Raw genomic sequence first — 242,153 nt, forward strand, 5'->3', positions numbered from 1 at the left:
CAAACTCCTTTTCTGTGGTGGATTTGAACCAAGTCTTACTTTGATTTGTTGGGTTGCCTCCCAGCCACAAAGTAAAATGGGTGTGTATCCAGCCATTAGCATTTAGGGGACAGGGATTGCTTCTGGATCGGAGCTGCAGGCAATTACTGCATGAAGAATATGTTTATGGTTATGTCTAAAATCTTGGGCAGGTGGTGTTCTGAAAGTTTCCTGGATTGTAACTATGGTGACTTCCAAAGTTCACATTCATTCCCAGGTTAGAGATAAAGAGTTTCCATTTTAGGGCAGACCAATTAAGAAAAACACAGGAAACTTCCATTGTTTGCAGTAAAAAGCTTTTCTTTCCCTGCTCTTTGTTAAACAGGCTATCTGGTGATGAACGGGAACAGTACAAAAGTGATGCCTTTCCTGAGAAATTCAATCTGTGAGCAGTGTCTGGGAATGCTGGGAGACAGGGTGTGCACATTGTTGTAGGGAAACCCAGAGGGAAGACCAGCCCACACCTTGGTGAGGCAGCGCCTGGCGAGCGCCTCTGCCGCCTCGCCATGCGCTGCTCCAGGGTAAGGCTCCCGAAAATTGCCAAAGCCCTGATCTGCCTCCTTGTTGTAGCACAGTTCTACCTCTTCATTGGCAATCCCAGCTCCTTGTTTGACTTGGCCAAGACAAAGATTTTCAGGTAAGGGACCTGTTCCTTCGTGGCATGCACTGTCCTTTGTGAGGGCTTGTGCTCGCTTTCTCTCTCTGTCGCTCTGTCTTTTTTTACCCTGAAATTTGCACTTCTGATCTGAGTTAGGTGACCACTTTAGCAGAGCATGGTGTTGGAAGATCCACAGTCAAAAACCTGTTTCTCTTAGCTCACTATTTTCCAGGGCTTCCTTTTGTAGCTGTCTAAAGCAGCTTTTGGTTCACTAATCTTACATTTTTATGCTTTGTCACTACACAGTATTTGCTTTTCCTGTTGGCTCCCAGAAGGACCTTATTCAGCCCTAATACAGATTGTATTGGTGGACAGTGAATTTGGTGGGATGGCTTTGAATTTATAGCAGGTTTAGCAGCTGATTCTTAACACAAAATACACTGCATACTGCAATGTCATGTAGATATGATACCTTGGTATCTATTTTATATAAATGGCCAAGTAAATCCTACAGGAATGGGTGTGGAGGGAATTGCAGTGAAATGTTCCCAGCATCACTGGCAGGAGACGTGGCATGAGCCCTTGCAGACACCTGAGCCTTTCCCAGTTCAGGTATGACTGGTGGATGTGTTGGTGCTGTGTAGAGGAAGCACCACTCCCCAGCCTCCCCACCACCCTCGCCTGGTCCCAGCTCTCCCAGTAAGCTCATACAGCTTGGCTGGGTTGGGTTGGTTCTCAGCTGAATGTCTGGGCTGATGCTGTGGGGACAGGCAGGAGAAGTGAGGCTGGGAACATCTGCAGCTCTTCTGGACGTGACTTGAGTTCAGCTCAGCTCTAGCAACTTGAGACCATGCTTTGAGGACAGCTGTCAATTTGGAGAGCTTGGAACCTGCACAAAGGAGGTGGGAGAGAAAGGAGAGAAGGAGGAGGTGTGGAGAGGTGGAGTTCTCCTTGATCCCAGAGCCCATCAATGGCAGAGCTGGAAGAAAAAGTGGCTCTTCATATTTAGCTGCTTGAAGCAATTTCCTTCTGTTGTAGTTTCAGAGAATGGAAATGCCTGTATTTATATAATTTAAGTAAAACACTACAAGGTATGAGCTCTGTGTGGTTGTCTGAGTGGCAGTTCTATTTCTGCACCTTGTATGTCAGGTAAAATACACAGAGCAGCATTTTCATGGCTTTATCCTCTATTTGTCCTTGGGCTTTGTGAAAGGGGAGGAAAATGACAGGAAATGTCATTGAGCTTTTGCAGTTGTTTGCCAGCTGGACTCTAGAGCCTGAGATTCACCGAGCTGCTATGACAATTTGTCTGGATTTAAAATGCTGGTCAGGAGAGCAGGGTCCTGTGTAAGCACGAGTGCCTGGCCATGTGGGCCTGGCTGCAGGGAGCAAGGTTTGGGATGTGAAGAGTCCTTGGTTTTACATTTTTGGTCTCTGGCACAGCATTTGAAGTGTAACAGACTGAGGTGGAATCTGCCCTGCAAGACAGCACACAGGGAAAGCCTGGAGTGGGGGATGGTTTCTCATATTGAAATTCCCATTTCGTTTGTTCTCTGCACTTTATTTCAAAGTTTCAAACATCATCTTAAAAATACAACAAAAATTCACTGAGGGATTTAAAATCTGCCTGAGCTACCTTACCAAATTTTTCTTTATTTAAAGTGTCCATAAAAATATTTCCTCCTATTGGGCAATAAACAATGACAGTAAGTTTATACATGAAACACTATGATAGAAAGCACATGCTGCACACTTGGTTGAAACTGGCTAATGATTACGAGAGAGGCAGAGCTGATAGGCCATTTGCTACAAGCTCTCTTTTTTAGCCTTGCAAAGGTTCATGTATTTATCTGATATGAAACGATTTTTAAAAGCCTCCTTAGCTGATCATTTCCTGAACACTTTCAGAGTGATATGATATCCATTGAATTTCAGCAGCAATGGAGCTGCTATCTGCAGCCTGTTATCTGAAGAAGTGCTTTTTGTCCCATTTTTCACTTCGAAAGCAACCACAGCATTCCGAAATAAATGTGTCATGCACGGGCAAGCATGAGTGTGGGACCAGCGTGCCACAGCCAGGGTTTATCCTGAAAAGCCTTGCTGTACATAAAAGCTCAGCTGCGGGTATTTTTCACCTTCCTTTTTCCTGTTCTACCCTCCAGCCATGCACAGAGGAGAGGAAATGTTTAGGACAAAACTCCACCACTTCTGCCTTGATTTGTTTTTCCTGGGTTTCAGCACAGTCCTGTTGCAGGTGGCTCTTCTGCTGTCAGCAGATGTGTCCTGTGATAACCTTGTACCTGCCTGTGCCTCTGAATCAGGCAACAGGGCAGCTGCAGTATGAGAGGCAAGTGCTAAAAATGTAGAGATTTTGCATTTTAATAGCTTCACAGTGCCTGCCTTCAGACACATGTGCCTGGTGAGTGCTGTGTGATGCCCTTGCACTACCTGATCAAGGTGGAGAAGGAGAGAAAAAAGTGCCATGTCACCCCAAAAGCTCAAGAGGTGATGTAGGGTAAAGAAGTGAGTTTCACTTCTTCTTAGACTTCCCTTCCTGAATTCTGGAAGCTCTTCCTGCTCTGTTGCTGCAGCACAGGGCTGTGCTGGCAGAGGAGAGAGGCAGATGGCTGCCTCCATGGTGGGAGCCGTGTCCTGAGCCCAGGATCTCCAAACCAACCCCGCCGTGCTCCGGGGACGTTGCCAGGGGACCTGCCCAGTGCGTGGCAGAGCTGGGCTGTACTGCCTGGCAGTTCCTGCCAGTGTGAATATTCCATGTGCCAAGTGCTGAGGAGAGGTGTGCCTCTGGGATTTGCCTAGTGGGGAGATCAGCAGCATTCGGGCTAGAATGGTGTAGGAAGTTGAATAACATTTTGGCAAAGTTTAAAATGAAATTGCTCTAAAGCACGGAGGGATGCTCAGAGTCAAGAGCACTAGAAATGAGCTGAAGGGTGTTCAGTGTTAAGTGTGTGTGATGAATCTGCTTTTCCTTTGATTGCATTCAGGAAATGGAACGTTTTCCAACATGCCCCAGAGACACAACAAGTGGACCCCCAAGAGCAACAGGGTTTAAACTATTCTGATAATGGGAACTCCAGGAGCATTTCAAAGGTGACTTTAGGAGGACACATGACAAGACTCGATGATGTGCTGGAGAAGACACCAAGATGGAAAGGAAAGGAGGAGCAGAAGGAAACTATGAAACCAGTTACGATTGTTAAGGAAGCCAAGGAGAATACGGCTGTGAAACCACCACCCCAGTTGGAGGGAATCAAGAAGACAACAGTGAAAACAACTCCTATGGTGCAGGAAAACAAGGGGGAAACAACAGTGAGGCCAGCTCCATGGGTGGAAGAAGCCAAGGAAAAGACAACAGTAAAACCACTTCCCAGGGAGAAGGGAGGCAAGGAGAAGGCAACAGTGAAACCACCCTCAGTGGTGAAGGGAGCACAAGAGAACAACACATCCAACCAAACAAAACCCAAAGTGGTGAAGGGAGCACTTGAGAGCAACACATCTGAAGACCAAGCAAAACCCAAAGCGCCTCCTGCATCAATGAAAACTGCAAGACCTGCCCCTCAGGCTGCTGCTGTGACACAGAAGAGGAAACTGAGCTCTGCTAACTTCACATCTGAGCCACAGTGGGATTTCGAGGACGAGTACCTGCTGGATAGCTCATCCCCACCCTCGGTAGGTGGGATGGTGCAGGTGGTCACCAAGAATGGTGCCTTCCCACTGACCTCCTTGTCTGCTGGCCCCTGGGCATGGGTGCCCTTTGCAGCTGGGGATGATTTCAGAGCTGGTAGGTCACTCAGTGTTGTATGCAGATGCTGGTGGGACCCAGACAGGAAGACCTCTATATACGACATCTGCATTCACATGAAGACTCAGGTTAATTAAATTTGAGCATATCTTTATTACTAATGTCCAGGAACGGGGCCTTTAAGAAAGTAGTAAACTCCAGCAAAGTTCTCAGCAAGCAGCAGGGACAGGTTGTGGTGTCTCATACTGTCTCTGTCCCCCATCCCATGCTGGTAAGTCTTTGTAAAGCTTACCCAGAGCAGTTTTCCCTGGCACCCCTGTTTCTGGAAGGCTTGGAACAGGTGGGTCACCTTCTAACATGTTGTGTCTCACTCCCAAACCTGATCTGTAATTCTGCAGAGAGAGGGAGTCATTAGGAACACTCTCCCTTCCTTAATTTCCTACATGATCAGAGTTTTCCCTTGTTCCTCTGGTACTGATCCAGTCCAGCTCTGAGGCACAAGAAGTACCAAGCCTTGGGCAGCACCTGCATGAGCAGGACAGGAATGTCCCATGTTTATGGACGTGAAATATGGTGTGAGTGAAATGATGCCACCATGAAACCCTTGGCAGTGTTGTCCTCAGTGTGCTCCTGTGGTGGCAGGCAGAATGAGGGATATCTCCTCAGGCTGTGACAGGGCTGTCATCCTCATCCACTGCAGAGACCCCAGATCAGCCACAGAGCACTCAGCAAGGCTTTGGCAATGCAGGGGATTTGAGCTGGGCACGAGGGTCCATTTGATCTCTATTTTGTCTTTCAGTAGGTGTTTGGGGAAGGTGTCTAAGAAAGTCTAGCCCAAATTGACTCAGCAGAAATTTCAGTGCAGTGGAGCTGTTTGTTTTCCATCTGCACACACAGCCTCACTCTTGCCAGCTGCAGTGAGACCTCCCTTGTAGGATAAGCTGGCTTGGATCCCCTTCTCAGCTGCACATTTCACTGATTTATTTATGACATTGAACAAGCTGTTGCACATTTTTTCTTACCCTTAAAGGGAGTGGCAATGCTGATCTGATTTCATTTGTTCATCAGTGTTTCCTTGGGTGGACTCTGAGGACCTTGTGAGCTGTGTTGCCAGCAGGGACTGCTCACTATAGCATGGATATATTATTGCAGCATATTCCTAGTGCTTACAGCCTTATTTGATGCATTTAGGTTAGACCTATTACAAATGTTAATTTGCATCAGATAATGAGGCCCAAAGCCAGTGAAACATTTAAGCATGACAGGCCTGTTGTTCTGAAGAGGAAAGTCTCAGAGACTTGGAGTCATCCTGGCTCCCTTGTGGGTGACATTTCACCAGCTGGTTGTGGATGTAATGATAAAATTGTGCTTCATGTTCCCAGTGATGGGGATCGTGAGGGAAATGGTACCACTGGAAGTTCTGTGTTTCCCTTCGGTCCTGCCACAGACAGGCACACCAGCACTGGCACTCAGGTCTATCAGCCCTGCTCATCAGTCATTGCTGTTTCCTTTTTGTTTTCCAAGACCTGCTCTGAATCAGTGAAGGCCAGGGCTGCCAAGTCTGACTGGCTGCGGGATCTTTTCCTGCCCAACATCACACTCTTCATCGACAAGAGATACTTCAATGACAGTGAATGGAACCGCCTGGAGCATTTTATACCCCCCTATGGCTTCATGGACCTGAATTATTCACGTGAGTCCCTCAGGGCTTGTCAGGATGGGACTTTCAGCCTCCTAACAGGAACATTATGCTGAGATTTGCAGCATCTCCCCATCAAAGGCATCAGTCTAGGAGGATCTCATGTGGAAACTCTGGTGGTTTCACTGTGTCCATCCCAAAGGCTCTTGATAACACCACTGTGTTTGCTTCACAGTGGTAAAGGAGGTCATATCCCTGCTGCCCCCAAAGCCCCACCAGCAGCTGCTCCTGGCCAACCATGACAGCAGCGTGCCCACGTGCATCAGCTGTGCTGTTGTGGGGAATGGAGGAATACTGAATAACTCTGGGATGGGCCAGGAGATTGACTCCCATGACTATGTCTTCAGGTAAGGCTGCCTTGGTTCTCCGAAGATGCACAGCTAGCTTACTGTGGCTGGATCACTTCATCTCTTCTAGTATTCCACTCATTCCCAAGTGCCAAAATGATGGATGGCAGGAAAAAAAACGTCCAAAAATGATTGGAAAGTTACTAAAAATCCAAAGCCTGTGGTCACAAATGAGCCATGAAGAGCCATCTCCACAGCAGGGGTTCTCCTGCAGATCAGGGTCCCAGTCAGAATGGGCCTAGTCTACCCTTCCTCTGGGATAACACTGTCCTTTCCTATTAGGAATGTGCATGGGAGAGGTTTCAGTGGTCACCTAACTCTGCTCCTCTGTTTTATTTCCTTGGCCAGGGTGAGCGGGGCTGTAATCAAGGGTTATGAAAAAGATGTGGGAACTAAAACTTCCTTTTATGGATTCACGGCCTTCTCCCTGGCTTCCTCTCTTCAGATCTTGGGACACAGAGGGTTCAGCAACATCCCACGGGACAAAGTGAGTGAGGTCCCTGCTGTGTGCATGCACAGCTTTAAGAGGATGCTGTTTGTCTGCGTGCTTCAGTTCTGCTCTGCCACGAGGAGCAAAGGGGCTGAGGCTTTAGCATCACCCTCAGCGAGGGGACCTGCACTGCCCTGGCTCACTGTGAGTGTTTGCTGTGACAAGCTGTGTCAGTGCCACCCCAGCTTGTGCCACCGCTGAGTCAGGGATGGCAGGGAAGGCAGCACATTAATCCTCTTCAGCAGGCTAATTCAGGTTTATTAGAAACCCATCCATTTTTATACACCATTCTGATACAGGTGGACTTGATTGGTCACTTAATTAGCACCCCTTCACACCACTGGCTAATCGAGAAGACACCCTTTGGTAAACATCTTAGGAGACAACAACTGTTCAAAACACCAGCTGCAAGATTGTTTTAATTCATTCTCTCAGCCTTCTCAAAACTCCCCAGAACAATTCCTGGGAAAGTTTATTTGGCTTCCTCTCTCTCTGACGAGGCTGTCACACCCACAGCCTTGTGTCAGGTAGAAGGAGCTGCACATCAGGTGTTATCTCCATTCTGCTGCTGCTGCGGGCTGGCTGAGAGCTGCAGATATGTGTCCAAGACACTCAGTGAGCCAAGATGCCTGCTTGCATTTTGTTTAAAGTGCTGTTCATTAATGCCCACTTGTTTTCTTAGCATGTCAGATACATTCACTTCCTGGAGGGAGCAAGGGACTATGAGTGGCTGAAGGCTCTTCTGTTCAACAAGGACATCAGGAAAGGATTCTTGAACCTTGGCGGGTAAAGCAAACCATAGCCCCCTCTACCCCTCCATGGCGAGCTCTCTGCTGTGCTCCTCTCCTCTCCCCTGCTCAGCCCTATGGAGGACCAGGCCAGGGTAAAAACTCCCTCCCCTGGCAGACTTGCTGGCAGAAATCTCTCATTTCCCCACAGCTCTGAGCACTGCTGTAGTCCATACACCTCCTTCACAGAGGCAGCTGAATGCAATGATGCGTGGCCAGAGCTCAGAAAAAGCTTTGTGGCTTTTGGGGATGAACACGTGCTGCTGGCTGGTCTGGTGTGGCCTGCTCATGGATGAAGGCCTGGTTTCACTAATTTTTTGCCTATACAAACACATGCTTTTGATATTCCTGTCTCCTTTTGTTGCCTCTCCTCCCTGATCTCTTCCTCTGCAATGCACACGGGCTATGGAGGATTTGTTGTTGTGGGAAACGTTACAGAATTATCTTCACAGTGTTTGTGGTTCTTCTCTTACCACCAAGTGCATCAGGGCTGATCCTTTCCAGCTGTGATGAAGAGTAGGATCTTGTCTTGAGTCTCCCCATTCCTGTCCTTAGGGAGAAGCCCCGGCAGAAATTCGATAAAGATTTCACAATGGACAAATACCTGGTGGTTCACCCCGATTTCCTCAGATACATGAAAAACAGGTGAGCTGCAGGTTGTGTGCTCTAACAGGCTTGTTTTTCCTGGCCAGCACCATCTCTGTCTCTGGCCTCTCCTCCCAGCTCCCTCCCCTGTAACCACAGCTCAGCCACACCAGCAGCCTGGGGATCAGCGTCAGCAGCGTGAGCTCAGCTGAAACTCTCTGGTGTTGCAGTGGTGGGTAAACATCCAAAACCCGTGAGCTGGAGAAGCACCAGCCATCAGCCAGTTTGGTTTTCTGCATCCCAAAGAGGCCCAGGGCCAATTGAACTTTAGGTGTAGGAAGAATTTTGCTGAAGTGCCAGAATAGCTGATCTCTAGCTCAGCACCAGCCTTTCATGCTCCCCATTGCTTGGCACCTTGGGGGAAGGCTGTGTAACAGACCTTCTCTCCAGGGATTCCTGCTAGACTCAGGAGGTTGGCTGTGCCCTCAAGCACAACAGGCTCTTCCTCAGCATCCCCTTTGCCTGGCTGCTGCTCTTCTGTGCCTCTCCAAGCCTTTCCACCCGCCGTGGTCACCATGAGATCTGCCCATCATGGGCCACACGTGACTGAGAGCTGGAGGAGCAGGAGCTCCTGTAGTGCCCTTTTTGGCTGCCTTTCCCCTTCAGTCTCCCTGAGAGCTGCTGCCTTCCCTGGAGCCAGATGGCCAGCACTGCCTGCTCTGCCATCCCCCCTGACCTGGGGCCTTTCCAACACCAGGAGGATTCCATGCTATTTTTTCCCGAGTGTTTACTCCTACTTTCCTAACAACTCCTGGCATAACACAGTGCAGCTCCTGGCAGGTTTTGTGACTCCTCTGCACCTTTCTTATGTCTCATTCCACTCCTAGGTGTGGATAGGGGAGCAGGACATACCAGGGAGCCTCAAAGCCACCTCAGCACTGCAGAGCAAAGGGCAGATTTAAGAGTGGTGGGCTTTAACCTATGAGATCCTTTAATCCATCCCCTCGTTACCCCCACTGCCTCAAGACATTCCACTTGCACAAAGCTGGGGCAGAGCTGGGCTTAGGTTGCAGTGCAGGTGGTGGAAAGTTCTGGGCTTTTCTGAAATGCCTCATATGTCCTCAAGCTGCTGCAAGGAGGGAAGATGCCACATGAGCCACAGGGGGACAAGGCATGCCTTGCTTGAAACACCACGGCCAGCAATTCCTCAGTGCTTTCCTCTCTCCTGCTACAGGTTTTTAAAGTCTAAAAATTTACAAAAGCACTACTGGAGGCTGTACAGACCCACAACGGGGGCCTTCATGCTCCTGACTGCCCTCCATCTCTGTGACCAGGTAAGGGTATGGTGATTCTTGCACCCAGAACTGTCTGGAAGTGGGAGCAGGAGACAGAGGAGAGCAGGGGGGGCTGCTCTCAGCCTCGAGAGCATATGGGATCATGTCAGCTGAGGAGGGGCAGACTGAAGATGAGAAACAGCCCCAAAATAGCTCCCACAGAGCTGGTGAAGCCTGCTGTGACCTAGAGATCTCCCGGGAGGCAGTGAGGGACAGCAGATCTCTGGGGGCAGTGCTCACAGTCTGGTCCTTCTGGACCCCCAGACAGGGTCACCAGAGAAGCCCCAGCTGGCATCTCTGTCCTGTGTTTCACCTGCTCCCTCCACCCCTGGTAGCCCTGCCCAGTGAGCCCTGCATCTTTCCCAGGTCAGTGCCTATGGCTACATCACCGAGGGGCACGAGAAGTACTCGGATCACTACTATGACAAGGACTGGAAAAAGCTGATTTTCTACATTAACCATGACTTCAACCTGGAGAAGCAGGTGTGGAAAAGGCTTCATGATGAGAATATAATGAAACTTTACGTGAGAACCTGACTGCAGCAAGGGCCATTGCCTGGGAAATCTCAACAACACCTCCCTGGGAACTGAAGAGGACCACCAGAGCCAAGGTTAGCTCTGCACTGCCAGGCACAGTTCATCCCCACAAAGACATTTCCCTCCTTCAGCACCTCTGTTATTTCACAGCACTCCAACAGATGCGTGAGTGCTGCAGACCCAAAGACCAACAAGAAAATGCAGCCTGCCAAAAAAGTCTGGCTGTGCTGCAGGACTCTTGCTTGTTGTAGGCATGGGTATTAAGAGAGCAGAATTCAGGATGGATGTGGTCCTTTGTGTAATTCCTCTCTTTGCAAGGAGATGCTCCTCAGGCTGGGGCCACTTCTCTTCTGGATGGATCCTCTCCATTAGCAATGCCCATTTTGGATTTGGGTATTGTCTAAACAAACTCCCCGAGGAGCTGGAATGGATGGAGGTGGAAACGCAGATTCTGGTTCAGGTTGACTTAGTTTCTTGTTGGGGGAGGGGGGAACGTGCTGCACTGGGATGGACTGGACACATCCAGTGACTAATTTGAGAGAGAATGAGTTTCACTTCTGCTACCTAGAATGGCCTTGCTATGACACTTCCAGAGGAGCACTGCCATCAGCTCAAGGGCAGGCAGCTGCTCTCCATGGTGGGGCAGACCTTCTGTACCTGGTGCCTCTTGCCCCAGGGCTTCCCTGCCTGACAAGATGTGAAATTTTGTGGCATGGACCTGATGTGCCAAGTCCTTGCATAGCTGGACTTCATCATGCCTGGCTCACAGCTGTGCCCAGGGTGTTTGTCCTCCTGAGAGGAAAGGTGGAAGCTCTCCAAGTCCAGGGATGGATGCTGTCCTGGCTTGTAAGATCAGCATGGATTCTATTTGCCATCTGTTGGAGGTGGGGCAGGTTTCTTATCTCTCCCAAGAACAATGTCTCCCTCTGGGGAGAGATCTTCTGTTAATGGCCATTAATGACTCACTGCATGGCTGGGAAAGTTCCATCAGCCCATGGTGAGATGGTCCACCCAGAGGGAGGAGCCAAGCAGCTCTACCTGCATAAAATCAGCATTTTTTGGGACACCAGGGCAGCCCTTCACTGGATTCCCAGAGGAGCAGCTTCTTCTCTGCTGGGTCCCCAGAGGAAGACCAGGCCCATCTACTCCATCCCCAGACCTTCAGAGAAAACTCCACCCTTCTCCAGATCCCCGCTCCAGCAGCATTTCATCTGCCACTGCAGGAAGAACAGCCACCATTTAACTGGACTATTACCAACACTCTGACTCCTCAGGGTGTAAGGTTTCTGACTCTATCATTAAAAAAATGACATTTTTTTTCTTTATTTTTCTCTAGGTTTTTTTTTTCTAGTAAAGAACTGTTATTCCCATTCCCATATCTTTGCCTGAGAGCCTTTCCATTTTAAAATGGTGGTAATTTGGAGGAAAGGGGGTTACCTTTTCCATTTCACAGGAGGCTCTTGCCTTCCTTCACAGACTCCTGTCTTTTCAAACTAAGACAGATGCCATGTGTCCTTGCTGCTGGCTGAAGTGCCTGTCCCCCCTGGTGCAGCCAGCAAACCTGGAGTGTGTTGGCCTCCTGGAAGGGGTTTTGTAAGCAAAATAAATGGCACTACTTCGGCCAAGCTGATCTCTTGTGTAGCCCTGTGGCTTGTGGTTATTTAGTGCACCCAAAATTGATGCTTTAAAGGCTGAGATACAGCAGATGGCAAAGCCAGGGAAGTACAGGATGGAGGGATAATGAGATTACCTCCACCTGGAGAAGCTCTGCAGCTTGTGTGGACGTCCCTGAGCATCCCCCACCTGTTCACCCTGCAGGACAGGGATCAGCACCAGCCAAACACCTCCCTGAGGAAATGGGTGAGCACCTGGCAAGTTTGCCCTTGTCCCAGCAACTTCTCTCCAAGTGTATCAGATGGTCAAGAAAAATGCATGAAGGGCTGGATGTTTCCCCTGTGACACTGTGCAGGCAAAAAGCCACCTCCAGTGTCCCAGCAGGTCCAGAACATGTCCCTGGGGTTAACCAGCTGCACACTCACTGGACCTGCTTTGGTTGTGAGTGTTTTCCATTTCTGCAGCATTTTTGTCGAGGGCAGCAGTGTCTCCAGGGTCTCTCTGGGCTCCAAGGAAGGCATTTCAGCTGGGATTGTCAGCGATGTTTGTCAGGCTTGATTTCCTTTCTCCCTTTTTCCTTTGTGCTGCAGAGAGACCAGGCAGTTTCTCATGTCTCACTGAGCTTGTTTGTGAAGGACACCCGCCCACATGGAGAATCTAAATGCAGAATTCAGCTTCTCTGAGAGGGTGTAGCCTGTGCCTGGCTGCTCTGCCCACAGGAGCCCACGGTGCCTGGGGGAGCAGGGAGGTGTCCGAAATGCACAGTGCATCATTGGAATGATGCAGCCCTGTGGGAATGCCATGCCCAGAGGGAGCCACGGGCTACGGAGCAGACCAGAAATCCTTCCTGAGCAGCAAAGCTGCTGGGTGAGGCTGGTCACCATCCAGAGCTGCCTGAGGAGAAACTCCTGCACGCAGGAGCTCTGGACCTGCTGGGTGCCACAGTGGTGGCTGTGCACTCTGTCCCCCGGTGGCCCTGGTGGTGTCCCCTGTCCCCAGGCCCTGCAGGCTCTCTCTGAGGGGCTGTGGGTGGGCAATGAGGCACTTTTGTTCCTTGCCTGTCCCTCAGGCCATACCACATTGCTGTGGGTTGCTTAGTGACCAGCTCCACCGGGCATTCTTCCTGCCTGAATAGAGCTTTTCTCTTCCCCAGAAGTTGGAAGAAGTTTCTCTTAGACCTTTCCCTTCCCCCTCCTCCTCTTTTGTTCCTCTGTCCTTTGGGAAGCAGGAAGGGGCTGAGTCAAGGATTCCCCAGTGGGTGAGGGGGCTTTGGGATGGGCTGGCAGCCCCCAGCCCACGCTTTTCCCTAGTGGAGTCTTCCCAAAGGCAAGGGAAGGAAAATTCCCAGGAGGCTTTCCCCAGAGCCTATTCCCTCCAGGCTTTTATCTCAGCACAGCTGACTTTGATGTTATCAGGGATAATTTTGGCTTCAGAAGTGCCTTTGCTGTGGCCTGAAGTTTCCCAGCAAGCTCAAAGCCACATCCTTCCTGATCCCAGGCAAGCAGCTCTGACCTGATGGTGCCCCTCAGCTCCTCCCTTTGCTCCTGTCCCTCTGCACCAAGGCCACCGCGGGCTGGCTGAGGTGTGGCACAGGCTGGGACACATCCCCTGGGGCACAAATCCAGCCTTGCCTCGCCAGAGCCGCCTGATCTTGTGGCATCGGGTCCAGAGCAGCCACAAGAAGTTGAGCAGGGCTGGAGGTGGCATTTCCCAGCCTGGCACAAACAAATGGAACGAAGTCTGTGGAGAGCTGGAGCAGCCTTGGCAGGAGCCCAGACTCAGGGCTGGGCAAGCTCCCAGCAGGGTGAGTGAAAGCAGCACTGCCAGGCTGTGCTGTAGCAGCCCCAGCCTGCTCAGTGCCGCTGGGCAGAGCCAGTGCCACCCCAAAATCCAGGTCTCCGTGGTTGGCACGCCATCAAGATTGTCCCTGTGCCACCAGGTGGCAGCTCCTGTGCAGGGATCTGCCTTTGTGCCAGGTGTGGCACCGTGTCCTGCAGGGCACAGCTCCTGCCACTGGCAGCCCGGGGCTCGCTGGGGTGTGAGGGGACACACGGGGCAGAGGTTTGGTGCCCTGCAGTCACACGGTGTGTGCCAAGGTGTGCCCTCTGCTCCTGCAGCATGGCACGGAGCTGAAGGCAGCACAAGCAGAGGGGCTGGTGGTGGGGTCAGGTCTGACATCCTGAGGGATGCTCAGCTGCAGCAGCTCCTCCTCCTGCACGGACACAATGCCCAGTGACCAGTGGATTGCCCACTGCCAGCCAGGAGCTCTGGGGGCTGCAGGGTTTAAAAAAATATATTTAATTTGGGGGATAAATAAACCATGTGCCTCAGCATGTCCAAAAGTTGCTGTTTTGTCAGCCTGCTTTTTTCAAAAGCTCTTGATGGCTACCATGAACTGTTAATTACAGCTGTGCCAGACTCCTCCTGGGGTTCCTCGAGAGAGTTAACAGCCTTTAAATGCTCTCCACCAGATTGTAGAAACCAAAACCACTTGTCACCCAGAAGTTCTCATGGTGTCACCTTCCTGGCAGGGCTTCAAATTTGCTGCTTCATTTGCACCTCTTCCCTCTTTCAGTGTGACTGCTCACCTGAACAGCAGAAGCAGAGACCACCCTGTCCTGCTGTGTGTTCACAGCTCCGTGAGTGGATGAAGCAGGAGGAAGCAGACATGGACTTGCTGGGGGCCAGGGATGCATTTTGGGGACAAGTGAGTGGTGCAGAGCCCATCTCATCCCTGCTCCTGCTCAGTGCAGCCCTGCTCTCTGGATCTTCTCTGGGTTTGGCCTTACCAGGAGCAGGGACAAGGTGGGCTCTGCACCATGTCCTGGGGTTTGAGGTGCCTTCTAAAGGTGGCAGCCAGCCCCAAACCCACCCAGGTGCTGGAGGGAGCCCCTGTGTGTGCCACACACGGCTCCAGGGCAGCCTCGTGCCGTGGTGGCACATCCACATTGTCACTGCTGCCTCTTTCCTTCTCAGGCAGGCAACAGAGGCACGGAGCAGCCAGAGCTGGGTGACAGCATATTGTAAATGCAGGAGAACCCAATGGGAAGAAACGACAATGTCTGACTCAATTCCGAAGGCTAAATTATTTATTATAACTATGCTAAAATACATTAATATACTATATAAAAGGAGGATACTAAAACTACATACTACTTTCTCTGACTCTAACACAACTCGTGCCCCTCTCTGAGAGCCCAGCCCCAGGTGGGTTGGATTGGCCACCAGGCTCAAACAATCCTCACCAGAATCCAACCAAGCACTCACCCCAGGTAAACAATTCTCCAAACACATTCCACATAGGAAAAACAAGGAGCAGAAATAGAAATTGTTTTCTCTTTCATTTCTCTCTGTGCACCTCTATGAAAAATCCTGAGAAGGAGAGAAATGTGCTTGCCACAACAGCACCCAGCTTCCCAGCATGGAGTTGCTCCCTCTGGATGTGTTAGTCTCCAGTGTCTGTGGCTGATGTGATGCTACGGGAGTGTGGCAGAGCTGTGTGCCTGCTCGAGGTCAGCACAAAAAGCTCTGTGCTGGGGACTTAGCAGGTGCTGTTCATGTTCCTCAGTTGCTGAGAGGTTTGGGGCAGGCCCTGGGGACAGAGGGTGGGAAGTTTCCGCTCCTCTCTCCTCTGTGTGGACCTTCTCCCTTTCTTGGGGATGTGGTAGCAGGTAAATCCAGTTGGACCAGAAAAACTATTGATAATAGGGGAGGGAGAACAAGATAAAGGATCAGCCCATGGTTTTGTTGTGCAAAAAGCACGGCTGACCTGCCAGAAGCCCTCACCTCCAGGTGCTGGAGCAGGGCCCTGCAGGTAAACAGCTCCAGGGGGTGCAGCAGGGCTCCTCTGCCAGGCTGAGCAGCAGGACCTTGGGTGCTGCAGGGCTTTCCCAGCTTGGCCTGGCCAGCCCTTGTCGTGGTAAATTCTGGAAAGACACTTTCTGAATTCTGGGGACATCCCAAGGCTCCCTCCATCCCTCCCATGGCAGCCATGCAGTGTCAGATGGGACCACACAGGCAGGTGCACAAGGGGCTGGGTCACCCACCCACTCTCAGACATGGTGTCCCCTCTCCCCAGCTTTGGGGACAGAGCCTGGCCTGGCCTGGCCTGGCCCCAGGGACGTGTCTTTGAGCAGACCCCAGGCACTGGCTGCTCTGCTAAGAGCAGGGAAGGATCAGCCAACATCTGCTCTGCTTTGCCAGAGAGGACATCTCGGTCCAAGATACCTTGGAAGAAGGGGAAAGGCAGTGGTTTGCACCATCACCCTCCTTTCTCAGAGGTGTTTCCCACTCTGCACCCCTCCAAGGCATAGCTCAGAGCCTCCCAGGCTGCCTCATGCCAGTGGAGAGGGGATGGCCTTTGAACTGTGTGTTTGGCTTATCTGGGCCCTGCTCAGCGGTCCAGGGCTGACCGAGGGCTCTGCCAGGCACAGGCACCTGAGATAAGAGCCAGGCTGGGCCAGCAGGGCCAGGGGGAGCGAGCCAGCATGAGCCAGCCTGAGCCACGTCCTGCTCGTGAGGTCCTGACCTGCCACCTCAGGCTGCGCTTACCCCAGAACCTCCCTGCTATGGGCAAGGGCAGGAGGGGACTGTAGGGTGCCACATCCTGCCACTCTGGCACAAAGATCACGGAGTCACGGAATCCCTTTGGTTGGAAAAGGCCTCTGACCTCATTGATTCCAACCTTTGACTGAACACCCCCTTGTCAACCAGACCACGGCATCCAGCCTTTCCTTAAACACCTTCAGGGACAGAGACTCCACTGCCTCCCTGGGCAGCCCATTCCAATGCCTGACAGCCCTTTCTGAGAAGAAATTCCTCCTAATGTCCAACCCAGACCTCCCCTGGCACAGGATTATGCCCTCTCATCCTGTCACTGTGTGCCAGGGAGAAGAGACCGATCCCCAGCTGGCCACACCCTCCTGTCAGGGACTTGTAGAGGAGTGAGAAAACCTCTTCTTCTCCAGGCTAAACAACTCCAGCTCCCTCCTCACTTGTGTTCCATACCCTTCACCAGCTTCATTGCCCTTCTCTGAGCGGTTTTGCTGCACCCCCAGTCCCCTTTCCCCCCTCTGAAGCCCTGGGGGTGTGGGCAGAAGGGCAGAGCACAGCCCTGAGCCTCTGTGGTCCCGCAGCCAGCACCCTGCTGTCACCCTGCTGTCACCCTGCTGTCACCCTGCTGTCACCCTGCTGTCACTCTGCTCCAGGCATCCTCCGTGTGGTCGCCTCTCCTGCCTTTGGTTGTAGTAACACCTACAAATCCACCACAAAGCCCAGCAGAGAGAGTCAGGGAGCTCCCCAGCGGGCGCCGTGCCTGACCCCGTTTGGCGAGGGGAGCTGTGGCCGAGCTGCTCCCGCTGCCCTCCCCTCCCCAGCGGGCAGGGGCCGGGTGGCAGCCCCCCGGCACATCTGATGATGAATTTTTCATGCTGCCATGGCCGTGCCTCCACAGGCAGCCATATGGCCCTGAATTTTCAGGGGGTGACACAGCCACCCGCTCCGGCGGCCAGGCTCCACGTTTCAGGGTTTTGGCACTTTCTTAAATGTGCCTCTGACCCGTGTTGAATGAATTTGGATGTATAAATCCTCCAGGAGATTTTTGATTTTTGGAGATCTTTCTTAAATGCGCCTCTGACCCGTGCTGAATGAATTTGGATGTATAAATCCTCCAGGAGATTTTTGATTTTTGGAGATCTTAAATGCGCCTCTGACCCGTGCTGAATGAATTTGGATGTGTAAATCCTCCAGGAGATTTTTGGAGATCTCATTCTCCCACCTGCACAGTTCATCATGGCAAAGACCACGACATTTTCCTCCACCAACCTGTGGCTGGCAGCCAGCTGGTGCAAAATATGTTTATTCTTCTCTTGTGTTCTCTAGCCACGGGGAGGGATTGGGTTCTGTTTCCAAGAAGTAATCACTGGAATAAAAAGACCAGGCTAAAAATGATACTTGCTGGTTCCCATTGTAATTTCTTTTATGTTCTTTTCCTAATCTTTATTTGGCAACTACCATCATAAAAGGTTTTTCACACTTATTTAACTTCTAAATTAAGCACCACTTAATTTTGGGGCATAGTCCAAAATGCATTGTAGCACAAAACAAGTAGAGCAGATGAAGAACTGTGCATCTCATTTTCACCCCGCTGAAAATAAAACCAACAGTAGAAAACCATATATCATGGAAACAGTGAGATGTGAAGAAATGAGCTCCTCCAGCCCTTGAAGCTGCCATTCCACCAGTATTTGCATGATTGGGCCATAAATGCTTCCAAATGGCAAATTCCTGACTTTCCCCAGGTCACTTCCCCCGGACCATTGGTCATCCATCTGGAGGCAAGCCTCGCTATGTCCCTTGTGACTTTCTCCAGCAGTTGGTAATAATTAGCTGCGGTTAACGAAGGGCCAGTGTCAAGAGCATGTGAGGCACGGTGCCGATCGCAGGGAGAGGCATCCAGTGGGTCAGAGCCAGCAAGGCAGACCCTGACTCACAGGGTGGGGACAGCTCCAGGCTGGGGGACCTCTGAGCAGGACCCCAGACTCAACCTATGCTCTGCTGGCTCTGAGTTTTCCAGAAAAATCCTGTACCCCTGAGGGCTGGGAGCAGCTTTTAGTGCTAGAGGCAAAAGGCATCAAATCCCTCCATGATGCATCCCCATTTCTCTGAGCTGCCTTTTGTTACTGGGGTACGTGTGACCCCCTCTTCCTGCCCATCCTTCCACAGCTTTAGCTCCAGCTGGGTTTTCAGCTTGATTTCATCCCTGTGTGTCCAAGTGGTCATGGTCTGTCCTGTCCTTCCTGCTGTTCTTTCCTTCCCTGAGACAATCCGTGCCCAGCCAACCTTCCTGCCACAACAGCAAGGAGAGTTCCGTGAAATCAGCCTGGCCCTATCCCTTTGTGGTGTCCCAGATCCACCGTCCTCTCTCCCAGGGGGACAAGGTGACACCACTGCCAGCCTCAGGCACAGAGCTGCTCCCATGTTCACACCACAGCCTGGCACTTCGTGGATGCCAACACGGTGCCATCCCCACACAGCCAAAATTCCCAGAGGACCAGGGCTGGCAATGGAGGGATCCGCAGTAAAGGAAGCAAGTGGAGATTGAAGCAAACTCCTGTTAAAAGGTGTTTTGCTTTTATCTTCCTTTGAACCTGTCTGGACAGGCTGCAAAGGAAGGGGAGTGGTTGGATCTGAGGGGATAAAGGAGTGTTGGGGAAAATGCAGGCACAGTGGGGCTCGGGGACAGGGATAGGGTTTGGACTCAGGTTTTGGGGTTGAATAATGACAGAGGGTATTTGTGGAGGGGCTGGAGGTGTGTGACAGCCTGGAACAACACGTGAGTGCTCAGGGAGCCACGGGCAAAGGGTTTGGGTGGAGCAGGGCTCACCAAGTGCTGCTCCCCGAGTCTGGTGACTTCCTAAAAATCCAACCCCCCAAAATCCCCACAGTTCAACTGAAAAGGCTTGTTTGCCTGCTGAGTCCCTTCCCCCACTGCAACAAACATCTTGGTATGCATATCCTTCAGTTCACAGGCTGGTTCTTTCAGAGTTGAACTAAAATAACACCAAGATATTCTTTCAAAAAAGAAACTGGAGCACATCCTCTCCGAAAATACCAAAATAATTCATGCAAATTTTCCCCCAAACCCGTTTCTCCTTTCCTGCAACCCAAACTCTTTGTCGAGCTCGCCACAAAGCCCCGAAAGGTTTTGTTGGCTGCAAATGCAGGCGATCCGTTCAGCCAGAACGTGCTCGGGGACCCGGGGGCAGCACCCCAACCGTGTCTCCCCTCCTCTTTAGTGGCAGCACCCCATCAGTGCCCCCCATTTTCCCCCACATTTGCACCCATCTGGTGGGTTCACCGGGTGGCTGCGACCGGGTGCTGCTGTCGGGCACCCCAAGGTGCCACCTTCAGAGCCTGCAGTTTCTGAGGAGCACAAAATCAGAGTAAGAATAAAGACATAAGAATAAGAATAAGAATAAGAATAGGAATAGGAATAGGAATAGGAATAGGAATAGGAATAGGAATAGGAATAAGAATAAAGAATAAGAATAAGAATAAGAATAAGAATAAGAATAAGAATAAAGAATAAGAATAAGAATAAGAATAAGAATAAGAATAAGAATAAGAATAAGAATAAGAATAAGAATAAGAATATCCGCGGCAGGAGCCCGCGGACATGCTCGGGGGTGGCACCGTGGGACCGCCGGGCGTCCGTGTGGCTGCAGCCCAAACACGCACGTGTTTGTGTCGGACAAGAAAGTTACAAAAAAGGGGAATCCTGCTTATGAACCGTGCGGTGGTGGAATGAAAAGGAGGTTGAAAAAAAAAAAAAAAAGAAAAAAAAAAGAAAAAAAAGAAAACATCAGTTCCCTTCTGGTCTGGGTAAATGTTTAATCCCCAGCTCGGAGGAAAAAAAGGCAGCTCAAAAGTGCTTTTTTTCGCAGCAAGTCTGAACCAGTCAGCCTGGTGCCTCCTCCCTCCGGCTTACACCCTCCCTCCCACCGCTCCGGAGGAATATCCCAGCCGGCTCCAAAGTGCAGCCGGGCACCCGGGGCAGGACGGAGCCAGCCCCCAGCCGGGGCAGAGCAGAAGTTTGTGTGCCCGGGGCTGGCTGCCACGCTGCCGCTCCCTGCACGGCTCCAGTGGCTGCATTGCCCAGGATGGGGTCCCCGCACTGGAAAAGGCTTTGCCTGCTGCTCCTGGCAGGTTTAACATCCTCCCTGCTCCTCTACAGTCACTACCACGCCACGGTGGAGGCGCCCACCAGCCAGAGGATCATAGCCAGGTAAGGGGGACGGGGATGGGAGAGGGGTGGGAGGCAGGGATCTGTAAATCCCGTGCGCTGGGATGGCGAGGGGAAATCGGGGTGCCGGTGTGCGCCCTTTAGGGCTGGTGATCTCTGCCCCCGGCCGGTTTGGGAAACAGGCTGGCAGCAGGCTCTGCCCCCGCTCTGAGTTGTCCTGGGCATCGGCTCCTGCCCGGGGCCACCAGCCCAGCCCAGCGCTGCCCAGAGCGGGACCCCAATGCCGTGGAGGGTCCCCCAGGGTTCCACCCGCACTGGGTGAAACCCCTCCGAGGGTTCAGCGCACAGAAACCATTGCTGAGGCTGGGCTGAGCCGCTCCGCTGCCCGCAGTGCTCCGGCCGGGCTGGGGCGGGCTGGGAGCCCGCTGCCCGTCCTGGGGAGGCTTGGCCCCCGCGGAGGGCAGGGCACGGCCGCCCCGCTCTCAGATCCCCGCACTGCCCGCACGCTCGCCAACTCGCCTGCAGCGTTTCCCGAACTCCAGCAATCCGCAGCTCCCCCTTTGTCTGCCTTCCCCGCATCCTCCAAAGCTCCCGGAGCCCCTTCCTGAGCCTCCCCGGTGCCCAGCGGGACGGGGTGCCGGGGTGCCGGGGTGCCGGGGTGCCGGGGTGCCGGGGTGCCCCGCCGAGTGCGGGGGAGCGGGCGGGGAAGGAGCCCGCACAGCGCTTGGGCTGCGGGACCAGCTGCATCAGGTGAGCATCAGGTGCTGGGCCAGGAGTGCGCTGGGGGTGTCCCCCACCTCCTCCTGGGTGCTTTTGGCTGCCATGGGGGTGACAGAGCCCAGCTGGAACCGGGGATGCTGCGGGGACCGGAGCCGGCCCTGCGCAGGGTGAGATTTGCAGCGGGATTTGCTGAGGGTGCAGCCGGCTGAGCTGCCCCGGCCTTCAGAACTTCTCTCTTCCCCAGCTGGGAGCTCTCCTTGCCCGATCCCACCGTGCCATAGGCAGGGGTCCCCTCTCCTGCCGGGCTGGTGGGTCAGGACTATCTGCAGCAGCCCGGGCTGGCTGTTGGCTCTTTCCACCCTCGCCGTGCCGGGTGTGCAGTGATACCAGCGGCAGCGTTACCAAAAACTGCTCGGGGCAGTCACAGCTGGGTGTGAGCAGCTCCCACAAAGAGCTTGATGTCCACGAAAGGGGAAACTGGGGCCCATGGGGGCAGCAGGACACACCCATAGCCCATGCTGGAGCTGGGAATGGAAAGCAGCCGTGCCCTGACAGGGTCTATGGCCCAGCAAGAGCAGGGTGTGGAGAAAACCCATGGGATGGAAGCAGGGAGCAGCTCCCCCCACCACGTATCGGGCTAACCCTGCCTGGACCTGCAGCAGCTCCAGGTCACCTTCCTTGGAAAGCCAGGCCAGGCTCCAGCCCTGACTGATGGGACAGCTTGTCCAGCCCCAGAGAGGGGTCCAGGGGGAGGTAACACAGAGCTGACCTGTGCTCCAGAGCCCTCCTGGACTCTCCTCTTGGCTTTGATTCAACCCCTAGAGCTAAACCCAAAGCAGAGTGCTCTCTGCTTTGATTCCCTGACTTTACCAACATGGCACTGCGTGAGTGCTGCTCATCCCAACAGAGCTGTGTCCCTGGAGGAACTGCTGCTGCCCTGCCAGCTGAGTGCAGAGCTGCATCTGGGCTGGCCACTTCACAGGGCTGAGGTGCAGAGCACTCATTTCCTGGACAGGAGGAGCAGAGTCCTCACCTGTGGGTGCAGGTGACTCCGTTTCAGCAGGAGGTTTGTGTGAGCAGTGGGGTACAGGGGGACGAAGTGGATCAGGAGGAAGCTGATCTCTGATGGATGGTGACTGCGGCCAGCACCAGGTCACCCCAGGACCTGATCCCCACAGCAGTGCCAAGTCCCCCTGCAGTTCCACACAAAGCTGGTGGCCCCATGGAAGTGTGAAAATGCTCTGTTCCCCACAGAGATGGGATGGAGGGAGTGAAATCCCCTGGGGTTCAGCTGAGCACAGCCCTGTCCCACTCCCTGCTCATCCATCTCTCCCAAAGCCCACTGGTGATCTGCTGGCTGCACTCGTGGCTTTATTCTTAGGGCAGATGGGATGAGCACAGAGCTCTGCCCAGCCTCGCTGTGCCACTCCTGCTCTGCACCAGGAAAAGATGCTGCTGGAGCTCAGCCCTTCACAGTGAGACACAGCAAGAGCGGGTCCTTGTTGCTGTTTTGGCTCCCTCAAATGTTTCTGTGGGGCCCTGGGAGTATTTGCTGAAGATAAGGCTGGAGTGTGTGCTCACAACACTCACACACAGCGTTATCTTCCGGAAACGAGGGATGGCCTTGGACCAGAAACGTCACATTTGTGAATGTCACGATGGTGAGGGAGTGCACCCAGGCTTGGCTGCCTCTGCTGCCACCGCCGGTGCCCGGGCAGCCACAGCCACTCCTTCCCGCAGCCCCATTGTGCATCTGTGGTCCTGGGCAGGATTGCCATCTTCTGAGTCAACCAAGCAGCACGAGTGGTGTGTGTGTGCTTCCCCACATCCTGGCAGGTGACGTCAAAGCGCTTGGCTCCCCATCGTGCCGCCGAGATGCTGGCTGCTGGGGGGCCAGCGGCCCCACGCCCTTCCCAGCAGGGTTTGGGCAGCAGCAACGCTGGAGAGCTGGCTCCAGCAGCCACAGCTGGCAAGCGAGTGCAGGGAGGTGCTGGCACTGATTTATCAGTTCAGCACAAAGCCTGGAAGAAACGATGAGCAGGTGCCACCCACTGTGTCCGGCCATGGGTGGGGTTGGGGCCCAGCTCCCCTGGGAGGTTGGCAGGAGCCAGGCTGAGCCTCCCTCCAACCTCCCTCCATCCTGGGCACGGCCAGGCTGAGCCCCCTGGGGCTCCCACAGATCCTGGCAGCTCAGAAAGTAGTGCAGCACCCTGCCACTGCCCCTGCCCAGGGCTCTGCCTTGTGCTGCAGGCACTGGGTGAGCTGGGGATGGGAAAGGGGAGAAACATGAGCGGGAGAGCTTGGAGAGCTGGGGAGGGACTGGGTGGGCAGAGATGTGCAGCTGGGGCTTGTTGTGAACCTGGTGGGGAGGGCTGGGGAGGTGGTGGGGCTGGGTGAGGCTGCTTGGATGCAGCTCAAGCCTGGAAATGGTGGGTGAGGGTGACAGCCTCAGGGTTTGGTGAGGGCTGTGCACCTCCGTGGCCAGAAAATGGGTGGGTGGCCAACCCAGGGGCTTCAGTGCATTGCAGGAGCCAGCTCGGGGGTTGGAGCAGGGAGGTTTCCCCAGTCCCTGGTCTATCCCTTGGGTGGTGGAGGTGTTGATAAGCTCTGCTGCTGAGGCAAGGGGATCTCCTGCACTGTGAGATAAAGGCAGCAAGAGGGGCTGGGCACTCCCTGCACCCCAGGGCAGCTCACTGGGGCTGAGCCCACTCGGATCCAGAGCTGTGGGACACTTGTGGGGGACAGCTTTGCTCTGGTTGATGTGCTGTCTGTACCAGGGTTGAAAGAGCAGCTTCCAGTGCAACCACCAGGTCTGGTACAGCCTCTGATGGCCTTGCCCTTGCTGTGAGCAGACCCTGCACTGCCCCCTGCAAGACAAGGGAATGGACGAGTTTGCTCAGGCTGGGATTAGTTGGATGATGCAGGATAACAGCAGAAAGGCCCTGCAGAAAGCTGCAGCTCTGTGACTCTCTGGGATTGCTCAGTCCCATCTTGGTGGACCCTCTGGAGCATTTTCCCTCCCTCCTCTCTCTGCCTGCTCAGGTGGTCTCAGGATGAGCGTCAGGGGTGAGCTGTGCTGTGCTGACCCCTGGGCTGTTTGAGTGGTGGGGGCTCTGCAGGGCTCTGCTCCTGCTGGGAGCCTGACTTCCCAGGAGACACAAGGCAGGACACACAGGCTTGATTTAAAAGCTGCCCTGCTCCAGTGCTAGGGCTCAGCCTGCTGCACCCTCAGCATCCCCTGCCCAGAGCTGGGATGGTGCTGGGAACAAAACCTGCTTGGCGCTGCCTTTCCACGCACAGCTGGGTTCCAGACCCCAGGCAGGGTGCTGGGCTGACCCCCTCCATGTCATGCCATGCCTCCAGAGTGGCACGGAGCAGGCTTTGGGTGGCAGATGGGTTTGGATCTGCTCCTGGGCAGGGCTGTGGGTGCTGCTGGAGCTGGCAGGGGCTGTGGCAGGGACAGAAACCCAACTCCCGCTGTGCTCCTGTGCCAGCACACCTCGTGCCAGCAGGGCCAAGGGGGGGTGAGGCTCCGTTCCCCACCTGCTTTTACCTGTCCCCAGGCTCCCAGGCAGAGATCCTGTAACAAGGAGCCCTTGTCTCCTCCACAATGCCCCGCTTCTGGCCGCAGCACCTGCCGCCCGGGCTGGCGGCGGGGCTGGGGGCTCTGAAGGGCCTTTCTGTGTGGGGATGAATGGTTCCCTGTTCCCCTCCGGTGGGCTCCCACCTCCTGCTCGCCTGCCCACCCCCAGCCCCGGTGCCCCCCCAGGGCTGGGTCAGCACAGCCTGGCCCCGTGGGGCTCAGGGCACCCCAAGTTCTTCAGGGTGGGCAGCCCTGGTTACTAAGGAAGGATCGGGGCATGCCTCAGCCGCCCCCATGGGAGAGGGTGTCCCATGCACCCCAAGAACCTCCAGACCCCAGCTGCTGATTGCTGCTCCAGTAGAACAACTAAATGTGTCCTGCTGGCCTGTCCAGTTTATTCCAGCCCAGTTCCCTTTGGACTCAGGAGGGGTGGGATGGTGGGAAGAGCCAGGGAGGTCTCACCAGGATTCCCCCAAAGCTGCAGGCTGGGCTGGGTGTTGTTTTTGGTATTTGGGAGTCCTGGAGCCACCAGGAGTTGGTGGCTGCACAAACCCTGAATTTTGCAAATCCTTGTCTCTCCACTTGCAGATGGTGTGGGTGGGCACAGGCAGCAGTGAAGAGGAGAGAAATGGAGGGGTCGTGGTGCTGTCCTGTAGCTCTCACAGGTGGGGGGATGTCAGGGTGCTCAGTGTCACCTCAGCTGAGCCCTCACTTGTCTTCTCCCAGCTTGCTGCAGCCGGGGCCACTGGTCCTGGCTCCCTCAGGGACACCACAGGGAGCCAGCAGCCGCAGCTGGGCTCTTGGAGGCAGCTTGGAGAGGTAAGGAGGGAAGATGCTCAGCCATCCTGGCAAGAACTGGGAGGCCCCTGCCCACTGTGGGCATCCCCAGTTCCCAAACAGTGGATTTTTAACTCTGCCATTTGTTTCCCCCATCCCAGTGGGAATTCCTTCAAGCCCTCTGCCGAGCTGGAGGAGCCGGAGCCCAGCAGAAAGCAGGTAAGCATTAGCACAGCACAGTCATGTCCATGGTGCCCCTCCATGCTGGTGTTTGTTGGTTGTAGGGCTGCGTGGGGAGGCTGAGGAGGAGCAGCATCCTCTGGAAGGGGTTTGCAGAGGAGCAACCTTGTCCATCCACACAAGTGATTCTCCCCAGGCCTCCCTGCTGCCATTCCCCTGTGTGGAGGCTGGAGCCAGCATCACCACCCCATCCAACCCCGTGACTCCTGGGCCAGCAGTGCATGAAGACTCATGGGGATGGACCCAGGCCGTGAGGGGAGCTGTTACTGCTCTGTTCTCATAGAGCAGAGCCCTTTAAAGGGCTGCCCACACCTGAAGGTGCTGGATTTTTCATGCCCTCAGGTGCCTGTGTAAGCCCTGGTTCTGCCAGCCCCGCTGAGCTGGGTGCCAAAGGCTCTTCTGCAGCACAAAACCAAGGCACGAGGCAGTGCCCTGCCTGGGTGACCCAGCAGAACGTGTGATGGACAAGGAGCATTTCTGTCCCTGGGTTTGTTCTCACCTTGGTGCCTGCTGAGGGGTGGGGGTGTCACAGGCAAGGCAGCCCCAGGCTGCAGACTATTCAGGGATCCTCCTTCCTCCCTCCCAGCCCAGCCCCTGCCTCCACTCTGTAATGGCCAGAGCAAAGGCGGACCCCAAATTTCGGGAGATCTTCCGCTTCAACACCCCCGTGCTGATGTGGGACCAGCACTTCACCCTGGAGACCTGGAACAGGCTGAAGACACGACATGTCCCCTATGGCTGGCAAGGCTTGTCCCTCACAGGTACAGACCCCGCTGGGATGTGGGGCAGCTTGAGGGGATGGGGAGCCCAGAAGAAGGGATTGGAGATGTGGGCCAGGCCAGGAGCCCTAAAGGAGCCAGGAATGTTGATCTCTTCCCACCCCACCTCCCAGGGCACAGGGTGCGGCTCTTGCTGCATCTTGTGACATTTTCCCTGAATAAAAGCTCCAGTGTGTCCCTGATTATTGAGTGGGGCCGGATGAGCTCAGACAAGCAGCTCCATTGTTGTGCATGGAGATTGTTTCCCTTCCCACCCCAAACCCACTCTCTGTTTTCCCTGGCAGTTGCCAGCTTCAGTCCCTGGGCTGGGAAGTGCTGGGAGTGGTGAGCTGGAGAGAGCCAGTGGCAGTTGCAGAGACATTATCAGGAGGGGATGTGGCCAGCACAGGCAGCAGCATCTGCAGGCTGGAGATATCTGGATGCATCCCTGTGCCTTGCACAGCCTTGGGTGGTCACCGTGGCAGGGTTAGGAGCGTGGGGAGATAAGAGATACGAGGATGTGACACCAAGCTGGGAGAGGAGGGCTTATCTGGTGCCGCCATATGCCACCTGCAGACCTCTCCCCTGCACCGGGGTGGGTGTGAGTTTTCTTGTGTGCTGCTCCTGGCTGTGCTCACGTGGGTTGGCACACACCTTTTCCCTGGCTGACCGGTGGCATCCTGCTCCGTTCCAGTGGTGGGCAGCACCCTCCAGCTCCTCAACGCCTCGGCCAACCGGCACCTCTTCGACAGGGCCGCCTTCTCCGGGGGCTGTGTCCGCTGCGCCGTGGTGGGCAACGGTGGCATCCTCAACGGCTCGCGGCAGGGCAAGGCCATCGACAGCCACCACCTGGTCTTCAGGTGAGGGTGAATCCCAGGCAGGATGGGGCCGTGGCAGCTGGGAGATGCCGGCCCTGGACATGAGCTCTCTGCTTTTCCTGCAGGCTCAATGGGGCCGTGATCAAGGGTTTTGAGGAGGATGTTGGCACCAAGGTCTCCTTCTACGGCTTCACGGTGAACACCATGAAGAACTCCCTCATCTCCTATGAGGAGTATGGCTTCACCCAGGTCCCCCAGGGCAAGGTGAGACCCGAGGGCTTGTTGGGGATTTGAATCAAATTCTCCTTTCAAGCTGGGCTTGCTTCTGAGACTTTCTCCCCATCTCGGGAGCCCTCAGTCCTTGCCTGCAAGCGTGGGCCGTGTCCCTAAACCCCCCTCCAAATGTCCTGTCTGTGTCCCTGCTGCAGGACCTGAGGTACATCTTCATCCCCTCGGATATCCGTGACTACCTCATGCTGAAATCGGCCATCCAGGGCAGCCCAGTGCCCGAGGGCTCGGACAAGGGGGACGAGTGAGTAGCTCCCCAAGATCCCCCCAGCACCCCTAGTGATGCAGGTGTCCTCACCCTACAGCTGTCCCTCCTGGGATAAACCCCCAAGGAGCTCCATGACAAAGTTCTGCCCTTCTCCTTGCCTTGCTACAGCCCACAGAAGTATTTCGGACTGGAGGCATCTGCAGAGAAGTTCAAGCTGCTGCATCCTGATTTCTTGCAGTACCTGACAGCGAGGTGAGGGTGATGAGCACTGTGGCTGCTGCCTGGCTCTGCTCTGGGCTGGGCTCAGACCACCTCCCTCCCCTCTCTGCTCGTTCCAGTACAGACCAGTAGCTGCCCAGCATCAAAGTGCAGTCCCAGTCTCCCCCAGACACTGGAACCAGCCCTGCCCTGCTGTTTGCACACAAGGCAGAGGCTTGTCTGCCCTGCCATTCCTATTCAATGCAGCACAGCTCACATCCCCTCCTACATCCCTGTGCTCACCTTGCTCCCATTCCCCAAAACAAATTATATTTTGCCCCAGTCTAACAGGAGCAAAGGTAGGTCCCAGCAGGATGGTCTTTTCCTGCCTTTCATGAAAGCAGGTGCCCAGGTTGGGGTGGCTCCAAAGAGCAGAGAGGTGCCTTTTACCAACCTCTGAGCAAATGAGAGCAGCCATCAGAGAACCCACCTGAGCCCTGTGTTTCACTGAGCGCTCCTGCCTTACTGGTGTCACTGGAGAGGGCTGGGGGGGTGTGGGGCTGGGGGCTTCAGGGCTGTGCCAGCCCCACAGCCAGCGTGTCCCGTCAGGTTCCTGCGGTCAGAGCTCCTCAACACCCAGTTCAGCTCCCTGTACATGCCCAGCACCGGCGCCCTCATGCTCCTGACCGCACTCCACACCTGCGACCAGGTAAGGGGGTGTGGGGAGAAGGGAATCCCCCCTTTGGCCGTTCCCCTGGGGAGAAGGGAATCCCCCCTTTGGCCGTTCCCCTGGGGAGAAGGGAATCCCCCCTTTGGCCGTTCCCCTGGGGAGAAGGGAATCCCCCCTTTGGCCGTTCCCCTGGGGAGAAGGGAATCCCCCCTTTGGCCGTTCCCCTGGGGAGAAGGGAATCCCCCCTTTGGCTGTTCCCCTGGGGAGAAGGGAATGCCCCCTTTGGCTGCTGTGGGGTTCTAGTGTATCCTGGTGGCTGTCCTACATGTCCCCTGTCCCTGAAGGGAGTGCTGGTGGTGATGGACCATCCAAGTGAAGCCTTGACCCTTCCTGGCTGCCCCACCTTCTTCCCCACAGGTCAGTGCCTACGGGTTCATCACGGCCAACTACGAGCAGTTCTCAGACCACTACTACGAGGTGGAGAAGAAACCTCTGGTGTTTTATGCCAACCACGACATGATGCTGGAGGCAGCGCTGTGGAGGAGCCTGCACCGCGCAGGGATCATCACCCTCTACCAGCGCTGAGGCCGGGACGCTGCCCACAGGGCCAAGTCCAAGGACTCTCGTGGCTCTTCTTTCTCCTGAGGGTCACCTTCTCCCTCCTGAGGGCTCTTCCCAGCTGGCCAGCCAGCCCACGGAGCAGGCTTGCTGCACCACAGCCAGCAGTGATGTGAGGATAACGGGGAGGCTGAAGCTGGTGGAGGAATGTTGCTTTCCTCGGGGATCAGCACGATTGAAGGTGGCCTTTGGGGCAGCCATGGCCCTGCCAGCCCCATGGATGTGGCTTTGGGGCAGCAGCAGAGAACAGAAGGGGCAGGGTGATGCTGGAAAATGCTCTTCACCTTAAATGCTCATCACCATGGTGGGACAACAGCAGGCAGGAGAAATCCTCGCACTGGAGCTCGGGTGACAAGAGGTGATATGTCTGGGGAACACCTCTCTCCAGAAAGACAGCAGAAAGTCCCAGCCCCAGCCAGCTGTGTGGATGTGTGCCACATTCCAGAAGGATCCGTTTGCCTCCCTGGTCCGTGGCACAGACAGAAGGACAGACACAGTCACTGTCCCCTTCTTGAGGTCTGGTGTTTTCTGGCAAGGAAGGGGCTCAAAAGCCATCAGCGACAAGGAGGGTCAAGGCAGGTCAGCCGGGACTCCAGGAACATGTCCAGGCTCTGAGCAGCCCAGAGGTGACCCTGGCCTCAGCCACGTGTGTGGCACTGGCTCTGTCAGCCTTTCCTTGCACAGGGACTCTGGTGCCTCTGAGAGGCAGCCCCACACCAGGTGGGTCAAGGTGTGGTCACTCTTTAATTTCCTTCCCTAAACCCCAAGGGAGGGAGGATCCTGAACCCTTCAGCGTCCCTCATACACCAGCACTGCTCAGGGACTGGGGGAGGCTTCCCCAGCTGGTGGGGCTGGAGACAGAGCAGTGTAACCCAAGACACTTTCCCACTTTGTGTAATTACATAAATGTTGAATGATTGTTTTCTTTAATATGTTTCTGTTGTTTTGATGAACTGGGTGGGGTGAGACCCTCCCCCCACAGCAGAGAAGCAGTAACAGGGAGTAAAGACTTCAACTGGGGAACAGCTCCAGAGGCAGACAGGGATGGAAACCAGTCTAAATCATGGAGACTGAAGACTCAGCTCTGCGCACAGCCCTTTTTCCACTTGGAATGCTATTTACTGTGTGAGGCTGGTGTACAGAGATGGCAAAAGATACCCTGGCCCTGAGCCAGGGAGCCTCCAAACCCCCTGAAGCTCTCAGCAGGCTGCTTCGAGCTGGTTCAGACACAGGTTAGGTTCCAAGCCTGTTCCAGATATAATCTCTAGCTTGGGGCCCATCTTGTGTTCCCAGGTCTCAAACTAACCTTTGTTCCCACCAGAGCCACCCTACACTGGTACCACTGCAGCCTGTCAGGCCTGTTTTGTGTTCCCAAACACTCAGCAAAACCTTTTGTGACACGAATGAACCTGATCCTCACATCTCCTGGCCAAGACACTCTGAAACCTCCTCAAACCAGCTGTGGCCAGGTGACATCAGCAGCACCCTGACACTCAGGGCACGATGAGCAGGATGGTGCTGCAATCCCCCTGCTGGAATAATCCAGTTCACAGGCACATCAGGAACGAAACATTGGGAACCACAACGTGCACCTTGCTTTCCTCTCTCAAAAAGGGATGTTCCCAGCCAAGGGTGGAGCCTGGAGCTGGAGTTAAGTCCATTTTAAGGACTTAGTCATGGCTGTACTCCCAAGCACACCACAAGAACCATATGGCACCAGACCTCAGCCATAAGTTAGTTCTGTCACACTGTTCCCATGAATTATTTCTGGGACAGAATCTGCAGACACTGAAGTCTTTGTGTTATCAGGTTTGCTATGAAGGGTAAGCTCACAACTGCCATTTCAGGAAGAGTTTTAATCCAAAATCCTTCATACCTGCACAAAACCATTTCTGTCCAAGAAGAATTAGAATCATTAGAGTTAGAAAACACCTTTAAGAGCATGGACTCCAACCTTTACAGAAATAACCAAATAAAACCCAACTTTGACTCGTAAGATTTTCCACAATTTATTTTATTCTGGAACAAAAGAAAGCAGGGAACCACTTTTTCTTCCAGGCAACTGTTGATCAGGTCCTGGTGAAAAAAAAAAAAACCAGTATCAGAGCAGCTGAAAAGTTCCTGATTTGCACTATTTAATCTGGAGTACAGGTCTCAGGAGACAAAACCTTGCTCCCACCCAGGCCAATGGCACTAGTACCCAAATTCTTTTTGATTTTAGTGGTCCCTTACCCATGGTGTGGCTGCAGCAAGCACTGAGCAGTGAGGAGGAGCCTGTGCCTACACAGAGGTGGCCATTTCACAGGACATATCAGCAGTCATTTGTGACATCCCATCCAGAGCAATCTTCTAGATCTGTGAGAAACAACAAAGCAAGGCTGTAACAGTTGTCCTAAAAAAGTCAATTCTGAAGCAATTCCTGTCCTTCTGATCTCAAAGCACCAAGTAGCTTTTTTTCCCATTTATCACCAGGCTGCCTCTCCACTTTGTTTTCTCTGTTGCACCTTAGAAGCCAAAAGCTTCAGGTGCTTGTCCCAGTGCCTGATCCTGCCTGGGAGACAGCTGTGCTGTCAGAGCAGCCAATGTGCCTGATTTGTGGTGCCATTCCCTCCCCTTTCACAATCCTGACGACACTCCCTGTCACCAGCTCTGCCGGCCTGTCAGAAACTGTTATTGACCTTCTGCAAACAAAACCAAATTCTGCTCAATAAAGCATAAAATCATTTAGCAGAAGGCAGCTGTCAGCTGCCCAAGACAAAGTGCTGTTCCAGCCTGTGTGTTCAGTGACTGTACATCAAGGAAAAGAAAGAACGCATTCCTTATCTGCCCTTCAACCTGTCACTGTTTGCACAAGGAACTTGAAAGCTCTTTGCAGCTCTAAATAAACTGTGCTATGACAACAGCAGCTCTGCAGCTGCGTCTGTGCCTGGACTGCACTGGCTGCTGTCACACAGCACAGGGTGGCAGGACAAGGGGACACATTCTGTCACGCTGGTGCCACTCACACCTGTGGACTCTTTGCACCCACTAAGGGAAGTACCTGAGCCTCAGTGGACATTTTCCTCCTCAAGCTGAGTGTCAGACAGGGATAACAGCACATCACAGGCTCAGTGTCTGTCCCACCCCTCACGTTCCCCAAAACCACACATGGCACACATACCCAGCTGTTCTCCTGGGATTTTTCCTGGTAAACCTTCAGAGATTAGGCTCACCAGGTGACTCAATGTGCCTACAGGCTTGGCATGTAATTAATGAATTAAAGACAAACAACACACAATACTAAAGAATTTAATTCTCTTACCAGCCTGAAGCCCAACAGCAGCTGCCCTCTGGCCAAAGCTGTCTTTGGGCAACAGCAGCCCCAGGATTCTGCAGGACCATTTCCTCCTGAATGCAAAGAACACTGTTAGCAAAAGCACTTTAAGTAAAGTTGGTCATCTTTTCCTCACCTCTCCTGAAAAAAAAAAAACCCAGCACTGGATAACAAAGCAAGAATTAGACAGAAATTCTGCATTTGAAGTCAGGCAACTTTTGTCTCACAAACTTAACAGAGCAGAAACCTGTCCCTCAAGACACAGAGGAGCATGTTTGCCAGGGGGCTGTCTCATTCAGACAAGAAACTTTGGGAGGTGGATGCTATTTGAATCCTTGCTTAGGGAAAAGCCCCACCAGCTCTGAGACACTTTTAAGCTGTTCCAACCTGACATTCTCCTCATCTTCCAGAAACCTCCCAGTCCAACTCCTTCCCTGCACATCCAACCATGGTATAACTTGTCTATGAGTTTATCTTAAGAAATGCATTTATCAGACGTAGGACAGCCCCTCAGGTGGAAGATTCCTCAGGGCGTGTCCTTCACAGGATGACCCTCTGGGGCAGGTGAGCTGCACCTCCCCAGCCCCAGCAACCTGATGCAAGTTTGAAACTGTCCCAGAGCACCTCCAGGCAGACAAACAGAGCAATTACTCTGTCACTAGGTCTATTTCTGTGACAGACACAGTTATGAGATGAGCTGTGTCAAGTGTCTCCATAATATAGTCTGTCATCCAATCCCTCCTACCTCTAATCCTTCTATTCTGGCTCATCACTGACAAGCAGGTGCTCTGCTGGGCACCAACACCAGTAAAATTCCCATTCGATCCATGCTGCTTTTCAGCTTGTGCTCAGTGGCAGCAAAGGGTAGCACACTCGGGTGGCAGCATGACAAAGCTACAGCCTTTATTGGCTTAATTACATTCATCAAGCCATTGGGCTTTTACATCCCCTCCCAGGAGCCCCAGGAATGCAGGAGGGTATAATTGGAGACAGCAGAGTGAGTTTTTTTTCCATAACCCCTCAAGAGGAGGAAAAAGAACCCCAGACTATGCCAAGGCAGATGCTGCTGTTTCTCACCATTGTGAAGGTGCACTGTGGGTCAATCAGCTCCCCAGCCAGGGGAGTGTTTTCACCCCTTCTTGACACGGTGTCATGCTCTGAAACCGAGAAAGGGAACAGTTAGTTCAGGTAACAAATCATTCCTTTACCTTTGCGTCTCTAACACTGAGCCTCAGAGTTCCGCTTCCACAGAGGAAAGATCAAATTCAGACAGGGATAACTTTTATCATCACTAGCTCAGCTTCCAGAACAGCTGAAGAGCAGAGGACCGCCCCGAATCGCAAATCTGTTCTTGCCCTGGTGGCTGTGGCGCTCCTCACCCGGGCAGCCCGGGCCTGCGGGCACACGTGGCTGCCCGGCCCGCTGGGATGGGGACCGGGGTGCTGGGAGACAGCCCCGACCCCGCCGCACCCGCTGCCCATTAAACGCTGAGCAGGGCTCGGGCCAGCCCGCGGCTCCTGCCGCAGCGCCTCAGGCAGGCCCGGAGCCCCCGGCCTTGCTCTCTGCATCCACCATGGCGGGCGGCGGGGTCACCATCACGCCTCCCCGTGCAGCCCTCACCGCAGCCCTGCGGGCGGTCCCGGCAGCGCACGGGAGTTCCCCGCACACCGCCCGGCCGTTCCTGCGCCCCTTGAGGCCGCCGTGCCCGCGGATGGCGGCGGATAGCGGCCAGGCCCACTCACCACACGCAGCTCGGCCGCCATGCTGTCGCAGAAAGCGCGAGGAGCGGGGCGGCCGCGGGGGCTCATGGGAACTGTAGTCCTGTTCCGTGAGGGCGCATGGGAACTGTAGTCCGGCCCCTGAGGAGCGCGGGGGATGACGGGAAGTGTAGTCCCGTCCCTCAGGAGTAAAGAGTGCTCCCTCTCCCCTCACCCCACTCTTTAATGGTATTTACTAATTATTTATTAATTCTTCATGTACCCTGTTCGTTAGGGAAACACGTATAATTGTTCTTAGTAGGCCGAATGCTTCAAGAGGCTGAACATGCATTAGCTCATGGAGGAAGGGGCTAATCAGCTAGAAATAAGGAATTAGTCAGAGATTAGTTAGTAAATGTATGTGCCACGCTTTGAATGTGCGATGCTTCCAGGATGTGCTGTGATTGTCCTTTGCTGTTAAAACCTGTCGTGAAATCCACAGGATCCTATTTAGCTTTTATATGAAACTATAAATAAAATTATAACTTATATATGAAGCAATGGAGAATTATATTTAGCTTGTATATAAAGTCTTTGTGAACATTAACAAAGTGGAAACAAGGAGAAGAAGCATAAGAACTGCTGATGTCTACTTTCTTGCCCCAAAGGCTTATCCATCCTCGTGGTAAAGAGCTCGAGTGAGTGGGAATGGAAAGCAAACAAACCAGGAATGGAAAGCAGCCAAGTCTGAGTGCCAATGCCAACCCAATGCCACCCCTGGAATGTCTGGGGACCGCAGGATTTTTGGTCTCCTGGGGTGTTTGGATCAGAGATGTGCTCATGAACAGTTGCCAAATTCCCACGTTGCCTTCGCTCTCCAGAACGGCCCGTGCTGTTTCTTAAAGTTTCTTTTAAAAAGGCTGCAGGAGGCTTAAAAATAATTTAAAAAAAAAGTGTAAGAAAGCTGTAGAGAGATACCAAGGTGCTGCTTCCAACAGCAGCAGCTGGCTGTGGTGCTCCCCAGCCCTCTGTGCCTGCCGGGATGCAGGAGCCCCAAAAGCTGTCCTGGCTGGGAAGAGCTGCCTGCAGAGAGCCCTGGGCTCTGACATGAGGCACAAGAGTCTCCCTGGCCCACAGGAGCCTGTGGAATCAGTGTTTGGCCTGGTAGGAAGGCAGGTGATGGCAGAGAACAGCACTAATTAACACAGCCTTCGTTGAAGCAGCCTTTTCTCCATGAAGATTTGGCTGGTGATCTGCCTGGCTGCTTTCAGCCTCTTAAATAAGCAAATATAACCCATCTAATTCAACTAGAATTTAGTCCTTCAAGGCCCCAAGGGAGGTTGTATTTAAAAATACAACTAAAATCCCATTTAAGCCATGTTCAGAAGGAGAGAAGATGTAACTTGGATGTGCTGAGGGATTTGACACTATCTTGATTTTTGGGTGGAAGCTGCTCAGCCCACAGAGCCTGTGTGTGCCTATAAAAGGGTAAGCTCTGCCAGGTACCAAATAATGAATGGACTCAACAATTAAAACTCAAGAGAACAGCATGAGCTAAGTGTACAGTCTATTTGATGTAATAATTCATGTTTGCAGAGCACGGATAACGTTTCCAAGGATGTCTTGGAGTCAGAACAAAGACTCAGGGTGGAGAGGGAGAGCCATCACCTCGCCCATGCCCACGCTTTCCTCGTTCTCTGTAACTTTGCCTGTATGGGAATTAATCGAATTTTTTCAGCTCTTCCCTTTAGAGGGCGACCATGTCCCACAGAGCTCCAGCACGGAACCTTCACCGGGAGCTGCAGGATAAGGCAGAGCATCCCCGAGGTCACCAGGATGTGGTGGCTTTTCTGAGGGTCTGTGAACCTTCCGAGATGTGAAGGAAGTTACAGCCCGCTCTGAGGGCTGTGTTTGAACACAATCTCCTTCCTCAGGCAGCTGCAGTGCTGCTGCCAAGGGCAGTTTGGGCATAATTTGGATAGATTTCCTGTGGCCAATTTCCATCAGTTATGGTATTTTCTTGCTCCAGTCTCTGAAAGGTTGAACAAGGTAGAAAAGCTATGAAAAGGGTACGGAGATCTTCTACACATGAACTTCTGGGGGCTGCTCTCAATTTCCCTGCAGAGGATTTGGAGGGGATTGCTTCCTCCCATAAATCATATGAGAGATCAGTATCTGACAGAGGAGGGAAGGATGGAAATGCAAATAGAAATCAATGACAGAACCACTCCATCTTCAGCTGGGCTTTGATCTCATGCTCAGATTGAAGGACAAGGTCATCTCTCAGTTTTCCACCCATTTCTCCTCTTAGCTGCCTGTAAATCCCTCGAGGGAGAAACTCTCCACGCTTATTGACAGTAATTTGATTTCCTCCTGATTTCCCCTCTGCCTGCCCTGGTCCCACCCTGCAGACAGGGCTCCACAAAGCCTGGAGAAACAAAACATCTAGGGGTTCAGAGATGCTTTGCTGTGGTTATCTTTGACTTGTGGCCAGGGAGAAGCAGTCAGGGTGTTTGAACCCATTAAAAGGCAGTTCCCCCCTGGCAGACCCCAGCCCCCTGCCAGGCTTCAGTGTACAGAGCAGGAGATGCTGAGGTGCAGGGATTGATGCTTGTTCCTGTCAGAAATGCTGGGTGCCCAACAAAAAACAATCCCTTTGGGTAAGGCTGGAGATTGCTTGCTGGTATTTCAGGTGCCAGACTTCAGAGACAACAGATCTCTACTATTAAAAAAAAAAATAAGCCTGCCACAAGGTCCTAAATCCTGGTGTCAGTTGCTCCAAATCAGCCCCCTGAAATGGCAGAAAGGCTCTTTGGAGCTCAGCAGCAGACAAGCAATGTCTTCCCACACAGGACAAGGCACATTGCAAACAAAACATCCTTCCCTGCTCCTGGCAGCAAAGCTCTTAAGCCTTCATTTAATATTAAATACACGTTTAAAGCTAAGCCCATTTCTCAGCATGTCTCGTGTGCTTATGTAGAACTTCAGCAGGCTCAGGAACACTCTGCTGTAACTGGAGGCCTGTGCACTGAATAACAAGAGCTTTATGCTTACAGAATATCTGTGCAAACAAGGCATGGCTTCTCTGGGATGGATTCTGCAGGTTGAGAAGAGAAAATGTTCCCCTTTCTCCTGATGGTGCAGAAGGAATTGCAGCTCCAGCCACTCAGCTGTTCCTCCTGCTTCTTCCCCTGTTTCTCAACTGAGTTTTGGGCACAATGCAATAAAACCAGTCTCAAGGTACTGGTTTTTGAGTGTAACACAGAATGGATCTTGAGGAGATTGTGTCAGTGGGATGGAGGCAAGCTGATCAACACTTTTGATCCTTCAGGCCTGTGTCCCAGCCAGGCAAAGTGACCATCTTGTCAGAGCCAGCCAGATTCTGTTCCCAGCTCCTTAGAGGAGCAACCAAAGCAGAGAGCACTCACAAAATATTCCAATGGCAGTGCATGCACAGATAAATCCTGGGGCCAGACTGATGCATTTGTTGAACAGTAGCAGCAGGAATCCAGTTTCTTCATGGATGAGCATGTTTAATTGAAATATACACCCTCTGAGCATACCCAGAGATAGGAGATGTGTACAGCTACACAAATGCTCCTAAAGGTAGCAGGAAAACTTTAACACTGTAAAACTACTGAGACCAGGAGAGAGATTTCCTTTTAGGCCAAGTTAGATGAGCAAGGGAAGGAGAGTTGTCCTTGCTTTGGGCAAAGAGATGGATCCTCTCTCTATTTTCTGTGTCAGCCTGAGCAATTACAGCACGGTAAGCAAAAAGGGAGTGAGTTGGTATAAAAATACCCAGGTGATATGAATGGGAAACTTCTCAGGCCCTCTTTTATCACAGTGTTTCTGTTTGCTTGGATTACTTGGCCAACCAGCCATTGGTTCAGCCATCCCCATCTGCACTGTGCTGGAAGCAATATTTCATCTATCAGGCTCAGATACCAGAAATATGCTGGGCACACACAGAGCAAACAAGCATTTTCTTGCAAGTAATTAGCATAAGCTGCACTGAGGTCAAGCAGTTGTGTCAGAGCATAATGCAAATCAACATTTCCTCCTGCTGCAGATGGAAAAAGGAGAATTGCAAATGCCATATCTCCAGCTCACCTCTTGCTTCCCACCATTTATTCCAGAGGAAGGAGATAATTGTTTTGAGGTTCTTTTGAGAATAGCATCTCTGCTGCTTTCATTGCTTAATGGGAAAAAACATGTTCAAATAATGAAAGGTCACATTATTTCAGGACCTTTTGGTTAATTTTTCTTGCCCTTGTGCAGGGAAAGCAGGCCAAATGCCTGACCAAGTCTGAAGGTAAGCTGAGGCTTTTCAAGATGACAGAGGGCAGCTGGTTAAAGGACAGTGGTTATTCCTCCTGCTGCCTGTAAAAAGGTTTCTTGAGCACAGTTTCCCAGTGACATCTGCTTGAAGGAGCCCTGCTGCAGGGCATCAGACCAAGGGCCACCCAGACTCATGTCATTTTTCCAAGAGATGTCCAAAATGAATGCTTAGGGAATGCAGGAGCAGTGATTATGGTACATCTCCCAGCACCCTTCCAAGCCACCAACCACTTGAGGGGTGCAGATTCTGAGAGCCAGAGGTCAGTTCACTGCCCCTGCTAACGCCTCTTCTCTTTTCTGGAGCAGAGATTTTGGGAACTTTGTTTCCCACGAACTTGCTCAGTGAATCTGTAACAATCATTGCCTCCTGTGGGGAGGCGAGGGACCAGCTTCCTTTTGTTTGCTCCATGTCTGTCTCCTGGTTGTTTTGTTTGGTGGCCCCAAGTTCCTCTACAGGAAAAGACCATAAATGGCCTTTGCTGTCAACCCTCCCTGTAAGGGCAGAACTCATGGATCGACTTATGCTAGCCTTGTCTTCAGGCTCACAAGTGTGACTTCTTCAGAGTAGATCAAAGAGAGTGGTGTTGTTTTAAACCATTGTTTTCCTCCAGAATGTGATCTACCCACTTGCAGATGGCTTTTATGGTCTCTAAAGCCTCCCATGGATTAGCCTGAGTTTGTCTGTATAAACATATTCTCTATCCCACATCCTGCTTCCACAGCATGCCTCATATTCCCTTCTCTGTCCTTTCACTCAGTCCAAACATCCTGCAGAAAGCCTCCAGCTCTCCTGGACAGCCTTCCTCGCTCCCTTTCCCCACGGGTTGCAAATAAAGCTCAGCCAGCCCACCACAACCCCCAGATTCCCGCAGACCTGCCTACGGGGGAGAGGCTCGCACGCCTTTCTCTCTGATCGAGCTACCGGCACGCTGCCGCGGTGCTGCTGCTGCAAGGTCGCTCTGTCTTCAGCCGTCTCCCCCCTGCTCTCCCCGAGTGCTCTCCTCTCTTTCCTCAGCTGTCACCTCCTCGCTGCTGAAGGAGGTGGGCGGCAGAACGCGCTCCGCGGGAGACGCTGATCTTCCGCAGCGACGGGAGCGCTCAGCCGCTCCGGCATCCTCCTCCTCCAGCTCTCCTGCCAAGGTCAGCGGCACAAAGCCCCGCCGCGGCTGCCTCGGAAGTGCTGCCGGGGGATTTGGGGGTGTGTGGGGAGCTGGACATGCACCCCTTTATCCCACAAACCAGCACACTGCAGAGGGGAGGGAGCTGCTGCAGCGGGTCTCGGGGTAACCCCTTCTTCTGGGGGGGTTACCCTGAGGTTTAGGGGGCTCCAGGTGAGGTAAGGGGAGGCAGGACAGCGTGGGTGGTACTGTCACAACCAGCAGCACCTGGTTTTCCAGAAGTTGCATGCGAAGTGCTGCTGGCTTGGAGCAGCTGGCAAAAAAAAAAAAAACTGGAAACAACCCCCTTCCACCCCAACCATTATTTAAACAGTATAAAGGTCTCTGTAAATGTTTAAAACAACGTGGTTGTGAGGGGAAGGAGGAAAGACAAACAAGTTTGCTGTTTCAGCTTTGCAGAAACAGATCTTAATTTTTGGCAGGGTTTTATTCATCCCGAAGATCCAGCTGCTAGCCCGCTTTGGGAGGCTCCAAATTCATAATCACTTCTCAAACATCTTCTTTCAAGAGGCTGCAATTGGGCATGGGCACCACCTTTGATGTCTGTGTTTGGTCAGGGCCTCATGCCATAGGATCCCAGTTCATGGCCAGAGCACCTCAGCCAGGAGTCAGTGGCTGTGAGTACTTGCTCCCAGTGATGTTTTGCTTTCCCAGACCTAAGATTTATGGTGACCAAAGCTCAGCAGCAGCCAGACAGCTCAAAATAGCAAGGTGCTATGGGCTGGCTGACTGCTGGGGTACCTTTTCCACATGTGAGCAGGGCAGGAATCAGGAGCCCCCTGTTCCCTGAGCACCTCTCCCAAGTCCAGCCCACTGCCCTTCCTTCCTCATCTGTTTTAGCAGCACTGCCAGCACCTGCTGCATTACCACAGCAGAAGCCCTGTGTAATTCCTGTTTAAATACACAGCTGGCACCATGACTTCAACTAATTCAGCTTTTTGCTGTTGAAGAGCTGGAGCTGCGTTCTGGTTTGGCTCCAGGCTGAGAGGGAGTTGATCTGAAGCACTGGGCATTGTGGCCTGCTGGAGATCCATGTCTGTTCTGCAGCCTCCCTGCAGGTCTGATGCCCTGGGTTCCAGATCCCAAACCATGGAGCATTGCTCCTGGAGCAGGACCATCATCTGTGTGGGTTCTCAGGGAAAGGAGGACATCCTGCTCAGCATGAGGGAGGCTTTGGACTGGGAAAAAGAGGGTTCATCCATGAGGAAGACATGTGAGAAACAGATCTCTGGGGAGCAGAGAAGGACTGTACTCCCCACAAACTTGCCTGAGGTCTCAGCTTGTTGCCAGCACCCAGTTAAGCCTTGCTTGTGCCCAGTCCTACCTGCTCTGCTCCTGTCCAGCCAGGGAAGGACTTTGTGCTCCTGGTCAGTCTTGTGTTGCCCTGGTGTCCTTCTGGCCCAACCTGCTCAGCCCCATGGCCAGCTGTAGGGTATAGATCCCCTCAGCACCCAGGGCTGGGTGGCTGCTCTCTGCTCTGTGTTGCTTTGTCCTGTGTGTGCAACCTGTAGTGCTACAGAAATGTGCTCTGATCTCCTGGATTTACTCTACTGCCTCTAGAATGACATTCCTGCCTCAGCTGTTCAGTCTGACAATGGTGCTGGGCTGTGATCTGAAGATGCTGTTTCCAGAGAAGCTCAAGTACCTGCTGGGTGGCTAAAGAAGCTTTGCTGCTGCTGAGGTGTGGGTGGCTGTTCCTCTGTAGATATGGGAGGAGGATGTAAAATGATGGTTCCTCATACAGCCAGTCCCAGCCTGGCTCTTGCTGCTTCTGTTTCTGAAGTGACCTGATCCAAAACAGACTGAGCTCAGCTGCGCTGGCTTAGCTCTTGAGCAGGGCTGCTCCTGTTGCCTGGGACTTCATGTAGTTTGGGGGGAAAACTCTGATGCTATTTTCAACCAAAGCCTGAAGAGTGATGTGATGCACCAGCTGCTTGTGTGCTGTCCTGCCTCCCTGGAGTCCTCTTCTACTCAAATCAGTAACTGCCCACAGACAGCACCAGGAAAAGCTGTTGCTGGGGTCTCCTTTGCTTTTCTAACTTCAGCCAGCTCCTGTGCAGAGCCTACACTGAGATAAAAGAGACTGACACAGTGTGAAACCTTCCTCCTCTTCAGCAGATGGTGTTTGTGACAGTGGACTTTGCTTGTGTTGTTGTAGCAGAACGGCCTGGGCTAGCCAAGAAACAGAAGGAGAAGCTGCAGTCTAGGCTTGTTGGAACTGGCTTGTTGTGTAAACCTGGCCTGAAAGCCTGGATCACAAAGGAATTCTTGATTTTTCAAGGACTGGGCTTCTCTGTCATCTCCAGCTTACAAGCTAGAGCCCTGTCTTGACTTGCCTGCAGTCAGCAGCTCCAGTCTCTGAAGCACTGCTGGCAATCTCCTGGGAACCTCAGTGAGCAGGGAGGTGATGCGTGTTGCAATGTGAACTTCATGTTACCTTCACAGGAAACCTTAATGCATCTCAAGTGGGCCTAACCTGGTCTTGCTGCCTTAGGCTTTAGCAGATCAGCGCTGCACCTGTCCTAGCTGTGAACTCTACATGCTCAGTGCCTAAAAATCCTCACGGTCAGAGAAACTGCCCTGACTTGAGTGAACCAGAGGTGCTGCTAACTGAGCCTGCTCCTGCATATTCTGCTAAAATGATCACTGAGAAGGTGAAGCTGAACCTCCATCAGACCCATTTCTGTCAGACTGAGACTGCTGAGCACCAACTGCAGTGGATGATTTCAAGATAAGCTTCAGTCTCAATCAGAGTGAACAAGAAAAACATATTGCCTTCATATTGTATGAAGGCTGCCTTCTGCACCATGACTGAGGGTGGAACTCTGTTATCAGCCAGGAGCAGGTGTCAGCTGGCATAAGCCCTCCAAGAAACTCACTTGCCAATATTTCTGTCCTTATTCCATCTATCACATTCAACATGTGAGCGAACACAGACCAAGTGTTGTTCCTTCAGCTGAAAAGGGCAAGAAGCCATGTGCTTTGAGGCTGCTTGTGTGTCTCAGCAGGTTCCAGGCCTCCAGAGACACTTCTCAATTTTCTTCTGGCTTTATCTCCCTGCTCCCAGTCTTGCCAAACCACAGCACTTTGTGAAGAAATTGGTGAGCGTGGCAGGGAGACTATTGCAGGCTCCATCCCACATCTGGTTAATACCTGGGAGAGATACTAACCTTCACGGGGAAAGGATTATGTTCATCTGGGAGCTCTGCTGTTTGAGCACACAGAAATCCCATGGACACAGACACCTCCACATGCAATCCACACTCAGCCCTTGTGTGCTTCCCTCCTCACCAGTCTGACTCTGATAGCCCCAGATTTCCTCACAGCACTTGGGGACAAACTTCTCTTAGCTCTGACAAGCCTCAAGAACTCTTTCACAGCAAGCTAAGTGTGAACTTAATGTGCTCCATATCAGCACCACCTACCTGCCTCTACCCTGCCTGGTTACAATAGTGACTTCAGGCCTGGGCAGGTAGGAGGACACCGGACAGAGCTGGACTTGAATGCTGTGGGGTTCAGCCAGAGTGCACTGCTCCCCATAGCACTGCTTTCAGCTAAAGAGCAGATCTCTCTTCACCTCCTCTTTCACTCAAAGCTCTCAAAGTGGTGCCGTATGGATGTGATCACAATGTTCATTAGTCTCTGTCTGAGCCCCCTCATGCTGAAAACATCCCTGGAGGGGATGGGCTGGAGTGGGATGAGGTTTGCTGTGGCTGAAATCTGGTGGTTTTTCCCCTGGCGTTTCAAGGAGCTTTGTTCCACCCATGAAAAGTGCCAGGCGTCAGGGGAAGATTTGTTTCTTGGCAGCTGTTCCCATTTTGCTCCAGAAAAGCGATGCTGTGCTAGGAATGCACCGTGACTAAGATGCCTCTGGGCTGCTCAGGTCAAACAGCAGCAATAGGGGAAACGGGGGACAGGAGAGCAGTTCTGCTCAGCAGAGGAGCAAACAGGAGGGCTGAGCCCTTTCATTCCCCTTTCATCCTTCCCTGAGCCAAATACCTCAGGAGCTGAGTAGCTTGCGAGAGAGGAGGAAGCTGGGGTTAGCAGGCTGCTTCCTCCCACCTCTGGCAGCCCCGGAGCACAGGCATGCACGCTTGGCTCTGCCTGTTGCTGCTCTGGGAAGCTTTGACACTGTCAGTCTCATTGCTTTTGAGGTGGTGGCTGATCCCTGTGGAGAACAGACCATGCTCTCTCCATTTGTTTTGCTGAGGGCTCAGGAAAGCTTTCAAAATCAGAGGTTTAAACACGGGGTGTGACAAGCAGCGACAGTTTGGGAAAAACACAAGCAGCAAAAGGTTTTGGTTCTGTCAGAGAACATGACAGGCAAGTTCACAGCCCCTGCAGGCCTTTGCCTTCCTGTTTTCTTTTGCCAAATGGAGAAAGCAATCCTGTGTGGTGACCTTGTGGCAGGCAGGAGATGCTGAGAGCAAAGCAACAAGCCTAGGCATGGAGTGAGATGGGGAGATGTTCTGCAAGGGCTAGAGAGGCTGCTGTGAGGCATCTGGAAACTCAGCTCCTCCAGTGTGCTCAGCTCTGTCCTCTGCACCCTCGATGCTGAAATTGCTCTCAGGGCATCTCTTCCTGCTGCTCAGAGGTTGCCAGGGTTGATAGGAACCTCTGGGGCTGGAGAGTGGGGGGTGAGAGGAGCCCAAAGCTTGTCTCCTTGCCCTCCAGCAGCTGTAGATGGTAATGGGTCCAGTGAGCCCTGGGTGCAGGCTGGGGGCACAGCCCTGATGCTTCAGCCCCTCAGCACCACTGCAAAATGGGTCGTCCCATCAAAACACATCTTGCCTTGTTCCCAGACTAAAAGAAGGGGTTTTGTGATAAAAAGCTGCAGCTGGTCTTTCTAATCTTCCACCAGCATCTGCATTAACTGTCAAGACAGTGATTTCCTTGATGCTGAGCAATTTTTTTCTGTGCACGCATCCAGCTAATCAATTAAGTTTCTCAGCAGCTTCCTCCAGCATTCAGGCTTGGAGGGTGGAAGGAATTTGTTATTCTAGGCACTGTTGGAGAGGCATGAACTGTACTAAAAGCAAATTGGTTGCACTTTCCAAGCACTGACACTCTTCACTCACAGCTTGTCTTGCTGATCCTCCTCCCTCTGCTCTCCTGGGCAGCTCTGGGTGCAGCTGGGTCCCACCAGCTCACTCAGGGCTGGCCTGAGGCACATCTACTCAGCTCAAGCTGTGCCCAGCTGGGATGGGAGTGGGTTTTTGAGACACTTAGCATCTCAGGCAGAGGCATGGGTGTCTTCCTTGGGGCAGGGTCTTCCTACAGCAGGTCAGTTTGGCTGTCCAAGGGTTAAATAGTGGTGGTTTGTCTCTCATCTGCTTTCCCAGCCGCAGCTGGTACAAGGTGGCAAGGCTGGGTACCACACCACTGTCATGGGGACATGCCAGGGTAAGTTGGTTTGGCCCTCAGCTAAAAATTGTCCTCTCTTAATTCTTTTATGCTTTTTCTCTCCTTGTTTTCCTCTGTCTTTTGTTGCTCCTTGCCCTGCCTAGGTGTGGTCCTCTGCCTATGGGATGCAGATGCCATGGGATGTATTCACATCCCTCCCAGGAACCTTGAGCTTCACCGGGCTGAGCACGGGGCTGAGAAAGGGAAGTGCAAGGATCCAGCAGAGTGGGTGGAGGCACCAAGAAATATGGGGAATTTGGGGTGATGTTGGGAAGATTTATGGTTGGTTGAGAAGAATCTCCTGCCAGATCAGATACACCCTGGCTCTCTTCTAGTGGGAATGGGGATGTTTTTTATGAGTGTTTAGCAATGCAATGGCTCAAACATGGGAGCGGCAGTGTTGCTGGGGTCAGGCGGGCTGCAGAGGTTTGTTAGGAGCAGAGCCAGTTGTGTAAAATCCTCACTCCCCACTCTCTGCTCTGTCAGGACATATGCACGCATCCTCCCGGGCCAAGGCAAACTTGGCCCCAGCAGAGCAGAGCTGGGTGGCTGGCGAGTAGGGGTGGCCACAGCCTGAGCCCAGCCTGGCCTGGAGATGAGCATTTTCCCATTAAGTGCAGCCTGGCAGCCTCAGGAATGCCTGCTCAAAGGCTTCCCTGTAGATTTGCTGCCCAACATGTCATCCTGCTTGGAAATCTCCAGCACAGAGGATAAGGAGGAGCTGGGTGAAGAAAATGAGCCATGCCTTCAGAAGGTTAGCCTTAGCAGCAGGAGGGTTTCAGGCACCTTCAGTGCTGCAGCTAATGGCATTCCTTCTGTAGGTGAAATCCCATAGGTGTCCTGCTTGGGAAGTGATTTGGTGAACAAGGAAAGAGAACTCAGGACCCCTGCTGCCAGTCTTCTTTCCAAGCTGTTACACAATACTATTCTGGGGTTAACAAACCAAAAACATCTGGGAATAATCAAAGCTATTTAGGCTCTGAGAAAGCATGGCTGGAGAAAGTTTGAAGGAAGCAACTTGAAAGCTCAGCACTGTTAAAAACAGTCTTGAAGCCCTGAAAATTAAAACTAGGGTAACATCTACAAAGAGTGAGGAAGTATCAAAAGAAGGATCTAATATCCTCTGAGGAGCAGAAAGGAGCTGGAATGAATTGTAATGCTTGAGCTTCTAAGCTACAGGGCATTAAAAAATTGCTTCAGAACAAACAGATCTGCCTTCCCTGTGGTTTCCACTGGCATGAGAGCAGAGGGAAAGACCAGAGGTCTGGCTCAAAAGCAGCTTGGGGATTGGAAGTGTGATTTAAAGACAGATAATTGCAATCTCCAAAAGCCTGGTAATGGTGGTGCAGAGCCCACCATGTATGGTACTTACCAGGGCTGGGTCAGGAGGGACTCAGGGCACACAGCAGAGATTTGGGGCCCAGGGGCATTCTTGGCAGGCAGGCACAAGCTGGCAAAAGGAGGAATGTAACCTGCAGGCTTTGTTTTGCAAGAGGCAGGATGTGTGCTTGGCTGACTGATGGCATCGCCACCACAGGTGGTGGTTCCTGGGGATGTTCCTCATGGAGGGTGGCAGGGCTGTGTTTGCTGTCTCTCACTGCAGGATGATCCTGGGATCATCCTGGTGGATAACCCAGGGCTGGCAGCTGGAAACACTGTCTGGGGGGTGTCCAGCTCTGTGTGCTTGCTGAGCTACCTGCAGCACTGACCCTGCTCCTCCTGCAGGAGCCTGGAGGCTGCTTCCCTGCAGTGACTCAGGGAGACAGCCCCCATTGATGGAAATCCCCCCTTTTAGCATCACAGGAATCAGTCTGTCCCTGGGCAATCTCACTGCTGATGATTTATGGAAGCTTTAATCTTGGAAGGCCTCTCTCAGTGCTTTCCACTCCCTCTCATTCCACTTTCCATCTCCTGCCCTTGGGTCGGTATGGGGTACAAGCCCCCAGTATCTCCAAGAGATGGAAAAGTAGCCTGGGTGTGGGGAGGGTGAAGACACTGCAGGAAGGACAATGGCACAGCCAGCCACCACAGGAGCTGTGGAAATTGCTAAAGATTTGGGGAATCCAGATTTACTGCATCTTCTGTGGCAATCTGGCCTCCCCAGCATCCTTGTAAATGAGAAACCACATAAGCCTCACACTCTATTATTGCTTTAGAGCATTAGAATCCCTCATTTAGGATAAACATTCTCATCTCCAGCAGAGCATGAATAACATTAAATGAGATAGTTAAAATGTTTCAGGCCAATTATAGCCCTGGTGTAACTTCGGCAGAGTTACACCAGGGATTAATTTGATCCGGAGAGCTCTGCCTCCTGTTCCAAACTGGGATTCCAGCACGGGTAATTACATCCTGCCTCTCTGCACTTCCTCTGGAGTTTTAATTGGGTTGAATGGACTCAACTTCTGCTCTTTTCCTCAGAAAGCCATGAAATTTCCAAACTGCTGCATGAGCTGAGGGAGCTGTGCTGCCTCTCTGCAGTGTGATGTGGGCCAGGTCTTCCCTGGGTGTGGGTGCACAGCAGCCTGCAGCCCACCCTACCTTCTGCTAGTAATCCCACCACTCCAGTCTTATGTTGGGGGTCCAGCCACCCATCCCAGCCTGGATCCCAGACCAGGACCCCTGTGCATTGAGACAGGCAGCTGGACTGTCTCCCCCTGCCACTTCCCAGCCCTCTTAGTAAATCAGCATTAATGAGGGACATTTGACCCTCTCTTTCCCTGAACAGCCTCATGAAGCATTTTTGTTCCATGAGATAGTTAAGAAACTTGAACCAATTTCCTCTACTTGCTTCTACTGTAGGTTTTTGGTTGACTTTTTTTTTTTTTTTTTTTTTTAGAAAAAGAAAAGTTGTAGGCCACACACAGCATTAGGATGCCTCAGGAGTGGGAGCAGAGGAGAGAGAGCAGGGTCTGATGTGGATGGGATGGAGCAGACAGGGTAGCTGAGATGAGGTGACTCCAGTCCTGGTCTGCTTGGTTTGTCAGAGAGACCACGTGTGCAACTGAGACAAGAGGGTCAGAGCTATGAAAGTGCACATGCTGGCTGTGATTGGGAATTTAATTGGGAAGGAATTGAATTCTGAGGCATTATCTCACTGAGTTGGAGCAATACAGAGCCATACATCCTCCATAGCCGACTGTATACAGAGGCAATAGCAGAGGGAAGAGTGATGGGAACAGTCTCCCTCACAGATTTCCAGGACTTTCTGCTGCTGTGTGGTCCACTTCCCTTCTCAGAGAGAAATGATGAAAACAGACAGTCTGATAAACCCCAGGGAGTGGGGCCCAGCAAGACCCCACAGCTTCACCCCCTCCTCCAGCCCATGTGGGACTGCTGCTCCCACACCACCTCCACCCCGCAGCTGGAGCAGTCCACTCAATGTTTCATTTCCCCTTTTAGTTTTTCCCAAACTGTTTTTTAGTGGGGACAGAGATGGAAAGAAGAAGAGCAGAGATGTCACAATCCTTCCTTCCTCCTCAAACAAGCAGCTTCTCCTCGGTGGGGTCACAACAGTGGGACCGCGATGAGGGGACCATGTCCATCAGCATGCCTTGGCAAAACACTGCTGACACCTTGTGAGGGCTGCCACCACCCCTTCTGTGTTTCTCATGAAGTGGAGGGTGGTTTTGGCCAGCAGAGAGGACACGATGAACGAACTCAGTGAATTCCCACTCCCACCCACCGAAGGCCTTCCGGGACCACCCCAAATCTCGGTGCAAACAACAAACAGCTCGCCATGGCCAGCAAACCTTGTGCAGCCGCTGGCTACAGGCACTCATCCGCTCTGAGCTCACTGCTGGCTGTGGCTGGCTGAGTAAATAAAGAACATTTCTCATGAAATCCACCCTCTTGGAGGTCCCCAGGAGGAGAGCTGGCCTTTCCATGGCTCAGGAAACCTTTATCCCCCAAATCTACAGCACTGCCCTGCAGCTGATTTAGCAAGCGCTGTCTGCACACCCAGGTTTGCAGGGCAGCGACCCTGTCCCAGCAGCCCTGTGACATTTGCAGGCACCATTCCCATCTTACCCCATTTTGTCCTTTCTGGGAGTTTTTGAGTGCTAGTCGAGATGGAGAGAGAGGTCAGAGTTATTGATGGAAAGGTCCAGACTGAAATCTGGATTTTCACTAAACCCAGAATGACTGTGGCTGGGCTGACCCTGCAGATCAGGGCTCCAGTGGGCTCCCCTCAGAGAGGCTCTGATCCAGCCCTTGGGGGTCTCATAGCCCCAGCATGTACCCATCGTTCTTGGGGCTCCTCTCCATCCTGTTTCTGACCTTGCAGATCCTCCTTGTTTCTCATTTCTGCCCACCCAGACTGAACAGCACCTCTGTAGCTAAGCCCTTGACCTTTATTTTCCCTTAAATCAATACATAAAAGCCATTCTACAGCAATACCAGCATGTCAGGGGAATCCAGGTGATTCATATCACCAGAAGAGCTGATTCTGCCTTTGAGATTCAATCCTGGTAAGCTTTTGTCTTTTCAGATTCCAATCTTTTCTGTGCTGCCTTCAGCACAGCATTGTATTCATCCCCTGACCCCCCTTCCTGGCATTATTGACTCTGTATCTTACTTTTAATCTGCTACAAAATGAAGGTAGCTTCAGGTAAAACCAATTTGATTCCTCCTTATCATAATACTTCTTTTGCCAAAAAGAAGAAACAAAAATTTTTAACATGAGTTGAGGTTGAAGAAGCTTAATTTATAACCTTACAGGGGGAAAAATCTATTAGGAAAACACTACAGACATTTGTGAAATTCTCAGTATGGAGAACCAAGCTGCTGGGAGCTCTTGTCGGTCAGTGTGTCTGGCCTTACCTCTGAGGCAGGGGGGGACCCTGCAGCTGCAGGATGGGGAGAGCGTGCTGGCATCAACCAGAACATCCTGGGCAGGAAACACATCCCAGACTTCTTCCCCACCATCAGCCTCTCTCCTTCCCCCATTGCTGTGGCTGTCAGAGGTGGCTGACTCTCAAAAGGAGCAACCAGCCTGGTTTGGGTGCACACTGGATGTATTTGCACTGAAAATTCATGCCAGCCATGGTGAGGCCAGCACAACTGTGCCCATGATTCAACTTGTCACTGCTTCACCCACCAAAAAACCAAAGACCTGTCTCCTTCTGTCTAATATCTATTTGCAAAAGCTTTGGGAGCTGCTTTTCCAGCTAGGTTGAAGCGGATGTTTGCGAGCCCACTGCTCCCAATCACTGATCAGCACACCCTGATAGACTTTTCCCATCAGAGCATTTATTTTTACAGCAGGACACCAAGTCCTCAAACAAACGAAGGCTTGCACAAGAAATCGTCTGCCTCAGTTTGGCAGCAAACAGGAATATTTGTCTTTATTCTAAACCCAAATTTTTGTGGCTAAATAGAGCCAAAAATATAACTCACCCTGCTACTTCTCCCAGACACAAGTCATCTCTGAATGCCGAAAGCAACTCTTCCCCTGCCACAAATGGACCAAATAAACCCAGCACGAGACCAGTGCTTAGGAGAAGCCAATGTGCCTCTGATGCTGTCATCTTCAGTGAGCTGTGTGCACACTGATCTCTTATTAATGGATTTATATCCATGGGAAAGCTGCAGAGCACACGAGAGCCCCATGGCCTCGAGCAGGATCCCCAATTGCTCTGTGCCTGCAGCTGGGGCTGCTGGCCACGACCCAGGGCTCAGCTTCAGACAGGCAAATTTCCTTCCTGGCCCAGCATTTAGCCCAGAGCCTGGCCCTTCCTGAGCTGTGGGAGGACAGCTGGGTGATGTGGGTTTGTTGCTGTCACAGGTTGTTTTCTGAGGGTTTCAGCAGGTGCCAAGGCTGGGATGTGCTCGGTGCTGGCTGCAGAGCGCAGGGGAGCTGCAGGATGAGAAGGAATTGTAGTTAATTAGTGAATTGTGGTTAATTGTTTGTTGAGAGCTCAGGTTAGAAGCCTTGGGGGGAGTTGCCTGCAGGGCATAGTGAGTCCGTGAGCTGCCCTGGGCATTCAGCAGTGCCCAGGGGGGATTAGGAAAGACAGCTCTGGCCCCAGTTTCTCCCCATAGCCCAATCCAGTGTCCCCTCACCCTTGATGCAAGGATTCCCTCCCACAGCCAAGGCAGCGGTGTGTGAGTGACCCAGCCTTTGCTGGCAGCTGCACATGGACACCCCAGGGCCAGCCCTTGAGCCCTGGGGTCTCAGTGACACAGGACACAAAGCCACATCAGTCCCAAATCCCACATAGAATCACAGTGTGGCTGAGTTTGGAAGGGACCTTAAAGATCATCTTGTTCCAACCCTCTCCTACTAGAGCAGATTCCTCAAAGCCCCATCCAACCCATCCACCAACACTTGCAGGGCTGTGACATCCACATCCTCTCTGGGCAACCTGCACCCACCCCTTGCAGCCCACCCCAGCTGGATCAGCCTGGCTCTCCTGCTTTTTCTGTCCCTATGAGATGCTCCTGGCATGCAGGCAGCCAGAGAGAAATGTCTGTGTGTGCCCTCACCAGGGAACTGAAATGCTATTAAAAGTAATGCAAAAATGGGGTTTTCCCTTCCAATCCAGCCATTCCAGGTTTAATTTCCTTTCTCCAGAGCAAGACACTTTTCTTGAGACTTCACAGCCTCACCAATAGTCAGAAAAAAAACCCAATAAATCCCAGTGAAACATAAAAAAAATCACCATTAAAATACTTGAAAGTGAAACCCAGGCTTTTTGCATGTCCTTCCCCCAGTTTCCTCAGAGTTGCATCATCCCAGAAAGCTGCTGCATCCCACCTGGCCTGTGCTCGGGAGCGCTGTTAGGAGCCGTGAGGGTCAGAGCCAGCCTCCCTCCTCATCTCCTCCTCTCCCTCGGAGTGCCTGGGGACAGAGGAGATGGGGTCAGCTGTGGCCAGTGGTGCTGATTGAAGCCCCTGTCTGAAGGGAAGTGATAACTTGCCCCAGTAAAGGGCATTTTTGCACTGAAGAGCAGAGCCCTCAGTAACAGCAAACCCTGATTTTCCCCACACCCCCCCAGCTCTGCATCATGCAACAGCAGGGATGAATCTCCCTTACAGGGGACCAAGCAGCTCAGCTCCAGCCCCACATGGAATTGCTGCAGCACAATTTAGCCTGGAATATGCTGATTTTATCCAACCATTCTTTTCTTCTTCCTTTTTATTTCCCAGGAAATAAATAAATCATGCAAGTCTTCCATCACCCACTCTCCACGCAGCTGTCCCCGTATCACGGCCCATGCTTCCCCTGGGCTTTGGAACTGGGTCAGTGAGCAACATCCAGCCCTGGTTCTTCCCACTGAAATTCATAGAAAGCAGATATGGCCCCTGGCTGCTTTGAAGCAACTTTGCCTTTTTAGCACAAATCTCATCCAGCCTGGGGTGGGCTGGAGGAGCAGGCCATGCCCCAGCACAACCCTCAGAGGGACCAGGGAATCTGCCAGCAGCACTTCCCTGCATCCCTCTGCCACGTTGGTGCTCATGGCTTTGCATGTTTGCTACGTGGTGGGGAATGGGTGTTTTTGAACTTCCATCCCCTGCCAAACTTGGCTGAAATAAGGCAGCAGGCTTGAAAGCCATCAGAGGAGCAGGCATGGACACACACACACACACACAAAGCACACAGCACTTACTGCTGGGGAAACCAGGAAAAAGAGGGAGAGCTTCATCCTGTGATTGTGCCCCTGCTCTTCTGACAGTTTATTATCTGCCCAGTTATACCCCATGGTAAAAGGGAATTCATTCTTAATGGGTTGGGGACCAGATCTTGGGACAGACCTTGTCTCATCATAGAGAACTTGGCTGAAACAAGTCCAGGACCTCCTTAAGCTCCCAAAGCAGCCCTGCAGAGACCAGAAAGGTGGGTAAAACCCATCCCTACCTCCAGATACTGTTGGTTTTTCCACTTGTGCTCCTTTGCAGTGCTAGAATTTGGGGTCACTTTCAGTAAGTCGCTCCAAAATCAGAAGGAAAAGCCAGAGACACTCTCTGAGTCACTGGCATGTTGTTACCAAGGACACTAAGGTTCCTGATTTTGAAGAAGAGATTAATTACATTCTACAAATAGACATTTTATCTGCACTGAAGAGCAGCAAGAGCAAGTTCTTTTAGCGTGGCTCATTATGTATCAGCAGGTAGTATTGTGACAGATGTAGGAATGCAGTCGTATTGTCACCGGGGTTTAATCATCAGAGAGCTGTCTTCCCCAGGTCAGCTCCCTGTGAGGATTTGTAATATTTACATAGCACTTGGGGCTGGCTTCTTTATTGCTGGAGTCTGTATTCACTCGTCAGTCTCTCATTATGCATGTGCCAGTATTAATTGCATTTAGAAATGAGATTCTAAAGCAGAAGTGAGAGCTATTTAGACCTCCATTCAGCTTGAAAGACAGCAGCCTTCTGTGTGACAGCTCTCGAGATGTTCTTGCGCTCAGCTCTCTCCCCAGCTGAAAAGCAGGTGTTGGAGAGAGTTGGTGTCAGAGCCACTGTATCAGCACTGCCTTTTGTGCATGCCCAGACATTTATATAACCGACAGGATAATGACTCCGCAGAAGTGGCACAGAATTGACCCTTCTGGTACTGGATTGAAAACAGCCAGGGAGAGAGTGGCTCTGCTCAGCTGCTGTGCAGATCTGGGGGAAAGCAATGCTGAGCCCTATCTGCTGTGGAAAGAAGAGGGGTGTTCCCTTGCTGGTGGGTTTGGGGGTTATTTACTGGCTCGCCTGTGCCTGCAGCACTTTGGGGCTGTGTTTATGGCCTTGCTAATGTATTTAAAGTGTACAGAAATTTGGCTGACACTTGTCTGTGCCTGCCTGCTGCGCTCTGATTGCGCCAGCCTGGAGAAGCAGAGCTGTGTGCCACCACTGCTGGCTGCCAGCCGTGCCTGGCCAGTGGAAATGAGGAGGTCATGTCCTGCTTCCCAGAGGGAAATAAGCTGGAAGGTTCATCTAGATGATGCCAGGCTACCAGCCCTGCTTTCCCCAGCCTGAAGCACACAGGGTCTGCTCTTGTCTTGCAGCACAGTGTGTGGGATACAACGAGGAGTGTTCTGGGGGCAGATCAGCACAGGGGCTAAACACTCCCTCTCTCCATGGCCCTGGCTCCCAGTGCCAGGAAAACAACCCCTCTGGGGCCCAGGTGATTCATGTCCAGCCTTTTGGGAGGGGTCTCAAAAAACAGCAGTAAGGCAAACCCATGTTTCACTTCCCAAAGCACCTCCTTTGTTTTGCCATAGTCCAGCACTGCCCCACCAAGCCTGAGACCTCTCCAAGAGCTCTCCATGGAGGATATGTCACAGACCTGGCTCTCTCCAGCTGGCTCCTTTGCATGACCTGTGCCCCTTTGGGTGATCCTGTGCTCCCTTGGGTGCTCAGTCCCCTGCATTGCCCCACACTGCACCAGCACCAAGACCAAACCCCATGTTCCAGCAGCATCTCCACCTCCCCAAACCCAGGAGCAGGCGGTGAGAAGCTCCTGCCAGGAAGAGACTGGAGGGAGAGAACATGAGAAAGGCAAACAGAGCAGACATCCATAGCCAGCCCTGGCCCCCCGCCAAGATCTTCTCCTTAAATATCACACAAAACAAAGAATAAATCACTGCTTGTGAGGAAATCCAAGCACAAGGAGTCCCTCTTGACCTTCTTGTCTCCTGAGAGCAGGTTAGTCCAGGATAGTGTTCCAGTTTGCTTTTCAAATCCAGCAAGGGGTGGGGATAGCAGACCCCAGAGCTGGGGTGCTGGGAGGAATTCCTTCAAGCCTCTGCATTTGAGGTGGTGGCAGCCAGCTCCAGTGGCCAACACTAACCCCATGGCTGAGCCCCCCAGCTCTGTGAGCGTGGGCCAAGGACAACCTGTGCCATTCCTGGCAGCCCCAAGGTATATAAATAGAAGACAGGGACGTGAAGGAGGTCAAGTGAGCAGGGGATTTCACATAATCTGATCTTGCCTGTGCTGTTCATTTGTGTCCTTTGCTCAGGGTGCACGCCCTGCTTCGCACACGGGGACGTCAGAGGCAGAGGGTTGATCCTTCACCGAGCCAGGTTTATCCCATGGAACATGTGGGCTCCTGACTTCTTCTTCACATGTGCTGTTTCTCAGAGATGTCTTTAATCCAGCAGTCATCCAGAACAGTGCACATATGGAAAATCCTGGTCTTTGTTGCTGTATGGGGTCCTGGTGCCTATGCAGCCTAAGCCAGGTCATCTAGTTGGCCAAAATCCAGTTGGATCAACACAGTACTGGGGCTCTGGTGCCTCAGGTCTGCTCCTGGTCTTGAGGATGCTGCCTGCCTTTCATGAGGTCCACTGTACCTTGGTCTCCTGCACCACTTCTCCCCAGGCCCTGCCCAGCAGCACATTTTTCCCTTGCTTCTGCTGCTTTTCTTTTCCAGGACATGAAAGTCTGGAAACAGAATCTCTCTTGGTGTAAAGCTGTCAGTGGAGCAGCTCTGATTTATGCCAACACCAAGCAAGGCGAGTAGATGAATGTCCAAAATAGATCAAGTAGAAAAGCTGCTAATAGCCACTGGTCTTTAATGGTGAGAGCAATTAATCACCAAAAGAACTAATCTAGGAGGGTACAGCTTTTCTATGAGCTGCATCCAGACCAGGTGCCTGTCTGAAGACTGCAGCAGGGCTTGGAGGAAGTTTTTCCTGGCCATCAGCTCTGAGTCTCCCTCATGCTCCCATGTCCATGCCGTGATGGGAGCCCTTGTGTCATTCCAGCAAAAGCTGGCACCAGGCACATTCTCTCCCTGTGCTGCTGCTGCTGCTGCTGCTGATGATGATGATGGCAGTGGTGGTGATGAAGCCAGTTGGGTGAAAGGACTGACCAGGTCACAGGCCCACAGTTTAAATGTGGTGGAAGGAGTGTTGATCCTGCCTTGACTGGAAGTAGCTAGGGCAGGGCCATGCCTGTCCCAGCCCCAGCTTTTTCAGCTCCAGGCTCCTTCCTATCTCCTCCTGCACAGATTTGTGCTTTATTCACTGCTTGCTCCTCAGGAGCTGACCCTGCACACTGCTCCCCAGGGCAGGGCTTGTGCTGCAGCTGGATCTGCTGCCCAGGGCTGGGGCACTGGGCTGTCTGCACACCGCCAGCTCTGCTGCCATCATCCCAGGTGACTTGTCCCCCAGCCATGTACCTGCCCATTCCTCCTGCAGCTTCCCAAGGGACGGACCTGCAACCTGCCAGCCTTGCCAGCCATCCCCGTACCCTCTGCCCAGCGACAGCTCCCACCTCTGCAGCTCATTTGCTCAGACACTTAATGAGTGTTTCATTCAGCCAGTGCTGCAGGTAGCACAGGGAAACCCGGGGGCACAGAGGCTGGGAGATGCCTTCCCTTCCCTATACAAGCTTTGAGGCTTGTTTCTCTCTCTCCTGACCTAATCGGCTCATTGACTTCCCCTCTTTCAGATGTCTCCAGTCTCCGGTGGTAAATAGATTTGTGTGTCTCCGAGCCGAGCCTGGCACTGGAGCAGGCACAGGGGGCGAGGGCAATGCTCGGGCTCGCCCTGCTGCCACCGAGCTGAAGCCGGGCCAGGCTGAACAGGGACAAGTCGCCCTCCAAAGACGTGGGGAGCTGCAGGTAGCGGAAGCCGCAGCCGCCGGCACCGTGCCCGTGGCGCAGCGGGGATGCACCGAGCAGGAGGTGACCCTGCCCTCCTGTCGCAGCTTTGTCATTGCCTCGGTGTGGGACTGCAGCAAGTCCCTTCCCATCTGCTCCCTGCCTTGGCCGTGGAGCCAGGATGAGTGTGAGCGTGTGTGAGCACAGCGCAACAGGGTGAGGGGTGCTGGCTGCTGCCTTTCCTCAGAGCCGACATTTAGCCGGTGCTCTCAAGCATTCCACACAGCCAGACACTCACCCAACCTCCCAGACCTGCGAGGATGGAGTGGGACCTCCTCAGGACACCTGTTGAGTGTCAGGCTGGTGATGTCCCCACAGCTGATGTCGCTGCTCAATCTCCTCCCAAGCCGAGGCATGAGGACAGTCAGGCAGCCAGGCTGCAGGGCTGCTCCATCTGGGAAACGCCTCGATCAGTGCACGTAAAAGCATCCCTGTGGTTTATCCCTGCCCCTTGGCACCAGACAAAAGGGAGGACCAGTCCTGCATTTCCTCCTTACCAGCGCTGGTGCATTGGAGAGGAGGTGACAGCACATCACAGAAGGCTCCTCTCTACCCAGCTTAAGCGAATGTCTCCTGGTGTCCTCCAGAGAACCAAAACCAGAAGGAACCCAAATATCTCCACAGGTTGAGGAGTGAGATCCTCCACCCCAGGCCCCCCCTCACCCTTCCATCCCCAGCCCCAGAGCCCTGAGGGGACGGGAGGGGACAGGAGAGGACGTACGGTTCGACTTTGTTGCAGAAGCGTCGCCGCAGCAGGAGGACCAGTGGACCCAGGATCAGGATGGTGGTGCACATGGCGCTTCCTCCATCACCACCAGCGCCCACAGCCCTTCACATCCCTCTGGAGGCACTGCTCAGCCCCGGGCTGTCACCCGTGCCTGGCTGGCCTGCCACCCCAGCTCATGGGCACCTCTCCCCAGCAGCCACCTGAAAGCTCTCAGGGAAGGTTTTAGAAGGAATTAAGGCAGGATCAGATGTATTTAAGAGGCAGCAAATGAGGACACGCTCCTCTGACCTCTGGATGGGAGAGAGTTCCGGGGCTGGTCTGTGACCCCTTGAGCATTTAATTGCTTTTGGTGTGTGGTGTTCCTGTCCTGGCTGGTCCCAGCCCTGCACCTTGGCCAGGTGGGTGCTGGGGGTGACGTGTCGTGGACCAGGCCAGTTCCCACCTCATCCATCCCCTGGCACCTCCAGTCTGTCTTCCTGCCCCCACCAGGGCTAGGTACTCCCCTCTTCTCCCCACTTTCCGTGTGCCTCCCTCCCCTCAGTGCCCACCTTGTCCTGCTCCTCTCTTTCCCTCCAGCTCCTCCATCCCTCCTCCTGCCAGACCTGCCTCACTCAACCCGCTCCCCCCCTTCCTGGCTCCAGTAATCTGACAGGCTCAGACCTGCCTGTAATTCCCTGTGGACTCGTCTCAGCCAGCTGATCCCAAGACCTTGTCTGCATCCTTCCCTCACCGGGCTGGGTTTGCCTCCTCCTCCCCGCTCCCCTATGGCTCAGCTGCACACACACCTTTCTCCACAGAGCTGCTCTGGGCCTGTGCTCTCCCCCAGATCTCCTTGCCCATCCCATTCTCCTGCCAGGGAAGCCTTTCCCTCCACTGGAGCTCCATGGGTAATGAATCACCTTCCCACATCTTGTCCCAGCACAGCCCTTTGCAAAGCAGAACATGCTCTGGAGTGACTTTGTGGGTTCAGGTTAAAGAGAACAACAGGCAGCTCTGCAGGAGGGGCAGGGGGAAGACAGCTGTGTGTGCCACGCAGATCTGTGGACACTCACATGGAGCTTGGTGGTGGCAATGACCTGGAGAAGAGCCCTGGAGCAGGTAGGGAGCTGCAGACACTGGCTGTGGGGTTCTGCCCCCAGGTGGGTTTTGCCATGAGGGCCCTGCAGTGAATGCTCTCTGTCCCCACTTCCAGCACTGCCTGTCCCACATGGACACCGTGGCATGGGCTCTGATTCATGGAGTCTAACACTGGTGCTCATCAAATTTGGGATGTTTTTCCTCCTTTGGGGCTGTGCACACAGCCCTGAGGGCTCTCCCCATGCCCAGTTCCATTTTGGCCCCAGGGCATGAGGCAGGGGCTGACATGGGACGGACATTGGCTTCAGCAGGGCAGCTGAGAAAAGCCCCAGTCTGGGCATTCTCATAACTCAGACAGAAAACAGCTTCCTCCTGCAATAGGATTTTGCAACCAGAACCAAATCCAAGCAACCTAGATGGGTCTGAGTTCATTGCGTGCTTGAGTCTGAAAGAAAGCAAAACTGAGCTTTCCAGGAAGCCTGGCTTCCCACCCCATCCAGCCAGGCCAGAGATGCCCCCTGAGTCCAGCCATGGCAGGGGCCTGGGACAGCTGTGATTAATTCTCCCCTGGTGGACACGTCCTCTCAGAGTACTCCAAGCCCTGAAAACAACAGTCTCATGCAGCACTCGAAATGTCAGTAAAACCAAATTCCTCTTAAGGCTATCCAGTAAACAATCCCCATTCCTGAACCTGGGGGTCGGCCGGGGGCAAAGGGGATGGATCTGGCCTCGTTACTGGCACCAGCAGGATGGGAAACCTTTATGAGAGTGGTGGAAGAAACATCCCAAGTGTGTCCTGCAGCCAGATGGAGACAAGAGTGACTAATTCCTTCCTGAGTGTAAGTCAGGCCGGAGGGTGCGGAGCTGCCTTACGCAAGGCACCGGCCGAGCCCCGTGGCCCGGCCACCGCCCCGGAGCACGCTGAGCCCCCAGGAGCATGTCCCGGTATGCTGGAAGTCACTGGAGCCAAACAAACAGCAGCTTCTGGCTGAGCTGAAGGCCGAGAGGCTGCAAGGATCCCTGGAACCGGCAGCCTGGCTTTTGCAATCCATGGGAGGACATTGCTGCTTGTAAACTCTTCTCCCCTCTCCGAGACCCAGCCAGGCTGACACCAGCAAAGTCCCCATTCCTGCAGCCCAGATGCTGCCGAGGCCCCAAGCTTTCTCCTTCATGGACTTGTTTGTAAGCACACAAACCTCCTTAATCACTGCTCGAGCATATGGGCCGAGCCCTGGGTGCAAAAGGCAGCCCGGTGCAGGGGGAATGCCTGAGTGCTGGCCCCTGCAATCACTCGGGTGACCTCTGCAATGCAAAACACATCTTCTGGAATCGATTGACTCTGGCACTGAGGTCATTGGGTGACTTCGGCAGCCAAAATTCGTCCCCTGTGTGGGAACACATCACCTCCAAACACTCTTGATTGATGCTGAGAGGTGCTTGGTTCAAAGGCAAGGTAATGTGAGCAGATTAGTTAATGCTTCTTGCCCTGGCCCTTGAGAGCAGGGCTGGAATGACGGGGCAGACAATGGGTTTTGAAGGCTTTTCTTTTTAAGATATGAATCAATGAAGCTGTACAAGGAGCATGGGTAATGTGATCAGAATAAGAATCACGGCTTGTCTTTGAACCAGAGCAAAGTCCCTGATGGTGTTTACTTCAGGTCCTGGCACCAAATGGGAGATGAAATGAATATATTAGCTTACTGGCTTTTCCTGAGCAACCCCTGCCATGCTCAGACCAGCTTCAGGAAGGAAAAGAGCAGCAAAGAGAATCAGTTTGGAAATGTCAACTTGTTTCCCAATATCCCTGTCACTCTCGCTCACCACTGGAGGGTCTGGCTGTGACAGGGGCTGTGCTCCAGGGGGGAAGAGCTGGGCACAGGGGGTGAAGGGGAGGGTGGTGACCCTGGAGCCTGTTCAGGATCTGGGGAAATGTACCAGCTGCTTACTGCCTTGTTCAGGAAGCCCTGTGGTGCTGGATCTGTCATTTGCTTCCCGAGTGTCTCTTGCTTCATCTCTCCCAGTTGCATCACAAGGATGCAGTTTCTTCAAATCCCAGTGCGGAGCTGGGAGTTTCTGCAACATTCCTACTCCAGGAACAGGTTAATCTGGGTTGGAAGTGCTCTCCAAGGTTGTCTTGGCAGTGTCTCAACCTGCCCTGCCCTACCCTGCCCTGCCCTGTCCTGACAGAGAGCCCTGGGCAGCACCAGCCCCTCTCCCAAGGGCTCCTTCCTTCCTGTGGCCCTGGATTTCCTAATCCTTGGGGGGTTTTAGATTGTGTGGGTTGGTAGGGATTTTTGGGGGAGGAAACCAGAAAAACTGTCACAAGGTTTAAGGTCATGGGGAGGTTGTGCCGTGTCCATCACACCCTGCCTGCTGCTGCCAAGGGTCTTCAGCCCATACTCCCTTCCCAGGCATCACCTCAGTGCTGCTGCTGTCCCAGTGCCAGTGCCCAGATGTGTGTGCATCCCACACCTCCCTGCTCAGTTCAGCCTGCTGAACTGAGGCCGGAGTGGCCACAGGGTTTGTGGTCCCCTCTGGGAGCTGGGGGCTTGCGGCAGGGTCCCACTGGAAGGTGGCTCCTCAGCCACATTTGCTGGACTGGGAGCCCAGAGCAGAGGAACCCTGTTCCATGTAAGAAGGAGCATCTGGGCTGGTTTGGTTTAAGAACATTCCCCATCAGTTAGGGATGTCTGCTCCGGGCTTTGCCCCTTGCCACAGCCCAGGTATCCCAGAGCTGGGAGGGGACAGCAGCTCCTGTCATTGTCACTTTTCTGGCACATCTCTTCCCAGCCAAGCTGAAGACATGGAACTGGGGAAATCCCCATTTCTCAGTACGTCAGGTCTTTCCGAGGAAATTGGTGACGAAGCCTTCCAGCAATGTGGACAATGACTGATTAAACTGGGATCACCCCCAAACTGGGATGGAGATTCAGGCAGCAATCCAAGCCCAGCTGGGTCTGGGGGGCTCCTGCTGCCTGCAGCCCCTTTTGGCCTCCAGCCTGACCCTGCAGAGAAGGCTCAGGCCACAGGTTCTGCTGGCACAGAGCTGGAGCATCAGGATTGCACACGGGTCTCCTGGGATCAGAGAAGCTGGGGGAAGGAAACCTGCAATAAGCACAGAGCATTTGTACAGGCTTTAGGCTAAATCCTTCCTTCCCTGGGTAGCAGCACTGCCAAGCTGTTTCCTGAAGCCTTGTTATTCCTTTTCAGGCTGGGACACTGCAGCTGCCAGCAGGGCTGGATTAGGAAAGGGGAGAGAGGCCTGGGCTGCTGAGGGCATTGCTGGGTGAGCTGGGCTGGCAACCAGAGGCTTTGCTGCAGCAAAGGTCAGGGTGACAATCCAATATCTCCGGGTCAGTAGTCCAGAATGGCTCTGGGAGGAGAATAAAGGAGGAACTGGTGCCCTCAGCCTTATTCCACTCAGAATCCCAGGGCTGTTCCTGTTCTGGACAGGTTGGTGCTTTGAGGGTCTGGAGGAGGGATCCTCACTGCACCCCTGGAGTCCCACCAGCACCAGAGCCTTGGGGCAGCTCCTGCAGCTCCTTCCCAAAGCACTCCCTGATGGATCTCATGAGGTGTCTGTCAGAAGGTCCCAGGGAGCTGCCATTGCAAGGGACACAGGTGGCCTGTTATTTTGCAGGAACCAAATGACAAGGCTGTCCCCATGCACCAGGAAGGGTGGACTCAGACCCAAAGGTCTGGATTTGGTGTCTGCCTTCACCCCAGAGACAGTGGAGAAGTCAAAGGTGGGGATCTGCTATCATCCACATCCCACACGCTGCGGAGATGAACTCTTGGGTTTTTTGCCTTTACCTCCCACTCAAGGATTAGGAGCCAAGTACATTTCTCATTGCACCCAGCACATGGGAGGAGGAGAGGCAACGTGGGAGGGCACGGGAGGAGTGGGAGAAGCCATCGGCAGGTGGGCACAGACCCCTCAGGAACATGGCATGCCACAAGCAGAGGCTTGGAGAGCCTGGAAGCCATCCTCACCCTCTGCAGGGATGGAGGATGGCTTGAACGAACAGTCGATCTCTTCCTGCCATGCAGAAGCTCTGGAGAAGCAGGCTCAGGCTCAGCAGGGACAAGGCACCACAGTGTCACCCCATCGTGAGGTCAGGTCCACAGGAAGGAGCTGGAAAGCAGGAGGGCTGTGATGAGAGGAGAGGGATCAGGGTGTGAATCAGGATCTGAGAGAGATGGATTGATTTCTTCAGTACGGATTATGCAGCCTGACCCCATCTCAGTGTCTGCGCTGGCCGTGGGGACCGAGGTCTCTGTCCCCCTCCCTGAGCCCCAGGGGCCTGGACTGCCCTGTCTGAGCAGCAGGCACCGTGCTGAGCTCCCCTCGGGGAGCACTGGTGTCAAGGCAGCATCTTTCTCCTTCTGGAACAAGTCTCCTCCTAACCCCAAGCCCTTGAGAGCACCAGTCATGGGAAACCATGGAAACGGGTGGCAGGCACGTGACAGCGTGTGCCTGCACTCCTGCCCTTGATTTATGTCCCACGTCTGGGACCAGGCGCAGAAATGCAGAGCTGTTGGCATCATTTGGGATTTTGAGGCGGTGGAGAATCAGCCCTGCTTTACTCCCCACCTCCTTTTGGGGAGCAGGATGGCACATGGGAACGGGCTGGCCTCCAGCCGGGGCCAGACATGAGAAGGAGGCAGAAACCCAGAAAAGGCTGGGGGATTTCTCACTTTTCTAGTGTTTCTAATGTTTTCTAATATTTTAATACTTCTAAATTCAGACTTTTGAGCCCAGACATTTTGACTCCGGGTGCCAGGGAGTGATGAAAAGCACCTGCTGCACCTGGGCATCACGTGCCAGGCTCTGAGCCTGGGGTGGACTAAGACACCAGGTACAAAAGCTCAAAGATTTCTTTTCTTTAAACAAACAGCAAGTGATAACCAACGCTCGACCCAGATTATCTCCCCACTGCTCACACTGGTCAATATTTGATTTTTCCCCTTTTTGAAAGCGCTTGCACTACATTGCAATTTTGCTCTGGGTTTAAGCTAAGTCTAAAGCACCTTTTACCCTGCCCCTCAGGGGAAGGTGATAAGCTCAGCTGTGCCATGCCCAGCCCAGAGGGGTTTCTCTGCTGCCCGGTGACCACCTGGGGACACTGTAGTTAATGTTTGAGCTGGGGCTCATGGCTGCTCCTCCCAGGGGCTAATGGGCAGAAGGCAAATGCAAACTTGGTGAAAATCTGATGATTCAGCAGCTGCTGGTGGTGTTCTTGAGCGATTCCTGACCTGTGGCAGGGTCGGGTTGGCCACACTGCTCTGCTGTCACCCTGGTGGCTCCAGCAGCTCGCAGCCAAGGGGCTCAGGGTTGTGTGGGGCTCCGGGTCTGTCCCAGGACGTGTTCCCCGAGGGACCCACAGGGAGGGATCTGTGGGCAGCATGTTCCCCACCAGCTCTCCTTAGCTCTGCAAGAGCAAATTTGCTGACACCACCAATGTGGGGAGGTGGCCAAGGCTGCTTTGGAGGAGAAATACAGCAAAAAAGCCTCGACAGCTCCTCAACAACAAATCTCCAGCCCCTCAAGGGGCTCAGGCACCTCTCAAGGCTGTCAGAGCAGCACCCGCAGCCCGTCTGTCCGTCTGTCCGTCCGCTCCTCTCTGATCCCCCCCGGACCACTCGCGGTTATTACAAGCCTCCGTAGGATTTTCCTGCTCTCTGTGCCGTGGGTTTAACGTGCCGGATTGCCGGGGAGCCGGGAATGGCATTTGGGTAAAAAGCAGCCCCGAAAGCACACCCACCAAGGCGCCGCCAGGAGCAGCCGACAATAACACCTTCATTTCAGAGTGCCTTAGCCCTGGGTGCCTTTCAGCTGGGTCCTGCCACGAGAAGGGAGAGCAAATTCTCAGCGTTAAAGAGGTCCCTGTGGGACAGATCTCTTTTAGGGGGCAGAAAGACTCTCGCAGTGGGGAAACCTCGTGCTCCCCTCTCCACCCAAGAATTGGAGGTGAGAGGTCTGTCCTCCCAAACATCACCTCCTGCAAAATCAGGGAGTGCGAAGAGCAGAGCCGGGGCAGAAGTCGGCGCAGCCAGAGGTTGGGCTAACTTTAACTCAGCACTCTGGATTCTGAATTTCCTCCGAGCTGTTTACAAAGGGCTGGAAAAAAAACTTCAAGCACTACCTCCCCCCCTCGCCAGCTCCGTCCTGATGTTGCCCAGAACATCTCTCTCATCCCTCCCTTTCAGGGAGAAAAAAAAAAAAAAAAAAGAAAAAAAGGAAAGGAGGGAGGAGTGGGAGAGAGGAGGAGAGAGGGAGAAAGTGAGCTCACGTTCACACATTGGTGAAGAGGCTGGTCTTGCAATGCCTTTGAATATTTTACTTTTAGGCAGTTCCTCACCAGTCAGCCACACACATCCGAGGCGAGCTGAAGCTAACTACAGCCATGGACAGCACTAGGAGATCTCACATCTAATCGCACGCATCATTCCTCCGGGATATTTTTTTTAAATTCCATATCTAAACACGCCGACAGGCAGCTGCACTCGCACACACTCGCACACACACACACACACACACACACACACACACACACATCCACACGTCGCAGAGCCGCCGAGCAAACACCTTGTCTCCTCTCGCAGGATATACCCGCTCACACACATCTCTCTTTATCTCCTCCTGGCTTCCCGGAGGATCCTGCCGGCTGTTTTTCATGGAGAAAGTCCAGGGAGAAATGGAGATTGAGAGATGGGAAAGAAGTGAAGAAATTTCGGACGCAGAAAAAAAGGTTATTCAAGAGATATGGAGCAGAGTATATGCAAACTGCGAGGACGTTGGGGTCTCCATACTCATCAGGTATTTAAAAACAAACCAAAAAAAAAAAAAAAAAAAAAAAAAAAAAAAAAAAGGAAGCAGCAAATCCAACTGAATCTCTATATAGCTCAGAAAGAGGCAGAACAATATATAGAACTGAGTGGAGATGAATGACAGCGAGTGGGGAGCTGGCTGGGTGTATTTGCTGCCTGGGAGCAGGGAGGGATTCGCAGAGCTCCCCGGATTCCCACACCTTTGAGCCGGGTGGCAGTGGCAGGGGGAGCCAGGGGAGCCTTGGGGACTTTGGGGACCGTGCAGGGGTCACCTTAACCTGCGGCCGGGGCCGGGGGGCGGCGGAGGCGGGCTGGGCTGGGCTGGGGGTCCGGGCTTGGTGGCCCCGCAGGGAGCGGTGGCACGGGGCCGTAGCAGGCTGGCTGGCGGGTGAAATAATGCAAGTTGGGAGCCAAGATAAAACCCAAGCAGGTGTGTCTCCCAGGGCACCATCTGTCCCTCCGGCGGCAGCGTCGGCGGGAAGGAGAGCGCTGAAGTTGGTGGTGGAAAGGGGCTGTGGGGGGCACGGGTGGGAGAGGGGGAAGGGGGGATAAGCAGCCCTGGAGGGGGGTGTGGAGCATCTCCCGATGGCAGCGGGGTACAGGCAGCAGCTCAAAGCTCTGCACCTGCAGCCGGAGCAGGGGAGATGCTCTGGAGGAGGGGAGTAGAGGCAGGTGGGGGTTCTTGTGTTGTATGGGGGTAAAACCATGTCCAGGTACACCGGGAAAGAGCCAAGTGGAAATCCCACAGGGTCCCAGTGGCACTGGGAGTTTGGGGTTTCAGTGGGGTAGGGCACCAACAGGCCGTTTCCCTTATTGAAGAGGGCAAAGAGAGGGGGAGATGCCTGCAATGGCAATGGGCAAAGAGCAAAGATCCTGTCCAGAGCCCCACCACTGCTGCCTGGGGTCAGGAATGCTGGGGTGTCCCTGGTCAGACCCCACCTGGACCAAACACCAGGCACCCCAGGTATGGGTTGTGTCCTCCCTGTTTTCCCCTGCACCAGGGGACTGTGGGTGTGCAGGGAACCCCTTGGAAGGATGTGCTGCTCACTAATAATCGTCTGAAAGTTTTCCAATTGACTGAGCTAAAGCCCTGAGCCCACGGGGTCTGCAGGGAGCAGAGCCTCCCTGGACATCACAATGAGCAGAGCCAGTTCCCCTCCAGGCTCTCTGCCAGCACTGCAATGGGATTTTCTTACCAAGACCCCTCTGCAGGTTCCAAAATGACATTGGAGCCCCCTCTCCACCTCCTTCACAAAACATTTCCTTCTCTCAGAGCCAGCTGATGGCTGAGCCCGTTCTCCCATGGCCCCCACTCTGTGCAGGCAGTCAGGGCAGTCAGGAGGTGTGACAGCTCCGTGGCTAGGGACACCAAACCTACCTAGGCTGGGTCTGAAGCAGGAATGGCAGAGATCTGGGGGTTGCAAGACTCCCCTCAGCCCCATCCCACGAGGTTCAGCTCATGGCTTGGCCACCAGCCATGCATGGCCAGTGCCTGGGTCATGCCATGGCCCCATCTGCCAGCATTTGCAGGTGCCCACTGCCCACAGACACAGGGAGGGTGGCTGTGTGCCCATGGCTGGCACTGAGAGACTTGTAGCAATGCCATGGGGGTTTCCCCCAGGGCAACTCATTGCTTTTTGAGTCCCCATGGTGTTTGGAGCAGGGTTGAGCATAACGAGAATCAAGGTGTGGCGTGGGGACCAGGTGGCCAAGCTCTGGTCCCAAGTCAAACTTTCCCAGCAGAAGTTTTTGCTCCAGTTTTGGTTTTTTTTTTTTTTTTAATCTGGGCAGAGTTGTGCACTGTGGTGAAGGTTTTCTCCTGCTGTGACAACAGGGCAGGACAGAGCTGCCTGTTAGGGTGAACCTTGGCTCTTTGGGAGCATTTACATCCTCAGTCATGGCACATGCCCTGGTTCATCCCAGCTAAACCCACCACTGCTCCCCCACCAGAGCTTCCCTGGGGTGCTTAAAGTGAGGTCTGGCTTTGTGCATGTCCCTGGGGACAGTGATGCCATTTGGGAGAGGACCCATCCCCCTGGAGCAGCAGATCTGCCCTCACCCGCCTGGCACGGCTGGTTTGTGTCCCCCGGTCACAAACGCTGTCCCCACAGAGGAATTTGAGCTGTGAGCTCTGAGCTGCACCTGAGCTCCCCGGGGAAGCACGTGGCGGCCGAAAGCAGGGCAGCCCTGGCCGGGCTGGCAGTGCCCCAGCTGTGCTCACAGCTGGCAGAGCACGGGAGAAGTGGGTCACGCGTGGAGCCCGCCGGGAGCCGCCTCCCAAGACGTGATTCAGCAGCTCCAGAGGCCGGGGCTGGGGAGGGGGCAGTGGTGGGGTGGGTGAGAGGTGACCCCCCTCCCCAGCACATTTTGGGTGGGCACACATACAGTGTGCAGCAGGCTGGGAGCTGCCCCGTTCAGCCTCTGTTTCACCAGTGCCAGCCTGGTGTTCCTGCTCACCTCGCTAGGGAAACTGAGGCAGGAGGGGTGTGCACAGGTGTGGCCAGGGAGAGGGAAGGGCGTGCGTGGCTGTGCATCCTCCTTTGGTGCCACCCCCACGGGCAGAGTGGTGCGAGCAGGTAAATCTCCTTTAAAAGTCAGCTTTTCTGTGGTTGGGTTGTGAGCAGGGACTTGCCTGTGCCTGGTGGCAGAGGGTCTCTCCCTGCTTACCTGCTCCACCCTCTCTCCATCCCTTCAGAGCTGCCGAGAGCAGGGAATTACCTTTTTCCAAGTGGGAAGGGCTGGGGGGGAGCACTTCTGAAATTAATCTGGGGCCTGATCCCGTGCTCCAAGGCTGCAGGCAGGGAGGCAGCAATGCCCACCAAAAGGCAGTGATGGGGGATCTGCAGTGCTGCCATCCTGCAGGAACCCAGCCCAGCTCCCTTTGTCCCTAACCAGCATCCCACCCCTCCACCCCCAGCCTGTCCATGCTTTGCAGGTGGGGAAACTGAGGCACAGAGCTGGGCAGCATGTTCCCATCCCTCGCGGCTGCTGCCGGTGCTTGAACCCACAGCAAAGCCCTGGGGTCCTGCCCTAGCACGATGAGTCCCTGATCTCGCAGAGCTCTGGGACCCCGGGGGACACGAACAGGAATAATGGGGACTACGGCTGAGCAGCCACCGGATCCTGGGAATCTGCGCTCTGTGGTTAAAACTATGTCGCTAATTGCCAATTTCCTCGGTGGGGAGCCTCGCCCCGGAGGAAGCAGAGTCTCCTCGGCACGCTCATCTTCCTCCTCGGGAGCGCTGGGGCCTCTGCGGGCTCCATCTCACTGCTGAATTAACCCTTGCTGGGGCTGGGGATGGAGCTGGGGCTGGGCTGGGGATGGGGATGGAGCTGGGCTGGGGCTGGGGATGGGGATGGGGATGGGGATGGGGATGGGGATGGGGATGGGGATGGGGATGGGGCTGGGGATGGGGATGGGGATGGGGATGGGGATGGAGCTGGGGATGGGGATGGGGATGGGGATGGGGATGGGGCTGGGGCTGGGGATGGGGCTGGGGATGGGGATGGGGATGGGGATGGGGCTGGGGATGGGGATGGGGATGGGGATGGGGATGGGGATGGGGATGGGGATGGGGCTGGGGATGGGGATGGGGATGGGGATGGGGCTGGGGATGGGGATGGGGATGGGGATGGGGATGGGGATGGGGATGGGGATGGGGCTGGGGATGGGATGGGGATGGGGATGGGGATGGGGATGGGGATGGGGATGGGGCTGGGGATGGGATGGGGATGGGGATGGGGATGGGGATGGGGATGGGGCTGGGGCTGGGCTGGGGCTGGGGCTGGAGCAGGAGCAGGAGCTGGAGCAGAGCTGGGGCTGGAGCAGGAGCAGGAGCAGGAGCTGGAGCTGGGGCTGGGGCTGGGGCTGGAGCTGCTCGTCCAGGGCTGTGCCTCCTGGCTGAGCTGTTCCCAAGTGAGCCAGGGCTGGGGCTGGGGCTGGAGCTCTTCTGCAGCCTCCCCATGCCCCCAGGCTGTTGCTGCGCCTCAGTTTCCCCATCTGTTATTCAGGAATGAGTCCTTTTTTGAACCCTCCCTCAGCACAGAGCAGGGCACCCTTCAGGACCTGTGCTAGCCCTCGCTGTGCAGTGCAGGACCCCTCCAGCCTGTGGCTGCCCCTCCCCAGGCCCCCCTTTTTTCCTTCCATACTGTGAGACAGGGCAGGGGGATGCAGACACCCGGGTGTGGCTCAGCCCTCCGCAGCACCCCGGGGTGAACATCAGAGGGGGTTTGGGACCCTTTGCAGAGCCCAGCCAAGCCCAGCACCCCAGGGCTAAAAGCTCAGCCTGTCCCGGCCGCACGCACGCCCGCTCCCACACCCACACACACGTACCACAGGCGCAGATGTGAGACCACAGAACTTTATGGATTCCATCAGGGGATAAAACCCAGGGGCAGTTTCTATTAGAGCCCAGGAGAATCTGGACCAAATGGTAACGCCGTGCCAAGTGCAGGCAACGCAACCCGGCTCAGGCACCACAGGCTGTGCCGCCTCCACAGGGCTTCTCCATCGCTCTGTTCCCTCCGTCTGCACTTCAGAGCCATCAGCTTTCCAAATTTCCGCCTTCTCCACCGCTCCTGGTGTGCTCTTTCCCCCTCAAGAGGTGTAGGAGGGGAAGCAAAAGGTTTGCCAATGGAAGATCAGGCCCCTGGATTTCGACGGCGCTTAGTCTGAGCAAACACACCTGGATTCAGGCACTTTGCAAAGAGCTTTAAAATATGAATGCACTCCTTGGATGCCAGACGTTATTGTGAGTTCTAGGTTAAAATAGCAAAAAATCTGAGTAATGAGTCTGGCAATGCAGAAAACCTTTTTTTTTTTTTTTTTCCATATGAATCAAAAAAGTATGGGTTGAATCTACCCAAAAATGGCATTTAAAGAAGTGATTTTACAGCTACCCCCAAAGCCAACATGTGTTTTGCGGGGGCGTCCATAGGGAAAGGCTCCATTCCTGGCTGATGAAGGACACATTTCAGGGCAAAGTGGCTCAGAGAGATGCAATATCTCTCTTTGGAAAGGGCCCAGGGAAGACCAGCAGCAGTGTCCCTGTGCCACGCTCATGAATGGTTGTGGTCAAGCTGGGGAGAGGTTTTTGTGGGGACAAGGAGAGCCAGAGAGCAGCAGGGCTCTGCTCTGCTGGCACAGGCACAGAAAAGGGACATTTCCCAACCTAACAACCACTCCATGAGCACTGAGGGGGCGAGTGAGGGTTTCATAAGCTCAAAAACAGCCCCTTCTCCTACGACTGCATTGTGTCTGCTCACAGCTGCCAGGACCAGCCCTTCTGGCTTCTCCATGGCCAAGGCAGCTCTGTGGGGATCCCTGTGGCTCATCCCCCACCAGCCACAACCTCGGCGCTGCCAGCAGCTCTTGGGATATCCAGAGCAGAGCCTTTCCCGTGTCCCCTGTGCCCGTGCTGCCCTTGCATCACCTGGGGGTAAAAAATCCCACTCAGCGCCCCGAGAGCCGCAAGGGCACCCGTGAGCAAGGCAAGCAAAGGCACGGGGGGCGAGCAGGTTCCCTGGAGAGGTTCCCTGGCTGTGGCTGAGCATGGGTGGGTGCCAGGTGTGAAAATTCCCCTCCGGAGCAGCAGGGAGGGCCGGGCATTGCCGTGCCAGCCGGCCCCGTACTGAGGCTGCAGAGCTTCAGGGCTCCTCAGCAGCAGGGAGATGTCAGGAGAGCCCCGGCCAGGCTGGCAGGAGCTGAGGGGGCCTGGGGAACGCTGCCTGGTGATCCTGCCCGAGCTGGGGCTGCTGGACATCACCGAGGGAGCGTTGGACGGGAGAGGTGGTGGTGGTACCAGCAGCACACAGGTTTGAGTGGGACATGGACCACTGCAGGGAGTGCTGGGCTCCAGAACAGTTTGGGTGGATGGAGATGAGAGATCTCTGCAGGCTGCTCTTGGGATATCAGGTTTATTAGGGATGGAGAAAGGTCTTGCTTGGAGCTGCCAGATGCAGCACGTGTCAGAGCCTGAGAGGATGGAGGAGGGGAGAGACAAGAGGATGCTCCAGGAGAGGGTGGAAGTTTTAAGAGGGGGGGAAGATCCAAGAGAGCGTCTGGCCCCTCAGAAACCCCTAATCAGGGGGCTTCAGGGTGGGCTGGAGCAAGGCTTGGGCCAATGGGGTCACAGACACTTGATGTTTCAGGGGAGGGTTACAGGTGTAGGATGAACCGTACATTTTGGGGGGTGAGATGGAACAGTCCACTTGACCCCTGAACCCATCCGTAGGCAAGGGCATTGTCCAGCTAGCAGGGAGGGCTGTTCTCATCCTGGCTGTATTATTTATGAATAATTCTATTTATCCATCCTTCCCAACAGACCACATCCTTGTGCACATGTGTTACCCACCTCTCCACCCAGCCAGGGGTCTTCCTACAACTCCAAGGGAGGAAGGTCTCCAGAGGCACGTGGAAAAACCATTTTGGTGCTGTTAATTCACTTCTCCCGTGAAAGGTGTCCTTAGCCCTGCCCTAAAGGTTCAGCTGTGCAGCCAAGAGGCTTTGGGCTGAATCCACACGTGTGGTAGGGAAGAACAACAGCAATGAGGACTTGGAGGTGTGAGTTGGGCACACAGAAGTGAGCAGGACCTGCCCCTGGGGGTTTCTAGCTCACATCCAAATGTGTTTGGTGGCATCTTTGCTGAGGAGCCTCGCTGGGGTGTCCTGGTCCCTCTGCCTTGGGCACTGGGGCATTAGAGCCTCCGTGCACAGCTCAGCATTGTGCTGGATTCTGCTCCCAAGATGCAGAGAGATGTGGGCTTCACCTGGAGAAAGGCCAGCTACATGTTTCTCTCAGCTGTAGAAGTTGAATTTAGCATTAGTGTGTGGATGGGGGGCTTGGCCCTTGTCCCTCCACCCCTCCCGTGACAGAGCTGGAGATGTTTCCCACCACCATCTCCACCTGGCCAGGAGCTTTCAGGGAGAGGACACGGGAGCAGGCAGGCACCATCCTCTTCTCAGTCATTAAATTTGCCTTTTTCTGTCTTGCTGAGCTGTGGCATCGACACAGCCAAGACCTTCCTCACCCTGGGCTGGGTGAACACCCAGGCAGCAGCCAGCAGCCTTTCCCCAGCCTCAGAAGGGGACGGTGGGCTACAGGTGGCTGGGAGGAGCAGGGGGAAGGTGCAGGCGAAGCGGTGATCCAGCCCTCGGCATAATAAATAGCAGCAGCACACACACCACCTGCCTACCCATTATCAGCTGCTTTGTGGGCACCCCAGAGAGGAGCTGGAAGGAGAGGTTTGAAAGGGACACGAGATGCTCTGGGCTGCCTTCGAGTTTCTCCCACGTAGAGGGACGAGGTGAGAGAAAACATGAAAGCATTGGTAGGTTGAGTCACCAACCCTGGAGGGATTGATGAGATGTGGCGCTTGGGGATGTGTTTCAGTGGTGGGCTTGGCAGTGCTGGGTTAAGAGTTGGACTTGGTGATCCTAAAGGCCTCTTCCAATCTAAATGATTCTGTGAAAATCTAGAAAAAAGCAGTGTCCAAGGGCTGGCTGGGGGTGTAGGGAGCACTGTGCTCCAGGATGGCTTTGATGAATGGAGAAGAGAGATCTTTGCAGGCTGCTCTTGGGATATAACGTTTATTAGGGATGGAGAAAGGTCTTGCTTGGAGCTGACAGACGCAGCACATGGCGAGGCTTGAGAGGATGGAGGAGGGGAGAGACAAGAGGATGCTCTAGGAGAGGGTGGAGGTCCTAAGAGGAGGGAAGATCCAAGAGAGGAGAAGTTCCATATGGGCGTCTGGCCCCTCAGAGACCCCTTATCAGGGGCTTCAAGGTGGGCTGGAACAAGACTTGGGCCAATGGGGTCACAGACACTTGATGTTTTAGGGGAGGGTTACAGGTGTGGGATGAACCGTACATTTTGGGGGTTGAGATGGAACAGTCATTTGACTTTTGGACTTATCTGTAGGTAAGGGCATTGTCCACCCAGTACGGAGGATTGTTTTCATCCTGGCTGTATTATTATGAATAATTATATTTACCCATCCTTCCCAGCATGGGGGTTCAGCTGAAGCCTCCCAGCAGATCTGAGGGCTCACAAGCATTTTCACCCCACAGTTTGCAAACAGGGGAAGTAAAGTATCAAGGGTTTAGGTGCTTGGGGGAAACAGGCAGCACCCAGGTGTCCTCCTTCCAGCTGGGGAGGCAAGGAGGTGGCTGGGCTTGGAGGTTTCCTCCATGCAGGATTTGCTCTGTATGCTCTGGGGAGAAGGAGGAAGGTCGGGGAGATGCAGGAGATGCCACTCCTCCTAACAGAAAACAGGTTTCCAGTAACTGCAGTGGGTTTGCACCTTAATTATTTCCTTTGGCTCTGCTACTGGGAATGGTTGTGTCCTTAAAGTTGTTACAAGGGCAAAAGAGAGAGGAAAAGCAATCCTGACATCCTGTCCACTGGGTCCAGATGTAGCTGGCAGAGTACAAATTAGTGGGTGGAGAATGGAATAGCTTAAAAAGAAATTTAATGAGATCGGTATGCAGGCATCTGGTTCCTATCAATCATCATTTTGTGTGATATGCAATGGTAAATATCATCTTTTAATGACTCTGATGGAGAAAAAAAGCCCAAACCACACACACGCACACATAATGATCCAAAAAACTCCCAGAGCCCAAGAGGTTTGAACTGTCAAAATTTTCTGCAGATGGAAAAACCCCAACAGACACCTCTTCTAAATCACCATTGTTGGATTATTTTATTTCTTTTCTTTTTCCTCCTTTCCTCTGGTTATATTTAACCTTTGTGTTAAATTAATCTTCTCTGTTTATTAACAACTACCACTGAGTGAGCCTCCTTCCCTCTTCTTTGTGGTTTGACAGCTCAAATATTTGCTCCAGGCTGAAGTTCTTGCTGCAGGCGCCTGCTGCTCTCCAAGGAGAGGTGGCTTTAGGTCTCTGGCCATCCATAGCTTTGCTCCTGAAGATGTTTTGGGCTCCTCTGTTTCAGTTCTCCACCAAAGAAATCCAGCAGACACAGGATTGAACGCACGAGCTGGGGGTTTGCTGGTTTTACATCCCCTGAGAAAGCTGCTGGGCTCAGCTCCCATAGGGGCATCAGCCTGAGGGTCTGCAAAGCAGGGAAAGGTTGGAAACCAAGTGTTTGGATCCCTCATTGGTCTGGTCTCACGCAGGCTGGGGTATGTTGAGGGTTTAACCAGTCTTTGCTCCTGGAATATCTGGCCAAAAGTGGGCAGAGGTGGAGGTGATGGTCCCAGGGTCTCTTTTTGGCCCTTCTCTTGTTGGGGACGCACTGTAAATCCTCATGCTGCAGAGGTCAGTCCCCCCTTGCTATTCCCTTTGTGGTTCAGACCAGGAATTTTCCTCAACTCATTTGCCATGCCTTCAGAACATCCTGTCCTTCAGCTGAGGTGAAATACAGCTTTTCAGGGAGCTTCCTGTGGTTTGGGGCTCTGAGGCCGAGGCGTGCAGGGACCAGCTGGCAGCCTCCATTCCCTGCCTGGTCAGCAGGTCCCACTTCCAGTGACATCCCCTGCTCCCGGTGCCTGGGGGGAGCCTGTGAAGGGGAAAGATCTGTGGCAAGCACATTTCTCTCTGTGCACCTCTATGAAAAATCCTGAGAGGGAGAGAAATGTGCTTGCCACAAAGATCCACTAGCAGGGATGGTAAAACCCTTAGCTCTGACCCTGGCAGGATGATCCCTGTTGGAGCTGGAGCTGCCACAGCTGGAATAGAGGTGGGGAGGGATGGGATGAGGGCAGAGGGATGCTGAGTCCAGCTGGAAAAAAATGCTTCCATTAAACCAGAGCGGAACATTTTCCCTTCTGAGGGGAGATGCCCAGGGCAGAAGTCTGAAATGCTGGGAATGATGTTATCCACGCAGCCTGGCCAGCTCCATCCCCCAGCAGCTCTCTGACAGCTCTGGGCTGAAGGACTGAGCATCTCGGTGGCAGCAGGAGCTGCAGACAGCCAGGCCTGGGAGTGATTCCTCTCGACAGGGACCAGATGTGTCAGGAGGAGCTGTGCTGGGGGGAGGAGGCTGCACAACAACAAGAGGAGTTTTGTCATGGGTCCCCTCTGGGTTTTAAAAGCAACACCTTGTCTCCCCCTTTCCACCTTCCTTCCTCCCCCACCCTTTCTGCCACACATTCTTCACACCTCCAAAACCTATTTTGGGCCATCTGATGAATCCCAGCTGCCTTGGGGGAGCAGCAGAAGCGCTGGTGCACTCCAGGCACAGCTTCACTTCCTTGGCAATGCCCCCAAGCTTTCACAAGCCAAGGGAGCGGGGGAAGGAAGGGAGGGGGGGGAAAGGAGGATAACAAACTGGTAAAGGAGCCTGGTACTCAATATTGTGATTATTCATGGAGTGGTGAGTGGGGAAGAGGATCCCACCTGGTTCTGGAGAGAATGGTGATGGTTGGAGGGAGAGGTGGGATGGGTTCAGGCTCCCGTGGTTTGGGGTGGTGCTTGGGAAGGGGGTTAGGGAGGGGAGCAGGAATGATGGGGGACAGCCTGGGAGCACTCTGCTGCCTCCTGAGCATCCTTCACCAGCCCAGGAGCCAGGGAGGGAGCTGGCTGAAAGTGGGGAGCCAGCACTGACCTGGTTCTCTCCTGCGTAAGTTAGGTGGAAGGGGGTGGTTGAAGTGACTCAAGTCAGCCCCAGCTGCAATCCTGGCATGGGTGGTGTTGCCATTGGTGGCTCCAGCCCTGCTCCTTGTTGTGCCCTTCAACTCCCTGTCCCCTCCAGCCCTCCACTTCCCTGGGGAGCTCAGCATATCAGCTGTGAGCACAGCTTCATTTCTTTTGGCTGCATTTTATTGGGATTGATTTAATCCTGCAGAAAAGAGGGTCCCCAGGCCGCCCCACGGAGGGGCTGGTGAGTTTTTGGAGTATCCTTGTACTGGGAAAAATGTCCCAAATGAGCAGTGACATCAGCTCAGGCCTTAGGTCCCACTGGAGACTCTGGTGGGGCTGATCCACGAAGGGTGGGGCAGCTTGGACAAGGGGAGACTGTTCTGGGTGGCAATGCAGGAATGAAGCCCATGGGAGCAAGGAAGGGGGCAAGGAGAGGCTGGATGGGATAAAGAGAGGTTTTCATGCTCATCTCCAGCTCTCTGAGGCAGGATGTGATGTTTTGATATATGTGGGCACGTATGCAGCATCTGGCACGCCTGGGTGGCGTCTCTGGGCATCAAGAGCTCACTCTTGCTTCTGCTTTGAGGATGAGTATCCAGCTGTGATGACCTTGTAGCAGATGGGGTTTGGGGAAAAGGCATCAACCTGCTGGTTTTCAGACAGCTGAATGCTGCAGCTCCTGGGGAATTGGGTAGGAAAATCAGCCCTGGCTGTGTGAGACGCAGGGGGTGGCTTCCAGCATCTCCATCCCCCGTGCTTTGCTTTAACCCCTCAGCCTGCTCTCCCCCTCCTGATGGCATTGCATTTCTGCTCTTTCTGGCAGGTTTTTTGTGAACTTCCCCTCAGCCAAGCAGTACTTCAGCCAGTTCAAGCACATGGAGGACCCGCTGGAGATGGAGAGGAGCTTGCAGCTGCGCAAGCACGCTCGGAGGGTCATGGGGGCCATCAACACTGTGGTGGAGAACCTCAACGACTCTGAAAAGGTCTCCTCTGTCCTGGCCCTGGTGGGCAAGGCCCATGCCCTCAAGCACAAAGTGGAGCCCATCTACTTTAAGGTAAAGGATAGGAGCAAAACAAGCTTTGGGCTGCTTCAGGGAGAGGGCAGGGGAGCAGGAGCTGTGGTGGGCTGGTGCTGCTTGGCCTTGGCTGGACCTGGGGGCTGCTCCCCACACTGCTGGAGGGTCCCGCTGTGCCACTGGCCTGTGGGGACCCCCATCCCCACACACAGCCAGTGCCAGGGCACCCAGTGCCTCCCCCTGCCCAGGGCAGCCCACCTGGCTGTGCCCATGTTTGTGGCCGTGTCCCCCTTCTTCTGGAAATCAAGCACAACAGCAAGGACTCAATTAGTTGGCTAATTAGTCCCCCTCCAGCTCTGCCTGCTTTCTTTCTGATGGGAATAAAAACACCAAAATCACAGGTTTGATCCCCACGTGGCCATTCACTCAAGAGTTGAACTAGATGGTTCTTACGGGTCCCTTCCAACCTGGAGTATTCTCTAATTCTGTAAATAATTTGAGGTGCCCAGACTGGGGAGATTGTTGTTATTGGACATGAACTGAGTACACAGAAGCTTGGTATGTTTAAAAGAGAAAAAGAGTTAATTTTATTGTTTACTTTGTAATATATAGAATTTTAAAAATTACAGTGGATTGGAGGATGAAATTGCTACCTCTCCAACCGCACTGGTTAAATTAACAGTTTGTTAATTTTCTCTTTTTGCAAAGAAGAATGTAAAGCAATCATTATTTACATGGGCAGTGTGTGAGAGATCTAGCAGAAATATGTAAGCATCAGAAGGTATACAAAACTTTAAAAAAAACTTTAAAACTTTTAAAAGAACTATAAAAGAAAACTTAACACTTTTAAAAATCAGGGCAACAGGGAGATGCCTCAACCTGCAAGGAGCTCCCTCCTCTGCTGCCTGTCCTGCCTGCTCCCAGGGGTGTCAACAGACCTCCAGGACATCTGTGTCCTACAGACAGCAACAGGACCCGAGTGGTTTTGTAGGGAAAAGCAAAAATTGCTGTGAGCATCTCCCTGGAGAGGTATTAACCCCTTGCTTGCTGTCTGCCTCCCCTCAGAAACTCACTGGTGTCATGCTGGAGGTCATTGCTGAGGAATATCCCAACGATTTCACCCCGGAGGCACACGGAGCCTGGACCAAGATGAAAACCCTCATCTACACCCATGTGACAGCAGCCTACAAGGAGGTGGGCTGGGCTCAGTACCCCAGTGCCACCCTGTGAGCGCCCAGGGGGCCACGAGAGGGGCAGGGAGGGCTTCGCTCACCCCAGGACTTCACTCTGGTCTCTTCTCAAGGTCTTTGCTCGGTTTGGGGAGCCCGGTAGGGCCAGTTCTGTCAGCTGCCAAGTCACAATTTGATCTCCATGGGGTTTAAAAACAAACTAAACAAGCCAAAAAAACCACAGAACCGTGAAGGGTGTGGGTGGGTCGAGGTGAAGCAGTTGCAGGGGACGCTGGAAGGGGATGCAGAGGGCGAGGGGAGAGCATTGGTTGTTGGCTCCATCTTCCTGTCCTGGCCTGTCCATCACCACCTCCCAAATCCTGCACCTCACCTGCACCATCTCAAAGTCCCTTGCACAAGTGCTGCCGCCCTGGTCACTGAGGAACAACACAACCCTCATTTTCCATGTGAAGCTCCTGGGTAAACCTGGCTTTTGGGGGGCACACCTGGAGACCTCTGACTGGCACCGAGAACGCTTTGCTTTGCACTTTGGGGTATCACCTGGCAGGGCTGGCAGCCAGAGCCACTCTGGGTGCTCCAGGTGGGCAGCAGCGCTCGCCTCTCCTGTCACCCGCAGTCCCTGGCCTTGGCTGGCTGCTGCAAACCCCCCTGGGCTGGGAGAGGAGCTCCCCCACAGCACCAGAGAGGGGGAAGGAGGGGGATGCCTTTGGGGGGATCCCTCATGGCTCGGAGCCTGGTGTGTAGGTGGGGTTCCTGTGTCATATGTGGGGAGCTGGTGAGTCCAGCCACTGCCATCCAGCTCCCTGAGGAGGGGCTTGGGTAGCACAGGATGTGCCCTGGCAGCTGGTGTGTGTGGGTCTGTCTGCCCAGCTTTGCCCTCTCTGTGAGAAGGGGGGTCAGGCTGTGACTAGGGGAAGGAAAGATGGCACAGACGTATCAGGAGGGATTTCTGGTTACGAGGAAAGGTCCCTTCTCTGTTAAAATTTAATAAACACCTTGTATAGAGCATATTCCTGCCCTCGTGGTGACACTGGGTTCCTCCAAATAAAGTGCCTGGCAGAAATCAGCCCACGCAGGAGCTGTGTCCCTCCTGGGGACAGCAGGGCTCCTGCCTGTGCCTGACAAAGGCTTCTCCCACACCCCCCAGAACGTGGCTGCAGGGCTTGGAGCACTCATCCCGCCTCCAACACCAACTCCTCCTGAACATCCAGGTCAGTCTGCCTGGTTTGTGCCTCAGTTTCCCCTGCAGATATGAACATGGGAGGAGGAGCAGCCCTGTTGCCTCCTTGCCCACATGTGGTTGTATTTATCACATTTCTGGGAACTGAATGGCAAAGGATTGAGGATGAAATGTCAGATGTGCTGGGAATCTTTGGAATCCTTGCCACCCAATATTTCCCTAAAGGCCTCTGCTATTTTTAGAGCTCAAGCATTAAGGGCAATGTTATCTGTTGAAGTGGGAGGAGGGTTCCCTTCTGAGATTCCCTCTGGCCTCGCTCCACCGCTGTCCTGGAGAGCTGGCAGCTTCCTGAGAGAGACCAGCTCCTCTCCTGGATGCCAGCTGGACAGGCAACAAGCCCACACTTCCAGCTGGGATCCCCACAGCCACCCTGGGGACATCCCTCCACTGTGGGGGCAGTGTCACTCCTCCAGAGCAGACAGACAGAAACTCCTGCTTTGCTCACCTGTGCTTTTAACCATCCCCAGGAACAGGTTTATTACGTCTCAAAATAGCCCCAGGACTCCAATAATGTCACTGCAGCCACTCTGGCCTTGCAGTTCTTTCCTTCCTGCATCCCACACTACCACTGATGGAGAGGAGCAGCAGGGCCTGGAGCAGTGGCATGTCCTGGGCACCCACGGAGAGCTGGGTGGCAATGACAGCTGGGGCACAGCTGTGCTTGGCATGGCAGCATGCAGGATCCAGGGGGACAGGCACAGGGTGACAAGTGGTGCTGCCTCGCTCATGGGGCGGGATGTCAGAGTCAGCATCCCCAAAATCCAGCCCAGCAGCCCGCACTGGTGAAGGTGCCAATGGCTGCTGCCTCCAGCTCGCTCTGGAGTGTCACAGCAGAGGGGCAGTGCTGCTGCCTGGGCTGGGGATGGATGTTGGAAAAGCCTGTTCAGCCATTGCCTCCCCTCCAGCACAGGACTGGAGAGGGATCACTTGGATCGAGACTGTTAGGTGCCATTTGTGTGTGTGCACATCACGGGACTCACGAGCATGGCCTTGCTGACTGCTGCCAAGGCCTTGGGGCCAGCAGCACATATTTGTGAGGAGTTCATTTCTCTGAGGAGTTCATGTACTCCCTGTGCTCTGTGGATGCTGGGCCAGGGATGTTTCCGTCCAGGGATGTTTCATCTTTAGACAAAATTTGCACGTTAACCTTTGAGGTTAATAATCTCCAGGTGGGAATTTTATTTTTGCAGCGCAAATCCTTCCCCTCCCTCCCTCCCTACAACCAAACCTGGGCTCCCAGTCTGCAGAGAAGCTGCTTTGGAGCGTCTGGAAATCCTCCATGCTCATGCCCAACCTACCCGTGTGCCTTGGCTTTTGGGGAGCAGCAGCAGGGAGGTGCCCCCACCTCCCCATTAAACAGTGCTTTGGTTTCTCCTTTCTTTTTTTACATCCCTAGAAAAAGCTGGCCCGTGGCCCCCTGCGCCCACGTGTGCGTGGGCTGGGCTTGGGGTTTTTTCCAGGCACTTTTTCCTAAAGCAGATCCAGATGTGTGCAGCTGCTGTCCCTCGAGGAGCATCCCCCCCCCATCAGCCAAATTGCAGGCCACTCCAAAAGCTGCAAACAAAACCACGTTTATTTTTATCAGCTTCGTAGGAAGTAACACGGAGCAGGAGGGCGGCCGGGGCAAGGCTCGGGAGGGGAGGGGAGGGGATGAAACGCCCACAGCAGAGGAGGCACTGCTGAAATCCAGCAACATTCTCATCTGGGGAGAGATGAAGATCAACAGAGTAAGGAAAAAGTACCATTCCAGAGTGACAGGGCTGATAAATGCCATGTGGAAGAGCAGAAAGGGGACGGGGGGGACATGTTCTGGCTCTGTGCATGGCTCTGCAGCACACACACACACACACACACACACACACACACACACACACATCCATGCACAGCCATTCCCTGTCCCTGCCAGCCCACTGATGCCACCACAGCTGACTGGGGGCCCCTTTATCCCCCTTTTGTTCAGGTCTTGCTCTCTGGGGCTTGGCCTTTCACTTCCTGGCACACTTAGGCTGAGCTTTGCTCTCCTTGGTGCTGGCAGGTAGGGACCAACTTGCAAAGTCTTTTCCCCAAAGCTCACGGGTGAGAAGCTGAGGCATCACTGCCAGCACATGTTGGGGGCCAGCTGGTCTCTCCCCTGCCCGTGGAGGATCCCTGTGCCCCCCAGACCCAGCCAACCCCTGGCTTGGAGCTGTGATCCAGGTGGGAAAGCCTTTGTGCCCCCTGCCAGAGGCAGAGAAATGCTGAGGGAGGGAGGATTTGGCATCCCTGGGGCAGGGTCCTCCTTGAGCACCTGGTCCTGGTCTCTTTGGTAGCACCCCCTCACATCAACCTGCTGGTGTGTCCTCCCCTGAAGCTCAGGGTTTGTGCAGAGGGAGTTGAGCAGAGTGGGGGGCGCTGGGGTGGGATGGAGCAGATCCCACCCACCACGTGTCCCCCTCCACAGCCAACATCCACGGCAGTTTAGCTCTGCAGGCACCCAGCTGGAGAGACCCCCCAACACCACCAGAACCATTATGGGCCTCGTGCCACCAACCTCTTCTTCTCTTGGGGGGGTGACAAATCCCCAGGGCAGCCAAGCTGTGAGCTCCCCAGGGAGGTCCTCTCGCATCTCTGCCACTTTGTCCCAGGAAAGGGTCACAGCGTCTCCCCACCATCTGAAGGGATGCTCAGCGACTTCAGGGGGACCAGATGTCACCTGGCTGGATTCTGGTGCCAGCCCTCAGCCTTCCCTGCCCCTGGCCATAGGGAAGCTGCCCTGGGATGTGGGAGCCAGCAGCAGCAGTGGCAGGCAGAGGGATAAAAGGGAAACCCACACGCTGACCTTGGACCAGCTTAGGGAAAGGGAAAAGGGAGGGACAAAACCACCTGCCTGGCTCTGAGCTCTGTGCCAGGCTGCAGCGCTCAATTCTTTTTCCACAGCTGAAGTTGTCTCTAATTGTTGGTATGTCTGCCCCAGCCCCAGCGTGACCCACGGACACGAGTGGGCTCTGATGTAACTCCGTGTCCTCCCCTGTCCCTGCTGCAGATCCTGTTCATGTTCGTGTTCCCCGTGCTGGTTTTATACCTGAGTTCTGTGTACATGGGTGTAACTTGTTTTTCTTTTTTGTAGGTTTTTAGTATGTTTGTAACCGGACAAAATGGTGTTATCAAACTGAAACTTGTATCTTCAGTGGATAAATCAATCAAACCCCCTCCAGCTCTGCTTGGTTTCTTTCTGATGGGGTGGCTGGAAGGTGAGGGGGTGTCGGGGGGCTGCCCTGTGCCCATGTGGGTCTGAGGGTTCCTGCTCACTCTGAGGGAGATTTTTGGCCATTTAGCAGCAGCAAAGGGGGTGGATGTGCCCACCAAGGGTGGTAGAGGTGGCTGGAGGCATTTTAGCACTGCGGTGGGGAGGGAAGGGTCTGCCCCTCCTCCAGGCTCTTCACTTGGCTTCCAGGTACATCCTGGAAAGCAGCAGGGTCTCTCCCTGCATCAGGAGCTATTCCTGTGCCTTTGGCAGCCCAGCCAGTCCAAAATGCTTGCTAATGGCCACAACGTGCAGCAACCACGACCACCAAGGACTGTGAGACTGTTCCCAGCCTGTAAAAATAACAAACAGCTCCCTGAGCAGCAGCAGCCCAGTTTTCCACATCTCAGTCCCTGGCGGCTCCTCCTGCCCCTCTCGCTGAGGCTGGATCACGTTGCAGGGAGATGGAGCCCAGAAGGGTTGGGTCACTTTGTGGTTTCTCCCCGTGGGTCTTTCCAGCTCCCTTTTTTTTTTGCAAAACAGGCCCTGTCAAGTTCAGTTGACACTGGCCAATATTTCCAAAGTTGTTGGCAGAGGATGGACAGACAGACAGACAGACAGACTCGTGCTATGGTCCCAATAGCCCCATTGCTGTGGAGGCTTGGAAAACAAATTCAAGCAATCCTGTTTATTGTGCTTCTCTTTACCCCAAATCCAGGACCATCTTCCAGGGATGGGAAAACCCATCCCATCAGGGTGGTAGAAAATAGCAGCACCTCACCACAAATAATTTTAAGGGGAGCAATCCCAGCTTTGGACTGAGGCTGGGGGGACACTGTTCTGAGAGGGAGGAGGGCAGAGATTGGTGCCTTGGAGGCTGCTCAGGGTCTTGGGGAGCCTGGTGCCAACTTCTCCTGTTGGGCTGAGGGCAACAATTCTGTTCTCCAGCCCCCCAAGTTGGAGAAAGCAGCAATTGAGTGGTGCAGTTTTGCATGGGCAGGCACCTGAGCTACTCTGGAGTCCCCAAGCCACAATTAGAAGGGTGGCCTTGCAAGAGGAACCTTTTTCTTTCCTACAGCTTCACAAAACTGAGCCAAACCAGCCATGGCCACAGAGAAGGGATCCAGAGGCCTGCTCATGTGGGGAGAGAAATAAGTGCCTGGTTCAATCTGTCTTCTCCTGCTGTGTCTTTTCTTGTGGGGTAAAAAGCTACTTGGTGCTGTTAATGTGATTAATAAGCCATCCTCGGAGTCTCTGCCACATCCTGTACATGCTTCCAGGCAGAAGTGAACAGTCAGCAAAGCCTGCACGCTGCTCTGCTCCAGATGGGAACCATCAGCTGGGAAACCACGAGCAGAAGGACTCAGCTCTGCAGTGGGGAGGCTGCAGTGGGCACCCAAAGCTCCCAAGCCTTTGCACGCTGAGCTGAGGGTAGCCAGGACCAGCAGTGGCCAGAGGGTGTTAAAATGGGGCTGTTTTTTTCAAACAGCTTGTTGAAAAGGAGCAGGGAATTTCAGCATTACCTTGCAGGGAGAAAATATGTACACAGCCCTTCACTTCGTACTAATATTTACCCCCAGATCCTGTCACGTCAGGGTGGCTGTGACGATCACACCCTGACCCAGGCCCTGTGGCCTCACCAGAGCTCTGCCAGTGCTGCTGGAAAAGGAGGCTGAGGCTCACACCACACCAGAAAATCGGCTGGGACAATGGGCTCACACCCTCACTGCCCTGTGCCCGTGGAGTGCTAAACCCACCTTGTTCCCAAATGTCCCAGCCTGGGGATGCTGCCCTGCAGGAGCCACCCTTCACCCAAGGGAGCTGGTGGAGGTCCAGCTCTGAGAAAGCAGCTTGGTGGCCCCAGTTTTGTGGCTGGGAGATGGAGGGAAGGAGGGATTTGATAGCTGAGGCGTGGCACAGGGTGTGCTGCAGCTCCAGGGAAGGATCTCCATCCCCAGCAGTGGCCACAGGGCCCCTGCTCCTGCCACAAGCCGGGGCAGTGGTGGCTCCACCATCCTCCTGCTGCTGTGGCACCAGAGGTGACACATCTGCACCGTGTGTCTGCATCCTGCTGGTCACTGTGAGGGACAGGCAGAAATGCAGCTGCAGGGGGGAGGTTAGGAAAGAGAATATGCAATAACTGCAGTGCAGTTTTTATTATGGCTATTGAAATTCCTAGGAAACCCCATCCCACGGAAGCTGGCAGTGAGGAGAAGTGCTGCCATGGGTGTGGGGTGGCACAGGGTGAGAAGCCTTGGGAGACAGAGCTTGCAGATCCCCACCAGCTTGAAGGACATGTCCCTTCTTCCTCTGTGTTATCTGCACCGGGATAAGAGCCAGGAGCTCCAGGAATCCTCCATGGCCACCCTCACCAGTGCGGGGGTTTTGGTGGCTCCTGGCTCTGAGCAAAGCCCCCAGGGAGAAGAAAAAAAGGCAGGAAAACACCCTGGCAGCCCAGTGGGGCTGACAGTGAGCAGGAGCCAGCCCTTCCTTCCGCGCCCGGCTCCCCTTCAGCTGCGCCGGCTGATTTGGTTTATCTGAGCAGCGCTGGATGTAAACGCTGTCAGCGCCGGCCGGGATTAATTCCCGGGAGTTTGGCAGCCGAGATGAAATAACAGCGCCGCGGGAGGGGGTGGAGGAAGGGGGGGAAGCGCACATCTCAGACTGAAAAATCCTCCCGGTTAATTTACAGCCGGGTTTCTCTTCTCCCAGGCACTCGGGAGAGAGAGCGAAGCCGGGGGCAGAGGGAGGATGGGGAGAGGACCAGCAGCAGGAGGAGGGATGCAAGGCTGGGATCCCAGGGAGGATTGGGAAACCACGCTCGCCCCCACGGTGCCAGGGGCACGGCGGGGTGATGCCATGGCCCGCAGCCCCCAGCCCAACCCGGGTGGCCCTGCAGGAAGGGCACAGGGATGCTCCTGGACACCCGAACCTCAAGAGGTGGCACGGTGCCCGGGCAGGAGCCCCCGCTGCTCCCTGCTGCCCTGGGGGGCACTGCCAGCCCCTCTCTGATGAGCACCCACCGCCCTCTCCTTGGGCAACCAACCACCAAAAAACACATCCTGCCTGAATATCCCCACCTCTCACCAAGAGATCACCCAAGGACTTTGCTGCTCGGGGGATTCCCAGCCCAAAATAGGTGGGGCTGTCACTGCTGTTTATTACAAATAATTTCCATTAATTGACAAATGTATTTTCTTTAAGGGAAAGCTTTGGAAAACTGCGCCACTCCGCTGTTGTTTCAAGGTTGATGTTCCAAACAGATCCTGAAATAAAATAATCATCGGGCTCTGCCACATTGCTATAGTTTATATTTATACAGCAGAGGGATTTGGTTTGAGGATACTTTTCTAAGGAATAGTGTGGCTTTCATTTACTTTTTTTTGGATATTTAAATAAATAACCACAAATGCTTTCACTTATTTTCATTGTTTTCTTGGTAGAGGATTGGTTGTACTAAAAGCCAGGCAGTGCACAGGCAGATAAATTGATTTATTTTGAACTTAGGAAAGCCCATGCCCCATCTGTCTGCCAAGAGCTGTGCACCACTTGGGGCTCTGCAGCCAGCAAATTATGATTATACTCAGGATTTAATAATTATTTTTTAATATTTTATATATATCTACATAAAATGTAGTCCCTGGCCTGCATCTGCCAGGGCACTGGCTGACATTTGCACCGGGTCAAGCAGCGAAGAGAGCGTGCAAAATGCAGGAAGCACGTCCTGGAAATGGTACTGTCACTTTGGGGAACCTGATTTAAAAATAATCCTCATGGTGGTGGCTGAGCAGGAGGTCAGCGAGCCAGTGGTTGTTCCCTGCTCCGTGCAAACCTCTCTGTGCCGTGGCTCCCTTTTGGATCAGGGGCTGGCAGAGGGTTTGGGGCGATGAGAGAAGGGGTTACCTGCAGGGCTGGCGTGTCTGCAGAGGGAAGTGCTTCCTGCAGATGTGCAGTGCTGCTAGGGATGCACGAGGTTTTCTAGTCTTTCCAACTTCTTTCTTAAATATCCAGGATTCTTTTCCCCAGTGTTGGCTTTTTATGAACTTGCATATGGATGTGAGACCCCTCTGCTTGTCTTGAGTTGCTCCCACGCAAAGGCAGACTAGAAACTAGACTAGAAACTAGACTAGAAACTAGAAAGAGACTAGAAAACCTCGCCAGCCCCCATCTCCCCAGGGATGTTAAACCCCCCAGCCAAGAGCAGCAGGGGCTGATGGAGCTCTGCCCCTGCCCCTGCCCTGGGGTGAGTGCAGGTGAGCACCACTGCAGGCTCTGCTCGGCCAGCCCCGCAGCCCGGCAGGCAGGTGTCGCCTTGATTCTTAAGATTTTCTAAAGCCTTCCGAGTTTACATGCTGTTAGAAAACTTTCCCACACATTTTCTATTAACAACGTATTGTTTTGCATTCCTTCGTGGGGGTGGAGGAAGTTGAGGTACCGGTGGTTTGTCCAATGTCTTTGGAGAGGTGGCCCATTCACTCTCCAATCCACTGTCACCTTTAGAAAAGTAGAAAGGTTGGAGTCAGAAAATAAACCTTCTTTTTTACCTTGCCATCGCAGTGGCTCGTGTTGTGCTTTCTCGTGTCCTACAGCGGCAGGCAGGAGCCCTGGGAATGCCGGATAAAGAGCAGCGGGCGAGGAAGATCGCTCGCAAAGGTCAGCAGCGCTTCCCCCGCCCACCTGGAGCCTTCCTCCTCTCCAGGGCATCCTCGGAGCATCCTCTGCCCCAGCCCCGGTCCCAGCAGCTCCCGCTGACCGAGCCCCGGGGGCACAAACAGGTCCCCACCAAGCCAAGCTGTTCCCAGCTTTGACATCGGACTGAGCAGTCCCTGGAAGAGAGATTCCCAAGGCTGGACTGTCCTAGGTTATTTCACAGAATCACAGAATTTGCTGAGTTGAGGGAGCGGGCAGCTCCCAGCCTCCTGACCTTTCCTGCTCCACTAAATCACTCCAGAGTCCTCCCAAGAGTTTATTCTTTGAGAAAGCAATAAGAGAGGAGGAAACCCCAGAAGACAAACTCCCACCAGCTTCCCTTTGATTCCATTTGATATTGTTTTACTTCTTAATGTTTTCCCACTGTAGGCTGGCCGAGGAGGAAGGGAGGGAGGGAGGGCCAGAGGGCAGGAGGAGACAGAAAGGGGCAAATATACAAATTTTCCCACTAATATCTGTGGCTTAGGGTGGCTCAGTCAGGGTCTGAGGGTAACAGTGACTCTGAGGATGGGTGTCGGGCTCCCCCAGCTGCCCAGCTGTGAACTGGGGTGAGCAGGAGCATCCCTGTCTCTGCTGGGGCACGGGGGAAGCTGCAGAGCCTGGCACGGGTGGGCAGTGGGTGCTGGTCCCCATGTCCCAGCCCCTCGATGGCTGAGGCAGGTGAGAGTGACAGCACAAGCTCCATCTGGCCCACAGGCGGGTGGCACGGCCGCCACCAGCCCCGTGATGCCGGTGGGAAGACTTTGGAGGAGCTTTCCGTGTGCTCTGCCCTCCCAGAGCCAGACATGATTCCCAGTTTGCCCGACAGGAAAAACTTCTCCTGTTTTTGTATGAAGCACCAAGAGCCACGTTGTCCCCAGGGTTCCTGTGAGCTGGGCAGGGGTGGCAGCTGTGACACCGGCGTGGCACCAGCGGACACTGGTGGCAGGGAGGGGAGAGGGAAGGCAGCGCTGAGCGATGGTGGAGGCTGAGCATCCCCTGCTGCTGCTGCTGGGGCATTCCATCCCTGCTGGGGCAGCTTCCATCCCTGCTGGGGCAGTTCCATCCCTGCTGGGGCAGTTCCATCCCTGCTGGGGCAGTTCCATCCCTGCTGGGGCAGTTCCATCCCTGCTGGGGCAGTTCCATCCCTGCTGGGGCAGTTCCATCCCTGCTGGGGCAGTTCCATCCCTGCTGGGGCAGCTTCCATCCCTGCTGGGGCAGTTCCATCCCTGCTGGGACAGCTTTCATCCATGCTGGGGCAGCTTCCATCCCTGCTGGGGCAGTTCCATCCCTGCTGGAACAGCTTTCATCCCTGCTGGAACAGCTTTCATCCATGCTGGGGTAGTTCCATCCCTGCTGGGGCAGTTCCATCCCTGCTGGGGCAGTTCCATCCCTGCTGGAACAGCTTTCATCCATGCTGGGGCAGTTCCATCCCTGCTGGGGCAGTTCCATCCCTGCTGGAACAGCTTTCATCCCTGCTGGGGCAGCTTCCATCCCTGCTGGGGCAGTTCCATCCCTGCTGGAGCAGTTTCCATCCCGTTCCATCCCTGCTGGGGCAGTTTCCGTCCCGTTCCATCCCTGCCGGAGCAGTTCCATCCCTGCTGGAGCAGTTTCCATCCCGTTCCATCCCTGCTGGGGCAGTTCCATCCCTGCTGGGGCAGTTTCCATCCCGTTCCATCCCTGCTGGGGCGGTTCCATCCCTGCCGGAGCAGTTCCATCCCGCTCGGAGCGCGGCCGCGGCCCGGCCTCTGCCGTTCGCTCCGGGAACAGCAGCGGCGCATCCAGCTGCGGCACCGGCGCTGGCGCTGCCCGCAGGGGCTCTGCCGCCTCCCAGAGGGATGGTGGCAGCAGGGACACGCATTTTGTAACCCCGAGGGAGGTGAGGGTCCGAACCGCTGGTGAGGGATGGGGCGAGCTGTGTCCCCGCCGCGGAGGTTGTGTCCCGAGAGATCAGGGGATGAAGGGATGGGGGATGTGGGTGTCTGGAGGGGCTGTGGGGACACAAACCAAACCCATCTGCCTTCGTGTGGGAGCAACTCAAGACAAGCAGAGGGGTCTCACATCCATATGGGAGTTCATTAAAAGCCAACACTGGGGAAAAGAATCCTGGATATTTAAGAAAGAAGTTGGAAAGACTAGAAAACCTTGGACTGCAGCCTTGGGATGGGAGTGTGGTGTTTTTAACAACACAAAAACTCTGGGGGTGTGGAAACAGGGATCTTTTGTCCCAAGCATCCTTGTGACACTTCCTCTGAAAATCACTGGAGTTGATGCCAAGCTCGTCTGCAGGTGGGAGCCCACCCAAAACACCATTCCCCCAGTTCCATCCAGTTCCAGCACATCCCATAATACTGGCCCTTTCCACCCATGTCCCACAGCCAGGGCTGGAGGTTTTTGGTGAGGGGGAATATCAAACCCACAGGATGCAGAGCTGCTTTTCCACAGGGAGCGGGAGCCTCTCAGCTCCACCAGCTCTCCCAAAACACAACAGGGTTGATGCCACCTGTCACAGCCTCACTGGCCCCTGGGATTGTTCAGCAGCAGCCTTGGGAAGAAAAACTAGCTGCCATGCCTTCTTACAATATACCTGAATGGCAATAGAATGCTAGGATGGTTTGGGTTGGAAGGGACCACGAATCTCATCTGCTGATACAGGGTACAAGGCCAAGGAAAGCGGGGCTCAGTTTGCCCCTGAAAAGCCTCTTTTAAATGCCTTGAAACCTTCCCTGCTGTGGTTTATAGAGGAGCCTGGTGCTGCTCAGATCTCCTGCAATGCTCCTCCACACCCAGGGACAGGATCTGCCCCAGCAGCAGCCCCCTCCCAGCCTTGGGTGGGCAGTGAGCAGCAGGGCCTTGCTGGCTCTGGGCTGCTGGGGACAGATCCCACCCTGGAGGACTTCATGGCATAAGAGGGAGGAATATCTCTTGCTCAGATATCCCAGCCTCGGGCCCAGCACATCATTCTGGAGGTTTCCAGCACCCTGCACAGGATGGTCTCCCAGCCCTGGGAAGCACACTGCTGTGTCCCCTCCCTGCTTTCCTTGGAACACAGAGCAGCCAGAACACTTCTGGCCAGGCTGTGGAGCCGTTTGCCCCACGAAGGGAAGTGCTCTGCAGAGCGTCTCCCCAGCAGTGACGCAACACCCTGTCCTTGCTGCCTTGGGGTTTTTCAGTCATTGCTTTTGCTTCCTTATTGCCCAATGCTCAGCAGGGTTGGCACAGGTGGCAGCGATCCTCCTCTCTTCCCCTCTGAGGGTTTTGCCATCCCACCTGGCTCCTCCATGGAAAGACACATCCCACAGCACACAAGCTTGGAGCAGGACGCAGGCAGGGCCACGGCAGTGATGGGTTTTGTCAGCCGTTGTTTATCCCACCCAAAGGTTGTTCTGTCTCTCCCAAACGCAGGGAGAAGACCTGGCACCTTGGCACAGGTCCCTGCTTGCCACCTGCACCTCACCCTTTGCTCACCCTTGAGTCACAGGCAGGGAACACCCCCACCCCCTGGCACTGCCCGCGTCGGGCTGTCTGTGCCCAGACACCCACCCTGGCACCTGCCGGGCTCTCCCTTCTCCACCCGCTTCCAACCACACCTTCAAAGGAGCCGGCAGGAACCAAAAGCTCCCTCCACCCTCCTTTCTAGCAGGAACCGGGAGCAGATTTGCTGAGCGTGAAGCCGTGGAAGGCGGAGGGCTGATGAGAGCACCACTGAATCCAGGCTGCACCACCCAAGGTCAGGCTTAGCACAGCGGGTGTGCAGGGAAGACAAATATAAGGGGAAGCTGTCATTTTGGATAGCAAGGCATAAAATTCCTGATTCTGCCTGGTCCCAGCTGTAAATTCAGCTGGTGTCTGGAAACTGTAGCCAGTTGTGAATCAAGAATTTATTTTGTGGCAAACCCTCAGCAACACAGCCGTGCCAAACCTGATCTGCAAAGGTTTCTCCTCAACCCCCACATCTCAGGGATGGAGGGAGCGGAATGTGAGGCTGTTTTGGCAGAAGAACAGCCCAGCGCTGATGGTGATGGAGCAGGTGCAGCTCCCGAGGGGTTGAGCTCTGCCATTCCCGGGATGAGTCAGGCTGTGAAAGCCGACAGGACCGGCCCTGCGGCCGTGCCCCAGCGTCACCTCATCCAGCCCGGCCAGCGGGACACGCCTGGGCCCGCAGAGCTGTGCCAGCCTGCCCCTGCCTGCCACCCCCGAGTGCCCACCGCTTGAATGTGGGGTCAGGACAACCCCTCGGACATGCCTGATAGTCCTAATGGTGGCCAGTTCTACTAGTGATTGGTCCTAATAATGACCGGTCCTAATACTGAGCAGTTCTTATAGTGACCAGTCCTGATGGTGACTGGTTGTGATAGTGATCAGCCCTAAGAAGGCTGATCCTAACAGTAACCAGTCCTAATGGTGACTGGTTCTTACAGTGGCTGGTCCAAATAATGCCCAGTCCTAATGCTGACCAGTCCTAATAGTGACCAGTTCTTCTACTGAGCAGCCTTAATAGCAACAGTCCCTGGTAATGACCATTCTAATGGTTACCAGTCCTAATAGTAGTGGGTCTGATCGGCCCGTTCTAATCGTGACCAGTCCTTAAGAGTGCTGGTCCTAATAGCGTCCAGTCCTAACCAGGCCAGTTCTTATAGCGGCTGGTCCCAATAGCGCCCAGTCCTGCCAGTGCCGGTAGCGGCGGTGCCGGCTCCCAGGGCTCGTTCCTCACGGGGCATTCCCGATGGATGGGGCCGGTGCCCGGCGGGACCGCGGCAGAGACCCCGCCCCGGGACACGCCCGGGACACGCCCCGGACCGGCACCGGGACACGCCCCGGGACACGCCCCGCCCAGGTGGAGGCGGCGGCGGCTGCCGCGGGACCGGCACCGGGAGCGGCACCGGGAGCGGCGCCGGGAGCGGGCCGAGGTGAGCGGGGCCGAGCAGGGGAGCCGAGCGGGGCGGGGCGGGGGTCCCGGTGCCTCCGCGACCGCCCGGTTTGTTGCTGCTGCTTTGTGAGCGCCGCGTCCCGCCAGCTTCCTCCTCCGCCCCGCGCCTCCCGCCCGGCCCGGCCCGGCACGGCACGGCCCGGCGGGGCTGCCCCGTCCCACCCCGGACACTTTGCGGGCCGGGGGTCGCTGCACGCATCCCCCTGCCCGGGGCCGTGCCCCGAGCCCTGCCCGGCGCCTCCAGCGCGGGCATGCGGACGGGTGGCGGGGCCGGGCTCTTCCTCCTCCTCCTCCTCCTCCTCCTCTCCATCACAGCGGGAAGTGGGTGCGTGTCCCGCCGGGGTGACCCGGCCGGAGAGAAAGCCCTGCCCGCTCCGAGGCAGGGAGGAAAGCTCTAAGCTACTTTCTGGCGGCCCGATAAGCAGGCGGGCGGGTGCTTTTTGTTTGTGTTCGCTGGTTTTCCTCCTGCCCAGGTGAGCGAGGCGCGCTTCAGGAGAGGCGGGCGGGCGGGACCCTGCCCCCGGGCATCCCCCTGCCCTCCCGCCCGCCGGGGCTTTGTTGTTGTGGCTGTGTGAGGTTTGCCGAAGGGCTCCGGGACGCTCGCACGTGCTGCCCGGAGTGGCGAGTGCTGCCACCAACCCTTCGCAGGCGAACAAGATCCTTACAGAGCAGGGGGGCGGCTCATCCTCCGCCCGTGTGTACATCCATCCCGCCGGGAGCGGAGGGATGCTGCGCCGCGGGTGTTTTAGTCGGATTTTTGCTGTTCATCCTCCAGGTTTGGGATAGAGGGGTGAGGCTGAGCTCTGCCCTGCCCTGCCTCGCAGGACTGGGCAGAGAGCATCCTTACAGGCTTCCTACAGCCAGCTTGTGGTGCCCACGGTGATCTGAGACCCTGCAGTTCTCGCTCAGCCCCCCAGGCCCACGTCCCGCAGGGGGAAGAGCACCTGAGAGGCTGCACTGTGACCGCTGGGTCCCTGTGGCAAGAGGAAGTGTCCGCCTTCTTCCCCAGCGTGGCGTCATCCTTCTCGGCACAAGCAGCCAGGCCATTCTCCTGCTTGCACGTTCCCAGTCCCTGGATGGTTTTTTCCTGGGGATTTCCAGGGTGAACTCATCGTGCTGCTGCTGTCCTGGGCACACAGGCTCCAGCCCAGCTGGGAAATTGGGGAGTGCATCCCACCACAGTGCCATGGCTGTCCTGAGCGAGGAGACGCTGCCCACTCAGCTCACTCCGTTGTGCCCTCTGAAGCAGCATCCTTTGGCTCCTGTCTTTTTCCCAAATGGGAAACAATCAGTTTTGGAATTGTCCCACCTCCAAAATGAGCTGGAGGGTTCAGCTGCAGCAAGTTTGGGTGAAACCAGAGCTGCCTCTGCTCCCCTGGTCCAATTCTGGCTTCACATGTGGCTCTCTGGGCTCCCAGCTGCTGCGCCTAGGCTCTGCCCTTCCCAGCTCCTGTGCAGTTAATGGGGTGATCAGCACCTTTTGCTGCTTGCTCATGTGGCAGAGGCACTGCTGCAGCTGTTCTGGGGCACCTGGAGGTGCTGCAAGCCCCGGAGTGAGAAAGGGCAAACCACAGAGTGGGGTTTGACGCCACAGTAGAGCCCTGATGCAAATTCTGCGAGACGGGGCCGAGCCCGGTGTTGTCTCCCCCGTGCACGTGTGAGTGAGTGCTCGGTGTGTGAGAGCTGCAGGAACAAAAGATGCCTGTGGATGCTGGGAGAGCAGCTCGGAGCTGGGGATGCGGGGCACGGGGCGTGAATCCGGTGGGGAGGGGACTGCTGGGTGGCCTCAGGGGATGCACTGGGTGGGGGACCTGGGGAATGTGGGCTGTGTTTGGGCTGGGATGAAAGGCAAGCTGTCCTCTGGTTCTGTGTTTTTGTCCTTGTGATGCTGCTCCTGTTTAGCTCTTACAGTGAAGCCGAGGGATCCCCAAAATACATCCTTATTCCTTCCCTTAGGTTGTTCCTGAGCTGAAAGCAGCCCTTGGGACAAGCCAGGAATCAGAACAGAGCTCATTACCAAAGAAAGTAGGAGACAGCTGGGGAGAACCAGCTGGTGGGGAGGTTGCAGAGGTGCCCAGACCAACATGGGGCTCGTGAGGCATTTCCACATTTTCTGTGGGCTGTAGGAGTCCTGCAGGGACCTGACCCAGAGGAGCAAGTGCAGGTTTGGTGCTGTCAGGGGCTCAGCACTGAAGAAGTCAATTAGTGCAAGCTGAAAATTAATTACTTAAATCTCTACGAGGCCACAAGTGATGGGATCATGAACTCTCCTCCTCTTGACAGCTTTTTACCTAATGACTTTCCATTTCTGCTGTCCTGCTGGCTGTGAGATGTCTGATAACATAGCAAGCTCCCAGCAGGGGTGGGCACAGTCCCTTTTAATTACAGGCATCCAGCAGTTGTGGTCATTTGGGGGTGTGCAGTGCTTTGAGTTATGGTCATTTCCTGGCCTGGAGAGCTCTGTGTGTGCTGCTGGGTATGCAGGAAACCCTTGGCACTGGTACCCCTTTTTCCCACTTAATCCCCATTACTAAAAAAAAAAAAAAAAAAACAAAAATCAAAACAAAAAAAAAAAAAAACACCAACAAAAAAGCTGTTGTTTGGTGGTTGCTCTCTTAATGAAGCATTTAGGGTGGGGAATGGACCCAGGAAGGAGCCCAGGCCTGCCCTCTGCTTGCCCACCACACAGGACCCCTGTGTCTCCCTCGCATTCCAGGGCACTCCAAGGACTGGGGAAACCCACAGATAATTGCTCTGAGAGGGCAGGGGAGCAAATATTTATGGGGTTTCCATTTAAGGGCTTCCTCCTGCACCCTCATCCTCCAGGAACTGAAAACTGGGAGAGCTGTGTGGGCTTTGATGGAGAGGAGCCAGCTCCCTGCATGTGGAGCAGCAGTGGGGCGAGGAGGCAGGGAGCCTTACTGTAGTGCAGTGCCTCAGTTTCCCCACTTGTGAAATGCCACAAAGGAGCCAGGCAGCACGGAGGTGTCCAGTGAAACCACAGCTTGTCACCTCGGGGACAGTTTGTGCAGCCACAAGAGCAGGGCTGATGCTGTGGCTGTGCCCTGGGGGCAGGGGGAGTGAGTGAAGGTATAAACCAGGGGCTGCAGTGGGACAGGAGGGAGCAGGACAGTGCCCGGGGATATTCTTGGCCTTTTCCCAAGCTGCTGACATTGGATGGGAGGAAGAAAGCCACCAGTGTGGAGGGCAGATGGGCAGCCCTGTGAGGAGCATTCAGATGGGTGGTCCCTCAGGGGATGCTCCAGCCATCCCATAGGATCATCCCTCCCATCTGCAAGCACCTTCCTCAGCTGCTGCAGCTCCCAGGGCAACAAAGCCTCCTTCAAGCAGCTTCTGTTGGTTTGTGTTTTGTTGATTTATTGCTTAAAAGTGATATTTCCTGGTGTAATTCCTCGGGTCTGACAGACCCACCTGGGCCAGCAGGCATGTGGCTGGTGTCCCCCAAGATGCCCAGTGTGCCAGTGTCCCCTCCCTGTGGCTTCACTCCCTGTGTGTGATGCTGGAGCTCGTGCCGGGGCCCTGATGGAGTTATTCCCGTCAGGAATTCCTGCAGGGATGCCAGCAGGGCTGGGAGTGACCTCCTGTCATGTGTGAGCCCAAAGGCTGCACTCTGTGCCCATGGGCAGCGAGGGGAAATCCCCAACCCCCAGCACTGGCGTGTCCTGCCTGGCCTCAGCTCCTCCATGGAATGAGCAGGGACATGTCACCAGGGCTGTGCTGCTGTCATTCAGCTTTGCCAAGAGTGATCCCATAGCCAGTCACCTCTTGCACGTGGTGGCTTAACCCATTCCAAGCTCTCCTGGGGAGGACGTGGAGGTGGCTCCTTAAAAAGCAGCATTTCCAGCCCCTGCTGAGCTGTGTGGCTTCCCTGTGGGTGCAGCATCCCAGGGCTGGGATAACAGGCAGGAGGAGCATGAAGATGGTTGAGGAGACCCCATCTCCAGCTCTTGGCAGCTGAGAGGCTGCAAAGTGCTTGGCTGGCACAGGTCCATGGAGATGCTGTGGTGGGAAGATCACACTCTGTAGGTACCAGTGAGTGTGGGATTCCCTGTGCCAGGCTTCCAGGCTTCCCTTCCCAGTGCTGGCTGGGGATGGGATGTTCCCAGGCAGCCTTTCCTGTGCTGGGTGCAGGTCTGGGTGCAGGTCTGGGTGCTTTGGGCCTCCTGCAATTGGGAGGGAAAGGAAGGAAGCTGAGGAGTGGCTCACCCACGCTTGGCTGCTGCTGGCTGGGATGAGGGAGGAGCAGCTTCCCCCACTTGTTCTGGGGCCAGGGAGCACTGAGACTTAATGGGGCCCCTGCCAGCGGAGGTGTCACCATCCACAGCCCAAAGGGACACCACAAGGTCCTTTTCCCCTCTCCTCAGGGAGATGCTGGCCCTGGAATGGGAAAGAAGGAGGCTGCTGTTGTCCACCCTTTGCACAGGGCCTGTCAGGGCGAGGAGCACTTTCTAAAAGCCTTGGAATGGCTGTGTTGAGATAAGGAGTCTGTTCCCAGAGATAGGGAGCTGCAGCAAAGAGGGCTCATCCTGCTGCTTGCCCAGGGCTCATCTTATCCCTGGGGTGAGCCAAATTCCTGCACAGGGCTGAGCACCACCTCCCACACAGCGTGGGGATGGTCAGAGCCCAGGCAAGGGAACCCTCTGTAAATATGGGGAGTTTCTGCCAGTCCTGTGCTGCTCTGGGTGGCTCAGTGTGCTCTGGAACAGGCAGCAGGAGACTGGGGAAATCTGCAAGCCCAGCCAGAGCCCTAGCACCAAAAGCTGCTGGAAGAATGAGTGTTCAGCAGAATAACCAGAGGGAGGAGTGTCCCCTCCAGCCCATTGACCTTTCATACAAAGAATTTTGCTTCCAGGAGGGAAGTGGGAGTGAACTCAGTAATGACCTGCAGCATAGGGATGGCAGGCACATGGCCTGCAGGCAGACTGTCCCCTTCCCTTGGGTAAAAACCAACCTGGGACCACTCAGCCCCTTCCAGAAGGTGCAGCCAGGGCTGAAACACTTGCACCATCGTGTCTGTGCACTCTGTGTTTAAGGCAAGCTAATAAGGAATTGGAGTAGATTTGAGTAATTAATCAGTTCTTCAAGTTAAATCAGTATTGGGGAAAAGGAAAAAGATCTTTCCTTGTGTGTCTGTGACCCTGCCTGTGGAGCAGCTGACCCTTCTGCACGTTCACCAGTGGAGCTGCTTCACTTCCCTCATTCCTGGTGGAGATTTTGGCCCTTTGCTCTCCCCAGAGCCACTGGGGTGACCCAAAATCTCCACATGCGTGTTCCTCACTTGGCTTCAGCTCCAGCCTGAGGAAGAGGCCAGCGGGCTGAGGGTCCCCTTGTGCAGCCACAGCCACTCCAGCAGCTCCCAGCAGCTTTGCAGGGAGCAGAGGATGGGTTTGTGCAGTGCTGCCCAGCTGGGGTTGTTGAGCTGGGAGGGTCTGTGGACCCCAGGGATGGGGGGACACGTGGGGTGGGTGGCACAGAGGGACCCCAGCCCACCCCAGCAGGCTGGGAGGCCTTTGGGTGCCAGCACTCGCTCAGCTGGGGTGGGTGGGGGTTGTTGTAGTGGTAAAAATCAACAGGAGTGGGAAATGGGCTGTGGGAAATCCTCCACGTGGCTCTTTCCACCCGCTCCCAGGCATCGCAGGCAAATCCTTCCCTCTCCATGCCGACAGGGATGGTGTCACCCGGGACTGTCGTGTGTGGTGGGACGAGAGGCCCCACTCCCCGTGTCCCTGTGTCCCCGTGTCCCTGTGTCCCGTGTCCCCGTGTCCCTGTGTCCCCGTGTCCCATGTCCCCATGTCTGTGTGTCCATGTGTCCCCGTGTCCATGTATCCCCATGTCCCTGTGTCTGTGTGTCCCCGTGTCCCATGTCCCCATGTCTGTGTGTCCCCATGTCCATGTGTCCCCATGTCCCTGTGTCCCATGTCCCCATGTCTGTGTGTCCCCATGTCCATGTGCCCCCATATCCCTGTGTCCGTGTGTCCCTGTGTCCCCATGTCCATGTGTCCCCATGTCCCCGTGTCCCATATCTGTGTGTCCCCATGTCCCTGTGTCCCATGTCCCCATGTCTGTGTGTCCCCGTGTCCCTGTGTCCCCGTGTCCATGTGTCCCCGTGTCCCCATGTCTGTGTGTCCCCATGTCCTGTGTCTGTGTCCCCATGTCCCGTGTCCGTGTGTCCCTGTGTCCCCATGTCCATGTGTCCCTGTGTCCCCGTGTCCCCATGTCCATGTGTCCCCATGTCCCCATGTCCCATGTCTGTGTGTCCGTGTGTCCCCATGTCCCCGTGTTCATGTGTCCCCATGTCCCCGTGTCCCTGTGTCCCGTGTCCCGTGTCTGTGTGTCCCCGTGTCCCCGTGTCCCCGCCATGCAGGCCTCGCCTTATCAGCAGGCCCGGCGTGGCTCCCCGCCCGCCATGCTGTGTCTCCTCAGCTGCTTTCCTTCCTCGCGGGGCGTGCCGTGCTCCCAAACCTGCTGCCATTGCCCAACGTCCTCCCCCGTGGGGAGGACGGGAGAGGATGTTCTAATGGTGGCTTGCTGAGGCGTGTGCTGGCGGGGCAGAGGGGAGCTCAGCACTCATCCGTGCCCCCCTTCCTGCCCCAGCCACCACCGAGATGTGGATTTAAGCCCCTGTGGGTGTCCATGCTGACCGTGTGGCTCAGTGATAAGGGACAGGGCAGAAAACCATCCCCCCTGAAGCACAGAGGGCCTCTCTCACGACTCAGAGCAAAACCCTGCGTCTCAGTTTTGCCATCCAGAGCTGTTGTGACAGGGTTGAGACACGTGGGTTTTCTTTTTTTTTTTCCTCCAATAATATGATTTCATTTCAAGAGCTGTTTGTGCTTTGGCTCCTTTTCTCCAGCCCTGAAACGTGAGACTGCAAAATGGTAAAAAGCTTTTTGAAAGGGAGCAGAAGCAGAGAAGGTGCTGGGTCTATGCTCGGGTGTGAGTCCACAGGAGCTCGATGCTCAGAGCAGTTGCAAAATTGAGTTTCCCATCTGGAGCTCTTAATAACTGGGAGCACCTTTTAACGCAGCTCCAGCCTTGAGAGAGGTCTTTAACGTGCTCATTAATCATTTATGGGCAGTAGCTCTGCCTGATGGGCTCTTGGGTGCCAGCACTGGCAGAGGCTGTGGGAGGGTTTTGGGGACCCTGTGGCATTTCTGGCCCCTTTCTCCCTGCCCATGGAGGTGGAGAGGAAGAGCTGGGGCTCATCATGCTCAGGGTGATGAGTATGATGGGTGCTTGTGGGGGTCCCACTCCCTGCCCCACACCCTTGGGTGGCTCAGAGCTGCTTTTTCCTCCAGCTGAACTGCAGCAGATGGGGACAGTGTTATTGCAGTAATGTCCCTTCCCCCAGTGCCAACAGGCTCGGGGAGAGAGATCCCAATCCTTCTCCAAGCATCCGTGAACCCACTGCACTCCAGCCAGGGCTGCTCTGCAGGGTTGTCTCTGCTGTCTTGTGCTTTGGCTGTCCCAGTTCTGCTCACCTGGCCTTGCTGATGGTCCCTTCGTGTTGCTTGGGCCGTCCCAGCGTGTCTGCAGTGACACTTTGTATGAACCACATCATTTTTTCCATCACTTTCTCCCTCTGGTCAGTGCTTGTTGCGATTCGCCCTGGGGCTGGGAGCCAGCACTGGTCACCTTCCTTGTGCCTTTTTTTGGTTGAAGGCTCAAACCTCATCCCACTTGCTCTCCAGTGATGCCAGCACATCTGTCCTCATGGGAAAGGGTGGGGTCTTCACCCCCCTGCTGCTGTTGGAGCACAGGCTGTGTCCCTCGTGCTGGATGTCAGGCTTTGGTGACCCTCAGTGGTCAAGAGCTTTGGGAGGGGAGATGGTGAAAGTGGGGGATCTCTTCTTACCAACAGACCAGGTGGTCCTCCCTCCATGCCCTTTCCCAGCCTAAAGTGACAGCGTGCTGCCCCCAGGACCCTCCTTCCAGCCCAAAGCACAGCTCCTACCAAGCTCAGGCCACGCTTGTGGCTGCCAGCTCCCATCCCAAGTCACCCCCTGCTCCTGTGAGCAGCAGGGCATGTGCTCAGCCATCCCCCCACGCCAGCTGGGCACGTCACCACCTCTCACTTCCTTTTTCTGTCCCCAGCACAAAGCCACCACGTCCACCCTGGGTGTCCGAGGAGTGGGCTGAGGCTCCCTGGGGACCTGCAGCCCAGCTGTGCCCTGCAACGGGGCAGCTGGTGCCAGGGCTGCAGGGCAGGGAGCCCTGCTGCTGGTGGCAGAGCCCTCCGTGCCGGGGCTGGGGGGTGACAGGGACCTCAGGGGATCTGGAGGGCTTGTGGCAGGCTGTGTCTGCGTGGAGGCACTGTCTGGCCCCTTGCCACGCTGAGCACGCCAGCTCCAGAGGGCTTGGGCACCAGCAGCAGGCACAGGGCGAGCTGGAAAACACCTTCCCAGCACGGTCCTCTGGGGATTTCTCTGCCTGGCACGGGATAAGGCTCCTGGTGGCTCAGGATTTGTGCTCAGGGGGTGGCAAAGGAGCCTTGAGCCCTCAGGGGCTGCTGCCCTCCTCCCCCTCGCACTCAGTGCTGAGTGTGCCAAGGCACAGAGCCGTGACCAGCGCTGCTCCGGCCGGTGCCCGGGCTGTGCCAGCTCCCCTGGCACTGAGTCACCTCGGGAGAGGCCAGCCCAGCCCTCCACCCCGGCCTGGGCAGCTGCTGGGAAGCCAGACCAGGATTCTAAACGTGCTGCAAAGCTGCTTTGCTGGGAAGCACAGAGATATGAGGCTATCCGGGGTTTGATGGGAGCAGCTGGGGATGGGATTTTGGGATGGGGGTGTGATTGGAGCAATTGGGGATGGGATTTTGGCATGGGGATGTGAAGGAAGCAACTGGGGATGGGATTTTGGGATGGGGGTGTGATGGGAGCAATTGGGGATGGGATTTTGGGATGGGGGTGTGATGGGAGCAATTGGGGATGGGATTTTGGGATGGGGGTGTAAGAGTGGGGCTGTGTAAGAATTTGGCTCCCATTTCTATGCTTCAGGCTCTGCTGGTTCTTACCACTCAGAGCCATTTCCCAGAGCTGGAGGAGGATGAGGGTGCCCCAGGGATTCTCTGGCCACAGCGTGTTCCATTCCCAGCTCTCCAGAGCAGCTGCCATCTCGGGCTCACTGCTGGCTGCCCTGGGAGGAAAACAAACAGAGCCTCCAGCTCACCAATGGGATGGAAAGTTTTACTTGCTGGGGCTGGCACTCCCCCAGTTTAGCAGCTAGGAAATACCCAAGTGAGGCACTCATATTCCATGCCTGCTCCTCTGGGTGTCTTGCTTCCCAAGAGCCAGGAAAGCAGCAGCAGGGGAAAACTCCCTGCCTGCCCCATGCTCTTCCCTGCCATGTCGCATTGCTGGAAATGGGAGCTTTTCCTCCTCCTGCTGGCCTGTGCCAGTGGCTGATCCCTGTCCCTGGTGTCCAGCCACCTGCAGCCCTGTCCCCAAGGTCTCGGGGGCACTGAGCTCAGCTCTCCCTCTGCCAGGATGCTCCTGCAGCCCTTGCCTGCTTTCCCATGCGTGGTTTCTCATCACAGCCTCTCCCTGCAGGAGGAGTTTGGCCGTGTCCCGGGGCTCCCGTGCGTGAAGGACGGAGGCAGAGGAAGGCTGCCGTGGGTGTTTGCCATCACTGAGCAGGATCACTCTTATGAGGTGAGGAGACCTTCGTGGGGACCAGCACTAGCTGAGCCCCCAGGGGAAATTGGGGAGTTGATTGCTCCCAGCTTTGGTGCTGGAGAGGGAGCCCAGCACCCGTTTTAATGCAGGAGCAGAAGATTATCACTTGGCCCAGGAGCTGATGGAGGGCAACAATTCCCTCATGTGCTGCTGCCTCCAGGCTTCCCCCTCCCTGGGGAGCTGGTTCTGGACTGCTGCACCCCCATGAAGCTGATCCCTTGGGCCAGATTTTGCTTGTGGTGGGGTCTAAGGGGAGGGTTCAGGACTCCAAGAGCCAAGGGAGCTGCAAAAGTGTCCCTGTCCCTGACTCTTGCTTTGGGAATGGGCTGCCAATGGGATCCTGTTGCAGAAGGGGCTGGTGAGATCTCAGTCACTCATCTGGTTGCTCAAGTGATGTTGCCTAAGGAGTGCAGAGCTGGAGGAGTCTGGTGATTGGGATCTTGGGCAGGGAGAGGAACCAGGCCTGTGGATCAAGCTGGCATTTTGCAGCCAGTGACACCATTCTCATGGCTGTGGCTGTCCTGCAGGACAAGAGATGCTTATAAGACTTGTGTGAATCCCCTGGGCACTGGCACATGGTCAAACAGAAGAGGTCAGAGAGGCCTGTGCCTCCCTTTTGATTGCCCTCCTAGTCCCTAATAGGATCTGGGACTTGTTCTCTTGCACTCTGATGGAATTATTTTTCCTGCAAAGCAAGCCCTGCCTGGTAGAGCTGGCTGCAGGGGCCCTTGGGAAGGGATTTCTTAAGAATTAACCACGTCTTGGCTGTTAAGCTTCCCTCTCCTTGCACGTGGTGCCAGGGGGGATTCGGTCTCCCAGCCTCGTGTGTGCATGCACGTGCCAGAGGGGAATGTCCTGCATCTCCCCTTCATGGGGCACCCCAACACATGACAGGTCCACGTGGGAGCTGTGGGCATGTGGGGAAGTGGATCAGGTGTTTCCAGACCTTGTGAACCCCCTCTCTTCCCATCCTGTCCAGGCAAGAGGACCTCCTTGCAGACATCCCCTGCTTTCTCCTCTTGGCTCCCTTGCCAGACTGGGAGGGCTGGTGTTCCTGTGTGCTGCAGCTGTGTGCCATGGGCCTGGCCAGGGCTTCCTGGGATCCCCCATATTTCCAAGGCACATGGTCAGGCTCATCCAGGCTGGGTGTGAAACCTGGGTGTCGCACAAGCACATGCTGGGATGATGGGGATGCTCTGACCTGGTCACTGTTGCCATCCCTGCCCTACTCCCAGCAGGTGAAGGGATGGTGTTGGTGATCCCCAGGGGACTGGGTGTGAATGGTTAAAGTAAGCCTTCCAAATGTGGTTAACGTAAGCCTTCCAGTCCACCCAAACTCAGGGATGGAATGTGGCTTTTGGGGACAACAGCAGCTGGGTTCATGATGGCAAGGTCTCACCAGCACAGCCAGGGACACAGGGGGCTCAGTCTGGTGACATCCCACTGATGAGGCCCCATCTCCTACTAGGACCCAGCCTTCCCTCCTCACACACGAGCTCCTGGGGGAATACTTCTCCCCCTGTGGCTGACTCCCTGCACTCTGCCAAGATGTCAGCCGGGGACAAGAACGGGGGCAGCCGCTCCAGCAGCAGCCGCCTGCAGAGCAAGAAGCCGCCCAACCTCTCCATTGTCATCCCGCCCCGGGAGGCCGAGGAGGATGGTGCCCGCAAGGAGGTGAGCGGTGGGGCTGCGTCCATCCCACGGCGGGCTCGGGGGGCTGCCAGGTGCCAGCCTGTCCCTGATGCCCTGCTCTGCCTTCCAGCCCTCCAAGGTGCCCATCTACCGCAAGAGCAAGAGCCTGCAGGAGCCCCGCCCGGAGCGCCAGCCCGGCTTCCGCCGGCAGACGTCCCTGTCCCAGAGCATCCGCAAGTGAGGGCAGGCTGGGCTCCAGGGTCACTCAGAGGGGCCTGTGTCGGGACACTGTGGGCACTGGCAGAGGACTTGGCGTGGGGTTGGAGAGTTGTGTCTCGGAAAGGAGTGCAAAGAATCACTTTCCTCCACTTCCCTTTGACCCGTAGCCAGGTCAAAACTGCCCTGCTGCAGCCTGGGCTGAGACACCCCAAGCCCAACCGCCTGCCAGAGGGGATGGCTGGGTGGCAGGGTGGTAGGTGGTGTGGGGGACCAGCAGTGTGACAAGTGTGATGGGTGGTACATGGTGTGGGGGACCAGCGGTGTGACAGCCGTGCTGGGTGGCACATGGTGTGGGGGACCAGCAGTGTGACAGCCGTGCTGGGTGGCACATGGTGTGGGGGACCAGCGGTGTGACAGCCGTGCTGGGTGGCACATGGTGTGGGGGACCAGCAGTGTGACAAGTGTGATGGGTGGTACATGGTGTGGGGGACCAGCGGTGTGACAGCCGTGCCCACCCCGTGTCCAGGGGCACGGCGCAGTGGTTCGGCGTCAGCAGCGACTGGGAGGGGAAGCGGCAGCAGTGGCAGCGCAAGAGCCTGCAGCACTGCAGCATGAGGTACGGCAAGCTGAAGCCTGCCTATCGCGACATGGAGCTGCCCAGCCAGGAGGTGCCCTCCTTCCAAGCCACCGAGTCGCCCAAGCCCACCAAGATGCCCAAGGTAAGCTCGGGGCGAGGGGTGCCGCTGCCAGCCTTGCTCTGCCAGCGCTGACCCCTCTTCCCTCCCCCAGATCGTGGACCCGCTGGCCAGGGGTCGTCCCTTCCGCCATCCCGACGAGACCGACCGTCCCCACACGCCCCACCACGTCCTGCCCCCGCTCACCCCCGGCGTCGTCTCCTTGGCGTCCTTCAACAGCATCCGCTCGGGCTACGGCCGCCTGCCGCGCAGGAAGAGGGAGTCTGTGGCCCACATGAGCTTCAAGGCAGCTGCAGCCCTCCTCCGTGTGAGTTTGGGCAGGGTGAGGGGGATCATCCTCCTAAGCTGGGTCTCAGTTCTGTCCTTCACCCATCGTCTTTGTTTCTTGGCTGTTTGCTTTGCATGGAGACATTTGAGGGTGATAGTGTCCAATTTTCAGCAAAACTTCTACTTTTAAGTAGAGCTCAGGTTAAAAAAAAAAAACAATCTGAGAAATAAACAACTTTTGGGTTCCATTGCTGAGGGGCAACAAAACCTCTCCAGCAATTTCCATGGTTCTGAGGAGCCCTGGGCAAACCTTGGGGATGGGTTTGTGGGTATGAGACCAGATGAATTGGCACTTGTCATGCTGACTAACGTGGCCATGATCCATTGTGGATTCTGAGGAGCTAAAGGCAGCATCTTCTGCCAGTTCCTCCCCACATGAGCGTCTATGGTGGCTGATTGGGATTTAATCCTTGCCACTTGGCTTTGGAGAGGGAAGATCTGAGAAACCCTCAGTGCTGCAAAAATTGAGGGCTTCTGGTTGCTTACCTTCATTTGCTTGTGCTGCCAAAGGGGCGCTCTGTCCTGGAGCCACTGGCTCCCAAGAGAAGGAGCAAGAGGAGCTTCCTGTACCCCAGCTTCATGGACGAGGACATGGTGGATGCTGCTGATACCCTGGACTCGTCCTTCTTCAGTAAGGCAAGCAACTTTCCATGCTGGCTGCTGGAGCTGGGGCTGTCCCAGTGCCCTGCACAGGGGGTGGGTGTGGAGCTGGGCACTCACAAGGACCCCTGTGTTGGCACTCCACCCAGTAGTGACAGAGGCATGGTGGCTGCTGTGCCCCAGCCTTGGTGATGGCCCTTGGGCGTTGCCATCTGGGCGCATTTCACACCCTGTGATGGGCCATTAGTGGGATGTCACTGGGGATCACCCACTCCCTCTGGCCAGGGGGATACTCATCAGGGGGCTTCTGACCCATCACACACATCCAAGGACACGCATCCATCCCCTTTCAGATGGACATGCACGATGAGACGTACTCCATGCCCGATGACGTCTTTGAGTCACCTCCTCTATCAGCCACGTACTTGCGCATGCACCAGGTGGCAGAGGATGCCAGGGTGTCCCCTGAGGTGGAGCAGCCCACCCCGTGAGTACCAACCCTCAGTGGGTCTTGCCCCAAGGGCTGCCCAGGGCGGTGCCCCCAGCCACGAGCACCAGGCACTTCCATGATGATGGAGAACGGAGAGAGGAGGTGCTCAGAGCCTCATCTCAGGGCATCCTCAGGGCTCTGCCATGGGCTGTTTGTCAGCTGCTCCTTTCTGGCAGGGGTGATGTGTAGGGAACGCTGCGCTCCAGGACGGCTTTGATGAATGGAGACGAGATCTCTGCAGGCTGGTCTTAGGATATAACATTTATTAGGGATGGAGAAAGGTCTTGCTTGGAGCTGCCAGATGCAGCACGGGGCAGGGCCTGAGGGGATGGGGGAGAGGAGAGACAAGAGGATGCTCTAGGAGAGGGTGGAAGTTCCTAGAAGGGGGGAAGATCCAAGAGAGGAGAAGTTCCATATGGGCGTCTGGCCCCTCAGAGACCCCTTATCAGGGGGCTTCAAGGTGGGCTGGAACAAGACTTGGGCCAATGGGGTTACAGACACTTGATGTTTTAGGGGAGGGTTACAGGTGTGGGATGAACCGTACATTTTGGGGGTTGAGATGGAACAGTCATTTGACTTTTGGACTTATCTGTAGGTAAGGGTATTGTCCAGCCAGTAGCGGGGATTGTTTTCATCCTGGCTGTACTATCATAAATCTTTTGCCAGGCAATTCTATTTATCCATCCTTTCCAACAGTGATGGGCTTCTCTCTCGACAGGCGGGAGGGTGTCCGGCTGGCCTCGGTGTCGGGCAGCGCGGGCCCGGCGCCGCGGCGGGGCAGGCGCATCGCCTCCAAAGTGAAGCACTTCGCCTTCGACCGCAAGAAGCGCTACTACGGGCTGGGCGTGGTGGGCAAGTGGCTGAACAGGACCTACCGGCGCAGCCTGAGCAGCATCGTGCAGTCCCAGCTGGAGATCACCGACAGCCACCGGTGAGGGGCTCCGACGGCACGGGACACCCCGACTCGCATGTGTGCCCCGCTCAGTGCTTGGGGGTCAGGGTTTGGGGGACTGCAGAGTGCCTTTGCCCAGATATCTTTGACCAGTTTTGGGTCCTGTCCCCTCCAGGCCGTATTTCACATACTGGATCACCTTTGTGCACATTCTCATCACCCTGCTGGTCATCGGCACCTACGGCATTGCCCCCATTGGCTTCGCCCAGCACGTGACAACAGAGTTAGTAAGTTTAAGAGCCATCCTTTGGGAGGGACTGTAACCACCGGTGTCCCATGGTGCCATGCTCCCTGCAAGCACTGGGACACTGGGAGCCAGCATTTGAGAAGCTCTGTGAAATGGCCAGGGCAAGGGAACGAGCAGCACCGTGTTGCAGTAGAATATGTGGTGGGAGCAGAGGTGTTCCCCTCTCCTGCCTTGCTGGTGGAACCCAGCAGCCCTTCCCCTCGGATGAGGGGACTGCTCAGCCCCTTTTGAGTGGAGGGAGACAGAGGTGCACCCCCTCAGCACTCGTCCCTTCAGTGGGAGCTGACCCTGGCCTCTCGTGGCAGGTGCTGAGGAACAAGGGTGTCTACGAGAGTGTCAAGTACATCCAGCAGGAAAACTTCTGGATTGGACCCAGCTCGGTAAGGACCCTGCCAGACCTTTGGTCTCACGCTTTGCCCTCTGCTTCCCCTGCCTTGAGCTGAGGTGGTTCTCTGCAATGCTCCTCACGGGGGCAGAGCTTGACCTCCTGACTTCAGCCTGCCATCCTGGGCCCCCATCCCACTGGGACATGGGGCTTCACAGTGGCATGGTTCTGCCTTCCCTCCACTGGGATGACAGAGACCTTTGTCTATTGCCTGTGGAGACCCCCTGCCCTTGCTAAACTCTCCCTGGGGATGGCTGGAGCGAAGGGAGGTGCACAGACAAAGGATCCCCTTTACTGCCATCCCCCTGCCAGATCGACCTGATCCACCTGGGAGCCAAGTTCTCCCCCTGCATCCGGAAGGACCAGCAGGTGGAGCGGCTCATCCAGCGCGAGCGGGACCGGGAGCGGGGCTCCGGCTGCTGCGTGCAGAACGACAACTCAGGCTGCATCCAGACCCTGCCACAGGACTGCTCCGTGCGTGCCCCTGCCGTGGGAAGGGCTGGGGAAAGCAGGGGAAACCATCTCAGCCCTGCGCTGCACCAGGGCTGGATGCAGGTAGGGTCAGAGCCGTGCATTCCCTGCTGCATCCTCAGTCTCTCTGTGCTCCCTGCAGGAGACTCTGGCAACGTTCATCAAGTGGCCGGGCAGCAACGCGCCAGCCGTGGGCTCGGGGGAGAGGCGGACCTCGGGGGCTGTGTGTCACCAGGACCCCAGGTAGACACAGCAGCGGGGTGGAGGTGGCCTGGCTGTGCGTGGCACATGGCAGAAGGGGCTGCCTTTCCAGCTTGGATGCCTTGAATCCTCTTACCCGAGGGGATGGGAGGTTTTTGCACACTGGAGGAGAGTGATAAAGAAGAGGGAATCAGTGGGGAAACTGAGGCGAGGCCTGTCCTTAACACAGCAGGTTGTGTTGTGCTTGCCCCTGTCCTGCTGGGATGGGAACATCCATGGGCATGGGTGGGGTTGTCCAACAGGTCGGAGTTCTGTGTAGCTCAGCTGCAGAGCTGCTGTGGGGTGTTGTGGGGCACCCACTGGTGGGCAGGATCGAGGCAGGTCCCAGAGCTGCCTGTGCCTGAGGGGGTTACTGGTCTGTAGGGAGGATGTGTTGGGGGGACCCACCCAACTCACCCCACCCCTCCTGCTAGGACATGTGAGGAGCCTGCATCCAACCCACCCCATGTGTGGCCGGACGACATCACCAAGTGGCCGGTAAGAGCCCTGCTGCCACCATCAGCTGGTGGCCCCACGGTGGCAGTGGCAGTGAGCCCGGCAGGGGTCTGCAGGGACAGCCTGGGGCCAGACTGACCAGAGCTCCTTCCCCTCCTGCTTCTAGATCTGCACCTACGAGACCAAAACCAACCACACGGGCTTCGCCCACCTGGACTGCGAGATCAAGGGCAGGCCCTGCTGCATCGGCACCAAGGGCAGGTGGGCAAAGGGGGCACGGGCTTGGCTGCCCCCTCTGCACTCCTGCCTCGTGTTGTCCCATCAGTGTCCAGAGCTGTGCCTGGGGGGAGAGGGAGCTTACAGAGCCTTGGGGGGTGGGAAGCACAGTGGCAGCAGGCTGGGAGCAGAGGGGGATGCTCAGGGGTGTCCTGAGTGTGCCCTGCCCCCAGTGAGCCCCCTCCTGCCCCCCGCCAGCTGCGAGATCACCACGCGGGAGTACTGCGACTTCATGCACGGCTACTTCCACGAGGAGGCAACGCTCTGCTCGCAGGTGAGCAGGGCCAGGGAGGCATGGCAGGGCACGTGGGATACCATGCTAGCAGCCGTGCTGTTGCCACAGGGCTTTACAGTGTCCTGGCTGGGATGGGTGTGAGCAGGAGCAATGCAAAGTGCCTTGCCCAGGCTCCTGCTGCTGTGCCCATCTTGCTGGTGTGGGGCAGGAAGCACCCTTACCAGCACCATGGCAATGTGGGTGCCTCACACCATCCAGAATCCCCTCACAGCTGCCACATGGCATCGTTGGCAACCCATCCTCTGCTCCCTGTGGCTCTGGGGACAAGCCTGCTGCCTTTGCAGGTGCACTGCCTGGATGAGGTCTGTGGGCTCCTGCCCTTCCTGAACCCGGAGGTCCCTGACCAGTTCTACCGCCTGTGGCTGTCCCTGTTCCTGCATGCCGGGTGAGCCACAGCCCCCATACCCCCAGGGGTGGGGGAGCTGGGCACTGGAGTGCCCACCGGGATGGGCTGGGAGAGAAGAGGGAAGGGCACTCCCAGACTGTGGTGACAAGTGCCTTCAGTGGGGGTGTTTTGTGAGCTGTTCCGTGCCCCGGGGCGCTGGGTGGGAGGGCTGGGCAGGGGTCTCTAACCCAGAGCCTCTCCCCCAGCATCATCCACTGCCTGGTGTCGGTGACGTTCCAGATGACGGTGCTGCGGGACCTGGAGAAGCTGGCAGGCTGGCATCGCATCTCCATCATCTTCATCCTCAGTGGCATCACGGGCAACCTGGCCAGCGCCATCTTCCTACCCTACCGAGCAGAGGTGAGGGTTTGGGGGTCTGTCCCAAGTCCTGTCAGCTCCCAGGGACCAAAGGATGCCTCTCTCCATCCCCATCCTGGGCAGAGGTTTGGGGAAGGGCTGAGCACAGATTCCCACCCCCTGGCAGGGTTTGCTGCAGGGAGAGGGGGAAGGGGTGTCCCTGCCCCACGTGCCGTGTGTGTCACATGTCACCCGTGTCCGTGAGCGTGCAGGGTCCCTGGGCAGGCAGATGGCTAATCTGCTGCCAGCCAAACCCTGCCAGGCTTTAAATGAGATCATGCCAAGGGCCCTAATCCCCACACAGGTGTGCCAGGATGGGGCCGTGGTTTGTGAGGGGCCGATGTTGCAGAGTCACAGAAAGTATCAGCTCTGCCAAAACAGCACCACCCTGCTCCCCTCCTCATCCTCCTGTGCCAGGGCTCCCACCCCTGAGCCCCACGCAGGATCCTGCACAGGGATGCAGGAGCCAAATGCATTTTGCCAGGGGAGGAGATGATCCCTGGGGGACATGGGCTGTGTCTGGGGTGACACAGAGTCCAGCCCTGACTTCCCCCACCCTGCAGGTGGGCCCTGCCGGCTCCCAGTTCGGCTTGCTGGCCTGCCTCTTCGTGGAGCTCTTCCAAAGCTGGCAAGTGCTGGAGAAACCCTGGAAAGCCTTCCTCAACCTCTTCGGCATCGTCCTCTTCCTCTTCATCTGTGGCCTATTGCCCTGGATCGACAACATCGCTCACCTCTTCGGCTTCCTCAGCGGGCTCCTGCTGTCCTTCGCCTTCCTGCCCTACATCACCTTCGGCACGGTGGACAAGTACCGCAAGCGGGCCATGATCATCGTGTCCCTGCTGGTCTTCGTGGGGCTCTTCGCCTCGCTGGTGGTGTGGCTCTACGTGTACCCCGTGAACTGGCGCTGGGTGGAGTACCTCACCTGCCTGCCCTTCACCAGCAAGTTCTGCGAGAAGTACGAGCTGGAGCAGGTCCTGCACTGACCCTGCCGGCAGGGACGGGGCCGGCACCGGCGATGTTTTCCACGGGGTGGATTCTCCCCAGCCTGTGGCAGATGGTGGTGGCTGCTCCAGGATGGGGCAGATCCTGGGCGTGGCTCCATGCTCAGGGATGGTGGGTTTGGGGTACCCCTTGCTCAACGCTGGGGGAGCAGGGCTGAGCCAACCCTGCCTTGAACCCCTTTGGGGCTCCCTCCTGATGCTGGGAAGTTGTAACTGGTTTGGGGACTGACTCTGGCTGCTGCCTGTGTGGGGAAGGGGCTGAAGGAAGTGGGATTTTGGTGTGTCCGTGGCCAGACTGGACTCCCAGTCCTGGGGTGAAATTGCTGAAGTCTCCAGCCTGTGTCTCTGCCTGCCTGGGGCCCTGTCCCACCTCGGTGCCCTGCAGCACTGCAGCTCATACTGTGAACACAACCCCCTTTTTGCAGGGGCACTTTTTTTATCCACAGCTCTTTAGGCCCAGGGTTTCCCCATTTTGGGCTCCCTCAAGTCTCTGTCATGGCTCCAAGATGTTCAGGGCTGAGCTTCAAAGATATTTTTCAGTCCTGTTCCCCGAGGTCCCCAAGGAGGCTTTTGCTTTCCCACCTGGCTCCTCACTGGGTGGAGAGGCGAGACTTGGGACAGAGGGCTTTTCCTTCCCTTATTTCAGTGAAATTCTGCTTTTGGAAGGGGAGGAGTGGCAAGGACTGTGTTTGTAGTGCCATGGTGGGAAGCAGACATAGAGAAAAACCCCCTGGGGGGCTCATGTGGCTGCTTCTGGAGCCCACAGACCTCTCAGGAAGGTCCCACCTTCTGCCTCGAGTCCCTCCTGTTTCCCCTTTCTCTTTTTCAAAGCGTGGAGACCCAGGCAGCCCTTCCTTCCTCCAGTGGTGCTGGTCAGGTGGAGAAGTGCAGGACGGGGCACTCACCTTCCCTCTTCCCTACCCAAGGCTGCACATTCCCACCTGCCCCAGCCTGGGCTGCTCTCCCCAGCAGCTCCTCGTCCTTCCCCCCAGCCATGGCACCAAGGCAGGTCCTTCCTGGGGTCCAGGTGACCCCTCTGGGCTGGTTTGGACCCAGGCTGGTGCCAGGCTGTCTCTCCCCTGAGATGTGTTGCTTTGGTGCTGGAGGCCTCAGTGCTTTTAAGTGGGGCTAGGTGGGAATGCCCCAGTTAGGGTGTCCTGGGATGGATTTTCAAGGGCTGAGAGCCTGGCTCACTCTCTACAGCCACTTGCTGAGTGAGCCCAGGATCATCTGCATCCCTCCCTGCATCCCTCCCTCCACCCTGGGCCGGTTTTCAGCCCCACTCTGTCCCTCCAGTTGCTGCTCCAGCCAAAGACAGACACCTCACCTCATTTGTCTCTTTTTGATACTTTTTTAAAAAGCTGTGGGATTCCCCCCCATCCTTAATAAATTTCTACCTGTATTTAATGAGATGCACAAGGTCTCTTCTCCATTCTTGGGCGTGGGGATGCAGCACTTTTGGGGGATTCTGGTTGTTCTGGTGATGGCTGGTGTGGCAGGGAGGGAGGACAAGTTTGGCTGGTGCCCTGATGGGCCACTCAAACTCTTCCCTAGGAGGAGACAGGGTTTGGAGGGTCTCTAGAAGGAGAAGCCAAACATTTGAATCCATGGAACCTCCTGATCCTGCCTGAGGGCAGAGTCACCCCTGCCTTTATCCCCCCCTTCACTGAATGACCTGAGGCTGGATTTGCCCCTTCTCCCCTGAGGCTGAGATGCCCCAAGGGGTCCTGGATTGCTGCCCTCAAACCAGCTGGTGCCCTCCCTCTGCCCATTGTGGTGAGGTCATGATGAAATCAGGGCAGGAACACACATGGGCTGTGTAGAAAATCACCACCACGTCTTTATTTGCTGCTTTCCAACAACCTGAGTTGTTTGCAGAAGGATTTTCCTGGTCTGGCTGTGGGTCTGGGACAGGGAGGACCATAATTTGGACTGGTTCCCTGGGGAGGCTCCTCAGTGTGCAGCTGAGGATGGCTGTGGGCTGGGAGTGTGCTCCAAGGGGGCTGGAAGGATGTCTGTGGGCAGGGGGTGTCTGCCATGGCCCCTGTCTGGTCTGGGGGCTGCTCAGGAGGACTGGGCCATGCTCTGCTCCTCTCGTGGTGGTGGTGATGGTGGAGGGGTGCCAGGCTGTGGCACATGTTTGCAGGGGCTCTGCTGGGTGTCTCAGCAAACCACGGTGGGTGGAAGTGTCCCCAAACCAGCAGAGCCCCCAGCTGTTCCCAGGGCAAAGCCTTTCCATCCCAGGGGGCTGGTGGCCCTGCAGCCCAGCCACACCTGCCAGCGCAGCCCAGGCTAAAGCTGAGCCCAAGATTTGAGCTCTGCTTTAGCACAGCCCAGGTAGCTTAGTTCTGCTTTAGCACAGCCCAGGCTAAAGCTGAGCCCGGGGAGCTGAGCTCTGCTTCAGCACAGCCCAGGCTAAAGCTGAGCCCAGGGAGTTGAGCTCTGCCTTAGCACAGCCCAGGTAGTTTAGCTCTGCTTCAGCACAGCCCGGGCTAAAGCTGAGCCGGGGGAGCTGATGCTTCCAGCAGGATCTGGCAGGAATTCCCGTGCCCAGCCCTGCAGGGATGGGATGGGGCCGGGCTGGTGTGGCTGGCGGGCAGATGTGGCAGAGGGAGCAGCTGCAGCCTCTCATCCCCCCGGGCAGCAGGGCAGGGGCTCAGCAGCCGCTGTTCCTGCGCATGAAGGCGTGTCCCCGCACCGGGTGCTGCATCTCCACGAAGGCCAGGTCGCCCACGGTCACGCCGCAGGGCCCCAGCGCCTGGAAGCCGCACTTCTGGTAGAAGGGCACGAGGAAAGGCTGGCACATGAGCAGGGCGCGGCGGGCGCAGGGCAGGCAGCGCAGGTGCTGCAGGTAGCGCCACATCAGGATGGAGCCCTTGCCCTGCTGGCGCACGGCGCGGTGCACGGCCAGCACGTGGATGTGCACGGCCGAGCCCTGCGGCTTGTGCAGGGTCAGTGCTGCCTGCAAGGGGGAAACGGCACTTGGCACCACCAGCGAGTCCCGTCCTGCTCCTTATTCCCACCCCAAAGGAGCAGGCTCCACATCCTCCCCATCCCTGTTCATCCCTCGCCCCCATCGTCCTCGGAGGGTTTTTAATTTTAAAATGAATGTTGAGGGGAATTGGTTGGCATATTTTTTAACTGCGTGGTTTGAATTAATTAATGAGAAAGTTCGTTTCTACCAGAGCAGCCCCGTAGCAGGTAGTTGTGGGAGATTTTGGGAGTAGCAGGGCCCCAGAGAGCTTTTTCTGGTCCCCAGGCTCTGGCAGGGCTGGTGCCCTGATGGGCCACTCAAACCCCTCCCTGGGAGGAGACAGGGTTTGGAGGGTCTCTAGCAGAAGGAGAACCAAAACACTTGGATTCATGGAAGCTCCTGATCCTGCCTGAGGGCAGAGTCACCCCTGCCTTTATCCCCCCTTCACTGAATGACCTGAGGCTGGATTTGCCCCTTCTCCCCTGAGGCTGAGGTGCCCCAAGGGGTCCTGGATTGCTGCCCTCAAACCAGCTGATGCCTCCCTGGTGGTGCACGAGGTGGGAAGGGCTGGGTCATACCTGGCTGAGCCTCTCCTGGTCCCAGAGGGAGCCGATGATGAATGCCACGAGCCTCCCTTCCTCAAACCAGCCGAGGGACAGCTCCGGGCACAGGTTCAGGAAGTGGCGGATCTCGTCCAGGTGCAGGGGACAGTCCCCAGAAACCGATATAAAGGCTGGAGAGGGGCAGTGGTGAACTCAGTGAGAGAGACAAAGCACACCTGACCCAGAAACACTCCCAGCACTGATGTAGGAGAGGCAAAGTGGGATGTGATGGGCAGAGATGGCATGTGTCCTGCTGCCTACTAGGGCTAAAGGAGTTCTGAGGGACACAGATGGTTCCAAGGAGCAGTTCTGCTTCTCCAGGAGCAGTTCCCCATGGCCCAGTGACCGGCTCCTAACTCTGCTGATTCCAGAGCTACAGCAGCAGGTGCTGAATGGAGCCCTCCCTCTCAGCATCTCCTGGCTGCCCCTGCCCTTGGAGAGGAGGGAGAAATAGGCTGGGTGAGGGAACCTATGGTGAAGGAAACAGGGAAAGGTTGCCAGGGTGGCACTTCAAAATGCCCCTGTGCAGCAGGAGGCAGAGCATGGTGTCCTTCCTCCCACTTCCCCTTTTCCTATCCTTCCACAGGGTTTTGGGAGAGCTGCTCCTCGCTCAGTTGGTCCTACTCAGCATCACCTCCCGGGGCGAGCTGGGGCCGTGGTTCTCCAGCTCATTAACCACAGTTCCTCCACCTCGTCGGGGTGGCCTGGCCACAAGCCGCGGCCACTGCATCCTTCCCACGAGGGCACCCGCAGGGGAATTCTCCTTTACAAGGAGCACAGGAGCCTGGAAGCAGGATGCCGAGGGGTGCAGCTGAGGGCACCGGGCAGGCTCCCCCGTCGCCCTTACCCTCGCGCTCGATCTCGAACACGCTGGCGGCGTCCCCGGGGCTGAGGCAGCGGAACTCGCTGGCGGGCAGCGTGTGCCGGCGCTGGCCCCCGGGCGAGCTGCGGGGCGAGCGCAGCTGGACCGGCTTCAGGAAGGGCAGGGCGCCGAGTGCCGACATCCTCCTCCTCCTCCTCCTCCTCCTCCTCCTCCTGCCTGGCTTCCCACCGCTCCCTCGGCTGGGCTCCCACAGCCTTTATTCCAGCCGAGCTCCTCCAGCGCTGTCAGCCAGTGGGAGTAGCTGTTGTTCGCAGACAGGATTAAGCGGCTTGCCCCCCTTTTCCTGTGGATGTTTGTGTTTGTATGGACAGCAAATATCCGCCCGCAGTGAGCCCAGCTGCCCGCGCTGTGAGCCGAGGGGCACAGGAGGCTGGCAGCGGCTGTGAGCTGAGCTAACCCCAGGGAGCAGGGGGACAAAGCACAGTGATCCGGTGGTGGGACAGAGCAGGGAGAGGGGCCAGAGCTGCCAGAGCTGGAGCAGGCGTGGGGCTGAGCATCCTGCCCAGCACTGACATGTCAGCAGCAGGCAGCGCGATGGGCAGGAGAACCCTGCAGCAAGTCCAGCTGCTGCCCTGGGGACAGGCAGGGTGGGATGTGCCCACAGGAAGGCAAGAGCTGTAAAAGAAGCATCTGTGTGGAAGTTCCCTGTGATGCTCTGGTGTTTCTGGAACAGCACAGCTGTCACAGAGGTCACAGAGGTGCCCTGACAGGGACACACACCAGGCAGCCAGAGCCACCTCCTCCAGAGCACAGGCTGACAGGATTTACCTCTTTCTCTGGCTCACTGAGCAGGTGAGTGTCACAGCTCAACCTCTGTTGGTTTCTCAGGTCATGTCCACCTCACAGAGTGGCTCCCTGGCAGGGCTGAGCAGGTGACTGAGGCTGAAAGCCTTGGCTGTCCTCCCTGGTGAGGTGGCCTCAGGCTTTGCCCCCCGCCCCAGCAGCTTGGGGTAGCATGATCCCACCAGACACCGGACACCATGACACTCCACCCTCAACACCTTCAACACAGGTTCCTCCAAGAGGGTCACCAGCACCCAAGGGCATCTGGCAGACCCATTCTGCACAGCCCAGACAAATCCCTTGACCTGGATCAGAGCCTGTAGCTTCAATCTGCCTCTGCTTTCACGTGTGAGTGAACTGAGTTAATAAACCCAGAGAGAACCACAAACTGAGTGAATAACTTCACCAAGCACACGCATTCTGCAGACAGAAATTGTGGGAATGGCTATCAGAGCCAACCATTCGACCATCCATCCAAACTCAGAGCAATATGCAAGCAATTTCCAGTGAAGACAGAGCAAAGCTGGGTCATTTTTGATTATTGTTTCAGAGGTGCTGGCTTTCCCTGCTAATTATAGGCTTGCCTCCAGCTAATAGGATTTATGGAAACAAAAGCATTACCAGCACAAACGTTGCACAGGGCACAACTGGCTCAAGCTGGGAATTTTCCATCCTGAAATGCCAAGGGCTGGATGCTTGAAATGCCAGTCTTATGCAGCCCGAGGTGAGACAGGGTGGTCAGGATTTATTTTCAATGAATCGCTGGTTTGGCTGTGGGTGTGTATCTAAGGGAGCAGATCCATCAGGGACAGAGGGTTTCCTTGGCAGAGGAATTATTTAGCATCCCCAGGGCTCATTCCAGCCACCAAGGACCGACAGAACTCATGCTGGGAATGGATGGTTCATGCTCCTGCAGGAGGAAAGTAAAGCAGGGTGAGCTGTCAGGGAGAGTGGGGTGCTGGGGGAGTGGGGGGTGGGTCTAATGTTTGTAGAGTTTATTATCAAATCTTCTGGAACTCCTCGTCCTACTAATTGGATTAGGGATTCATTTGCATGAATAAATCCCAGAGTAGGCAAGAGGGTAAGCTCAGGGGACCTTGAAAATGCAGTGGTGGTTTGATCCTGGGGGTGCTGAGTGCCTGGGGTGAGTTCTGGGGACGCTGCTGGATCAGGCTGGGATGGCTGTGCAGGTATGGCAGGGCAGAGAGGGCAGCTGAATATGGCAGGCAGGGCCAGAATTTCAGTTCCCATGGGAATTACAGAGCTGGACAGTGGAATCATAGAGTGGTTTGGGTTGGAAAGGACTGTTCAAGGTCATGCAGTTCAGGCCCCTGCAGGGAGAAGGGACACCTTCCACCTGCCCAGGTTCCTCAGGGCTGTTTGCTCTCCAGCAGGCACCGTTCAGTGCTCAGTGCCCAAGAGCAAGTCTTTATCCCAGAGCATGTGGAGGCTGGAAACAACTGAGTCACAGCAAGTCTCTACAGAGACATCCACAGAGCTGAAGGTTCAAAACCTTGTATTTAAGTGGCTGCTCCGATCCCGTTAGAGAAAACTGGGAAAGGGCAATCAGGTCCCTTCAGCTATTCTTAGAAATTGCCTGAGACCCCAACCAGCAACACCCTGGAGCAGTAGTCAGGGAAGGGGAAAGTTTGCTCCTTGCTTGTTTTCCTTGTATTTTTTCCCCTCCAGCACATTATTGCTGACAACCCAGGTTATGCAGCTGAAGGGTTGATATATTTGTTTGTTTTCTGGAAATGAACTTCTTGCTTTGCTTCTCAGCTCCCTGAAGAGTATAAGGTCTTCTGGGGAGGGGGGATACATAGAACCTGCAGAGCACAGAGGAACCAACAGCACTCCCTAACCCTGGAGAAACCAGGAGCCCTGCACAGCCACGGGGGTACCATGGGAATCATCAAACCTGCAAAAGTGAAACAAACTCTGCCCAGGTCCCAGAGTAAGTGAGAAACAACAATGAGGAAAATTCCCTCTCCGTGGCTTATCTGTCCTCTGATGCTCCAACAAAGCCTTCTGTATTTGTTCAAGTCACATATACCCCAGGCTGGGTTTTGTGCTGTGACTCCTTGCCAGACCTGCCTGAGATGAGCCCACTGTGTCTGTGTGTCATAGCACTGAACCAAGAGCTTGCTCTGTACATTTTTCCTGCCATTACTTGTGTTTGTGCACCAGAAATGAGAGCATCCCCACAGTACAGAGAGATGCTCACAGGCAAATAAACAGGCAGGTGCACAGAACCCCCCTGGCAATATCTTTTACTAAGTTATGAATTGTCTGCCTGGCTTTGGAGCTGGATTTTTAAAATTAGTTGACAGGACAGAGTTATTCACCCAGTCTTAAAATCAAATACTCTGTGTGAAAGAGCCCAGAGAACAGTGAGGGTTTCAGTGAGAAGAGTCCCTGCAGCTGGATTTTGGAAGCACGTGTTGGAAGTGTAGGGGTGAGACAGGAGCTGGGATGAGAGTCACACCCTGCCCTGTGCCAAAACCACTTCTCAGCAAGCCAAGCCTTGTATGCCAACCTCCCACCCTTCTGGGGAAATGGGACACAGGAGCAAGCCGCAGTGGCCAGGGGACCAGCAGCTGTCCCCAAGGCTGTCAGTGTCCCTGGGATGTGACAGGAATGTGGGTACTCACCAGCCAGGTCGCTGAGCCCTGCCCTCCTGCCTCCAGGGAGGATCCGGGTTTTTGCCTCCCCTCCTCTGTCTGCTGCATCCCTCACAGCCCCTGCTTATATAGATCTGTTATTTATGGAGCACGTGATGACATCCTAAGGAGTTTAGAACTCCGATGAAAGACAGGGAGAAGTGAGAGGCTTTAAGGTGTCAGGCCAGCAAAGGGATCACTATAGGGGTTTTTTGTTTCGTGTTTTTTTTGTTGGGTTTTTTTGGTTTTTTGTTTTGTTTTTTTTTTCCTGGTGTGACTGGCCACAGAGGGATAAAGCATTTAGCTGATTGCTCTGCTCTGTGGGCTGGGCAGGGACAGCAGGGGACTCAGCCAGGAAAGGGAGCACGGTCCTGTGCCTGCTCCTGACCTCTCCAGCAGCATCAGGAGCCCGTAGGAAGCCAAAGGCAGCCCTGCCCAGAGTGGATGAACTTTATTTGGGGATGGATGGGGAGGCTGCTGGTTGTGCCAGGCACGATCATGGCTTGGGCTTGAGCAGGGGGGAGTTTCTCAGCTGACTCCTTTTAGGACGGGGAGTCAGATCGCAGGTTTCTTGCCCAAGGAGTTTATTCCAAAATCCAAGCATCTCTCCCCCATGCAGCCCTCTGTCCCTGGGAGCTGTTACATAAGAAACTGGACAGGCAGAACCAGCAATGTTTGTCTCCATCAGAACACATGTAATAAAAGAGAGATTATCCCAGGCAGGAGCATGATATTGGCATCATAGTTATCATTGGGAACCAGATGCAATCCTGAAAGAAGCCTGGAGCAGGAGGCAGAGCTGGCTTTGCTCTGCTGGAGACATTTCCAGGGCAGCTCTGGACCTGCTTTAGCTTAGAGCTATGGGCAAAATTACCTAGAACTACACCCTTATCACTCTCTTTTAAATTTTTTCTTTGAATCGAAACAGAAATATGACCCAGCAGGTTTTTGCTCTTCAGAAATGGCATTTTGGAGCAAGTCCCAGCCATTAAAACAGCCCAGCCCAGCAGAGGTTGGCCCGTGGCTGGAATAGTCAATCAGGGATGCCGCATTCCAGCCTGTCTCTTCCTGCTCCCACACAGCTGCAGAGGGTCAACAACTCCATTAAATTAGAGCCACAGCAGTGTGCCTAGATTTGCATATTTAGAGCTCTCTCAGCATCTTCAAAGAGCCCCGAGCTGTCAGCGAGGCCCGGGGCTGGTCCCTCTGTTGGAGCACCCACTCAGGAAAAGAGCAATCCTCCCCGGGGAGGGTTTGCTGCGAGGGGCGACATGTGGGAGGCAGATGAATCACTGGTGGCCCCCCTGTCTGCCAGGGTTTGGGGATGAAGCCGTGCACACGCAGCTCAGGGGCTCCTCAGCTGCTCCGTGCCCCGTTATCCCGGATTAAGCTGCTTGTGGTGTCTGCAGCCCTGCCTTGGAGGCCGGGTCTGCCATCACGGCATTCAGAGGGCATCGGGATCCTTCCCTGCGTGACGCCCTTGGAGGGGTTTCTCTCTCAGACTCACGTAATTGTATAATTCCCAAGCTGGATGCTGTTTACATCCCTGTTTAGCAGCTTCCTCAGGACCCATGTTTCCAAGAAGATGCTTTTTTCCTGGCAGTGACCTAACAGCAGGGCTCTGCAGTTTGGCATTGCTGCAAGGTCAGCTATGGGCTCCGATTTCCCTTTCCCTCACCTCCTTTTTCACCACTCGTGCTGGTGCCTGTTGTTGCTGTAACTTCCCAGCAGGACGTGGCTCTTTGGACATGCTCTGTATTCTCAGCACTTGCCACATTTCCCACCTGCTGCTTCAATTCCCCAGTGCTCCATCTCAAGCTGCCAGGAGTGGTTTTAATTCACCAGCAGCTCCTGAGAAGCCAGCGTGCTTCCAGCCTTTCATCTGGAGCAGGACATTGTGGTTTAAGGAACCTGCCAGCTGCTGTTCTTTCAAAACAGCAATACAGAGCTCCTGTGGAGGGTGGCCAGCCCCAGCCCCATGCTCTGAACAGGCCCTGGAGGAGCTAATTCTGCTCTGTGCTCTCAAGTGTTTATATATATATATATATCTATAATATGAATAACATGCAAATATACATGTATATATCTTTCCTCTGGTATATTCCCTTTGGCCCATCAGTGGCAGGACTGATTCTCTCCACAGACACTCTCAGGGAGCTGGGGAAGGAATGAAGGGATGAAAGGATGCTACTTCACAGCTTTTTTGGGTTCTCAGTCATGGTTAGAGGAGCAGGCTTTGAACTCTGGCTTTGACCTGCAGTAGATTAACACGTGCCTCTGCAGGCCTGGTGTATCTCCCTGCACTTCCACCTTTGAGAAAGGAGAGCAAACAAGTCTGACAGATGGTTTCAGCCATGTCTGCTTGGCCATGGCAACCTGAGATGGGTGCCAGGACCCAGCCAGGACCTCTTTTGCCCCCTCCCCGGAGCACAGCACTGCTGCTGATTAACCTCCTCTCCTTTCTATGATCTGGGGTTTGTAACTAGGTCACGGCCACTCATGGCACACTCTCTGAAGGAAAGGGGGTCAGTGGGGGCTGCAGGAGCTTCTCTGGGAGGAGAGGGCTGGGCAGCTGGGAAGGAGCTCAGCAGTGGCAGCTCCACCCTCCAGACCCAGACCTCCAAGCAGTTTAGAGCCAGTCTGGCTTTGGGAAGAGGAGATTCCAGCAGCCTGGCAAGGCTTGGGGCATCCTGCCCTCCATCCAGCCCTGGCACACCGCTGCTCGGAGCCAGGGTGACCCCTGGAGATGGCTGGGGACCAGATTGCACCCACGGGGAAGAAAAGTCCTGGAGGGCAAGGCTGAGCCTGGACCAACCCCATTGGGGGAGTTCTGGTCTCAGTGAAAAGGGTGAGAGGAGGGAGAGGAGGAGGCTCATGCTCACATCGAGTTGTTCATGTACAAGGTGATGCTGCTCTGAGTTTTTTGTAGGAGACCCAGCAGTGTTTGGTCAGGACAGCACAACCAGAGAGGAAAGGGCTGGGTAATCACGATGGCTGCAGGATCAGGGAATGGCTTGAGGTGGAAGGGAACTCCCAGACCATCTCCTTCCCTGCCCACCCAGCCTCCAAAGGCTTACTGGGATCACAGAGACAGGATGAAGAATTGCCATATGCTGCAACACTTGCTCATATTTCTGTTCCCCGGTGTTAATGGGGACACAGGGACTCCTGCTGAGCTGTTTGTCTGCGTGATGCTGAAGACAAACCCCCAGCTCTCCCTGTGGCAGGCTCTGGAGGCATTCCCTGGGACACGAGCTGCTCTGAAAGACCTTTCCTGAAGGCACCGGCTCCTCCCAGCAGGGAAAGGACAGGGTCTCTGCGCCTCTGCGAAGCAGCAGAAGAGGGAAACGCCGTGAGGACTGGCCAAGGAGGGCTGCAGAGCGGAGCAGAGGGCTCGGAGCGCTCACCTGTAGCGGAGCCCGGCGGCAGCCGCGGGGCTCCGAGCGGAGCCGCTGCCCCGGGGGAGCCACGGGCCGGTGCCACCCGCTCCCCCCGCCACACCGGAGCCTCCGGGAGGCGACAGCCCACGAGGTGGCACCAGAGCCCCGCCGCAGCCCGGCACCGGCACCGAGAGGACGCCGCGGGATCCGGGAGCATCCGCCGGCCTCGCGTACCTGGTACCCTGCGGGCATCCCCCGTGGGCATCCCGGCGCCCAGCGGGCATTCCAGTCCCTGTGGACATCCCAGAGCCTGGCACACATCCCCGACACCCAGCAGACATCCTGGTACCCTGCTGGCGTCCTTACACCTGCCACACCTCTTTGTATCCTGTGGGTATCACCTGGCAGGCCCCCCCAGCACCCTCTGGGCACCCCAGCACCTGGCCCTTAATCCCTGAGCAAAAAGGCCCTGGGAGAGAACCGAGGAGGAAGGACAGGGCTTGCTTTTCACCAGTATCTCTACAGGGAGATAAAGGGCATCCCGGGTGTCCCAGCACCTGCTGGGCATCTTGGCACCCTCTGGGTATTCTGGCACCCTCTGGGAACTCTGACACACCCTCCGGGCAGCAGTATCTCAGCAGGGAGACGCTGGTGATCTAACCTAAGTGCCATAAGGTGGTTAGATCACAGGGACAGCTTGGTTCCAGGGAGGATGTTCTCCTGCAGAGTAAAGGCCGTCCCTTCCCAAAACAGCCTTACCAGCAAGAATTGTCCCTAAACAGGCAGCGAGGCTGCTTGGCATGTGTCACTTTGCAAAAGTCCTGCGTGTTTTGCTGGGTGATGTGGACTTGCAGAGGTGCCTCAGTAGACATCTGAATAGTGATGTTAAATAGGAGAGGCTCATTTTGACACCCAGGCACTGTAAAATCTGCGGGCTGTCAATATTGTGACAGCCAAGGCCCTGGGCTGTTGTGTCCTAAAAAAGCAATCAGTCCTCCTTCAGTGCCACTTCCTGAGGGAAGCATATCAGAGCTCCAGCAGGGATCAGAGTGCAAAAACACACCCGGCTCGACTCCTGCTAACGAGCAAACAGCCCTTACTTGTCCCCATTATAATCCCCCTGCCGTCAGCCCGGTCAGGGGTATAATGTGATTGTTTTCATGGCTATTTGTGGCTACCTGAAACCCCACCACTGCTCTTCAGCACATAATAGCCCTGAAGAGGGACAGTTTCCATCTCCACATATGATTGTGCCCATTACTGTATCTATATTTTATTAGTGGCTGTTGCAATGTACATTAAGGAGATGTACATTTATCGCTGTGCTGGATAAAGCTCAGCTTTGAAACCTCGAGAAGACATGGCATCAGATTAAATGAATCAAAGGGCACCTTCTGCCTTTCTCAAAGGCCTGATTCTGCTCCCACAAAGGCACAATTCTCCCTGGCTACAGAGGGAGAGGAGTTGCTACCTTGTCCACAGCTCCAAGTGGCTGGATGAACGCCCTGGGGAAATGTGTCATACTCCCCCCTCCAGCACAACAATGGTCAGAGGGTGAAATCCTCATGCCAGAGACACTCATGCTCTAGAAGTTCTGAATGCTGCCTATCAACTCTACAGCTTGTCCTAAGAGGTCAGGGCACGTGGATGTAGGTCTGTGTTCCCAGGAGCACATCCCTAGAAACCGCTGTAAATCCACAGTGGCACTGAGTGGGTATTTAAACTGCCTTTCCCTGTGGGGCATGATGCTTTTTAGCCACCCAATGGTCCCTTTTAGCTCCATTCTGTTTCTTATCCCTGGGGTTGAAGCCAAAAATGCTCCAGCAAGGAATCACATTAAAACACTGCCTTTCTCATTAACAGGATGCTGTGGGGAGAGATTAAATGCTGGGGTGGAGGCTGGCTTGGCCTGGGAGCAGGCAGGGGCTAGAGGGCTTCACTGCCTGCAGCTCCCTGATTTGGAGGCAGGACAGGGTTAGTTTGTACTTCTCCATCCCTCCAAGCATCCTGCTGCCCTGCCACCCACACCCAGGGGCAGTGAGGAGCTGGGCAGAGCTCCCAGTGCACCCATCACCCACACACTGCCTGCCCAGCATCGTCTCAGCTGCTTCCCAGAGCTTTAGGGCCATTTGCAAGATTGGAAAATCCCAATCTTGAAGAGAGGGTTCCAGAATGTAGGAGGTGAGCACAGGCCACCTTTATCCTGGTTGTTTTTCCTAAATGGAGAAACCTTGGAAGGTGAACTGAAAGCCAGTTGGTTGATCCAGCCAAGGCAGAGCAGTCTGAGGGAGAGAACAAGAGAGAAAACACTGCTCTGCTGCTCCTGGAGTGTTTGCTGCAAGAGAACAAATTAGGCTGAGGATTTCAGGCATTTTTGTGATATTCAAGCCAGTGCTGCACAGGCAGGAAGGTCCAGGAAGAGAAGAGGCAGAATGTGTTGTGCTAAAAGATAGGCAGTGAAGGCTATTTTGGATTCCTTTAGTCCTTTGCCTGCCAGAGCAGCAGGACCTGCTCAAAAAAACTTCTCTGTTTACAAAATCTCTGCAGACAGAGGGGGAAAAGCCTTAGAGTCAATGAAGCCAAATATTCTGCTCATTTGCATACACTAATGAGGGCTTCTAGGAGCCATGAAAAGCAAGGCCAGGCTTTGATGTCAGCTGGAGAACAGCTCCCAGCATCGAGCAGTGCCAGGGTGGACCCCCACCTGTGCCCAGGCTGAGGGGTCTGCAAACAGCACAGCCCCCATCAGTGGGGAGGGGAGGTGATGCAGGGCAGCCCACAGTGACTGAGAACTCGGGGAGGATGAGGTGCAGTGTCCCCCCACCACTGGGGCTCAGGGACAATGCACTGCAGCCCCCCCCCATCTCCAGGGACCAGGGGATGATGCAGCTCAGCATCCTCCATCCCTGGGGACGATGCAATGCAGCCTCCCCTCCCAATCCCTGGGGTTCATGGGATGATGCAGTGCAGCCCCCCATGCCCAGGGACCAGAGAACGATGCAGTGCAGCCCTCCACATCCCTGGGGATGATGATGCAGACCCCCCCCCATCCTTGAGGATGATGCAGAGCAGCCCCACACCACTGTGGGTCAGAGGAGGATGCACTGCAGCCCCCATCCCTGGGGGCGATGATACAGTCCCCCCCATCCTTGGGGATGAAGACGCAGTCCCCCCATCCTTGGGGATGAAGATGCAGTCTCCCCCATCCTTGGGGATGAAGATGCAGTCTCCCCCATCCTTGGGGATGAAGATGCAGCCCCTCCAATCCCTGAGGGCGATGATGCCGTCCCCCCATCCCTGGAGATGATGCAGAGCAGCTCCACACCCCTGTGGGTCAGAGAACGATGCACTGCAGCCCCCCATCCCCGGAGGCGATGCTGCAATCCCCCCATCCCCGGGGGCGATGCTGCAAACCCCCCATCCCCGGGGCCGGCGATGCAATCCCCCCATCCCCGGGGGCGATGCTGCAATCCCCCCATCCCCGGGGCCGGCGATGCAATCCCCCCATCCCCGGGGGCGATGCTGCAATCCCCCCATCCCCGGGGCCGGCGATGCAAACCCCCCATCCCCGGGGCCGGCGATGCAATCCCCCCATCCCCGGGGGCGATGCTGCAATTCCCCCATCCCCGGGGGCGATGCTGCAAACCCCCCATCCCCGGGGCGATGCTGCAATCCCCCCATCCCCGGGGGCGATGCTGCAATTCCCCCATCCCCGGGGCGATGCTGCAATCCCCCCATCCCCGGGGCCGGCGATGCAATCCCCCCATCCCCGGGGGCGATGCTGCAAACCCCCCATCCCCGGGGCGATGCTGCAATTCCCCCATCCCCGGGGGCGATGCTGCAAACCCCCCATCCCCGGGGGCGATGCTGCAAACCCCCCATCCCCGGGGCCGGTGATGCAATCCCCCCATCCCCGGGGCCGGTGATGCAATCCCCCCATCCCCGGGGCCGGTGATGCAAACCCCCCCATCCCCGGGGCCGGTGATGCAATCCCCCCATCCCCGGGGGCGGTGATGCAATCCCCGTTCCCGGGATCAGCAGACGAAGCCGCCCCCGCCCCAGCTCCGGTAACGCGGCGGGGCCGGTCCCGGTCCCGCCAGGCCCCGCCCCTTTCCCGCCCGCCGCGGTGGGCGTGGCCTGCGCCGGCTGTGGGCGTGGCCTGTGCCGGCTGTGGGCGTGGCCCGCCGGCCCCGCCCCTGGGCCGTTACTTGCCGCCCCTCCCCTGCCCTCCCCCTCCCGCCGGCCGCGCGCTCCCGCTCACCGGCGCCATGGCGGACCAGCCCGAGGAGGGGGCACCGGCACCGCCGGCACCGCCGGCTCCACCGGCTCCCCCCGCCGCGCTGCCCCTCTCCGCCCCGCCGGGCGGCTCGCAGCGCCTCCTCTTCTCCCACGACCTGGTGTCGGGCCGCTACCGCGGCTCCGTGCGCTTCGGCCTGGTGCGCCTCATCCACGGCGAGGACTCGGAGGAGGACTCCGAGGAGGGCGGGCGCGGGACCGCGGCCGGCGGCGCCGCCAGCTCGGGCGGCTCCGAGTCGGGAGGCCCCGGGGCCGGCGGCGGGGAGGACGGCCGCGCCAGCCCGCTGCGGCGGGGCTACGTGCGGGTGCAGTGGTACCCGGAGGGCATCAAGCAGCACGTCAAGGAGACCAAGGTAACCGGGGGCGGCCTGCGCGGGCCCGGGGCCTCCCCGCGGGGCTGCCGCCGGTTGCACGACCGGGGCGCCGCCTCCGGGGCCTCCCGGGGCAGGGCCTGCGGGGTCGGGTGCGTTGGAGGCTCCCGAGCGGGGGGGAGGTCGCTGCCCCGTTTGCCCCGTGCAGCCAGAACACACAGCCGGCGTTCCCCGGAGTGTGAAATCCCCTTCCCTCCCTTCGCCACGCTCGCTCTGGCCGCCCAGCGTGGATGCTGCTGCTGCCCTGCGCTGATGGCAGAGCACGGCTGCTGTGCTGAGGCGGTGGGGCTCGCTGGCGGAAGGAGAAGTGGGCCTGTGAAGGTGATTTGAGCCAACTTCCAGACAGCTCCTACTTGCTGGAGTTGTAGGCCGGTGTCTCAGCCTTTACTGAGCAGTGTCGTCACCGCCTGTGCTAGGGGGAGTCAGCAGTCCAGCAGGGAAACCACCCCTGGATAAAGGTTTCAGCAGGAAGCAAACACGGTTTGGATCTGCCCTTGTTTACGTGAGCATTTACCCCTTGCTAATGAGTTGCACGTAAATCTGTGGCATCTTAATTATATCTGACGAGGCACAAGGTGTGGGTCTGCCTTGGAATACTCCCACTTGGCAAAGTTGGTCTGGCCGGGGGTTTTTTAGCCCAGGCTGACTGACAGTTCGGAGACAAAAGCAGGCGAGGGGGGCACTGTAATAGAGCACAAAGGGGCTGCCAGGGATGGGCGTTGCACTGAGCTGCGCTGTCCCTGCAGGCTGCCCCTGCTCCTCTGGGCTGGCAGTGCAAAGCAGGAGGCTTCTGGAGAACCGTCTGCTTTGCAGAAGGCAAAGAAACGGCCCCGCACGCCGCAGGAGAGAGGGGAGACTGAGAGGAAGAAAGGTGTGTTGCAGTCTTAAAGGCATCGCTAGGATTGCCAGCGCTACAGAATGAGCTAAATTTAGGTGGTAGTGTCATTAGACACGTGACTGCTTGGAGATAAGGAAAATGAAAACAGGTATTCTGAAAAAGATACTGCCACGTTATGTATTTCTACCTTAAAAAAAAAAAAAACCACCTCTTTTCCCTAGAAAAAACTCCACAATTCAATCACTGCAGCCTTCCAGTAAAATCTTCATGTGTTGTTGCAGCAAAAATGTGTCCCAAGTTCAGTTTGGTTTTCAGCATCTAAGCAAAGCCACTTCCATTTGGGTGAGTAACCGTGGATTTAGTTGGTGCTGTTGGGTTCCTAAATCCAGAAGTGTTAGCTCTGACTTCAGTCACTTGGTAACTACACCCATTGCAGTGTTAGAAGAAGCTGGACTGAGGGGGATCAGAAATCAAAGACACTTATGTAAATAAACAGTCTCTGTTTTTCCTTTTAGTGCTGCTGCCCTGGTGTAGGTGCCTTTACCACTCGGGTAATGGACCCTGGAGAGAAGTTTCCTGAGTGCTAGAGAAATTTAGGTGTACTTCTATTGATTTTTTTTTTTTTGGAAAGCAGCCCACTAACTAAATTGAGAGGCATTGTGTACAGTCTGTACTGCAGTTTGGGGTTGCTGAAAACAAACCTGATGCCACTGGAAACATGCAGTGGGACTGATCATGGTTTTGTGGTTATAATTGGGTTTTTTAGCTGTTTGCTGACCCAGTCTCTTTTGGGTTCCACTGATGTGTGAGAACCAGCCAGGTAAGCCTGACAGGCTTGTCATTGTCCTTGCTGGTACAAACCATTATACGTTTTTCCTGGGTCTAAAGTTTTTGGTGCTGTTGCCTACAGGTACATCTTTTGGCTGTGCCTGATTCTCTGGCATCTTTGGCTGTGAGGGTCTTATTTGATGTCCTTAAAACATTAACCTGTCCTGGTGACAGCTCAGCCCTGGACTCCAGAGGATGCTTGTTGCACTCTTTTATTTCCCTTAAATCTGGAATGGGCAGAGGGTAAAGGTGCTCTTGGGGCCAGGGCTTTTGTGTATCTATTTAGTGTATCAGGTCCTGATTCCACACAGAAGACTGCCTGTCTACCTCCTGTTTGTCAGCTGCTTCAGGATCTGGGAATCCTGATGTGTACTGGATAGAGCAAGTGTTGTAACCGAAGGAGAAATAAAGTTGTTGGGAAGTTTGAGTCCAGTGAAACAGCACCTTTGGCTTCCAGTGCAAAGGTCAAAAGCAGTGTTCTGTACCCAATTAATCCTTGAGCTTTCCTGTCTTTTCTTGGACAGTTTGGGGTTTTTTTGGTGTAGGTTGTCCAGTAATTTTTGCTGTTGGTTCTGTTTCAATGCTTGCTGTTGCTCTTTCCTGTTGGGAATGGTAGGCAGAATGCCACTTAAACCCAGGCACACAATTACTGATATTAGTCAGTAATAGAAACTTTCTCTTGAGATAGAGCTCGGCAGTTGGTGCAAAACCCCACCAGCTCCTCCAAGAATTGCACATGTGAGCACATTCCTGCCTTTGGTTCCCCTGTTGATAACAATGTTCCCCAGCATAACAATTATGTGAATAAAAAGAGACAGGATTTCTTTCTCTGTGGCTTCAAGTGCTCCTTTTCTGCTTTCCATGGCAGTATCACCCATTTAAGACATTGGGAAATCACTGTCGCTGAGCATTGTAAAACCTAAGCAGACCTGGAAGGAGAAAGCTTCCTTTTCCAAATATATTTACCATCTATGTCTTGTCTGACCCAACAAATCTGCAGAGCAGTTCCTCTGGCTGGCTAATGCCATATCTCTGGAGATAATTTGGAAGGAAGGCTTGGGAGTACTGTGAACTGCTGTGAAAACCTGATGCTGTTTTTAAATAAATTATCAAGAGTTCTTGGGACCCAGCTGAATTTTAATTCCAGGATCTCTCTGCTGTAGTTCAGCACTCCTACTGCACACTTGAGCTGCCTTTGGGGAGTTTATGGGAATGCTTGAGCATACTAGGTATTAGTCAGGTTCTGGGGACTTAAAAATGCTGCTGTCCTTCCTCCTGCCTCTCCCCTGAAAGCCTCAGAACTCCCTACAACCTTTCATTTTCACAAAGCCTGGGCAGGGCAGACAGGCCTCTTGTGCAGCTGGGGGAAATGGAGAGTGCAGGTGTTGTGTTTCAGCACCTTATCTGAAGGCCTTCAGCCAGCCAGGCCTCCTGAGTTCCCTGTGCCTGCCCTGGGAGTGAGGGCTTGGTGTGATGCACAGGCAGGTCTGGCTGATGTATATGTAGGGACCATTGCAGGAGCCCAGGTTTGCTCTGAGTCCATGTGCAATTTTAAAAGATGGTTTTTGCAGCCTATTTTGTAAGGTCCAAAATATTATTTAGTTTAGATGACTCTCTTACTGTGGCAAGCACATTTCTCTCCTTCTCAGGATTTTTCATAGAGGTGCACAGAGAGAAATGAAATAGAAACCAATTTCTATTTCTGCTCCTTGTTTTTCCGGTGTAGAATGTGTTTGGAAAATTGTTTACCTGGAGTGAGTGCTTGATTGGATCCTGGTGAGGATTGAGCCTGATGGCCAGTCCAATCCACCTGTGTCTGGACTCTCAAGAGAGGGTCATGAGTTGGGTTAGAGTTAGAAATAGCATCAGAGAAAGTAGTATATAGTTTTAATATCCTCCTTTTATATAGTATATTAATGTATTTTAGCATAGTTATAATAAAGAAATAATTCAGCCTTCTGAATTAAGTTAGACATTGTCATCTCTTCCCATTGGGTTCACTTGCGTTTACAATATCATACCTCATCCAACTTTGCTTTGGAAACAGATTCAAACTATCAGGCCTCCTCAGACATAAGCTGGTGGCTGATAAACTCATTACCTGGGAATTATCTGATGCTATCTCCAAAAGGTTCTCCAAGAATTCAGCTCTACTTCATCCCAAACAGACCTTCTGCTCTTTTCCAATCTTCACTCCTGTAATTTCCCGACCTCAGATATTGGGTCATGGATATAATACAAGGTCACAGGAAGACTTTCTGAATAAACTCCAAAGTCTCTGTTTTCCCTCTGTCCATTCACAGCCACTCTGAACCCTCACTTTTGGGATCCCAGCCCACTAGCATGTGCCCTTCAGATGTTAATCCTAGCTAGTGATTCTTCAAATTACTTATAACTGAGGCATGAAAACAGCCGTAAAAAATCTTCCATCTTCAAACCTGACGAGGTGTTTGCCATCTGGAAGTGCAGTGTGTGCACACTGGGCAAGTGAAGAGGGATAGCAGGATCCTTTCTGGGGCTGTGAGGAAATGCTGGCCATAGAGCCAAACTCTGGTTCTGTTGCAGCACACAAATCCCATGCCCATAAACTATTAATAGTGGGTTTTACTGCATGAGGAAGCTGTATCTAACCCTCTTCTTGCATCTGACATTTCAGTTAGTCTCCCAGGGGGGTTCTTTGAAACCACCTGATGTTTGTAGCTGTTAAGAGACAGAAGAGAAAAGGTTTACTGGAATTTTTGCAGTTCTGCATAATATAGAACCAATTAATGTGTGACCTTTCCATCCTGTGGGTATCCATTGCAAGGTTAGGTACCCTTGGGTCAATTCCCCATTTTACTTTGATTTGTTTGGCTCTTGTGATACAGACTTGGGGATCATCATTAATATTTTATTGTAAAAGTGGAATCCGGCACAATTCACAGTGTGGAAGTCTCAGGAGTACTAAATATGGTACACTGTTACTGCTTTGTGTACTGTGTGCAGAGTGAATTGGTAATTCAGGAGTTGAAAGTGGCCATCTGGGCTAAGTCATTTATTATAATTATTCCAAATGGAGACAGGAGTGTTATTTTTAAAATTAATGAAGCCTGTCCTCAAGCAAGCAGTGTTTGTGATGTGCTCTCTTCCAAGGTGTGCTCCCTTTCAGTGTGCTGCTATAGCTTAAAAAAAACCCAAACTAAATTAGTAATGCTTTTAGGACTAGTAAACAAACTAATGTGCACTAAAAGCTTTAGAAGGAATCAATCGATGCCTGTGACAGGCTCTGAAATACCTGTGTGGGTGAGACATTTTGCTGCAGCTTTCTCATACAAATTTATTTGCTGATGCGATGCAGCTCCAGTGCAGACTTTGGCAAAAACAAGGACTTTAGGCAATTTTATAAAGTTCTTTTTGGCTGAAGATTCTTTATTGAAGTTAAATAGCAGCAGCTTTGACAAATGCTGTTTCGGACAAGGTCTTGCTTGCCTATGGCAGCTGTCCTCAGCTCCTTTCTTCAGAGGAAAGACATGATTTTTAATGTTCAACATCTGTGTTGGTGTGGGAAATAATTGGTGTTTGGAAAACTAAAAGCCTCTTCTCCTTTGACTGTTTAATTGCTTGGGGGATTTCAAAGGCTCAGAAGGTGATGACACCTTCCTAAATGCTACTTAGGAAAACCCTGCCTCATTTTTTCCATTCTGCTCTTGCCTCCCACCATGTGCAGGGTCTTTGCCCAAAGGGACCTGTGTTTAGGTCATCCTAAGTACAGGAGCTGATCATTTGAGCTGAAATCCTTGTGCTTCCTTTTGAGGTTGGCAGTCCTGACTTTGCTGGAACTGAGATGTGAGATGCTGGCTCAGCTTCTGCGTTTTACGTAGTTCTCCAGAGTGCTTGACCTGTAACTCAGCTCAGGCTCCACCATGTGTAGCTGGTGTGTCCCATTCCTGAGACCTTTAAACCTGTGTCAAGGTACGAGAATGTTAACTCTTAGGGAAAAAAAAAAAAAAGCCTAAAGGGAGGCTCCATGGTCATGTTTGGGCTTTCTTCCATTTGCTTTTAGGCTGCTAAATAGAAATATGCATGTTTATGTCTGAATCAAAAATACTATGCTAACTTGAATTTATGAAGTTAAGCAAAATTTAGTTTCTCTTAATGACAATATCCTGAGACTGGGATAGGGGTTTTTTCTTTCTGAATGTTAAATGTTTCTGTGAAGGGAGCAGGAAACTTTGAGGGATAATGATTGTTAGAGGTGATTAAAAATATCAAGTACTATCAACAGCATGTGGTTTTGACAGTAAAGATGCTAGGGATTGCTGATTACTGTAATAGCTGCAGCACTTTCAGATGTGCCTGAGTTTCAAGTTGACAGGTGTCTTTTTAGCTTTAATGCTTTTTCTGGTCTGTGCTGACTGAATTTCAGAAGATCCTGTGCCTGTGGTGGTACAGAGTACACACAGCCCAGCTTGGTGCTTACAGCCAAGACTTACAGCCTTGGTGCATTTCTGGATAGAAAGCATATTTTCCTGAGCATTTCAGGGTTATTGTTACCTCCCATGTGTTTGCACATCTGGCTAAAAGAAAGGGATGGAGTCATGTGTCTGCTGTGCTTTCTGCTCCATGTTTGGGTGCATTTGGACCAGCCTTGGAAAAGACACAAGAGGAAATTGTGAACATTTGCTGGGCTCAAATCTTCACGTGTGTTGTAGATGGAAACAAATATGATGGTTCTGGATGTGGATTTGGTAAGTGTGTTGGATATGTGCATGTGCAGGAGAGGTAAGGGGAAGGGCAGGTGATATTATCTTTGTTTTCTGCCCTTAATTGTATTAGGGTTTAGAGCACGTTAATGGAGAGACAGATCCAATAAGTACCTGCAGATGGAATTTCTTCCCCTCCCAGAATGGCCTGTAGATCAAGGCCAAAACCATGGGTTGGGAGTGGGCAGATCTGAAGACTAAGAAATCTCTACCTCTGTACATGTTTTGGATTGCTTTTTAAAGAAATGGCATCACTTTTATACTTTCTTCAGCCTTTTCCATCAGTCAGGTGCAGGTTGTACCAGAGAAACTCTGAGTGCAGGGAGCTGCAGTTCAGTTCAGGTTACTGGGAAAGCTTAAGCTAAATAGCATTGATGCTTCTATGCTGTTAGATAAGAGTGTGCACCATGGACCTGCTGACCTGCTGGTCTAAAATTTAACAAATGAATAATTGATGTGTGGAAGTGGTGTTCTAGACCAATATCTCCATAAGCCTCTGTAGTTTTGGTGAGTTTTTGGATTTGCTTACCATGTTAGCTGTTGGCATGGTGTATGAGGTTGCTTGGATATACAAGGTGGAAGCCAAGATACAAAATGCTTTTTATGCACATATGCTGAGATCTTGAAAGTGGGACACATCAAGCTATACCATAAATAATCTGTCCAGTTTTTCAAAGGGTTTGAAGAACTAGCTCCCTTATGATGTATGTTGGGTGCTCTAGGTAGGTAGACTTCTTTGAGATTGCAGAGCTGGTTTTTTTCCATGCTTTTGCCATGGTGTTTAAAATCATGATTGCTGTTTCTTTCCTCAACAGCTGGTGCTGCTGCTGTCTGTGTGAAAGAATGGGCAGTGTGGAGGCTGTTGGCAGGAGGTGAGACCAAGGACTGGCAGCAGAGCAGGCCAGGAGAGGACAGGAGCACTTGGTGTCTTACTGTAGCTTCCAGGCCAGGAAAAATTAAATTCACAGGAGTACATTAGGAACAAGGAAACCATGCTCAGCTTGCATTTGCAGTGGTATCACTTCACAGCCTCTGGTTACAGCCTCTTGAGTTGAAGAGAAGCTGCACAGCCATACCCTTGGTCCATTAAGCAGGATTGGTTTTGTACAATAAAACTGCAGCAGTGGTACCGTGTGGTTCTGTATTCAGCACACATCAGACACAGTCTCAGTGGTTTGCTCTTACTGCTGCCTGTAAAACCTTTAGCTTTTCTGCTTGTGAGGGAAGGGTTTGGAGACAGACAAGTGAAGAAGGCTATTTAATCACCAGCTGAAAAGATGAGAGGCTTAAGGCTTTTAACTATTTTTCTTAGCCTGGAGCTGGGAGTTCTGGTATCTTATTCCTGTGGAAGTGACTGGGTACAGTTGTCATTTGTCAGTTGGATGATGAATCTTCTGCTCAGTAAAATACACTAATACAGTGAGCTGGAATTAGTTCCATCATGACTGATTTATTTTTTACCTACTTTTGAAAGGATAGAACTTCTTTGAGAATAAAAGAACTTTACTTATTAATCATTTGGGTGTAAGAAACTGTGCTGCTTTTCTGCTGATAAAGGATACTTAGCAAATAAGTAGCACTTTTCATCTTCAAAGCATTTCCTGGGCTCTGATGTGGCAGTGGTGTTGGAAAGGTGACAAAAAACTCTCCCCTCAGGTGACTCTGGGTAAGACAGCTAGCATTAGTGCTGCCAGGTGGTGTTTTCCTGGTGTATGCTTAGTGTTTTCTCTATTTGACCATTTCCAGGGCTCAAGAGCATGAGCTGGCTGCTCAGTGGAAAAACTTTTTGACATTCCTCAGTGCAGTTACAGCTAGAGATTTGTCTGGGAAAATTACTCTCAGGCAGAGCCACAATACATTGGTTATTTGGTGTATGTGTGAAATGGGATACTTGGAAACACACCATTTGGCATTGAGTAACTCAAGTTTGATTTGGTTTCACTTGTGTGAGGAGCTAAACTGAGTAACTCAGTGTTTTAAAAGTTAGTTCAGGTGTAAATCTAGTGAGCTGGGTTTTTCGCAAGGCTGGATGAAAAGAGTAGTCAGTGAAGAAGATCCGAGATTAACTCTGAAGTTGGTTCCTAGTGCTATTTCTAGAATCAAGTGGGTTTCAGACCTCTTGGCTCAAGATCCGTTGTTAAAGAACTGGTCCTAGATCTCAGTCCTCAGTGAAATTGTTGGCAGCAGCTATACAGAAACAGTTGGAGCTTGAGTAGTACTGATCACCAAGGGACCTTTGTATTTTCCTTTACCCTCATGGCACTAAAATGGCCATTCTGCTTTACCTGCTGCTGGACAAAGGGTTGGAGGTGTCAGCAGTGTGAGGGGCTGCTGCCCATCCCAAGTGTTCAGTGCTGCCTCTGCCCTCACATCCTTGCTTTTCAGTATTTGGCATGAGTATGCACAGAGCACTGCTTAATATTTTTGTTGAGAGCTGGTGGCATTTCCAGCAAGGCCCTGCTTGTCCTTTGGCCTTACTCTTCTGTCTGCTTTTGAAGATGAAAGTTGGGGTTTTTTCCCTCTTGGAAGGCGGGATTGTGTATCTAATCCAAATGAATAAATCTCCTGACTATTGCAAGTAATATTTATGCTTCTGTTCAGCCTCTGAGTCCGAGTTCCTTGAAACAACATTAGTCTTGAGACAAAATAGCCACATTTTCTAGAGTTACTGTGCAGTTGGATAACTGTCTGGAAATGATACATCATGAGCCTCCTCTTCAGATTTGTTTTGTCCTTAGCATGTGTGGCTTCTGTCAGAAGTCTTTTCTCTGTCCTTGTGCTGCAGGTTGTTGAAGTTTTTCTGATTTCCCATGCTGTGTCACAACCTTGCCTTAGTGAACTGTCCATGGGCTCAATTTAAAGCAGAAAGTGGGAGCAGGGAAGAGGGAGGAATCTCCATCCTTTGTTTAACACTTGCTTTCATGTTTTTTTTCTTAGTCTGCAGATGTGGATGATTCATTTGTTTCCTGTAAGGGGTGGTCTGGCCAACATTTCAAGTGTATTCCAAAGAGCCTGGGAAGCTCTTCCTTGTTGTAGTAGCACATAATCACAGAACTTCCTCGACTCTGCATCTCTGTACATTCCTGAAATACAAGAAAGAAGAGAGCACCCTGTGGAATGCCCCAGCAGGGAAGGTGACACTGTACAGGAAACACCAGCATTCCTGGCTGCTTAGTTTAGGATGAAACTTCACAATGGCTTTCTTAATTCCTTAACTGATATTTTTATCACCCTCATGTCAATGTTGTGAATCTCACTTTGTGTTAAAATTGGACAAGCAGATCCAGAGTGTGTCATTGACTCAGTAACTACTTTTTCACCCACAACATCTGACTTGCACAGCTGATTCAGCTTTTTTGGTGCTTTTGACTCTGGGGCCAGAAACTGTCTCTGTTTTGTTTTGTGTGGTGGTGGGGATTGTGCTGGTACATGATGGAGAAAAATGTCATTGGTTCACAAATGAAATGTGCCTTGTAATGATAAAGCAATGTGCAGGGTGACTTTATTGTAACAAAATGCGTGCTGCCCAGGAGCTCCCTGTTAGCACTCTGGGCTGGTGCTGCTGAGGGCAGCACTGCAGGAGCAGCCTGCTCTGTCTCAGAGATGGTCTGTTAAAGACTTAAGTCTTTGCTTCTCTTCCTTGAATTAGGAACCTGTGTCAGTTTGGATGAGAAAAGCTGTAATTTCTAGCATAAACATGCAAGCAGCTTACACCCATCTCCTCTAGTAAAAAGCAAATCTAACTCCTAAATAGCTGCCTGTCTTTATAAATGTGCTATTATGTGCTGAAGGAAAATTATTTCACATCACTGACTTCCTTGCTGGAGAGGCTTTTTCCCCACTATTCCTGCAACCCTTGCCCGCACTTACTCCAGTTCACACCGTGCTTTCTTCGTCAGAGTTCACTCTGGTTGCCCTGATCAGCCTCAAGTGCCTTGTTGAGTGCTGTTAATGTTTCTTTCCTGAGCCCAAATGTTAGATGAAAACAATTCCCACATCAGGCACTCTTTGTATTTCACAGGAATATTATGTGATCTGCTTTTGTGTTTCTTGCTCTGTTGTGGAGCTTAGAGAAAAGTTAATTTATTGAAAATAAATAATTGTTCTGGTCACTCCAATGAATGTGTAAACTCTTTAGTTAGAAGAGTCTTTCTGGTTTTTTTCAGTGTTGACACTCTGAACTTTGGAAAAAATCCAGGCTGGATTCCTGGCTTCCTCTTAATTGTGCTGTGTTCTTTTTTCTATTCTCCGTGACACAATTTAGTACCAAATTGCCATCTATAGGTATTAGTTACCGTTTGAAATCTATCTACTTGTGCACAATGGTTAAAATAATTGTGATTTGAATTTCCTCTTATTTTAATGTGTGAATGCAGCCTGAGTGTGTTGCACTAATTCGAGTGTTAGTGTTGCACTAATTCGTTTATTCTGCTGCTTAATTGGCACTGGGTGCAAACACAGCACATGGATTCACACCTCAGGTCTCCCTCACAGGGATGCTTTGGTTTCTTGTGTGAGTGCCCCACAAAGTTGCTTTCTCTTGAGCTCCAGCAGTCTCTGATTAGCATATGTACAGCCATGCAGGGCAGCTCTGGAGGAAATGCTCTTATCTGAGAGCTCCTAAAGTGGAGCTACAAAAGCGATTTTTTTCCCTTTTAGTGGTTGTGCCAGATTGGAAATTGGTAATGTTGGAAACTCAGCTTGTTGGATTTAACAGTGTTTGACTTTGGCCATGGTCAGTTGGGTAGAGAGGTCTCATCACCCACCTTACCTCTGATAGTGCATTGAGTGCACTTTTCCTGTCCTGGTGTCTGAAAGAACCTTAACTTTCTCTTGTGGTAATCTCTTCTAATCTGGCAGTGATAAGTCCTTGCTATTAGGAGAGTGTGATGAGAAATGAAGGGACTGAAAAATCAACTTGCAAGGTGGTGTTTGTAGGGCAGATTCCCATCTCTGTGCTCCTGTACCCGTATCTCTGAGTGAATGTTGTGCTCTGGTACTGCTGAGAGGGCAGCAAACTCAGGGTGGAGAGTTCTTTTCCAGAACTGGGATTTTTGTGGCTGCTTGGTACTGTTTGGGCTAGCAAGCCATTCTGTAAAAGCATTTATAAGCAATCTTAGAACTCTGCTCTGTGCCTCCTTTCTGCTTCTTCTTGGTGCTGGAGGAATTTGTGATGGTGCCAGCAAACTGAACACCACAGTTCTTGTTAGTGCTGCTAACTTAGCCCAGCTTTAGCACAGTTCAGGTTGCCTGCCTCTGATCTGCTGTGCTGGCAATGCTTGAATAAAGCCTTAAAACAAAAGATCAAGGATTAGAGGCAAAATGATACTTGGAGCATCATTGTCCAACCTGTGTATTCAACTGAGCATAGTTGAAAAGATACCAAATTGCAAACTGTAGCTAGGGATAATGGCAGGACAAAACCCCTAATCTAAAACACTATTAAATAATTGTTAAATTGGTCCCAATACTTCAGCTATAAGCTTTGTCATTTTGCTTGGAGCAATAAACTCACACTAAGTAGAAATAAGTAAGGTAAGACGTGGAATTAGTAGCACATGAGCAATAGGATGGTGATTTAGAACAATGCATCATCAATTCTCTGATATATATATTTACCATCAGCCAGAGTCTGTAACAGCTGGCAAGCCTCCTTTCACAGTGAGGATCTGGAGAACCATTCCTGGGCAGGGTCTCCAATTTCACTTCAGAAAGGTTCTTCAGTATTTGCTAGCTGGGCTCTTGGCTCAGCTGCTTCCTGCTGTGCTTGTAAGAGGATCAGGTAGTGCTGCTGTACACAAAAGTTTGTTGTTGTAGCAGGTTGTTTTTTCATAACTCTTTCTTTGCTTTTGACACCGTTTGGCTGCTTCAGAGCTCCTGAAGCGTTCTTCCCTTTGATTAGGTTTAGTTTTCTCTCCACACCTGGAGAGATTCAAAGACTCTCTCTTCACAAATCTCTTATCTTTGCCATTTTCATTGTTCTCTGAGAATAAAGTTATTTGGGTCAATAGCATGTTCATTGCTCTTGAGAGATGTCCCTACCCTGCTCTGGATGGCTGGCAGGGCATCCATTTGCTCTCTCAGTTTTCCAGTTTCATTAGAAAAAGATCTGTAGATATTCTCAAAATGCTTAACTGGTAATTATGACTTTCTAGCCTGGGAGTGTTGCACCTGCACTGGGGAGTGATGTTGAGCTGAGCTTTTAGGTTTTCCTGCTAGTGAACAAGACTCCCCTTCCCCCCCAAATTGCTTTAGGGTCTATAAAATGAAGCAGGATTACCTGTGTTCTGAAGAAGAATAAAACAAAGGATGTTTTTTTTCTGTTCTTATGGAAATGAGGCTCTGGGAGGAACATTGCAAGGTTAGTATGTGCTGTGTGCATACCTAGTGCAGCTACCTAAGCTTAGTCTCATCCAAACAGTGCCTTTGAGTTTATCTCCTGCTTTCAATTAGTTAGCTTTCAAGAAAACCAGGCACCTGCCAAATTCAGCTACATGATTTAGCAAAGTGGCAGATCTTCATTAGAGACCAGGAAGAGCTTTTAATCAGAAATGGCAACATGCAGTCTGTGGTTTACACCCAGGCCTCAAGTGATGGGAGAAATCACCCTTCTCAACACCCACCTTGCTATAAATAGCTGTTTTCACTGGGGGCAGGTGCTACTGAAATGTCACTTGGGTGAAATCTGAGTGACACGTTGAGTGTGTGTCTGAGCCAAGAGAGGCATTGTCTTTGTTGGATGTATTGAAATGTGCAGTGTCTCTGCCAAGAGATGTTGTAATGGTGAGATAGATATCGATCAGAGCTACTCTTGAAGTGTTTTGAAACTCTAATACTTCCTTGAATCATCTCAGTGCTCCATTCACAAAAGCTGCTGTTGTTAAAATGTTTAAAACACGGTTAGATTTGTCTTGGTTTTATCCCACCATATTCTGCCACCATAAGGGATATTTTTTCAGGAAACTATATTTTTCAGTTCCCTACTTTTGTGCACATCACAAGGGGTTATTTTCTCCTCATTTTGTTATGAAAAGAAGTGTTGTTTGTGTGCCCAGACAGTTGGTAACATCTGTCAGTCTGCTTTTTTGGTGGAGTGTTAAGAATCTTCACAGTTCTGTTTTTATAATTGTCCTCTGAAAGAGTGAGCCATGGTGACTCTCCCAATGGAATATTTATATGTCACATGCTGTCTCTGCAGTATTTTGTGGGACTGTATTTCTGACACTGATAGCTCCTGCAAGAGGAAAATTAGTTTGTCTTGATCTATCCATTTAGCCCTGGAGTGTTCTTGAACTTTGTGGAAGGGTCTGAGATGGGCACATGCGATAGAAGAAAATTTGGATTCAATTGCAAATTGCCATTATTACAATCACACTTTTGGAGATGAACTCTACCAATCATCACTTGGTCTTGAGATCAGCAGCTTCTTTTTAAACTTCATTGATGTCTTTTTTTAAAAGCTACTTTATGGAAAACTTTATGCTAGATGAAATAGATTTGGGACTTTTGAATTACAGACTGATTTTAAGCAGACATCAGATCTTTGGGCTGTTCCTATTCTAAAGGTGCATGACACTTCAGTGCTTTAACACTGAGGCTTCTGAGCACCTGTCTGGAGAACTTGGACACCCAAAGCCCATGGAAGTTATCCCTGTGTTGCCTTGCTTTTGACTGTCAGGGAGGATTTTAGTGCAGAAGCCTGTGGGTATTGGCATTGTGGTGTCAGTGTAGTCCTGAAAAGGATCTGGAGCACAGCTGTGGTGGCAGACTCAGGCACTGATGGGCAGGAGTGTACCACACCTCTGTATAAGTGATTTTTAGTAATTGATATTTTTGTCTTGCCATCTATCTCAGCCTGGTGTGCTGACCAGCCTGAAACTGTAAAGAGCTCTGAAGGGCCGAAGCAGCATGTATGTTGTAGAGAGTGAGGATGCCTGCTTGCACACAGCTGGGTTTGGGAGATTTGTTTCATTTCTCTAAGGTTGGCACACAGGATAGAGAAGTTTGAGTAGATAAGATGCTGAACAGCACCAGGAGCCTGAGAAGTGCTGGTGCTGCAGTGAGGGGGTGGATGTCATAGAAATGGTGACTCTGGTGCTGGATCCTGCTGCAGAGAGACTCAGGTTTGTCCTGCCTTAGGGAGTCTGGATTTGGATGTGGTCTGGCTGCCAGACTTGTCTGACCACTGTCTTAGTGCAAAGTTCTTTTCACTGACATTTCCCAGCCAGGGTATCAGAAGAGGTGCCTGAAAAATGGAAGGAGTTTATACCACAATAAAGGAGAGGATGTGCCTGTTTCCTTCCAATTACAGGGAACTTTAAGCCTGATCTCTCCTTAGTTTCTTCTGTTTGGAGTGATATGAACCAGAGGAAAAATCGTGGGATTTTCTTCATCTGTGATTTTCTTACCCCGCCCCTGGTGATCTCATAGCTGTTTAAATCTGAGACCTATTTCTGTGCAACATAATCCTTGTTGTTTTGTGACAGCTTATTGTATGCACATTCTATGTACATCTGCTGCTCTTAACTGCTTGGTGTGTACCAAAGCAGAGTTATTTTTACTGCTGTCAGTGGTGTTGAGCTTTGCAGCACTGGGCGTATCCTGTTCTGCATCCACGAAGCAAGCAGCCTTCAGAGGGACCAGGGACTTGTACTGCTGGTGGTGATGGAGAGAGCAGAAAAATGATGATGTTCAGCCTGTAAAAACTTGTTTTTTTGAAATGGGATTGAAAATCATATCTGAAACAAATTCCAGTGGGATGAATGCACTGCTCAAATGTGTTTTCCAAAGGCTGTGGTAGTGAGGTGTGTTATTCTGTCAGTGCTTTTTCTGCCTTTTCTCAGTTCCTATTGCATTCTGGTGGCCTCAGTGTGAGCTGTTATCCCTGATGCCCTGCTGACACTGTGTCTATGTCCCTGGTGTGCCATGGGGAAGCTCTGAGCAGCTCAGGCTGCAGCTCTGAGGGATGGGCCTGGCTCCCTGGATATGCTGCCCCAGAGCAGCTTTACACAAATTCTCTTTACACAAGTTCTCTTTTGAACTTTCCATGTTTCATTTTTAGTTTCTAGGGGACTTTCTTAGGGTGAGTTGGGTGTGTGTGTTTTGAGGGGTTGGTTTTTTCTAGCTTTGCATTAGTAGAGGCTGGATCTTGATAGCAGTTTGAATTCCCCAGAACTTTTTGGACACAAGAGTTAGGCATAGTCTTTACATGTGAGTTGCTGTGCTGGTTTTTTTTGTTTTTGTTTTTCATTTCAATGCAGCCCATGAGTCTGCTTGTCTTTGTTGCCTTCACTAATGGCTCACAGGCTCCTTTTCTGTGGAGACAAGAGTTGAGCTTTGAGTGCCCCAAAGCTGCCTCCTGAATTTGTCTTCCTCCTCAAATCTGATCTTGACTGCAGTTTCTCCAGGAGACAAGCTCTTGTCCAACAAGGTAAAGCAGCTGGCCAGGCTCACTGAGGGAATGTGGAGGTGTTCATCCATGCCAGTGGTGTCTGGAGCAGAGGGTGCCCATCAGACCAGGTTACAAGTACTGCCTGCCATTATTTGAGCCTGGTGGCATTTTTACCACACTCTCATGGAGCTTCTGTGAGCTGTGTTATCTGAAGAGACACAAGGCCACTCCATCCATCCCTGCTGAACCCTGAAAAAATGCTGGAGATGATTAAAGAGCACATTCCCTCTAGAATGGGGTGCCTTTAAGCAAAGGAATGTAGGTCATGGTTAAGTATATAAAATGAAAAGCTACTCCATTGTAGTGGCAGCATTTCACCACAATAATCCAGTAAATTCCTTGCACTAATAGAAAATCTGGTTTATATATATGCTGTTTAATATGACTCATTAAGCAAGCCTAATTAAACAGCAGCTTCAGCCTTACTGAATGACATGGCACTTAGAATCCTTAAGGCTTCAGTGTTGGCATCCTGACCAGTTCATGCTCCTGTGTGCCATGTTTTCCTGTCCAAAGCATAGTTCTCTGGTGTCAGAGCCCAAGGGCAGGCTAGAGGGGAGCAGTGAGGTTTGAGGCCCCGTTAATGTTGGATAGGATAAAGGTAACAGTGCATCATCCACGGCAGTCTGAGCTCTGGGGTAATTAAAAATGCAGGAATTAAGTGGGATGGAAGCTGGCTGTGTGGGGAGAAGGAGGTACTCTGGTCACTGCTTGACTCTGTTGCAAAGGTATGTGTTGTAACATGCAGGGGACCACCTAATGCACACCTGGTAGGGGGATGTATCCCCCCAAAAAATTCTGACTGGAAGATGATGAATGCCTGTGAGCAACAAGCCTCAGGCTGGTGGTTGTTATGCAGGTGTTCATGGTTGAAGACTTCAGTAAACATTCTACTGCTTTCTGTATTTAGTGGGTCATTTCATATTCCAAGCAAAAATGTCTCTTTTGTGTTTTTTTTTCTGTGTACTCGACATACTTTTTAATCTTGACAGTATCATGAGTACATGAGTGGATACTTGAGTATATGCAGAGTGTTCACCTTTGCAAGAAGTGCCATTTTCTTGGTGTGTTATTGTCCCCAGTGTAATGGTGCAGCTGGCTTTTCCTAGGAACCACGTTCAACCCCAGCACTGCTGCATTTCAGTAGCTGATGGCACGGTAGCCTGCTTATGCCTGCAACCTTTTAAAAGTAAAAATCACTGTTGTAAGCATAGGAGTGTCCTGGCAGTGCCTCATGTGACTTGGTTGGAGTTGCTGCTGGGGGTCACATCTCCTGTTCAGGAGCCTGCCACATCTGAGTAGTGTAGAGTGGCAATTAATGAGCAGGGGCACTTTTAAGGAGGAACTTAGTTTGTGTGTTCAATTAGGAATGACAGGCCATATAAATGCAGCCTAAGGCTTATCAACCCATGGATCCTTCCCAGAACGTGGCTGGGGCTCAGCACCTCAGAGCAGTTCTGCTTACTGTTGTGCTAATGCTGTTCAGTTCATGCCATGTGACTCTTCAGCAGCTCTGAAATCTGCTGTCCAGCCATTCCTTTCCTCTGTCACAGGCCTGCAGCTTTGTCCCTGTTTCAAGGCTTTTCAGAACAGTCCCTCACTGTGGCATTTTGTCAGTGCTGGGTAAAGGCAGATTCAGTTAACCTCCATTTTTCAGAAGAGGAAGATGCCGAGCACTCTTCCAGCTGTCAGGGGAGCAGAGCCCTCTCAGTCATCTTGCAAGGGTATTTCTATAGTGTTTGCAGATCTGCTCTACCTGTGTTTATGGCTCATTGTTTCGCTGGGGTTGTGATGAGCTGAAATCACTTTCTTATAGCTGAAGTCATTAAAGCAAAGAACACGTTTTATATGTACAGCACATAACAGAATCTGGTGTTAAAGCAAAATACCCACTTACCTGCTGTATATCTGCATAGCAATATATCCTCAAAAAAGGTTGTTTTAGGAAGTAGGCATCAAGTGAATTACAGTTCCAGGAAATATGGGGCTCGCTGTCAAGGATAACAGGCTTGGCTTAAGAAGACAAAATTTATTTTGCTGAGGAGACTATTGATTAGTTGTTCACCAGACTGTTTTTATTGTTTGATGTGTAGATGCAAAGGCATCCAGATGTACAAAGCATGCACTTGGAGTCAAGCCACTGCCAGGAGAGGGATCAGTGGCTTTGTAATGGATTAGCTTTTATCATTTGTCCTTAATATTTTTTCTTCTTGGTTAAGATATTTACTGTTAGCACAGGTACAGTGCAAGACTCTGTATTGCATCTGTGCTAGGACGTGGTACCTCCCTGCTCTGAAAGATGCTCTGGATGCTTTTTTTAGAGGGGAAAAAACATCCTCTCACTGCCTGACCATGTGGCCATTTGGAGGCAGAACTGCTGACTTTGGGCAAACAGTGTTTGACTGCTTTTTGCCTGTGCTGTCTGGAGTGAGCACTTACTCCTTCCTCTAAGGGCATCTCAGCAGAGCTGCTTACATCCAGTTATGTTACACCTGAGAGAGTCCACAGAGGCACTGAAGGTGCTTTAGGTGAAAGATCTTGGCTCATCTCAGACATTAGGCTGAGCTGGTACATCTGAAGGAGGGGTGGGAAGGACAGGAGAGGAACAAATGCACTTTGTAAGTATGAAACATTTGAGAGTTTCCAAGTCAAACATGACATCTCTCAATGCTATTTTAACATCTTCTCTAACCAGCTCTGCACTGAAATAGCTTACAGGTGATGTTACTCTGTGGTGTTTGTGACATTGGGCCAAGAAGACACTAAAGAAATGTTCCTGCTAGGAACAGCTTCCTGGTCTATATGCAAGATGAAAGATGCAGCAAAGCGTCCCTTAAAACAGTTTTAAACTCCAGTTTAGAAAATTCTGTGCCTTTAGTCTTCGACATTTATGAGGAAATAGTCAGCTCTGAGGTGAGTTCTGCTAACCATCAAACTCACCTTGGTTGCCTGTAAGAGGTGACCTTTCACAAATGTTTTTAGTGAAGGGGCAGTTCCTGGTCTCTTGGAAACACTCCTCTTGTTAGAAATGGAATATTTCACAGCTTTCTGGTTGGTCTAGAAGTATGTTACTCCCCTGGGGACTCATTGGATGCTGGGTCTCCTAAACACGTAAGCCTTCCTTGAAAACTGGATTTGAGTATCCTGGGAGATACTTTTTCTCAGTAATTTGTGATTGCTATATAGCTGTTGGGCTCTAGAGCCTGTGCAGAGCAGAGGAGCATAAAGATGTATTCCTATAGGAATTTTGTAGCTGTCTGTATGTTATGTCCAGAGGAAAACCACCCTGGCAAGGATTAATGCACATAGAAAGGATTTTGCCTTATAAGATGTGTAGAGGAGAACTTAATAATCTACCTTTGAGCAGGTTTAAATGGGAACTTTGTGTACATTGTACAAAACCAGGGAACATCTGGCTTGATTGCTCCTGTGGTTCCTGTGCCTTTGCTGTAAGTGTTTATTTACACCAGGGGCTGGGTGAGTTCTGTGAGCTATCTCTAGATGTGCTGCTTGGTTGCTTAGTTCCCAAGGAAGAGATGGGGAGAAAAGATTTCCCTAAGCTATAAGCTTGAATTATTGCAACACCAAATATGTTGCTGGATACATGAACCTGTAGAGTGATGTGGAGAGGAGAGTGGTGTTTCCATGTGGATGTTGGATGTTCTGCTTGAAAAATGCTGTGTTGTCTCAAGCTGCTGGCAGAACCTGGGCACTTAGAGTAAATGGTTTAGAAGTCAGCCAAGAAAACACCTGAAGGCAAAGTGTTACAGGAGTGTTGTTATGATGACATAGATGAGTTTTAAATGTGGTGTTGAAAGCTTTGTGCTCTGGCTGAGATGGGAAAGAAGAAAAAGTCAGTCCAGTAGACTTAACCTGTGTAAGAGGGAAGAAACAAGGCTTTGCTCCAGGGGCATTAAGTCAAGCTCTGCAGGGCTTTTATATTTCTGTCTCTATTGTATCATAATTTTTTCCAGTTTTTGTTGAGATTTTTCTCAGATTTATTGAAAGAAATTGAAGGTTGGTTGCTTTTGTATTATGAAGTGCATAAGCAGAAAGCAGTGAATTAAACCTGCTGTGGCTGGGAGATGTTTTAGTCTTCCCCCAGCCATTCTGCAGGTGGTGGATCCACCCACAGAAAGGGTTGTCACAGTGCAGGGGTTGCAGAAATCCAGTTGTTAAATATCTGGGCTTCTGTAGCTTGGTGTACATATTCAGTAAGGGCTGTTCCTCCTTTTTGTAATGGCCAATACAGCATTTATGCATGTGGGGGATAACTGATACTCTTTCAGTGAATAGAAAATGCAGCTGAGGTTTTTTGGGCAATGATGCAATTGTGCTGCATTGTCCCAGTAGCATTCACATACTCTTCTGCAGTGTGAGCTGGGGGAGTGGCTTTGCTGTTTATCAGAAATAAATGCATGCACGGGGTACCCACGCTGTCACTAAATTTTGGGTGGATTCTCTCTAGCATTCCAGAGGTTGCTTCAGCTGAATGTAAAGGCATTGGTTTTGGTTTTTTTTTTAAGGAATGTATGACTTAACTGTGGATACAGCTGGCTCAGAAGGAGTATTATTTAACAGGAAGCCTTTGCAGAATGCTTGCTCTGCCTTTGAGCTAGCATTGGCTGTTGTATCTCTTAAAGCAGTGTTTGCCTTTGCTCTGTGCCAGGAGGGAGCGAGGTGACCTCAGACCTCTGCCCTGGCTGTGGCCCCATAAGGAGACAGTACCACTGGTTTCCTTGTCAGCTAAATTTGAGTGTCCCCAGAGTGCTCTTAATCTCTAGCTGTGGGAACTGCCCCTAAGGCCAGCCTGGGCATCCTGTATTTCTTAGCTGATCTGCCTCTGGAAGCCACTGCCCTCCCTCTTCTCCTCGGGCTGCAGGCAGCCTGTCTGCCTGTCTGTCCATGCAGTGTTCCTCCTGTGTAACAGAGCACTGAGGCACTGCAGTGTGTTGGGGGAGTGTGTTCTGCATGTGAGATCAACCAGGAGTATTTCTCCAGGGGGATGCTCTGATTCCAGAGCAGGCATGAACCTCAGAGAAGGTACAAGGGAGGCTGAGCAGCTTCATGCACTGCCTGCCTGGGATTGACTTGGAGATGTGGCATGACACAGCATTTGCTGTGCTTTCAGCTACAGCTATTTATACATTGCTTTTCAGGGTTATTTTGTCTCCTCTAGGAGATTCTGTACTTGATAATATATTCTTGCTCAAGTTTATTAAATTTGCTGAAGTTCCTAGACCTGTTTGAGTATTTTGGCTCTGTGGTAGTGCTCTAGCTCTGGATCCAAACAGGGCTGAATGTGAGGGAATTTTTTTCTTTTAAGATATGTCTGGATTCAGTCCCCTGAAGTAATTCGACCTGCAGACTGGACTTGCATTGGGTCTCATGTGAACTAAAACAGGCACACTAGGGATTTAAGGATAACACACTATCTTCCCTCTTTCCTCTGAGAGAAAATTGCAGTAATTGTGGGGGGAAGGGACTCCTGTGAGGTGAGGGTGGTAGTGGAGGCTCTGGGTGAAAGAAAGGGAAAGGAGAGTGGGCTGTATTACACTAACCATCCTGTGTCAACCTCCTACGTTCGGGTGTCGCATGGCTGACATCCTATCAAAGAGCTTTGGCTGTGTCCAGAATTTTAAGCAGCTTTATAAATAGTGTTGCTCAAACTGCCTGTGTGTGCAGAGACTGTGAACGACTGGGGTAGACCAAAATATTATTGGTTTAATTTTTGAACTAGTCCAAAAATGGGAGCAAGAAAGAGTAGAAACCTGGAATGTAGGAACACCCATAGATTATCTCCTTCCTCTGCAATGCCAAGCATATATCTGGGGGGTCTGTGAGAGAGGCAGCATTGCTGGAGATGGCAGGCTGTGAGACTTGCAAGGCATGAATATGTGAATTTTGTCAAGGCATCTGAAACCATTCTTTCTCTCCTCCTTGCCTGACGTCTTCCTGCTTGCAGGTTATGCTGTGTCTGAATAATTGTGAACAATTAGAAGCTAATTTAAATGGCTGGTTTGTATTCACAGCAGCAGCAAATGAGCTAACCAGCTGGAAAGCAGACACGGTGATTTTCTGTTGATATGTCTCCCTCTTGTTGTTCCCTGGCAGTTTTTGCAAGGTGGATTTTTTGCTGTGGGCTAATAAGAAGTTTCTCCTGCATGCTGCTGACCTGATTGCAAAGGGTAAGGAGGGTGCTTTGTGCCCTAGCTCAGAGTTACCACCAACTCAGCAGAGTCCAGTTTAGCTCAGCAAAAGAGCCCATTCTGCTTTGCTTCAGGAATATGGAGCAAAGAAATATTTGTTGTGGATACACTATTTACTTCTACTCTCAAAGATGTAGAAAGGTGAGGTACACTGTTGTGCCTCAGGAGTGAATTGGCCAGCAAGAGTCTCACAGATTTCCTCACAGCATCCTTTTAATCCTCTGAAAGGCAGATGGAGATCTAAGCAGTTCCTCTTTGCTCCAGAGCTGGCATGTGCCCCAAATGCAGCTCAGAGTGGCCAGTGACTAATTTGTGTGCTGCTGATGCTGTCCAGATGGCATCCCCATCCATCCAGGTCCAGCAAGAACCTGGAAAACCTGTTGCATAATAACTGCCATCTCCTTCCCAAGGCAACAATTTGAAGAATTCTTTTACTTCAGGTAAATGGAAGAGCTACTGGACAGACTATTTTTGCACACAAGTAGGAACACAGCTTAATTGGCAAGTTAAAACAGTGGGCTGTTTGGAATCTGGGAATCCAGAGTGAAGGCTTATATGAGAATCTCTTCTTCCTATGACACTGGATGGTGTCAGCATCCATGTGAGCTCCTCAGGGGAGTTTCTTCTAGCAATCAAATGCATTTCCCATTGCTTTCACCTGGGTGGTCAGATGGTCCCCGGAGTCTCTGCAGCCATTCCTTCGGTCCTGCTGGATCCAGGCATCTCCTGACACTCTGGGCTTGGGGCTCTGTGGAGCTGCTGGGTTCCTCACAGCAGTTTCTTCCTGGGGATTGCTGCCTCTGATCTGTACTTTGGGTGAGGCTTTACTGCAGGAGGGTTGAGGCAGTCTCTATGAGCAGTGTTGGCTGATGTAGAGGCAAAATGTTGTCGACTTTGCTGCTTACTGCTCTCAACCAGCTTCTCCTGTGCCTGTAACTCTGGTCTCCTGTGGTTTTCCTCAGGTAACAGTGCCATCTGGTGCTGGAGCACTGCTCTTGGTCAAGCTTTCCTCAAGGACTTAGGCAGAGATGATAGGAGAGCAGCATTGCTTTTACTGTAAGATGGGAGAAGGTGTCCTGTAATAATCTGTGCTTCGGGCACGTTGCACCTGGAAATGATCCTTTTGTCTTTTCTATTTAACAGTTGATGTTCCCAGAACTGCTGTATCAAGAAGACTGAGTACTTGAGGGAAGAACTCTAAACACTGAGAAGGGAGATAATTTTTTACTATACACTGGTGCTAAGAACTAAAATAGAACATTTATATTAAATCCTGTAACTGGGGACATTTTTGAAAGATTCCCTGTAGGACTCTAAGTGACTTCCTAGTCACTAAATCTTCTCTTGAAAGATCTTTACATATTTTCTAGTCATAGCCATGTACTTTTAAACTTTTTCCCTTCTATATCTTTATGCTGAGCATTATGATGTTCATGCTTTCTGAATTATTTTTATTTTATTATTTCCTCTAAAGTTTTGCAGATCTTTTTGCAGATACAGGGTTTGATTGTGTTCCCAGATGAAAGTCCTGGTTATTGCTTAATGGAAGTGTGTATATGGGATGTACTGTTTGAACAAACAGCACTTGATGACAAAGTTTGCAAAATTCAAACTCTTCTGTATTTTTTTTCTTTAGATACCAGGTTGTCTTTGCTGCTTTACCCTTTCTTCAGGTATCCAGCCCAGGCTGGCACATGTGAGTTTGTGGTGGTGTTGATCATTTACACGCCAGATAGAAAAGTGAGGCTGAGGATACTGAAAAGCTGAGTGTGGCTGTTGTTTATGCAGCTTTGCTTGTCTACTTCCAGGATCCTCCTCTTTCTCAACCACATTCTCTCTTCTGGGAAATGCTCCCAAACCTGCTTATTTTCCTTTAATAACAACCCAGTAACCTTCCTGTTGTCTTATCTTCCTTCCCTTGAACTACTGCCTTGTACTTTTTCAGAGTGCTGCATTCACCGGGCCAGGGAATCTGTGTTGTAGTGTTTTACAAAATGTTATGTAAATGTGCAGAACCACAAAAGTGATTTGTTGTCAGTAAGATAAATATACTTCTTAGACAAGGGAAATCTAAGTAGAAGGTTTACTTTTGCTTAGCAAAAGATTTCTATTAAAGCCAAATTTTTCTGCTTCAAAGCCCAGCATTTACCCACATTACAGTGAATTTTTGTTTCATCCAATGACTTAGTCAGACTTTTTAACTAAATTCTATCTCTTGGCAAAGGAAAGTAGAATATTTCAGTGTCTTTCTGCCAGGAGGCTCAAAGGTGATATTTGCTGGGAGGAGGAGAAGGTCCTGCATTGTTTGGCTGTGACTGAAAGACCAGAACTTTGCTGTGGAAAGAGTTTTGTACCTTATTACCCAAAAATAAAAATAGGTGGTGTGGTCAGAAATACGAACAGGAACAAAAATAGCCACAAGTCAGTTGTGGATAAATGTGAAAATAGGGGAGACTCAGGAAGCTTCAGCCTGCAGTTGGAAAGGACTCAGCTGAGTGACTTCAGGTTTCTGTGTCTCCATAATATGTCATAAAGAGAAATTACAGAGCTGTCACTTTGTCTTACAAGAGCTGCAGGTCCCCAGGGAGGCTTCACAGCGTTGGGAGATTATCAGAACTAATGACACTGCTGGATTTTGAAGATGCTGTGTTACAAGGCTCCCTGCACCTCTGGCAGTGTCAAAAGGGAGTAGTGATGTGGAGGCAGTGATCTGGTTCTCATTTTTCAGATTGCCTGGTCTCCTGTGGGTGTCACAGAGACTTCTCTTTGCTGCCTGCCACAAACTCACTTGTTTATTACTCAGTGACTCTGCATGATTGCAGGTGCTGCCTGGCTCTGGCATCCCTGGATGCAGTTTGTGTGTAATTAGATAAAAAATCATGTTCCCTTAGTGCAGGGGGCTTGGAGATTTGTAGACATTCAGGTGGTGACAGGCAAATGTGTTTTAGAGCAGTGTGTGCTGGCCTGGGGCTGGAATCTGCTGTGTTCATCCCTACCACTGATGGAATCTTTGTGAGCTAATTAGGAAATTCTGCTTTAGGCCATGCTTTCTGAAAAAAAAATGTTCAAACTGTACAATCAATCCACAGTAGTTTGCAGGTAACAGGCACTGCTTGGGGTTGGCCTAGTGGTGAATCTCAGGTTGTGCTGCTGTGGATGTGCTGAATGTTGGATGATTGGCAGACTTAGAGCTGCTGGTTGCATGAACAAAAGAATTGTAATCTGTGATCAGGTGACTGCCTGCAGGTAGAGCTGCTGTGATGCAAAGCTGTCTTGGTTTCATCTTAGCCTCTGTGAAATGTTCTAAAACATCTATTTCAGATCAGGGGAGCATTTTGGCACCCCTGCTGCCTACCCCTGTGCTGTCCTTCTGTACCTGAAGTTAATGATCAACCTGACCTTTCACAGAGGGATGTTTTGCACTGCCCAAAGCAGCCTCATGAACAAGCTGTTGGACTCTTGTACAGAATACAGGAAACAAAGATCCTGCTCACTGTCCTTCCCCTGCTTTGACCAAACCAAATGGAACTGTGTGTTCCTGAGTCACTCAGGGCTCTTCAGAGTTAGTTCAGTTGATCATATTTGAAAAAAATTTTAATCTCCTGATGCAATTCCTAAGTAACTTAAATATTTTCACCTTTTGTGATTCTTTGAGTGCTTTCAGATGACAAGCCATATAATGATATTATGAAAACGCAGCGTGATGCTAAAGTAAAATGGGTGAAAATCTCCACATGTCTACAGGTTGTCCAGAGAAGCTGTGGCTGCCCCATCCCTGGAAGTGTTTATGGCCAGGTTGGATGGGGTTTGGAGCACCCTGAGATAGTGGAAGGTGACCCTGCCCATGGCAGGGGGTGGAATGAGATGGTTTTTAAGTCCCTTCCAGCCCAAACCATCCTATGAATTAAAGGTATGAGTTATGTGGCAGGGCAGTGACCAGCTCAGTTCTGTGCTGGTGTAGGAAGCCACATACCACTCTGACATTTAATACTTGTGCAGGTGAAAGTTTAGACCTTGCCCCAGAAGGGTATAGTTCTTATGTAAGTAATGCAGGAGTCTCCACAGCCTCCTGAAACTTTGAATTTTTGTCTGGAAGAGCCACAGACTACTTGTGCTTGTCATGTAGGAGTAGCCAGAAGGTGTCATAGGCAGAACTTTTGTACCAATCAGTGCAAAATACTTATTTTTATCTTTTTGCAGCTGCATTCTACAAGGGTTGTTTTTAAAACCCTCTGTTTTGTATAGCTCATTGTTCAGCTGTTCTGAGTAGTAGAATTTTAGTTCTCAGGAGTCTTAAGTTTCTAGTAGTCTTTCTTCTGTCCCATTTGCCCATCTTTCTTTCCCATAAAAACCCAGTGTGGCTGAAAACTCCAGTTAGAAGTGAAGCAACATGTGTCATGTTCAATGTCACAGTATGAATCAACTCTGAGCTTCCAGGGGTTTCTCTGCTGTTGCTGTTTCTTCTCTCCTTGCTTTTCTACAACTGCTCATGTGCAATGCAATCTGATCAATGTAACACAAGTCTTTCACGGGAGGTGAACTTTGGCTATGGAACATATTTTTCCAAGAGTAGTATGTGATACCATTGGTAATGTGTTGATACTGAAAAGATATTAAAATATCTTGGCTTCAGATCTTCTGGGTCATTGAATTTCCAAACTTTTGTCATCTAACTTGGTGTATCTATGCTATATTTGGACTTGCTTTTTTAGACAACTCATCTAGATTTAAAATAAAAACAGCTTGTGTTGAGTTGATTGCTACACTGCTGTTTTAGCTGAGGTGAATTTGAGTGTGCAATCAGACCTTAGAGTTATAAAAATAAGAGCTAGAGGATGTTGAGTTGGCTGCTGCCAGTTGTGCTCCCTTTTGCCCATTTCCATGAGCACCCACCCCACAGCCCTTCCAGTGCCAAGGCAGCTCTGGGGCTGCTTTGTTTTCTCCCAGTGCCTGGGGCTGGAGCTGGTGGTGGCCAGGAGCTGCTTCATGGGGTAAGGGGGTTTCCTCTTAACCTCCAGTAAGAGCCTGGCAGTGGTCCCAGTCCCAAACCATTACATCTGGTGGAGGTTTCCAAGCCACAGCTTCAGGACTGGAGGAGAAAAGGATCTCTTTGCTTTTGGGTTTAGAAACCAGGCATGGGGACTGTGGTACATCATGTGCTGTTTCAGGTGCTGAGAGGTTGTCCATGTCTTTCAAAATACCTCCAAGGAGCCTGTCTGTCAGCTCAGTGAAGCAAGGTTTTACCTTTTCCCAGCACCAGACATTTGGGGTTAGCTTTAACTGGTTATGGAGTGTGGTACTGAGGTTTGGAGAGGTCTGTCATGCCTTGTTACCTGTTGCTGCAGTAGCTGCTTTCCCTGTGGTTTGCTCTTAACCTGTGGGTTTTCTTCATCTTCTGAGCATTGATGTTACAAGTTTCCATGGCAACTTGAAAGCTCTCAAGTAGGTGCTGTCCATTCAAAACAGAATGCTAATGTGGAGTTTGTAGGACTGTGACAGTCCTGGTGACCCTGGAGGAATGTCCCAGGGAGTGGATTCATTTTTAACTCCAGAACATTTCAGATATTGACTTACCAGGAGAACTCTCCAGTGCAGTTTAAAAAAGCCTTCATCTGTGTGAGTCTATAGTTCTACCTGTTGATGTTGAACAGAAATCAAGTACCTAGTTTGTATCTTCTTCATCACAATGTTTATCCACTGTCACAAATGTGGACAAGTGTGACAGGTCTTCTATGGATAAAACTTTGGCTTCACTAAAAAGGAGGCCAGGAAATGATAATACATCTAAAAAAGGCATTATTGTTTTTCCCCTCACACTTTCTTAGTCCCATTGAGACAATTCAAAATAGGCTTTGCAAAATTGCAAGTAATTTCTTCTTTTTTTTACTTTTTTTGTTTACAGTTGTAGGAGCAGAGCCTGGAAGCAGTGCTTGAAATAAAATCAGCTACACAAGATGTGCAAAGGGAAGGTTGGGACCTGTGAGATGGGCAAGCAGCCCAAACTGAGTGGAAGTGATAGTTCTGTGCAGGTCACAGCCTGGCTTCTCTGCCCTTGTTGGTGGCCACTGCTGTCCAAGTCCTCGTTGAAGTCAAGAGGCAGAAGCAGCTTTCATAATAGATAATTCACTTCTGAGTCAGCTGGGTAAACATCTCAACCATAATACAGCACTTCAGGTCAACCTACAGAGTTTCATATCCAGCATTGTGCTTCCTCCATCTTTTTGTGGTACCTTATATTCTCATTTTTATAAGCAGATACCCATGTGTGTGCTGCTTTTTCTCCTCCATCTGTACAAGCTTATTTCCAGAGCTCTTGTTTTGGAGGATGAAATTCAGAATGTGTCTGGAATAGAAAGTGATGTTGTCACCACAGTGATGGCATTGGAGGTAGAGGCTGTGGGATCACGCTGTCACCCTTGAGCAAATGTAATTATTGGTTAGACACTGCAGTTCTTTAGGTTGGGAAAGACTTTTGAGTTCAGCCATTAACTCAGCCCTGCCAAACCCACCGCCAAATGATGCCTCCAAGAGTTAAGCTGCACATCTTCTAAATCCTTCCAGTGATGCTGACTCTGCCACTTGCCTGGGCAGCCTGTGCCAGTGCTTGACAGCCCTTTTGATGAAGAAATTTTTCCTAATATCCAGTCTAAAATTCTTTTTAAGCTCTTGTAAAGCTCTGGCAGTAAGTGTAAATGAGTTGTCTTCTTTGTTCGATAAAGTATTCTGAGAGATGGTGACACTGGTAGTTGGACCCTGTGTGGGAGTGGTTTTGTCCACTGTTGGGTACCAGTGATGTTACAAGCAAACCTAAATTGCTAATTAGTGAATTTAAGCTCTGCCTAAGTTATGCAGAGAGAGACCAGGGACTCTGGCACTACTGAGTATCTCCAGTACTCAGATTGTTTGGATTCACACCACCCAGGGCTGCTTGTCCCTAATTCAATCCCAGCAACTCCCATATTATTTGCCACTGAACCTCAGAAGTGATTGTTGCTTATTGACCTGCCACAGTATTTGGTATTTGTGGCTAGTCCAGATCAAAGTAAATTGTTCTGGTTTTGAGCTCTTGTCAGCAGGGATTTGTTGGAGAGGAAAATTGGCACCATATCTTGCATGTGTTCAAGGGAGTTGAGAGATTAAACCCAGAGAGCTACAGTGGGAGTTTAGCCCACCCCTGCCTGGGGATGTTTGCACCTCACTGCCAAATTGTTTGCTAAAGTGGGAATTCAGTTTCCTGTCAGACATCTCTCTCAACCTCTGCTGTTAGTTTAAACAAACAAAACCCAAACCACAGAGATTTTGTTTCAAATGACAAGTTTGTAGTAAACCATTAGGCAAGTGGATGAAAGCAGAAAACTCCCAAGGCTTAATGAGCTAATGCTCAGTGGAGGTGTCTGTCCTCTCCCAGTCTGCCCAGTTCTGGGTGTGAGCCCTGATGGCTCCCTTATTTCATTTGAGGTGAGATGACTCAGCTGAGAAGGGGAACGTGGTCCTGTTGGGGCTTGTTTTCTATGCAGAAAATCAGAATTTATGTATTCCTCCTGCTGTGTGGTTTGAGAACATCATCAGCCCTGCTAAAGTATCAGGTGTTCTCCAGATTGCAGCTGCTGCCTTCTGATGAATAAATTTGCTGTGGAGCTCAGGCACTGATTCAATGCTGAGCACTAAGAGAGCATCTGAATAGTAAAGGAAATAAATGGGGGCCAGAGCTGTTCTGCCACTTCTCTTTGCAGTCAAGGCCCTAAAGAACATGACTGACCCCAGGCTGGGTATGTCATCCCTCTTCACCAGGGTGAAATGTGTGTAGTGATAAGTGTCTTTGGTTTGACTTATTTAACATTTGTAATAGTGATTTTTTTTAATATAGTATAAAATATATATTCATATATTTATATAGTCATGTATTATATTTTTACTATAGTATTTTTTTTTTTTCAAACACATCTTGCATTTGAGGAGGGAGCTCAGCTTGGCATATAGGAGCATAGAATTCCGCAGAGCATCTCTGGGAAACTGCTGTTTCTCATTCTTGGGGCTATTACAGAGGCACATGGCTAGAACAGAAACCCAGCCATATTAATACTGACTTTCAGACTTTCATAGAGGTAAATATAGCAACTGTGAGGACCTATTTTAAAAGTGCTTCTGCAACAGAATTCCCTCAGTGCTGAGGGAGGGGGGCTGTCCGGTGGTTGATGATAACATTGCTGTGGCTGTGACAGAGGACAGGAGGAATCACTGAGCTGTTGTGTTCATCAGCAGCCATTCCAGCTCACTCTGGTTGGGTTTCTTGTGGGTTTTGAGTCTTTTGTGACATGACAGAACTGAAGTATTTATTGTTGATGCTGGCATTCTGCCTGCTCCTTGGCTTGCTTTTTCTTGCCACTGAGACAGGTGGGTCTGGCACATGAACCTGAAAATAGCACTACCTTTAAAAGCCAAGAGATCTGAAAATAGGTTAAATATAGTCCCCCTGTAGAGGAAGTTTTATGCTTTGCTTTGGGAAGAATTGGTATGATTATATTCTTGAGGAAGGATCACAAAATGAGAACGCTGCTGATTTACAGCTTCTGTGATTTACCAGCATTGACTAACCCAAAGATACTGCTGCTGCTGGGTAACATCGAATTATCTTAATGATCTGGGTTCTTCAGAGGCTGCATCATAGGGAACAGTATGGCTGAGTGGTGTGTTGAAACATAATGCATCAATTTAAGCCTTAATGCATTTTGAAATGAAAGTACCATCATACACTTGGAGCTGTGCAGCAAGAATACTCCAGTTACAGTACCCAAACTGCTCCTCATGCTTGACTACTTAATGGAATGTAAATGTTGCAGCCTAATTCTGGATTTTAAGAGGCTGCCTATACAGTACTTACTTCAACAAATAATTTTAGAAAACTTTATAAAAATTGATGTCTATCTATATACCGCAGTGGGATGTGGGAGGCAATGAAGACACTTCTACAATCTGGAAATGTGCTGTGGGCTTCAGGTTTCCCACTCTGGTGTGGTTCTGACTCCAGAAGTTGGGTCTAAAAGCCTGCCTGGCTGGGTCTCTTCCTCTCTTACTGAAAAAAAGCCAGTCAAGAAGATGATAAATACTCAGGTCCTTTGGTTTAATTCCAGATCTTGTCCTTGAATTATAGATTTGTCTAATTTAGTAAAGCAGGCTGTAAGCCAGGGAGTGGGTTAGGATGAAATGCTGACAGAGCACAGTGGAGTTCAGGCTGGGATGAGCAAGGAAAAGCTGGGAATGCAGCAGCAGTGGCACGGCTGGTTCTGCAAGTGACACTTGAGAGGCTCTGTCCCTGCTGGTTCATGGGGTGTGTAATGAGTGTGTTTGCAGGGCTCAGTGATGTACCAATGCAAATAACTTCTGGACCACTGAAATGCAGATGAGGCTTCTCCCTGTTCAGCAGAGGGAGATTTTAGCTGAGTTACTGGGAGGCTGAACAAGCCTGAAATTGGAGTTCAATCTTGTGGCTTCCCATAGGACATCATCCCTTGTGTAGCATTCCAGTGTATTCAATGGCAGCTGCATTTTGTAGTTTTAAGTTTGTTGAAAACACTTAATGAAATAGCCTGCAGGTAGTCTTGAGGCCACTGAAACAGCTGGATGAAGGGCCACTTTTGGAAGGACATCACTTGGTTAATAACTGGAGATTCATCAAATGATGCATTCTTTCCGGGAGCACTCCTGGTGCCCACAGGTCTGTGTGAGCTGCTGTAGGGTGCATAAAGGTGGTCCAACCACATCCTTTGTTGCCAGAACGAGCTCTTTGCCAGCAAGTGTTTTAGGAGGAGCTGGAGTAAGCAGTGCTTTGACTTTATCCATGGTCTTATGGATGTTTTGTTACCTGCATGTACCTGAGAGCTTCTAAGTGCAGAAACAACCATTTCTTTTCCTTTTTTTTTCAAGACAAGTGCTTGCTGCAGTGGATTTGTTAACTATTCCCCTGCCAGCTCAGACTTCTTACTGTACACAACCTTGTTTTATGTGTCCCAAGGCAAACAGGCTTTCCACAGATATTTGGGAGTATCTTGGGTGAAAAGAGTGCAGGATGAGACACAGAGCTGTGGTGTGATGTGCTGCTACATAGACTGGATGTGGGTAGGAAATGCTGCGAGGTGCAGGGAGAGGGAGACTTGAGGGGATGAATGAGTCAACGTCTGCACCCTTTTTGATGTGTCTGCTGACTTAAAGCAGTCATGGATGGATCCCCTGGTTGCGGATGTCAGTTCTGTCAACTGGATTTTGCAACTGCCAATGGGATTAACTCTGTGTATGGAAGTGCCTCTGCTGCAATCCTCCTCAGTCTGGAGGATTGGGATACTGTGCATTTGTATTTGTCATGTTATTTCTGACTGAGTATCATCTGGGGTCATCACTAAAGCCAATCTCTCTCTCTCTCTCTCCTTAGCTGAAACTTGAAGATCGTTCAGTGGTCCCTCGAGATGTGGTCAGACACATGAGCTCCAGTGTAAGTGTTTTTTTTCTTCATCCCTTTTTGATTGTGATACTGCTGCATAGGTTTCTAGGACTGGCCAAATTGCCTGAATGGAATTGGACAGTAATGTTTTGAGGATGTTCTGTCTTTTGTGTGTTGGATAGACTTAGCTGCCTTCAGTGGAAATGGAATTCTGCATAGCTGCTTCTCTGCATTGCATAGCTGCAAAGGTCTCCTGAGCAAGCAATCCTGGGCATGGTCAGGGAAGGAGACTAGAAACCTGTCTACCCTGCCATTCTTCCAGTTTTACATGAATCCTTTTGAGATGTGGGGACTGTGGACCTCCTCTCCCAGACCTAACAGGGAGGTTGGAGTAGGGGCGGATCCCAGTTCCACTGTTGCCTTTGCCTCTTTGTGTGCTCTGGTAGAGAATTTGGAGGGAATATTTTCAGACACACCTCTCAGTCTACAGTAAGTAGCATCTTTTCCAGCTTCTCCCAGAAATTCAGCAAACCCAACACTGCTGGTGCATCCAACACAGCTGGGTTGACAGAAAGAAGCTGTTTCTTAAACAGCAGCTGATAATGGTTCCCTTTGCTCTTTCTGGATGCTGTTCTATGTCCCAGCCCCTCTGTTCTAGTTGTATGGCACTTGTGCCTATCAGAGATGAGTGGATTTGGGTTTTATGTAGGGAATACTGGGGAGATTGAGTATTGATGATCAGATGGGATGTGCACTCTTACGGAGCTCAGCAAGGTTGGCAGTTTCGTGCTGTGGCTCGGAGCTAACCTCTAACCCTGAGCCATATGGCCCTGCCATGTGCTTGCCTCTATCTTCTCTTGACTTGCTTCCAGCAATGTGGCTACCAAGGCTGTGATGAAGGAAGCAGCTGGCCACTAACTGCTGCAGTTGCACCACATGGTGTGTGCAGCCTGGTGCAGGGATAGAGAAGGCTTGTTTGGGTTGTTTTGGGTTTTATTTTTAAATAAAGCCTTTTTTTGTCAATTAATAAAAGTAAACCCACTCCCTTTTTCACAGCATATTACAAAGAAAAAAAAAAAAGGAATGAGAAGCCTGAATAATAATTTTTAAATTGCTGAAGCAAAGTATTTCCTTAAGAAATTTAATGGTTGTTTGAAATGGGAATTTGAAGTTAACATGTTTTTCTAAAACTGCAGCTTTATGAAAGAGTTCTCATCCAAAACAATGAACAGGTAGAAACTGGAATTATAGACTGTTCACAATGTTGTACCTGGCACAGCTGGAGCTGTCAGAATGTTCTTTTCACTCAGGGGGATGCTTTGAGTCCTGTCTCTCAACTGTTTGTTATCCAGTGCTTCTTAAAGTCATTTTAAGCTTTCAGGACAGCAGGTTGTTCTCCTCTTGGCAAACATGGATGTGCTGCTTTTGTTTGCAATTTCCATTCTCATTTGAGCAGAAATTGGCTCCCCTGGCTTGCTGCACATGCTTTGCTAGATATGTACCCAGCAGTTGTCTTGCACATTCATTTTTGTTGGTTTGCATGTTTAAATAATGGTATTTGCTTGACCCTTTTGCCCACTAACTTCATTTTTTTTAATTGATGGAATGGTGAGATTATAGCTTAATTTCTTCTCTATTAAAAAGCATAACAAATCTGAGGATGTCCTCACCCTCAAATGTTTCTAAATGTTAGTGCAGGTGAATTAAACAATAAACTCCCTTTATTCCAAAGAAAGCCTTCACTTAGATATATTCCAAAAATTACAGGAGCATTTAAAATAGAAAACCTGCAAGTGTCAGCCTGCCAAGTTCAGGATGTGGGATGGTTGCCCTGCGCCAGTTGGCCTGGCAAATGGAGAATGTGGAACTTATTCTGTATTCAACACACTCTAAGGGCTTGTTTTTAACCTTGAGCCAGAAGAACTCGAAATCCTCTGTTCCTCCAGAGAGGAGAGCTGACTCAAAATCCATGTGCTTCTCATTGAGCACTGAGTGGGGGGAAAAGACTGCTTCAGGGGGAAAGGCATAAAATGAAATCATTTTCACTGAATGCAGTTGGCCTGAAAGTCTTAATCCAGCTGGATGAGAAGCAGGAGAAGTGGCAGAGGTTATTTTTCCAGATGATATGCTAATCTGGGGAAAAGGTAAGAAGTGGGTCTGTAATCTGTCAGACACCTGGATTTTGTTGTTTCAAAGGATTCTGGGCTATGCTGTCCCTTTTAAACAAAGGAATAAAGGTGATTTAAAGATCCTGTTATTAGAAAAGAGGGTGCTGGGGGAAAGAGTAGAAGGATGGGAGGTGGAAGATACAGGATTGATGACTGTGTTTCCAGAGCTGCTGCACTTTGGGATGGGAGTTTGTTGGTCTGCCTCAAAGCCTTGTTTCTGATGGGGAGGGAATCCATTCACTGCTTAAATACTGAGTATTTCCAGTGTGGTGCATGATGTCAGGGTACCTGAAGAAGTAGGAACAAGGTCTAGGGAGTGCACTCAGTTGTGGAGTGAGTGAGGCTTGAAGCCATCAGCTCTGCTCACTCAGTTCAGTCACCCCCCTTCTCCAGTTCTGCTGGAATCGATGGAAATGGGGTTTTGTAACAGAGCTGTGAAATGTCAGCTCGTTTCATTTGGCCCCTCCTTTAATGGGATCAGCTAATGAAAGGATGGGGGTGTTTGAGCTGTGCCCAGCCGAGGACCTGCCCTGGAAGATGAGACAAGTTGGCAATGTCTCTTTCTGGGACTGCACTGCTGAGCACTGCTATAAACTCAGTGATTCAGCAGAACCCCTCAGCCTGCAAATCTGCATCCTCTGCCGCAGGCTAATGTTTCATTTTACAGGGAAATAAGTAAACTCAAAATAAAGGAAGGTACAGTGGCAGGTGAGGGAGGAGAACTGTGATTTGACAGCTCTGTAGGTCCTGGGGCTGCTCACAACATTGATCTCTGCTTTCTTAACTACAGACAGGGCTCTGCACTTGCTCAAGCATTTTATAGCTGGATGGAGAAGCAAGCTGATCTAAACCTGTTTCTCTGGCCATGACTAACAGCACCCAGCTGTGTTAGGTGGGAGGCACCTTTAGGGTGTGCAGGTACCTTCTCCATGAAGAAACTCTAAGAGAACAGGCAGAAGGGTGCTGGAGCACATAAGTCACTCCAGTCCTGGTTTTATTGCTTGCTGTATTTTCACCATCCATTAAATGGTTTTTAGACAAGGAGACAATATGATCCACAGAAATCACAGGTGTTGGATTGTATCATGTCTCAGAGCTGCTGTCGTGTTGGCTGCTGATAAAGGGAAAAAAAATTAATCTTGAAATGCACAGTGTAGGGCAAGGCATTTGTTTCCGGTGGGTTTTTTGGTTCTGACTAGCAAACAGTCTAAAATGCAGGGCCTGAACTGCAAAGCACAGCCAGAGGATGGTGTGGGTATACTTGTTTTAGCTGACTCTGGAGGAGAAGCAGGGCAGGTGGCTGTGCTGTAGCCTGCAGAAGCTGTGGGTTTGTTGAGCAGGTGCCACTTCTGAGCAGGCCTCACTCATCCCACGGCTTGAATCGTGCTGGCAGTAGCTGTTGTGAAGCCAGAGTAGTTCTGGCCAACCCTTTTCAGGTGAGAGAGATGGTACAGCTCTGCTGGGCTCTTTCCTGGCAGCCTGTGCAGGCAACAAGCTTAGCTGCAGTCTGTTGTAATGGAGCTGAAGCTGGGAAAGGCTCCCTGTGCTTCCCAGCCCTTCTGGAAAGGCATGGGAGTGATATGTGGAGCAGCTGGAGGAAATGAGCCCCTGCTGCTTTGGGGTCTGCCAGCCTGGCTCTCCCAGCCCTCCTGGGCATGCTGGCACAGCTCTGCCTCGGGCAGCCCACTCTCCTGGTCCCATTGCCTTGGGAGCCTCGGGGCTGCAGGGCACTGGGCTGCTGTGGGGTGAGGAAAGAGCTAGCAGCAGGCAGGTGGAAAGCAAGCCAGCCAAAAGGGCTGAGCAGTCTGTCCAAGAATTACCCTGGACTGTCTTTGCTCCAACTTCGCCAGTCCTCAAGATGAAGCTGAATGAGTTGAGCACCAGCAAACTCTTGAACTCCCACAAGGGCTGCCCAGGGCTCTGAGTGAAAGCCTTGACTAAACATTTCCCGTGGTTGAAAGAACAGAACTGAGCAAACAAATCCACTTCTTGCAGGGCATAAACCCCTTTGAGTGTTGTGCTCAAGTCCTGCTGGAGCAGAGTCCTTGATGTTTGAGATAAGGACAGCTCATACCAGGGCAACTGTCATGCTGGCCCTCAGTCAGCTTTGATAATGGACTTGTGGTCTTTAATAAATAAGACTATCGATCGTCCCAGCTGTCAGGAGGCCAGGGCAGCTGCTGCCTTTGACAGTGTTTGGGTTAGCAGTCCTTCCTTGCAGGCCCCCACCATATGTGTGAGCAACGTGCACATTGTGTGCTCCCTGCCAAGCTGCCCCCTGAAGGCTCCTGACAGCATGCCTTCTTTTCTTGGGGACAAAAAAGATTAAAACTTTGTTAAAAAGTGAGGGAGATAATGACAGACCATCTTATAATTAGACCAACTGTGAATTATCTGGCTGCAAACCTTGAAATTTGACCACAGGTGCCAGATTTTTTTTTCAGTATGACACAAAATAAAGACTATTTATAATGTCCTTCAAAATTGTGAGTTAAAGTCACAACAGCTTTAAAGAATTTCTGTTTTGTTGCTGTTCTGCCCCTGCCTTTGCTGACTCAAGGCAGTATTTGCAGAGTGGCCCTGTGGAGCTGGGAACCAGGCAGATTTTAAAGCAAGTAAATACTAATCACCTGATACAGCATGGTCTTATTTGACCAGGTGTAGGAGTCTTTGTTTTAGCAGCTATTTCAGATTCTAACTGAAGAAAACACTACAGGTCTGTAATAGTGATCTCACCTTCTGATCTCTCATGGTGTTTGAAATGCCCCTGCAAAACAAGGACCTGAAGGATAATAAGGGGTTTAGTCTTGAAGTCTGTCTCTGAACTTTTGACTTGTACACAAAACATACATTTGTATGTAGGACCTTCCATAGGTAACAAACCTTTTTTCCCTTTTGTGTTTTCAGGACAGTCAGTGTGGAACCGTAATTGACGTCAACATCGAGTGTGCTGTGAAGCTGGTGGGAACCAACTGCATCCTTTACCCTGTCAACAGCAAAGACCTGCAGCATATCTGGGTGAGAACACAGCCAAAATACACGTGGGAGCCAAGGCCTGCTGGTTTGGAGGGATGCTGCTGACTTCAAGTCTCTCTTGAAGGCGAAGCATCCATGTTGTGCAAGATGCATCTGCAGTTGGGTTTTATTTTAAAAACCTCCCTAGCAGAAGATGATGCAGCATCTCCTCATCTCCCCATCTGTTCTGTGTTTCTCATCACATTGCTGAGACCAAATTGTCTTGAAGAGCTAGACTGACATTAAATTATGTGGGAACTCCTGCACTGAGTGTGGAAAGCTGGTGTGGCAACCTGACCAGGGCAGCCCATGGCCCAGAGCTGCTGAGCTGTGACACCACTGCTGTTTAAACAGGCTATAAAAAATGCTGAAATGAGTCAAGCATGTTTTCGTTGAGCTGGAACAGTCTCAAACATATCTGTTTCTCTCTGAGTGGATAGTTGGTTTCCAGGGACCAGGTGGGGTAGGAATTCATTGTTCTTTTTCCTCTGAGATAAAGAAAATTTGGGAGTGAAGAGCAGGGATGTCATAATGCATCCCAAGCCACAACCTGCAGCAAGATAGTAGGATATGAGCTCCTCTGGGATGAAAAATTAGCCTGAGTGATAAAAGTGGCTCTGGCTACAACAATTAAAGTTTTGTTTCTTGTTTTCATCACAGCCTTTCATGTATGGTGACTACATAGCTTATGATTGCTGGCTGGGCAAGGTCTATGACTTGAAGAACCAGGTCATCCTCAAGCTCTCCAATGGAGCCAGGTACTTCTCTTCTTCCTGTAGAAAACTGTCCCCCCTGGTTTTCACAATCCTGATCTGTTTTATAAGAAGAAGAAACAGTTTGGGCTTCATTTACATAGTGATAAGTTATCTGCTTGCATGATCTTCAGATGTAGAGCAAGAGGATACTTCTTTCTCTGAAAACATTGAGATTCATTGACAACCCTCTGGAAAAGCTGTAGTCTGAAAAGTGACAATTTTTTTCCAATCCCAGCAGATCAGTGCTCCAGAAATAAAGCACATGGGTCTTTAAACTGTGTTTCTCCTCTGCAAATTAGCTGTTTAAGATGGGTGGTTGTTCTAGACTATTTCTCAGTAGGAGAGTATAACTTCACCGAGATGCAGGGAGAATTCTTCCTTAAAAAAGGGTCTGTGAAATGGTGGAAACTTGCAGCTAGTGGTTTTTATCAAAGATGAAAAAGTTACCCAAGATAGAACACTGAATTTTTTAAAAATGAAAACACAATCCAAAGCCTAGAGAAAGATTTAACCAGAGATATTGAAAGAAATATGTGGTGAAATTTCTGCAAAACCAGCAGAAGGATCTGAATTCTGTTTCTCTTGCATGTGAGACAGTGACTTTTTTGTTAACCCTCATGGATTTACTATATTCTCTGTTACTGAGGCCTGTCTTATCTAACAAACTCTTGATGCAAGGCAAGGAAGGAACCAGTGGAGGGCCAAGAGGCTTATGGGCCTGGCAGCTGGGGAATAACCCATCTGTCTTGTAAATTGAATGTTGACATTGATGTTTAAAACACAACAATCAAATCCCCAGTCCTGCAGCCAGCTCTGAGTCTGTCTAAGAGAAGTGACTAATGTGGGAGCTGTAGCAGATGATTGGTGGATGCATCTGAGAGTTTGACTGTGTTACTGTGCAGTTAACCCAGGCTGGAATGTTCTTTAGTCTGTGTTAAACTAGGAGAGAAAAATAGCCACACATCTATCTGTAATGCCTGCAGTTACTGGTGCAATTTAAAACTTTGCCTGGAATGTTGTACCAGCTCCTGCACAGCTCTGTAAAGTGAAGTACTGCTTGCTAAACCTCTTCCTAATGAATCATTTGAAATGCCACCAGAACTTATTCTGGAAACGAAGCTATTATTAAAGGAAATATGCCCAAATTGCCTTTAGGTCCCAGCATGGTGTGAGTAACAGATGGGACCTCTGCAGCAGACAGCTCTTGTCCAGTACCCAGCCTTATTTAGCTTGGTTTTTTTTACATGTTGAATGGGATCTTTAGATACCTTTAATGCTTTTACAGCTTGTCTATAACCAGTTTTTCTCTGGCCCATAAAAGCTCAGTGACACACTGCTGGGTGCATGGCCAGAGCTGCTCAGGCAGTGTCAGTTCCTTGGGTGCTGTTGGCTTTTGGGGTGGATGGCTCTGGAAATGTGACCATGTGTCTCTTGTGTGTTTCCAGGTGTTCCATGAGCACAGAAGATGGAGCCAAGCTGTATGATGTTTGTCCCCACGTCAGTGACTCGGTGAGATGCTGGCTCTCCTGAGAGTCCTTTTGATCAACTTTGCCTTGGAAACTTTTTGTGCAGGAGGGAGGGAGAAGGCAAAATTCATAGGCATTTATTAATCCTGAGAATTTACCACTTACAGTAACAGTTTAAAGGTGATGTTAGTCATGAACAGGGTTTGAGGAGGTATTACACTTGATACATCCAACTGGTTTCTTTGTAAGCAACTTGTGTAACACACTGTCCACTGGCTGGTGTCAGGCAGTTCCCTCACTACTCCTATCTGCATGTGCTTCTAAAGGCTCTTACTCAATTACTGCTTTTAAAAACTGTTCCTATTCTGGAAAAAGGTGTTTTGTTTAACAGGTGCTCTGCTAGAAGCAGGTTTTCAGGTCATGTAAGAGAATGTCTCTTGTTACTGCAGTCCATGGTGTTTTTTGAACAGAGACCTGCCACCATACTGGCATTTTCCAAATCATGTGGCAGGGAAGGTTTTGCTTGCTTTTGGGTAAAACGGTTTGCAGTGTGATGGGATCTAACCTCTCTCACCTTCAAAGGCTGATGACAGCTTGCTTGTTCTTCCAAAGGGCCTTGCTGCACTGCTGGCAGCAGTGCTGGGAGATGACAGAGGATGACGTGTGATTCTTAGGAACTAGCAAAGCACTGAGCTCTTATCCTTCCCAGCCTTGAAAGCAAAGGTCCCTTTGATCTAAAATTGCACTTCTGCTAAAACTTGATGCCAGCTTGTCGAAGAGTAAATGGAATATCAGTTCAATAGGATGTGCTGCTGTGGTTTTCTTGCTCTGTACAGAAAAGGAGTGCTCTGTCACTCGATATTCTCCAATACCTCAGTCTCTGCTACTTTGGGTTGTTCAGTGTGTTTTCTGCTTGCTTAAATGGATGTTGTAGCAACATTTAGCTTCTGGTTACCCAATTTTGAGATGGCTTGAGTCAGGCTGCCTTTAAAGTGTACAGAGTCCTCTGGGGAGTCACAGTTTGGGCTGAATTAGTGTTACTCTTGATCCTGTGCTCAGAATTGCTGTTAGATGGTTACCTGACTTAGATTGTGTCACACTGCTCTTATCACCTCTGACAAATTACAAGACTCAGTGCAGTTTTATGCTCAGTATTTTATCTACCCTAAACTGCTCTGTCTGCCCCCACACTCTGAATCTCAGTATCAGTGGGAAGGAGCTCTAGGAAAGCAATTGTTGTGTTTACTGTCCTGTTTTTGTTTTCAAAGAACTGTCATATTAACTAATCCACCTGAGACAAGAATAATGCTTACATATTAAATTTGACAAGCAGAGGAGTGAAGGCACACATCCTTTGTCTCTGAAAGATACAGGTGCTTGAATTAGAGCATGGAAAAGAGAGAGATGTCCTTGCCCTGCTGATCTTGGCTACCTTGTTACTGAGAGTGTGGAAATATGCATCTTTTGTTTCTTGCAAGTACCTTTGCATCTCCTGCACCAAGTCCTGGTCCTGTTTGGATATGTGACAGAGCAGGTTGCTATAGGAACTGCTGGGTTGCCTTCAGGAGAGGACAAGATACAGGAGATGGGCATCTTGCAGACTTTACCTTTGTAGTTAATTTTACTGATCACAAAAGGTGGAAGGGAAATGCTGGGATATTAAATCTTAGAGTCCTTTATGCTGTTTTTCTCCCCTCCATTTCTCCCACAGGGTCTCTTCTTTGATGATTCATATGGTTTTTATCCTGGACAAGTCCTCATCGGGCCATCTAAAGTGTTCTCCAGTGTGCAGTGGCTCTCAGGTGTGAAGCCTGTTCTGAGCACTAAGAGCAAGTTCAGAGTGGTGGTGGAAGAGGTAAGGACTGATACCCTGACACATGGCCACCTTCTGCCTTGCATGGTCCCTGGCTGGCTGTTTGGAGCAGAGTCAGCTTGCCATGGTAACCTCCCAAGAGCAAATGTGCTGTGGCTGTGGTGTTCTGAGGTGACAAATTTCTCACTGAGGACTGGCAGGACTTTTTAGCATCCTAGCAAGGGTCCCTGCTGGCACCCTGGAAAGTAATCATGTGTCAGCACACTCAGAGGGCAGTACTGCTGATCATTAGGGCAGTAGGATCACATCTTCTATTGAAACTTAATGTTGCATGCTGTCCAAAAAGGGAGAAATATTGCTGATTCTTTGCTTTGTCAAGGAAAGACAAGTCACTTGTCTTTCCTTGAAGATAAAAGCTGTAAAATCTGTTGTCAGGGGTCAGGCTGTGGGGGCACTGTGATTGTCCTGGATGTGGTGAAGCTTCACTTGCCCATATTAAATGATAAAATCAGGTTTACATTTTCCTGTACATAAACTTTCAGATCTGAGACACTGGTCTGGGAAAGTCTCTGAAATGTGTAATTGCCTCTTCTATCACTACATTATAGGTACAGGTGGTAGAACTAAAGGTTACTTGGATCACTAAGAGCTTCTGTCCTGGAGGTACTGACAGTGTGAGCCCTCCTCCCTCAATAATCAGCCAGGAGAAGCTGTCCAGGTGAGATCCTTTGAAAACCCTTTTTCACTCCCAGCACTCAGGCCCTGCAGACTGTGGGTGACAGGCCTACCAAGTGAACAGACACAATGCTGCTGTTTCCAGCGGGATTTTCTTTTCCACATTGCATGCCTGCATATCCCAGACCTTCAAAAATACGAGAGAGCAACTTCCAAATTAGTTTAGCAGACACTTGAGTTACCAGCACGAGGGCAAGCATCCTGCTAATGCCAAGTTCTCTCCAGCTGGCAGGTGCACAGACTGGTGTCTGGCAGCAGCTTCCTTCTTCCCTTGTCCTTCGACCTGGAGCAGGCTGCAGCTCCGTGTGTGTCAGGGGTGGGGCTCAGGGGTGCGGCTGCAGCCCGGGCTGCTGCTCAGGCAGAGGCTGGTGCCCTCTGCAGGCTGCAGCTGCTGGAATGGGCTGGGAAAGCTCAAAAAGACAAGTCAGATGAGCAGCACCACTGTCAGTGTGGGCTCTGCCTGGAGCTCCAGCACTAGAGGGGAGCAATTCTCAAATTAAAGCAAAAAAACCCAAATGTCTCTTGGCAGCTCTCTCTGGGGGGAAGCGGGGAGCTACAGGGAGAGGAGTGTCTTTGTCCTGCCCAAACCCTTTGTATCCCCACCCAGTCCCTGGTGAGATTCCCCCTTCTTCTGTAGAATTGTGTGCCTGGAAATGATTTGGTGTGGTGCTCTGCCACCCCTGCAGCAGCACTGCTGGCTTGAGGCCGTGCCAGCCTTGTGAAGGCTCTGGGCACTGCTGGGTTATGTTACTGCTCTGTGCTCACAGCTCTCCTGTTCTGCCAGGGTAAAGCGTCTGGGGTGCTTTGACCATGCCCAAAGGCAGCTTGGGGAAAGGTGCCTCTACGTGTTCCCAGACAAAGTGGAACCTGCGAAAATCACCTGTGAATGTCCAGAGAGGAACTGTGTCCTGGGTGAAGGATCAGTAGCCAAAAAGGTGAGTTGAGGGGTTGAGGGAGGCATTGACTTCTCTAAGCATTTGTGGTCACTGTGGCTTTTAAAGCAGAGTTTTTCCTGGTAGTCATGTGGTCTGAAATGTGACTCCTGAAGTGGTTGTGAAGAGTAATGGCTTGTTGTTGCCAGCAGGGAAGTCACCTTGTGGAGCAGTCTGACCACGCCGGGTGAAGCATGCAGTTAACACCTTGAGAGAACATGAACAGGGCCTCAGCACAGAAGTGTCACCTTGCAGGGGTCAAGTGTCCTGTGCCAGCTGGGACTTAAACACATGTTGTTTTCCTTAGCATGCTCATGGAGCTGAAATGTTCAGTTAAATCCTTGCTACAGTAAAACGGGGAAGTTGTTTTTGCTTCCTAGGCCAGTTGAGTCATGCTATGGTCTGTACCTTCTGGCTGTAGAGCCTGGGTGTTCCTAGAATAACAGGATGTCATCAGTGTGTAGATAGTGACCTCTCTGCATGTCCATGCATGTTACATGGATTTACTTGTGCAGCTTCTTGTGACCTTCCATAACAAAATAGCTCAATACATGGTTAAAATAAGCTGAAGGAGCAAAGCTCACTTTACTTGGGCTAGTGCAGTGCTGCTCCTGAGCAGAGCACTCTGAGAGGCTGGTTTGCAGAGCAGTCTGGTGCAGGTGAAATTTGTAGAGTCCCATGGGTGCTGTTTTTCCCTGCACAAAGCTGAGCGTTCCCCAGGCTGGCTGGCAGCCTGAGGAGTGTCCAGGCACGGGTCTGACCCACGTCTGCTCTCTCCAGGTGAGACGGCTGCTGAAGAAGCAGATCGTGAAGATCATGTCGTGCTCCCCGGAGTCTCAGGGCACCAGTGAAACCCCTGACAAAGAGTCTGCTGCATCTGCTGACCAAAAATCAGAAGAGCTTAAACCTGAATCCAAGTGTGACCTGGATGACTCTTCCAACAGTGCACCAAGTCCTGGGGAGAGAAAAGAGGAGCAGCCTGGGGAAACGGGGAAGGAGAAAGGAGGAACAGCAGCACGGCAGCAGCAGCCTCCCTTTCTCCTGAAGGAGGAAGGCCTGCCTGACTACCGGCTGCAGTCCATGGAGCAGGATGCTGATGATGAGGCAGCTGATGACACTGATGACACCAGTTCTGTCACCTCTTCTGCTAGCTCCACTGCCTCATCCCAGAGTGGCAGTGGCACCTGCCGCAAGAAGAGCATCCCTCTTTCCATCAAAAACTTGAAGCGGAAGCACAAGAAGAAGAAGACCAAGGTTTCACGAGAGTTTAAGCCAGGAGACAGGTGAGCTGGGTTTCTACACCCATGTGTAATTGCCAAAATCTCCTTTTCCAAGTGCTCAGCTGTAAAGCACCACCTGAACTCAGGGAGTTTGGGCACCATTTGGTTATAACTGGAGATAACTGATAGCAGTTACCTTGTGATGACTGTGCAGTGGCCTGTGTGGAATCAGCTTGGTCTCAGTCCAGCTCCTGATGAAAGTGGGGCCATGTGACCTGGCACTGATGCTATTCCATTTCAGCTGTGCCTCGGGGCATTGACAGCATATCTGTGCTCTGCTAGACTCTGTGTGCAGGGAAAGAGGTGAATAAAGATCACACAGCTTAAACATGACACTAATTGGTTACCTCATTGGCAGCTTCTGCTGAGAGGCTGAGGACAGACCACGCTAGGAATGGACAGCTTATCCTAGAGAGCTGTCTCCAGAGCAGCATGGAGCTCTGAGCTGGCAGGTGGTAGTGCTGCCATGGTCTCTGTTGCTCTGCAGAGATCTGCAATTCTTGCCAGCAGTATACTTCTTAATATTAGATTTTTTTAATGAATAAATTGCACTCACTCCTTGAGAGCCTTGGAGGAATTGATTTCAGTAGCTTGGGTGAGGGAGCACTGCATGTATCTGCCCATTTCTAGATAAAACCGGATCTCAGCAGTTTTGGCCTTTAACTTAGCAATGTTTAAACTGTTTTCATGGGATGCAAGGACATCTGACAGGTGGTCTGCCTGTCTGCAGCCTTCACTGGTCTACTTAGTTGTGTCCAGATTCTGCATCAATTGGTGCAAGAGAACATGAGAGAATTCTCCCAGGAAAGTGACATTATCAGAGATTACTCAAGAGATCCACTAGTTTGAGAATGTCACGAACTTCATTTGCATTTTTTGTAGGTATTTAGCCTTGCCTGTAAGTGATTCTTGTAGTCCTTGTAAGTTCTGGAGAAATTAGATTTGAAGGTCACAAAGCCCAGCAGTGCAGCATCCAAGTGTGAGAAAAAATGGGAGTATGTGGTAGAGTTCCTGGGAATGGATTCTCAGTTCTTTCTTTATGTCTCACTCTCCCACTGAGTGTCTCTGTTTAACTGAAGATTTTGCTAAGGAGAGCTTAGCTGGGTCACCTGCTGGCTCCCTGTATCGTACAGGCAGTGGGGAGAAATCCCTGTGGCAGAAATTCCAATGCTGGATCAGGGCAGCTCCATGCAAGGAGATGCAGAGATAACCATGACAGAGAGTAGGAGTTAAGAGGCTTTTTCAGCACAGACTGAGAGCCCTCAGCTGATGCTGCGAAGGGAACATGTGGCAGCTGGGCACAGCTCAGTGTGAGGGGCCAGTGCTGTTGAATACTCCTCTGGGGTGCTGAGGAATCAGATGTTTCTCTGGTCATCAGAGATGTTCTGCCAGGCACTGCTGAGAAATGCCGAGTGCTTGGGCTGCCTGCACTTGGTCACCACATGTGATGTGTCAGCTCGTGGGCAGCCTGGCTGCAGGGGCCAGCTCAGCATGTGGCTTTGCCATCAGTGAGTGACCTGATGCAGCTCTCAGTGCAGCACACAGACTGCTGGATATCTTTTAGTGAGGGTATGCAGGGATTTTTATTAACATCAAGTCTTGATTTTTTGTTTGAAGCCACCACTGCAGACAAGAGTGCCTCATTTCCTTGCACAGCCTTTCCACTCCAATCCTCAGCTGCACGTGTCCTGTGTCCCCCAGATATGTCCTATGTCCCCCAGAAACCATCTTGTTGTGTTTCACACACACACTTGGCCTGTTACAGACCCTTCTCTGATAATTTCTACTGTTGAGTGCTGGCCCTGCTAAAAACTTTATCTTGTTTCCATTTAAAAATATTTCTCTGACATTAGTAAAAACAGGGCTGGGAGCAAACATCTGTATTTGCCTATTGTATCTTCTTTCTGATTTGGTTCTGAAACCAACATAAATCCAGCACTTGTGTTATTCTGGAAGGCCTGGCCAGCAAAATAAAGGGAAAATTTAAAGCCAGTATGGGATTTGGTTTGTTCTGTTCTGTAGGATTTGGTTTGTTCTGTGCTGTAGGAGAGATGAAATTAGCAGAGGGCTCATTAGAAGAGTGTCCAGCTAGACTGTCCCTCCTGCCCCAAGCACTTTGCCTCCTCAAGCCCCACAGCAGAGAACCAGCATATGGTCCATTGTGGTGTGTTTGGATTTCATTTCTGCGCTGCAGAGACACATATGTGTTTGAACAGCTGGGAAGGACATTTTTCTCTTTTAAACAAAATCCTTTTGCTTTACCTACATTCAGTGTGTAGCCTCTTTTTATTTTGGTGGTTTTGGTTTGTTTTTTTTTTTTCTCTTCTCTGGAAGGGCTGTGATAATTTATCTTGAAGTCATGTGTTCTTCTAGTTTCAAAGACTCCTCAGAGCTGGAAGGTGCTCCAGTGGAGAAGATCTCAAGCTTCAAAATCTATATGAAGCTCCTGTCATGCTTCTGTCAGGGGCAGAAAGTGGGTCCTAGTAGATGTTAATTTGCCTCCTTAGGAATAAAAGTGAACTCATCAGGAGCTCCCTGGAAAGTCAGTCCTCCTTCAGCAATGTAACACCTGCAGGGCTTGAGAACCCATCAAAACAAAGCCTGCTGTGTAGTTGTGCCCATGTGTTCTACGTGGGGTTTCCTGACTCGCTTCCCAGCCTGCTGATCCGTGTACCTTTGTGTTGCTGAGGTCCATCTTGATCCCTGACGTTCCCTTTGGTAACTGATTGCCTTTGTGTGCTGCCAGGGTTGCTGTGGAAGTGGTGACCACGATGACTTCAGCTGACGTGATGTGGCAGGATGGCACCGTGGAGACAAACATCCGCTCCAACGAGCTGATCCCTGTCCACCACCTGGACAATAACGAGTTCTGCCCTGGCGATTTTGTGGTGGACAAAAGAGGTATTGGGTGTCAGAACAATGCTCTTAATTGCAGTGTATGGTTGAGTTTGGATCCCCTGATTTGCTCTGTAGCTGTTAGTGCTCACTTGGGGTTGGCACCTGACAGGGACAGCAGTGATTCAGCTGTCTTGGTGGGAATGGCAGCAGAGAATCATTATTTACATACCAAAGTTGAATTGTGACAACAGGAAGGATGTGGAAAGAATAAATACCAAGGATCCAAACGAAGATTTTCGGTATTTCTGCTGAGCAGGAGTTGCCCACCTTGAAAGTGCCAGCACCTCTGAGCTTGGTCCCAGAGTGAGGGAAGAAGCAAACAGCTTACCTCAGGCTGTTTTCTCTGTATGGCTGATTTATCATGACCCTCACATTATTTTCATTGAGAGTTTTGGGATCCAGAGGCCTCCTCTTCAATCCCTTTTCTTCACCAAACCAATTGGTGATGCTAGTGAGGGCCACAGGACAAGTTCAAGGAGACTTACAGCTTTTGGATATGAAATATTGATGATGCCATCTGGCTCTCAGCTCCTTTTCTAGCAAAGGTAGACCCTCAGCAGTGGGGACCAGGAGACACTTAGGCTGGGAAGCAGGAAAGTTGACTTAGCATAAAGAGAGGCTGTTTTATATGGCCATTTCTGATGAGTAATGTCTGACTGGTCTTCTGGGTTACGTGTAGTTACTTTAGTGGAAACTAAAGTTACCCATCAGCTCCAGCTCTACCATTCTAGTTTGGCAACAGTTCTCACTGTGTAGGAAGAAGTGTTTTTCCTCATGCCATTCACAAGTGGAAGGCTTTAGCCATGAGAGTCCAGGAGCTGACAGCCTCAGTCACTGAGCAAAGTCTGTGCTCCTTTGCCTGATTTGTCTGTTTTCTTCCCTCCCATTGTGACCAACAGCTCAGAGCTCCCAGGATCCTGGGCTGTATGGAGTGGTGCAGTCTGGGGACCACATCGGCCGTACCTGTGTGGTGAAGTGGTTCAAGCTGAAACCCAGTGGAGATGATGTGGAGGTAAGTGCAGGAGCCAGTGCCTGCTGCAACCAGCAAAGACCAAGCAGCCACAAAATAACACAAACCTCACAGATGAACACAGATAAGCCTGGAAATCAGCTCTGCATTGATTGTGTGTCCTTGAGGAAGGGAACAGTGCTTATGGGCCTGGGAGACTTAGCTGGAGGTGATGTCACTTCATATTTGTAGATACCTGTGAGGTGGCAAAGACCAGGCAGATAATTTACATCCCATGGTATCACTGGGTTCTGGTATGGGTGAATATTTTTGCTGAAGTTGTCACAGACAATTGATTTATCGAGTTTACTATGAGAATTTTTTCCTCCCCATATCTTTGCATGGTTCATAGAAAGAGGATCAATCTATTGCATCTTGTTGTGCTTGCCTCTGCCAGGTACTATTGCCCATAGTCACCCTAATGCCTTTTTCTTGGGATTTGTAGGAATGCTGTATTTTCCAGAGTCTTGGTAGACTGCAGTCTAGTTGGAGCTGAGAGGGGGCCTTGACACTGCTTTGTCTTAGCCTGCCAGGCCTCATCGTCGTAATTGAGCAGGGCTTTCACATGCAGAAGCAGAACATGCGTCTGGCCTGGGGTTGTGCTTCACTTATTCCTCATAATTCGTGAGCTCCTAGCTCTCTTTCTCCAGGAGAAATCAAAGAAAAGATGTTTCCCATTAAATGACAAGTTTTTTTGTCATATGCTCCCTGTTGCATTGGATAATTTCAAAAAAGTAAACTCTTGGCCTTTGGGCCCCAGTGAACTGCTTTGAGAAATATGGATGTTCAGAAGGGAATAAAACACTGTGGTTGCACATCTCCTTGTCATGGTGAGGTAAAAGTGAAGGTGAGCAGATGAGACAAAATACCTGCTTCCATTCATTGTTGTGCCTTGATCCACATGTGACTGGATGAGGTGACAAAGAAGGCCAGCAGCAGCCCCTTGCAGGCTGCTGGAGCAGCTGAAAGGGGATCAAATAAAACACAGAGTGCTTTGGAGGGCTGAAGGCGTGTTTGGGGGCGAGTGCAGCCTCGTGGGGCCGACTGTTGCGCTGTGTCTCGGTGCAGCTGATCGGGGAGGAGGAGGATGTGAGCGTGTACGACATCGCCGATCACCCCGACTTTCGCTTCCGCACCACCGACATCGTCATCCGCATCGGCAACTCCGACGGCGCCGCGGCCAAGGAGGACGAGGTGGGTCCACGGTGTCACCAGCTACTGGTGCACTCACTTGGAAAAATTGATAGGAAGGGCCCCGCATGGGCATCCTAAATAAACTCCCTAGCTTCCCGATTCTGTGTTGGTGTCCCCTGCTGTCGTGAGTAACGCATCAGAGCTCTGTCTGGTGGAGACGCAACCTTGAAATCCTTTGACCTTGATGACAGTCTGCAGGAGAGCAGTGAAGCTGAGACAAGAACTGAACATATGCCTGAGGGCTTTTCATAGAGCTCTTGCTTAGGATTTCAGAGTAACTTGTAATAAAGGGATATTCTGTGGGCCCCTGAGCAACCATGAGGTGATTTTGTCATGAAACCAGTTTCACTTGGCAGCAGAAGACTGGAGTTCACCTATGACAACTGAGCTATGTTCATGTTAATTTTGTTGAGCTGATTGATTTCCTTGAGGGAAGAAGGAACAATTTATATTATATTATATATATATACATATTATATATACACATAATATATATACACATATTATATACCCCTGGAGGTACCTCCAGCTTTTGAGCCTGCTGCCCTAAAAGAGTGTTAAAAGGTGTAGTGTGGCTCTTACAGCACGAAACACATCCCAGCCTGCTCAGCTGACCTAAATAACCTGCTGCAGGGCAAGGTGCTCCTTGCCTGCACACCCTGCAAGACTGTGGCTTGTTTGTTCATGCCTGTGCTCTCTGAGGAGCCCCTGGTGTTGGGGGGCTGAGGGCACCCCACTAGAGGGCACCCCCATTCCGTGGGAAACCTGTCCCTTGTTGGCACTGAAAGGCCACTGCTCCTGCCAAAGATCAGGATCTCCTGCCAGACCAGCACTCCTGCTCCTTGTGGAGAAGAGTTCTCCCCACCTCCATGGCAGAGCTGTGTGGTTTCTGTATGTAGAATGCAGGTGTTGCTCTAGGTGGTTCTCCAGCTGGGGAATGTGTTTCTCAAATCCTTCCTGCTCTGCACTGGGGAAGAAAAGAGACTGACAAGCCACTTTTGTCTCCACAGCCTTCGGTTGGACAGGTGGCTCGTGTGGATGTCAGCAGCAAGGTGGAAGTGGTGTGGGCTGACAATTCCAAGACTATCATTCTGCCTCAGGTGGGGTCCTGTTCCAGTTCCCAATGTCACTGTAATTCTTAGCTGAGTGACAAGATGTGGGTTTAAATCCTGTGTGTAGAGAGATTCACCAGGTTGAGGGACTCTTGTTGATTGGTGCAGTCCCATGTGATAGGGTGGCTTCCCAGTTCTGTTATCACAAGCAAATCCTTTTGTCAGGGGGTCTGGATAACTAGTTGGTCATAACTGCTCTCTAATGTAGTGATTAGGAAAGCCTGGACAGGCTCTTTTTGTCTTCACAAGTGCCTCCCAGCTCTGCCCACAGCCCTGCTCCTGGCCTCCAGCACCTGGTGCTTTGCAGAGCTCAGGGATCATCGGTTCTGACTGGAGCCTGGGTTAGTGCATAGCCCAATCAGGGCACTGCCAAAAGATGATTGCATGTTCTCTCTTGTGAAATGCCACCATAGTGGGGTTTTCGCTAAAGAAACTCCTCCAGAAGCTGGGCCAGATCCACAGATTGTCATCTTAGCTAACCTAGGGATCAGACTCAAATCTTAGCCCGTGGCAGGGAGGGAAAGGGTTGAGTGCAAGCTGAAAAATACAGATACAGCCACACTGCTAATCCACTGCACCCTGCTGATTTGTCTGGAGTTCTTTTAAGGCTTTTGTTGTAATGTCTTGTACTCATACTTGCTACTCCTCATACAGTTTCATCCCACGTCTTCTCTTCTTGTTGCCTGGAATGAAGGCAGACAGCCTAAAGATACAAAACAAGGTACAGCTGTAGAGTCCCATTCTGTCACTGACAGAGCAAGCACTGCCTCCACTGCAGAGATGCCTTAGCAAGGACAATGTACTTGAGCAAGATTCCTTTCTAAACCAAGCAGCTCTGCATTAATTACAGTAGAATAGTCAATGCCTGCACTGTGGCAGTGGACTGGGGCGTACAAAGCAGGCTGCTGTCTCCCTTCCCCGTTGTCACATGTGCTTGGATCACAGGCACAATCAGAGGTCTGATGCGTGCTCCACAAAGGGCTGTTCTCACTCTGCAGTGCCAGGGCTCTGCAGCAGCTCCTGCTGTGTCACGCCAGTCCCTTCGATTCTGCTCCTCTGCGTAATTATGGGAGTTAGGGAAATGTCAGAAGCATGAATTATCAGTTGGTAAAACCATGATTTATCAATGCCTGACCATGTGCCCAGAGACGAGCTGTCTGGGTGCTTTTTCACAGCTCTAAAAATAAAGATGGCATAACAGGCTAATTAACTTTCCAACTCAGATTTGGATTAGCTTTGAGGGCAGTGAGTTTTGATGGCTTTTCATGCCTGCAGTCACTTGTGTTGAACCCAGCTAACCTCTGCTGCCTGCCTGTCTCCGGGTGGCACAGGACTGGCTCAACAGTGCTGGTTCATTGAAGGCTTTGACAAGATGACTGAGGGTCCCTGTGCTTTAGCCTCTGGGGTCATATCTTGCAAGATTAATAGGATTCTTGGGCTGTCACTCAAGTATCAGAAGCTTGTGGATAAAATGCTCCCATCTTGTCACTGCAAACACAGCCCTGTAAAGGGCTTCCCTGGTTCTGTGTTGGTGCTTAAAGCTGGAGGAGGTCTGTAAACCTCTGCAGAGAGACCTCCTGAGATGCAGCATGTGCAAAAGCAAGTTGTAGGAGGTGAGGCTGGATGCAGTGGGGATGTGTTCAGCCTCCAGTAGTGAGAAGGAAGAGAGCATTTTATGTAAGAGCTTATTCAGCAGCTTGGGTGAGGCTCCATTGTCCCAGCTGAATTTTAAGCAGTAGCCACTTATAACAGCTAAAGCAGCCTAGCAAGGCTCTGTTGGCAAGTATTGCATGCCATGGGAGAGGAGAGCTGCTATGGGAATGTGTTCCTGGTTCCAGCATTGTCTCTGTGGAAGGACAGAGTGTGGAGGCAGCCAAACCAGGGTTGTGTGCCAACACAGTTGCTGGTGCAGAAGCAGGACCAGAAATACCAACTCCTCACGTGATACCAAATACTTTCTGAGCTCTGTGTTCTGAAACCCTGGGGCGTCCAGGTAGCTGTGGGGCACCTGCCTGCACTCCAGGGCTGGATCCCAGACACTGGAAGGACTGCAGCCCATCTAGAACTTGCCCTAGTTTTACCCCCAGTGCCATAGTTGGAAAAGTGGAGGATGGGACTGTGTGGCTTCATAATCTGTGCCAGTAGAGATGGAATGGGTTTAAACAGCCCAACCAATTCCAAACGGAAACTCCTTTCTCATTACTTACTTTTAAAAACAGCTAAAACTGTGCTTCAGCCTAAGTCTCATGTAATTCTGCTCTCCTTTAGCACTTGTACAATATTGAATCAGAAATTGAGGAGTCAGACTATGATTCTGTTGACGGCAGCACCAGCGGGGCATCCTCAGAGTGGGAGGATGAAAGTGACAGCTGGGAGACAGATAATGGCCTCATGGAAGATGACCACCCAAGAATTGAGGACTTCGAGCCTGAGGAACCAGCAGCAGAGGAGGTGAAAAAAGTAGAACAAGAAGTCCAGGGAGCTGTGGCTATGGCAGTTGCAGATCTTGCTACAGAGAAAGCTGGCAAGGATGGAGCCCCAAAGAGCTTCCGGGAACTAAAGGAGGCCATCAAGATCTTGGAAAGCCTGAAAAATATGACTGTGGAGCAGCTGCTGACTGGCTCTCCCACCTCCCCAACTGTGGAGCTGGAAAAACCCACTCGAGAGAAGAAGTTCTTGGATGACATTAAAAAGCTGCAGGAAAATCTAAAGAAGACTTTGGATAATGTAGCTATTGCTGAGGAGGAAAAGATGGAAGCCATGGTAGAGACAGAGAAGAAGGAAGAAAAAGCAGAGGCACAGACACCAGTGAGGTCAGAGTGGCCCAGTGAGACACCAGTGCTCTGCCAGCAGAGTGGAGGGAAGCCTGGAGTCACCTTCACCAGTGCCAAGGGAGAAGTGTTCTCTGTGTTGGAGTATGCTCCAGGTGAGTGTGGGATACTCGGTCATTCCCTGCTCTCCTGCAGTGTTTCTTTATCCAAAACCTTTGCCTCAAACCTTTTGGATTCTGTATCCTCTCTTCTTCTTAGTCCTTTTCATAGCTCATTAACTAGAGAAGAGAAATTAAGCCAACTTCTGTAGCACAGTGTGTTCTGGGACCTAAGCATGGCTTTTAGATAGCATCTCTAGGCACTCTTGAACCTTCCCAAGCCCCAGAAGTGTGCTTCCCTCTTTCCCATGGTGGTGACTAACATTGGAGGGCTGCAGACATCAGTTGCTTTCCACTGCAGACATTTCCTTGCAAGTTGCAGAGTTTGTTCGGGCTTTTTTTTTTTTTTCCAAGGCTGAATTGGTTGAGAAGCAGAGCAAAAACAGCTGGTGTTCTTGTGCTGGGTGTCCTTGATGAGTGGGTTTCCTTACTCACTGGCACCAGTGTTAGTGGCCAGAGATAAAAAAGATCATCTGGCTGTGTGGAACATTGGTGGCAGTGGAGCCCAAGGTGCTCCAACCAGGGTGGGAAAGGTGGCCAGACTGTTGTGAAGCTGCAGGTGTGGGCAAGGGAAAATGGGGAGCTGTGCTTAGGTTTGGTAGGGAAAGTTCCATTGCTCTGTGGGATTGTCCCAGCTGTGAGACAAGCTTCCTTGCTGGGCCACAGCGTTGTGTGGGACAGTGAGAACAGGAGATGCAGGTTGTGGTTGCTGTGCTGTGTGAGAAATAATCTCTCCTGGCTCAGCACCAAAGCAAGTTGACTCCTCTCTTCCACATGATGCATATTACACACGGGTAGATTTGCCTTCACAAGGAACCTGTGGCAGTTTCCAAAGGCAAGCTGTAATTCTGTTGTCTTCCTTGTCCCACAGATTCCCATGCCTTCAAGAAAATGGAGTTCCAGCCTCCAGAAGCCAAGAAGTTCTTTAGCACCGTGCGGAAGGAGATGGCTCTGCTGGCCACCTCCCTGCCCGATGGCATCATGGTGAAAACCTTCGAGGATCGAATGGCAAGTGCCTGCTCTCAGATGCCTCTGTGGTAGTGCTGGGCTTAGCATCCAGATCCCTGTCTTTGGAATTCCCTGCTTAGCTCTAATCCTTTGCATTAGAGATGCAGGAATGTGTGCATCATGTGAAACAGGGCTGTAATTACCCAAAATGGCTGCTTTTGCTTTCCCTGAGTCAGGGTGGCAAAAAAGGAGCTGCTGATTGCAGGGAGCCTGTTCTGGGTGCTGAGTGGGAAGACAGGTGGGCAGCCAGCAAGGGGGTGTGTCAGCAGGGAGTAAATCTGGGATTTTTGGCCCTCCTCAAAGCTCTTTTTCCATTGCAAAGGTTCACTTTGCTCTCAGGGTGCAACTTTTGGCAGGGAAAGGTGCCCTGAGATGTGTTGCTTGAGCTGACACTTGAAAGGGCCAAGTCAATCACATCCCCACTCTGTAAATAAGCTCTGCCAGGGTAAGAGAGTGTTTCCCAGTGCCTGACCTCCTGCCTCTCCCCACAGGATCTCTTCTCAGCACTTATCAAAGGGCCCACACGCACACCCTACGAAGATGGCCTCTTCCTCTTTGACATCCAGCTCCCCAACATCTACCCCGCTGTCCCACCTCTGTTCCGCTACCTCTCCCAGTGCAGTGGGAGGCTGAATCCCAACCTGTACGACAATGGCAAAGTGTGTGTCAGCCTCCTGGGGACCTGGATAGGCAAGGTAATGCTGGCCTCCACCTGGGAGCAGGGGTTGTGCTGGGCTGCTTTTGGAACAAGTCACTTCCTACCAGACCTGGTTGACTTCTCTCTTGGGTGGTGCTTGGGCTTTGGGCACTGGTTGAGGTATCTGGAGCAGATAACTGGTGTAGTTTTGGCTTTCTCTGGGTCTGTATGTGGCTCAACTGCCTCTCCTCAGTGAGAAGTCTATGGTCAGTCCAGCCATAGCAGAGATGCCAACACCACCATGGGGTGTGCTTATGGGCTAGGGCTCTGTCTTCCACACTGTGGACAAATCATGCAGCGTGGTCCAAAGTCCAGCTGGAGACTTGGAATGAGGAGAGCCAGGGAAATAGGTTTTGAGCAGGACAGGGCAGCTGGGAAGGGGTTGGAACTGATGGCTGGTGTGTAAGGTTACACAGTTCCAGACAGAACTGGCCTGGGGGGGTGTGGTGCTGGTAAAAAAATAACGGAGAGATGTGTTGAGCTGGGACACCAGCACATCACGTGCTCCTGGAGTCAGTTCCTGGTTCCTGCCGTGAGCCACAGGATATCAGCAGCAGGAATGCAGAACAAACGGGGCCTCTCACTTCATCTGACAATAGTCACAGAGCAAACTGATGGTGCTTCAGCCTTTTAACATATTTCTGTTTACATTTCAGGGGACAGAAAGGTGGACCAGTAAATCCAGTCTCCTTCAAGTACTCATCTCCATCCAAGGTAAATGTTCCTGCCAAGCCTGTGGGACAAGAAAAGGCAGAGGGAGGAAGGGATGTTGGTTTATGGGGGGCATACAATTGGGGTCTGCCACCCCAGCTGGGCTAGTGCTGCCTTTTGGTCTCACCTTGCTGGACAAAGCAGTGTCCTTATCTCTCTGCTTGAGCAGTGGAAGCAGGTGCCAGCTTTTCTCATGCCCAGAGTTCTGGCTGCATCCAAGGGCTCTGACACAATGCTTTCCCCTCTTCTCCTGCAGCAGCCAAGCACAGAGTTGTCTGCTTGTTAGTGTGAGCTGACAGAGGTGAACCACCGTGTCCTCAGCCTGTTACCAAAGTCAGTTGAAGTTGCTAAACTGGGCCTCATTTGCAGGACTTTTTTTTATCCCCACTGAGTCACCCGCCCATCCTACCTGGGACGTGTTTTGCACATGATGCTGGTGTTTATGCTCCTACCAAAGCAGAGAATAATCAGGGGTGTGCCTAGACGAGCCCCAGGGCTTCCTGCCATGGGGCTTTGCTCTGCCCTATCCAGTTTGGGAGCAGACAGACTAAGTCACACAACTTCCTCATGGGTGACTTTCTGTGCAGGGAGCTCAGGCATGTGATGAGAAACCTTTGACACAGAGCAAGGTTCCTGCTGACTGGAGGCAACTCCTGCTCCTCTCAACTCCCACAGTCCACCTGTATCCTCCTGTGGGGGAAGGACACCACAAGAAAAGCCTTTTCTCGTTTCCAAAGCCAAGGATCCAAATTTAGAAAACAAAACACTAAATGTTTTACTGGAGCAGCTTGGTGTTAGGGGAAAATCTCCTCTCCTGCTGCCTGGGTTTTGAGACACATGATCTCCTCAGCTCTAATGCAACTTGTGGCAGGCTGCCAGCAGCCTGGCAGTGCAGGGGCTGTTGCTACATACCTGTAATTTCATTAGACCAGAAGTAAGCAGGAGAAATCTTGGTAAAGGTGACTTGTCACAGTCTTCTGTGTCTCAGAACTGCACTGTCTGATGAGACTCTGCTGGATAGAGCAGAACCTGGCCAGCTCAAAACCTGTTGCTGCAGTCTGGCCTTTGTCCTAATTAAGAGGAGGAGGAAAATAAAAGCCTTTGTTGGGTTTGTGGGGTTTTTTGCAGGAGGGAAGTGAAAGGAGCTGTGAAACCCCTCCCTTCCTGCCCTTTTGACCTCCTCTGCTGTTGTGTGCCCTCTGCATTGTGCTGGCAGAGGGCTGTTCTTGCCAGCCAAGGAATGTGGATGCCACTCCCCGCAGAGTCTGAGGTCCCTGCCACACACCAGGCTCCCCTTGCAACACCAGTCCTGTGCATCCTGCACCTCCTGGGGCTTCAGCCTGGCCTGTGCTTGACCCTCATGGCAGGAGTGGACTGGCAGGGGATGGGATTGCTGGCGTTCTGCCTTAACCCCTCGGTGTCCCGTTCTGCCGGCAGGTCTGATCCTGGTGAACGAGCCCTACTACAACGAGGCGGGCTTCGACAGCGACCGGGGGCTGCAGGAGGGCTACGAGAACAGCCGCTGCTACAACGAGATGACGCTGATCCGCGTGGTGCAGTCCATGATGCAGCTGCTGCGCCGGCCCGTGGAGGTCTTCGAGCACGAGATCCGGGAGCATTTCCGCTGCCACGGCTGGCGCCTGGTGTCCCGCATCGAGTCCTGGCTGGAGACCAACGAGCTGGTGGAGCGCAGCCACGAACAGGCCAACGGGGCGGATTCCTCCTCCCTGGCGTGCGCCGGCGGCAGCCTGGCCGAGAGCCCCGGGGACACGGCGGGGGCGCGGGCGGAGCGCGGCTCGGAGCAGGGGCTGGAGCAGGGGCTGGAGCAGGGGCTGGAGCAGGGGCTGGCCGCCGAACTGTCCGACTCGGCGCTGGACGCGCAGGAGGAGCCGGACGAGTCGGAGCCGCCGAGCGCCGCGCCCGACGCCGCCGACCTCCAACAGTACTCGGACTCGGAGAGCACAGGCCAAGCCAGGGGGGACCTGGCCAGAGACCGAACGGACGAGGGGAAGGCTGCCCAGGACTCTGCCTCGCAGCCCAGCGTGAAACCAAAGAAAAGGAGAAAGAGCTACAGGAGTTTCCTGCCGGAGAAGAGCGGTTACCCTGATATTGGGTTTCCCCTCTTCCCTTTGTCCAAGGGGTTCATTAAAAGCATCCGCGGTGTCTTGCAGCAGTACCGGGCTGCCTTAGCAGGGGCCAACATCCCAGAGTGGACAGAGGACAAATAAACCATCAGGTTAGGGACAGGCAGGTGCAGGGGAGAAGGGAAAGCAGCAGAAAGTAAATTGGCAAATGCTGTTAATCAATCAACTGGCTTCTCCTTCCAGCTTTTCTTCCTCGGCTTGGTTTGTTCCAAAGAAGGTGGTAGGCCTGACTACTCGTCTGAGGAAAGGTTGTTTAAGCATGAATAACTCTTTGTCCCCAACCCCTCTTCCTTCCCCCTGTCCCACGTACATGCTCTTCTTGCAAGTTTGACCCTGCAATGGTAAGATTTGAGACCTGCACAGAAGCAGTCTTGCAGCCACTTTCCCTCTGCACTTTCATCTTGGGGCACCTTTCCACACAAGGATTCTTCCCACCCAGCACTACACCCAGCAGTTTGTTCTGGTGGGGTTCCAGCCAGGAGAAGGGATTGCTGTAGTTTCTGGAAATGTAGGGCAATGCCCTCCCAGTCTTTTATTTTTCTTGGCATTCCCATGGGTTCTATGAAGTCTACCCCAGCTTATCTGTACTTGGACATTGGATTGTGTTTGCATTGGAGTTGTCTACACCATATGGATTTGCTCTAGTCTTAGTTGTTCACCCATAGCTACGAGGTTCTTCCAGTTGGGATTGGTAGGCAGGGCAGAGCCCTGCACTGGCACTTGTGCTGCCCTGGGAGTGCTGCAGACTTTCCATCCAGTTCTGCAACTCCCAGGTCAGTCTCCTGGAGGCAGGTCTAGCCATCCCCACTTCTTTTTCTCCAGAGTGAGGCAAACTTCCCTTTCCCCACCATGCTTGCCTGTCTTCTAGAAGTACATGGGATTCAGGGTTCTGCCCTTGTTACTTGCTGAGGTATCTTTTGTTTCCAGCCATCCTGGCTGTCACACAGCACTACACCCACCCTGGATCCCTGCCTCACCCAGGCAGGCAGCAGGGAGTGATCCTGGGGCCTGTTGCAGCTCTGGATGAGCCTGGTGTGGCTGCTGCTCCCTCATCCAGCTGTACACGGGTGTGAGGAGCCAGGGTCACCCCAGGGAAGCCGTGTCACGTTGTGGCAGCACCAGTTTGTGCTGGTTCCTGCTCTGTTAGAGCAGCGCTGGTTTGGGCTGTTTTCAGCTCCTTCCCTCATCAGCTGTTTGCCATGGTGGCCTGGCTGTGGCCAGCAGCACTGTGGGCACAGCACTTCCCATCCCTACTCCCTGCCACGCTGCTGCTGCACGCTCTGGGAAGCACCTGCTGAGAGCTGTGACCGTGAGCACTTCGAGGCAGTGACTTCCAGAGTCCCCTGGGCAAGTCCCCTTCCCGAGGCCTCTGGTCCTGTCTGCACACACCTTCACCTGGAGCTGGTCACGCTCCAGCCCTGCTGCTTTGCCCGGTGCTCAGGCGCTGGACAGGCACCCACTGGCATCCATGGGGAGCACAGCCTGGCAGGGAGAGGTCTTCCAGCTGCACAGCGAGGCAGCGGTGCCAGGCTTGCCAGGGAGGAGTTGGGCTGAGCACATGGCTCTGCCAGAGGTGAGGATGGAGCCAAAGCTCTCCTTTGCTTTTGCTCTTCCTCAGAGAACAGCGGGAGAAAACCAGCGCATTGGTGCAGTGATTTTTTTGCTCCCAGAAACACCGAGGGCTGCACCCACCAGCCCAAATCCAGCCCCCTTCCACCCCCACCCTCCCCAGCTCCCTGTTCTTTCCTATGCCCCTGTGATGCTCCTGAGCCAGGGGCTGGCTGTACAAAGCCTTTCTCGTGTCACCATCCACCATTGGGATTTTGGAAGACACATCCTTCTCCTGGTGCTCTGGAGGATGCAGGGCTTGGCTGTGATGAAGACCTGGGCTGCAGAGGTGTCCAGACACTGCTCTGGGGGTGCAGCATCTGCAGCAGCTCCAGCCCTGCCCCAGGAGCCCTCCCTGCCGGGCAGGTGCCAGTTTGGGGTGCAGAGAGGTGCTGGGAGCCATGGGCAGGGCAGGCTGGAGGTGTAACCACAGCCACGGGAGTGAATGGATCCCTTTGAGGGGAGCACGGGAGTGTCTCAGGGCTGGGGGCACGAGGTGAGGCCCTGCTCCAGGGCAGGGGAAGGACAGGCAGAGGCTGATTCCAGGCACAACCACGGTTTGTGATCCAGACACTGACACCCTCTGTCTGTCCCCAGAGTGGGGCTGTGGCTGCCCCATCACCTGCAGGACCAGGGATGGAGGGAGGGAGAAACCCACTGGGGATGGAGGAGCTGTTGAGTTCCCCTTTTCCCCTCCTTTGCAGCTCTCACAGGGCAGGCACCACGTCCTCCCCTTCACCCAAAAAGTCTCTGATCCTACACAAGAGCTTTTGCACAGGCTGGGCTCCCTCGGAGGAGGGGGATGTTGGCCTGGAAGGGGACACTGCTCCCCCCGGCACCGCTCGCTCTCTGCAGCTGTCCCAAACCCAAGCGTGCACAGAGGTTTACAAATTTTCTAAAGCTTTTGATAATGTGAAGCTCCTGGGTGATGAGGTTGGTGGTGAGCACACTGCAGCTATGTAATTTTTTGTGTATGTATGTAATATTTAAGGGTAACAAAATTTAAAAGGCTAAAACCTTAAAAAAAAATCTAAAAACACACAAAAAAAGCCAAAGCATGATGCATATTGTTAGCCTTAAAACTGGCTACACGACTGTGTGATGTACAAATGAGAGCAGCCTGTAACTGTTTTAAGTGCTGGGGAGGGGGAAGAAGCATTACAAAATCAGTTTGTAGCCTTGATTCTGTACAGTATTTAATGAATAAAAAACAAACCTGACTATTGAGGCCATGCTTAGAGGTGTGTCGTTCACGTGCAGATGTGGATGCTTGGTTGCTTATGATATATGTATAAAGTGCTGTGTGACCATTAAAACTTTTTTTACCTGCAGAATTTTTTTTTTTTTGTTTGGCTAACCAAGGTGTAATAAAGGAGGGAAGATGACTTGCCATTAAATTTTGCCTCTGTGAGTAGATCTGTGAGTTGTCTCTTTCTTTCCCTCCACCCCCTGCCACTCTTCTGGCACTTGCCCCTCTCCAGCCAGCCTCGGGGCTGGACAGGGTCCCGCTGGCTGGAGCTGAGGCCAGAGGGATCCAGGCAGGCCTGGCGGCGAGGGGCTGCTGTGGCTCTGAGCTGTTCCCCAAGACCCTGATGTACAGAGGGCATCTTTCAGGCTGGCATTTTTTGTTTTCTGTGCTCCTTAATGATGCTTGCGGGTGGCTCGGTTGCGTGCCCAGCACGGCTTCTGCTGGCCCTGGTGCTCGTGGCCAGACTCGGGCAGAAAAAAAAGAAGCCTTTTTGTTGGAGAGGATGGATAAATATAATTATTCATAAATAATACAGCCAAGATAAAAACAGTCCTCCCTGCTAGCTGGATGGGTCTAGGGGTCAAGTGGACGGTTCCATCTCACCCCCTAAAATGTACGGTTCACCCCGCACCTGTATCCCTCCCCTAAAACATCAAGTGCCTGTGACCCCATTGGCCCCAGACTTGTTCCAGCCCACCTTGAAGCCCCTTTATAAGGAGGCTTCGCGGGGCCAGACTTCCCCTCCTCTTGGAACTTCCCCTCTCTTGGATCTTCCCCCTCATAGGACCTCCACCCTCTCCTGGAGCATCCTCTTGTCTCTTCCCTCCTCCATCCTCTCAAGCCTCGCCATGTGCTGCGTCTGGCAGCTCCAAGCAAGACCTTTCTCCATCCCCAATAACCCTGATACCCCAAGAGCAGCCTGCAGAGATCTCTCATCCCCATTCACCCAAACCATCCTGGAGCGGCAGAGCTCGCTGCGCCTTTTGCAGCCCCCCGAGCCTGGCGGGCCCCGGGGAGCTCTGCCTGCCCTGCCCCTCACCCAGCACGCCCAGGTGACGGATGGATGGGGCCCACGGCTCCAACTGGAGCAGCGATGCCGAGTCGGGAGTCCCGACTTGTCCTGTCCTCCCTGCTCGCTCAGCCTGCGGGAGCAGCTCGCGGTGCCCGGCTCGAGAGTTATTGCTCAGCTTGTTTTTACACCTGGCCCGATGCTGCGGGGGGAAAAAACTTTATTTTGGGAGGTGGTTCCCAGCCGCTGCCTGCCCTGCTGGCTCAGGAACAAGGCTCCTCTCCATGAGCAAGTGAGGCCATGGGGAGAGGACAATCGTGCTCTTCTTTCCCGGATCCGCCATCCTAATTGCATCGTTTGCAGTTGAATAAATGCAAATAGCCACCACTGTTTACTCTTCTGCTTTGTACTTGAGCGCTGAAAATGAGGTTTAATTACTGCAATTTTATATCAAAGAGGCTGAGTAATCCCCCCCAGGCAAGCCCCAGGCCAGGGACCTGTAGCAGGGCTCCAGCTGGCCCCGGGCAGCCCGGGACAAGGGAGGCAAGGGTCCCCCAAAAGGCCCCTGCTGCAGGCAGAAAGCCAAACCCCTCAGCTCCAGCGAGCCTTTCCTTGAACCTCTTCCACGAATCCTCCCCTGCTGTCGCTCAGAGGCACTGAACTTTCCCCAGGATGTCCCCAAATGTCACTGCAGGGCTGAGCTCCCTGGATAAGTTCAGCCCCAGCATGAGGCTGAGCAGGGAGGCATCGCTGCACCCCAAAAATGGGGCTGGGTGGTGGCAGCAGTGCCCTGTGTCTTGCATCCTCAGCCCCTTCACAGCAGCCGTGAGATCGGATTCAAAACCCAGGAAGGATTTTTTTTTTTTTTTTTTTTTTTTTTTTTTTTTTTTTTGCAAACGCTAGATATTTATTTTGCATTTCTCACAAGAATAAACTCCGCTTCTACAGGAAGCTTTGGGTAGAAACATTCTTTAAAAAGTCGGTTTATTGTATTAGATCTATTGGTCCTGACCTCCCTGGGGGGGTGGCACTGGCTCTGGGGTGAGGACACAGCAATGCCACCGCGTGTGCGTCCGAGCCGGGGAGGGGACGGGGCTGTGCCGGCGCAGCCGCCTGGGGGCCGGGACCTCGTACCAGGATAAAACACGCTGGCATCTCGCCGGCACCGAGTACCTGATGGGGCTTGTGGCTCATTTTTGGAACAGCACTGGTAGCTGTCCCAAGGCGGTAAAGCTAAGCGTGGGGGCAAGCGAGGGGATGAGCCCCACGCCCCCCCAAGACCTATTGCTGTGGAAGGAGGGGGTTCCTGAGTGGGAGGAAGGCTCTGCCACCCTCGCGCCGGGCCGTGCCGGCAGCTCAGCGCCGCAGGGAGGGCGAACGGGGAGCTCAGGAGCCGCTGAGGACGCGGCAGAGGCGGGCATGGACCTGGCCCTGCACGGGCTCGCAGGCCAGCGCCTCCCCGTCCACCGTCATGATGCCCGCGGCCACGCGCGGCTCCAGGCGGAACGCCCGCACCGGGACGTAGGACAGGTGGGGACAGTTCAAGTCCAGGTGGGTCCCCCTGGACATGGCCAGGAAGAGCTTCAGCAGCGTCACACGGCTGATGCCGGCCTTCATGTAGAAGAGGTGGATGCAGCCGTCGTGCAGCCGGGCCGCCGGTGCCATCAGCAGGTTGGTGCCCAGGTGGGACTGGTAGATGGCGTAGACCAGGACAAACTCCTCCTCGGGCACCACGGTCCAGTGCGGCGGCACGGGCTGGCCCAGCGGCACCAGCAGCGGGTCGGGGGGCGGGGAGCCGGGCGCCTCGGTCCCCGCCGGCTGCGGGATGTGGCCGTTGGTGACGGGCGCGGGGGCGTCCCGGGGGCACGGGGAGCTGCCCTGCTCCGCGGCCATGGGCAGGTAGGACAGGCGGCCCTGGTACACCCTGAGCTTGGCCAGGCACTGCAGGGTGCCCAGGGTGAAGCGGGCGCTGCCCAGCCAGCGGTACTTCTCGCTGTCGATGTCCACGTCCGAGATGAAGCCCCAGCCGAAGCCCAGGAAGGAGAAGAAGCGCTTGCCCGAGGCCGTGCTCAGCGACACCAGGTCCATCTGCGTGTACAGCCCCTTGCACAGGATGAAGGTGCAGTTCGTCAGCAGCTTTTTCTTGGCAACGTGGTCATAGCTGTGAGGGACGGAGAGGGTGAGTTTGGAGCTCAGGAACTCTCTTGCTGCCCCAGCATCCACCTGCAGACCTCACCCCTGTGTCTGTCATGGCGGGGACACGTCCCTGCTGGGTGACAGTGTCCCTCAGGAACAGCTGCTGGGAGTAGTTTTGCTGGGGATGGGAGGGACAAACCAGCTCCTGAAAGAGGGAACTGAGCCAGGGCAGTCCTGGTCCCCCACACCTTGGGATTGGCTGTGCCTGGGATGGGTCCTTTGGGTTAAACCTTTACCAGTCTCTCAGCCCGGAGAAAGGGAGTGGGCAGAGCAGGACACACAGGGATTAATCCCTTGCTCCCAGCTGGGGCTCTGCTGCACAAGCATGTGGGGAGTGAGGACCCTGCCAGGCATCCCTGGGCATCCCAGCACCTCTCCCTGGGCTGCAGCCCCACACAGCCTTTCTCTTCCCCTGTCCCTGCACGGGGGCAGTGGGTGCCCACGGGGCTGGGACTCACCCTGCATAGTAGTTGATAGAGGCAGCCAGGGCGTTCCCAGAGCCTCCTGGCAGGATGCACAGCGGCTTCTTCATGGCCTCCCTCCAGTCCGGACGCTCCATCAGCCCGTTCACCACCTGTGGGGATGAAGGAGCCTGTGGTACCCAAGGAACCCAGCGGTCCCTGCCCAGCCTGTGGGGAGCAGAGCCCATGGTGCCCCTGCCCAGAGCAGGACAGAGGTGATGGCTGCTTTGCTCCAAGCTTGGTGCCATCTCTCCTTTGCCATTCCCAGCCTGACTTTGTGACTCAGAGTTTGGCTGCTGCCCCAGGCACCCCAGCTCTGCCAGCCCCGAGGTGCCCCTCACCTCGAACAGCAGCCCGTCCCCAGACACGACCACCAGCGTGTCCCACTGCGACAGGTCCTCGTCTCGCACCTTCTCATGCGCATGGTGGGGTCTTTCTGTTGGGGAGAGTGGAGAGATTTGCAGCATCACCCTCCATCCCTCTGCCCTTCCTGCTGCCACCCCCAGACAGTGACCCCAGCCCCAGATGGTGACCCCAGCCAGAGATGCAGGAGGCAAGGCAGTCACTCCTCGAGTGCTACATCCTGTAGGACCCAGAGCAGCGCTGATGCAGAGTCAGGGGCCCTTGGAGGAACCTGTCCCACATAGCAGGGTCCAGGCAGGATCCCAGGGAAGGTAGAAGGAGGAGGAGGAGGAGGAAGAGTTGCTCATGGACTCACCAGTGACGAAGACAGTGGTGGCAATGTCAGCCTCAGCCAGCATGGGCTGCACCACTGCCTGGAAGTCATCAAGGGCACGGCCAGAGCCGCTCTGTGGGTTCAGCAGCACCAGCGCGTGGCAGGGCCGGGGCAGCACCCCATAGCTGTCACCTGGGGGGGGACAGGGGGCTCAGGGCACTGGGTCATGGCCCTGCCCTGGGAGGGCTTTGCCAGCCAGGGCAGCATTTGCCAAAACCAAAAGGGGAAAGGGAACTGGCCCTCCCCCCATCCTCCCCCCTCCCTGGGGCGCATCCCTACCCAGAGGCAACAGGGGTGAGCAGGGATGGAGGGTCCCTGCTGGGAATGCTGGGGAGGCGGCAGAGACAGGACACAGGGGCCTGCAGGGACTCATCTGAGCTCCCCGGCAATCAGCAGAGATTCACACCCAGGACGGAGCCCTGCAGCACTCCAGCCATACCAGAGTGGGGGGATGAGAACTCCAGGTCCCAATTCCCCGCATCCAGCCAGATGGAGCGGGGCCAGGACAGACAGTTGTGCTGGCAGACGGAGGCTCCCGCTTCCCCTGCTCCCCACGGGGCTCAGGTTTCGCCTCGGCCGGGCTGTAATTACAAGCCTGGCAGGGGTCCCATCCCTCTGCCTCCCCAGTTGCTTCCAGTCTCTCCTTTTCCAAGCCCAGTGCTCCCTGCGCAGGGGGACAGGGGGAAGCCACTGAGCTGCCCTGTGAGGGAGGCATGGGGAGGAGAAGGGCTGGAACCCCGGGTGCTGCTGGGCACCCCAAGCCCTGAAGTGAGGAAGGGCAGCAGCCTCAGGCTCCCCCAGCGCCTCTGCAGATCCCTGCCTCTGCAGTGAGGAATCAATCTGGGGATTGTTGGGGATGTCCTCAGCAGCTCTGTGCCCCCTGAGCTGTGACCTGGGCTGGGGACATGCGGGTGCCCACCCCAGCACATGGGCCCAGCGTGAGGCTGCACCTGCTGACTCAGCAGGAAGAAGTGCTGAGTCAGGACAGCAGAGACTTTTCCCAGCACCATCCTGGGTCAGGAATCCCCCCTCGGCCCCCGTGCACTGGGGTGCCCCCACCTCATCTGCACACGTGCAGCGATTTGAGCTGTTTGAACACACGAGCTGGGGTTCTACAGCTAAAGCCTCCAGCACCCACACTGGGGATATGCCATGGAGGACACCACACGTGTCACCTCCCCTGGGGACATCCAGCATCACACCATGAGCTCCACAAGCTGCCTGAAGGGAGGTGGGACTGGAGCATCCCATCTCCATGCCTGTCTCAGCCCTGGGAGCACACAGCTCTGATGACTTTATCACCACCAGCATTATTTCCTGGCCCCATGGATCATCCAGCGGTGCTATCACCCTCCAGGACACCTCACCAGCTGCTTGGGACCTGTCACCAAGTCCCCAATAAAGATCTGCCTGTGAGAGTCCCAGGGCTGAGCCTGGCCCTGGGCACTGGCTCCAGGCTGGCCCTGGCTGCTTGCTCCAGGCACTGGCTCCAGGCTGCTTCTCCCCACTGCTGCCCAGGGCCAGTGGCTCCCCCCCACCACCCTCCCCAGCCCCTTATCAGTGGGCTCCAGACACAAAGGGACCAGCTGCCCTCGGGGAAAGCAGTGAAGCACCCAGAGCAGAGGCCACTCCAGTTTGGGTCAGGGATAACAAAAAGCAGCCCGGGGCTGGGCTGACCCTGCTCCGAGCCCTGCAGAGCTCCCCTGATCCCCCAGGCACTAAATCCCCTGCAAGCAAACACAGACAAGCACCCACACAGGGTTTGAACCCAAGCCCAGCTTACTCTCTGGGGGGCTTTTCTATCTCTTTCCTCCCTAAAGCCCTGGATATTGAAAAGCAAAAGCCAAAGGCACTTCAAAAGCCTAAATGCAGTTTTTAACCCTGCAGTGTTAATCAAGCACGTCGTTTCTCACGCACACACAGAGCTGCAGCTGAGTCTTGCCCAAAAATCCTGCCCGGACCTGTGGGTGCTGCCCTGTGGCCTCCTCTGGGCAGCAGGGAAAGGCTGGGACCCCGAGGATCAGCTCCTTGGCTGGAGGGAGAAAACAAGCCCTGCTCAGGGCACAGAGGGATGCCACGACTCCAAGGGACAGATTGCTGGTACCAGGCTGTAAGTAGTGACAGGAGTGATCCCAGTGTGGGACTGGTGACACCAGCAGCACCAGGCTCAGCCCTGTGGTGGAACTGGAAGGTGCTGGATCAGAGTTGGAGCCCAGCAATGGTGATGCACGGGGAGACAGATTCCAGCAGCATCCTGACCCATCCAACTCTTCCTGTTGCACAACACCGGCCAGTCCCTGGCATCCCAGCAAGCTTCCACTTCCCAGCACAGTGTGGTCGCTGTCAGCCTCAAATGCTGAGTAAGCAGAATCTGAGTCAGCAGGAGGAAGGGGCTCCAGCTGCTGCCACAAACTCTGCTCCACTCCCTCTGCCCACATCCTCCCATGTGATGTGTCCTGGCTGTGCTCAGGCTGGGACAACACTGCCACAGCTCCGCTGTCTGCAGCCCAAGCTGCTCCACTGCATCCCTGCATCCTTCTGGGATTCTCTGGGCACAAGCATGTCAGGTGGAGAAAGGCTGGGGCTGAGCCTCCTGGGGCTGGATTTCTCTGTCGGGACACAAGCCTGGGGGCAGTTTGATCCCTCCTGGATAGCTGCAGTTTGGGGCACGCTGCAGGCAGCCCCAGCTTTGGGGTTATCAGCTGCTGAGGAACTTTCTGTTTATCCCTTGAGGTGAAACAAGGAGGGGGAATCATCCCTTCATCCCTGCTGCAGCACTCCGCAGGGCTTTTATCCCAGAGGATGCTGGGGCTGCGACAGCACCAGGATGGGATCGCTGGTGGCTCTCCAGGTCCCCTCCCCACGGGGACAGGGTGACAGGACTCTCTGCACGGACTCACCCGCAGCTTCCCAGCACGGCCTTATCAGTCCCGCACAGGCCTCCCTGCCGGCACGTGCGAGCGCTGGGTGTGGACGAGGGGCATTTTTAGCTCTGTCCAAAACCAAGGGAGGAGGATTGCAAATCCTGATGGCCTTCAGCGAGGAAAGCGACTGCAAAATTCTGCACTGCCTTCTCCCATCCTCCTTCCCCCCGCTGCCCCCAGGGCCCTGTGTGCAATGAGCTGCTCCTGCCCCAGCACCCTCGCACCGCCTGCTCACAGGGCAAGGGTTGGAAAGCGTCTGGAGGCTTCCAGCTGCAGAGTTCAGGCTGGAAATAGAGCTGGGGAACTGGTTCTGCCCTCGCCCCATTCCACTGGATTTTTTTGTAATTCTTTAGGAAGAGAGACAGAAAGTTGTTTTGTAGCTGCAGGTCATGTAAAAAAAAAGAGCTGCATTTTAAAATCCAAGCAAGGAAAAGCTGGGCTAAATGTGATTTGACAGGATCCCTCTAACCGCATGCCTCTTAATTTCCAAGTCTGATCAGAGCGACTGGACAGCCAAATAAATGAAGTAGTGCACATAATTGAATCTCTGCTCAGATGTTCAACTATCTGCCAGCACGCCCTGCCCTGCCTGCGGGAGCTGGGGGATGCGGCCCCTGAGCAGGACCCCCCCCCTTCCAGACACTAACAGCTCCCGAGGGGAGCTGGATCAGAAACACAGAGCCCGCCAGACTGCCCTGAGACCCCGCTGGACCGCGGGGGTCCTGGGGGGATCTGCCTGTCCCCAGATCCCAAGTGATGGATGGGACCTGCTGGGGCCAGTGCCTGGCTCCCGTCCTGCCTGCGTCAGCAATGATTACTTTTTTTCCTTGGATCATGCTGCCCTTTGGAGCTTTGGAGTTATCGAACGGGAGCAATGGGGATAGGGGGGGTGCAAAGGGCCCCCATAGTGTGACCACGTCCCTGCTGCCCTTTCAAATTAAGGATGAAAGGAGACAGAAACAACCAACCCCTGTCCGGGGCTGCGAGCGGGGATGTGCCTGTCCCCCCAGCCTCGGGGAACGTGGGGGGAGTGTCCGAGTGACCCCACGGTGTCGCGGGTCACCCCCGGTCCGCGTCCCCCCGCGCCCCCGGAACGCGACACGGGCACGGCGGTCCCGCGTGGGGCCGGGCCGCGGACCCGAGCCGGCCGGGGGAGCTGCCCCGCGGGGCGCTCGGCACTCACCGTCCTGCGCGGGCACGGCGGGCACGGCGAGCTCGCGGATGCGGCGGCTCCAGGCCTGGGCGATGCGCAGGTTGCCCTCGGCGTCGGCAGCCCGGGAGACGCGGAAGGTGCGCTCCAGGCGCTGGCGGGCGGGCGGCCCCCAGCGCGGCCCCCGCAGCGGGTAGCACACCAGCGAGAAGCAGGCGGCGGCCGCGGCCGCGGGGAAGGCGGCCGAGCCCACGCAGTCGGCCAGGCGGAGCGCGGCGTCGGGACCGGCCGAGCCGCCCGGGCAGCCGCCGGCACGCCGCACCTGCAGCTCCCGGGCCGTCAGCGACAGCGAGCAGGCGGCGGCGCCGGGGGCCGGCCCCGCGCCGAAGATGCCTTGAAGCAGCACCGGGCCCCCGCCGGGCTCCGGGGGAGCGCGGCGGCCGGCGGCCATCGGCGGAGCGGGCGCGGAGCGGAGCGGGAGGCACCGGGGAGCGCCGCCCGCCGCCGCTCGCTGCTGACGCCCGGCGATGGCAGGCGGGGCGGCCCCATTCATAAAAATTTAACCCACCCACCCCCCTAGGCCACCTCTTCCCTCGCTGAGGGGGGCCCTGTCCGGGGCTGGTCCGGTGCCCCCCACACCCCCAGCCAGCTGCCTCAGTTTCCCCAAGCGCCGCCCCGTGCTCCGGGCAGTGCTGCGCGGGGGAACCGGCTCTGCAGACGGGCGGGGGCTAAGGGACGCCGTGGGTTTGCCGCGGGTGGTTCTGTGCTGCTGGGGTGGGTGTCAAAGAACAGACCCACGGTCACGCCGGGAGGGGGGGAGGCAGAGCACCCGGCAGCCACCCCCGCCCCAGTTCCTGCACATCATTCCCAGCAGGGCACGCATGGGCACTGGCGGGTGTCCCCGGAGCCCCCACGTTGGACTGAACTGCGTTTTAATACCATTTCTGCAAGAAGAGCGTTTTAATACCATTTCTGCATCTCTCCAAGCACGAAAGGAGTGAGGCGGGTGCCTGGAGAAATGGAGGCACGGCGAGGGGTGAGGACAGCGGGCAGACGGCGGGGCAGGAGGATGGAGTGGGACGATGTCCTACCCATTACTGGTGGCTCGCCATCAGGCATCCACGGGGGTTCGAGGTTGCCGTGGGTGTGAAGCCCCGTGGAGGGAGGGGGGCTGTGCTGTGAACCCCACCCTGAGGCACAGAGCTCTGGGGACAGAGCCCAGGGGACTTGTTTGGAGGGTGCCAGCAAGGCTGCGGGTTGCTTTGTGTTCATGGCAGCTGGCAAAAATCATTAACAGCAGTTTTTGCTGGCAACAGGACTGACCTCACCCTCCCAAGGGACTGCTGGGCTCCAAGGGGTCTGGCCCAGCCCAATAAGGATTTTTTTTTCCGACCAATTCCCCATAGATGTAACTCTGTCCTGACCTTGAGTTTGCACCTCAGGGAGGCATCACTCCTCACACTTAGGGTAGTTTAATTAGCAGTGAGCCCTCTGTTCCTGCTAAAACCTTCTGGAGCTGGCCAGGAAACTGCAGGGAGGGCAGGGAATGACCAACTGGGCAGATAACATGGTTGAGTCTTGTTTTCCCAGAGCAGACCTAAGAGGATAGCCGAGATGCTGTGATTTGGAGCATTGTGCTTTCCAGAAAGACTTCCCTGGGCGCTGTGGGCACAAGGGGTGCTCAGAGGGGCAAAACCTGCTGCCAGCCCAGATGCTTTTGGCTTGGGAACTGCAGCACTCCCAGCTGATTCTGGGTGAGATTCGGGCTCAGCTGCTTCCCTGGCCGCTGCCATGACACAGTCCAGCGTTTGTAAACAGCTCCGAGGTTCCTCAGCAAGGTGTCATGGGAGGAAATAGCTGGATGCCGGGGAGTGCAGCGTCCTGACCTGCCCCTCACCCTTCTCGGTGACTAACCCGCTCCCAATTTCCGCTCAGGAAGGCATGAGTCGCGTTGGGAGGATGTGAGAGCAGCTGTCCCATTGCTCCTGGCAGGTGCCATGGGACGATGAGGCTGCTTTGGGCTCTGTCCTCACCACGCTACATCCGTCCAAGGCCCTGTGCCCCTGTGCCACAGGGATCCCCCTTTGTCCTGCCAGCCTGTGCTTTAAATAGGAGTGGAATTCCTGTCCAGTCTCTGCTGGCCATGCTTGTGCTATGGACAAAGGGGCTGAGAGTGGCTTCACGGCAAGGTGTCAGGGCTGGAGATGGGTGCAGGAAGGGTTGGGGAAGGGCTGTGCATGGTGGGGATGCCAATGGCTGGGGACTGCAGCCAGGTTTGTCTCAGATGGGGAATGGGACTGGCACAGGCTCAGCCTCTGTGATGGCAGGGGAGACACAGATGGGGCTTTTCCATCTCAGTTCTGGTCTGTGGGGACTTTCCAGAAGGCTGAGCTGATGACCACCCTTGGATGCCCACTCCATGCCGTGACCAGCACGGTGGCCACCAGCAGCCCCAGGCGGGTCCCTTTGCTCTCGGCAGCCACAGGCTGATTCACGCTGGTCCCACACGGACACCACTTGTTTGCCTCCAGATGTGATGTCTTACATGGAAGTGGGATCACTTCCTTACCCATGCTGATAACCAGCCATTTGGGGCTATCTTAATTACAAGAGCCCTTAACGAGGCCCCTCGACCCCAAGGGCAGCCCAAAGGGTGCTCAGCAGCTCCCAGGCTGTGGGCAGGCGACTGCCAGTCGGGTTTGTCCTGATCGGCTCCATTCCTGCCCGCGTGGCGCTGCTCAGGCCGAGTGTGGGAGGGAAGTGCTGGGATGGGATGTGGGCATGTGGCATGGAGCTGGCGTGATGGGGAACAGCCCGAGGAGAATCCCCCCACTTCCCTCCTCACTGCAAAGGGACTCGGCCATGGAGCAGAGCGTCCAGTCCAGCCATGACCACCAATTCTCTTCAAGAGCAAATATCCCTCCATCTCCTGTCCCAGGAGGAGCCCTGGAGTATCCCACACTCCGCAGACATCATGTGGTGAAGAAGGTTTGTACATTTGAAGCACCGTGCCCTGGGTTTGCTGGGTAAGGTGATGTGTGCCCTGAGTGTGGGGAAACTGAGACAGAAACAGCAGACAAGGTTTGTCTTGAGTTGTGCAAGAAGCCAAGGGTTAAATTCATCAACAACCTCCCTCAGCTCCCTCTGGTCCCGGGCTTCTCCTGCTCCTGCCCCCAACTGCTGGAGGAGTTGATCTGCACTGGGAGTTACCCTGGGGGAAGAAAAGCACAGAGCCTGGGGGGTTCCCATGCCTTGCATAACCCTTAGTGCCTGTGGGGGCTGCAGCAGAGACCTGGGGCTCTCTGTGCCAGGGCAGGCCCGGATTTCGGGGTCCCACTGCCACATCACAGCCCCGGAGGAGGCATGCAGAGGACGTGCCTCTGCTGTGAGATGAACTGCAGCATTTCCCTTCGAGGCACAGAGCTCTTCCACATCCCTGCCCGCTCTGCCGCGCCCGCCAGGAGCCACCCGGGGACGGGAACGGGAGGGGATGCACTCCTCCCGAATCCATCTCGTTTAGCATCGTTCCCACTGCTGAAGGTACATGTCTCAAGGTGGAGCCAGAAATAGCGCGGCTGGCGCTGCAGCGGGGCTGGCAGGCCTGCAGGCTTGGCAGGGGGACAGGCACCGACTGCAGCAGTGGGAACTTTCCAGGCAGCTCCTGCGGGAGCGGCCGGTGCACAGATGGAGCCATTTCCATGCAGACCCAGCTCTGGGACTGAGGATCAGCCCCACTCAGCCGTGGGGTTGGGGCTGACACGGAGTCCAGCACAGAGCAGGACAGAGCTAACAGAGATATCTCCTGAAGGAGAGTGACTGGGATCGCATCCCACCTGAGCTGGGACACAGGTCTGGGCTCTGCCACTGATTTGCTGCAGAACTCAGGAATGTGGCTGCACCTTCTACCTGCCCCCATTACCCAGGAGTGGCAGGTTTTCCCCAAAATCCATCTTCCGTCACCCTCTAAGGAGCTCAGGTTTTTTGGGGCAGCTCCTAAATCACAGCCAGGCTCTGCAACTTATTGGGGGCTGCTCCCCTACACTGACTCTCCACTGAGCTCTCCACAGCAGCCGGCACAGACCAGGACCACAGGGCTCAACGGGAGGCCCTAAACAATGCCGACGAGCTGAGCTCATTCCTCCCAGCTGATAATTTGCTTAAAAATATTTCTGAGCTCAGGCCTCCTCAGGGAAAACACTCCCAAACGCCAGGCAGAAAGCTGCTGAGTCTGGAGGAGCCACACACCCACCACTTGCCGGGCGAGACGTCCCCCCGATGACAAGTCCTGGCGTCAGAGGGACTGAGGCCAAAGGCTGCCGTTTGATCTCCCCCTTCGCTGGGGGAAGCCGAATTTCAGCCCGTCCAGGGGTTTTACCACTTCCCGGTAGCGGTTTCCTGCGATGATGCGAGCGCAGGAATTTTTGGGAGGTGAGTCAGAGGCTGCAATGAGAACCACCTGGCTGGGGCTAGGCTGGGAGGCTCGATCCCGATCCAGGGGTGGGTGATCCCTGCTGCGATGCTTGTTGCCGGCGGGCAGCATTCCTAGAGCGGAATTACTCGCGGGGGACACAACATCCCATCACAGACCCCATTTCTGGCCTGGAAGAAGAAAGGGATTTGCTGCCTCAGTTCCCACGGCTCCTCCTTCCTTGCCGGGCTGGGATCGGTACGCTCCGGCCACTCCACCCGGGCTCCAGGGAGAAACTTGGGTAAGAATAAAGAGCAAAACCTCGTCCAGCTCTGCAGGAAGCCGCCTGGAATGGCTGTCCCGCCCCAGCACCGAGTTGTTCCAAGAACAGAACTGCCCCAAAGCAGCACCGAAGCTTAGTTTTCCTTAGGGAGCAGCGCAGGAGTTGGCGGAGCTGAGAAACTGCCCTCCCTGGTTTCTGAAATTCAATACATAAAATGAGTTCCTGCTAAAGGAACCTCCCAGGTTTTGCCTGCTGGGTATTAAAGCTCCATGACCCCGTTCCCACTCTCTCTCCAGCATTACTCAAACCCCTCTGCGTAGAGAATAAGTGCGTCCAGAGAGTGAGACTGAGCCGGGATAAGCCTTTGGAAAGGAGCTAAACCTGCTCAAAGCCGGCACTGTTCCCTGACCCGCCCTCCTAATCCTGCCTGGTTGATAATGGAATAATAAAGGACTGCACAGCCTTGCTCTCTGCTGCTCTGTGGGGGAGGTTCCTGCTGCCTCGGTACATGCCAGGAGCTGGGATATTAATGACTCCCTAAGTAAACAGAATTGCTCCGTTCTTTTTCTTTGCGTGGCTGTAAAACCAAGCATGACCTTCAGCCCGCAGAGAAATCAGAGTCGCTCCCCTTTCCAGGAGAAAGGCTGGCTGTGGCAGTGATAACACCATGATCTCTGCCTGCCACCTTTGCCAGGGCTGATCCCAACCCTGCAGCTTCAACAGCGATCCCAGTGGGACTCACAGGGCCACCCCTGCGAAGCTTTGGCATCTCCACGTGAGGATGAAGCCGGTGATTCACTGGGGGAGAATCTCAGGAGCACAGAACGGGGGGTTTTGGCACACCCAGCCCCTCCAAGGCGTGCACACCTTGTCTGCCGTGCTGGGGGCTGCCATGTAGTAGAACCTACAAATCTGTTGCATCTCAGACTCAGCAGCTGGGAAGAGGGCAGGGAAGTGACAATGCCGATGAGATCCACTCCCTGTGGCTGGAATGGCTCTGAGCACCTCACAGGACAGCAGGAATGGTGACAGGAGAAGGGCGCTGGGGGATCCGGAGGGCAAAGCAGAGGCTGAGGGCACTCAGGCCAGAGCATCATCCCTGAGCAAGGAGCCAGCTGGGAAGGGGATAAAAAGTCCTTCCTTCTCCACGTGCCTGATCCCAGGCAGGGAAGGGCTTCAGAGAAGAGCAACTGGGAAGAGAAGGTCTCTGGGAGGGACTTGGCGGGACGCTGAGTGCTCTGCAGAGGGATGTGCCATGGCTCCTGCAGTGGCAAGATTCCCTTCCAACCCTTTCAGCATGCGCCCCCTGCTAGGGTGTCCCTGCAGCAAGACTTCTCTGGCTCCCTGGCGGATGAAGGAGGGACCCTGGGAAGCAGAAAGCTTCCTACATCACAAAAAGTCTGGCCCATCATATTTTTTGAAGGACAAAGGCAGCAACCTGTGAGAAGTGACCGCCTGTACCATGGGTGCTGGGACTGCTCTCAGCCTGGAGCTGGGGTGCCCAGGAGGGGTGTCTGGGCTCTCTGGCTGATGGATGTTGTGGATTCATCCCAGGATGATTCCAGCCTGAAGGGCTGATCAGAATCCCACGCCTGGCTGTGCTGCCTCCTCAGAGTGAACTCGGGCAGCTGATGCTGTCAGCTCTTGCCTCGCCTTGGGGAAATCAGCTGGAATGTGGGAGTCAAGCTGGACTAGCCCCTGCTCTGACAAGGCACAAATTTAGGACCTGCAGGAGGCACAGCCAGAGGGAGATGTGGGGCTGGAACTGCAGGGACAGGTAAGGTGTCACCAGGTGAGGTGGAAGGAGGACAGAACTGTTCCTCCCAGTCCTTGGGCAGTGCTGGCATGCAGAGGGGACGTGGACAATTCTGTCTCGTTTGCACTGAGGATGTCTGAGAGACAATCTTTAATGAAGTGTCAGTGTGAGGGGGCTGATGGCAGTGCTGCAGCTCCCAGCTGAGGCTGTGACAGGGACTCACTGCTGGAGGCACCATGGCTGTCACGCACTGGAGCAGCTGGAAAGCCACTGGGTCATGGAGGGGAACCTCGTCCTTGTCCTGAACGAAGCCCACCAGGCCTCCTCCTTCTCCCTCACCCCCAGCTGGGAGGACACAGGCCAAGGGACGATGGTGTTGCACAGCAGCTTAGAGAACTGCCAGGAAAAGCCTCTCCCTCCAGGGTGAACCAAGTGATGTGGGGCGATGTTGGTGATTAAATTAATGCAGTTTGCCTTCACTGCAATAGTTTCTGTCATATCCCCTCATTTCTGCTGCACTGTGGGGTGCTCTGATCCATCCTGACCACAGGGGATAGATCCTGACAGTGTTGTCACCTCCTGTCATCCTCCTATCCGCCAAGGCTCAGATGAATATTGTACATATATTAAAAATTTTAAACAAAATGTAAATACCTGTATATATAATATATATTTGTTCAGCCAAGTTTCACCTCCTCCTTGTATATATCGAGATACATATATTCCATACATATATCTAATATATATATATAATTACTATACACATTTATATAATATATACACATATATATTACATATTTATATATTATATGTTAATATATATTTTATATATATAACATACATATTATAGAGATATAATACGCATATTATATGTGATACATACATGTTATATACTACAAGTACATACTATATGTATATGCTCTATGCTTAATATTTTATATATGCTATGTATTTTACCTATGAAAGTGTAGGTTATTTATGTAATAATATATACATTAATAGATTTAATCCATAGGTGTTATAGATGTTGTATATAAGCACACAGTGCATGGAAGGGTCAGCCCAGCGCTCTGCCAGAGGGGCTGAGCTGACCGCTCCTGTTTAACTAAGCCAGTGAGTGCCTGTAGCCGTGAGGATTCCAGAGCGGACAGCGCAGCGCCGGGCACGGCGCATTCCCTCAGGAAAAGGGCGCGGATCCTCCCGCCGCCCCCGCCACACAGCGCCGCCGCCGCGCTTCCGTTTCCCCCGCCGCCATCTTCGGCACGGGCACGTCAGCCACCGCCTACCCGCCGTGCCTCTCACCGCCGGGCGGAAGCGGGGGGCGGCTCGCACTCGGGCAGAGGGAAGTTTTATCCCCCGAGGAGGGACGTTTCTGCCGCCGTGCTCCCGAGGTACCGGCGCGGTTCGGGCAGGCGGTTCGGGCACGCCGTGACGGGCAGCGCGGCGGTGGCGGTGCCCTCACCTAAGATGGCGGCGGGGGCGGGCTCCTCCCGCCGAGAAGATGGCGGCGGAGGGAGCGGCGCTCCGGCCGGGTGGCGCAGCGTGCTCGGCTGGGTGAGGGGAGCGGGATGGGACCGTCCCCTCCAAACACCTCCCCCTTCACAGGGACCTCCTACCCCGCCGCGGAGACCTCGGTCCAGCCCTGCTGCATCACAAAGAACCCCCCCCAGCCTTCCTTCTCCAGCCACGGGAGCCCCTCTCCGCCCTCATTTTGGGGTCATCCCTGTTGCATGAGGGGCCACTGGGTGGGCGTGGGATTACCCGTTGCCTGCCTTCCCCTCTACTCCCTAAGGCAGCCGCTGCTCCATGTTATCTTAATAATCATAATTCCCACCCTCCCGTTCATACTTTGCCGCAGGAATGGACCAGCAACTCCATAGGTAGCGGAAGGGTCCCCACCCTCTTCTTCCCCCTCCTCCTCCCCACCCCTTAAGGGGCGGTGATCGCGGCGGAGAGGAAAGAAAAGGATGCCACGGAAGCTGTTGTTGCCTTATAAATCTGTTTTTTCTCACTTTCGAGCTCCACGGGGGTTGCATGACTCTTTGGCGATGAACGCGGCCAGAAGCGGCTACCGAGTCTTCTCGGCCAATTCCACCGCAGCCTCCACCGAGCTGGCGAAGAAGATCACGGAGTAAGTTGCCTTCTCTTTCAAGTTTCTTTCTCCCCATCGCTCCCTGGCGCAGGCAGGAGCTCTCCCGAGCGGCTGGAGAAGCTTCTGGCATCCCCCCGCCTTCCCAAGGTGTCTCCTGCCAGCACCTTTGTGGAGATTCCGCACTGGGAATCTTCACCTGACCCAGCGATGGAGATGGAACCCCCGCTTTCTCCCTTCTTCGACGTCCATTGCACTGCTGGAAAGGCTGGGCTGCAGCAAAAGCTGTTGCTTTTGGGGAGGGAGGAGGAGAAACTTGGCTGGACAAACCTCAGAAAAGCGTTTTTAGCAGGTTTGGGAGATGCTCAAAAGAAAAGCGTTTTTAGCAGGTTTGGGAGATGCTCAAAACTTTCTCCGACTCCTGACCTTGTTTTCCCAACAGCTTCGGTACCTGGGGCAAGGGGAATGTCCATGTGCACATTGGCACAGCACCTTGCACTGACCAGAGTGGATTTGGGAGAGCTGGCAGGCCTGTGCTCTTTGGTTCGGGGTAAAAGTCTGCCCTGTTTTCTTCAGCCCATCAGTTTAGGCAGAGTTTGACCTTGTCTTGCCTGGGATGGGTGCACTGGGTCCTGCTGAGTGAAGGGTGTCACAGCTGCCTCCAAAACCAGGCTCTTGGTGCACAGAGCTCAGAGTTTCCCCCAGCACTTGGACTTCGGGGTTGAATGAGTTTGGTTCAAACTGGGGCAGTCCCAGCCAATGGGACTATTCTGAGAAGGGCATCTGTGTATTGGGCTGTCAATTTAGGATCTGGATTTTCTTTATGCTGTTTCTCAGCTACAGTTCATAGGCAGCTGATCCCAAAATCGAGGGGTCTCAGTTCTTGTTTGCCTGCTGTAGCTAACAGCATCCCAGTTATCCTTTCTAGGCATCTGCTCTCCCATTCCCATCTCCAAGGCTGTGCTTAAATTGGAAGTGGGACTTAAGTACAGGTGTGCTGCCACCTTAAACTACGAAAACACTTTGCTGTTCATCCTGCTTGCTTAATAAACAGTGTTCAATACTTAGCACAGATTATCTCCACAGAGCTGACTTGGCTGTTTGGCTGGGAGGTGTGTTGGATAATAGTGATGAACTTCCTGAAGTGTGAGGTTAAGAGGAAAATCCTTGTGTTTGGGAGTGGAAAGCTTTTTTTTTTTTTTGGCTCATGTAGTCTTGCTATATTTGGTCGGTTCTGTTCCACTTTTCTTTCCCTGAACTCTGAAACTAATGTATCTCTCTATAAAAGTGAGTTTTGCTGCAGCAGATGGGACAGAGTTTTAGAGAGCTTGTTCTGTTGCATCAACACAGCACAGCAGAATTCCCCTGGGGACGAACTCCCAGTTCTCAGGACTGGAGGAGCAAACGGGCAATCCTTCTTCCTTGCTCTTTGTCTTAAAAATAACTCCCTTCTTTTTAAAGATGAAATGAGAAGAGACGTGAAGAGGCTTCCCCAGGCCACAGCACTGGCTGGGATGATGTGCTGATGTTATCCCAGGGATGCTTTGAGGGGGAAAGAAGTAGGATACAGATCCAGAATGACCTCCTGGCTCCCTCCTTCATCTCTCACCAAGTAAATTTCTAATAGGAGCAATGTGGGGTTTTTCCCTTGGCTCTGGATGCTCTGGTGGTGGCATGAGCACAGCCCTGTGACACACAGCTGCTGCTTCACTGAGGCTTAAGGACATTTATCTTTGTTGTGGGTGCAAAATCTGATCCTGTTTGCAGTACAGAATTGCCCACAGTAAAAAGTCTCCCAAAATTAAAGGTATTTTCAGCATCTAGTGGAGTGGTTTTGCACTGCCTTCCCTTTGGAGCTCGAGGGCTGTTTCAGCTGATCTGTAGCACATCCCTTGTTCTTTCAGGTTGCAAAAGATGTGTGGCTGCTGCCTTTCCCCCTGTCTCACATCTCAGGCTGTTCTTTGCTGGGGAGGTCAGTTGTACCTTTAAATAGTGTTGGAGCAATTTTACAAGGGTGAGTCTGTCCTCTAATATTGTGTGTTCTTTTTAAAGTTTTTTTATGACCTTGAGTAAAAGTAGTAAAATAACTTTAAAACAACACGCAATATTAGGAGGGCCCCTTGAGACACCTGTCCATCTGGGCTCTGTTCTTATCTGTAGGTATGAGCTTAAGATCTCTACTTGGGTAGTTCTGACTTATCCTTTTTAAAATCTCAAGCCTGGAGAGGCGCAGTGTGTGACACCGAGCAGCTTTCAGGCACCTGATTTTTGTCCTTGCTTTGTTTTCTGCTAAACTTCCAGAGCTACTTTCGTTTCAGGCTCTGATCATCATGTTCTGGCACAGTTCTGATCTACAACATTCCCCTTGAGCATTCTCTAGTTATGGGACAGTGATTAATGCTCAGTCTTACTTTCACTTTAGGTTTCCGGAGCTTTAGTTGATGGTAGTGACTGCAGGGAGAGGAGATGGTGCTGGATTATGAGGACTTTGTGAAACTTGAAATAGTGAAGATGTTCCTTGGATTCACCACCATGAAACATAAACAAACCCATATATTTACTTTTCTCTTATAAATTGAAAGTGATGATTATTTTATTTTAAATTCTTTCCATGATGGAAAGAAAACTCTCGCTGTAATTAGGACACTTGGGATCTGATTACAAACTGCATTTTCAGGGGAGAAAGATAATTTCTGTGACCTAATACATCCTAATTCTGGTTCCTAATGGGCCTGTGTGCTGCTGGGGGGAGGGAGAACTAGGAAGTCTTTTTGATCTTTAATCCAACAGATGCATTTAGATCTCACTCTGACTGCAGTGCTTGGCTCAGCAGGTTCAAATATTAGATTCTACTCACTGCTTATGTGTTTGGCTTGGAGGAGGCTGGTGATTGAATCTTGCTAATGCCTCCCCAGTGCTCCTGCAGCTCCGTGATGTGGGATGTGATACTGTCTCACTGCCAACTGTGGATGGGAGTATTCCAGAGATTCACTCAGTTTGCAGCGTGGGAAATGCTGGCGATCTGAAGATAAAGCATTGCCATGAGCCTAAACAACATGGAAATAGGAAAACATGGGGGTTTGTGTTTTGACCTCTGGCTGCAGGGAGCTGGGTCACAACGCTAAACCCAGGGTGGTGTTTTCTGTGACTGGGTGGGAGGTGAGCCCTGCTTTGCAGGGAGATAGTACATTCAGAGGACTTGCAGCAGCCTCCCTCAGCTGAAGGAGGATTTCTGGTAGGAAATGTATTCTTTAGGTCATCTTGCCAGCACATGAGACGGTGGCAGAGGGGAGCCAGAGCATCTTTGTGCAGTTTAGGCAGAGCACAGAATGTGGATGAGCAGACTGGGCTCATGTGGAGCTTTCTGTGCTGGCCAGCACAGCTTTAGTGGAAGTTCCTTCACCAGGACTGGGCTGGTAGGAGTAGAGGAAGATGTGCCTGGTATTTGCCAGTAGTTGGGCTGCATGGCTTTGGTGTGGCTGGAACAAGTGATTCCAGTGGCAGATGAGGAATAGGGACTTTTCTTCATATATCCAGTCGTGCTGGGTGGATGGAGAATGGCAAAGGAGAGCTCAGATACTTTTAAGGCTATCTGAACAGATTGTATGCAGGAAGCTGCCATTCCCTTTCCTTTCCTGGCTGTTCTTGTACTGGGGAATTAGGAAGTGCACAGCAGAGCTGCCATTGTGTTGGCTAGACCATGACTGATCTTTATTTAAAGATTTACTAAAGTTTGAAAAGCAATTAAGAGTCAGGCTGTGGCTTGATTTGGCCACAGTCAGACACAGCACAGACCCTCTGTCCTCTGCTCCAGCTCCTTCTGAGTCTGCACCAGTTCCTGGAGTCTGGAGATGTGGGGAGAGCTGGGAATTTGCAGAGCTGAGACCAGGGAAAGTGTTTATAATGAAGAGGATATTGCCAAAATAAAATACTGTGATTAAGAGGTTTGTGTGCAGATTTCTCTTCAAATTGATTGCGCTGTGAGCTGGCCAGAAGCTCCCTATGGAGATAACCTGACAAGTGTCTCGGATTCTGGTCACAGAGGGGGAGAAGGAAACAGCCTCGCTGAGGGCACTTCAGTGGCATTGAAACAGGCTCTGATGGCACAAAATACTGCGAGTACATCTGCCCCTTGAAACTTGATTCAGCTGAATGTGGGGTGTCTTTGGCTGCCCTTTGTCTCAAGAGCCTGGTACAGTGGTTTTTGACAGTCTTCAGTGGAGCATTTTAAAGTACAGTCTGATGCACCCTCACAGTGTTTCCTAAAATACTGCAGTGTGTAATTTCCTCATTAAACTATAGGTGGTTCCTGAGCTGTTTGCATTTAGATGTGAATTTGAGACAGGTTTTATAAACACTTTTGTATTCACATCTTAATATCCTCTTGGCATGTTTTGAGAAAGTTAGATCATCCTTCCTGGGCAGTGTTTGCAGAGAGATTCTAGATCAATAGGAGTTTCTACTGGCCAGTATCTCTGAGTAGGATTTTTAAAGCCATAAAGAGTTGGGGTTTTTTTCTCTTAGATGCTGTCATGCACCAGAGGAGTTGGTTTAGAGATGGAGCTAGTGTGAGGATAGCTACTCACTTTGTTTGGAGATGTGATTTATCTGCAGGACCTAAAATGTTATTATTCCCAGAAGCAGCTTTATTTCTGCTGGGTGTGTGGTCTGGGTTACCTGCAGTTGCACCTTCTCTTCCTAGGGCAGATGAGTGATCAGTAACTGTGGCAGCACAGGTTCATGTGATTATGCTGTTAGTCCTGGAGCTGGATGAAAACAGTTCTTGCTGTCAGTTCAATTCCTCTATCCCTTAAAGCAACAACCAGTTGGGAACTTCAGGATGAAGAGGATTTTGAGAGAAAAGAGTTGGGATGGAAGAGAAAACAAGGGAGAGGTTATAGGAAGGGGAAATTTATCTTTGAACTCTGGCTGTTGCCAGGCTGTGTGTTTGATAAGGTTGTGCCCTGCCCTTGACTTCCATGCAAATATCCCTTTTGATAAAAGTCCTCTGGAATTTGGTGCTTCACAGCAGGAGTTGTGCCAACAGTCCCCTCTTTATTGTTCTCGACTCAGGGTTTATCAGACTCCTTCCCTGGCTGATACCTTGTCTAACCTAAGTCTCAAAGAGGGGATTTGCTGCAGGGTGTGCGCCCCTGGGGTGCACAAACATCAACTGCTCTGGGGGAGCTGCCTCTGGATCCTGCTGTGCCTCTGGCTCCTCTGGAGTGCTGCAGGCAGGGCTGATCTGGGACTGACATGGGCAGTTCAATCTCGTATCCACTGCTCTTGTTTACTTGCAGTCAACAATTGGAGCAGAGCTGGGATTTGTCTGACTAGAGCTGCTCATTCCTCTAAGTTGGCATGGATCTTGTGTCTTCTGCTCTCTGCACCCAGGTTTGACAACTGAACTGTTTTAGTGTCCCTCTTTCCATGGGGGAGCAAACTTTCACTTCTGATTTCTTGTTTCAGCAGCACACAGACTGCATTGCTGCTCTGTGGTGAGTAGGAGAGCACTGGGCTCTGATTTCTGCTGGCTACATCAAGGAACCATGAAGTTGGAAAAGACCTTTAAGACCAAGCACAGCTGTTAACCCAGCTCTGCCAAAGCTCCCACTGAACCACATCCCCAAGGGCTGTATCTACATCTTTCAAATCCCTCCAAGGATGGTGACTCCACCACTTCCCTGGGCATTTTGTTCCAAGGCTCGACAACACTTTCATGGAAAAAGTGTTTCCTAATATCCAATCTTAAACCTCCCCTAGTACAACCTGAGAACATTTCCCCTTGAGCACTGCAAGTATGGTTTTATTTGCTACCACTTAGCACTGAAAGTGCCACCTTCCAAGGGATGCTTTGCTGAGATGAGTCTGGCTGGACTGGTTTTGAAGCTTTCTTTCCTGCCGTGCTATTCAGGACTGACTAAGAGCACTTGCACAGTCTCTCCAATGCATTTCTTTTCCCCAGTACTGAGGTGGGTTTGTGCTGTGTGCAGTGAAGTCAGGGCACACGTGCCTCCAAGGGGAGTCTGCAAGACTTGCCTTAAAGTTGTGGAGGAACAAGTGTGAGTCATTAAACATTTCCCAGCACAAACTGCTCTGGGATGGTGTGTGTTTCTGAGCTTGTTTGGACTCGGATGCCTTAGCAGTGATTAGGACTAAGCTTGGTGGTTGCAAATGCCAGACTCTCCTCATCAGGACGGCAGGATCCCACCTGTAAAACTCACCTCTGGTGTCAGTCTATCCCTGAGGTGCCCAGGCTTGCTTATACTTGACCAGCTGCCAGCTCTTTGCTGATACTGAAGGTACTGAGGTTGCCTTTGTATTGCAGCTGCAAGTTTTAACCCAGCTGAGCTGAGAGGAGCAGTTGGAGATCTGTGAGACTTGTCTGGCCTAAGCTGCAGGGGGATGCTGCAGTTGGTACCTGAGCAGGGCTGGTGGCAGTCTGGCACGTCCAGCTCTCAAGGTGGTAGTTTAGTCACCAGCCCAGCCATTGCAAAACGTGCTGCCAGACACTCTGTGGGGAGGGTGTGTGTGCCAGAGACGTGCTTTGGAGCCAGCTAAGCAGACATACCCCATGGCATCCGAGTGTCTGCTATCTCAGCTGTCCCAGGCACACTCTCCAGGCCAGCTTCTAGCTGAGACCTCCAGCTTTGGCTCACAGCTGAGCCCAGCAGTTGCTGATGGGACAGAAGCATGCCAGGGTCAGGCAGTGTTGCTCTTTCACTCCTGAAAGCACAGATCTTTGTGACAATTGAATTGCAAGACCAAGTTAGTGGGTAAAGAGATGGAGTGAGGCCAGCTGCTGAAGGCTGTAGGCCAGGAAAAAAGCTAGCAGAAGAGATGGACTCTTGTATTTAGAGTTAGTCTTGATCTGCAGAATTTTTGGCATATATCCAGGTAAATACAGTACAAGTGCAGGCAGGAAACTGCTGCCATAATCAGTGTGGTGAACAAAGGTATTTTTCAGGCATAAACTGTTTCCTAATTCGTTGTGTAGCTGTGGCCACAGAGCAGATCCTGGGAGAGGAGGGAATTGTCCCATTCCATCTCACTTGGCCGAAGCATCTCCATTGCTGCAGGGTCTCTGAGGCTCTGGGTTAAAGCACAAAAGCCTTTTAAGTGCTTACTAATGGATTGCTTGTCAGTACAGTTAAATACTGAAGTGTCACCTGAGGGAAAAGTCTGCATTTTGGAGCATTTTAAAATGCTCTTCAGAGTGAGTCTTTGTTTTGTAAGAAAGAAATTTAAAAAGAGAAGGAGGATGACTAATCTTTGTTGCGATGAGTGTTGTAGATTTAATATATGAGAAAAGGAAGGAGTAATTTGAAGAAATAAAAAATTTAAAGTTAAAATTTCATGAATCATTTGAGTTATTTCAGAAGGAAGATTCAAGGAGAAAAAAGAAGAGAGGTGGGAGTCAAAAAAAGTGACTCAGGTGCCATTAACTGAGTCTTGAGTAAATCATTCAACTCTTAGTTGCACATCAGACCTGCCCCAGGGGGCATTGCACAGGCTGGCAAGGTGCCCTTTGCCATCAGGAGTCACAGCCTGTGGTCAGTCATACAGGCTTTGGATATGTGCAGAGTGGTGTGCCCCAGGGCCCTTCAGGGACATCAGAAGGAAGGATAACCCCCGAGAAGGGGAGGATGTAGTTCTGCAGCCTGGCTGGCTCGCTCAGCTTCCTCTTGGGCAGTGCTGTGTTTTGGTGGTGTGTAATGTGGTCCAGTCCTGCTTGGCAGCACAAACTGCTGGGTTCCTCCATTTCTAACGTCCTTTTTCTCTTTCCAGGCGACTTGGTGCTGAGCTGGGAAAATCTGTGGTATACCAGGAAACCAATGGAGGTAAGAGAAATCTCTGCTATTTGCAACTGTTTTGAGCTAATCGTAGAAATGCTGGGTAACTCCATTGGCCAGACCTGTGTAAGAAGTGCAGTGATTCAGCTGTGATGTTACTGCTGCTCCTGGCAGTGCTAAACCTCCATGGCTGACCTTGGACAAAGCAATTAAACATGTTCCTTGTTTTCCCTGGTAATCTTGTTTGTTTGCCTGTCTGCAAACTCTCCTCTAGAGTCCTGCCTCAGGTTTTAGCTGCTGCCAAATCTTTTATGCTCCTATGCCGAGCAAAACATCTCCAGATTTAAAAGTAATGACCTGCTTTTTCAGTGTCTGCTTTGTGAGCTTTTAAATTATCCCTTTCTTTCAGCCCTTCCCTGAAAGGGCCTGCCCTTGCTTTTAAAAGTGCAAACTCATGGCTGTGCTGGGGAAAATGGGTCTTGGAGGTTGCTTTTGTTTTTAAGGAGGTTAACACTCTGCAAGCGTTCATTTTCAGATGCTGAGCTAAAACACAAGGCTATTGGCCAGCAGAATTCTGTGGCCAAGAATCATTTACTGTTTCAAGACCTCCGTTACCTTGTTTGCAAGAGAGAGTAGAACCTACTACTACTAGTGCTAGCTGCTACAGGCTAGAGGAAGGGGAGGAGGATTTGTGCTAGTGCTGCTGCTGTTGCAGCCGGAATGGGCCTCACAATGGGAGAGCTGCTGTGGTTATGGTTGGGCTGGCTGGTGCATTCCTGCCCAGGAGAGCTCGCTGCCCTGTGGGGTTGGTTTTAAATCAGGTTGCTTGCTCCAAGGTCTGAAGTAGTTTTTCATCGCTGCACAGCAAATCAGTCTGCTCTCAGCAGAGCCCTGTAGGGTTACTGCCAGGGCAAGGCAATTAGACTTGGAATTCCATAGCTGAGGAGCTGTTTCTCTCCTTGTCCTTACCCCTGCCCTCTAGCTGATAACTGTGTGGGAAAGGCTAAGGCAGGCACCTTGGGAAACCTGGAGACATTGCTTTGGCTTTGCAGCGCTGCTTGAGGCTCAGCGGCTGCATTTGAGTCAGGGATGTAGGAGTGGTGCTCAGCAGAGACCAAACTTCCAGCCTGTGTCAGTGTTGTAATGTCTTGACCTTGACAGTGAAATTGGGGGGTTCTTACTCTGAACTCAGTGCTGCTGGTGTTGCCTTGAGCTCTCCTGCCAGCATGGAGCTGATCCCATGGTAAGCTGTGAAAGAGCTAAGTGGAAAAAGTGCTGAGTTACCTTCTTGGAAGTACTGAAGGTTATTCTGCCTTGGGTGGTTAATTGCTCACTAACAAATGTGCTGTTGACAGCTCTCAGCACTCCATGGAAGCATGAAAAGGATTTCTCATTGAGAATTAGGTAAATTGTCTTCTAAATTCTAAAATTCTAATTTCTAAAAGTCTAATGTCTAAATTCTAAAATTCTAAATTCTATAAAAAAGTAAACAGCCACATAGCCCGCTTTTGCTTTGTAAATACAGCTAACTCACTGGTATGTCATGCCAGCTCTACCCGGGTCCAGCCTTTGGAAAATCCACTTGGCTCATCTGTGTATGTATGTGCACAAAGGGCAGAGGAGCGAGTCCTCATCTGCCCTGACCAGGGGGCAAGGTTGCTGCTAAAACATGGTGTGTTGTCGCTGTCAACCTGATGTTTGGAAACAAAACTGACTCTGTTTTCCATCCATTTCAGAAACAAGAGTTGAAATAAAAGAGTCTGTCCGTGGACAGGATATCTTCATCATACAGACAATCCCCAGGTGAGGCACTTGCGGCTCAGTTTTGCACCTGGGATGTGCTTTTTGAATACCTGGATCATCAGTGGTTCAGTGGTTGCTCCCTGTAAAACCAGCACAATAACCAGTGGAACTCATGCAGTGTTGTCCTTGCTCTGACTTAGATTAAGGCCTCACACAGTGTTAAGCTGTTAACATTCCCAGGGGATTGATTGCAGCACTGAGATGCTTCCCATCAAATAGCTGGAGTGTGTCACTGGAGGCAAGAACAGGAGTGACTGATGGTTTCCACTGAGACATCCCTGCCCTGTGTGTTGGTGGCCTTTCAGGCTCAGCTGTTGGGTGATTCCTGACTGGTGTTTCCATCCCAGGTTGGGTGATTTCCTCTGCCTCCCAGCCACCAAGCAACAGAGCCAGCATCAAACAGCAGCTGCTGCTTTCACTGCAGGCTGGATTACTCTTCCCCTTTTGCTGTAGTGATGTGAAACAGACCTCAGGTGAAGCCCATAGCCTCCCTCATGTACTTTTACACTTCATCATAATGGTGGGCTTTTTTGGGTTTTATTTTGGGCTGTTCTAGGCTTGGAGTAAGAGAAGTGCTACAGGTAAGCAGGGAACTAGAAAACCATCTGTAACCCCAGGAACCTTGCTCCCTGCTGGCTCAGGACAGCACTAGGGTGATGAGAAGGGAGCCTACAAATAAATGATAACTGCAAACTGACCTCTTGTGAGTAAGGGAGGTGCTGTTTTCAGAGATGAGGTATTGATATCAGCAAAACAAGCATATTCTTACTCCAATAGCTTTTTTCAAGCTCTGCTCAGATTTTGGAGATCACAAGAAGTAATTAATTAGAAGAGCTCAATTGTAGCTTAAAAGTAGCAGGGAGCAGAATTGCCTGGATACAGGAATTTTCCTTGCTTGCCAAGGAAGTAGAGCCCACTGGGAATTCAAGTTCATTTCCTCTGTGAAATGCTTGGCCTGTTGTAAAGAAATCAGGAGGACTACTAAACCAGCTTACTCGCTTCTGGAATTCCTCTTGCAGGCAGAAACATGTTCCTAGGGCTCATCTTTCTCCAGAGAGATGCCCCAAGAGTTTCCTCCCTCAGGGAGCTACTAAATCTCTTCAAGATGAAAATCCCCTGCTGTAGGATTATGTTTCGGGTGAATGGTGCCATTCTGTTGTCCCTTTGAAGGAGTTCTCTGAAAAAACTTGTAACTGAGAGCTGTGTAAACATGAAACAGATCAAGTGTTCAGAGAGCTAACTCAGGGCATTAGGGACAGGAACAGTTTTGGGAGGGGAAAACCTCCCCTTTGGTTTTAACCTGTTGATCCCCTTGTTTTTCCATTAACTGAATTCAGTGATTTGGGCCAAGAAATTGATCTGTTTTAGACAGAATGTTCAAGGCCCTCCAGGTGAGGAGCCAGTGTTTTGCAGCCAAGTCATCTTTCATTCCTGAACTGCAGCTGTGCCTTGCTGCATTGCTAGAGAGGACAGGTTCAAGGACATCTCTATTTTGCAGTGGGTTTCAGGGAGCTTTTCAGGAGAGTCAAAACAAGAACTATGTAGAATAATCTAAGAATAGGACTTCTACACTCAGTAGTAGTTTGAAAAGAAAATATTAGGACTTGTTAGTAGAGAGGGAAACAATCTTGTTATGCTGCAGTGTGAATTCACAGTCTGCATCTTAAATGCTCAGAGAGAACAGAAAGACCTGAATATGTGATACAGGCTCTCTGTTGTAAAAGCTGTAGCACAACTAAAAAAAAAAGATGACAAGGACAGTTACCATCCAAGACTGGTGTGTGGACTGGCACTTGTGTGAGGGAAAATCAAATAGCTCATGTTTAGGCAACAGAAAAACAAAGGAATTGGTGATTTTGTGATACCCTAAAGGCAAAAGGAGCCTTTTAGTGCTAAGTGTTGCTGCTGATTTTTCCCAAGTCCATGGAGAGTGTCACATTAGGTGTTTGCTCAGCCTCCAGAGCAGGGGTGTCCAGAGATGGCCCAGGCAGAAATAAGGAGCAGCAAGGGAGGCTCTGGTGTGGTAAGCAGGGTGTGGAGGATAGCTGAGCTGTCTCTGAGTGTCCTGCTAATGAGCTGCCAGCCCCTGTGTGAGGTCTTGGCTTAGCCCTCCCAGCATAACTAACTGAGCATGGCTTTAGAGCTGGGGATGGGGAGGGCAGCAAGGAGCCTGGGATGCTCTCTTGGGTGCCTGTTTTGGAGATGCTGGGGCTGGGCTTCCTCACCAATGTCATTTTCCCCAGCTGGTACTCTTGGTTGGGGTCAGTGCCCCTTGCAGAGGAGCAGGTCAGTGATGGCTCAGCATGAAGCCATCTCAGCCCACCCACCCTGGGCCCTGCTGGAGGGGGACACACATCCACCTCTGCCTAGTGCCTGTGCCTGCTGGGCTGCAGGAGCTTCCCAGAGTCCAGCTTGTGATCCTGCTTGAATTCTGGGAGAAGTACCCTCCTTGAATAGCTTCTCCATCAGTATGGCTACTAGGATGTCCTGCAACAGCACCAGGACTGCTGGTGCCTTTTGAAGTCCCAGTCTTGTTCTCTGCCTGCTTTCCATGTGAATATGTATGTATTTGCAAAACGTTGAAAAATAATGATGAAAAATACTGTTTCTCAGATGAACTTTAAATGGGCTTCATTTGGACCACTTTGTTTTTATATGACACTGATAGTAGCATCTTTTTCTTCTGTCACAGCCCCACTGGCACAGCTAAATCACCAAAGGGAAGAAACAGTTCTTTGTTGTCCTGTGTGGCAGGGGCCTGTGTTTTATGTAATTCTTGGCTGGGTGCTCCAGAGCCAACAAAGCTTTCTTGTGTGTAAATGGCATTGTGTGCACAGGCTGCTGGGGCCAGCAGGACAGCAGAGACCCAGAGCCTCACAAAAGAAGAGGCACAAGTAGAGGTTAATTCCAAAGGAAGGGAGAGCAGAGGGGAAATAGAAATGGTCAGAGGGTTGTCATGGGTCGTGTCTCTGGGCATTTGGAGAAGCTGTCTCTAGTGGCTGTCTCAGGAGGAAAACAGGGCCTGAGCAATGACTGGGTAATGTCCAGAAGACTCTGCAGAGCTTTAGGCTGCTCTGTTTACTCCTCTGCTGCTGTGTGGAAAGATGGCCCAGTCAGCCCCTGCCCTGTCACCGTGGGCAGGGCTGGAAGCCCCCAGGTAAGGGGTCCACATGTGTTGCAGGAGTGCCTGTCCTGCCATCTGAAGCATGTGCTCTTCACTTCCCAGAAGTTCTTGAGTCAGTCTGTGGTGATGCAGACAGTGTCTCTCAGTGTTGTTCTTAAGAACTAAAGGGGAACTAAGGGCTTAGCTTCTTTCCCCATCTCAAAATTAATTAAAATGCAGGTTAATATGCTCCAGTCATCATGGGAGAGCATATATTGTGAGGGATATTTCAGTCTCATGACCAGTGACAGGACTGGAGGAAACAGCATGAAGCTGAGTCAGGGGGGTTTAGATTGATATCAGGAAAAGGTTTTTCACCCAGAGAGCTGTTGAGCACTGGAACAGGCTTCCCAGGGAAGTGGTCACAGCACCAAACCTGTCTGAGCTCAAGAAGCATTTGGGCAACACTCTCAGGGACAGGTTGGGATTGTTGGGGTGTCCTGTGCAGGATTAGGAATTGTACTCACAATCCTGATGGGGCCCTTCAAACTCAGCATATTCTATGATTCCTCTGCCTATGTTACTTTTTTGTTTGGTTGTTTTTTCTTTCAAGAAAAAGTCATGTAGCATTTCCTGTGCTGTTGTTCCTTCCATCTCTAGATAACCTGAGTGTGGAGATGCTGATGTTCACCAAAGAGCTATTTCTGGAGCTTGTACTGCTCCAATTACAGTATTTCTTAAAGCAGGAAAAAGAACACTGTTAAAGAGGAAAATACCCTAAGAAATCCAGTGTGGATGAAGTTATGTTGGCTGCATGTATACTGCTTCTTTAAAAGACTATTTTATTTCAAATTACACTGTATCAAGTGACATTTGTTCCAAAGTGAATTCTATACAAAGCTTTTTTGTTGTGTTATGGAGGGAAATCATCATATACCTTATGTTAGAATATAAAATCAAATTCCAGTCCACAGCTCTTGAGTGCTGGTGTTGTGTCCTGTACATGTAAGAGTGGATTGTAATTTGCTGTGGCGTGGTGGAAGGAGCTGTATGCTGCAATCTGGCTCTGGCATACATTAGCCTGAGATGTAGCATGATTCCCTTGGAATTTTGGTGAGGGGTGGTCTGGGTATAAATGGAAAAGGAGTTGCACTGGAAAAACACCTGCTAATATTTAGAATTGTGTTCAAATCTCCTAGAGATGTGAATACTGCTGTCATGGAGCTGCTGATCATGGCCTATGCACTGAAGACTTCCTGTGCCAGGAACATCATTGGGGTCATCCCCTACTTCCCCTACAGCAAACAGAGCAAAATGAGGAAGAGGGGCTCCATAGTCTGCAAGCTGCTGGCTTCAATGCTTGCCAAGGCAGGTGAGTATCCCAGGGAGCAGCAGCACTGCAGGCTTGGTGCTGCTGGGTGTCCCAGAGGTCATCTGTCCTTCCATTCTCCTGTTTGATGTGGGGATGTGTTGCTGAGATCTTGAGCCACATTGTGGGAATTAATTTTCTTCAGCTTTCTTTGTAACTTGCACCTGGGGAAGTGACCTAGAAATGTTATAGTGGAGTACAGTGTCAGCCCAGTGCTGTGGCATCACATGCCTGTTTCTCATTATGTCTGTGGAACTTTGTGTTAATCTGTTTATGATTATTTTATGACATGGCATAATAGTCTGAGTAATAGCTAAAACAGTCTGGAAAATGGAGGTGTTGAAGGAAAGTCACATGGGAATATTTTCAATAAATTGTTGTCTTTTTTCCCCCCTTAGGTTTAACACACATTATCACTATGGACCTTCATCAAAAGGAAATCCAAGGCTTCTTCAGCTTTCCAGTAGACAACCTGAGAGCATCCCCTTTCTTGCTTCAGTATATACAGGAAGAAGTGAGGTTACTCTAGTTCTATGTAAATCAACTTGTCTGAACTCATTTTAATGTGATGGCAGCATTGGGCCTCTGCTTAAGTAGAGGTGGTGGTGTCAGTCCAGGTCAATCCTTCTGTTAATTAATTCTTTCTTAGGGGGTACATATTGCATGTTTCTTGATGTTACACTTCTCTGATTGGATAGGAACTGAACTGCAGCACAAGCAGGTGAGGAGCTTGCTCTCTGTGGAGTTAGTGCCATTTAAGAGATGCTACTTTTGCTCCTGCCTCTAATCACCTCTGAAATCCTGTTAAACTGATCCCCTTCTCCCTTTGTGCTGTGTTGGATTTCTGACTGCTCTGAATTATTGATAGACTTTGTCTTGGGCTGAGTGTAAGAGTGCTGAGCACAGCAGGACTGGGAGCAGGGCACGGAGGTTTTATTCTCCATGTGCAAAAGATGATGATTTATTCCCACATGGTGAGAGCAAGGCTTCCCATATGGGGAGGGTTAAACTTAGTGAACATTCCCACCTTTGCAGAATACACAAATACTGGTGTTGGAAGCAAGTGCAGTTGCCTCTCTAGTTTCTTGTCACAGAATGAAAATTTGGTTCTGGGGAGGTGGATGGGTGAAATTATTCAGCCATGTATCAAACCAGTTACTCCCTAGCAAGAATGTCTTTTTTTAATTAATTAACTTTTTATCACATCCAGATTCCAGATTACAGAAACGCAGTTATTGTAGCCAAATCTCCTGGTGCTGCTAAAAGGTAAATGGATGCTTACTATCTGATTAAAAGTTGCTTGGAAAATACCTGAGCTGGTGGAAGATATACCAGGGAAAGTATGGGAGGGTGACAGATGGATTGACAATCTGGTCATAATTCTTTTGTGGCTGGAAATGGGATGGATGTGGTGCAGAATAGAGCTGAACTTTGTATTCCCATCCATATGGGCATAAACTGGCAGTCTCACTGAAATGGTTCTCCTGGGGTCAGACTTGCTGCTGGAGTTTCAGCAGTGCCTGACCATCTCAAAAAGCATTTCCAGTGTGGAGGAGCACAGAAGAGCCTATGGTGGAGCCAAGGGGTAGAGTGGGCTTTGGGATACTGATGAGGAATGAAGAGTCACTTCCAGTGAGGTTTCTTGCAGAGAAACAGCCACAGAGGTGCAGTCTTTGCTTGCTGTTGGTGTGGGAGAGCCTGGCTGCAGTGGGCTGTGGAGCTGCACCAGTGATCCCAGCAGCTCCTGAGAGGCTGTTTTTGTCTTGCAGGGCTCAGTCTTACGCTGAGAGGCTGCGCCTGGGGCTGGCAGTGATCCATGGAGAGGCTCAGTGCACGGAGCAGGACATGGATGACGGGCGTCACTCCCCTCCCATGCTCAAAAATGCAACTGTGCATCCTGGCCTGGAGCTGCCATGTAAGATCAAGTTTCTCTGCTTACCTTTGAGGGGAGAAAAAAGAGAAAAGTTTGGGAAATTTCTTTTGGTTTATCTGTGTGGGTGTAACCAACCTAAAGGTAGTTAGACCAGTGGAATTTTTGGGTTGATATCTGTGAGTTGTGGGACAAGTCACAGGGGAAGGTTTTTATTTAACTCCTTCTGGCCATGCAGAGCATCAGTATTGTCTCCTTGGCTGTGCCTGCTCCATAGTGTTACACTGACAAACCTCTGATAAAGGTGATGCTTTTACAGTGTTCAGCAACAGAATTCCTTGAGCTGATGAAACAAGGGAGATGTAAAAGTGCAAGTAATGGGATAACAGCCACTGAGACAGACTGTTGGCTCCATTGGTGTAGGGGAGAGCTGGTCTTTGTCTCCCTTCTCTGCAGCCATAATTACTGCTGGAAATTTTCTTCACCTTGGCACCCAGATGATCATATTCCAATGTCTGCTTTGACAAGATTTTGAGGTTTATGTGGCTGGGGTGAATAGGTTCTCCAAGAGCATTGTTGACCTGCTTCTGGAGCTCTTGCCATTGATTTGGGAGCAGAGAGGACAAGAAAAGGAGGAGACTTGTATTCTGGGAATTGCCATGCTTAGGATTGCTTGTATTCCTGCAGCAGTCAAAGAACAACATTGCAATCAAAATCCAGCTCCTTTTTGGGAGGATTTTAGCTTTCTAGGCAGGTGGTGGCAGGACAGAAATTGGGAGCAGGAAGGTGTCTGAGAAGTGCCCAGGGGAAAGGCTGTGTGCTGCTGTGTGTGGCAACACCAGCAGTGGTTTGGGCTACTGATAATCATCTAATCTTTGGAAATTTAGGAAGAACATCCAACCAGTTTGTGGGCAGCTTGTGGAGGGGAGGCAAGTAAGACTGCAGGCATTGTATATCACCCCAGTTGTGTCTCACTGCAATACAATCAGTTATACAGTGCTTTTGTTGCTGGTGAAATTCCTCTTGGGCATTGGTGGGCAGGTGGGGTTTGGCAATGAAGTTTGGGACGTTATTGTTCTTCTGACAAGTGTTTTTTTTCCATGCCTGTCCAAGGAAGCAGGAATTTGCATGGTTATTCTTCACTTTCTCCTCCCCTTCCTATTCTGGAGGATGCTGTCCCCCAGAATATCAGTAGCTGACATTTGTCTGCTACAGAAGAATTGATGTGATTGTGTTTTTATTTCCAGCCATGTCACTTCAAAGAAGCTCAATTGTGGAAGGTTGTTCTGCTGGAGAACCCTATAAATGGTTGTTCATACAGAAATATGCCCTTACCCAGTTTAGTTATGAATCCAATGGAAAATTGTTTTCAGTCCTCAGCTATCCAAACACAAACTAATTTGATGTGTATCACCACTTCCTTATTTTATTTCCTGCTGCACAAACTCAGCACTTGACCAATGACCTTCCATCCCTGCATGCCTAAGGCACAGTGTAAAACAGTTGAGCTGTGGCTTGGCAGCTCTCTGCCATGGGGTGGCTTGTGGGGCAGATTTGTCCAAAACTCTCAGTAGAAGCTGCCTTTCTCTGCAGTTTTCTCACCTGATTTTGAGTGAGCTGGGTTCTGAAGGTGCAGAATTGAGGTTATCCCTATCTAAAAGCAGTCTGTACATTCTGGTTGTGTCACAGTCTCTTGCCAGACAGAGGTGAAAGTGCAGCTGAGATGGCAACACCGTGAGTGTGCTGTGCCTCATTTCTTGTCCAATTCAGTCACTTGAAAAGCATCTTCCAACCTCAAATGTCACGTATTTCCACACCCTCATTCAGCTCTCCCTTCCTGGTGGTGAAAACTCTGAGGGCAGAGTGTAGCAGGGTTCAGCTGTGTGGTTGATTGTGAAAGGTCAGACATGTGCTGCTGCTCAGAACTGGATATTCCTTACACCAGAACTGTCCCCAAACCCTCCAATTGCCAAAACAGAAGTGATCTGTGAATCTGCCTGGCTCAGCAAGCAAACCTGGGCCTGGCAGGTTGGAGGCTGGGGCTGTTCCTGGGGAGTGGCTGAGACTTCTTATGGAGCATCCCACTCTGGGCTACAACCAGATCAGTGTGGAGCATCCCAGATTTGGCATTTGAAGCTCCAGACAGCTGTGTTAGAGCCAGGAGAGAGTGAAACCTGTGTTGGGGGCAGCCCCAGAGCCATGGCTCGTGCTCTGTGCCATTCTCCATGGGCTTCCTGGGGAATTGGCTGGGCTCCTGTGTCCTGGCATGCACCTTCTCCCCCTGTTCTAGCAGGGATCATGTGCCTCTAATTAATGAGTGCTAGGCAGTGTAATGGTTTATTTATTGTCCTATGAGTGTGGCCTGATGTGATATTCTGATTCGTAGGGAGCCACAACAGAAAAATGCCAGAGGTGCTTCTAATTGCACTTAAAATGCTGCACTGGAGTGGCAGCAAGAGCCCACAGCACTGCAGCCCCTGAAATCAGAGCCTTGGAGACAGGAATCACTCCAAGGTTATTCCCTTTGATTGTGTGCTTTTGTGTCTCAGAGCTTGCAGCTGGCTTGGGGTTGTGCCTTAACAAATGCATGGGGACTCTTTGCCTGTTTCCTGGAGAAAAAGAGTGAAGCACCATCTGTTAAATCATTTCAGTGGCTTTGGAATTCAGTACTTTGTACAGAGAGCTAATGGTCTGCTTGAATCCCAGAGCCCAGCAAACTGCCACAGAAGGAGTTTGGGGGAGAAACTGCAGTGACCATGGGTCTGTTCCTACTTCCCTACACCCATCTTGCCTGTGTTTAGGCTGGGCACAGGGGTGTTTTCTGTCCTTCCAAGGTTATCTCTACACTAAACAGTTCATTCTTGAGCAGCCTTTTGCTCCCAGGCTCTGTGATAAATGCAGCATTATATTTCTTGGTGATTGTCACTTTAATTTGCACTGTCAGCTCCAAACAGGATTTATTTTAGTATTTCTTAACTCATTTTTGACCACTTAATTAAAGCAACATGTTCTTTCTTAGTGCCAGTGATCCTGCCTTTAACATGTGGTACTTTGGTGTATATTATGCACATCTGAATGAAAGAATTCTTTGGTATTCTTGTTTTATAAAAAAATGGTGGTTGGTCTAGTTTTTTCTCTTTTATTTTTTTGTTCTCAGAAGCTACAGATACCACAAGCATCTTTTCTTTCTCTCCTGAAAAAGTCAGCAAGTCTTCAAACCAAACTTGTACATGATCCAAGGGGTTACACCATGCAAAGTACCACCATGGCTTATTTCTGTTACCCTCTTCTGTCTGCAAACACAGAGGGTTTGTGTCTGGGAGGAAAATATTCTTTTATTATTTGAATCATTTTTCAAGGCACCTCCTCATAGCAGTTCTGACTTGCACATCTTGATATGTTCAAAGATTTTGAAGAAGAAGCTGCCTGCACTAACCCTTGTGTAGACTCTCATCACCTTGGAGCAGTTGAGATTTGATGTGGTTGTGGGTAGATCTTTGGCTTGCAATTTTTTTTTTCTTTTTTTTGCAGAGAAAATTGAACAAGGAAAAGGGAGAACATCTCTTTAAGATCCGGGTAGGTCGACACGTTGCCTACCATTCTTTAAAAATAAACCAAAATTGAAATACAGCTTTTAAAAAACAGAGAGAGATGCAAAGCACTGCTAATGTTGCTGGTTGCCATGTTAGCCTTTAAGCACAGCAAGCAATGTGTCTGCTTCCTTCATGGAGTAGAAGGATGCTGACTTGCTGAAACTCCATATCTCTGTGAGTAAAATAGTGCTGAATTTCAACTCCCCAGGCCTGTTCACCATTTGTGTAGAAAAGTTTCCCCTGACCTGGCTGTTGTAAACAGAGATGGCACTCATCAGTGGATACACACAGAGGCTGGGATGGCAGCCAGGTGGAATCCTTTTGATACTTCACAGCTCCCACCAGGAGCTCTGTTACTGTCCAGACTAGATAGTGAACTCATAACTAATCTGAGCAGGTCAGTAGTGCCTGTAACTGAAATTTATGATCTGCTTATTTCTCGTGGTGCTTAATCTTCATTTATTACAAATAATCTTCCTTCTCATAAGAATATTTTTCCTTCAGGATTTAGATGTGACTTTGCTTTTGATAGGAGACTCAGAAATAACCATGCAAGGGAGGCTGAGGAATCTGTGCCATGAAGAGCTGTTGATTAACTCTTCAGTCCAAGGTAGCTGTGACTTGAACTGCAAAAACCTGGCAATGACTGATGGGACTTTGGGCAAAACAGAATTACTGGACACCTTTTATACAGTTTTGGTAGGTTTATGGAAAACCAGCCTGGAGTAGATCATGGATGTGAAGAACAGCTCTACACAAGAATCTTGGAAATTGTGGTGCTTACAATTGCTTTCATCATATCCCTCAGTGTGAGTCATTCACCCAGCTGTGCTTGCACTCTAAGCATTCCCAGGCACTGATGAGATATGGGAATAGTACTGGATCATCCTGCTGTGCAGGATGGGGAGTTGGATGTAAGACTCTTTTGGTGAGGAGAGCAGAGATCAATATTTAGACAGGCTTTTTGGTGGGCAATGACTTGTGTTCTCCTGCTGCTCAGGTATTACACTGAAGTGGATTATCCTAAAAGATTATCCTAATCTTGCTTTGTCTGAGCTCTTTGAGGCACTTGAGAAGCCTCTGTGGCCAGAATCCTGGCAAGACCTGAGCTTATAAAAGGAGGGGCACCAAGTGCCTTGGTAGGACACTGTGCACTCACTGTGGAGAGTTTAAAATAGGAGTATGGGGTGTGGAGGTGGGCCAGGTAAGTTTTACAAAATCTGGAGGTGCCTCTTGGCTTCAGTGGTTAGATGAGCCCAAATTGTCACCTATTGACACACATTTGCCCACCACAGTGTCCTTTCCATGCTGGAGGTTTTTGTACCAGCACCCCATGGCAGGTGAGAGCTTTGGCAGATGGACAGCAAGTCCCTGGCCTGTACTGGAGGTTGGTTGCTGTTTGGTGTAAGTGTGAGGGCTGTGTTACATCTGGACACTCTCAGTGCATCTTAGTTCAGATTTCTGGTATTTTTATGATGCTGCTGGAATTTTGGCAGGATGTGGTTTTTGCATGAACCCTGTCAGTGCAAAAGTAGTGTCAGGAGAGGTGGAACCTTATTTCCCAGTACATCTCTTCACTGTATGCCAGGTAGCACAGCTTGTCAGTGTATCCTTTGATCCAGTTGCTGGTTGCACTGAGCTTGTTAAACTGAGTTTCAACTGGATTTTTTCCTACTCTTTCCATTAATCCACTTTAAAAATAATCAGCAAATTTGCTTCTGCAAACTTCCTTAAGCTTTCTTTGCCTGAGCAGGTGGTATTAAGGTTCTTACACCCTCTCAAAGACCCCTCTGTGTTTGGTGATGTGAGAAAGCAAATGAGCTGCAGTGCACGTCTCTGGTCCTACAGATGATTTACTGAGTCTAAGAGGTGAAAAGCTGCACCTTGTAAAGCACCTGCCCTTTGAGAGGTGCTGCTTGGGAAAGCTCATTTGTTGTTCCCACTCATGGAATGGACCCATTTTCAAGTCCTGTGCTGGAGCACAGAGAAGGTCACTGATATTTCCCATAAACCAGGTGCTGCTTTGTAACTCTCCTTGCACAAGGGTCTGTTAGAGAGTTGGAATTGCTTTCTGTTTCTGAGGTCAGTACAAAATCCTCACAGAAACAGATTTTCCTCTTTATGCAGCAGTGCTATTCATCTGAGGAGAAAAACAATGATTAAATGAAAGTTTCTCACTTAGGTGGGTGTCAGGATCATGTAAAGCACGCCTGTGTCTGCATCAGTGTAAGATGTTTAATGGTTCAGCCTCTTGTCTGGTGGAACTGTTGGGGTTTGACTCAAACCTGAGTCACCTGGATTCTTTTTTTCCCTTCTTCTTTAGTGATGATGGCCAAGGAGAAACCGCCAATAACTGTGGTTGGAGACGTTGGAGGAAGGATTGCCATCATTGTGGTATGAGTGTGAGGGGAACGGGTGGGGGGTGGCTTCCTCACAGCATCTTTGCTTCAGCTGCCCTCTCCCTGAGGGTCAGAGGGATGGCTGGTATAGGAGTGGGAACGTGGTTTTTAGACGCTCTTTTCTCCAGTAGTGCTGGTGGCTTTGGTATTTCAACTTTCTGTTGGAAACCAATTGCACTTAAGTTCTTTAAGCCCTAAAATGTTCTTGCTGCCTTGATTCTAAGTGTCAGATGTCTGCAAGTAATGAATAACTCCAGGGCACACAGAGAGCTCCTGAAGTGTTAAAAAACCCCAAACAAAAAGCTTGCCAAGCCTCTCTTACTTGCTATGCCATGCTGCAGTGTAAGTAATCAACATGCAGCTCCTGCCCCATGGAAAAATAGGCCTTGCTGATGATAAACTGCAAGTGCATGTGCAGAGACTGATTTGTTTCCAAGACACAGCATTTGTTCTCCACACTAGCAAAAGGGTCATTAAACCAGGGAAATAGCATTCACAGATTAGTCATGCACGTGGCTGTCCTCATCAGCAGCTGAAGTAGACAGGGATTCTATTTTTCATCTGTGTGCATGGCCAAAGCTGCAGTAGCCTGCAGATCCACTCCTGCCCTGCAGGCTCTGTAAACTTCTGGCTTTGATGTTATTTCTGTTTCTGCTCAGGATGACATCATTGATGATGTGGAAAGCTTTGTAGCTGCTGCAGAGATCCTGAAAGAGCGTGGAGCCTACAAGATTTTTGTGATGGCTACTCATGGGCTCCTGTCAGCAGATGCCCCTCGTCTCATAGAGGAATCCTCCATTGATGAGGTGAGTCTGCTCTCCACACTGCAGAGTGGGGGCTGGCACCAAAACTCACTAATTAATGTCCTTCCCAAGGCACGTAGCTCATGTCTGGAATTACTCATTTAATCAGGTGCTTTAGTTAGCTGGTTCTTCACTGGAACAAAAAAAAGTGTTTGTGATTAATCCTTGCTCACATCAGATCTGCTTCCCTAGTGTATTTTCTCCCTAAAAAAATATTAGTCATCCCTGCCTGGAGATTTCCCTCCCTGCAGCTGGGGCTGTGTGGTGCCATCTGACTGTGCAGCCCCTCTCCCCTGGCTGATCAGGGGCTGCTGGTAGATGAAGAGGACAGGATTTCAAACCTTAATAATAGATCCCCTGATCTGAGTGGACCCATAGCCTGCTGGAGAGTGCTGGTTATGCTGGTCCCCTCAACAGACTGTCACAGAGGGGAGATCATTTATTTTAATCTTTTTTTCCTAATATGCAGGGAGTTCTCCCCCTGAACTGTGAAACAGCAGTACACACCCCTGCTGGAGTCAGTCCAGGGTGGATGAACATTCCAGCAGCACAACTGTCCTTTCCTTTTTGGCCCTCCCTAGGTGGTAGTGACCAACACTGTTCCTCACGAGGTGCAGAAGCTGCAGTGCCCCAAGATAAAGACTGTGGATATCAGTTTGATCCTGTCGGAAGCCATCCGGCGAATCCACAACGGCGAGTCCATGGCCTATCTCTTCCGCAACATCACCGTCGATGACTAAACCTGAGCCTGCCCCTCTCCTGGATTCCACAAGAGAAGGAAATCTGCATGGAAAGGCAATACCATAAAACATAGGCATAACACAGCTGTTTATTTTTGTAGGAGTGTTGAGGTTTTCAGGGTCTTGAGCCATGAGATCTAATAGAAAAAAAATCAACCTGACCAGCACTTTACAAGTCAATAGAAGGGGGCCACTGGCAGTGGGGGGAATTACACCTTGATTGAGAGAGATGGAAAAATGAGGTGGTGTTGAATTTTTAAGTTCCTTTAATGATTTTTTTTTAGTGTGTTTTCTCTTGCCCTGTAGGGGCAGAAAGAAAAGCTAAACAGAATTAGCTGTCAGCCTGTGAGAAGGGAACAGGGACTGCTCATTGCTGTGTGGGCAGCGAGAGCAGCCTTTGGGGTTGTTTCTGGCTGTGTCTCACCCCAGAGCATGGAAGGGAATGTTCAGGCTGTGCTGCTGGCAGAGCTGAGCCAACAGCAGCTCCGTGCCAGCTCAGTGGCCTCTCCTCTCCTGCACAGCAGAGCAGGGACTTTCATCAAAACTAAGTTAGCGGAACATCCCAAAAGGACAGCTTAGGGCAGCCCATTGGCAGGGCTGCTCCCATCCCTGGGTCAGGGAGCTGGGAACAGGCTCGTGTGTGTGTCCCAGCAGAGCAGGGAATGCTAGTTAATGTGTTGGCCTTTTCATTTTGGGAGCTTTGGATCATTATTGCTCTTCAGTGACGAATCACGGGAGGGTCTTGGTCCTCTCTGGAACACTTGTCTGCACTGCAAAACCAGGCGTGATTTTTGGAGTTGCCTGGGGCTGAGTTTGTGGCAGAGTCTTGTGGGGAAGGGAAGTTGGAACAATATCTGCTTCTAATGCAGCTGTGCTCTCCAAAACACTAACACTGAACCTGCAATAAAAAGTATAAGATTTTTCAGCTTTGGTGCTTCCTATGAATCCTGTGCCCTCTGAGGAGCTGCTGTGTCTATTCAGTGGGGCTGTTGCTGTAACAAGGCTCACTTGGCAGCTTGTAGCCTTCTTCCATGGGGAAGTAGGACTGGCTGATCACTCCTGTCTTGAGTGATACTAAATTTTGGGTGGAGGGGACACTTGAGGAAGCAGCACAAGATGCATGTGGAGGGCTTTGTCTCCAGGATGATAGAAGGATAAACTCCCAAACTGATCATTCCCCTTGATGAGACAAGCACACTCCAGAAAAAAACCTACACCACTGGTCTGCTGATGTGAAGAACAAATAAAAGCTGCTGGAAGCAGTTGCTTCAACAGCACAGGAAATGTTTAGTTGTTTAGTTTTGGTTATCTTTATTCTACACTCTTCTTTTTCCACTCCAACATATAAAACATGCCAAGGGGCACAGTGACTGAGCAGGACAAGCCTTTAATACCAGGGAAACAAACTCAGCATGGAGTGCTTGGACCACCTTCAGTATCCAGCATGGATTAAACCTCCACGCCAAACTCCATGAGGGATGTGCAGAGCTGAATGATGTAGCAAAGCTATTAATGGTTTTTCCTGCACTTTCCAAGTACCACAAACAAATCTCAGCTGTACTCTGTGACCACAGCCTGGCTCCTTGGCCTGGAGGGGTAACATAAAGCTGTACTGCAAGTATTGAACAACTCAGCTGGAGCTGTGGAGTCCTTGCAAATGTCTGTGCCCCCTTTCTTCTGAGCCAGTGCTGCACAATGTTCTTCATCCTGGAAGTCAGTGTTAAAGGTGTGAGCAGTATTGCTGTTCTCTCCCCTTCAAAGTGCTTGTCAGTCCTGCCAGGAGCAAGGCTGTGGCTCATTGAGGGTTGTTGCCCCATTCAGGCTTGCTTTTGCTGGGCTGTGTTTGGGTAGGAACCACAGAATCACAGCACCACTGAGCAGAGGGTTGTGCCTGTGTGCCCTCATTGCCATGAGTGAATGCTTTATGGCTGCTTAAAGAATCACCAGCAAAGGTATCAGCAGAAGCAGGTTTAGTATAGAAGTGAAAGTTCCCCAAAGTTGTTGGCACGGTTCACTCTACTACTTACTATGTGGTAAAAGAAACGTAAATTTAAAACCAATCAATCTAAAGCCAAAATCAATCCAAAAATTACCTACATTGTGGCTGGGGAAGGGGGAAGGAGAAGGGCAAGGATAAAAAGGAAACACAAGATGAGTCACAAGGTTCAGAGTAGACCTCCTTGCAAAACTGAGCTCCAGACTTGTCCAAGAGTTTAGTCCCAAAGCACTTAACAGCAGTTAACAGGATAAACTGTGAAGCTATTGCTTATGCTGAAGTTAAATAATTAAACAACTTCATCAGCATTTATTTAAAAATCTAAAGTACTTAAGGATCTAGGAGACCAGCATCCATAATATATTCGCTGTAGTGCATTCCCACCCACAGACCTGAAGGAGCTTGTACAAGGTACTCTGAAAAATTCCCCTCAAGCTCCTGGAAATACATCAGATGTCTTTGCATCTTCTCAACAGGCAAAGAGTGGAGCCTTGAGGAATGGCTGTAATTTCTTTCCATCCTGGCCACAATTCAGGTCAGCAGCTTTCTTTGAAAGTTCGATAACAAAAATGTTGTTCCGCTTGGGTTGTTATTCAGGCAAGAAAAATAGTTTTCCAAGGCTGTTTGTTAAAAATCAGGAGCTTGTTAAGCAGCAGAAGTTCTGGGAGCAGACAGTGTTTCTGATAAGATTGAGAGTTGCTCAGCCCAGGTGCTGTTCTCGAGGCCAAGGCCTAACAAGCATTTCTGAGATAATAGTGCAGCTCAAGAGCTGGGGGAAGGCACCACCAGAATCCACCCCGTGACTAAAGACAGCTTGTATTGCTCCACAGAGTGGCATGTGCTCACCTCTTGCCTCTGTGCCTATAAACAGGGATTTATTATGTCCAACTTGAAAATTGTGAGAAATTTTTGATCAGGTTAGCAAAATACTGTGATTTTTAAGACTGTTGGATGTGAGGGAACAGTATTATGTATGCAAGGACCTCTGTGGGACAGTGCTACCTGTCTAGCTAATATAAACACTCCAACATATAGAACACTGCAGTACATTAAGCATAAAATGACAGAAATCAGCAAAATTACAACAGAATGTGATGTTAGATCTGGAATTCCTGTTGCAGTGGGTGACCACCCAAACACTATCCCACCAGTGATGTTCTCTGTTTCTCATCACGTTGTATCCCTTCTGTATTTGATTAATAGTGATTAGAGCTGTGTCCATTGCTTCCTTCCAGCAGCCAGCACAACTCTTTGTGCTGCAGTAGTTTTTCCACCAGTGCAAGGTTCATTCCAGTGGGGGTGAGCAGGAAATCTTGCTGGGATGTGTAGATAGATTGTAGCAGCAATTCATGGGTTGTGACAGAACTGAATAGTTGAAATCACATCCTCTTAATTTTGGAGAAAACTACAAATGCAAATGTTTGAGTGATGGCTTATTTCTATAGTGGTGTGGTCTTTTTGGAATCACAAATTGTTCTTACTTTCCCAATGTATACAAGTACAGTTTCAAGCATTTCAGCAGGACATATTTCAAAATGAGAAGCATTTTCTTCAGTACCAAGACAAATGTCTTGGACATTAGTATTGGTGTTACTTCCACAAATAAATCCCTGTTGTTCCTGTACAACACACACATCAACAGTGACTGCTTGCCATTTGTTCCCATTTTGTTGGGCACATACTCTGTGTTGCATTGGAAATAATTCCAGGGTGATTTAACCCCAGTGCAGTGGTTGGATGTATGGGGTTTACCAAAGCACTGTGTATTGTTAAAGCAAAAGCTGTGGCTTTGCTGTTGGTAAGGTCAGAAGTGAAGTTAACCAGATGCCACCAAGGTTGAACTTCTCATTAAAATTTGTTTGCATTTTCCTTGATCACCTTTTACATTTCAGTGTCAGGGCTCCAGAGCTTTCCTTCACAGTTGCTGCTGCAGTGAGTTACTGAGCTTGGGTGCAGCTGTAGGCAGGGAGACACGCAGGCTCCAGAACGAGGAGGAGAGCAAAGAGGAAGGAGCCTGTTGGCTGTGCCCATCTTGGTCTATCTCCTGCCACCACCTCCCAGGTGGGAAGCTTGGGCACTTACCTGTGGGGATCTGCCTGCCCAGGAGAGCAGGGAACCACTGCAGGGAATTGTGAGGGGCCCCTGTGGTTCCCAGCCCATCAGACATGGAGAAGATACCAAGAAAGTGGAAGCCAGTGAAAGAGACATCACCAAGGCAGGAGTTCTTCCCAGCCCCTCTGGATGCTCCCCCTGAGCCACCGCCTCCTCTGGGGTCTGCATCTCTCATGCTTTTCCCTGGACACCCTGTGGATTAAACTTCCTCAAGGAACAGCCCACAGATTAAGTTTATTTCAACAGCGTGCGGATTAAAATTCTCTGAACAACACGTGGCAACTTTCTTGAACAGCCCACAAATTAAACTTTCCTGATGAAAAGAGCGTGGATTACACAACTACCCCAATGAACAGCTCATGAGTTAAATTTCCCTGAAGTACATGTGGAAACAGCGATTTCTTAACAGCCCGTGGCAGCCACAGTTTAAACTTGTAAGGAGAGGGAGAAAGGAAGGAAGAAAGGAACGAAAATGGAGACAGAGGAAGAACTTGTGTCACCAGCCCAGGTTCCAGCACTGTCCCTGGTCTGCTCCCTCGGGATGGGGAGTGCTCCCAGAGCCCTTGTTCATTGTGGAATTTATGGACTGGTCCTTGCACAGCCTCGTTTTGTTATTGAACTTCTAGAACAGGGTTGGGGGTTCCTGTGGGACTCATCCCCCATCAGATGCAAGTGAAATGCAGTCTCAAACTTGTTCTTTGAGATAGTTTCCCAAGGTAGGAACTTGGTTCCAGAAAAGTGCTATCCTGCCTCCAAAAACCCCCTTTTCCAACTGAACCTTCTCTCATTATTGTGGTAATATTCCTTTTCTCTTCTGCCTAGTCTTTGAACATTAGCTCTTTGAGGTTTGCACTAACTCTTTCAGGTTTTCAGTCTCTCACAGTTATCCCTTTGCCACAATGGCATTCCATTAACTTCCCACTGGTTCAGTTTCCAAAAGGAAAGCTGTTCAGTACATCCTTTAAATACAGCGTGAGGTGCTGGAACTGCCATGCAAGTCCTTCATCCGACCCCAGAGAGTGCCTGCCCACTTGTCAAGGGTCACTGGTCCCCTCCGTGGCCCTTCTCACCTCCCCAGGGAGCCAGGCTGTGTCCCTGGAGTCCCCTGGCTGCTCCTGAGCCCAGGCCTTCCCAAAGCCTTCGAGTGGGAGGCTTGGCAGGGGCAGCCTGGCTGCTGCTGCCCTCCTGGGAAGAGCAGGCAAAGGGTGAAGGTCGATGGGCAGAAGTGCAGCAGCAAGGGCAGACCTGGGTCCCTCAGCCTGCCCCCCCTGTCTGCAAGCCCCTGGCTCATGGAGTGAAACTCAAGTACACCCTGAGAACCCGAAGCAAAAGCTGCTCATCCCTTGGAGAACCCCCCCAGCTCCCACAGCACACCCAGCCTTGCCACCAGCCCCAGTTCCCATGGGACTGGGCTGCTGGGGGTGCCCCGAAGGAATTCCCACATCAGTGGGTTTTGGGAGCTTCCCTCTGTGCACTCACCATTGTCTAATACAAGCTGGAGCTTTTTCCCAAGTGGGGACTACAAATATCCCATTTCCCCCATGGCACCTCCTTTATTTCATAACCAGACAGTGGGCTGGACTGTGCTGGAGTGGTAGTGGAGAAACCAGGCTCTGCACCCCACAGTTCCCCTGAAAATGCTGGAACTCCCTGCAGTGCTGTGCCTGACCCAGGAGCCAGCATCCCCCCAGGAGCCCACCCAGCCCTCCTCTGCTCAAAGCTCCTGAGTTTTCCCAGGGCAGGGAGATGGCAGTGACTGCACTGCCTGGTGGTCAAACCTGCATGTTTAAAAGGGAATTTCTAGTTGATGGTTTTTCTAAGGATTTGTCTGATGGATCACTCTGGTTCAAATATTTTTCCCGGTGTTTGAGTCCTTTACTTGCTAGGCTTGTGTTTATCTGCTTTTCCCTGCTTGTGTGGCTCTTTGCTTTGGAGCAAGGTGCTGAAAATCTGTGTATTGATGGAGTCAACAGCAGCTTTCTACCCTTCCCACATCTAAGGGAGAAGGGAAACCCTCATGCTTTTGAGACCTCAAAAATTAATGACTGGAGGTGCTTCCTCTCTGGGGCTGGTCTCCTCCTGGAGTGTTCTGGAATGCTCCAGGCTGTGTGAGAACATGGATCACCTCTCCACAGGGCACAGCTCTCCTGGGCAGGCTCAACTCACCCTGCGAGCGGCTCCTGGGGCACCACCTGCCCAGTGTGAGCTGTCCTTGGAGTCATTTTGGGGCTGAAAGTGTTAAGTGGCTGGAGGTGTTGTGGCACATGGTCCCTGCAGGTCCTGTTGGTTGCTGGAACCAGGACATCAGCAGGGGACAATGGGGACATTCCACATAGGGCTGAGCCAGTGCTGTGTAACAATGGGCACTCTCTGCCAGGGCAGGGGGACACTGTAAAGAGGGACACAAGTGGCACAGGCTCCAGAACAAGGAGGAGACTGAAGAGGAAGGAGCCTGTTGTCTCTTCCTTCTCCTCCTTCTAACATCTCCTACCACCTCCCACCTGCCTGCTCCTCTCCAGAGCAATAGCACAGGAGGCTCCTGTTCCTGGCAGTTCTGTACTTTTGGACACATCAGCAGCAATGGCAACGCTCACTCTGGGCCAGATGCTGGATGCTGCCCTCGGGTCATTGAGAGATGGACTCGTTGACTTTGAGCAGCTGCACAACCTCCTGAACGCCATGCTTTTGCACCTGGGCCTGAGGGATCTGCTTGTCCAGAAGAACGGGGAACCACTGGAGGGGGCCGAGGAAAGCCCTTTCTCTTTCCTTAAGGAGTTAAAGCAGAAAGTGGAAGCCAATGAAAAAGAAATCGCCGAGGTAGAGGCTCTTCCCAGCCCCAGGTGCTGCCCTCAAGCCACCCCCTCCTCTGGGGTCTGAACCCCCTCGTGCTGCTGGGGAGCTGCTGCTGAGGATGTGCTGAAGGCCAAGCCCTGAACTGCCCCTGGCTCTGTGCAGACCGTGGTGGGTGCAAAGGACCCTGCCCTGGGGCTCACCCCCCATTCCCCTCTCCTAGGTGCGGGCTCTTTGCCAGGAGCTGCGTGAAGAGGTCAATGTGGTCAAGGAGGAGCAGTCCCAGATGGCAGAGGACATGCAGTATATGCTACAGAATTTTGACATGGTGAGCTGCTGCTGGTGCCCTGCTGGCCTTGCCCTGCAGCCCTTGGAGGCTCCCAGCGTGAAGGGCACCAGGGGGGATGAGAGGGAAGGGTGTCCTGAGAGCGGAATGTGGGTGCTCATCCCAACCCACCTGCAGCCCCCCACTTTCCTCTGCCACCACTGCCCGCAGGTCAAGCTGGTGGTAGAGGTCACTGCCTCCCTCAACAGGGCTGCTGAGGCATTTGTGAACTAAGCAGCCATCAAAAAAAAAGTAACCTGGGTCCGAGGAAGGTGAGGAGACAAAGGTCCACCTGTGGAATACAGCCACAGCCACTTGGCATAGCCCTGTCCAGGATCCCTCTGTCTGGTATCCAGGTTAATTTGCAAATGTCCCTTTTAAATCCTGCTGCTGTGTTCTGACTCCTGTCTCTGTCCTCACCCTACTGCAGGAAGGATTCCAGAACATGATGGATGAGTTCCGTAACCAGCTGATGGAGTCTCTCATGGTATGTCCTTGAGCATACCCAGGGCCTGCTCCAGGCCAGGGTCCCCTCACATCAGGACATGGTCCCCAGAAGTTCTGGAGGTGGGGGGGAGGGAGAGGGGTCAACACTCCTCTGGGTCCCATCATGCTCCCAGTTACACAGATGGCTCTGATGCCTTCCTTCCAAAATAAAATCTGAAAGAGGCTGATGCTCTCCTCAGCCCCAGAGGAGGTGAGAAACATGGTGTGCTGGGACGTGCTGGAGGACTTCTTGGTGGGCAGGAAAGCAGGAGAAGGAGGAGAAAGAGGAGGTTGAGGTCTGGCAGGTGGAGCAGGATTGCAGCCCCCTGCACCTCCAGCCACTGTGCACCCCAGTGCCTCTGCTGAGGCTGCTCAGGACTCCTCTTCCCACCAGGAGAAGGACCTGGCATAGGCTGAGCCAGGGCAGCTCCTCAACTCACCTAACATGTGGTCCCAGCTTGTTTTCTGCTCAGAAAAAGGCCATGTTCAGGGTGGTAGGAGGAACAGCAGGAGCTGGTGCCTCCTTGGGGCCGGGCTGCACTGGTGCTGCACCACGGCCCCTCCTTGCCCAGCGTCAGGCAGGACCGTGGCTCCCTGCCCTCCAGGTGTCTGGAGTGTGGCTAGGATTAGGGGACAGCAGAGGGACATTATGGGGCAGGTCTGGGATACTGAGTCCCCTTGCTGGAGGCAAGAATGCCTTCCTGATGTATTAGATGGCATCAGTCAGGTGTTTGCTGGTCCCCTGGGCTGGCTGTGAAAACCATGGTCAAAGGGCTAAACTGGCCGGGGAGGAACATTTTGAAGTTCAGCACAGACAAGTGCAGGGTCCTTCAGCTGCAGAGGAGCAGCCCAGGCCGGGCTGACGGCTGGAGAAGCGGCTCTGTGGGGAAGGAGCTGGGGGTGCGGTAGCCAGCCCATCCTCTTCTTCCCAGTCTGCCATGAAGGAGATGATGCAGGGTGGACAAGGCTCAGACAAGCAGAAGCATGCTGGCCCCAGGCTCCTAGACTCGACTGATGACCCAGAGCTGATTGTCATCGGCAACGAAAGTACCTCTGGGCACAGCTGGGGAGGGACCCGGAGGGTGTGAGGGCACAGGGGGCCTGCAGGCTGCTGACTGCCCCCCAGCCATGCTCCCCCTGGCTCCCCCGACCCTGGGCAGCTCTCCCTCTGGTTTCTTCTTCCAGTTACCCTCGTGGAAAAGCCCAGGACACCAAGGCATGGGGATGGCCGGTCTGCCAGCCCTCTGCCCCCCGATGCCAGGACAGCGGGCAGAGGGAAGGAGGCGAGTGCCAGCGGTGACCTGGTCTCTGCTGGGGAAGATGACACGGGACAGGACGTGGAACAGAGTGACAGGGGACGGAGTGGCACGGCACGGAGGGGCATGGGATGGAGTATGGGACAGAATTACATGGGACGGAGCGTGGGACAGAGGGACATGAGACGAAACGTGCAATGGAGCGACGCAGGACAGGAGGACATGGGACAGGAGGACATGGGACAGATCAAGGATGAAGAGATCGAGATACGCGTCTCTAAGGTAGAGGATCTTCCCAGCCCCCTGGGTAGTCCCTCTGAGATGACCAGCATGGAAGAGATCAAGGAAGAAGACACCAAGATGAGCATCTCCAAGGTAGAGGCTCTCCCCAACCCCGTGGGTGCTCCCCCTGAGACACCCCCTCCTTTGGGGTCTGCATCCCCCTCTTGCTGCCTTAGACCAAGGTCTGGTTTAAGACCAAGCTCACAGTGGCACAGGGGGCTTCCTTGAGGGAAAGGGGTGGAGTTCTGGGAGCAAGAGCTGGGGCTGAAACACTGCTCTGCTTGCTCAGGCTCCTCCCCACGTTCTGAAAAAGAGTTTGGATGGCAGTTTCACCACCTCAGGAACGCATCCAAGAGCGCCTGGCACCCACCTCCCAGTGCAGCGGGTGCAGGCAGTACGAGGCCACCCAGGATCCCAGAACCTCTGGGTCCCAGCCGAGAGCATGGCTGGGACGAGCAGGTGAGTGCCACAGGGACAGCAATGGCACTGGGCACAGCACTGGCCCTGTTCCCTCTGGCTGGGCCCACGTGGTGCCCTGGCATTGGATCCATCCATCCACTGATGGAACCGTGGGGATGCTGATGATCATTTCCTCCCAGTGGCAGTAGGCTCCCAGCATCCCAGGAGGCACGTGGAAGAGGCATCAGGATGGAGGCATTCCCAGCTGAAGCTGGAATGTAGGTGCAAAGGCTTTTGTGCCAAGTGTGGGGGACAGTGGTTTGTCCCCCAGCAGGGTGGGACACGCAGTGCCAGAGCCCAGTTGTGACCTGGTTGCTGACCAAGAGAGGACACGGGTGGGAGGCTGGCTGGGATGGCAGCTGTGGGAGCCTGAGCCCTCCACCTCCCATCCCTGTGTGTCCCGGGCAGCCACAAGCAGCCACCCCATTTTGGAGGCACCAGTGGGACGAGGTGAGCGTGTCCCAAGGTGGGAGCATCCCACCCTAGCGAGGGGTACAGGAACTCCCTCCTCTGACCTTGCCACCAGCCCCAGTTCCCAAGGGACTGGGTTGCTCCTGGGAGACATTCCCATAGCAGTGGGTTTTGGGAACTTCCCTCTGTGGATTCACCGTTGTCTAACATGAGCTGGAGCTTTGTCCCAGGTGGGACTCCACAAATATCCTATTTTCCCCCATCACATCCCTTTTCTTTTGTAACCAGCCAGTGGGTGCTGTGGTAGTGGTGGAGAATCCAGGTTCAGCACCCCGCCCTGAAAATGCCAGATCTCCCTGCGGTGCTGTGCCTGCACAGTCAGGCCTGTGTCCCCCAGGAGCCTGCCCAGCCCTTGTCTCCCTGCTTTAGGATGCTCCTAAAGGTGCCCTCTTCTGAGTACACACCTTGTGAGCAGCTTGTGCAATTGCCTGGCCGGTGAGTGGCACCAGCACCGGTGCATCAGGGCTGGGACGGGGGCAGATGGGTGCTGGCAGTGCCCTGCAGTGTCAGGGGTGGCTGGTGTGGCCCCTGTCACCCACCCGTGGCCCCTGTCACCCTCCCCAGACACTCTGAGGCCATCTTGTCCACACCACCACCATCCCCCGGCTTCTCCGGGCGCCTGCCCCGTGCCCGCAGGCAGCACCAAATCCAGGAGCACAGGTAGGGACTTGGGAACCCCCCTGGCCCCTGGGGAGCTCATCCCAGCGAGGAGAGCTCTTCCCTGGGTGGCAGAGCTGGGAAGGGGCTGGAGGTGCCCAGGCAGAGGAGCTGCAGAGGGTTTCACAGCCCTCGTGCTGTCCTGTCAAACCCTGAAGCCACGTGTGATGAGTTGTGCCTGCTGTCAGCCTCAGCTCAGGCTTGGTGGGGACTTGGTGCCTCCTGTGAAAGGAGTTCCCAAAATCAAGTCCTGGAGCTGGGACAGCCCTGCTGTCCCACAGGGGCTGCTGTGGAGCCTGGCACAGCCCTGCTCCTGCCTCCTGGTGTCCCCTGCAAAGGGCACCAGGACCTGTCACAGCCACGGGCAGCCCTTAGGGCTGTGGGGAGAGGGGAGATCCTGCAGGGCTGGGTGGGCAGGGGTCTCCTGCAGCAGCTGGAGGAGGGGGAGCACCCCCTGAACCCCTCCCTAGCACAGCAGGTTGAAGCACAGGGTGCCAGGGTGCCGGGCACTGAGCATCCTGTGCCCTGTCCCCCAGGGAGCAGGCAGTGGAGGGGTATTCCCGCAGACCACCGCTCTACTCCGGGGGCAAACACACCAGCGTCAGCCCCGTGAAGCCCATGAAACCACTCCTTCCAAACCCCAACGAGGTAGGCATGGGAAAGGTGGGGACACACACAGGACACCGAGGCTGGGAGAGTGATGCTGAGCATCTGGAGGAGCATCTATGCCTCAGTTTCCCCAGGAAGAGCTGGGTGGGGAGGTTAGGGGATGCTGAATGCAGCCCAGTGGGGCAGAGCCAGCCCATCCCCTCCTTCCCAGCCCGGCACGTTCGAACTGATGGGCAGGGATGGAGTCGTGTACCGGGGCCGGACTCCCCCGGGGATGGACTGAGCAAGCAGCTCCAGCCTGCAGAAATAAAGGGTGACCAGCAGCCTGTGCCTCTGAGTGCAGCAGGATCTTTCCTTCGTGCACAAAGAGGGGCCAGCAGCATCCCTCGTCCTGCCAACAGCCCCTGTGACACCCCCTCCCAGCAGCTGTGTCACCCCCTGGCCCTCCCGAGCCCCACTTGTGCCCTGCCAGGGCACCCCAAAAGGGACAGCAGGAGGAGGAGGAGGAGCTCATTTGCTGCTGGAGAAGGGGGAAATGGGGACCTCGGCGGGAAGGGCAGCAGCAGTAGAACAGAGTTTAATGCCAAAAGCAAATCCCAGCCCAAGCCGCTGGTTTGCTGTTGCTTATCCCCCGGATGAGCATCACAGACCCCCTCTGCCACCCCCTCGTCCCTCTTGCATTGGCCAAAGGCACAAACCCCTCTGCTCCCCACCTCCAACCAAGACACCACAACCCCAGGAGAGGGACACGTCCCCTCCTTCCCCTTGTGCCACCCCAAGGCCTGGGGCTGCTCCTCCCCAGCCCCCCGTGCCAGCCTCCGCTCCCCGTGGATGGGAGGAAGCCCCAGGAGGGGAAACCCCAACCCTGAGCAGCTCGGGGGCACTGAGGGGTGTCACAGCCAGGGACACGTGGCTGTGAGCACAGGGGCTGGGGATGTCCCTCACACGCAGGCAGTGACATTTCCTGGGGGGGACACAAAGGTGGTGTCACCTCTCGGGTGAGAAACACTGAGGGGAACCCCACAGGAACCTCGGGGGGACTCAGAGCTTATGGGGGGCATCCCCTGGGGGCTGCCCTGTGGAGACCCTGCCCTCCTGGAGGATGTCCCCAAACCTTCCCCCCACAGCACAGCCTCCATCCCTGTCAGCCTCCACAGGCACCTCAGTCCCAGGGAGCTCCCCTGGCACGTTCTCCCTGCTGGGTTTGGTCTCTCAGGGGAAAACCAGGTGTTCAAAACCTGCTTTGGGAGTAGAGGTGGACACAGCCGGATCTGGGATCTCCCCAGTGCCACCTCCTGTGGGATGACTGGGAACACTCTGAGCAAACCCCCGAGCACCAGAGCAGAGCCAAGAAAGAACCATCCTGCACTCCTGGCTGGCACTGAGGGGCTCAAGCACCTCTGGGACCAATTGCATTTGCAGGGCATGGCCCAGCTGGGGTCACCTCTTTGGTGCCCATCATCCTCATGGCCGTTTTGCTGCCCCCAGGATCCAGGTGCACCCTACAAACACTCCCACACCCCTGCACCCCCTGAGCACACCCCCAGCCCCAACACCCCACCCTGGGGTGATCTTTGGAGCAGTAACTGCAGATGGGGGAATTTCTTTTGCCTTTTCTCCATGGAGTTTGTGCCACCTTGGGGACCTCCCCATCCCTGCAGGAAGCTTTGGGTCTCCCTGTCACTCCTGGCATTTCCAGAGCTGCTGTGCTCCCATTTTTGGGGTTTCACCCCAGCTGTTGGTTGTGTGAACACAGTGGCCACGGGCCTGGTGAGCTCCTGTGGTGACCCTTGTGCAGAGGGGGACACTCCGAGGACATCATCCCCTCCCCAGGTGTGCCCACAGTGTTGGGCTGGGGGGCC

General features: G+C 52.4%; 9 protein-coding genes, 2 long non-coding RNA genes and 1 other non-coding gene across 15 annotated transcripts; 8 read left to right on the forward strand and 4 right to left on the reverse strand.

The window, feature by feature from the left end:
* Positions 1-447: 447 nt before the first annotated feature.
* On the forward strand, positions 448-10,789 carry ST6GALNAC1 (ST6 N-acetylgalactosaminide alpha-2,6-sialyltransferase 1). The gene is made up of 9 exons (XM_021547000.3): positions 448-676; positions 3,640-4,324; positions 5,922-6,090; positions 6,272-6,443; positions 6,792-6,930; positions 7,616-7,719; positions 8,277-8,366; positions 9,541-9,640; positions 10,007-10,789. The coding sequence occupies exons 1-9, from the start codon at positions 546-548 to the stop codon at positions 10,175-10,177; spliced, it is 1,761 nt and encodes a 586-aa protein (XP_021402675.2). The 5' UTR covers positions 448-545; the 3' UTR covers positions 10,178-10,789.
* Positions 10,790-20,292: 9,503 nt separating this feature from the next.
* ST6GALNAC2 (ST6 N-acetylgalactosaminide alpha-2,6-sialyltransferase 2) lies at positions 20,293-31,408 on the forward strand. Its single transcript, XM_021547006.3, has 10 exons — positions 20,293-20,576; positions 25,564-25,656; positions 25,776-25,833; positions 26,441-26,615; positions 27,307-27,472; positions 27,556-27,694; positions 27,859-27,962; positions 28,095-28,178; positions 28,734-28,833; positions 29,212-31,408. Exons 1-10 carry the CDS (start codon positions 20,452-20,454, stop codon positions 29,377-29,379), a joined length of 1,212 nt encoding a protein of 403 aa, XP_021402681.2. The 5' UTR covers positions 20,293-20,451; the 3' UTR covers positions 29,380-31,408.
* Positions 31,397-34,502, reverse strand: LOC110479618 (uncharacterized). Its single transcript, XR_002466960.3, has 5 exons — positions 34,468-34,502; positions 33,803-33,882; positions 32,714-32,799; positions 31,645-31,767; positions 31,397-31,488 (listed from the first exon to the last, which is right to left on the reverse strand). It is a non-coding gene; the product is annotated as an uncharacterized LOC110479618 (long non-coding RNA).
* LOC116184285 (small nucleolar RNA R38) lies at positions 33,950-34,025 on the reverse strand. The gene has a single exon (XR_004149048.1). It is a non-coding gene; the product is annotated as a small nucleolar RNA R38 (small nucleolar RNA).
* Positions 34,503-64,983: 30,481 nt separating the features above from the next.
* CYGB (cytoglobin) lies at positions 64,984-82,819 on the forward strand. The gene is made up of 3 exons (XM_021546998.2): positions 64,984-65,566; positions 77,004-77,235; positions 78,262-82,819. The coding sequence occupies exons 1-3, from the start codon at positions 65,424-65,426 to the stop codon at positions 78,424-78,426; spliced, it is 540 nt and encodes a 179-aa protein (XP_021402673.1). The 5' UTR covers positions 64,984-65,423; the 3' UTR covers positions 78,427-82,819.
* Positions 82,820-103,654: 20,835 nt separating this feature from the next.
* On the forward strand, positions 103,655-111,265 carry RHBDF2 (rhomboid 5 homolog 2). 3 transcript variants are annotated; one of them, XM_021541648.2, is made up of 17 exons: positions 103,655-103,834; positions 103,923-104,029; positions 104,538-104,730; positions 104,801-105,013; positions 105,544-105,669; positions 105,987-106,120; positions 106,842-107,054; positions 107,191-107,302; positions 107,628-107,702; positions 108,020-108,181; positions 108,321-108,421; positions 108,853-108,916; positions 109,041-109,135; positions 109,349-109,424; positions 109,730-109,830; positions 110,037-110,190; positions 110,751-111,265. In XM_021541648.2, the coding sequence occupies exons 1-17, from the start codon at positions 103,709-103,711 to the stop codon at positions 111,168-111,170; spliced, it is 2,472 nt and encodes an 823-aa protein (XP_021397323.2). In that variant the 5' UTR covers positions 103,655-103,708; the 3' UTR covers positions 111,171-111,265. The 3 variants fall into 3 exon arrangements, with proteins under 3 accessions (XP_021397323.2, XP_021397326.2, XP_021397324.2); XM_021541651.2 differs by having other exon boundaries at positions 103,655-103,820; positions 103,885-104,029; positions 105,987-106,103; positions 106,849-107,054; XM_021541649.2 differs by having other exon boundaries at positions 103,655-103,818; positions 103,877-104,029; positions 105,987-106,103; positions 106,849-107,054.
* Positions 111,266-113,844: 2,579 nt separating this feature from the next.
* On the reverse strand, positions 113,845-115,768 carry AANAT (aralkylamine N-acetyltransferase). The gene is made up of 3 exons (XM_021541647.2): positions 115,612-115,768; positions 114,741-114,895; positions 113,845-114,150 (listed from the first exon to the last, which is right to left on the reverse strand). Exons 1-3 carry the CDS (start codon positions 115,766-115,768, stop codon positions 113,845-113,847), a joined length of 618 nt encoding a protein of 205 aa, XP_021397322.1.
* A 10,970-nt stretch (positions 115,769-126,738) lies between these two features.
* On the forward strand, positions 126,739-188,528 carry UBE2O (ubiquitin conjugating enzyme E2 O). The gene is made up of 18 exons (XM_021541698.2): positions 126,739-127,119; positions 159,632-159,691; positions 164,716-164,826; positions 165,484-165,581; positions 167,024-167,087; positions 168,756-168,899; positions 169,466-169,575; positions 170,377-170,527; positions 171,305-171,807; positions 174,551-174,705; positions 175,602-175,714; positions 176,780-176,905; positions 177,916-178,005; positions 180,286-180,943; positions 181,818-181,954; positions 182,446-182,649; positions 183,308-183,365; positions 184,800-188,528. The coding sequence occupies exons 1-18, from the start codon at positions 126,739-126,741 to the stop codon at positions 185,588-185,590; spliced, it is 3,954 nt and encodes a 1,317-aa protein (XP_021397373.2). The 3' UTR covers positions 185,591-188,528.
* A 1,797-nt stretch (positions 188,529-190,325) lies between these two features.
* Positions 190,326-197,290, reverse strand: SPHK1 (sphingosine kinase 1). Its single transcript, XM_021541646.3, has 5 exons — positions 196,873-197,290; positions 192,748-192,897; positions 192,371-192,465; positions 192,027-192,142; positions 190,326-191,533 (listed from the first exon to the last, which is right to left on the reverse strand). The coding sequence occupies exons 1-5, from the start codon at positions 197,288-197,290 to the stop codon at positions 190,759-190,761; spliced, it is 1,554 nt and encodes a 517-aa protein (XP_021397321.3). The 3' UTR covers positions 190,326-190,758.
* Positions 197,291-204,537: 7,247 nt separating this feature from the next.
* Positions 204,538-232,479, forward strand: PRPSAP1 (phosphoribosyl pyrophosphate synthetase associated protein 1). Of its 2 annotated transcripts, none has more exons than XM_021541691.3 (11): positions 204,538-204,677; positions 205,306-205,417; positions 213,164-213,216; positions 214,905-214,971; positions 219,274-219,446; positions 219,842-219,957; positions 220,654-220,709; positions 221,213-221,358; positions 227,230-227,300; positions 227,965-228,111; positions 228,690-232,479. In XM_021541691.3, the coding sequence occupies exons 2-11, from the start codon at positions 205,335-205,337 to the stop codon at positions 228,846-228,848; spliced, it is 1,071 nt and encodes a 356-aa protein (XP_021397366.1). In that variant the 5' UTR covers positions 204,538-204,677; positions 205,306-205,334; the 3' UTR covers positions 228,849-232,479. The 2 variants fall into 2 exon arrangements, with proteins under 2 accessions (XP_021397366.1, XP_021397365.1); XM_021541690.2 differs by lacking the exon at positions 204,538-204,677 and adding an exon at positions 204,875-205,166.
* A 3,057-nt stretch (positions 232,480-235,536) lies between these two features.
* Positions 235,537-238,159, forward strand: LOC116184280 (uncharacterized). Its single transcript, XM_031506408.2, has 4 exons — positions 235,537-235,773; positions 235,970-236,074; positions 236,502-236,558; positions 237,743-238,159. The coding sequence occupies exons 1-4, from the start codon at positions 235,537-235,539 to the stop codon at positions 237,995-237,997; spliced, it is 654 nt and encodes a 217-aa protein (XP_031362268.1). The 3' UTR covers positions 237,998-238,159.
* A 301-nt stretch (positions 238,160-238,460) lies between these two features.
* On the forward strand, positions 238,461-239,689 carry LOC116184256 (uncharacterized). The gene is made up of 3 exons (XR_004149017.2): positions 238,461-238,554; positions 239,395-239,460; positions 239,590-239,689. It is a non-coding gene; the product is annotated as an uncharacterized LOC116184256 (long non-coding RNA).
* Positions 239,690-242,153: the final 2,464 nt, after the last annotated feature.

The sequence above is a fragment of the Lonchura striata genome, chromosome 19 (assembly GCF_046129695.1).
Source record: "Lonchura striata isolate bLonStr1 chromosome 19, bLonStr1.mat, whole genome shotgun sequence".
NCBI classification, from domain to species: Eukaryota; Metazoa; Chordata; class Aves; order Passeriformes; family Estrildidae; genus Lonchura; species Lonchura striata.

Coding starts and splice junctions, on each gene's coding strand:
- ST6GALNAC1 (XM_021547000.3), top strand. CDS start 546: ATGCGCTGCTCCAGGGTAAGGCTCCCGAAAATTGCCAAAGCCCTGATC. Junction 7,720..8,276: donor GGATTCTTGAACCTTGGCGG/GTAAAGCAAACC, acceptor TCCTGTCCTTAG/GGAGAAGCCCCGGCAGAAAT. Junction 8,367..9,540: donor CTCAGATACATGAAAAACAG/GTGAGCTGCAGG, acceptor CTCCTGCTACAG/GTTTTTAAAGTCTAAAAATT.
- ST6GALNAC2 (XM_021547006.3), top strand. CDS start 20,452: ATGGGGTCCCCGCACTGGAAAAGGCTTTGCCTGCTGCTCCTGGCAGGT. Junction 25,657..25,775: donor CTTGGAGGCAGCTTGGAGAG/GTAAGGAGGGAA, acceptor CCCCCATCCCAG/TGGGAATTCCTTCAAGCCCT. Junction 28,179..28,733: donor TTGCAGTACCTGACAGCGAG/GTGAGGGTGATG, acceptor GTGTCCCGTCAG/GTTCCTGCGGTCAGAGCTCC.
- CYGB (XM_021546998.2), top strand. CDS start 65,424: ATGGAGAAAGTCCAGGGAGAAATGGAGATTGAGAGATGGGAAAGAAGT. Junction 65,567..77,003: donor GGGGTCTCCATACTCATCAG/GTATTTAAAAAC, acceptor TCTTTCTGGCAG/GTTTTTTGTGAACTTCCCCT. Junction 77,236..78,261: donor TGGAGCCCATCTACTTTAAG/GTAAAGGATAGG, acceptor GCCTCCCCTCAG/AAACTCACTGGTGTCATGCT.
- RHBDF2 (XM_021541649.2), top strand. CDS start 103,709: ATGTCAGCCGGGGACAAGAACGGGGGCAGCCGCTCCAGCAGCAGCCGC. Junction 104,030..104,537: donor CTGTCCCAGAGCATCCGCAA/GTGAGGGCAGGC, acceptor CCCCGTGTCCAG/GGGCACGGCGCAGTGGTTCG. Junction 106,104..106,848: donor ATGCCAGGGTGTCCCCTGAG/GTGGAGCAGCCC, acceptor GACAGGCGGGAG/GGTGTCCGGCTGGCCTCGGT.
- AANAT (XM_021541647.2), bottom strand. CDS start 115,768: ATGTCGGCACTCGGCGCCCTGCCCTTCCTGAAGCCGGTCCAGCTGCGC. Junction 114,896..115,611: donor GTTCGAGATCGAGCGCGAGG/GTAAGGGCGACG, acceptor GCCCCTCTCCAG/CCTTTATATCGGTTTCTGGG. Junction 114,151..114,740: donor ACCAGGAGAGGCTCAGCCAG/GTATGACCCAGC, acceptor TCCCCCTTGCAG/GCAGCACTGACCCTGCACAA.
- UBE2O (XM_021541698.2), top strand. CDS start 126,739: ATGGCGGACCAGCCCGAGGAGGGGGCACCGGCACCGCCGGCACCGCCG. Junction 165,582..167,023: donor AAGCTCTCCAATGGAGCCAG/GTACTTCTCTTC, acceptor GTGTGTTTCCAG/GTGTTCCATGAGCACAGAAG. Junction 182,650..183,307: donor TGGGGACCTGGATAGGCAAG/GTAATGCTGGCC, acceptor TTTACATTTCAG/GGGACAGAAAGGTGGACCAG.
- SPHK1 (XM_021541646.3), bottom strand. CDS start 197,290: ATGGCCGCCGGCCGCCGCGCTCCCCCGGAGCCCGGCGGGGGCCCGGTG. Junction 192,898..196,872: donor CGCCGTGCCCGCGCAGGACG/GTGAGTGCCGAG, acceptor GTCCCCCCCCAG/GTGACAGCTATGGGGTGCTG. Junction 191,534..192,026: donor TCTATCAACTACTATGCAGG/GTGAGTCCCAGC, acceptor CGTCCCTCACAG/CTATGACCACGTTGCCAAGA.
- PRPSAP1 (XM_021541691.3), top strand. CDS start 205,335: ATGAACGCGGCCAGAAGCGGCTACCGAGTCTTCTCGGCCAATTCCACC. Junction 219,958..220,653: donor TTCAGTATATACAGGAAGAA/GTGAGGTTACTC, acceptor TATCACATCCAG/ATTCCAGATTACAGAAACGC. Junction 228,112..228,689: donor AGGAATCCTCCATTGATGAG/GTGAGTCTGCTC, acceptor GGCCCTCCCTAG/GTGGTAGTGACCAACACTGT.
- LOC116184280 (XM_031506408.2), top strand. CDS start 235,537: ATGGCAACGCTCACTCTGGGCCAGATGCTGGATGCTGCCCTCGGGTCA. Junction 235,774..235,969: donor ATGAAAAAGAAATCGCCGAG/GTAGAGGCTCTT, acceptor CCCCTCTCCTAG/GTGCGGGCTCTTTGCCAGGA. Junction 236,559..237,742: donor AGCTGATGGAGTCTCTCATG/GTATGTCCTTGA, acceptor TTCTTCTTCCAG/TTACCCTCGTGGAAAAGCCC.